The sequence below is a fragment of the Mustela putorius genome, unplaced genomic scaffold (assembly GCF_011764305.1).
Source record: "Mustela putorius furo isolate JIRA1106 unplaced genomic scaffold, ASM1176430v1.1 tig00000224_pilon_pilon_pilon, whole genome shotgun sequence".
In the NCBI taxonomy this organism is placed as follows: Eukaryota; Metazoa; Chordata; class Mammalia; order Carnivora; family Mustelidae; genus Mustela; species Mustela putorius.
The window spans coordinates 11,754,838-12,040,803 of record NW_025421321.1 but is presented as its reverse complement, the minus strand read 5'-3'; the positions used below and the strand labels follow the sequence as shown (position 1 = coordinate 12,040,803).

Here is a 285,966-nt window from a genome sequence, read left to right as displayed (position 1 = left end):
CACAAAGCAGTGCTGAGCTCAGAGCTTAGCCCAAAGAGGAAAGGCCCATGGATAGCTCTCCCTTCAAACAGATGTTTTTCTGTGTGCACCCTCACCCCCCTTGTTGCAAGTAGCCCTAGACAGCTCTTTCTCCCACCTTCTTCCCTCAGCCCCACGTGCTGCAGTCAGACAAGGTGAGCCTGCCTCTGTTCCAGGAAGGCCCACCCGCTGGCCCCCACTGCTTCTGTGCTGGCTTCTGTGGCATTAGGGGGAAGGGGCTCTTAGGGCCAAGGCTCTGGGGCCTGACTCCCTAAGGAAAAAGGTCATTAAGTGTTGCTGCCTAACTCTGAGGTCAAAGCTCCAACCAGTGACAAACTATCCCTATTACTTCCCTTCATCTTTTTCTGTGAGCAGCCTGGAGGTTGGGAATGATTAAATGCCTTCAGGGTCCTCTGGTCTGACACCCATCTTACGGCCCTCTCATCTCGCTGTGCCATCCAGAGCAGGTGGTGGGAGCTATACTGCAAAAAGAAGAAAAAGGAAGAGAAAAGGGAGGGCCGGCTGTGCCCTTGAGCCTCTGGAGATAAAAGATTGTGTCTTTGGCCCTTGGGAGTTTGCAGCTGAAAAGCAGTCCTGACGTGTGGTTCCCAACCCCAACAGCAACTTAACTCCACTCAACTCGGCAGGGGGACAAGGCACGAGAACTGGAGGCTGGAGGACAGAGGATGCGGCAGGGGAGGGGGAGCTGCTGCCTTGGAGAGGTGCAGAGGGAGAATGTGTCTTGTGCCCGATGGAGCTCACATGCACCTGGACTTAGATGAGACCCTTTCCTGCCTAGAACACCAGTTCTCACCACAAGGCCACTCTGACCAACTGCCTGCGTGTCACACGGAAGATCAGAGCATGACTTCAGACCTTTGGTCTTTGGGGTGAGGATGTGAGAGCCTAGGCAGGTTGTGGCTGGGGATGGAGGATGGGGAGCAGAGGCCAGAACTTCAAAAATGGGTGCCTGCGTGGAGAGGGTGTGGGGGTGGATGGGGCTCTGCAGAGAGGAGGGGAGGCCTCCGGGAACACAGTGTTCTCAGGAAACCGCAGTTCCTATGATAAAAACTGGCTCCTTGCCTCGGAGAAACTTCCTTAATCTGAACTGCAGGGCCTTGGTGCGGGCAGACCATGTGGGGGCCTCACCGGAAGCCCACCCTGACTCCACTTGTGCAGATGAGCACCTGGAGGTGAGGGACAGAGGCTGAACCCCAGGTGACACCTCAGAGGGGCTGACTTCCCAAGTGGTGCAGTCCCCAAACTGTGATTGCGGGGACCTGTCTTCTTGTCCCACCTGAGTCACTCACGACATGGATAAGTTGTGGGGGGCGTATGAGCTGCTTGGGACCTCAGTTTCCTTGCATAAAAACAAGAACATTGGATCTCAGGGTCCCTTTCAACTTCAAGGTTCTAGAATTCCACTTTGGAACGAGTTGATGCCACATTAATACCTGATGTGTGTTCCTGCACTGGTTTATATTTGAGTGTCCTCCACGCTATCATGGCAAGAAAGGGCAGCCTTTCTCCCTCGGACAGGCAGACCTTCCTGAGGAGAGGCCTGTGACTCCCTAATAGGAGCTGAATCTCCTTCTGCCTCTGAATTAAATTCAACTCACTAAACATTTTCTGGGCCATGCCATGTACCTGGTTCTGTGCTGAGCATCACTGAACTCAAGGAACTTCCCTTCCAGGAATTCTTAGTCTAGTAGGGAAGACAGATAAGAAAACCTCACCAAGGTAAGGGCAAGAGAGCAGGTCAGGGAAGAAAACATTTTCCTGGGTCAAGGAGGCCAGGGAAAGTTTCAGAGAGGAGATGGCTCTACACTGGGTTTTGAAGGATGAGTAGGAGCTCAATAGGCAAACCAAAATGAAAAAAAAAAAAACAAAACACAGAAACAAAAACCAAATCTGGAGGCAGAGGATATAGAATATGCAAAGGCATAGAAGTATAAAAGAGCATGGTGCAGGGAAAACTTCAGGTTTTGAAATGGAATGAATATAAAGTAAAGAGGGATACCCGTCGTGAGGCTGAAGCTAAGTGAGGGCAAAACATGAAGGCCTAGTGAACAGCCTAAGGAGCTTATGCTTTGTCCTGAGAGCTGTAGGGAGCTACTGAAGGGTGGGAGATAGGAGAACATGATATAAAGATCTGTTCCTCAGAAGAAACAGATCTTCATATCTATCCTGTAGTGCGGAGGACAGATTGGGGGCAATGTGTGCTACTGGGAGCTATTGCAATAGCCCAAGGAAGAAGCAAGAAGGGCTGGATGACAGTTGTGATGGTAGGAATGGAGAGGAAGGTGTGGGATCAGCAGCCATTCAGGAGAGAGAGGCAGCAGGAGCAGAAATCACAGAAGTAGTGTCCTGGCCCACCTCTCTAGCCTCCTGGGCAAAGTCTGCTATGGGCCTAGAATAGCATCCCAGAAGCCCCCCTGAGGCTTTTCTGAAGGCAGCACCTACCTGAGTTTGAGGGGTTCCTGCCCTTCCCCCCCCAGCGTCCCCCATTCCAGTATGCTAGGTGGTTTTTTTTTTTCTTCTTTGGAACTTACAGTGTGTTCAGACCTCTCTGACGTCATAGGCCGTTAAGGGCCCAAGAAGGAGTCTGTCAGGAGTAGCCCAGAACACACCCTCCCCTAGCCTGGCTCAGGGTGTTTGAGCAAGTTGTTTAAAACACAAACATCCAAAGCAGGGCTGTCTCCATGACATGGCTTCTGCCCACTGAGGCTCACTTTTATTTGCTTATATGCCAAATGGGGTCTGCATTTGCTGTCGATTTCACCTTGCTCCTCAGCCCCAGCTCCTCCCTCCCTCTTACCCCCCAACCCTCATTTCTGCCCTTGGACCCGTCAGACCTCTGCGACCCCTCTGCCCAGCCGGCCTCTCCCCTCCTGGGTCAGGAGCCCTCACAGCGCCAGCATCTGCTGGGAGTTAAGGACTTGTCACTACAAGGAGATCAGCTCCTGCTGGGACTGGAGCAGGCCTGAGAGAGCTGGACGGTGAGTCTAGCTATGCCCTCCTGCCCTGTGACCTCTGGCAAGTACTGCCACCTGTCCATGCCTGTCTCCCATATGGGTAATGGGGGTGCTCACAGCAAGGCTGTGGTGAGGACTTGCAGCAGAAGAGACCTGGGAGCAGAGTTGAGCGCTAGATAATAGTGAGCAGCCATTATCGTCATTGGGTGCACTAGGTTTCCTTACGAAGCCTGGGCAGGTGGTCCTGCCCTTTGGCCCACCAGGGGGTCTGTGCAGGGAAAAGGGGCGAAGACCATCCCCCTTCCCTTCAGACGCAAAGCCAGCCTGCCCTGCTCACAGCCCAGGGGGTGTCTGATACTGACTGGACAAGATAAGGTAGGGGATAGTCTTGTGGACATAGGCACCCATCTGAGGGAGAGTCAAATACCTTTTTGCTGTAAACATGCAGTTCCAGGGGTGGGGGGTGCCGAGACCTGGCCCTTGTGTCTGGTCCGCTGCCCAATCCTTGGAGCCTGGTCTCTGTTCCCCAGGCCAAGCCCTCTCCTGCTCCAGCCCTGCCTTGGCCATCACCACCCCATAGTTTCTCAGAGAACTGTGAGCTTGCCTCTGGACAGAGGGACAGGGACACCCCTGGTCTGAGGCTAATGTGGCCAGTCTTCTGCTGGGGCTGCCATGTTCTCCATTTTTCCCCTCTGCTGTCCTTCTCCACTGCAAGTTCAATCTCCCACCATGGTCCTTATCGGTCAGTATATAGGATTTGTACCACCAATATCATAAATTTGTTCTCTTGCTTCCTACCCCAGGACATAGTACTGAGTCCCCTCCATCAGCTTTGCCCCAGGAGGTGTTCTGGCCTATTCCTCTTTCCCGATTCCCCAGGCTCCCATCCATCCCCACCCTGCCCACCCTCCCTCAGCCCAGGAGCCTGCTACCCTTCCTTCATTCCTCACTCCCCGGAAGCTGGCCCTGCAGGAGACTACCTGCCCCCAGGGTATTGGTCCTAGGTGACCATGCCTAAGGGAGGGACAGGTCTAGTCTTGAGACCACTCCTGGGGGCTTGACCTCAGATAGGCCTTGACCTGTAGATAGGCCCTGGTTTTTAAATTATCTATAATTGGGGTACCTGGGTGGCTCAATGGGTTAAGCCTCTGCCTTCAGCTTGGGTCATGATTCCAGAGTCCTGGGATCGAGCCCCACATCGGTCTCTCTGCTCAGCGGGGAGCCTGCTTCCGCCTCTCTCTCTGCCTGCCTCTCTGCCTACTTGTGATCTCTGTCTGTCCAGAAAAGAAATTATCTATAATTAATATTGATCATGTGACTTAGCCCTTTTTTATCAAAGGGCTCGTTTATTCCTTGCAACAACTTGGCATTAGAGATAGGCCAGGCTGAAGACTCTACTTGTGAGTGGCCCCACTTGGGAGTCAAATGAAGTCTCAGACTTCTCTACCCACCTAGGTTTCCTAGTGTCCACGTTAGTTAACGGCTATGAAGGATGGGAAACAGGGTGGAGCCCCTCTCATTTCAGACAAGAGCGGCCCCAAGGCGTTGCCTGCGGCTGCCTCAAAGGTAAGGGCCACACCTCCTCCAGACCAGAACACCTCCCAGCAAGGCCCTGTCTTCCCTTCTCCAGATGCCTCATGCCACCCACTATGGAATGAAGCAGAATGACACGAGTGTGCCTCAGCCACTGCTTTTTCTGGGTGACTGATGGGCAGAGCGACCTTGGACTCATTTCCCCCTCTGAGGCCCTTTCTCTCAAATAAGGCCCTTTATTTGGTTCTAGGGAAGACCCGACTGTGGGGGTCTGGGGTCCACTGGCTGAAGGAGGAACAGAGAGCACAGCCACATATCTGACCAGAGCCCCTCTCTCTGTACAGGCACCTCCTCTGTGCCCAGAGATGAGTATGGCCGTGGCAGGGCTCACACAGGGCCAGGGGCCCAGCCTGCAGGTAAGCACAAGACGACAGGGGACTCTGCCTGTCTCCTCTCCTCATTTGGTCACCAGCCACCAAAATTTTCATCTCTGCTTCATCCAGCCCAGCCGCTTCTTTTGTTCTCCTCCCCATGAGTCCTAAAGCTTAGAGAGACCAGGATTGGAAGGGTATGTGAGTACAGGATCCCTATGGCCAACAGACAGGGTCTCCTTCCAAATCTGCCATTTTGGGCTGCTCCCTCTGATCTCTTCCTCCTGTCTAGATCAGTAGGTCTGAAGGTAAGCTGTCCTTCAGCTTACCTTCCGAGCAAACCTCAGTTCTCACCTCCTCCAGGAAGACTTCCCTGATTCCTAGCATGGTGCTGTCCCCCTTCTCAGAATTCCTGGGCAAACAGAATCTATAGCAGAAACCTGCTGTGGGCCATGCCCTCTGGTTGTGTGTGGAAGTCACTGGAGCTGTTCTCAAATGCTCTGGCTCTCTCTCTCCTTCTGGACACTTGGAAAAGGTGTACATCCCCAGCCACCTGAATCCAGGTGGAGTTGTGTGACTTGCTGTGTGAGTGGAAATGACCGGAGTCACTTCCAGCAAGACAGTTTTAAAGTCAGTATGCACTTTTCCACGACAACCGTCAAAGTTCCCAATAATGGCATCCCTGACTGACAATAGGCACAGTCCCTACAGACCTGTAAACTTTATTTATTGTTTTAAACCACTAAGATTTTTAGAGCTTTCTGGTACTGTAGCATACTCTAGCCTGTCTCACTTGGTACGTGGTATGAACCACTACTTACCAGCTTGAGATACAGAACAAGTGTGTGGTTCCTTAAAGTTTCCTTAAAGTTTTCATTCAAATTATAAAAACTTTTGATCCTTCAATCTGCTGGCTGGGCTGTGGGTCCTCAAGGTTCCTAGGGCAACTTCTCCAGAGTCCCTGGAGGCTGTGGGGTTCGTGCCAGGCTGGACCTGATCTCCTGGTTCTGAAAGTCCTTCATGACATAGCATCCATCTAGAGCGTGCTTGTCCCTCTTGGTCACCCAGGCCACTACTTTCATCTCCTTTTATCTTTTCAATGACTTATGTCAGAGATTTATCGTAGTCCTTCCGTGCCACTGGGTCTCAGTCCCAGGACTATCTGGTATACCCTGATTTGTTTCAGTAACTTAAACCCTCAGAGAGAAGGGTTCAAGAGCAGATCTTAACTCTCCCAACAGGGCCGCAGGCTCAGTATGCACCACCAGCCACCGCGGCACCAACACCACAGCCACGCCCACTTCATCAAGCAACCGTCAAGCTCCTTATCTATCTGGCCACGGGAAAAGGTGACACAGCTCGGCTCCCTGTGCCCACAGGGCTGGACTCAGGCCCAGAGGGATCGAATACCCAGCCACACCTTCTCCCAGAACCATGGGTGGCTACTGACCTCACGCTTGTGTATCTGGCTCCCAGAACTGTGCAAGCCTGCTCTAGGACACAGCAACATCTTTTCTAAATGAAAGTTTGCTGCCCGAATGGCCCCTTTTCCCTGCATCTCCACCCCAGGATAAGAATTTAAAGCCCTCCTTCCTGAGGCTTTCAACGTGGGACTCTTGGCTCCTGGCTGAACAGCCAGCCTGCGGCATGTCCCCATCACCCTTGAACGTCACAGGGCCCGCAGTGAATGTAGGCTAGACCCTGATAGCAGGGAAGGAGTCTGATCCCTTGGCGCCAGGCTCTCAGGCACAGCTGAAGAGACTCGGGCTGCCAGCGAGGACCACAGCAGCTTCTCCTTCAATCTCTGGCCATGAGCCCGGGCCAGGTGACAGGGAAGGGGAGGGTAGGGCCAAGGAGAAAGGGGGCCGCCAGTGGCCAGCGATGCTTCTGTGCCCAAGATGGTCGTAGGATGTGGCCCCAATAGTCTAGGACCCTCTCTGGCCGTTCCTTTCCTCTGGAAATTTCTGTCCCTCCACTCCACACCAAGATATTCCCCCCCAGCCCCACCCTCAACACACCAACTTCACTTTGCACAACCAGCAGATTCCTGAAAGGAGGCCAGGAAATTGGGTTTTGGGAAATCATACCCTGTTCCGAATGCCCAGTGGGGAATGCTATGTTGAAATACGTCTTCCGTAAATCCTTTCATGGAGTAACACCCCTGCTGCCAGCCCCGCACACAGGTCAGAGGGGTTTCCCTAGGGTGCTCCTCTAGTTCCTAAATTAAGGAGCTTTTCCCCATCAGGCTCCCCTGGGTTGGAGGTTCAGGCCAGGCTGGGGGGCTCCTCCATCTCAGAGAACATAAAGGACAAATAACGAGCCATTCGCCCTTTGCCGGCAGGACCTCAGGCCCCGCAGCGCTGTGAGTCACAGGCGATGAGTCACCGTGCATTGTTTGTGCTGGTGATCCTGGGAGGAAGGAGCCAGACTGCAGAAGTTGACTTTTCTCCTCTTGCTCTGGGTCTGTGAGGATCCGTGTGTGCGTGCCTGCGTGGATGTGTGTGCGTGCCTGCGTGGACGTGTGTGCCTCAACCCCTCTGAGTGCATGTAGGGCAGCACGTACCTGGAAAATTGCAATTTCCCAACACATTTGGGGTAAGAATGTGCCTTAAAGCTAGCAGGGATGTGAGCTCTACGGGCATAGGCTTCTGGAACCACCCCTTAGTGGTACAGGGGGGATATGGGACCCATCCCTGCGACACTGCCCCCACCCTCCTTCTGGGAATTGCCCTCTGCCCATCAGGTGTCAGCCTTGTCCAAACAGGCGTCCTCAGCTCTTGCCCCACCGACACCATTGACAAAGCCAGGAGTGGGCTCAGGACTCAAGAAATGGGAATGGAGACTAAGATTCCAGCTCCGGTCCCACGGGCTCCCTGACCAGAACCCTAGCTTCTGGCTGTGTTCCCCAGCCTGTAGTCTGGAAAGCAGAGAAAGCAGGCTGCTGGAGAGTAGAAAGCAGATGTCCAGAGGAGCCGAGATGGCGGAGCCTTTCTGAGACATGCTGCCTTTTGGTGCCTCTGCCCCGCACATGCTATTTCCCTGGGCCAATGCCTGGTGCCTACCCATACTGTGTCCTCACCCTACAAAACCAGCTCAGAGTCCCCTCCTCAGTGAGGCCTTTCCCAAGTCCCCCAAGCAGGGTACCCCCTCCCCACTCTGGGACCTCCCTTCTCTTCCTACTGCAGTTTTGTCCTCCCCACCCCAACTGCACTCCTTAAAGGCAAGGCATGTGGCTCATTTATCTTTGGACACCTCACTACTTTGCACATAATAGGGGCTCCATAAACACTCCCAGGCTGATGTTCCAAGGCAAGTGTTGACCTTGATTCTCTTGGCTCCCTCAAGTGAGTGAAAAGAGTGGGGTTTAACCTTGGTGTCTTCTGCTTCTAGGAAGCTGAATTCTCCTTGGCTTACAGTGTTGAGAGCAGCCAGTTTCCTTCAAATGCCTGCCCCCACCCTACCCTGGGGAAACCGAGGCAGGAAAGCATCTATTTCCTGATCCAGGGAACATTCTGAGGAACATGAACCCTGTGGGCTGATGGGCTTGTTTCTGAATTGGTCCTGAAGCATTTGGCTATCAGTAACTAACGCCCCTTGGGGCCGGCTTCAGGGAACTCCATTAAGGAATCAATGGTGTCCTTTTTAAAAAATTTTTCTGAGAGAGAGAGAGTGAGCACTCAAGCTCACAGAGGGTCAGAGGGAGAGGGAGAGAGAATCTTAAGCAGACTCTATGTGCAGTGTAGAGCTCAACACAGGGCTTCTTCTCAATAACACTGAGATCATGACCTGAGCCCAAATCAAGAGTCTGATGCTTAACCAACTGAGCCACCCCAGAGCCCCAGGAATCTCTGGTGTCTTAAGCCAAGGAACGAGGGTCTTAGAAATCTCTCCCAACATTTCCTACACACAGTGGTGCCTGTACATTTTTACAGATATGAAATTGAGCTATAGATCCACTCTTGTGACCTGTTATTTTCATTCGACAATAAACTACAAACATTTTTTCATGCTAATAAAACCAAATCTAAAATTACATTCACTATTGGTAGTAATCCCATCCTAAGGACACATCAGGGTTAAAAGAATGTTGACAACAGCACTAGGAATGCATACCATTGGCCATGCATCTTGACTGATAATCTCCACCTGATGAGATGTTTACAACTGCACTGCCGCACTAAAGGGTTTTTCAAGTTTTCTGTTGCGTGATACCCAGCTGCTCTATGTTGAAACTCTGCCCCCCTCTCCAGCAGTCTGTAAGAGTGAGACTCCCTCACACCTCCCATGATTCTGCAAATGGTTTTCAAAGAGTCAATCAGCCGTAAGAGATCAATTTTTCCCTTCCCTGCTTAAAATATGGCTTCACAGCAGTCAGTCATAAGAAATAAATTCTTCCCAGGCCATCTGTGTGTCTCAGTCAGTAGAGTGTCTGACTCTTGATTTCAGCTCAGGTCATGACCTCAGGGCCATGAGACTGAAGCCCATGTCAGTCTCCACGCTCAGCGGGGAGTCTGCTTGAGATTCTCTCTCTCCCCCTCTGTCTGCCCCTCCCCCTGGTCATGTATACATAAACACACACACGCACGCGCACACACACACACACACACACACACATTCTCACTTCACTCTGTCTAAAACAAATAAAATCTTCTAAAAAGAAAGAAAGAAAGAAAGAAAAACTCTTCCCTGCTTAAAATATAGCTTCACAGGAGAAAATCCAAACTCACTGGAGGGGGTCTGACACCTATCCAAAAGCTTCTACCAATTTGCCATGCATGAGACATGATCCTTCTCATTTAATGCCACAAAGTAGATTCTACTGTTCCCGTTTGACAGATAAGCAAGTGAAAGTCCAGAGAATTGGGTGACTTGCCTAGGATCATGTAGCCAGGAAGTGGCCAGAGTCAGGCCTGACCCGAGGTCTGAGGACAAGGCCAGGACCTGCCTGCTCGTGACTCCTGGCGACACAGACCTTCCAGCCTCATCCCATCCTTGCCCTGGTCAGGTCCCCATGCTTTAGCCGTACCAATCCCATACAAAGTGGTACACCCAATGTTAGCATGGGCACTGCCAGATGGTGGAATCAGGATGATTTTTTTTTTATATTGCTCATCTGTACTTTCTGCTATAGTAATATTTTACTTATTTAATAAACAGAAGATTTTTAAAAATTAAAACAAAATCCATTTTCTTCATTTCTCTTGAAGAGTCCCCACCCATGTCCCTAAACACACACATACACATGCATGATCACACGCTTGCATACTGTCACAGCCTGGGATTGGTGGGCCACAGGCTGTTGGCAGAAGGGAGCACAGCATCTCAGAAGCATCCTGTGACCTTCCAAGGGGAGGCTGGGCCATGCTCACCCACAGTCAAGTCTCCCACAAGAGGACACTGCCTTTGAGGACATCCCAGAGCTACTGCTGGCCTTTCTTTCCCCTAGAGACCTGACCTGCCCTGACTCAGGCCAGCTGTCTCTGGCACAGACCCTCAACCAGTCAGGCCCTGGGGAAACAGTTGGTCCCAAATGACTCCAGTGGCTGTAACTAAATGGCCAGGCCTTCCAAAATAAGCAAAGAGAAGCTGAGGGAGCCAGGACTGCCAGCATCAACGAGGAGTCAGTTGAGGGCAGCAAGTGGGGGACAGGGCCTGGGAACATGTTGCTCAGGGGGAGCCAGGAAAACAGCAGCAAATGCTGGTCTAAGAAAAGGGTAGAAACAGGAACCTTTCCTATGGATGTGTTTCCCACATCCACACATGTATACAAGAACACACTCTTTCTGGGTCTTGTGCAATATACGTAAGGCCTATAGAGGAAATGGTGGGTGGATGGATGGATGGATGGATGGATGGATGGACAGACAGACAGATAGATGGATGGATGGAGGGAAGAATGGATGGGGGAGGGGTTGGAGAGAAGGGTGGGTGGGGCAGGGGTGGAGGGAGGGGTGGATGGAGAGAAGGAGGGAGGAGGGATAGATGGATGGTTGGACTGACAGACGGATGATGGAGGAATAATGTTTGGATGGAGGAAGGGATGAGGGATGGATGGATGGTTGGACTGATGGACAGACAGGCAGATGGATGGATGGAGGGAGGGATGGATGGTTCAACAAATCAATGAATGCATATGATGGTGGATAATGAGTAAATGGTTCCTCTGGAGGTCAGTAATACCAAAGTGAATCAAGATCACAAAGATGTTCATGCTCCTCTAGTCCTTAATCCCACTTTTGAGAATGTTCTCTAAGAAAGTAATTTAGAGGAAGAAAATTGCTCTAACTCCAAAAGGTTGCAATAGCGTTGCTTCTAATGCAGCAAACCAGAATGGCCTAAGTGAGCAACAACCCAAGGCTAACTAGTAAATTAACAGCAAAATGTTATATTATGTAGCTATTCCAATGATAACCAGAATGACCCTAAAAAAAGGTAACCATATTCCTGAAATAGCATTAAGTAAGAGAAGAATTTAAAATGTGTAGGTTTGTAGAGTCATATTCAAAGTCAGGAGTGGGGGGGGGGTGCCTGGGTGGTTCAGTCAGTTAAGTGGCTGAACCTTGATTTCAGCTCATGTCATGATCTCGGAGTCCTGGGATTGAACCCCATGTTGGGCTCTGTGCTCAGCCAGGAGTCCACTCAGGGATTCTTTCCCTCCCCCCATGCATTCTCTCTCTCTCAAATAAATAAATAAATCTTTTAAAAAAAAAAGTCAGGAGGAAAGGTATTTTGGTGGCTGGAACAGCACAGCTAGGACATCAGATTTGTATTCCAGCCCACTTGCATCTCAGGTCTTTAAATGCCTTTAGCCCCACTTTCCGTATCCCCAAAGTGGGAACAGTAAGCCAGCCCCATCATCTGGACGGGAGGACTGCATTAGCTCTTACATGTGAGCGTGTTTGGTAAACTGCAAAGCTCATTACATGCTAGTCCAAATTATATATGCCTCTGGGTTGAGATTAGAAGGAAAACAAAATAAATTGGTGGGGTTGGATCTGGAACAAATGTAAATTAAAACAAAAACAATACACTATTTCACCCCATAAATATACAAAAAGTACACACGAAATGCCCTCAACACATGATGAGATTAAACCTGAACTCTCTTGCCCACCTTGACGAGGCAGAGCTGGGCCAGAGACATAGTGGAATTGGGGGAGGGGCCCCTGGAGACACGGGCTCTACAGCCTCCAGTTCCCCGGTCGGTCGAGGACCGAGAAATCCAGAATCCAAATTCACGGAGCTGCAAGCAGGGGCAGCTTCGTGGCTGCTAAGACGACAGCAGCCCTCAGACTGGACTGGGTGCTCGGAGGGAACAGGGCTTCCTGGCAGGGAGAGGCGATGGGCCTACAATCACCCAACAGTGGCGGCCTCAGCCCCAGCTCACAGCTGTGTGGAATTCAGCTCGTGGGACCTACTTAGCTCCTGCTGCAGATAAAATTGAGTTTGTGCAAGCATGTGAGGCCTGTGGGGACGAAGCAGCACTCAAGTGGCTCAAAGGAACCACCACCAGCAGGCTCTAGATTTTCACTTGCATGGCCTCCAAGAAGGAAATACAGTCACCTCCTTTAATAGATAGGGAAGCAGAAGCCACAGGGCACAGTCTGGGGGAAGTGAGGGCCGGGGGTGGGAGGAGCAGTTCTCCAGGGACCTGGGTCCTGGCTGACTCACTGGGTCTGGAGGTCCACTTTGCAGTCTCTGTTACTCACTGCCGGAGACTATGACTTAATTCCCCGTGGGCGATGCCACCAGGAACACTAGGAGATGGGAGATGACTGTGACACAGGGGCTAAAAGCCTCAATTACCCTTCATGACAGGAACACAGGACATTTTTATGGAGAGAGAAATTTTTGCCTCGTAAATCTCAGCCTGAGCGGCTGGTGACCATGGTTACATCCTGAGGCACAGACAGAAGCAGCCTCGCAGAGGCGGGGCATTTCCACCACCACCACCACCCCCCCCCCCCCGCCAACCCGCCCCAGCCCCTCTCACCTGCTCATTAAGCCCCAGGACAGTATTCTGGTGGAGCCCTCAGGGGTCAGCCAGGATTAGGCTGGGGCAGGTAGCAGGAAGGGCCAGAGTTCAGGTACATCTCTACCTCCCAGCCTGGGCTGCTTCTGGTGGGGAAGGGTGGGGGAGGGGGCTGGAGCTTCAAAAGGTCCCAGATCCCCAGGTCCACCCCCAGAGAGTCTGACGTAACTGGCCTGGGTGGAAGCGGGGCACCAGAGCTTTAAAAGCCCTCTAGGTGATTCTGATGGACAGCCAAGTTTGAGAGCCAAATAGACTTTGCCCTGCCCTGCCAATCAATGAATCCAATGGCAAGCTTTCAGCAAGTGCGAGCTGCTGGGGGAACCCAAAATAGAACACAGTTTCTGCCCAGGCTCATTGACATGAAGCCGAATGGCTGACCTTCCACCCCAGGCAACAAACACCCTAGGAGGAGGCCCTGGTACAGGATAGGGTACCCGGGGGCTGACCCCATCTGGGGGCTCTGACGCGTGCGCACGACCATGGTCCTTCCGTGCCGTTGTCACACACACGCATCCTCTCGGTCTGCTTTCTTGCTCCTCTGCCCTTCACCACATGTCACTAGTGCAGCAGGCAGACCCAGCTGCCCAAAGATCCCCTGTCGTTCTCCTTACAAACACTTGCTGGCCACCTCAGGCATCGAACGCGCGCCAGGGCTGCGCTGGGCAGTGGCTACTAAGAAGCAGGGCTCCAGGAGTCCAGAAGCCTCCCTCAAGGACGCGGTGGTACTCATCTCTTACATGGAATCCATGCATTTGAGGGGCTACCTCAGGAGGGCGTGAGCAGAGGCTCAGAAGAGCCTTGGGTCACTCCCATTCTTCCAACAAAATTGTGAGCAGTTTCCATAGCTTTCTAGTTACTCTTGAGTCTTAATAAATCATCTCATGTTCTATAATAAAAAGTCTACTTCGATTGAATATCAAACACCCAAACTCTCACCCAGTTTAGACGTCTGTCTTCCCCTCCGCCGGTCAGCTCAGCCCGAGGCGGCTCGGGGCTGTCAGGTGCGCCCGCTATTCAAAGCTGACTCTCAGGGAACATTCCATGCTTGGAGACACTCCCATGGCTGGGGGCCCCTGGAACTGACAGTGTCTCCTTCTAAAGATTTTATTCATGTATTTGACACAGAGAGAGAGCGAGCCGATCCCAGAACCTGAGCCAAAGGCAGACCCTTAACTGACTGAGCTACCCAGGTGCCCTGACAATGTCTCCTTCTCTCTCTCTCTTTTTAAGATTGATTTGTCAGAGAGAGAGAGAGAGCTTAAGCAGGGTGAGTGGCAGGGAGAGGGAGAGGCAGGCTCTCCACTGAGCAGGGAGACCAACTCGGGGCTCCATCCCAGGACATGGGGATCATGACCTGAGCAGAAGGCAGACGCTTAACTGACTGAGCCACCCGAGCACAGCCAACCCTGTGCTGGCTCCTTCTAAAATGACACGACAGCATAAGCCCCGTTCAACATTTGGCTACTTACTTAATATTCAAATGTCTGTGGGTTGTTGACGTTGTTTGTTTTAAGGATATGAATTTTTATCAGAGTACAATTTATTATTTTTTTACATTAACATTTATTGCTTTTCCTATGCCTCAATAATGATAAAAGTAATATACACTTCAGGGGGCCTGAGTGGCTCAGTCAGTTGAGTATCTGACGCTTGGTTTCGGTTCAGATCATAATCTCAGGGTAGTGACAATGAGCCCTCCTTAAGATTCTCTTTCTCCCTCTCCCTCTGTCCCTCCTCCCACTTATGCTGTCTCTCGAAATAAATAAATAAATACAATTAAAAAAAAAGTAATATATGCTCATCGGACAACTCCTACAACCCAGAAAAGCATTCACAAATTCATTCAATGAATATTTATTTAGTGCATTCTGCATACCTGCACTACAGATACATCAAGAAACACATTAGACACAGACCCTGCACTCAGAGAGCTTACAGTTCACCAGGGCGTCAGGTAGAAACTAATAATTATGATGTCATGTGATGCAGAAAGATTAAAAAACGAGTCATCCACCATCTCAAAGCCCAGAGATTTCCATGGTTCCCGTTTTTGTACATGACTTTCTGGTAAGAGCATATTATTAATATACTGGCATTACATTGTGAATACTTTAACATATCAACGAATATTTTTCAGCCCAATGATTTTAGTATTTCAAAATGTGAATGAATCACAAAGATCTTAGTCATAGAATCTCTAAAGCTGCAAGAGTCCTTAACAGGCTCCTATTCTGTGGGTGTGTGAAATGGGTATAAAAATCAGGAAATGGTAGGAAGGATGAATCGATGAATCGTAGGGGCACAGCCCTCCTGATGGCTTGCACATTGCGGGAATGGAAGAGGAGGGGAGGGAAGGGGAGTGGGAGGGGGACAGGCAGGGAGGAGCAAGAGAGGGAAAGGGGAGTCAAAACCCTGTGCTGGCTAGACCCATCTGTGCAAGAGTCAGCTCCAGGTCTCCATGTGAAAAGCCGCACCCCTCCCCTGCCCCAACCAATGACAGATGAGAGCTCAGAGACCCAGAGGGATTATGTGCCCAGGTGGCCAGTGTGTGATGTGATCAGGACAGCTGATCAGGACTGTCATGCTGCCCCCATCGGCCAGGTCTCCCCGGCTCCCTCTGGATTCCTGATTTATTTGAATAATCCCCTCTATCCTTTCATCAAAACCCAAGATTGAGGGAATCAACTTTGGAAGCTAACTTTTCCGTTTTTTTAAGGGAAGACATTGTACTCCTTAGAGCTACAAGCCTGGACCTTTTAACACCTTCTTAATTCGAAGGCTGAATTTGGCTCAAACCTCCTTCTGTCAACTGCAGCCAAACTGCTGCTGAATTGCAACTTTCTTTAAACTCTGGAAAAGTCTGGTGTGTGTCTTTAGCTGGGAGAGGTTTTTTTCCGTCCTTTTAATCAGCTCGTAAGTCAATAAGCAGCGTGGGCAATAAAGTTCTTACTTGGAGAAACCAAAGACTAAATCACCATCTGCATTCACACCCAGAGTGGACAGTCTCAGCTTTCAAGAATTTAGTGTTTGTCTTGGAGAAAACCACGAGCCTCATTGCAGCCAAGGGAAAGAGAAAGAAATGCCACCTCAGCCCTGAGCTCTGCTTCCCCTGCACACACAGGAACGAGGGTAGAGGAATCATCATGCAGTCAAGGAACACAATCCAGGGAAACATCTGGGAACTTTTGATAGTTTGAAGGCTTAGAGCTGAGCATTGCCTCCAGTGTGTTTGTGTAAGTGAATTCACGAAACCATCGGCTGATGGCACCTTCTGTGACTTTGCTTGGTCATCACTCCCAAGTGATTCCCTTGGGGGGTGTAAAGGTTTCCAACTTACTTTAAGATTTGGGAAGGAAACTTGTGGGGCTTGGGGGGTTGGGCTGTCTCAATCCCACCCACCCTGAGATCTCCACACAGGCTCTGCTGTGAAAAGAAGGGGGCAGGGAAAGGACATCAAACGCTGTGGTTCTTGCCTCACTTATAAGCCACATGACACTTAGCTCCTCTGAGTCTTGGTTTCCCCATCTGAAAAATGGGGATAGCAGTGTCTGCCTTGTGAGGCTATGCCACGTTAAATACAGTTTGTTAAACTGTAGAGAGTTATATGAAGTTGTTTAATAGTATCCTTACTATTCAATGTTAATTATCTACATGGAAACTTATGACTAATTCCACATGAACCAGGATTAGCCAGCTTCAGCACACTACCTGACCGATAGCATCCGGAAGCAAACTCGGGTTTCCAGGTTTCGGGTAAGGATCATTTCCTGAACCCATGACGGACATGCTGCCCATAAGCAGAGAGTCCCCTGGCACCAGGAGGAGCCAGGGCTGGCTGAGTCGGCTGGGGCTCCACTCCTACACCCACCCAACCAGACCCTCCGGGGCAGGCCCTGAAAACCTGCATTCTAAACACACACCTGGATGTGCCCTGGAGTTTGAAGACAGCCCAGCCCTCAGCTGCCAAGAAGGTGATCAATCCAGTCACCCCAAGACCCTCCTCCCACGCCTGTCTCCCAAAGGCAGTGGGAGCCCCCATATCTGAGGAGAGAGATGACAATTATCCCCTGTGACCTGGACTAGGATTCTGGCCTGGGTGTCCGTGTAGGGGCTGGATCACGGTGGTGAGCTCATGGCTCTATCTTTATGATTATCTGTTTTCACCAAATCTAAGATTCCACTGATTGCAAGCCACACCATTGTTTCATTTACCATCAAGAGAGAAAAACTGTTGCCAAATTATTTTAAAATATGAAAAAGTACATTTTTCAAAAAAGATGTTATTTGAGAGAGCAAACAAGAGGGCACAAGCAGGTGGAGTGGCAGACAGAGGGAGAGGGAGAAGCAGGCTCCCTGCTGAGCAAGGAGCCTGTTGTGGGACTTGATCCCAGAACCCTGGGATCGTGACCTGAGCTGAACGCAGCTGCCTAACCAATAGAGCTACCCACATGTCCCACAGATTATATTTTTTAAAAGCACAGTTTTCTCACTTCTGTTGGGGTTTCAGCTTTCTTAGACTTTCTGAGTTTTGGTAACATCCTGGAGGGCTTGCTGGAATAAACCTTTAGGATTAACGTGAGGATATAAACTCCAGGGTGCAAGGCACTGGCAGAGTTCCCCTCACCCCTCCCTGAGGGTTTGATTCTTTCAATCCACCCTATTTTCCAAACCCACTTGTGTCTCATCAACTCCCATGCCTCTCCATGCACCGCCTTCCCCCCCTACTCTCTGCTGCTACCACCTTGGGCAGCCTGGCCTCTCTGGAGAGCCATCATAATAAGAGTGTGGGAGGTGGGGATCCTTCTGACGGCATTTGTACCAGGAGAAGAAAGCACAGGAGCACAGAAGTTGAAAAAGCCGAGGTTACCTTATCAAAGTGAAGGCACAGACTGCCTTGACCGGTTCAGAGTTTACTGGGTCCCCAGCGCCACCACAGCCCCTCCTCTCCCTGGGCATCTCTTCCACGGCTTGGGGCCAGCTTAATCCTGCCTTTCCCCAAAGTAGCTCAGTCTATGCTGGTTTTACTCTTTTCAAACAGTGTGCACGCATGTGTGTTTTTGTCATTGTTGTATGTGAGTGTTCTGCGGGGGGGTCTTCTGGTGGCCATTTGATACAGGGAGATAGGAAGAGGAGCAGCCCATCTTTCTGCCCAGGATCCCGTGGAAGTAAGGGAGGGTGCCATCAAATTAAAGGGACCCTGTAATTCAGCTCTGCCACTCTGAGGTCAGTCAGCCTGCCTCCTGCATTTGAAGATTAAAAGGCTGTTGTTCCACCTTGAAGCAAACGTGGTTGAGTCTACACAGAAGCCCTCTGTGTTCCTCCCAGTTTCAGCGACCCAAACACGACCTACTATAAGGTCTCACCAAACCTGATTCGTCTACCAAAAGCATGGGTAATATATTCAAGGGCTAGCTTAAGGTCTACTTCTTACTAGCATCATCAATTATTTTCTTAACGTTTTTATGTTGTTCTGTAACGGCAATTGACAGAGGAGTTTGTATAAAGAACATTTGCTATAGAGCGTCATTCTTTAATCGCACCCCAACTTCTGATTTCATGTTTGTGTGTTGCCTTTGGGTTTCATCCACATACAAATTTTAGCTTCACTGCGATCACAGAGTCTGTTGTAACTTAAATGTTCCTGGTGGAGGGAACAGCTCAGGGAGAACACTACTCTTCATACCAGCAACGCTTCTCTGTTGCAGCCCTAAACCTTTCCATTTCCCCAAAGACCCGGCTGCTCTTCCCCTCCATTCTCAACATGTAGTCTTGCACCTGTGACAGGGACAGTGGATCCATGTAAGTGAAGCGTAGCATTAGGTCTGACACGTAGTAGGTGCTCTGTAAATGCAGGGAGGGATCGAATTTCCCACGCAGACCAGTCAGATCATTTTGCACGTCCCTTTGAACAATCTCTGTAACTAACTACCCATTCCTCCTTACTGGAGGAACAAAATCATACAGCGATAATCCTGTCCGGGAAGTCCATGGCGGTGGGAGGAAGCGGGAAGGGGAGTGAGCTTGAATTTTCCAGGACTGAAACGGAATTGAGCCTTCAAAAAATAAACAGCCCCTGGATGGGATACTGAGGGCAGGGAAAGGACAGTCTGTGGAACGCTGCTGCCATCTAGTGGTTCACTGTGTCATAAGAGACCTGAGGGTTTCAACATAATAAAAATCTCAGAATCATCAAATATTGGCATTCAAAGAGTCATTACAGACAGAGTCAACAAATGCTGATCTAGTATTCCTCCTGCTGTGCACTGGAGTGGGGCTAGTAGTACAGGGGATACAGTAGTACAGAGAAGATAATACTCTGGTCCATTGCCAAAACAATATCCTGGTGAAGAGGAGCAGACTCTGGTGGAGGGCAGGGGACTGGAATGCCACTTCATATACACCTGTTGGCTTATGGTTTTAAAAACACTTGTTACTTCAGTGGTTATAATGAATTTATTGCATATTACTGACCTCGTACTCCCCAGGGCAAGGACTCTTAACCTCAGGTCCACAGACCCTTCCTAGACACACTTCAGGGGATCCATGAACTTGAGTGGGAAAAAATTACAGCTTGATTTTAATGAAATTTCAGCATTTTATTCGATTATGAATCAAGCAACAAACGTGAAGTTTAGTAGCAGAACCTGTGACTTCATTATTTCATAGAAATTATAAAATGTTTTCCTATCGCAGTACAATTGTTGCAGATACCTCAAATTATTTATTCATCACTACTTTGAAATTATGGTGATTAGACCTGAGCCAAAGGCAGAGGCTTTAACCCACTGAGCCACCCAGGTGCCCCTAAATTGCTCACCTTTTAAAATATTTTGGTATTTGTATTTCAGTATAACTGGCTTCTTACAAATGCTTTTTTTTTTTTTTCACTGATGAAGGAAATTGAAAACAACACAAAGAAATGGAAAGACATTTTTGTTTGTGGATTGGAAGAACGAATGTTGTTCAGATGTCTACTATGCAGAGCAACCTACACGTTATTGCAATCTCTATCAAGACACCACCAGCACGTTTTTCATAGGACTAGAAAAAAAAAATCTTAAAATTTGTATGGAATGACAAAAGACCCCAAATAGCCAAAGCAATCTTGAAAAAGAAAAGCAAAGCTGGAGGCATCACAACTCTGGGCTTCCCAACCCAAAGTTGTAGTCATTAAGACAGTATGGTACTGGCATAACAATAAACACATAAATCAATGGAACAGAATAGAAAACCCAGAAATAAACACCCTATTACATAGTCAATTCATTTTTGAGAAAGCAGGAAAGAATACCCAATGGGAAAAAGACAGTCTCTGCAACAAATGGCATTAGGAAAACTGGACAGCTACAAGCAAAAGAATGAAACTAGACTACTTTCTTACACCATACACAAACATCAATTCAAAAGGGATGAATGACCTAAATATGAGACCTGAAACCATAAAAATCCTAGAAAAGAACACAGGCGGTAATTTCCCTGACATTGGCCATAGCAACTTTTTTCTAGATAGGTCAAGCAACCCCCGCCCCCCAACCCCGCCAAGAAAACCCCAAGAAACTATTAGGACTACATTAAAATAAAAAGCTTCTGCACAGTGAAGGAAATCATCAATAAAACTAAAAAGCAACCTACAGAATGGGAGAACATATTTGCAAATGACATACCTGATAAAGGGTTAGTATCCAAAATACATGAAGAATTTATAAAACTCAACACCCCCAAAAAACAAATAATCCAATTAAAAATGGGCAGAAGACATGAATAAACATTTTTCCAAAGAAGACCCATGAAAAGATGTTTGTTCATCATTACTCATCACAGGGAAATGTCAAAACTACACTGAGATATCAGCTCATACCCGTCAGAATGGCTAAAGTCAACAACACAAGAAACAACAGGTATTGGCGAGGATGTGGAGAAGAAGGAAGCCCTCGTGCACTGTTGGTGGGAATGCAAACTGGTGCAGCCACTGTGGAAAACAGCATGGGGGTTCCTCAAAAAGTTAAAAATAGAACTACCTTACGATACAGCAATCCCACCACTGGGTATTTACCCAAAGAACACAAAAACACTAATATAAAGGGATACATGCACCCTTATATTTATAGCAGGATTATTTACAATACCCACATTATGGAAGCAGCCCAAGTGTCCAACAATATGAATGGATAGAGAAGATGTGGTATACATTATGCAATGGAATATTACACAGCCACAAAAAAGAATGGAATCTTGGGACACCTGGGTGGCTCAGTCTGTTAGATGTCTGCCTTCGGCTTGGGTCATGATCCCGGAGTCAGGGTCAAGTCCCATATCAGGCTGCCTGCTCGGTGGGGAGTTTGCTTCTCCCTCTGCCCTTTACCCCACTCAAGGGCTCTCTCTCACTCTATCAAATAGGTAAGTAAAATCTTTTTTTTTTTTTTATTTGACAGAGAGAGATCACAAGTAGGCAGAGAGGCAGAGAGAGAGAGAGAGAGGAGGAAGCAGGCTCCCTGCTGAGCAGAGAGCCCGATGCGGGACTCGATCCCAGGACCCTGAGATCACGACCTGAGCTGAAGGCAGAGGCTTTAACCCACTGAGCCACCCAGGTGCCCCGGTAAGTAAAATCTTAACAAAAAATGAAGTCTTGCCATTTGTAACAACATGGATGGAGCTATGGTAAGAAATAAGTCAAAGACAAATACCATATGGTTTCACTCATGTGGAATTTAAGAAACAAAACAAATGAGCAAAGGGAAAAGAGAGAGAGAAACCAAGAAACAGACCCTTAACTATAGAGAACAAAGCAAGGGTTACCAGAAGGGAGGTGGGGGAGGGGATGGGTGAAATAGGTGATGGGGATAAAGGGTATGTGTCGTGATGAGCCCTGGACAATTAAAATATAAACTTTAAAAAAATGCTTTGTTTTTTATCTTATGTATACAAAAACCTTATTCTGTAAAGGAGTCCATGGCATACAAAAGGTCAAGGACCACTGCAGTAGAGGCTCAGAGAAGGGACAGGTGACCATGAACTGGACTAGCCAGAAAGGGCTCCTTGGAGGAGAAGAGATGGATGTCTTCCTTGCATTTTACTAAAAGGGGCCCCACAGAGAAATTTCAGTCCTCTCCCTATCCAGGGAAACAGAGCCAGGCTTTGCCGAAGTGTAAACATGGGAGGGTTTCTATGATTTCTCTGTTCAGCCCAGCAAACTCTCCCTTTGGAAAGAATCTGAGAAAATCCTTGATACTGAAAGATAAATGATGGAAAACATTTTCATTTCAGGAGGAATTCCACTGAACAAGACTCAAAGCATCTACAAACACCGAGGACTGACCCTATGTTGACAGAATCCAGTGGGCAAGGCAAACTGGCTGATTCTTTGGGCAGGGTGGGCGAGGGGATGGTTGTCCCTTCGGCTTGCCCCATGCATTAGTAAGATTCTCTTGGTTACAAACAACATAGAAACCAAGTCGGCCAGACGTAGAAAAAGGCAATTCAATGGGAGGCTATTGGAATTCCAAGAAGAGTAAAACCACCCTTCCTCAGAGCAGCAGGAACCGGGCAGCTCAGATCTCTTCCCACTAGGTGTCTGGCACCTTCTCTCCAAAGCAGTGCTTCTCCGATTTGAATGAGCACACAGGTCACCAGGATTCCATTAAAGAGCAGGTTCTGACTTGCTGAGCTGGGGTGGCGGGTGCGGTCGACCATTTATACACCCCTTCCCCTGGGGTTGCTTAGCACTCCTGTCCCTTCAGATATGGTCACCTTATTCCCATCTCCTACCCCACAGCCCACAGAACTTAGCTATAGACACCAAAGCCTGCCTCGTAGAGAAGCCCTCCCTATTTCCTGCATTCTGATTCTTTAACATCTATGAAGTTCAAGGCTACTCCCCCAGATCTCAATTTGGACCCCTGCTGGATCTCTTCTCTCAGATTCACAACTATGGCCACACCTCCCATCACTCCACTGTCTTTGGCTGTAGCCACAGCTAGGGACAAGGGCACTGAGTCTGCTTCAGTTCAGCCTCCACTAAGGCCACCCCCCTACCACACTCCCCTAGGACACAAGGACCTCTTCACACTTTCTCTCCCCTATGGGCAGCAGGGCCTTTTAGCCTTGGCAGGCATGACCTGCTTGTCCTTCCCCAGCCACCCAGTGGGAAAGCAATTAGAAATTCATGGACAGAGAATGCCCAGTGCAATGTTTCCTTTCAACTCTGGCAGCGCAAAGCAAATTCTCTGAAAGCTCCCCAAAGAAGCCTGTAATCATGAGCGCTGCCAACACAGCCCCAGGGCTCAGACACTAAACAACAGGCCTGTTTCAACACAGTCCCTGGGGTCCCAAGTTCAAAATGGCCACTGTGGTGTTGAGAAGTCCGTGTCTTTCAATACTATTTCTTGAAGATTTTATCATGAGATAATTGTAGATAATTCACATGCAGTTGTAAAAAAAGGAGAGAGAAAGAGAAAGAGAACGAGCTCCTGTGCACCCTTGACCCAGTTCCCACCCCTCAATGGTAGCATCATCCCAAACCATAATGCAGTATCCTAACCAGGATATCAACACTGATTTAGTCAAGAAAACAGACCGTTTCACCACAAGGATGTCACATGTTGCCCTTTTATAGCCACACCACTTCTCGCCTGGTCCCACCTCCTCCTTAATCTGTTCCTGTGACTTTTGTCACTTCAGGAATCCTCACTCAGCATAACTCTCTCCAGGCTTCCAGGTGGTTGCTCAAGATCAACAGTTTGCTCCTTTGAGTTGCTGGGCGGGGCGCCCACAGGACGAATGTCCCACAGCTTGTAAGGACATCTGGGTTGTTTCTGATTTGCGGCTATTATACATAAAGCGGCTATGAACCGTGTGTGGGGTTTTGTGCAAACATAAATGCCCAGGAATGCAACTGCTGATTTATATGGTAGCTACAGTTTTTTAAAGAAGCTGCCAAACTGTTTTCCACATTGACTGTTCCAGTTTACTAGTTCAAGTGAAGTACAGAAAACTTGCTTTTCTATTATTCTACCCTCCTCCATTTGCAATCTAATTGTCTTAAATATCTTTTCCACATCACATACATTTTGAACATCAGACTGTGTTGTAATTTTTGCTTTAACTATTAAGCATAATTTACAAAATTTGAGAGAAGTTGATTGTAGGTATATGTATTTTTGTTTTCCATGATCTTCCTCCATCTCTGATGTTCTAAACTTCCTTCTTTTACTGTGTCTTTCTGTTTAAAAAACTTCCTTAGCCATTCTATTAGGGCAGGTCTGCTGGTGACAAATGTTCTTTGTTTTCCTTTGAGAATTATCTTGATTTCCCCTTCATTTTTTTTTTTAAGATTTTATTTTTATTTATTTGACAGAGAGGGATCACAAGTAGGCAGAGAGGCAGGGAGAGAGAGAGGGGAAAGCTGGCTCCCTGCTGAGCAGAGAGCCCGATGTGGGGCTCGATCCCAGGACCCTGAGATCGTGACCTGAGCCAAAGGCAGAGGCTTAACCCTCTGAGCCATCCAGGTGCCCTGCCTTCATTCTTTTTTTTTTTTTTTTTTTTAAGAGTTTACCCATTCATTTCACAGACAGAGAGCACAAGCAGGCCAAGAGGCAGGCAGAGAGAGAGCAAGGGAAACAGGCTCCCAGCTGAGCAGAAAGCCCGATGTGGCACTCCATCCCAGGACCCTGGGATCATGACCTGAGCCAAAGGCAGAGGCTTTAACCCACTGAGCCACCCAGGTGCCACCCCCACTTCATTCTTAAAGGACATTTTCACAAGATCTAGGATACTGGATGGAGAATTCTTTCCTTTGGTACTTGAAAATTACTGAGCCTCTTCTTTCTGGCACCCATGGGTTCTGATGGGAAATATGCCATCATTCAAGCTGTTTTCCTTTATAGGTAAGCTGTTGTTTCTCTCTCACTGCTTTTGAGATTTTTTTTTTTTTTTTTTTTTTGGTCTTTATTTTTCAGAAGTTTGACTATGATGAGTCTCAGTAGGTTTCCTTGGGCTTATTCTCCTTGGGGTTTGCTTAGCTCATGCATCTCTAGATTCTTGTCTTTTGTCAAATCTACAAAGTTTTCAGCCATTTTTTCTCTGAGTACTTCTTCAGCTCCAACCTTCTTCCTCTTCTTCTGGGGCTGATGACAAGGAAGAATGTAAAGTCTTTTGTTGCGGTCCCACAGGCCCCTGAAGTCCATGCATTTTTTTATTTTCTGGGGGGAGGCTCTTTTCTCTGGGTTGGGCAGATTGGGTAGCATAGATTGTTCTGTCTTCCAGTCCACTGCTCTTTCTTCTATGCCCTTCATTCTGCTGTTGAGGTTTCTATTGTGGTTATTAGATTTTTTAGTTCCCAAATTTCCATTTGGCTACCCTTGATATCTTCTGTTTCTTTGTTGAGACTTGGTTTTTTCATTGGTTTCACGTTCCTAATTGTTCGTTTAAGTATTTTTGTCATGACTGCTTTCAAACCCTCATCAGATAATTCTAACACCCGCTATGAGTGCTGGCATCTTCTCTCCTTCGGTTTGAGATCTTCCTGGCTCTTGGTATGATAGGCAATTTTCTATCTACACTTGGGCATTTTTGTATTATATAATGAGACTGGATCTTATTTAAACCTGTTTTAACTGGTTTTCCATGACACTGCTGTGGCAGGGGAAGGGCAGATGCTGCCTGCTTCCTGACAGGTGAAGGGAGAAGTCTACTCCCCACTCAGCCTCCATCAATACATGAGGCCAGCAGCTCCTCCTTACTGCTGGGCGGGGTCAGGAGTTTGGATTCCCTACAGGTTCTCTACTGACTCAGAGATAGAGGTGGTGTTGTTATCACTGGATGGTGAAACTCCTGACCCTCCACCAGGCCTCCTCAGACACAGAGCAGGAAGGGGGAAGGGAGTCTCACTCCAGCCAGTTGGGGGTGGGATTCCAGGGCCAGGTTCCATATGTGCGCTCCACTGACCCTGTGGGCAAGAGAGGGGCTGTGTTACTGTCCAGGGAGTGGGAGGAATGAAGGTCCCAGCTCCCTACCTGGCCTCCTCTGGCATCGCCTCAGATACAGGAAGGAGGACCACACTTTCTTACAGCCTAGAAGGATGGCAGCCCAGGCTCCCTGCTCAGCCTCTGCTGGCAGGGCCACCACTTGGCTGGAATAGAACAGTTTTTGCCTGAAAGTTTTGTCTTATGAGGTTGCTCTTTTCTTCATTCCCTGGCTAGAGAGCAGGTTTTTGTTGGGGCTTTTTTATGTATGCTCCTTTTGGAATTCCTGGGTTGCCAGCTTCCTTAGCTCCAAGTCTGGGATATATTTGGCAAAAAACAAAAAACAAACACAAGACAGCACTCACCGCCATGTATTTGTTCACATGCCAATGTCCCTAACCAGTCTGCCTTGTTCTATCCACCTTTCAGAGTCCTATGTTTGTTTTATATATAATTTCCCAGGGTTTTGTCATACTTCATTACAGAAATAGAGAGAAGTCTATCTATTCCATCTCCCCAAAAGGAGAAGTCCTGGGTTTCGTTTGTTTTTGACATCCAAAAGTTGAGACATAACATTCATAGTTTCTGCTACTAATTCCATAGTTGAAATGTTAGATCCTTGGTTGGGTCCTTGATAAATGGATTTCCTCTTGAGGTAGAAATGTGATTTAGCTCTTGTTTTTATTGGGGATGCTATGGAAGAATATTTGTGTCCTCTGATGATAACATCTTCAGGGGAATCTGGAATATGACAAAAAGTTTTCCTCTTTCTCCTCTCTAGAAGGAATTAAAATCCAGAATCTAGACTGGAGAGGTTACATGGCAAACATACAATAAACATTCAGTGAATGAATCAACAAATGAACAAATGCAGGACTAGCCAAAAATTAAAAGTACTAATGTCTCATACCTCTGTGTTTAGAGAAGCTTGTCAGGTTATGCTGTGGGTCTAGCTAAAGGAAATAGGTTCTTCACTTACAACAGAGATGAAATATTAATTAGTACAACTCTTCTGGAGAGCAATTTAGCAATACTTACTAGCTTCAGATCATTCAAAATGCAGTACTTTAATTTCCTTGAAAAATAAGAGTATGTTAAAGACATTATGCACACACAGATATCACATTTAATTTTACCACCACATAGTAGAACATCCTAACATGTTCTATAGTTCCTTGACAGACAAATGGATTGACATCCATGATCTATACATTCAGTGGAGTAACCTAAGCAGAGATCTTTCAGCCTCTGCCCCTGAGGAGTCCTCAATCCCTTGACAGCCCCTTCAGCCCCCACTGCAATGAGGAAGGGGCCCAGGCTCTCTAGCCAGAGTGAAGAATGGGTGACTCAGTGTTTAGTACTCTTCAGTGTCAGGCACTTACTAGACGCTTTCTACACTTTCTCTCACTTTGTTAATCCTCTTAACCTCTCTTATTGTGTGTGTGTGTGTGTGTGTGTGTGTGTGTGTATGAAACTAAATTTTAAGTTCATGGCTGGGGAGTAGCAGGTCTGGGAGTCTAACCGGGGTCTGCCTCAGTCCAAAATGTATGCTTATATAAGGCTGCCTCTCTTGGGTAGACTTACCTCCATTTTAGGGATAAGGAAACGAAAGTACAGAGCTGTTCCTGACACATTCTGAAAAATCCTTAAGGTGGGCTAAGAGAAGGCCAAGGTATTGTGTAGGAGAGAAGAGGTCAAGAGGGAGGGATTATGAGAAGAAGGTCTCTGCGTCTCTAGACACAGGCTCCTCCCACCAGGGACATTTGTTAAACAGGACCACAAAGGCCAGAATGAAATAACTACAGAGAAACTAGCTGTGGAGGAGGAAGGAGATCTCTGTCTTGTCTATTTAATGGGGGTGACTGCCTTCTGAGGATCTGCTTCTCTGCTCCCCAGCTGTCTCAGTCCCTTCCTAGCTGCCAACAGTATGAGGTTCTTCCAACTGTGAGCCCCTCATTAGATCCACCCAGAGGGGCAGCTCTGGATGAGGAAGGGCCAGTGCAAGATCCAAGGCTCTTGAGGGGCAAGAGAGAAAGAAGGCAATGGTTAACCACCTTCCTTCTTCCCTCCCACCCTCTTTCTTTCCTGCTTTCCTTTTCAAATGGCAGAACAAAGTGTTATTCCCAAAACGCCGGGGGGAGACTGTACTTTTTGCTTGGGCCTGGGAGACTTTCAAAAATGCTACGTAATTAAATTTTCTGGCAAAGAAAAAACCATTGCCAGACTCCAGGAGAAAACACAGTATTTTCCTAAGCTAGACAATGCTATCATAATCTGAACATGGCCAAGGAAAAAAGGTCCAAAAAGTGATTTCATTCAAAAGAAAAAATGCATCAAAGGAGAAAGTGACTGATTACTGGGAATCTACCCCAGCCAAAAGGAACAGGGCACAGCCAGGAGGGTCATAGGGCCTGTGATAGGATAGGCACATGTAAACATCTGTATTAAACAAAACCTTTATGTGGGTGAAGACCCCGTGTGGACAAAATCAACTGCTCTTTATTTTGTTTCATCAGTTTTATTGGTCATATATCCAGGATTCATTATATAAATCTTTCAAAATAACTAGATATTACAAGAATAGTTTACAATTCAGCTCTGATTGCACAAATACTTGGACACAGGAAACCATTTTTACAAATACATATGCTTTCTTATAAGAATACTTTAATAAAGAAAATAAGTCTCTATGTGTCTTACAGCAAATCCTATGCAGTTTTTTTTCCCCATTCAACCATCATTTTGGGTATTCCATCCCGGCACACTATCACATCCAATAAACCAAATTACAATTTGCTGCTGCTTCTCAATTTCAACCATTATTGAGATTCGCACTGTTAAGAGTGTTTAGGCTTCTTTATCTAATCTTTCCTGATCTGAAAGAATTCACATATTTAAGCTAGAAGAGGTAATTTAAACGCCATTCCTTCTAAATAGAGCTTGCAGCAATTGGTGCTTGGTGCTCTCACTCACTTAGGCAAGACCAGCTAGTAGCTTTATCCCCCGCTGCACCAAGGAGGAGGGATACAGTCCTTGTATTCCATATAGTTTCTAAACTTCAAAAACAAACCCTCAAAACAAGGGTTAAATACAAATATTAAGAAAGCTAAAACATTTGCTAATGATTAGAATAAAAAACACGTTTAACTTCAAGGTCTCTCCTAAGCTGAAGAAGACATAAAAGAAAGATGGTGGCAGTAGTTCTACAAAATATTGAAAATCATGTAGGTCAATGGTGTATTCCTTCCAAAGTGCCAGAAGATACAGAATTTAGATGCTAAGGCTTGCTGAACTCAGGATCTGGTATCCTTATACAGTGGCTTTAAAATAGCCTAATACTCCCTTGCCCAGGGAGTGGGGGGGGTGGATGGTGATGGACAGATGGATGTGGATGGGGGACGGGGACACTTTGCAGAATACTGACGTTTACCTGAAGAGACAGGTTCCACCAGGGGAAACATTTGGCATTTATGCTATTCCTTCACTGTTACTGAGAAGTGTATCCACTTGGCAAAGCTTGTCTTACTTTTCAGGTAGCCTGAATGAAAACCAAAAGACTAGCAGTATTCTACAGTTAAGTTCCTGAGTACTACGCTCCAATTATCCAATATTCTTAAGAGAATTCTTTAATCAAGCCCTTGTCCAGTAAGAGACTGAACAGTATGGGATGCTGCATATGTCCCATTTCTCTTACATTGCCCTTGATCCCTCTTTCTTACCCCAGTGTAATAAACTGCTACAGGTTTTTACCAAAATACTGTAGCAATAGTTGGAAATGAGTTATTTTGCATTACCAAAAGTGTTCGATCACATTGTAAAACGGATCACATTTGCATGTAACTAGATGGCCAAACAGTGCCTACTGCAGTGATTTTGCAAATTCAGCATAGTCAATATATCCATCATTGTTCTTGTCATCGTCTCTCAGAACACCATCTATTAAGTTAATCAGTTCAGCTTCACTCATTGGTGGGGCCTGTTCATTCCCTTCCTACAAAATACAAATTAGACAATGATGAGTTGCACATTTTACTGGAAGTATTTAGCTAATGTCTAAAATGTCTGTGCTCACGTATCCAAAAGCTCCTTCAGTGTAGCATGTGGCTGCTTCTGAGAATCTACAACCATGCATCAGATAGAGTCAATTTACAGCAATCCAATTTAGATTTCTATTTGCAGTTAAAAAGAAAGATGCTGGGGCGCCTGGGTGGCTCAGTGGGTTAAGCCTCTGCCTTTGGCTCAGGTCATGATCTCATGGTCCTGGGATCCAGCCCTGCATCAGGCTCTCTGCTTGGCAGGGAGCCTTCTTCCATCCCACCCCACCTCCCTGCCTCTCTGCCTACTAGTGATCTCTGTCAGTCAAATGAATAAATAAAATCTTAAAAAAAAAAAAAACAAAAAAACAGAAAGATGCAATCAAAGCAGGCCCTTGCTTATTTGTTGTAATAATTACTTTTCATGCTTTCCTAATTACAAAAGTAATCCACATTCGCTGTAGAAACCTAGGTCTGGCTTACACAGAATTATGAGGTTCCTAATTCCCATAAACCCACAAACTCACAACCCAGGCTCTCCCAAGCGTCAGGTCTGGGCACAGCATGCCCTTGGAAAGTGCAAGCAGTCTGTCCTGGACAGCATCTTGGGGTCAGAACAAGAAGAGGAAGGTGCTGCTGACCAGGAGAACCTGTTACAATCTTTGAGGTGAAGCGCCTGGCCCGGCTCCAGAAGCAGATACAGCAGAGCACACTGTGCTGAGTGCGAAGCTAACACTGTTCACGTCCCTGGCAGACTCTTCCTTTGCCACCTCTCCTGTGGGCATTCTTTGCTCTCCTACAGCCACCACCAGCCTGGCCTGCCAGGACTGCTGAATCTCAGGTTCTCTCCCTGACGCAAGTCTCTCCCCACATCCATCAGTCTGCCTCCCTCAGCCAACGATCTTCCCATGACACCGCCATTCTGCCACACAGAGCCATTTGTGCTCCCCACAGCAAACCCAAATCTACTCTCCTGGCAGCCAACAGGAGCACACTCACATCCCCAGCTCTGCCTCTCCTCCTCTCTATACACTGCAGTGCGGCAGAGCAGGACAGACACTAGACCTAGAGATGTAACGTCTTGATTTTAGTTCCTTCACCTCTAAACTGGGGAATAACAGTGCCCGCCCTGCCGACTCACAGGCTGTTGCAAAGATCAAACGAGTTCTCTAACGCACTTGAAAGTGCTCTGTAAATGGCTTTGTGTGGAGAACTGTGTAATATCACACAAACCCTCAATTACTGCTGAGTCCCTTGACCCCTTGGGCCCCTGGTTCACCACTTTCTCAAATAAAACAACTTTTCCCCTCCTCTGCATTTTAATGTGGTCTGCCTTTCAGGAGCTGGTTCTCAAACTCTGGGGTGCAGCAGAAATGCCTGTAGCCCTTGTCAGAGATACAAGGCCCTGGGGCTTCTGCCTCCGTAGGACACCCTTTGCGCAAAAGGGCTCCGAACAGGAAGAGGCAAAATGGAGTGGTGAGCAGAAAAAGGAGATGTAGCAATACTGTTGTACAAGGACAGCACAGGTCATCAAGACTGGGGACTGAACTGCCGGGGCAGGGAGGAGGGGAAAGAGGCTTTCCAAGATGCTGTCCACTGAGTCACGGCTGACCTACCTCCTTATGAACGTGAGTGATGGCTGTGGAGAGTTCTAGGCCATCAAGCAAATTATTGCCGTCATAATCATGCATTTTGAAATAATGGAGCTGCAGTTCTTGTGGGGACATCTCTGCTTCTGGTTTGTTGATGACACCTTCTAGATGCTCCATGATATGCCTAAAAACCAACAGTTAGATTCAGACCACTTGGAAACAACCCTGGGATCATGCCAAAACCTTAAGGACTGAAAAGTTCAAGATCCTAAAGCTCACCATTCCCAGAAAAACAAACAGAAAGAGTGGCAGAGCACACTCAAGGATGATAGACACAGGCAAGGCCATGAAAGGAGCAGGGAAAAAGTCAAACAGGTCCCCTGTTAAGCTAGCAAAATTACAGGTGTTTTTCCTTCTTTATTGTTTATAATGCTGCATTAACACTTTGGGGGCTAGCAATTAAAAAAATGGTTTTGAGCCAATTTAAGGATAACAAATAATGTATGAGGCTAACAGGCCCAGGACAAAAGTTGCAACAAATAATTCAATATTTAAATGTGCCAATGAAAAAAGAAAAACGTCTGGTCAGTCAAGAAACCTTAGTTCTGTCCTGGGTTCTGCCACTACTACTTGTGTGTACGTGTGTGAGAATGTGTGTGCACATGTGAGTGTGAATGTGCATGTGTGTGTTGGGCGGTTGTCTATATGTCTGTCTGTGGTGAGAGAGAGACAGAATAAATTCAGACAAGTCGTTTATCCCATCTGGGCCTCAAGATCCTCCACGTGTGAAACAATGGTGGAAAAAAACTGCCTGATTTACAGATGGCTATCATTCTATGGAGTTCTATGGAGTATCGGTCTTGAAAAATGTCAAGGAGTTGTACAAATAACAGAGGGAAGTGTGGATAGAGGGAGCCATCGCAGCTGGGTACAGGCTGCTGCTGCAGAGGGGAGGCCCTGGGACCCCAGCCCTGGCTGAATACGTACTCTTGGTCGTGCACTGTATGCTTATCCAGGCCCACGCTGCCAGGATGGGAGAAGCTGGCCCCAGGTTCCTCAGCCCTGGAACCTGGAGCACAAAAGGCCCAGAGCAGGCCGCACAGGAAGGGGGTTCTGAGCAGCCGCAGAGATCTCATGGTCGCCAGTACCTGGGAGGCGGGGAACACAGAAGGTCCATGTGAAAACACCAGAGCTAAGGTTCTTTCAAAAACGTGACACAGTGTGCTTCTGGGGAAGGAACTCAGTGAATGGAACAAGACAAAAGAGAACACATCCAACTGGGCCCAAGGCCAGCTATGCCACTAGACTGTGGGATGACCTTGGGCACTCCAAGTCCCCAGCATTCAAGTAGGGGGTGGGAGGGCCCCATGACATTTCCTAAAGTTCCTTCAGAATGCCAAGCAACTCATGAGAGCTTAAAGGGATCTGAAGATTATTCCTGCCTGTAAGAAGCTTATAATTTGGTAAAATGTTTCCAATGGAGAACACTAAAAAAGGCACAAAGTGAGGTGTCCTAAAGAAAAAAAAAACTGAAAGTTTAGAGGAAGAAATTTCCTCTGGGTAAGAAATTTCCTCTGGGTAAGGGAAAGATCAGGGAAGGCTGATGGACCTGGGGATACTTTCGGGCCCGGACAGATGAGTACACATTGGACGTGCAGGGACTGAAGGCCTAAGGCAATGGTTTGAGCGAGAAGCAGGTCAGAAAAGTGGGAAAGAAACTCCAAGTGGTTCAGTTGGGGGAAGCCTAGAGGGTATGAAGCAGGCAGAGCAGTGGACAAAGGACACAAAGATTGACCAGGCCATAATGGATATGGCTTCACATGCTAGGCCAAGGAGGCTGGAGGATGAATGCGGAGCCACAGAGGATTTGTGAGTGGGAGAGCAGACAGAGCTAGGTTTCAGAATGGCTCACCCAGTGGCACAGTGCGGGGAAGGTAATTAGTGGAGCAAGACCGGGGTAGGAATGTGGGAGTTAAGGTAAGCAATGAGGCAGGTCATACGATGAGGTAGGTCACATGAAGGCCTGCACTTAGGGACATAGAGCAAAGGCTATTAAACCCTGCCTCATTCATCTCCCACGACTGCAACAGATGCAGTCCAACCATTGTGGAAGAACTCTGGAAAGAAGAATTACATAGACATTAGGAGGCCATCAAGTACCCATGGAGTTTGGAGAGACCTGGAACTATGGTCAGTAAGACATAGTCAGCGCCCCTGCAAGCTCCTGAGGGCAGGAGTGCTTTATTCCCAGGATTCCCCACCAAGGCTCAAGCAGGCCTCAACTAACTCTGTGTTAAACTGAAATTCCCAGTCCTTCAGGAGACTTACAGACTGACTTCAAAAAGGAAGGTGAAGGACAACCAAGAGACCTCCCACCAACACAAAGACTACACATTCACCTCCCAAAAGGTAGTGCAGATACTGCTAGTAACAAGGCCAGTGATTTCTAATGGGCCAACTATAGCCACCACCCCAAACTGACAGCAGTAGAGGGAAAGCTTAAGGTAGGAATCATTCCCTTGCACCCACCTCACACAGAGCTGACTCCAAAGCTGCTGATACCTCTGCTCCCTGCACCTGCCGCTGAGAAGTAGCTGTATTGCACCCATCCCAAAAGGTGCAATTCTCTGGGAGAATGTCATCCCTACAACGTTCGGGAAGTTTCCCAAACCCATTTTGCCTATCAGCAGTATCCCCTCCCATAGTCCCCCTCCCTAATGGAACAACCATCACTGGGATATAACTTCCAGAAGGCCAAAAAGCAGCATCTAATCTTACTACCATATAGAGACGTCATAATGCAATGTCAAACTTAACAATAAGAAAAGATTTTTAATATACTTTAAATAAAAAAGAGCAGACTGCTGAAGTCGGAAAAGAATAATTTTGTAAGCAGAAAAGTATATGCATATTTCATACATAAAACAATGACTAGAAGCACCTGAGTGGCTCAGTGGGTTAAAGCCTCTGCCTTCGGCTCAGGTCATGATCCTGGGGTCCTGGGATCGAGCCCCGCATCAGGCTCTCTGCTCAGCAGGGAGCCTGCTTCCTCCACTCTCTCTCTCTGCCTGCCTCTCTGCCTACTTATGATCTTGGTCTGTCAAATAAATAAATAAAATCTTTTTTAAAAAAATGACTAAAAACTGTTGAATATTATTTTCTGAATTACAAGATGTGATTCTAATTTTTCTACTTACTTTTCTATGAATTCTGAAGTTTCTACTAAAAACATGTTTTCTTTACAAATATGTATTTAATGTTATTTACCCCCCATACTTTTGTTCCAATGTGTATGGATGGAATAAAAAAGGGAGCTTTCATTTAATTTTCATCTCTAGAAAATAATTCAGTAACAGAAACTACATTTCCAGTTTTATCAAATAAAACTGTCCAGACCCTGACAAGGCCACTGCCACTGTACCTAGTACCTGAAAACAAGGTCTCAAGTTACTCCTCGCAGTGACTGCCTAGGCCAGCACAGAACAGCTTGGTCTAACCACGTGTCTGGAAGTTCTGGGACAGGAGAGACCAAAGAGAGAAGCCAGTTCCTCCCAAACCCCATAGACTCATGCACAGTAGGCATCTCTTTCTCCAGCAAGCCTTCTTCAATTCTGAGTCTGGCTTAGGCATTTTTCCCATATGCTTCCCAGTGCCTCCCTTCAGAAGGGTCCTGTCTGACAACTGTTGTGAATGAGACCCTGAAAACTGCCTGATTACTTGTAAGTGCTCCTTGTTGGACTGAGCTCTATGAGGGCAAGGACTGAATCCACATTCCCAGCATCAGGCACAGTGCTTGGCAAAAAGGCTGGTAGTTCTCAGCCTGTGTGCCATGGTCCTTAAGGGCTGGAAGGATTCCCACCTTCATAGATATGCTGCCAAGTTTTGATATCAATGTAACCGAGCATAAAGAGCATAAAACCTTTTTTATGGGAGATCTCTGTCAGACAGTTGGGTGATCAATGAACTCATAGCACCTAAAACCATATATAGATTAAAACCTATAATTCCTATAACCATATGGTTGGAGGCTTCATGTATCAAATTGTGTGTGTGTGTGTGTGTGTGTGTGTGTGTAGGAAGGACAGGTTCTACTTAAATAACACCGAAAAGCAACCAAGTGATAAGTAATATAATAACTATGGGTCCACATTATCCCTTCTTCAAGGGAAGCAGAAGAAAGGCCAAGAACCACTGGTTTTGAACATGACCATTTTGGTTCACTGTAGCAGATTTCTAACAGAACACAAGAAAAACCCAGTCTACACCCAATCTACAAGCACGGAGGAGGAAACTCTCCCTCCAAGTGCTACAACAAAAACAGGGAATCTGTCACCTAACAAATTAAACTGTCACATTCCAAAAGAAACAGAAGCAATTCCCTTTTGTCTGAAGAACATGTTGCATCACCCATACTCCAATGACTTAGTTCAAGACCATGAGCAAACAGCCTGGTAGATAAGCCCCAGCAGTTCCCAGGCTCACTGCCTTCTCTGAGAAATTATAAAGACCACAAATTATTTTATATGTATATATACACATGTATATATGTATATATATAATATAAATATAATTGAGACATTATAAAGGCCAAATTATTTTTTAAAAAGGATTTGGGGGGGCCGGGTAATCCACAGGAGAGACTTCTGAAAGCCACTTCAGAGCCCAAACCATATTTGAGACATCCCTCACAAGGAAGAGCCTCAGTCCTGGGAGGAGAGTGCCAGGCCATGCTCAGTGGTGGGTCTTTTGCAGTGCCTGGAGTGTAACAGGGCTCCCCTTGCTGATCCAGCAGCCTGTTCCAGGCTCGGAGCCTTTGCTCCCACTGTTCATTAATCTATCCTCCCTCTCCCTTCCAGGCCCCGTTCACAAGTCGTCTGGGGATTCTTCCAGCCACACCAGTCATTCTCTCCTCCCACCTTAGTCAGCAGCCTCTCAGACACACAGTCACAAACTGTTCTCTTTCCCTCCCTCTATGAGGGCCAGGAGCCTATCTTATCTGTCTCTCCCTTACTCTAACACAACGAGCTAAACTGCCCCCAGAACAGTACACCTTCAGATCTGATTCAGGGCACTGGCTTCTGGCACCCAGATGTGTTGTTCCCTATCACAGATCTGGCCCAAGTTGGAAAAATAACTTCCTTTTGGAGCCCTCCCACTAGGGCTGGCCTGGCCAGCATGGCCCACCATCTCGTTCCATTGTGTCATTTGCCCTATCAGCATGTAAGTGTTTGAGCCGGCCTTCCTCCCATCAAGACTGCGGCAGCTATTAGCAGATTTTCTCTCACGCCAGTGGCCCTCAATTAATTCAAACTCAAAGCAACCACACTCACCAATATCCAGACATCCTGTACCCAAAATCAGTGTCAAAGAAAAACTCTGAACAATACTTCCCATTTACCACCGCTTTGGTCCTGGACTGAAGGCAACAATAGAACATTCCTAGGCCAAAGAAATTGCTACATGGCTTGGAGGGCAGAGGGGAGTTGAAAACTGGTTCTGAAAAGCAGGGCATTCAATAACTTGATCTACATATGTTTATCTGGGGAGCCCATGAAGCGGCCAAGCTTCATTTATGCATTCAACCAACACACTCTTTACTAACAGCCTGGTGCCACACAAGGTACGGAGGGCAGAACATTGACCCAGATGGACCCTGTCACAAGGATTACAGCCTGGTGGAAAAGAGAGCAGTAAACAGACACCTGCGGAGTACCACAAGAAACCCCAGCCTACACCTGGAGTAACAAATGAAGGACAAGAAGGATGTTTTCTACTAAAATGTAGTACTTCAGGCAGAACGAACACAATGTAACCAACATCTGAGCCTCTAAGAAACTTGGTCCAATTCAGGAACTAAACAAGGCTCTATAAGGTTGAAGACACAGTAGAGGCAGATGGAAGGATATGATTAGCTTGTCTGAATAATTCTGCAGGCTGGCCGGGAACTGAAATCTGGTACTCTAGGATACGCAGGAACTATACCTGGTCCATTTGATAAGGAGGTTTGTGTGGCCAGAGGAACGAATCCAATGGAGCAGAGTGGGGAAGAGAACTAGAGTAAGGCAAAAAGAGGAAAGAGTTCATGAACAGCCTATATAAGCTCTGTTTTAGCGCCTGGAAGAACAATGAGAATCCTCTGAAGGACGGAAAGGGAATGGGGGAAGGCGTCTGGTGCCACGACCAGTTCTGTGTTTTAAGATCTCGCTCTGGCTTTCCAGTACATTACAAATACAGGGGTTCAAGAGGCGCTGGGAACAAGTCAGGAGGGCGCTGAGGTAGTCCAGGGGCAATGGGGGCCTGAGCTAGCTGCAGCAGGGAGGCTGTGGACCAGGGGCGAAGTGGAAATACCTGAGAGTTGTTCGATGGATTCGACTGAGGGGGCAAAGGGGTGTCGCGCGGGAGGGGAGAATGACGCCCAGGATTCTGGCTTGGGCGCCGGCTGCAAGGGGATACAAGAGGAGGTCCGCTTCCCCTGCCTTCCACTCGCCCCGTCCGGGACCCATTTGTCTCCATCCCCCAGATGGGATACCGGCTGGCGACAGAGATTAACGCCCCAGGCCTCCGTGCAGGTCGTCCGAGAAGGCAGGGACTTCTTGGCCCCAGCCGGACCCATCTGACTTCGAAGCCGCCGGCGGCCTCTGTTCCAGCAGAGTCTCTTCTCCCAGCCCGCTGAGCTTCCTGAGGCAGCGACCCCCACCCAGGCCGCTGCCGTCCCCCGACAGGAGCCCCGGGGCCCCGAGCCGGGAAGAGGGGCGCCGGGATCCCGCCCCACTGCGGACCCCCTGAGTGCTGCCCCACAGACCTCATTACCTAGGTTGGGGTCACGGGCCTCAGAGGCCGAAGCCCGGGTCCCAGGTGTTACAGGGTTCACTCACCCTCACTGCCCAGTTTCCAGTTCTCCTTAGACGCGAAGACTTCCAGCATGAACCTCGCCAGCCCCCGTCCCCGGAACGCTTTACTTGGCCCCGCCCCCGGCCTGACTCTCTGGGCGCACGCGCGCCCCCTTCTGCCCGCCCATTGGCGCCAGAGAGCCCCGCCTCTTCCCGGCGCCCGGCGGTGTGGACCGCTGTGATGATTCCACGTGTAAAGGGCTCAAGGCCATCAAGGGCCAGGCAGAAGCTGTTCCTTTGCTTGCCTTCTCTAGGGCGACAGTCGGCTTGGGTCCGGATTGGGCTACCTGCACCGATAGGGTGTCAGCGGTTGCTGGGAATGTAGGAATGTAGTCCGGCGTGGGACGGATAATGGTTAATGCGGGTGGGTCAGACGCTACAGCTGGCTTCCAGTCTGCCTCCACCTTTACAGGTTCCTTGGTACCTCCCACGGCAGGCAGGTTGGGAAGAGAGACATAGGAATTCTAATTCTTCTTCTGATGAAACGCCTAGAAGAGGTTGGAGCCAGCCACGGATCCTGCGATTCCAAGACTGGCCTGCTTCCAGCCTGCTTGTTGTTTTCCACAAGCTGTATATCTGCAGTACCTTTCACTGGTATTATAGGAGTCCCGCCAAGATTTTATGGGCAGCCCAGTTCAAATACCACCTAACTTGTGCAGTTTGTGGAATCACCTGCTATCTTAGTAGAAGACAAAGCACTTCAAGAAAAAAACAGGGCGCCTGGGTGGCTCAGTGGGTTAAGCCTCTGACTTCGGTTGGGGTCATGATCTCAGGGTCCTCGGATCGACCCCGACATCGGGTTTTCTGCCCAGCAGGGAGCCTGCTTCCCTTCCTCTCTCTGCCTATCTCTATGCTTACTTGTGATCTCTGTCAAATAAATGAATAAAATGTTAAAAGAAGAAAACCTTAAAAAACAAAAAAAAAGAAAGAAAGAAACAGATGCAAGCCCCACGCGCCGTAATGCTGCTTTTACAACTTTCTTCTATACCAGACTCTTGTTCCATGAAGATCTACTGACCAGATGGGTAAATGAATGTGGGACTGTCATTTTTAAAATCCCCTATCCCACTTGTGTTCATAAAGATACATACTCATCTTTCATGTGATGCTGGATCCAGAAAGGGAGAGACTGGGAGAGAAAGAAAGAGGTTAAGTAGATGATCCCGGAACACTCCTTGCATTCTGCTTTAGGACATCAGTGCCTTGAAAGTTGGCCAAGGTAACTGCCATTGACAATGACTCCTCATTCCTTCTCCCATCTTCATCTGAGACTGAAATCTGTCAGCCCTCTCCCAGAGAAAAAGCCCAGGATCTCAAAGTCCCTGAAGAAACCCTGTTAATTCAAGGCCCCGTTCTTTCCTTACTCTGAACTTGTTTGACCTAGTTCATTCTTCAGCCCTGCACCTGCCATCCATCCGTTCTTCCATTTGCTCATTTATTCATTGATTGAGTAACATTTCTTGAGTACTTCTTATGTACTGGACACTGTGCTAAAAGCAAACAGATAGACAAATAAGACATGGTCTTGAGCTCTGATTCTGTTTGCCCAATGCTTCCACTTTTTCTGTGGATCTTAACCTCTATCGTGTCTCTTGAATTACAAACTGCTCCCTCTCTAATAGACAATTCCCATCATCATCATACAAGCTAGCTCTCATTTCCTCTGCACCATGCTACTGAAACAACTAACTCCATGCAAATTCAGTGGTCCCTTCTCTGTTCTCTGTTTTGACTTGCCCTCTCAGTACTATTCGACACAGTCATCCACTCCCACTTTGAGACACTTCTTCTCTTGTTTTCTGACATCAGGCACTCTTAGCCCTCCTACCTCATGGCTATTCTTTCTCGGGCTCTTTTCACTAGCTTATCTTCTGCTCAATCTATTGATACCAGAGGGCCCAGGGATGGTTCTATCCTGAGTCCCCTTTTCTATCTACCCACTCTCCTTATATGATTTCATCTAGTCCTATGGATTTAGGTACCATTTATAAGCAGGTGACTTCAAATTTTTCTTTACTGATGATCTCTCCCTATAATTCCTAATTCTTCAAAAAAACTTGCACACTTGACATCTTTACATGAATGTCTAACTGGCATCTCAAAACTTAACTTGGCCTCCTGCCAAATTAATTTTCATCTCCAAACATGTACCTTTCTGTTTTGTCCACATTAGTAAATATCACTGCCATCCATTTAGTTGTTTAAGCCAAAATTCTAGGAGCTACTCTTGTTTTCCCCAGCTCTACTGACTGGTCAAGTCCCACAACCTGGAACCTCACTGGTTTGAGATAATTTTCTTTGTACACCCAAGCTGAAGCCAGCACGAGTGGAAACAGGGAAGAGGCTGCTTTATCAGAAGATAAGCTTGAGGGTCACCTGGGTGGCTCAGTGGGTTGGTTAAAGCCTCTGCTTTCGGCTCAGGTCCTGATCCCAGAGTCCTAGGATCGGGCCCTGCGTCATCGGGCTCTCTGCTCAGCAGGGAGCCTGCTTCCTCCTCTCTCTGCCTGCCTCTCTGCCTACTTGTGATCTCTGTCAAATAAATAAATAAAATCTTTAAAAAAAAAGATTTTATTTATTTATAAATAAATATAAGGTAGCAAAAACAGACTTGAAGTGGCGTCTCTCTCTGCTGCTGTTTTTAATTCTCAACTGTAAGCACACGAAAAAGCAGCCCCTCGAAGACTTAAATAGTCTAATGCCTGGTTTGCTGGTTTTGCAAAAAAAAAAAAAAAACAAAACAAAACACTCGAGGTATACACAAAAAACTGATAAAAGAGACCAGAAGTGACAATAAGACCTTGATTTGATTTGTTTTGATTTTCTTTTTTAATCAAGAGAAGTGTTACCTGTTTGGGGAAAAAAATTTTAAATCTTTAATTAGAAAGCTACTTAAAAATTATGCAAGTTATTTAATTGTGATTACTTATGCATGGAATTGACCAGAAGCCTAACAAATGATTGTGGGAATCATTTGTGCCCCTAAAATCTCAAGCGTGGTCAACATTCCTCTGTTACTATTTAACCCTTAGGGCAATCCCTAGATTCCTGAATTCCTTCCAACAGGGAGTAGGACTCAAACACTGTGCATTTTGCACAACCCAAGGACAGAAGTGAGGGGCCACCAGATTCCCCAACGAAAAATTTGATGTACTGCCACAGAAGAAATCCCTTGCTCTAGCTGTCTAGCATGGATGGAGGTGGGTTACTGAAAGGGCTATTTTCTGCTTTTCATTCTTTCCACCCCCCCCCCCCCAAGAAGGGAACTTTGTTTGTTCACATTGTGCATTGGGAGCATTTTGATACATTTTATTTTGTACTGTTATAGAGGAAGGAGACACTCCCGTTTTCCTTTACTCAGAAACAGGATACCTCTGACACCAGGTATGTAGATTTTCTCCCCACACCAAGCAATTCTCTGCAACACCAGCTGAGTGTACCATAATGCCATTCAATTCTGACACTAACTGGACTTGGTGCAGACCCCACAGTTTAAGGGCTCAGTCCCATAAGATTGCTCCCCACTTCCGATGACAGTCATAAGTAGTAGGTCCCCAGGTTACCTACAAGGTCTGTCCGACTTGGCTACAAACTGGAGGTTCCCACAAACCCCTCCTCGGACTTGATCATTTGCTAGAGTAGTTTCCAGAACTCAGGGAAATGTTTACTTGCGTTTGCCAGTTTATTTTATCATAAAAGATACAGATGAATAGTCAGATTTGGTAATACAGAGGGTGAGGTCTGGAAGGGTCTCAAGTACAGGAGCTCCTCTCCCTGTTGAGTGGGTGTTTCTGGCTCCTTTGACTCAATATCATTTTGAGATTCATCTATAGTGTGTGTAGTTTTAGATCATTCTCTTTTCTGTACGCTTATTCTATTCTACTGTTTATGCACATCTGGGTTTGAGGCTATTACAAATACCACTGATTTGAATGTTGTAGAACGTTTCTTTTATCGCACGTCTGTTCACTTCTCTGTCAGGTGTCTACCTTGGAATAGAAATTGCTGGCAGTTGGGAACACAGATGTTCGGCGTTATCAGATACCGCCAAACGTTTTCCCAAGTGGCTGTGACGATTTATACACCAGCAAGAGCATGGGATAGTTCTGTTGTTCCCTATTCTCCCGACACTTGGTACTGTCTTTTGCACTTTAGTGGAGAACTTAACCATTAGCTTGAGTCATCAGGCCACGAGCAACCACATTTGGACCTGAAAGAGGGGCCTGCACCCCAGAGAACCTGGACTCCATGCTGTCTGTGGGAGCTGGGTCAAACTTCAGGATTATCTCCTTTATGGAGGAATGAGTATGTCCCATGTAAAATGTGCATATGGGAAAGAGGCGTGTGAGTGGGTTATAGGAAACCAAAGAGAGCTGCATCATGCTGACTCTGGTGACTTATACTGGGTGGTACCCCGTCTCAATTGTCCACCCTCTTCCTCCTGTCAGTCTCTACAATAAAGGTTAAAAAGTGTTCAATACTCACTTTTCCGTCTTTTTGGCAGCTAGACAGCCACGTGACACAGTTCTGGCAGTGAGACTCAGGGAAACTTGGGAAATCTTCTGCAGTTCTGATAAAAGAGCTAAGTGACTGGTGCAGGCCTTTCCCCGTCTTCCAGCCCCGAGTGGGGATGTACCCCCTCAGCAGTCATCCTCATCTGTTGGAGGATGTCAGGGAGAATTTCAGAAAGGCTACCTCTGGGGCTGCTGAATCAGCACCAGCGGCTGCTGCCACCAGATATCCTATTAAGCGGGGAGAACTCCTATTTGCTTAAGCTACTGTAAGACTGTCACTTGCATTCCAAAGGGATACAGAGGCCAAGCAAGATGTGGCCTCAACGGAATTGATCAAGGTGGAGGTCGCTGGGGGCTCAGGGAACAGCTAATGTGGAGGGCTGCTCAGCAGCAGCTGCCTGCCACTTCCCCCGGCTTGTGCACTCTCACTCTCTCTCTCTGACAAATTAGGAAAAGTTTAAAAAAAAAAATCTTATATTTGAAAAAATAATCAATCGATCGATCCCCTCTCTCAGTCACCAGCTCTTCCTCCTGTGGCTAGCTGCTATTAGTGACCATATCAGGGCAGAGTCGGGGGAGGACTGGAGAGTGGTGGGGGTAAGGAAGTTCCTACCCGACTGGTACAGAAAGCTGGCTCTTCCTCCCCGTATCCATTTGATGCTGATTCAGTCAGGGTGCTTCTGTGTGGCTTCCCAGCTGGGTCCCTCACGACAGTCTCCTTGACACCTCTCTTTCAAAAAGCTCCTGGTCCTCTCTCAGTATCTGCTTTCCTTAGCATCCCAGCAAACACCCTTTTGTGCAGGATCCCTTTAAAGATGATCCCTAACTGGTTCAAGGGCTCCTGCCTTGAGAGCATGAGAGCGCAGGGCAGTGTCCCTACATTCCCCACGTGTTTTCTAGGAGATGACAAGCCCCTCGGAGCCCAATATGGGATCTGAACAATAAGAAACAGTACTGAGGGTGACCTCTAGGGTCTAAGAGCATCCTTAAGGAGTCCCCAGTCCCCAACATAGTTCAGCAAAAGGAGGCAAGGATTCCCAAGCACTCCCAGGGGTCAGGTGTAACAGCAAAGTAAACCAGGTGAGAGCTTGGGACAGGGATAAGGACAATGCAAAGTACATCCCACTTGACAATAAGAGGCCATGGCAAGGCTCCTGACATTAGTGGTACATGCAGAAAGCACAGGGGTGACTGTCCTGGGCATACTTGTCTTCAGAGCCATACCTCTGTCTTTTTGTGTTTTGCATCACAAGGGGGCTAGCCCAGCAAACAGCATTTCCTAGCCTCTCAGGTCAGTTGCCTTCTGCTGGCTCCGCTAATAGAGGACACCAGGAAGGGAACTGAGGATGGAAGGGAGAAAGAAGCTCCTTTCACTGGCAATAAGCCCCAGTGACCTCACCTTCATTGATTTCCCCATCCTAATTCCCAAGGTCCCGTATGTTCTTAGTCAATGCCTCAGGTTCCTCATGAAGGGCGCGATGGGTTTATAAATTCATCTTAGGTTGTGATATTGGTTCCCACAGTATCAGACATGGCATCTGGATTTTAGCTGCTTCTCAGAGAAAAGAGACTTTTTAAAAGACAGTCCTAGAGGCTCTGACTGTGGTTTGAGCTAAGAATTTAAAATTCTGGGTTTGTGACTTTTTTCAATTTAACTTTTTTTTTTTTTTTTAAAGCAGGCCCCATGCCTAACATGGGGCTTGAACTCATGATCCTGAGAACAAGAGTCACATGTTCTACCGACTGAGCCAGTCAGGTGCCCCCAATTTTTTTAAAGCTCTCTTATACTTAAAGTCACAAGAACCAGCCAGCCTATCTTACACTCTTTGTGTTCCTCATTCCATCACCATGACCCATCACTGTTCCCAAGAAGCACGAGTACCTCCGAGAGCACACGCAGACGTTCCAAGGGGTGCCCAGGCACAAGTAGTTCTAGAGATTACTTTCTAGGCCCTCTGTTTTCATACACGCATTCTTTGCTAAAATTAACCTACCTGACAAGGACCTAACTTAGAATCTGAAGCCACCTCGCTTTTCCAGCATCCCCTTTGGTGACCACGATCCCTTCCCCACTTTGAACAATGAAATGCGCCCTGCATTGTACCCAGATGCACTATCCCAGGCTACACAAAGCTCAGGATAACCACAAAAGGGGCCGTTCAAACTACTGATGCGACTAAAATCTGCTTTAATTAATGCACTGGGGTAGGGCTTCATCTTTCTCCTTTTATTCCTTTTTCTGATAAGAGTGAAACACCGTGGAGTTCTGGCTTCTGTTGGATGTTCTGAATTCAGGCATACCATACATGGGGGTGGTGGAGATGATGGCCATCCGGATTTAATGACTTCGCTTCTTCCATCCCTGACTATTATCAAAAAACTCACAGCTGCTGGTGAAAAGTCCAATGACTGTTGATTTCTTAAACATCTTAGTAGATATACCTTCCCCCATGGGTATATATAATGATATAGCATTACAATGGTAATGTCAAACACATTACCATTTCTTTTTTTTTAAATATATTTTATTTATTTATTTGACAGACAGAGATCACAAGTAAGCAGAGAGGCAGGCAGAGAGAGAGAGGGGAAAGCAGGCTCCCGCTGAGCAGAGAGCCCGATGCAGGGCTCCATTCCAGGACCATGGATCATGACCCAAGCCGAAGGCAGAGGCTTCAACCCACTGAGCCACCCAGGCGCCCCTCTTCCTGCATTTTGTAATTTTAGATGATGAGCTCATCTTTAGTGGTTTTGTATATGGGAATCCTGCATGGCTTGGATGGAGGGGGTGTTTCTTCAGAGAGATTTTATGTTTGCTTCTGTCTGTTGAGTATCCATTTTTAAAGTTAATTTTTCAATCCGCAGGCCCCCAGTTTCTATAGGCAGTGTAAAACTGAATTCTAGACCTAAATAAGAGCATCCTGGTACTATAAGTTCTCAGGAGAACATTTTTTCCCCCAAGCAAGAGGCTGGGATAAGAGATAAAACTTCACTGTTTCTCTGTGCGTTTCTGCACATTTCATTTTTGGTTCTTATTTTCACCGAAGGTATAACCCTTTGAGAGTCCTGGTTTTATGCAGAAGTGTCAAGTCTCTTTACTTTTGTTAATCCAAGGTCTCCTCTTCTGTTGCTATAGGTCCGTTCAAAATTGCCTTGGTTCTGAAGACTCATAAAGTCCTGGGGTTGGAGGTGCTCCAAATCAACTCATCCAACATTCCCTCTACCCCTCTCCTCAACTGAGCTCCCTCTTAATTTTTGACCACTGAGAATGTTCCCTACCTTCTGTGAGCTTAGCTCTCCAATCAACTAAAAGTTGAATTAAAAAAAAAAAGTTTTATTTATTTTACCATGATTTCAAGATGTTTTCAAAGAAAGAGACCATGAATGGAATATATTCATATATAAATGTAGTATGAATGGTAGGAAAAGGCAATTCACAAACCTTTTCCTGACTTCTCTCCCATCTTTTCCCCCCAACCCCCACCATTCTGTTTTGTTCTTCTCTAAGCAACATTAACAGTTGTTTTCCCTTCTCTACGCAACACCTAACCACAGTTTTTATTAGTTTTAAGATTTTACTTATTTGACGGAGACACAGCGAGAGAGGGAACACAAGCAGGGAGAGTGGGAGAGGGAGAAGCAGGCTTCCCGCCCAGCAGGCTTCCAGCCCAACGCAGGCAGCCCAACGATCCCAGGACCCCAGGATCATGACCCGAGCCAAAGGCAGATGCTTAACAACGGAGCCACCCAGGCATCCCTAACCACAGTTTAAAAAAAAAAAATATTTTTTTATTTGACAGAGAGAGATCACAAGTAGGCAGAGAGGCGGGCAGAGAGAGAGGGGGAAGTAGGATCCCCACTGAGCAGAGATGTGGGGCTCCATCCCAGGACCCTAAGATCATGACCCAAGCCAAAGGCAGAGGCTTAACCCACTGAGCCACCCAGGTGCCACTCTAACCACAGTTTTAATAACAGTAACTGAAGGGACAGATGAGTGAATCAGTTTAACAATTCATTCACTTATCCATCAGTGACACCTACTGGTGTCTGTATCTCGAATGCTGATTTTTACAAATATACTGAAGATTACAATAACAAACAGAAAAGAAGGGAAGAGGCATGAGGGACATTGTAAAATGTATTGAGTACAGTACCTCTTCAAGAAAAAAAAAAAGCGTTGCAGGAATTGAATATTAAAAGTGAAAAGAGCAGAACTGTAAGACACAGATCATGTTAAAACTGAGTTCAGAGACAATGAACATGAACCCGACTGGTAGGGGAAGGCTCCAGAGCGGAGGTGGGAGCTGGATTGAGCAACTGCCCTTGACTCATGAAACTGGGATCCACACAGGCCATTAGCTAAACACATTCAATCAACTATAGACTGTAGTCTGGCTGCTCACATTACACAAGTCTCCTCATATAGAGGACATTTTCTATGGTCATCATTTCTGCCCTCCTAATAAGATTTAATTTATAAAACTTTAATTGGCATTTTATATTAGGAGTAAATAAAATTGGAATTTGTTAAAAAAAAACAAAACTTTAGTTGGCATTTTACTTTACAGATTCATAGTCACTGTACAAGCAGAGGCAGCTAATCTTTCTAGAGTTTTTCCAGCCAGTGTTTACTCCAAAAATTAGCTCAAATCCTTTGCTTAGTCATCAAGTGGTTCGTTAATTTTTGTGAGTGATTAGGAGAAGGGTTCTCAGGGTCCATGGTTCTCAAGGACCATGCCTGACATGGAGAAAATTAAATGAAAAGGGACTTCTTTTGATAGAGCATTCTTTTTCAAAAAAGGGTAAAGTTTTAATGATAGAAACGGATCCTCCTGGAAGGATATTTCATTTTAGTAAGTGCCATATATTCGCAGAATTTTCCAGAGTATTGAAATGAACCTCTCCATACTGATTGATGGCTCATCCTCTACTGCATGAAGGTAGAACAGAGGAAGTGGAGGATAAAGTGGGTCATTTAGAAATATTATTATATGTAATAATAATATATTATTAATAATAATATATTACCAGTATTGCCAAGATCAGGCCTAAAGCAAACAGCCCTCTTCCTTCCAAGTTCAATGAGAGGATTTAGTGTAAAACACTTTGTCTTCTTTTTCATGCAAGCTCCTATAAATTTGCTCTGTATGTGCTCAAAACATTTCTGAAAAAGCTCACACACCCTTTATCCTTTATAATGAAAACATTTCCCCTGATGTTCTGAGTGGCTTGCCTAGCCCAATCTGGAGTCTATCAGGAGCATCTTCTATCTGCTGTTACAAATGGCAGTGGGCATGCACAACATGTGTGTGACTGCTGGGGCCATGCACAAGGTAAATGGAGGTGTGGGGCAGAGCTGAAGGTGCTGCAGGCTTGCAGGGGGCAGGCAACAGGGGGCAGGCAGCAGGGGGCAGGCAGCAGGGGGCTGGAGGGCTGCAGGCTCTCAGAGCCAGGCATGGGGGCTGCAGCCTTAGTTGTGGGAGGCCGCAGTGCAGGCCTGGGAGAGAGCCCTGTGTGGAGGGGAATAGATCCTTGACTCTGCACATCGTTCTCTCTCTGTGGACTTAGCCTGGCTTGGGCTTGCCCCAGGCTCAGCTCATTATCTTGTTATCTTTACAACTTTATTCCCACTGCTTACAAATACATTCTTTCCACATTTCTTTGTTGCAATCCCCAGAAATGGGGATGGGCTCTCATTGAGCCCATCTTTTAGTGCCAAGCTATCTGTAACAGCTAATTAATTGGACCATGGGTAGCCTGGCTACCCTTGGGACAAAAGCTTTGGTCTGTGGTCACTAGTGTTTACTGAGACAGGGCATGCAATGAGGCTTTGGGGGTATGAGGGAGTGATCAAGATTCTGTGAACATGGGGAAGGTGACAGATCAGGCCTAAAGCAGCACGGATGGTGGCCTCCAGGAGTTCTCTGGGAAGCATCTCCTTCCACCTTTACTTTCCTAGGGCCAACTATGCCCTGTGGCCCGGGGAAGGGATAGGCCTCTTTCAGTCCACTCTGGAGCCCATTTGTTTTAGCCTGAGTTCTTTAAAACCTGAGCCTGGGCAAAACTCACTAAGATTTTATCTGGATATCAAAATGGACACTTGGGCAAAGGGAGCCCTGGCGATGAGTAAATGTTCTATCCTAACGCAAAATTTGCTCAACCTTATTAAAAAAACAAGGAAAGGCTTAATTATTATTTCTGGCCTGTGAGACTGGCAAAAATTTAAATATCCAGTGTTATGAAAATACATATAGGAAAAATGTCTTCTGATGTGCAGTGGAAATGCAGATCAAAAGCCTTGAAAAAGTACACACCCTCCAACCTATCAATTTCATTTGTAATGTACATAGTACTCTTCATGTGAAATAAATATAGCCCTTGAATTTTCTTTGACTGATCTTCTTTCCTCTAAAGCACCCGTCCTTATGGGAGGAGAGAGGAAACTAAATTTAGTCCACCCGACTAAAACCCAGTTAATTCAATATCTAAACTGACCCTTTAGATACTCAGTCTACAAAGGTAATTGCCCAGGCTCTCATCAATTCTTCTACTTCAACATAAGTTTAGGTACATAAGGGATGGGAGGGCTAACATATCCTATGGCAGTAGGGAAAAGGCTCTCTGGAGTTCACCTATAGTACAATACCATTTCCACTATTAAAACAAAAGTGAAAGGGGCATCTGGGTAGCTCAGTTGGTTAAGTTTCTGCCTTCATCTCAGGTCATGATCCCAGGATCCTGGGATCAAGCCCTGCTTTAGGCTCCCTGCCCAGTGAGGAGTCTGCTTCTCTCTACCACCCCCCCCCCCGACCCTCTCCCGACTTGTGCCCTCTCTCTCTCAAATAAATAAATAAAATCTTAAAAAAAAAATAAAAGCGCACATGTGTCAAAGTGTGTCAAAGAAAAAAAGTCTGGAAAGATATAAAGCAAAGTCTTACCTTTGAGTTATCTCTGGGAGGTAAAATTGCACTGGGCTACAACTGTCTTTTACATTTGTATTTTGGTTTAATTTTATAAGTAGTGTGCCTTAATTTCATAATCAGAAAAAAAAAACAATAATGATGTTTCATTCTGATTAAAAACCAGTCCAACAGGATGTTAAGTAGGGTTTTGATTGAAATGCCAAGATATGTTATTGAGCATCAAAGCAAAGTGTGAGCAGACCACAAAGATCTCAAAGGCTATCTTCAAAATCTGGTTAGCTGTGTCTTGGTCCTCGACCCAGGGCATTCCTCACCCAGAGAGGGGAAATACAAGAGTCAGAAGAGGGGAGATTCAGGGAGGATTTTGTGAGGAGGACTTCCCTAGGAAAATGTGCACGGTCATCTGTGCCCCCTCACCCTTCAGTCTAGTGAGAGAGCCTTCAAGGGGAGGGACCACTCAGGCAGCTTGAGGTGTGGTCACTGCAGGAGGACATAGACAATGGCCTGGTGCTGGCTGGTTCTGAAGACCAAGTAGCCTTGGCTGAGAGAAAATGGCCTGGATGAAAACTGCTCAACTCTCTACGTGCAGATCAAATGAGACAGAAGTCCTGGGGACCAGGTAAGGAGGAGGCAGGGGTGGAGCCCAAACAAGAGTGGCCAGTGAGGACAAGGGGTCCCAGCAGTGAAAGGCTGGGTGACAGGTGCTACAGTTGAGGCTATAAGGAGCGAGGCAGAGGTCAGGGGGGTCCCTGCTGAAGATGAAGGAACTGGGTCAGAGAAGCCCAGCAGAGGAGTCTCCCAGAACCTCAGGGAAATCCCCCAAGATCAACTTTCAATGTCTGCTGAGGACCTCTGGTCTATGGGTCCCCAGGTATAGGCCCCACAAAGCCATTTCACCAGGACTATCCCCCTTCCCTCTCCTCCTTTCCCCACTTCAACCTTAAAGGCCAGAAATGGAGGTTCCTGGTTGGTTAAGCATCTGCCTTCAGCTCAGGTCATGATCCCAGAGACCTGGGACTGAATGCTGCACTGGGCTTCCTGCTCCACAGGGAGCCTGCTTCTCCCTCTCCCTCTGCTGCTCCCTCTGTTGGTGCTCTCTCTCTCTTGTTTGCTCACTCTCCCTCTCTCAAATAAAATAAATCTTAAAAAAAAAAAAAAAAAAAAAGGGAGGAGGAGGGGGAGGGAGAGAGGGGAAAGGGCCAGAAACAGCAGCAAGAGGAAGAAGTAAGTAAGAGGAGAAGCTAAACACAGCTCTGTCCCAGCTGCCCACAGCCCTCCTGCCACAGGCCCTAGCTTTGGGGGAGTAGGAGAGAAATCTTATCTTTGAGTGAAGATTTAAATATTGGTTAGTATATTAGACTTGACCCTTTTAATTATTTAATTAATGCTGCATTTATGACTTAAAGTGACCCCCCAATGTTTACCTAAGGGTGCCAAGAAAAATTTATGAGCTTGGCAGGATTTTTATATACCATCTTGGAAAAGACCATCTTCTCCTCCACTGGAAGGGATTAAAAGCAGTGGAAGACAAAAATAAAGTAGCTTTGGTGGATACAACCCATAAATCCTGCATATTCAGCATACTGGTTGTACAACATTCCTTTTTTAAAAGCCATTCTGCCTTGAGTTTCTAGATACACTATAGCAGCGCCACCCAGATGTTGGCTAGGAGCTCCTCATTCCTTGGAGGTCTGGGTGTAATGGGATTAGACCCAGCCAATTCCATAGCCCAGAAAAGTTGAGCTTGCCCAGTAACTTGTGCTCATTCTCAGAGACTCACCCCGCTGAGGTCTCCCCAGCCTCTTTTTTTCTGAGTCTGTCTTGCTTGCCACTTTTTTCCCCATCAGCCTGGATACAGAAATGAGCATCTCTTAGCATTCCATCTTCAGGAGACTCTCCTCACACAAAGAACAGTTGTGAGTTGTGGAGACTTTCCCGAAGGTTTTCCATCTTCTCAGAGTGGGTTCAGGGTTAGGTGGTCAGGGAGGCTGTTTTAGTTAAAGTTCACCGCAATTACTGAGTGCTGCTATTCAGGTACGGTGTGAAATGCTGGAGATACAGAGTAGATGATATCTACCATCCTCAAGATACTTAAAGGAGAGAAGGTAAGAGAATACAGTAAGTCTGGTTAGAGCCCGGGTTGCTGTGGAAGCACATGGTGACAGGGGCATGCAAACAGGCCTGTGGCAAGGATGTGGAAAGTCAAGGAAGACTTCTCTCTGTGATAAAATGGCAGATTATTTAAAGAATCAAATAGAACTTGAGAATGGAGAAATACAGTAAGAGATGTTAAAAACTCAAGAGATGGGTTCAACAGTTTAGATGCATGAGAAGAGAGAGTCAATTATTTAGAAAACCTGGCAGAGGATGGGGCACATGGGTGGTTCAGTTGGTTGGGTGTCTGACTCTTGATTTCAGCTCAGGTCATGATCTCAGGGTCTGGCTCTGTGCTCGGTGGAGAGTCTGCTTGAGGAATCTCTTCCTCTCTTTCTGTCCCTCCCCCTGCTCATGTGCTCTTTCTTTAAAATAAATAAATCTTAAAAAGAAAAGAAAAAAAATATGGCCAAGGCAATGATCTAAAATAAAGAGAGACAACACAGAAAATCCAAAAGCAAGGGTAAGAGATACAGAGAATACAGTGAGAAGATCTTACTTTTATTTAGTTGGAGTCGCAGAAGAGAGAATGGGCTGAGACAATATTTGAAGAGATAAAATAATTTTCCATGGCTGATGAAAGACTTTAAGTTCAGAATCACAAAGAACAACGAATCCCAAGCAAAACTAATCATAGGAAATCTACTCTTGACACATTAAAATAAATCTGCAGAAAACAAAAGAAAAAGAAACAAGATTAAAGACAGGCAGAGGAGGAAAAAGATTGTTTTCAAAGGAGCAACAGCTTGACAGACAAGTGACTTCTCAACAGCAACAGTGGAAACCAGAAAGCAGTACAGTATCTTAAAGGCTAAAAGTAAACCGCTAGTCTAAAATTCTACATCCAGCTAAAATCTTCACATACAAACATGAGAAGACATCTTTGGACAAAAAAAAAAAAAAAAAAAAAAGAAAGAAAGAAAGAAAAAAGAGTGATATGTCCATTCGCATGAAACATTGTTTTAATTTTCTGTTCCTATGTAATAAATTACTACAAACTTAGCAGCTTAAAACAATACCCATTTATTTTTCTGTTGTGTAAATCAAAAGTCCATGTAAGGACCAAGTAGGCTCACTGCTCAGAGTCTCACAAGGCTGAAATCAAGGTTTTGGTAGGGCTGAGGTGTCATCTGAGGCTTGAGGTCTTCTTCCCAAGATCCTGTGGTCAAAACTGAGGTCAAAAAGAAGTCTAAGACTTAAAATTACATAAAATATATTCTCTGATTCAATGAAATTACAATGAGAAAAAAAACTAACTTAGAAAACTCCACACTTATTTGGAAATTAAGAAATGCTTCTAAATAGCACAGGTCAAATAAAGTATTACAAAGGAAATTAGAAAATATTTTGAACCAAATGTTAACAAAGTTTTTAATGTATCAATTCTTATGGGATAGAGGTGACAAAGGGAGATTTACAGCCTTAAATGTATATATATTACAAGGTAAGAAAGATCTAAAATGCATGAGCTAGGATTCAATCTCAAAAAGTTAGAAAAAGAAGTCATGGGATACTATATTACTATTCACAAAGATTCACTAACCCAACTCTGGGCATCAACATCAGGCTTAGCTCTATTTCTTTTTCTAGTCAATGGAATTCATACAGGACTGTGATGTGTCACATCTAGACAAAAGTTTTAAGATTTAACATCTAGTTCACCACACTGTCTCTTTTCCCTCTGCCATGATGACCGTCAGTGTTCTGGACAGTGGCTGTTCTGCCAGCTCAAGTCCCAAGGTACAGATAGTATGGAGAAGAAGCCAGCCAACCCGGACAGAACAGTTAGAGTGACTGAGAAATAAACTATGTCGTAGAAATGTCCGAGGTTTTTTGTTTTTTGTTTTTTGTTTTTTTTTTCTGGATTGTTATTGCAACATAACCTAACCTGTTCTGACTCTTATAGAAGTCCAAAGGAAGGGGCACCTGTGTGGCACAATCAGTTAAGATTTGACTCTTGGTTTCAGCTCAGGTTGTGATCTCAGGGTTATAGGATTAAACCCTACATCAGGCTCTGCACTCTGCATGGAGTCTGCTTAGCTTTCTCTCTCCCCTCTCCCTCTGCTCCTTCCCTCTGTGTGTGCTCGCTCGCTCTGTCTCTAATAAATAAATAAATCTTAACAAAGAAAAAGTACCAAAGAAACCTAAATACAGTAAAATAAATGAAATTATAAGGATAACAGCATTAAAGAAATGGAAAAGAATATGCCATAGAAAAGATCAATAAAACCAAAGGCTGGGTCTTTGAAGAGACCAATAAAATTGATAAATCCTTGGAAATTATCAAGAAAATTAAAAAGAGAAAAAAACTAAAGAGAGAGAATGTACAAATAACCAGTGCCAGGAATGAAAAAAGCAGATATCACTATACATTCTATAAGCACTAAAAAGATAATAAGAGGATTTTATGAATAATTTTTGTTTAAAATATGAGAAGTTAGATGGAATGAATATAGTTCTAGAAAAATACAACTTACTTAAAATTGATCTAGGAAGAAACAGAAACTTTAAGTACTATAATTTTTAAATAGGTTGAATCAGTACTTTAAAAACTGAATAGCTAAGGGGAAAATAATGCTTACTGTATACAAACACTTTGGAGGATAGCAAATAAATAGTATACATGCCAATTCATTTATATGGATAGCTTAACTATGATACCAAAAGCCAGTGAAGGTAGTTTCAGAAGAGAAATTTAGCCAAATCTCACTCTCGAACACAGATACAAAAATTCTAAGTAAAATATTGTATCAAGCAACATATAAAAAGGAAAATATGTTATAACCAATGTGGCGGACAGTATGATGGCTCCCAAAGACGTTTACATCCGAATCCTCAAAACCTGTGAAAATGTCATCATACGTGGCAAAAGGGACTTGGAAAATGTGACTGAATTAAGGCCTCTGACATGGGCAGATTATCCTGGATAGAGCCCAATTAAGAAGCTTTTCTTAATTTCCATAAGAGTGCTCATAAGAGGAAAGTAGGAGGGTCAGAGTTGGAGAGTTGTGTCCACGGAAGCAGAGATTGGAGTGATTTGCTCTGAAGATGGAGAAAGGGACCACCCTAGAGCTCTAGGAAAACCACAGCTCTGCCAATACCTCGATTTAGCCCTCAAGACCCACTTTGGACTTCTGACCTCAAGAATGGTAAGATAATTAAAGTGTGGTATTTTAAGATACTATGTATTTGGGAATTTGTTACAGAAGCAACAGGAAACAGATACAACTAAGTTGACCTTATTCTAGAAATACAAGGATGTATAGAAAAATAATTAATAAAATTCAACTCCAATCATCATTTAAAAAAAATAAAACTTTTAACCAACTAGGATTAAAAGGATTTTTCTAAATCAGATATCCTTTATCAGACGTTGGAGTAAAATCAACACATTGTACACCAAAAGTTTTATAACACTGTATGTCGTTATACTTCAGTAAGAAGGAGAGACGGGGCACCTGGGTGGTTCAGTCCTTAAGCATCGGCCTTAGGCTCAGGTCAAGGTCCCAGAGTCCTGGGATGGAACCCAGCATCCGGCTTCCTGCTCAGCGGGAAGTCTTCTCCCTCTCTATCTGCCCCTGCTTGTCCTCCCTCTCTTGGAGGACATTTATTTACGTCAAATAAATAAATAAATAAAATCTTTAAAAAAAAAAAAAAAGAGAGGGAAAGAAAGAAAGAGGGAAGAGGGAAGTTGGGAATAAGCAATGAAAGTAATTACCATAAAAGAACAAAAGTAACTATCAAAGAAAGCAACGGAGTAATTACCATAAAAAGCCAGCAGTTACATTTAGAAAGAACAGGGTTGTATTTGGGGAGGGATATACCGGGGGCCCTCTGGGATGCTGGTAAAACCGTACTTTTTTCCAGATGGATAGTTAATGGAAGTGCTTCATAATAATTATGTTTTATCTACTTTCCTTCAACTGTGTTATTTTTCGCAACAAAAATATTTTTTTTTAAGATTTTATTTATTTATTTGACAGAGAGAAATTACAAGTACACTGAGAGGCAGGCAGAGAGAGAGAGAAGGAAGCAGGCTCCCTGCTGAGCAGAGAGCCCGATGCGGGACTCGATCCCAGGACCCTGAGATCATGACCTGAGCCGAAGGCAGCGGCTTAACCCACTGAGCCACCCAGGCGCCCCACAACAAAAATATTTTTAAAAAGGTAGAAAAGAAAGTAAGGGGGCGCCCAGCTGCCTTAGTCCGTGGAGCATATGACTCCTGATCTTAGGGTTGTGAGTTTGGGCCCAGGGTTGGGCGCAAAGATTACTAAACAAACAAACAAACAAAACTTAAAAAAAGAAAGAAGGATTTGAATAGGAGATAGAGCAAAGCAACATTTTAAGGCCTAGAACTGCTATAATCGTTGAAGGGCATACACTCAGGTTGGTTTTAGGAGTGGTGGAACTTAAAATTAGACCAGCTAACATGAGCTGAAAGGCTCTGAGGGCTCCTGGGTTGGGCTGACTCCTCACCTCCAAGATAGCAGTATCCAGGCAGAGAACCAGCACGGGCAAAGGCTAGGAGAAAGTATGGGGCCCCACTCTGGGGTGGGTACCCATTGTGGCAGTCCTGCAAAAAGACACAGAAGGCACTGAGGAGAAACAGGAGTCATCTGGGACTGCAGGGAACAGAAAGGACCCAGGGGGTGGGAGGGAAGTCAGTGCACAGAGAAGGTGCTAGTATTGCAAACATGCAATGGAGGAGGGGAGGGGCTAGGAGACATCCCAGGGCTCTCCTCTCCCAGGCCTGAGAAAACTTCTTAATATTCTAAGATTCTAAAATTAATGTCATAAATAATCACTGAGTACCCACTATGCCAAGCATAAAGAATGCATGGTTTTGAAGCTTGCCTTTATATTTTTTTAATTTTAATTTTTTAAAAATTTCATTTATTTATTTGACAGATAGAGAGAGAGCACAAGTAGGCAGAGCGGCAGGCAGAGGGAGAGGGAGAAGCAGTCTCTTTGCTGAGCAGGGAGCCCGATGTGGGACTCGATCCCAGGATCCTGGGATCATGACCTGAGCTGAAAGCAGCCGCTTAACCGACTAAGACACCAAGACACCCCTGAAGCTCGCCTTTATAAGGGCCTTTCCCCTCTCCTAATGGTTACCTGCACTTTTCTGGCAGCTGTCAAAGGGAAAGACTGACCCTACAACCAGCAGAGCTTTCATGGCAACATCCTAGGTTCAGCTGGCCAGTCTACAGTACTAATCGTTAAGATGTGAGACAGCATGGGCCAGAAATGCCATGAGCCAACAACCACCATCATAAGTGAAAGCCAATTTCCAAGTGGAAGGACTGTGGGTCATGGGACTACGGAAGACAGGGCAGGCTCTGTATCCCACATCCAGATGATCTGAGTCCATGAAAGCACTGATAGCTATGAAGAAAAGTTTTCATTATATTCAAATTTAGGGTTTTCAGGGTTTCTGTTGGGAACACAGGGCTCTGGGGGCCCCCGAATAGCAAATACAAGACTCTGAGAGAAGAGGGGAGTAAGAGTAGGGAGGGGATGTCTCCACCTCTGGATGGTCTAATTACACCCAGCACTATCACAACGAGTATAAATTAGAGCGATCTGATGAAGTGAGGGAATGTGGGAACAATCACACAGAATACTTCTTTACATCAGTACACAGGAAGAATCCAAACCACCTGCACTCAGCCTGCTGTTGACATTGACATGAGTTTTTGAGTGTAGGAAACGCTTGCCTGGGGTGAGAAAAGTTGTAAACAGCTATTGTTTTTTGCAGAAATTTCAAGAAGTAACCTTTTTTTTTTTTTAAGTAATCTCGACACCCAATGTGGGACTTGAACTCATAACCCCAAGATCAAGAGTTGCACATTCTACCAACTGAGCCAGTCAGTGCCCCTCAAGAAGTAACCTAACTTTTCTTTTCTTTTCTTTTTCAAGATTTTATTTATTTATTTGAGATAGAGTAGGGGAGAGAGCAAGCAGGGGAGAGAAGCAGAAGAAGAGGGAGAAGCAGGCTCCACGCTGAGCAGGACCACCCTGGGATCATGACCTGAGTCAAAGGCAGATGCTTAACCAGAGGGAACCCCCCAGGTGCCCCAAGAAGCAACCTTTTTGAAGAACTTGGCAACTTTTCAATAGACTACATCTAACCAATCCCAATACCCAGCTATTGTATTGTGATTCTTGCCGAGTCCCAATCAAGCCCCTCATTGGGACTTAAAACAGACCCAACGCTTCATAAATATCCAGATGTGGCTGTCCCAATATAGATGCTACTATGACTAGCCATAGTCATGTTTTCCCTTCCTGTGATCAAAACAAACTCAGCTTTGCACTCTCACAAAGTTGTTTTGTCACTGTTTTCAGGAAGCAGCCTTTGACTATGAGCCCCAGTGAGGACTCCCTGCCATTGTGGTCAAGACCCTGACTCAGAAAGGGCGCTCCTCTCAGGCCCTCAGGCCCCTCATGAGTCTTTTATAGACCATGCCAGGGAGAAATGTAAGTCTTGTCTTGGGCCCGAGCTCCCCAAATACAGGGTCTACTTGTCTCCAGTAACAGGGAAACCCTTTCAGGAATCCTTCAATCATTTGAGCATATTGGAAAATCTTTTCTTCTTAGTCGACCTCTGCCTTATTACTAACAACATGACTCCTTGTCTATTTCCATCCTGCTCATTTTTTATTATGCCTCTGTAAGAGGCAGGGTGACAGGGGCAAGAAAAGATATGGATCCCAATAAGTATGTCCCTAACGTGGCCTGGGGACAAATTTTGTCTTGGGCCACTTATGAGAACTTTCCTCAGACTTGTTTTGAGGTTCAGCAAAGATCCACATATTCTATCTGCTAGGAAGTATAAATTCATCGGAGCCCCAGTTGGAGAAGGTTTAGTGTGAGGTTGGGGGCCCTGAGCCACAGGATACACAAGCAAGTCTTGACTGACCATTGCCAGGTTCTCATGGCTCTGTCTCAGTAGAGAACTCAGCCCATGCCTTCCTTGGGCCAGACTTTAGCTTCTTACATGTATTTATGCTACATCCAAATTTGTGCACTTGTCTTTCCAAATAGCATCATTTCACCTAGGATAATTTAGAATTACAGTGGCCACCATGAGGAAGTTTCAATATAAACAAAGTTATTTACTTGGGAGGTGCCTTAGAATGTAAAGGCAATGTAATTCCAAGCACCCAACGGTCTTCATTATTATCAGCATAAGGAAGCATCTAAAAGAAACTGGATTGCAAAATTACTTCCTTAACAGATTGCTTGGCCAAAGCAAAAGAAAAATATGAACAAGTTAAATCTTTTATTTCCCCCCCAAACCCCAAATCAAGCCTACTATCCTCTTCCCCCATGCTGTGCCCTTCCATCTCTTGCTACCCCTCTAACTCTTCCTCTGACCCACTCCCCCTCCTTCCTGGCCAGCCAGGTACCCCAAAGCTCACTTACCTCTTTAAAGTAAACCTCCAGTGGAATAGAGAAAACCTCTTATGATGGATTCTAAGCTCTGATTTCATTCTCAGCTGAAAGCCATTGCCAGAGACTCTGCAGGGCCTAGACAAGAGCGAAACATTGCAGAGGAATTTAGAATCATTTGAGGAACATATAGCCCAGAGCAGCCACATATATCCTGGGTAACTCCTATGTATGACCCTTAGATGGAAGAAGTTCAATGAAAAAATCAGAATGGGAAGACCCCCAGTGGTGACTAAAAAGGCACAGGGAACCGAAGGGGTTTAGAAAAGCTATAGAGTTGTCAGGCTCTTTTGGAGGCTATCCTCTTTCTTTCCTGGAAAAATAGACTGTGCTCTGATTCAGTTGTTCAAGCCAAAAAAGGGGACATGTGATGGAGACCTCAGGGATAGGTTAATACCTATAGACAGCACGCAGGAGTTGATCCTGGAGCAGACGTGATCCTGGTTGCCCTCTTATCCTTTTGTGAATGCACTTGAACCAGAAATAGAGGAGCGTTAACATGCAAGCAAAAACTAGAATGGGTCTGCCCCAAGGCCAGACCTCCAAAACCCTGCTGAATATTTTGAAAGAGTTCTAAAACTAAGAAATGAACAATGGAGACATCAGTGAAGGTGTTCAGTTTCTCTACTCTTAAACTCACAAGGAAACATTTCTCTGAAAATTAAAGGACAACCTTACAGATGTTTTACTGATATGGACACAAAAATACCAATCTTAAGCCTGACCACTACTATGCAACCTTTTCCTTGCAGTCTTCAAATACTCCAGTCACACATTTATCCTCACCATACCTTCCCCAGCACCCCCTGCCCCGCCCATAACCATCAGCCTCAAACCTTTAACCAAGGAACACCATACTCATTAACTTAATAGCAAGGGATTTACTGTGTGAATGGAACTGCCATATGAAATATTTTCCCTGATGGTCTCTTCCTTCTGGTCTGGTCCCAGAGGACAGCCCTATTCATAAACAGATCCTGGCTCATTCAGTTAATGATTTATCAGTACTTCTGTGTGTAAATCAAGCAGATTAAACCTCTTTTATCAGTAAAAATTATGATATTCTACTGGAGCTAAACCCATCAAGGTTAATCTCTACCCAAACTTGCATAATAGCCTCTAAAACAAGGTGAGAAAAGAAGGGATAAAACTAATAACCAAGAGCCATAAAGAGAAATGAGTCTCACACCTTGTTCCGATCTTTGTGACTCTCCTATCCTCTCAGTTGAAAAACCCAGTGGACAGGAATATAGATTCATTTAGGACCCCAGGGCTAGGATCAAACTCAAATAATATTCTATCTTCAACGGCTACAGAGATCATATGTTTTACAGTTGTAGATCTGTGTCGTACTTTCTTTGGTGTCTCCTTATTTTTTAATTTAATTTATTTATTTGACAGAGAGAGAGAGAGAGAGATCACAAGTAGGCAGAGAGGCAGGCAGAGGGAGAGGGGAAAGCAGGCTTCCTGCCGAGCAGAAAGCCAGATGTGGGGCTCGATCCCAAGACCCTGAGATCATAACCTGAGCCAAAGAGGCTTAACCCACTGAGCCACCCAGGCATCCCATCTCTTAATCTTTTTAAACATTTTATTTAAAAAACAAAAACAAAAACATTTTATTTTTAAGTAATATCTACACTCAACATGAGGCTTGAATCACAACCCCAAGATCAAGAGTCTCACACTCCACCCACCAAGCCAGCCAGGTGCCCCGCTTTGGTGTCTCTTTAAATCAAAAGTTAATACTTGTCTTCACTAGGGAAAATCAAAAATAGTACCTGGGAGACCACTATGCCTCAGTTTACAAGACAAGACATCCCATGGAGGAAAATCCCTTACTCCAGACAATGAGCTGTGCAATGTGTGTCTGGCCAATAACTAAGACAATTATGAGGTTCCTTGGGCCACTGCAGGCAGAACAATCCTAACTTCTCTAAACGGGCATGCCATTAATATGACCTACCCACATCCTTGCTAACCAAACCTTTTCCTTGGGAACCCGAACATAAACAGACATTTTCTGAATTCAGATTAGCTCTTCAGTACCCTCCCATTCTGGGCCTAAATGTCATAAACCTTCAACCTATAAGCACACGAGAGAGATCTCTCCAAGCCCTTAACCTCGTTAGAATCGAGACCCGCTTCTCTTGTGATCCAGTGGCAAGAGCCTCTCCACCTTGTTGAGGGGTAACATCTGAACTGGTAGAGTCTTTTGTCAGCTTGGCTGGTCCTTCATTCACTACCATCTTCATTGCTTCCTAAAATTAGTTACACCTTTCTTGGTAGGTCGATTTACCTCCTGTGAACTCCAAGACTTTCTCTGAGGTGCTAAGACTGTCAGGCAGTCTTAGCTGTGCTAAGACTATCAGTCACTCCAACTCTATTGTAGTAATTTATACAGTAGAGTTTATGTTACTGTTTAAAAAGCATATAATGAATTTCTATTTTCTAACTAGGAAGGTGTACAAAATATATTTTTTGAAAAGTTTCAAAATTGTGTATAAGATGGTGGTGAGGGGACAAGCAAAATGGATGAAGAGAAGTGGGAAATACACACTTTGTTATGGACTGAATAAGTCATGAGAATAAAAGACACAGCATAGGAAATATACTATATACTATCACTTATACTATGATAGTTATGTGTGGTAACAGATGTTAACTACACTTGTGGTGAGCATAGCATAATCTACAGAGATGTGGGATCACTATATTGTGATATAACAGAAAGTAATGTAACATTGTGTGTAACCTATAAAATTTTTAACTTAAAAATATATGAGTTTATGTACTTTAAACAGACTGGAAAAATATGTTGTATACTGTTGGATATACTAAGGGTTATCACTTCTGTACTACTTATTAAAAAAGAAATCTACTCCAAAGGGGGAGCCTTTTAGAGGGCTGTTCTAGAGGTTGAATAAAATAATACATATAAAGCATTAAGCAAAGAGTCTGGAATATGGTAAAATTTCAGTAAAGGAACGTTATCTCTGTATCTGAAAAAAAAAAAAAAAAAGACTATCAGTCACTCTGTTAAGCAATCAATCCAGCTTCTCCTGATCAGCAAGTTATTTTGATAGCCATTTTGCAGCCCACAAAGCATGACAATCTTTATCAGAATTTGTCCCAAACTCTCATCCGAGAGATTTCAGATTATTAAAAAATAAAAACTAGCACCACACTTTCCACATGCCTTGTAGTTTGGCTAATATTACTAATACAATCATGGCTGCTCTTTGCTCTCATTCCTACGGGCTCTATGCCCCTGAAAAATGCTGGTCACTAGCAGGCTGGGGGCTTATCTCTGCTGGAAAAGAACTACAAAGGGACCAGGAATGTGACTGCACTGTTGAGGACCAGCTCATTGGAAGATCTAACCACGATATTGTGTTCCTCTCTCCCATGCCCCATACTCACACAAATCTTGGTGCATGAGTCAAAGGAAAAAGCGGCAATTCTTCAGTTAGTTTCCCAGAGTCCTGCCACCTGGGAGCAGGGTTGGCAAAGGAAGAGGGAGAAAAAGTGGAGGAGGGGAGGTTTGCTTATTTCTATCAGGGCTGCCTTCCCCTCCTCAACTCTGCTGTCCCCTGCCTGCCCCAGGGCTGACTCTGGGGCACGTCAGACCTGAGGCAGGGTATTCTCAGGGTACCCTCATCCAAAGGACATGCACAGTCTCTCCAACGGAAAGCTGGTTCTGGTGACAAGAAAGGGCAGCCAAAGGCTAACCAGATGCCAGTTAGAGGAGGTGACAGAAATGGGCACGGTGTTTGTGTAAATGGAGTAAACCGGCCTTAAATTCCAACTGCCAGGGCTGTCCTTGTTTTCCTTTGTCTATTTCCGGGCCCCTGGGAGTTCAGAACAGACTGCAGGTGCTCAGAGCAGCAGCTAAGTCAGAAAACGCTGTGCCCCAGCAAGGAATGGAGCTGCCTTTGGAACCTGGATTGGAGGGTGTCCAACCAACAGGGCTTTGTGGGGGGGGGGGAGCAGAAGATTGGCCTTCAACAGGTAATCCCAGATAGCAAAGAGCCGAGGGGATGACTAAATCGCCAGGACCCTGGGCTCTGCTGGACAGAAACCTTACCACAGTTAGAGAGGTCCTGATGCGCGAAATACTGGAGTCTCCTGACACCAAAATGGTCAAGCCTACTCCCGGGATCATGCGTCAGACAGTGGCAAAGCTCTCCACCTTGAGCCGGAAGGTGGACTCCTCTAACTCTTAGGAGTCTGTACTATACTTAAAAGCTTGCCCTGACTTTGACTTTGGAGTCTTCGGTCTGCACTATGCAATATGTCTGTCACTTACATACGGGGAGCTTTTTGGTGTCGCTGTGATTTCCTGCATCATGGCCTCAATCCTCACACTGTACGGCAAGCAGCCCCAAACGCGGGCCCCTCCTAACCAGAGCCCTTCTCCTTCAGGCCACCCTGTAATCCTTCGAACTTCTTAGTACCCCACGGGCGCCAGGCTAAGCCCTGCCGCGAGTTTTGATTACAGTCTTCAGACAGCAGAATTAAGAAAGAAATACCAAGCTGGAAAACAGCTTAACAGTTTAACGCCTTTAAGAACTCCAGGGTAACGGGAGTCCGCAGAGGACAGGCCAACCAGGTCGTGCGAGGTAATCAGGTTGGAAAGAGGAACTCCGCTGTTAAAAAAGAAAATGAAAAGTCACTCAGAGTGTAGACACCCAGAGAGTCGACGAACTCCGAACGGCCTATTGCGCTCCGCGTCTCCAGCGCGAGCATCCCCGGGAACCCGGAGGGGGGCGGAGGTGGCGCGCAGGGCCGCGCGTCCCAGCAAGGCCGGCTCCCGGGGAGGCACACTCTCGCAGGCCGGGGCGACGGGCCGGTCGGCCTCTCCCCGGATTTGTGACGTGCCGGGGGCAGCGCCGGTGACGAGGCCACCACACAAAGCCGGGGCGGGGGGTCCCCAGGCCAAGGGCCCCGATGGGATGGGGAGGGGGCGGGGAGCGAGGCGCCCCTGGGCGCCGGGGCCCCGCGCAGTATTAAAGTGAGCGCGGAGTCGGCGGCGTCGGGGGCCTGGCGGTGGCGGCGGGGCGGCCGCGAGCGCTCGTCGCGCGCCTGGCTGCTGTGGCCGCGCTGGCCGCCGGCGCGCCCGGCTCGCCGAGGCCGGGCCACGCCCCCGCGGAGGTGGAGCAGCGGCCAGGGGCGGGTCCGCAGCTGGCGGCGTCCGGGCCCGGGGCGGGGGCTGTGGCAGCAGCTGCAGCAGCGGCGGCGGCAGCAGCGCCAGGAGCTGCTGCAGCAGAGGCGGAGGCTGCTCCTGGACGCGTCCGGGCCGCGCAGCCGGAGCCCCAGCCCGGAGGCACCGGGCGGTGCGCTGGGTGCTGCTGCTGCTGCCACTGCCCGCCGGCAGCCGTCAGGGCCCCCTCTGCCGCCTGGGCCCCGGCCGCCTCCCGCGCCCCCGCCGTCCCCGCCCGCGTGTGCGCCCCAGCCTGGACGCCGCCCCCGGCCGGGTCTCCACTTCTCGGCCGCGCCTCCCATGACAGCGCCCGCGCGAAGATGGCTGCGAAGGGCGCGCACGGCTCCCACCTGAAGGTGGAGAGCGAGCTGGAGCGCTGCCGCGCCGAGGGCCACTGGGACCGCATGCCCGAGCTGGTCCGGCAGCTGCAGACGCTCGTTGTGCCCGGCGGCGGAGGCAACCGGCGAACCAGCCCGAGCGCCGCGTTCACCTCGCTGGACACCGGTGAGTGAGGGAGGGGGCTGGCTCCCGAGCGCCCCGCGCGCAAAGTGCGCCGCCGCCTCCAGGAAGCGGGCCCGACTGCTCCCCTGCCGCGACGGCCGCCTTCGGTATTACCCTTCCTGTAGTGCTGGTTTTAGGAGCAACAAGAGTAACGAGAAAGGTTCTTATGCCCCAGGAGAAAAATCACATGCAGGTTTGGGCGCTTTGGGGGAGAGAGAGAAACGGCTCTCGCTCCCTGCTCTTTGGGATCCTGTGGGCAGCTCCGCCTGCTGTGAAATGGTGGTATCTGCGCGGATCAGCTCAGAGCAAGGGCTGGACTCCTAACGCCGTCCCTCCACCCCGCACCCGGTCCCTAAACTCCTTCAGGTGAAGGCTATCCGTCTCTCTTCTTGGCCTCACCTCCTGCCCCAACCTCCGAGTCCAGTTGACAACAGTGCTCTGTCCACAGCAGACAGGGCTGCGTTGGCGAGAGTGCCAGGGTGGGGTGGTGAAGTGGGGAAGAGGCCGGCTAAGCCTCAGTTTCCTCATCTGCGGTCGGGCTTGGGACCCATCTAGCCCTAGCACTCCGTGACTTTGGCAGTAGGGCTGGTTTGGCTGGGCTGGGCTCTTACACTGGGGCGGGAAAGCACCCCGATGTGGCAGTCAGGGGTAATACCCCGCCCCAGTCTCCAGCCTCAAATTCTGTTCCTGGTGCCCACAGCTCAGACTGGAGCGCCCTCCGCCTGCTCTCTTCGTGCACCACCACTTTAGAGCCTTGTGGAAGGAGGCAGGGAGTCAATGAATGCAGATATGAAGAGGTTTAAAGACTGCCCAGCCTGTGGAATAATAATAATAGTAGGAGTCATAGCTAACACTTACCCAGCACTCACTGTGTGCCAGGCACTGTCCTACTAAGCATTTCAGTCAACTCATTAATTCTTCCCAACAAACCCATGAAGAAGGCACTCTTGTTTGCCTTACTTACAGATAATGGAGACAGAGGCTCTGAGAAATTAAATAACTTGATCATCTAGCCAATAAGTGGTAGAAGCAGGATTCGAGTCTAGGCTTCTGAGTATATCCTTTTAACCACTGGCACTGTAACCTCTTAATGATGTGTAGCACAAAATCCCAGTGAGAGGAGTTGCCAAAAGGGATGGGGAGGCAGCGAGGTCACCAGAGGGCAATGTGTGGTAGATGGCGGAGCTCAGAGGAAAAGGAATTTTTGGGAAGCAGCAGAATGTGTGCTGGCCTCAGCCTGGGGTTGGGAAAGGCAAAGTGTGTTTGCCCAATGAGGAGAAGGATAGAAAGATGCTGAGGGGGCTAGTGACAGAGACAGTCAGTTAGTTTGGGGCTTTGAGATCAAGCTGAGCATGCCAATGAGGAGCGAGGTAGTGGTGTGGGCTTCTGAGTGTGGAAAGGAAATGGACCTATACAAAGAGCACTGGGGTCTGGGTGAGTTAAGGGAATCTGAGTAAGGTTGGCCTCACAGAGAAACAGGCTGGGCCAACACAGGAACTTGACCTCTTCAAGTTCATATGGGTCTGTATCTCCTAAACTGCTTTCTAGAGGTCTCAAGGAGATTACATAGTTAATTGGTATTCCAAGAAGAAAGAACTTAGGGAGGCCAAAAAGTAAAGAAACTGGACCTAATAGATTCAAGAGTGTTAAACAGAATTATTTTTTAACTGCAGGACTTTTCAGAACCTTTATTTTTATTTATTTATTTGTTTTTGAAAAGATTGATTTATCTATTTGACAGAGAGAGAGAGACAGACAGTGAGAGAGGGAATACAATAAGGGGAAGGGGGAGAGGGAGAAGCAGGCTTCAGGTGGAGCAGGGAACCTGATGTGGGGCTCCATCCTAGGACTCTGGGATCATGACCTGAGCCTAAGGCAGACGCTTAACAATTGAGCCACCCGGGTGCCCCTTTATTTATTTATTTATTTTAACAAAGATTTTAGTTACTTATTTGAGAGAGAATGAGTGAGAGACAGAGAGCATAAGTGGAAGAAGGGGCAGAGGGAAAGGGAGAAGCAGATTCCCCACAAAGCGGGGAGCCCAATGTGGGGCTTAATCCCAGGTCCCTGTGATCACAACCCAAACTGAGCCACCCAGGCACTCCTTCAGAGCCTTTAATATGTTCACTTGCCTATGATGTACAAGTCAAGGTTAGAGTATAAATAGCACATTTCTCAAACTTGCCTTCACCATATTCTATGAAGCAATATTGGGAAACATTGATATGATACAGTTTATAAATGGTATTGTATGGTTATAAAATGATTCCCCCCCCCCTTTTTTTTTAATTCTTGTAAACAACCTTATAGGGAGAGCAGGACATATTGTCTCCATTTTAGATATCGGGACACCAAGGCCCCAAGAGGTCATGTAATGTGTATGTGGCAGAGCCTGTATGCAAGTCTCAGTTCCTGCCATCAGGTCTACTACTAGTGAACGTGGGGGCGGGGCATGAGGCACCTGGCTTGGCTTCACTGTGGGGACTGCCTGGCACCAGGAGGGAGACTCAGGGGAGCAGTGGAGTCTCTCCTGCCAACTTTTGAGTTTGGTTCTGCAAATGATTTTTCTCCCACTGTTAAATCTGGATACACTATCTCAGCACACACAGACACATACACACACAAGGAAGGAAAATAAATGACTCCTAAACCTATGCATAGAGCACTTTTTGGATTGTCTGCTATTTTGATTCTCTCCTCATGGTTCCTTGATCACCGAGGAGCTGAGGGCCTGTTTTTTTGGAGCGGTGTAGCACTGACCCCTTTAAACCAGAAGGGAGATTCTTATTGTACTACATGGCCTCTTAGAGTCAGTGACCAGAGCTTAGACCAGTGACCAGAAGCTTCAACAGTTACATATTTGAGGAGAGGAGAGGGAGCATATTGAGGGGGGAGCTAAACCCCAGTTGAACCCCATTTTGCAAACGGAGGCCCTGAGCCCAGCTTGTATCTGCAGGGTTTCCTACAGAAGCTAAAAACCACTTCCAGGCCATGTATTTCAGTTCAGAGGGCCAGAGGGGAGGACTCCCTGGGGAGTGTCCTCTGTGGGGTCTGGTGGGAGTGAAGAGTCAGGAGATGCTCAGGCTGAGGGGCCCCTGCCCCCTCTTCTCTGGGGAGGCTGCTCCCACCACCTGCCCAGCGGGGAAGTGCCACTGTTTGCACCTTTGCTCTCAAACACATCCGGCTTAGATTTGGTCAGGATGGAGCAGGGGAACCCCAGAGTGTGGCTGGCTGTGATGGAGTTGGTTCATGTAAAAACAAAGAACCCATCCAGGCAGTTAAAGAAAAAGAAATGAATATTATGAAAAATTTCCAAAACCTCAGAAAAGCAGAACAATGAATCCCGTGTATCCATTAACCAGCGTCAGTGATTATGAGCTCAAGAATGATCTTGTTTGAGCTACACCCCAACCCATTTTTTTCCCCACACTGAATACTGTAGTAGGTACTTATTAATAAGAAGCCTTTCAGTTGCAAAGAGATTTATTTACAGGAGTGTAAGCACATACCTAAAGAAGGGGTGACCCTTGGGAACCAGTGTAAGATCCTAAAAAAAAAAATTGGTTTTTGTTTTTTTTAAGATTTTACTTATTTATTTGAGAGAGAGAGTGAAAGAGCACAAGCAGGGGGAGCAATAGAGGGACCCTGGGATCATGACCTGAGCTGAAGGCAGACACTTAACCGTCTGAGCCACCCAGGCGCCCCAAAAGTGGTTTTTCTTAATTAAGATCAGAGGTCTGTTACACTAAAGAATTCTAAAGAGAAAGGAGGATTTCAGTAAGTCAGAATGTCATAGACAAGATGATTTAGTGTGAGATAAGATGATGGTTTAGATAGTGGGTTGAAATTTCTTTCCTTTTTGCAGTCTTCTATTTTTATGTAATCAATTGTATAATCCTTTCTTTTTTGGCCAAATAAGAGCTCTTTTGAAAAAACAAAACCACCATACTATTATCACCCCCACCCCCACTGTTAAAATCTAATGATTTAATTTTACAGTTCATTTGCTACAATTGGGTTCCTACATATTGCATTTGCTTAGTAGTTTGGGTGCCTCTTTTCTCCCGCAGTATTTTTTTGTGTGTGTGAAAATCTCAAACATTCGGCAAAATTAAGGTGTACTTACTTTATCACTTGTCTGCCCCTCTATCTATCTAGCCATCCATCTAGAGTCTCCTAATCTATAGTCACCCCCATCTCTCTTTTTTTTTTTTTTTAAACCTGAACTGGAGATTGGTCTGAGCGTTTCTTCAGTTGGCGTTAGAGGGGGTGTGTTTGAGGCAGGTGGCCTCTCACTAGTTTTGGCCTCTTCCTCCTCTCGCTGTGGTTACAAGTTCCCAGCCCTCTGCGGTCCTGCGTGGTAAGCAGCTGCAGAGACCACTGTGTCCCCGTTTGACTTCGTGGGGAAGGGTGTACCTGGCTGGACCCAGGTTTCTGACTGCAGATCGGCAGGCTGGGGAGATGGGGCACCACCCTGCAAATGTGGTTTCTGGGGAAGGGGCAGGTATCTATGAAGTGGGTCCCTGGAACTTAGCACCCTGAGAGCAGATGGGAAGGTAGCTGCTAGAAGCCTTCAAAACCAGGTGGGTGGGGAGCCTGAGGGGCCTCAGTGGGGGCCTCCTCGGGGCCTCTGCCCAGGGTAGGCGGCTGGACTGGGCCGCACGAATCCCTACTCAGGCTTCCAGAATCTGTTTCACTGTCAGGAAGGGGAGAAGCTGCAACACTTTACCCAAATCGGGATAAGGAGTAGGTTTCAGACAAGATGACAAAGAGCCATATTTTACCTTCAGAGAAGGAAGAATGGGAAAGCCTCAAAACCACCTGGATTCTTATTGAACAACTGGAAATTTAGAACTTTTAATTCTAAAATAGTCTTCAGTCTCATAGACTGGCCAGTTGGGAATGGTGGGATGCTCAGAGGAAGGGGAAGGATGGCAGAGTAGAGAGGGAAGTGATGTGGGCAAAGAAGAAAAGAAAGTCAGTTCAGTTCCCAACACCTGCTGAATGTCTGTTAAACCAAACACAGACTCTGTGTGGGGGGTGAAGGGCAGGGGTGGGGGCGGGGCAGGGAGTGGTGCACAAGAGGCGTGAGAAGGCCGGGAAGTGTGAGTTTACAGAACAGTCTGAAACTTACAGGTATGTGACAGTAAGAACAATTCTTATCCCTGCCTTTGGAATTGCTACTGGAATTCCTATTTGGAAGTCCTATTACTTGGAACTACTATTACCTTTGAACGTACTGTTCACAGCCCTTAGACTTCTTTATTTCTAAACCACCAGGAGCTCTGGTCTGCATGGGCTGCAGGGCAGACAGCCTGTCTGCCTGCATCATACCAACGAATGTGGTATGATGTTGTTGTGGGCTGGGACCATAGCAATATTACATATCTTTATTATCATCTATAAAATGGTAGTAATATCCACCTTTTAGGGCCGTGCAGATCAAAGGATACTATACAGTAAAGTAGTCGGCACCCAGTAGGCCCTCAGCAAACACTGCCCTCCCCCCTTTTGCAGTGAAAGGGACTCTATGGTCAGGGCAGTGCTTACTTTCGTGTCTTTTTTGTTTTTTAATTCCCAATTTGTTGGGCTCTGATACTTTCATAAGATACACAAACTGCTGCCTCTCATTTTTTTATTATTCAAGTCAACAGATTCTAAAATTATTTTGTCACATTATAATCAACTGGGTGACAGACACAGATCACCCCAGTCCACCCACCACACTTGGAGCAGCATGTGTTCAGAGGATATACCCCTTCTTTTGAGGAGAGGAGTGTGCCCTGGGGAGTATTTCCAGATTCAGGGTTGCTGGGGAGGAAGCTGGTTTCTCTGGGCTTGAAAGGAACAGCAGAGCCAGCTCCTGCCATTGGGTGGTGGAGGCAGAACCTGGTGGGGAGCTGCAGATGAGCGAGAAACCAGCCCAGCAGGACTATGGAGGGAGATACTCAGTTCCCTCAAAAGCAGTGGGTTCCTAACTCTCCTCTGGTTGAACAGGTGCAAACCAGGTTGGAGGAGAGCCCCAGGCCTGGTGGCCCACAGCTCTGGAATACTGCTCAGGCCCCCACTGCTTAGCAGCCCAGCCCTCCTCCTAGCTGAGATTTGGAAAGGGAAAAGATTGGCTTTCATTCTTGAGTTGACTTAGATTTTATTTATTTTTATTTTTTTATTTTTTAAAGATTTTATTTATTTATTTGACAGAGAGAGAGAGAGATCACAGAGAGGCAGAGGGGCAGGCAGAGAGAGGGGGATGCGGGCTCCCCGCTGAGCAGAGGGCCTGATGTGGGGCTCAATCCCAGGACCCTGGGATCATGACCTGAGCCGAAGGCAGAGGCTTTAATCCACTGAGCCACCCAGGTGCCGCTCAGATTTTATTTTTGCCTAGATAATATAGTCCCATGGGTCAACCTTCCAAAGGGACCAAAAAGTAAAGAGTGAAAAGCCTCTTTCCATCTCTGCCACCTTCCCCGTAAGCCAGGAAGGCCATCGGGATATGTGTGTATACCATCACGTGTTTATACATAAACACACGTTTGCGTCTGCTGTGTGCCCTCTGCTTTCTTAGTGATTTGTCTTGGAGTTCATTCTCCAATAGCACAGACCTTCTCATTCCTTTCTGTGGCAGTGTGGTGTCCCTTTTTATGGAAGTGCTGTGCTTTATTTAATCAGCCTCCTGTCGATGGACATAAAAGTTGTCTCTAATTTTCTACTATTATAAATAACGCTGAGTGACTTTCTATATCGGTCATTATACACACGTGCCAAGACCTCCCTCTGTAGCAGTGGGACTGTGGAGTCGATGGGGTGCACGTAGTTTTGATACAAATCATCAGGGTCTTTCGAGAGGTCCCACCCACTTCTGCACCACCAGGGACAGAGGTTAGCTTTGACAAGAACTTTTTTGGGCAGTTCTTCCAAATGTTAATTTTCGAAATCACGGGACGGACAGCCAAGGATCACTAATAGACTGTGGCATCCTCAGAGGGAAAATCTCCAGGGACCATTCTCTGGGATCTGGGCTTTCAGGCTGTTCTCTGTGGGGAATTTCCTCTCCGTGGAGAGACTCTTCAGAGGCCTGCAATTTGGAGTCCGTCGGTTTGAGCTGTGAGCAAACTGCAGGGGTCCTGAGAGTAAGGAGTAGCATTCCCGGGTGGGTCTAAGAACGCCATCCTGGCAAGTAGAAAGAGCTCTGGGAAGGCTGGGGACCAAGCAGACCTTCCTGGAGGCATTTTCGATTGGCCCGTGACTCCCCGAGCCTCTTGGCTTCCTCACCCAGCCGTGGAGAGGGTCCAGTTCTCTTGGCAGAAGTTCCCAGTATGCTGGGAACTTCTGTTGGGTGGTGGGCCTGGTCCTCACCCTGGTTTCAGGGAAGGGGCAGCGAACCAGTCACACTGAGCACAGCCACCAAATGGTGGTCGTGAAACCACATGTGATCTCAGAGCCCTGGGGATCCCACCCATTCCCTGGGTCGACGCTGCTGTAGGTAGCAGGCATGTGGTGGTCACAAGCCTGGAGGTTTCAGTGCTGTGTGGGGAGGTGGCAGATAGAACCAAACAGTACAAATTCCCCTGCCAGGCAGTGAGGTTTGGAGATAGGCTGACATATGGAGAGAACTCCAGAGAGTGCCAGGACTGGACATGTCCATGGATATGCCCTGCTCCACCAGTGCATCTGCTGCCCACCTTAACTCTTTGCTTTCATTGCTAGGTTATCCCTGGTTATGGTAAAATACTGTAAAAATACAGAAAACCAACTCTGGTTATACGGAAATTGGGAGCTCATGAAAATGCATTAAGTTGCTTCCGATATTTTTCTTCTTGGGCTGTTTTTGGGGGGGATTCCTTCTTGGAGTAAGAACTTGCTACCCACAGTGGGGCATTGGTGTGACTTTGTCCCTCATTTTAAATTCTGAAATTCTGGGAATTTGTCCTAGGTATTGGGAACTTTGCATCCCCAGCCACTAAACTACAGAAAATAAACACAGCAGTTTGTGCTGTGAGTATGATAGAATGGCTGTGTTTTGACTCTCAAGGCTGTTTAACTTTATGAAAACTGGGTCTTTATTTCTTTTCTCAGATTCGGGCTGCTTCTGTGCTGGGGTGGGATAGCCGGGTGGCTACAGGGACATGGGCTAGTGTCAGGGGATCTGCCGTGTTCAGGGGATCCCTGCCCTGTTTTTCAGATGACCTTGGGAAGTTGCTCCTGGCCGAGGCCCTCCTGGAGCAGTGTTTGAAGGAGAACCACACCAAGATAAAAGACTCCATCCCTTTGCCTGAGAAGAATGAGCCGAAGATGAATGAAGCCAGAAACCACCTGAGTAGTATCCTTAATCACGGGAGGCTGTCTGTAAGTGGGCAGCCCCCTCCTCTCCTCTCTGTCTTGCCTCCCATCTGTTGGTGTGCAGGGTCCCTGGCTCATTGGGTCATCTGAGCAGCAAGGCCCCCTAAAGGGTTGGCTCTGCACTGTTCAGCGCAGCAGCTGCCTGCGGCGTGTGCTTCTCCAGTACTCGCAATGGGGCCAGTCCAACCTGAGATGTGCTGTAAGTGGAAAACACACGCTGGAATCTGACCATGTAGCACAAAATGAGGAGTGTTCAAGATGATTCATTCTTTATACTGATTATGTGTTCAGATGACAATATTTTGGATAGACTAGATTAAATAATATATCCTATTAATATTAATTTCACCTAGTTTTGCCTTTTATTTGATTTTTTAGAAATATTTCTTTTTAACTATATTTTTAAAGATTTTATTTATTTGTGGGGAGAGAGAGTAAGAGAGCAAGCAAGCACAAGGGAGACAAGCAGGCTGTCCACTGAGCTTGATCCCAGGGCCCAGGGCTTGATCCCAGGGCCCCAAGTTCATGACCTGAGCCAAAGACAGTTACTTGACTAAGCCACCCAGGCACCCTATTTTTGCCTTTTTTAGTGTGATTAGAAGATTTTACTAGGAAAACTTAAATTATACATATGGTTTATGTTACAGTTCTATTATACAATGCTTGGTTGAGCTAGTATGTGCCTGGTCCTTTTGCTCTTTGGGGGTTCCAGGGAAATAAGACCTCAGTGAGCCCATGATTTAGTTGGAAACAGGCAAACATGTCTGGCTACTGACAGAAGAGCTCAGTAACAGGGCAAGCCTGTTTAAATCTATGTGCATTTATTGAGCACCTACTGTATAAAAGGCACCAAGGGAAGTATCGTCCACTCTCTCCAGACCTTTGCTGCTTCAAGCATACCTGTGGTATGGGTATCATCCAGGGAATGCAAAATCTGGGTCAGAATCCTTGTGTTAACAAGCTGTCCTGGCAATTTCTTGTATACATTAAAGTCTGAGACTGGTCTGGATTACAGTGTATCCTGAGTTGTAATAGAGGTATGGGTACATCATTAGAGAACCAGACAGGACATGATTTTTTAAGAGATGTTCCAGAGTAATAGATTAATTGACTTAAACATCTATGGTGGGACACCCGGGTGGCTCAGTCACTTAGGCATCTCCCTTCAGTTCAGGTCATCATCCCAAGGTCCTGGGATCGAGTCCTGTATTTGGCTTCTTGCTCCGTGGAGAGTCCGCTTCTCCCTTTGTGGGCTGTTCCTCCTGCTTGTGCTCATACTCTCTCTTTCTGTCTCTCTGAAAATTAAATAAATAAAATCTTTTTTAAAATGGCTTTTATGGTGACTGAGGGCACAAGGCATTGTACTCTGAGGGTACTAAAGATGAATCCAGTGTGGAGCCTGCTCTCAGGCAGGTTGCAGGTTTACTGGAAAATAAGTCCTCTTGGCAGATTATCCTTGATGGACTGTGACACATGCCACAGCAGTAGTGTACGTGAGGGGCAAGTTCGAGGGGGCTACTGCTTAGGGTGAGGTGGGGAGTCAACCTAGGGTGATGGTAGGACTAGAATTGGACTCTTATGGTTGGTGGGGGGACAGTGGCTGTACCTTGAAGGTTGGGGGAGAGTTCTGACATATAGAGATAGGATAGGGCATTCCAAGAAGGAAGCAGTATATCATTTCCTCTTATAAGATTCCTCTTATAAGATTTCCTCTTATAAGATTTTCATTAAAGTACATCAAACAGCGGGATCAAAAGGAACAGTGAGAAATTAGGTTATGGAGGTACTTTGGGGCCAGGAAGTGGGGACTGAAATACCAGGCCAAGAAGTGTGGGGCTTTTTCTGTGGTGGAAGTGATTGGGGAATTTAAGGATATTGCCTTCAGACTCCTCAGCAGGGATGACTATAGGAGTGGGAGGTTTTGTATTGCACTAATAAACTAGCTCTTTGACCTGGAGAACCTCCCTTGACCTCTTGGGCCCTCCAGTTCCTCATCTGCCAATCAAAAGGGCTGGACTGGATTAATGGATCCCAAGCTTCCTCCCTCCAAAACCCCTTTTAATTTTGTTCCTTTTCCAGACTCTGTTAACTTTAAAATTGGGTTTTTTTTTTTGTTTTGTTTTTTTTTTTTGTGTGTGAGAGAGAGAGCGAGCAAAAGCAGAGGCAGAGAGAAAAGCAGGCTCCCCGCTGAACAAGGAGCCTGATGTGGGACTCGATCCCAGGACCCTGGGATCATGACCTGAGCTGAAGGCAGCGGTTTAACCGACTGAGCCACCAGGGATCCCTAAAAATTGTTTTTACAGTAAAACAACTTGGGCTTATTGTTAACAAGTCATTAAATAAGCAAACTGTTTGAATAATAAATAAAAGTTCTTCTTTGCCAGCCTCAAGGCCACCCTATCCCTGGAGTTTAGCACTGGTCACCATTTGGTGTGTGCCCCACACACCTTTCTCTGTGCATTAATGAACACACATATACACACATCAGGCTTTCTTTTCTTACTAGAGCCATAGGATCCATTTTTGACCAGAACTTTCACTTGGAGCTCTCCCCATGGCAATACTTCATTCTTTGTGTTGGCTGGTAGCATTTATGTATATTATCAGGAAAACCATTTGTATGCCCAATCACCTTTCTAAAGAACAGATTTTACCATGCTTTCTTAATCAAAGACATAACACAGGCACCAGCAGCACTCAGATAGTCACAGTTATTCAGGCCAAAGCCAAAATCTTGTTGTTTATTAGGCACAATCAAATATCAAAAGTAGTTTGTGGGATTCTCTGTCTTACCCCGAAGGCCAGGGTGTGGCTGGGGGATGGTCTCTGCTGGCAGCAGATGAAGCCCCGGCTGGAGTGCTGAGTATCCCCAGTAGCTCTGATGAGGTGGGGGGAGAGGTGAGCAGGGTGGGCCCATCAGGGCAGTTTGGAACCTCCTGCCTGCTGTAACTTTGGCCGTTCCCTCCCCCCACCATAGCACCAGGCATCGGTGCCATCTCATTGGTCCTCTCCGTAACCTGCTGTGGGAGTTACTGTTATCCCCATTTTCCAAGGGAAGAAACTGAGACCCAGGAAAGGTTAGTCACTCAGCCAACACTTGGCCAGTTCTGCCCAGTAAGGACATTAAAATAAAACAAAAAAACAAATAAAAATGAAAACAAAATAAAACAGAAAAACCAACCCAACAACAAGAAAACGACCATCTTTTATCATCATTCCATAAAAGAGAATACATTTTGACACCAAAAAGCAAGACAGATATGCTTTCAGGGTAAAAGGAAGCTCTTTAAGTAGTATACATTTGGCATCTGAAGCACTCACTTGGTCCTTAATTTTCCCCCAGCTTGGTGGAAGCTCTGTTGGGAGCTGCCATTGGTCCAGCAGGAACCACTAGGAGCTACTCCCTGTCATCACACCCTGAAATGTGTCCTTCTGAGCTCAGCTGCCCTTCTCCACATTTACAGTGGAGCAGGATAATAATGATAATGACTTGTGCCTGTATTTATCTAACTCCTTCCTAAAGAAAAGTTCAAAGCCCTTTTCTGGACTTGGGTTACTCTGCTGCTTTTGGCATTGCTGTCATGGGAGGTGAGGGGTGGGTGTCACTGTCTCGCCCTCACCCATGGTGAAGACAAGCCCGAGCAGTGAGAAAATGGGCCTGTGGTTTGAACCAGTATGGGGAACAGCAGAATCTTTGCCCAGCAAGGGGAGACCGTGGGCCACAAGATTCTGGGAGTGCATAATTTGTGGCCCTGGTGGAGGGAGTAGGTGGCCTATTTGGGGAGACTAGCAAGTGTGCTTGAAAAATTCAGCCATGGAAGTTAACCCATAGTCAAAGAAGGTCAGGCCTACAGGGGCTGACAGGGTCCACTTGGCAGAGGCATTATAGAAGTTCAGCAGCAAAAGGAGTTCCCTGGTACTCAGGGAGGCTTCTAGGCCTTAAAAAAAGAAAGAAAAAAAAAGGAAAAAAAAATAAAAAGGAAGAGGTGGGCCTGAGTAAGCTGCCAAAGGATGAAAGAAGATCTGGATAGACCAAGGGGAAGGGGGATACTGTTCCAGATAGGGAACTATGTGTGCAAAGGCAAGGGAAAAATGTGTATTTACAATGACCAAAACACCAATGTACTAAGAGATTTTGGCTTTGCTCTGTTCCCTATCTCTTGGTTGGCTTCTGAGAGGGTAGTGGGTGGTTGGGAGTAGTGGAAGCTTTCCTGGGGACTACAGGTTCCCCAAACTCCAATCTCCCAGAAGGAAAAAGGGGTGGCACTTTCCTGCTGGTGACAGAGCCTGGGTTGGGGGCCAGCACTGTATCTCCAAGGAGCTTTGTGGACACAACTGCTGCTGGGGTTGAGAGCTGTGCCCAGAGCCTGGCCCAGAGGGGCAGTGGGTTGGTGGGGCACAGACATGGAGGCAGAGGGCTGGAGAAGTTGTCATGGAAAGCAGGGGATACTGGAGTAGGACTGGACGCATGCCCAAGGGCAGGACTTGGGGGCAGGGCTGACCAGACCTCCTGGGGCCTGAGGGAGTCCCCAAGAGTCTGTATGGTGAAGATTTAGTCATAAGCAGCACTGGAGAAAGGGAAGAAAACAAGTTTGAATTCAAGCACTTGACTGTGCACTTGAGATGAGGACAGTGGCCCTGCAGGCCTTGGCTCTCCTGCCTTCCTCCCTCACTGCTGATGGGGCCATTCTCCCTACCCAGGTCCTGCTGTCGCAGCTGTGGCTTCAGCCGCTGGCCCCTTACCTGCACAGCTTCTTTTCATAGCTTTTGACCTCCCTGTATATTTTTACAGATAATCATGTAAAGAGAACTCCCCTCCCAGTTATGTGAGCTTCAGGCCCCACAACATTTGGCTGGGTCCCTGATTCCCTGTTTGTGTTGAGAACCAATGCCTGAATTCCTGAGCATTAACCCGGGGCCGATGCCTGTGGGGCTTCAGGAGAGAGCAGTCTGCCTGGAGTCTGGTTGGGGGCATAAGACATGCACACACATTGGGGCGCCTGGGTGGCTCAGTTGTTAAGCATCTGTCTTCAGGTCATGTCATGATCCCAGGGTCTTGGGATCGAGCCCCAGCATTGGGCTCTCTGCTCAGTAGGGAGCCTGCTTCTCCCTCTCCCACTCCCACCCCCTGTTTGTGTTCCCTCTCATGCTGTGTCTCTATCTATCAAATAAATAAATAAAATCTTTTAAAAAATAGAAAAAGACATGTGTGCACACACACACACCTGCAACGATTAGGCACTCATGTAAGAATTTCATTGAGAGCAGGCATGGGGAGCAGGGAACTGTCACATGTGCTGGATGGCCAGTGAGGGCTTCCCGGAGGAGGGGCTTTGGCCAGCTGGCATGGATCCAAGGGAGGAGGCAGGGGTTCATCCCAGGGTGTGGGGTGGGACTGGGGCGGGAACGTCAGGGCGGGAACCCACTAAGGGGTCTGTTGCCCTTTCAGCCACAGTACTTGTGTGAGGCCATGCTGATCCAGGGCAAGCTGCACTACATGGAGGGCTCGTACCGAGATGCCATCAGCATGTATGCACGGGCCGGGATCGATGACATGTCCATGGAGAACAAGCCACTGTATCAGATGCGGCTGCTGGCAGAGGCCTTTGTCATCAAAGGTAGGTGTGGGCCCAGTGGGGGTGCCGTGGCTCCCCACCCTCTGTGTTCAGTCCCTTGCAGTCTGGCCCCACTTGCCAGCAGCAGGTGGCCGCCATAGGCCACATGCTGTGGTGGCTGTTGGCCAGCGGCCAAGATATATAAACCCTAGTAGCACTCGGGCGCTGACCTGCCGGGCGGACACCAGCAGCGACCAGGCACGCCAGGGTGCGCCGGCGGGCGGCAGCCACCAGGCCAGATGTCAGAGGACTCAGGTTCCCACCTTGGCTCTGTCAAAAACCAGTCCCCCACCTGCACATCCCTGGGCAGGTTACCGCTTTGCCTTTCCTGGCTTAGCTGGCTTGTGTGTGGAATAGAGTTGTGATGCCTGCCCTCACTGGGGTGACCGTGACCAGGAGGCGTCCTCTGGGTCACAAGGTTGAGGGAGCCTTAAACGATGTCCCTTAAACATTGTCAGGCTGGTGCTGGTGACTGACATTGGCTGCCAGTCGGGTACCCGGTGGTTTAGAGCAGCCTGTCCCTCCTCAGGTATTTGTGGGCACCTGTGGAGGGCACCCAGGCAGGGGTGGGCAGGTCAGAGCCAGTTCCCAGAGGGAGTGGTGTTCTAGTGAGATCCCAGGCACTCACGGTCAATGATGCAGAAATTTCATAATACGGGGCTATGGATGGTGGCCTGCTTGGGACACTATTTGGTGCCCTTGAACTGACCTTGAAGGGGTTACACATTAGTAAAAGCCTGACCCCAGACCTTGTGCTTCGGGTTCCTCCTTCCCCGGATCTATGAACCCTGGGATTGCAGTGCCCTAAGGGGTGGCCCTTGGTGGCAGTGAAGTGTCCTAGGAGTCCCTCTGCCCAGATTGTTGTCAGGAGTCTTAGATGTTTGGTCGTTTCCTTATTTCAGCACCAACCAGTCCCCAGAGAAAAGTCTAGACATGCTTACGACCATAGGGGGATTGGGTGTCTGAGATGGTAGAGTGTTTGCCACCTTCTTTGATTTAGGTAGGGACATTCTCTCCATCTTACACATGGGGAAACTGAGGCCTAGAGAGGATACATACCGTGCCCAGAACTGCCCAGAGATTTGTACTGGAACCTCCCTACTGTCTCCTTAGGATCCCGGGGATTGACTGACATCTGTGCAGGGCATGGCCTACTTTGACCCTGGCTTTTGCTGGAGGGCTGTTTTTCCACCCCTGGGTCCCTTTCCCTTTGGAGACACTGTTCACATCATGGCAGGAAGTCTGCCGAGATTGTCACCTTGGACAGACGCAGCACCAGCGTGCGGGAGGGCAGGTGACATGTGGGATGACCCATTAGGTGGAGTCTTCTCCCTGTGCTCTCTCGTCCCTTTTTCTGTGCCCTAGCATAGGCCAGTCATGGGGGCTTGTTACATTTAGCATTTGGGACTTTTGGGCCTCTTGAAAACCACTCTGCTGTGGACTCCCCAAACCTAACACCCTTCTGTGGGGGCCCTTTCCAGCACTTTCTCCTGTAGACTTGGCTCTACCTACTGCTCCCTGTTTCCTGCTCTCTACTCTTTCCAGCACGCCTCCAGCTTCTTGGGGGAACACAGTCCTGGTGCTCAGAGGTCCTGCAGGGGAGGTAAGGAGCCAAGAGCCGCCGGTGTGGGCTGCTTGGTCTTGGCCTGTGCTAGCTCCCCGCCTCTCACTGACTGCTTGTGGCCTCCCACTTACCTGCCTCCTCTCTACTCCTCCTCCCTGTCCTGTTGCTGCGACTGCGCCCTGCTGCTTGGCATGCTGAGTCTGACCTGACCCTGTGTGTGCTTGAGATCATGCATGTGGCCTCCAGGGTGAGCAGGATGTTGATTATCCTGGGTTCTGGGGAACCTCGTGGGTTTCCCCGTGCAGAGAGTAGGGGATGCGGGTGGTGGGTCGTGGGGTTATCTTAATCTCCCACAGACAGGGTGGCTCCAACAGCAGAGATTTATTTCTCAGAGTTCTGGAGGCTGGGATGTCCAAGATCAAGGTCCCGGCAGGTTTGGTGTCTATGAGGGCCCTCTGCATGGGTTGCACATGGCCACCTTCTTGCTGTGCCCTCACATGGGCTTTCCTCCATCTCTCTGTCTTCATATAAAGCCACTAATCCTATCACTCTCATGGCCTCATCTAAACCTAACTACCTCTCAAAGGCACCATCTCCAGACACCGTCGCATTGGGGTTTCGGGCTATATACAACATGGGAGCTGGTGGGAGACACAAGCGTTCAGTCTATCGAAAGGATGGTGACGGCAGAAGGCCACAGGACTCACAGAAGAATAATAGTTACGAATCCCTCCCTCCGTGCCAAGTACTCCCTGCCCTCACTGAATCCATACAGTAATCCTGAAGAGGTGGTGTTCTTTTCATTCCCTTGTTACAGATAAGGAGTTATGGTCAACAAGGTGAAGGGACGCATGGGTTCCCCTGGAAATGGCAGAGCTGGGATTGATCGAACCCGGGCAGCCAGAGCTCAGAGATGGCCCGTGGGAGGGCTGCTCAGTCTCCTGGACGGAGGCAGATCATAGAAGCAATCTAGGCCCATCCCTCATGTTCCAGACGTGCAAGCGAGGCTCATGGGAGTGGAGTGACTTACCCAGGACAGCAGCCAGCTTGTGTTTGAACTAGACTGCTCCCCCCTGAGGCAGCCTCGTGGCTGCCAGCAGTGCCTCAGGCTCTGTGCATCTCCAGGTGGCCTCCTCCAGGAGCCTGCCAGTCCAGGCCATTACGCCACAGCTCCTTTACCATTTTGTGCTGGGCTCTGCTTCGTGGTTCCACCTTGGTACCATCTAGTGGGGCAGAGGGTTTTCTCGGCACACCGGGCTGGAGGGAGGAGGATGGGGCTGTGTGTCCCTGGGGAGTCTGAAGTGGCCAGGCCCGGGGGCTCAGTGGGGGCACAGTATGTGGGTAACTCCGGTGCGGAGCTCCTGTTCTTATTAGGGGAGTCAGGAGCAGGCTCAGGGCCCAAAAGGCATAAACATTCATGCAACTCACCCACTTTCTCCTTCATGGCAGAAGGATCTGGCAACACGTCCGTCTGGGCAACACTCATAAGGACTAAGCCTTACTCTGAAGTCAGGGGGTTGTGGGTTAGACCAGAAGATGCTGTCTGATTCTCAGGGAGGGCCCTAGACACCAACAGAGGTGCTTGAGAGAAGGGGCACTTGTGGCAGGCTTGGGTTTCTCCTACCTGGAATGCAGAAATGGCACCTGCGCAGGTGTATGTATTGCCTGGGGCTTCCATGACCCTCCGGCTTCCATAAGGGGTTTCATCCGTGTCTCTACTCTCTGAGGTGGGAGGCAGTTGTTATTCCCACTCTATGGATGAAGAAACTGAGGCCTGTTCAAGGTCATGCAACCTACAAGTAGCAGAGCTTAGATTGATGGCTGTGGTTGTCTCTCTCACACTTGTGTCCTGCCTGTGACACAGGAGCCCCCTGGGGAGCAGATTACAGTTACCGTGGAGAGGGGTTCGCGCAGACAAGGGGAGTACAGATGACACAGAACCTCTCCTGCAGAAGCCAGGGACCAGCCAGGAGGGACGATATCTATGGGCACCGTCCTTCTGTCCCTGATGGTGGCCCAGAAGAGGGCCTACTGGGCCTTGGTTAGATGGGAGGCTTCAGCCTCTCCTGGCCTCCGTTAGCCCTGTGTTGACTAAGAGCTGCAGCCTCCAGTGAAGCCTGGAACCATCGTTCCCTGGGTCCACTTAGTGTGAGCGCATCCTGGGGCAGTGGTGTTGCTGGGTGAGCTGGTCGGAAAACATCCTTTTCTGTGTCAACATCAATCACCGTGGACTGGAGTGGCAAATGTGCTGCTCTCCTACCCTGTTCCCCAGGCCCTGCAGTGGCACCCTTGTGACTTCTGTCAGCCCCCCACCCCTGACTGAGCATGTCAGACCAGGGGAAACGCAACGTTTGAGCCCATTCCAAGTACATGTGATAGGTATTTATTTTATTTTTAAGGTTTATTTATTTATTAGAGAGAGAGCGAAAGTGAGTGCAGGATGGAGGAGAGGCGGGGCGGGGGGCGGCAAGAGAAACTTTCGGGGACTCTATGCTGAGTGCGGAGCTTGACTCAGGGCTCAGTCTCATGACCCTGAGATCACAACCTGAGGCAAACCTTGAGTGAGATGCTTAACCCACTGTGCCACCAGGCGCCCTAGTAGATACCTGATTTTATGGTGTTGCCCTGCCACCATCTTGGTTTGTTTTGGGGGAATGTCTTCCATTTATTTTGGATTTACTTTGGTTAAAAAGCAATCAAGAATAATTTGGTTTTGAGGCCCTTCTCAAAAGGTCCGTCTGCAGTGCTGCCCACCCTGTGAAGCCCTTGGCAGAGCCTGTGATTCTGTGTGCTCATGGCCCCTGACCCCACTGAACTTGAAGCCCCTGGGGCACAGGTGGTCATTTCTTCTGCACCCCCAGGCTTCTCTCCCTCTTCTCCTTTCCTGGAGCCATTCATGCTCCAGCTGAATGAGTTCTGCTCCTGGTGTCCCATGTGATCTACAGAGTTCTGCCCCTTCACCTTTACTTGAGCTGCTGCTCGTGCCTAACAGTCCCCTTTATTGATCATGCACAGAGCTAGCCCTACGACTCCCTGCAGGCACAGTTCAGGTTCCTCTCCACCAGCAGGCTTTCTGCGGTCATAGCTGCAAACTGTAGCATTCTCTTCCTCCTTGAAGCTCATTCGGACCTTGACCAAGTCTCCCCAGTTCGAAGTCAGTATGTTCCTCCTGCCAGGCATCTGGCAACCCCTGATCCCTGGCCCATGTCTTCCTGGAGAAAGTGAAATTTGCCAGCAGGGGCTTCAGCCTGCACATGCCAGGGATGCCCGGATGAACAGTTAGGGTCCCTTCCCTTGAAGGGAGTGGCAGTCAGGTGAGCAAAGTCTGCTGCTGGTATGATGTGGCTCTGGGGGAAGCAGCTGCATTGGAGGAGGAGCTAAGTATGTGGGAGCTATGGCCAGACTGATGAGTCACAAGCTCTAACTGGTGCCACTCTTTCCTGTCCAGTCCCCGAACAGACAGACCGATCATAGCGTCAGTGGAGTCTACCACTTGGAAAAAATCAGGAAACGGAAACACCCCAGAGGTGGCTAGTCTGTAGCTTATTTCTGCGGCCTGCTGGGGGCAGGGCAATGAACTTCCTGCTGGCCATGGTGTACCAGCCATGGGGCTGCCCCCACTTCTGCTCTATGGGGAGCTCTGCCTTGACACCTGAGAGGGGCATTTGCAAAGTGCAGCTTTTCAGCAGCCCACTTCCAAATGGGGGTAACATGCCTGGGATTGCCTTAAGAGTTGAGTGTTCTGAGGGTCGCCTGGGTGGCTCAGTGGGTTAAGCCGCTGCCTTCGGCTCAGGTCGTGATCTCAGGGTCCTGGGATCGAGTCCCGCATCGGGCTCTCTGCTCAGCAGGGAGCCTGCTTCCCTTCCTCTCTCTCTCTGCCTGCCTCTCTGCCTGCTGTGATCTCTTTCTGTCAAATAAATAAATAAAAAATCTTTAAAAAAAAAAAAAAAAGAGTTGAGTGTTCTGAGGCCTTGTTTTCCAGGTTTGGGGTTGGTCTGGCTCTGATGCTCTCCAGAACAACCTAGGAATAAACCTTTGGACATTTGGCATCAGTTCATCTCTGTGGATAAGAAACTAGTACCAAAGGTTTATTGTTTATTGACACAAAACCATTGGCTCTAGATCCAGACCTAGAGGTTTCTGTCTCTGCGGCAGGCCTCAGGGCTCCTGTCAGCCCCCAGCCTTCAGTTTTAGTGGGTAAACAGTGGGCTGGGCTGGGGGTGCTCATGCTTCTTGCTGTCAAGCTGCATTTAGACCTGTAGCATGGGAGCCAAAGCACAGGGTCCTTCTGAGATTCCGGCGGATCAGGCCTTTCCCAGGCCCCAGCCTTAGCTCTCCATAGGATCTGGTCTTTCTGTTTCCTATGGTGTACCTTCAGTAGGAGCAGAGAATTTCCAACCCTCAGGTGCCAGGGTGGCTCAGTCAGTTAAGTGTCCAACTCTTAGAACCGCTCAGGTCTGGATCTCAAGGTTGTGAGTTCAGTCCCGTGTTGGACTCCATGCTGGGCATGGAGCCTACTTTAAATAAGAGAGAAAATTTCTGACCCTGATTATTTGACTTGACCCTCAGCCACCTCGGATTATTGTCCACAAGAAAAACAGGCCCCTGAACTATGCTGTATTATCCAGAGGGATTGCCAGGAGTGAAGCTTGTCCTTTTTGTAGGCCTCACTGTGGACCCTAAGAAGTATCCAATGTTGGCTAATATCCTAAAGTGTTCTTCCAGATGCCCTAAAGCTTCAGCCTTCACCTCAAGATAAAATAGGCTGCATTTCAACAGGCATTACTGCCACTGTGTATCTAGAATCCCAGTTTCTTAGTTGAGAGATGGTAATTCCTCACTCAAAGCTGATCTTAACTCAGCCAGTCTTGCACTTCAGAAATTGTCCCCTCTGACATCATGCTTCTGGGGATCAGTTTCTTTATAATCAGAATTAGTGTTATAATGACAGAAATGCAACTCCAGCTAGCTGGAAAAGCAACAAGAAAAAGGAGGAAGGCACTGGAAATGAATGCACCCATGTAAATAGAAAGTCAAGATGGATAGTAGGGCATCAGGCATAGCTGGATCCAGGGGCTCCTTGTGTTGATGTCTTTCTCAGCAGCCTCCAGGTTTACATGGTTCTGTGCATAGCACTTAGAATGGCAGGAGGAGAGAGTGCCTCATTAACCTGGCTTGGTCTCATCCAGGTTTCAGAGTTGATGCCAGAGATGGGATTTCTCCACCTGAATCTTCTGCACTGAGTTGCAGGAATGGTTCCTCAAAGGAAAATCAGGTGCTCTTACCAAAGCAGGTGAAAGGTATGGAGGGCAGAATACCAGAGCTCAGGCAGCTCAAGTTACTCCAGTAGTGACCAGGTCAGCACTTGAACTCAGGCTCTCTCTGACTCCAGCATTTGGGGTCATCCCTCATGCCCCAAAATACTTTTGTTGGATTGAACCTCTGTCGCAGAGGGAAGTGAACAAGCCATAGCTGGTTGTTAGGCTTTTCCAGTTTGACTTGGAGGTGAACCTGAACTTAAGGAGGAATCATGTGCAGTTGAGTAGAAGAGGTGCCTTCCAGGTAAAGGAAAACTCCGAGGAGAAGGCCCAGGGGAAATGGAGGTGACTTGTTGGGGGTGGGTGTGGGACTGGCTGGGAAATGAGGGGGCATTGAGAGCCTTGTGGTAAAGCTCAGGGTGTCACTTTGCTGGTGTTCTAGAAGTTTGGCCCTAGGTAGCTGTGCATTGATGGGCAGGCAAGAGCTTCAGGGCCTGCACTACCAGCACCTCCAGCTCTCCCGGCTCAGCCCTACAAGCCACGCTGTCATTGTTCACCTCTCAGAAGGCTGTTCCTGGCAAATGGCTGCCTCCCCCTCGGGCCTGTGTCACTTTCGTTTCTCTGTCGCTAGCTCAGTGTGGTCATGTGAGGGAGAAAAGACCCCTCATTTCTCCAGTGATGAGTCCTGCCCCTTTTTTTGTCTTGCTCCCAGCCCAGCACCAGGGAGGCCGTCGTCCATGCTCTGGACAGGCTTGCCGCCAGCTGACAGGTGGAAGATGGGACTATCTGTGGAGGAAAAATGGCCTCGGTTCTCCCCCACATACCACAGCTAAGTGCTAAATGGTGAAGGTGCCGGGGGAAGTAAAAATGTAAAGAAAAAAACCAAAAAACCAAAACTATTTAGCAACTTTGAGAATGATGACCTGCAAATTCTCTTCTCCTCACTCATTGAGTTTTTCTTTTTGTTTTTCTGTTCTCTTTCGGTCAGTGCAACCCCAAGCTATTCTGCTCCCACCTGGGAACTTGTGGCTTATTGAAACTTTTGAAAATAAAGACACCGGACTGCTCCTAGGGGCAGAACATAGTGGCATATTTGGTTTGGATTTTTTTTTTTGTAGTCCTGGTATGGCAGGAATTAGCTGTTGATTTTGGCTTCCTTTGCAAAGGGGCGTGGGTTGCTGGCCTTGTGGGGAAGCGGGTCAGGACCCTGGGTGCTGCTGCCCTGCCCCCACACCGCAGTCCTGGGAGCCAGGGCCTGGCCTCCAGAGGGAGAGAAACCAGTGGCGGGGAATGCTGCTGGGGCATCTCAGAAGGGACTAGGCGTGTTCTTTGTGCATGCACCTGGCCTTTGCTGAGTGCCTTCCTGGGCTCGGGGTGTGGAGTGCTGCTAGACTTTGAGGTGGGTAGTCGAGGCCCGAGTACCGACATGAAGACGGCTATAACTCAGCCATCAGATATGCACGTGAAAAGTGGGCCACCAGGGTGGCCCAGAGACTTTCAGGAACCCCTGGGGGGTCACAGCAGGTAGGGGGAGACACAGGGAGTCTGGGCCAAGACAGCAGACAGTGTTGAAACCAGAAGACCTGGATTTAGTGTGGACTCTAGTACTTTTAACGGGGGATTGTTGAAAGGAGTCTCTCCTCGAATTAGAGGTTTCATTTGTCACTCCAGGGAAGGACCAAATCCCTCCTAGAGAGGTCACTATGAGCCTCACTTAACATTCTCAGAGAGCATGTGTGTTCTCATCTATACAATATCATCGGATTTCAATTTCACCATCCCCCATGAGGTGGACGTTGGTAGTGATCCCATTTTGTGTTTCAGGAAACCAAGACTTAGGTCTCTATACACATTTTGGGTATATACTTCCAGTCTTTTTTCCTGTAGGTTTATATGTGTTTTTTGTTTGTTTTTTGTTTTTTGTAAAACAAAAATAAGTTCATACAATCATATTTTATAATCTTTAAAGTGAGTATTTTTTTTAAAAGATTTTTATTTATTCATGGACAGGGAGAGATCACAAGTAGGCAGAGAAGCAGGCAGAGAGAGAGAAGGGGGGGAAAGCAGGCTCCCTGCTGAGCAGAGAGCCTGATGTGGGACTTGATCCCAGGACCCTGAGATCATGACCTGAGCTGAAGGCAGAGGCTTAACCCACTGAGCCACCAGGCATCCCTAAAGTGAGTATTTTATAACCATTTTTCAATACATATCTATGGTTGCTGCTTAAAGCTTCATAGAATCTCATTGTAAGAATCTCTTGTAGTTTAGCAAGCTTGTTCCCTGTTATTGGACCTGTAGGTTAAATCTCATCTTCAGTGCTGCCATAGTTATCTTTGAAACGAAATTTTTGCATATGCCATCGATTTTTTTTTCAGTGAAAAATTCCTAGAAGTAAATTATTGGATCAAAGCATAAATAATTTTTTGGAGGCACATGGAGTCAAATTGTCCACTTTCCCCTTTTTTTCATTTTTTTAAATTGGTAAAATATACAGACACAAAAAGATGTTCAACATCACTGATCATCAGGGAAATGCAAATCAAAACCACAATGAGATTACACCTCACACCCATCGAAATGGCTAAAATTAACAATGCAAGAAGCAACAGGTGTTGGCGAGGATGTGGAAAAAAAGGAACCTTCTTACTTCTTACACTGTGGGTGAGAATGCACACTGATGGAAAAGCAGTATGGAAAACAGTATGGAGGTTAAAAGTTCAAAACAGAATTACCCTGTGATCCAGTAACCACACTACTGGGGCTTTACCCAGAAGATACAAAAACACTAATTCAAAGAGATATAAGCACCCCTATATTTATAACAGCTTTATTTACAATAGCCAAGATATGGAGAAGCCCAAGTGCCCACTGATTGTTGAACGGCTAAAGAGGATGTGGTAAACAGGTACAATGAGATGTCAGCATAAAATAGAATGAAATCTTGCTATTTGCAACAACATGGGTAGAGCTAGAGCATAATGCTAAGCAAAATAAGTCAGTCCAGTGCAGTATGCTTGCACTCCTACATGGAATTTAAAAAACAAGAAAGAATGAGAAAAGGGGGGAAAAAGGGAGAGACAAACCAAGAAACAGACTCTTAACTATAGAGAACAAACTGATGGTTACGGGAGGGGATGAGAATGCACACTGATGGAAAAGCAGTATGGAAAACAGTATGGAGGTTAAAAGTTCAAAACAGAATTACCCTGTGATCCAGTAACCACACTACTGGGGCTTTACCCAGAAGATACAAAAACACTAATTCAAAGAGATATAAGCACCCCTATATTTATAACAGCTTTATTTACAATAGCCAAGATATGGAGAAGCCCAAGTGCTCCAAGGGAGGGGAGAGGGTGGGAGGGTTGGGGGAAATAGGTGAGGGGGGAGTAAGGAGTGCGTTTGTCTTGATGAGCACTGGGTGATGCATGGGAGTGTTGAATCACTCGATCGTACACCTGAAACTAATAGCACCCTGTAGGTTAACACTGTAGGTTAAAACATTGGTAAAATAGCTATAAAATAAATTAAGCATCTTAATTAATTTTTAAAGATTTTATTTTTAACTGTAGTCTAATACATGGAACATAAAATTCGCTATCTGGACCATGTTTAAGCGGACATACAACTCAGTGGTGTTACAGACATTCAGTTGTGCAGCCAACCTCCAGAACTCTATGTTGCAAAACCCCAGCTCTGTACACACCAAACATCACCTCATTGCCCTTACGAGCAGCCCCTGACAACTTCTCTTCTCCTTTCTGTCTCCATGAAGTGGCTCCTTTAGGTTCCCCAGGGAAGTAGACTGGTAGACTATTATCTTTTGGTGACTGGCCTATTTCACTTAGCATAATGGCTTTAAGGTTTATCTATGTGGCATACGCTATGTCTTTTTGAAGGCTCAGTGACAGTCCATTGTATGTTGTATGCACGTATCCCATTTTCTTTATCCATCCATCCCATCAGTGGATTCTTGGGATGTTTTAGCCTGTTGTGACTAATGCTGCCGTGAACATGGGTTTACAAATACCTCTTTGAGACACTCCTTTCAGTTCCTTTGGATCTAAACCCAGAAGCAGAATTGCTGGGTTCATAAGATAATTCTGTTTGTAATTTTTTTGAGGAACTGTCACTGTTTGCCACAGCAGCGGTACCATTTTGCATTCTCACAATGGCCCGCTTCTGAGTATGATTTATAAGGGTTCTTCCCTACCTGGTTTGAGGCTTCCTCCCTGAGGGCTGAAGCAATCACTTGCATTTCTTCCTCTCCCCCACTTACCCCACCAACCCAAGTACCTAACTCTGGGCTTAGCCTTCTGTGGGTGCCTTGTGCCATAGGGAAGGAGGGGTCCGCCAAACTGGAAAGTTCCACTGCAGAGGAAATGTGCTCTCCACCTCTGCATCTAAAGCCCAGGGCTCCAAGGGTGGAGCTTCTTGGAAAGACGCCCATCTGTGATGTGATGAGTCATCTTAGCCTGAAGAGGCGGGACCCGCCTGGGTGTTGAGCCCAGGGCTAAACCAGATCAGCTTGCCTCCAAACCAAGAGTCCAGACTTAATGACTTGCCTTAACGTAAAAGCAAGCACTCTTCTTGGAAGGGGCCCTCCCTTGGCTTGTAGAGCTGAGTGTTTTCACAGAAAGGCCCCTTTGCCAGTGGGACTTGAGACGCAGTGCGCTGAGATTCCTGGCAGCTCCTCGCTTCCTGCCACTCACAGGACTGTGTGACAACCACCAGGGTCCTTTGGGGGCTCAGCTCAGAAAAGGCACATTTCATCTGGGATCTAGTATTGTGGTTTGGCCACCTGTGTGGAAAGGCTCAGGAGGCAGAGGGTGAAGGGACCAACCAAAGCCCTGGAGTCCCCTTGTGCGTTTCCCATCAGATGTTTGTGGGTAGGAAAATGGACCTTCGTGGGAGTCAAAAAGCAAATGTAAGGTCAAGAAGCTCCTTTTTATGGGCAGAACTGGATGATTAGGCTGTGACCCTCATTAGGAAAAGCCATTGCCAGCTCCAGGAAGCTGTTTGGTCTCGTGTATATTGGAGATCATCTCACAGGGGATCACCTTAGTGACCATAGCTCTTGTAGTTCAGTCTTTTAGTTCTCTGCTCTCACAACTGCTTCCTTTGGAGAAGGCATCCTATCCATTATTTTTGATAAGTTTTCAGCGAGGTACGCCAGTCTTAAGTATATCATTTGGTGAGTTGGACAGGTGTAATTACCCAGGTAACCAGTACCCCAGGAAAGACAAAGAACATTGCCATCACCCCCCAGAAGTTTCCCACAGGCCCTTTTCCAGTTGGTTCTCTCTCTACCCCCAGCCTCAGTTCCCCCAGCAATGATGGGTGATTGGTTGGTTTCTATTACTACAGATTATAATTTTGCCCTTTTTTGAACATGCATGGACTTTTTCGATATCTGGCATCTTCTGTGCAACCTGATTTCTTGGAGATTGATCCATGTTGTATGTATATCAAGAGTTTGTCCTTTAGTTTATGTCTGAGCGGTATTCTGTTGTATACATATGCCACAGTTTATGAATTCAGCAAAAACCATTTTCTAAGTGGAGCAGGAGAAAGCCTGTGGGCTCTCCTCCATGTAAGTGAATGGGTGCCTTCACCCACTCACCAGTCACCAGGCCCTGCTCTCACTGGGTGCCCAGAGTAATCACAAATGGGCAGAGAGGAATGGTTCCAGGGTGGTAAAAACGCATGCGCAAAGGAGAGGCAGGGCCAACGTGCTGCTGGTTCTGAAGTCAGGAGGCGTAAGAAGGCCTCAGAGAGGAGAGGTTTCACAGCAAGTGTTCCAGGAAAATGGGACTGAGAATTTCCAGAGAAGCATGGCGGAGAGGCCCCTGCTGGGCGTGGAGGGAACAAATGAAGTGATGGCTGGTGATGCCTGTCAGGAAGATGTCCCTTAGCTCAGCACTTTGCAGTGGTCAGCCCGCTGGAGGCAGCCTGGCCGGCCAGGCGGCAGGCATCCTCCTTCCCAGGTCTGTACCCAGCTGTGGGGAAGTGGGGAGCTCAGCCAACAGCGTGTCTCCCTGGGAAGCCACAGAATGACCGTGTTGAAACAGATCCACCGTAGGGCTTCTGGAATGTCTGCATCCTCCTGCCGTATGCGTTGGTCTCCCAGGCCAGGCCTCTGAACAGTTGGTATGTCCCACCTTCCTGCAGGGTGGACAGGCCCTGCAGCTGGGGAGGGGGGCAGGGCCGGCACCAGCAGTGAGCCATGGTGCCTGCCTTCTGCCTTCTCTCTGCGTCTCCTCCAGGACTCCCACTTATCCCTCCGCCCCGTTTAGCACAACGTGAGCGAGGTCCTCCTGGTCGTGAGTCATTTGGCAAGGAGACATGGTGACACTCAGTGACCCTGGTCACTGAGTCTTTATGTTGAGCAAGGGCCTTTACCTTCTGTGCCTGCCTTCGCCTGGGCCGAGTCACCCCAACCTTTGGATCCATTCACGCCACAGTCTGGCAGAGGGCAAGGTCACTGAATCCATATGAGTTGGGATCTTGCCAAGAAAAACGAGAATGCCTTACCTTGTATTTGCTGCTAGGTACTTTGTACTTTGTCTGGCAGGGTCAGGCTTGCCCGGTATTCTGCCAGCCAGCCAGTGCTTGCTGAATGCCCACTGTGCACCAGTTGGTGAAAAGATGAGTGTGAGATGGTTGTGCCTTGAAAAGTGTGCAGCCTGGGCGCACGTGTGAAGAAGTAAGCATAAGAAATGGTGGGACAGGAGTGTGTCAGGCAAACCCTGAAGCCCCAGGAGGGAATGATTGGTCATACCAGGGTATATTAGGAGGGGCAGAAGGTAAGTGGTAATTTGGGGTGGACTTGGGGGGTTAGGTGCAGGAGTGGGGGATGCATTCCAGGTAGGAGGAACAACCTTGAACAAGGTCAGCAGCCGGAAACAGGAGGTTGGGTGTGTCTGCGGCAGCTCTGGTGTCATAGCTCCAGCTGCTCTAACAGAATACAGACTAGAAGGCTCATACACAATACGTTTATTTCTCACAGCTCTGGAGGCTGGAAGTCTGAGATCAGGGCACCAGCGTGCTTGGGTTATGGGGAGGACCCTCTTTCGGGTTGCAAGCCACTGATTTCTTGCTGTCATCACATGGCGGAAGGGGTGAGGCCACTCTCTGGGGTCTTTTTAATAAGGCTACGAATCCCTTTCATCACCTCCCACAGACAGACCCCTGCTTCTCATACCCATGACCTTGGACACTAAGTTTTCCACATAGGGACTGGGGGTCGGGGCACAAACATTCAGCCTGTAGCACATGGTGAGTGACAAGGATGGCCCAGTGACAGGGATGGAATCCTGGAGGGGCTGGTGCAGAGCACCAGGAGTCTGGACATCACCCTGTAGCACTGGGGACCCTGAAGGTTGAAGCGGTGGAGTTCTGGAAGCATCACCCTGGGAGCAGGGCACAGGACGCGTTAAAACAAGGCTGGAGGCAGGGGCCGTCCACTAGGGAGGTAAAGCCTGAAACGAGGGAGGCAGAGAAGGGGAAGGGAAGTGTTGAGGGCACCATCATCAGTTGGCTGTTGGGGCGTGGGGCGGGAGAGAGCTGGGGTTCTATCCCTACAGCCCCTCCAGTGGGTTCCTCCTGAGTACTGTTCCTCCTGTTGTGTATGACGTACCGCGGTGACGCGAAGGTGAGAGAGCAGGCTTCTGCCCGTGAGGAAGCAGCAGTCCAGGATAGCACTCTCTAGTCAGGGCTGTGCGTGAGTCACATGTGACAGAAACACAGCTGAGACTGACTTGACCCAAAACGGGGTGGGGTGTTACGGCTCGCGTACTGGGACGTTTTGGGGGTAGAGCCTCGGACAGGTACTCAGACGATGTCGTTAGGGATCTGCCCTCTTCAGTCTGGTCTCATCTTGACTCTAGATTTTTTTTTTTCCCATGACTATGAACTTATTTAGTCTTTTCCTGGCCTTAAAAGAATCCAAAACAGATGCAAATATAGTTGTTTTCCTTTATAGCGCTCTCTGCTAATGAGCACAATAGTGCCTTCTTGGCTTTTGACCCTTTCTTTGGTGCATTTTGTTCTTGTTTGAGGCGGTTTTATGTTTTTGTTTTTGTTTTTGCTTTAGAGCAATGATTTTACTTTATTTTATTTTAAAAAATTAATTGTGGTAAAAAACAATAAATAACAAAACTTTGTAAGCATGTGCCAGTGTACAACTCAGTCACGTGAACTGTATTCACATTATGTAGCCTTATTTTAAGGCAGGTTTTCCCTAGCATTCACAGGCTGGCGAACTCCCAGCTTCCCAGCCCCAGTGGAAAGAGTACACTTCCGGGGCCCCATGCTCATCGGCTCTGCCTGGGAGCTGGAGTGGGGTCCTTGCACTCGGATGCTGCAGGAGGGCCCCTCACGGGGAAGGCGAGGTGTTGGGGCCGGAGAATGGAAGTGGGTTCCTGGAGGGCAAAGGCAGCAGCTCTCCGCTTCCTGCAGGCTGACCCGTGCGTGGATAACTTAGGCAAGGTTGAAACTGGTTCTGTGGAAGGGTGCCACAGTGCCACTGTGCAGTGCGGCCTGGCTCCAGCTTCTGTTGTGTGCAGATACTAGGGACCGCAGTGGTGGTGCAGAAAGGCTCATGATTTGCTTTCAGTGGGCGGGGGAGCGGGGGCAGTGCGGGGAGAAGAGCTGGGTGTCAGCGCCCGCAGTGCAGCATAGAGATGCTGAGTGCTGGGAAGTGGGTGTCTCTGTCCAGTGCCTTGGGAGGAGGGTCAGGAATGGTTCCTGGAGGAGCTGGCCTGGAAGGATAGGCAGCAGTTGGACATGGGGGTGCAACGGTGTGGTTCCCTGTGCAGGGTTTGGGGGTGCCCGCTGTCAGCCTGCAGCTTGAACCCAGCCACTGCCAGTACCACCGCTTTAGCCTCCTCCTTCCCTGCCTTGGACCTTGCCCCCCACTGGCTGCTCCTGAGCCTGGGTTTCCGGGGGTGAGCTCACCCTCGGGCCCATGGACAGGGCCCGTGGACAGGGCCTGGGGTGGGGGGTGGGGGGGTTCGGGGCAGGGCAGGTCTGAGGTGCCGTCCTCCTCCCGCAGGCCTCTCCCTGGAACGCCTGCCCAACTCCATCGCTTCCCGCCACCGCCTGACCGAGAGGGAAGAGGAGGTGATCACCTGCTTCGAGAGGGCTTCCTGGATTGCTCAGGTGTTCCTGCAGGAGTTGGAGAAGGTGAGCTGGGACCACGGTGTTCTGCTTCCAGCTGCCTCCATGGAGCGCCTGTCACAGCAAGCCCCCACTAAGCCCGTGGGTGGCCCTTTGTGCCTTGGAGAAAGGCAGCTTCTCCCACCAGGGTGGCCCTCTGACTCTCAGCTCCCGAGCACCTCCTCCTTCAGGAAGGACACCAACCCTGGGCCCCCCTACCCGGCCTTCTAGCCCCTATTAACCATCTACTGAACAGGATGCCTGGGCACCACCCCTGGAATTCTCCCCAACAAGAGATCAGAGCTACACTCCTACACTCCCAGGGTCAGAGCCCGGAGACGTTTGAGCCTCACCTGCTTTGGCAGGTGCCAGAATGTCAACCCAGCACCTGTCTTGTGACAGGCCCTTGTGGAGGAATCATCCCTGGGCCAGGCCGATTTCCCCCACAGCAGGCTTTCTCAGCCCCAGCATTCTCAACATTGGGACCAGACCAGTATTTGCTGTGTGGGGCTGCCCAGGGGTTATAAAATGTTCAGCAGCATCCCTGGCCTCTACAGATGACAACAGCCAAAACGGGGTGGTCACCAAAAATGTCTCCAGATACGCCAAATGTCCCTGGAGGGTAAAATCACATCCCTGTTGAGCGTCACTACCCTAGCATCCCTCTGCTTGGTTGGATTTTAGGAGGAAGGGAGAAGTGACTGGGGGACTCGGGGAAAACAGTACTTGAGCTGCATTCCCTGGGAGAAGTTGGCCAGGAGGCTTGGCCTGCGTGAGTTGACCTCTGCCAAGGTCACGTGGATGCCGGCTAGACAGCAGTGTTTTAGGAGCCCTTCCCACTGGAATTGCCTATGGTTTGGAGAAAACTTCTGTGGAATAGGTCATCTCCCATTCAGTTGGGAGTTGCGATGATGGGCTGTGATGGTGTGCAGGGCTGAAATCAGGGCCCTGTGGCAGTGGGCAGACAAATGGGCCTTGGGAGCTACTTATCTCGGGTTGGGGGAGGGCAGGCCGTGAAACCCTGTGCATTCTCAGAAATGCTGTGTGTCCCTCCTAAGACCCAGCTCCAAGCTCCAAGGAACTTAAGAAGCTCTTCTAAAGGTAAGGGGACAGCTCATTGACTTGTTTCTTGGTTCAGGGAAGGGAGGTAACAAGGGGCAGGCAGGCCTATCTCTATGGGACTGGGTGACCCTCTTAGAGCTGAGGCTTGAGGACTATTCAGTTAATAACGCAACTGCTGCTCACGTTTTCCTGGAAGCTGGGGTCTTTGCCGTTGGGCTATTCTGACTTTCCGTGGCTACATGGCAGAGTCAGCACCTGGTATATGGTAGGCCTTCAAGGGTTTGTTGAATGAGTAGACCAAGAAGTCGTAGAAATAGCCTGAGCCTGTAAATGGCCAAACTGAAGTTCGAGGTCTAGGTGTGTGCTGGCTTTGTGACCTCAGTCACATTCTGAGCCTCAGTTTCCACATCTATGAAATGCAGACAAAACCAGCTTTGCAGGACTGTTGTGGGCATCAGCATTAGGATGAGGAGAGCGTGTTTCAGACGTATGTTAAATGAAAGCCAGTTAGGTTGCGTATGGTCTGAGAGTGGCACAGGGCGTGCCTCTGAGGTGTCTAGGGACGCGGTCTGGTGATGGGGCTGCCGTATCCGCCAGGGCTGACTTTCACTCTAGCCCCTCTGATAGAGAACTCTGAGACAGTGGCTCTGTGTTCCCTTCCCAGATCACAAGTAACACCACGTCACGGCATCTGAAAGGCTCTCACCCAGTCGACTATGAGCTCACCTACTTCCTGGAAGCCGCCCTCCAGAGCGCTTATGTGACAAACCTGAAGAAGGGGTAGGTCGCTGGCAGCTGAGTGGGACCTGGACGTTTCTCTCGGGGCCGAGATGCTTCTGACTCTGGTCATGTTACATCTGGCCTCTCTGATCTGGGTGTGTGTGGTGTCTGCTCTCTCCAGAGGAATATTAGGGGCTGGTCTGTTCCCGTCTTGTCAGGCTGAATAGACAGAGGTACACACCTGGGGAGGGGGACAGTCCTGCCCCAGCTGGACCCCTGGCCTGGAGGAGGCCTGTGCGCCCCTTCTCTGTCTCCATTCTCCCCTCACTGTTAGACTAGGGGATACTGCTTGATTCCCTGTCTTCTGAGTGGTAAGAACAGGGTGGAAGGATCCCCACCAGGACAGGCTGTCACCCAGCTCCCAGGTGAGAATACCTCCCAGAGCTCCGGATCCATCTCAGCTGCTTGGAAAGTTGGAGACATTGTTATCATTTGTTTGTATCATTTTTCGTGGCAGGCCACAGCTGGGTAAGCTGCTGGCCCAGGCTTGGACACCTTTTGTGTTTGTCATTTCAGTGTTTCTAGCGTCAGACCAGGGAGGCAGTGGTGTCCCTGTTTGGGACACATGGACCAGGAGGCCCAGAGAGCCCAGGCCGCTTATCCTCTGAGGGTGGGGCTGGCCCAGAGTCCTGGGCTCCTCAGCCCACCCTGTGGCTGGGAAGGTGCAGGACTGGAAGACATGCCGGGGCCCCGGGAAGCACGCTGCCCCCCATTCCACTTCCACTGTCTGTGCTCTTCTTTCCTATTTTGGTTGCGAAGCTTCAGTTTCGGAGACCCAGCGGTCTGGTGGGCTGGTTCCTGTTTTTGCTCCCCAGGCAGCTGCCGCTTGGTTCCTTTCCCCTAGCTGCAGGCAGCCCCTGCCCCTGCCCTGGCCCACCCCTGCCCCTGCCCTGGTGGTGGGGGGGCACCCTCGGGTCTGCAGGTGCTGCTCTCGGGAGTGAGGGGAGATGTGACGAGATGCCCCCTCAGCAGAAGCTTTGCAGCATGGTCTGCCGCTGCCTGTGCTTGCCAGTAAAGTTTTATTGGAACACAGCCACAGTGCCGTTGACATACTGTTTCTCACCCGGAGTGCAGTGGATAGCAGATCCGGAAATGCGGACTCCCCGGCCCTTTACAGAAACGTGTGCTGAGTGATGCCTGCTGTGTGTTTAAGAGGCCGTCCCTCCCAAGGCCTCCTGTAGGTGTGAAGGGTAGAGGTGCTCTTCTGTGTGGTACCCCCTAGGAGTTGATCTTTGGGAATCCCGTGTGCCCTTCAGTCTGGCGTTTAACAAATATTCATCGTGTGATCCGTGCTGAGTCTGTGGGAGGCCCATGCTGGCACTTGTGTATTTGGTTGTCCTGGCAGCCCTCTGGTAGGGGCTGTTGTTGCGTCCCCGTTCTGCGGGGTGGGGTGGGGGGGTGGGAGAGGAGAGGCACAGAGAATGTAAGTGGCCTGTCCTCAGCAGAGCCAGGATTACACATGCAGGACCCCACCTGTGCCTGCAGCAGGAAGCCGGGGGGGGGGGGGGGAGTAATGTTCCCCTGCTCCTGCCTCCTGTGCCTTTGCTCCAAGTGTGCTCCAGGCTTGGTAGGTGTGGCCTCTGCTTCCGGTTTGAAGAGTTTGGGGGAGTGCCCTAGGCATCTGGAGGTTGCCTAGGTCGGCCTTGGGAGCGTGAGACCACCCAGCAACCCTGGGAGGGTTCCTCTTCTACCCCCCAACCCCTGGCTCCGCTTCCTCGAGCAGGAGGCTTCTGTTTATCCTGTATCCAGGGCGGGAGTGAGGGTCCAAGGAGAGGCAGGAATGAATAGCACCTTGAGTACTGGGCTTAGACCGCAGCGGGTGTTGCTGTGAACCCCCTCTCCTCTGCAGTTCCCTCAGGGCTGCCCGCTCCCCTTCCCCACACCACACTTGCTGCAGGTCTTTCAAGGTTAAGGTGACTGTCAAGTTCAGCCCGCAGGGGGTTGGGTAGGGGAAGGAGGGCAGTTATCAAGCACCCGCTGTGTGCATGTGTTTAGAGGGGACAGTGTCCTGTGAAGGGAGTCAGGTAACCCCAGGTCACTCGAGAGGGGACGGAGCCTCAACAAGGTACAGTAACTTGCCCTGCCTCACCCACTGGGATCCAGCTTTGGTTCTGAGTAGCCTTGAAACCCGCGAAGTTTCCAGTGGGGTGGGGGTGTGTGGGGGAAGGACAGGGCCCTGGTGGTTGTTGGGCTGATGGTGGCTACGCTGACTCAGGGCTCTCTCCACTCCTCTGGGACCCTGAGTCACCATTCACGGTGGGTGGCTCCTCTTCCCAAAGCTGGTCCCACCCCTCCCGAGTGGGCCTCTTCCTCCCTGTCTGTGTTCTGCCCACTCTGGCTGTGTGTGTGTGTGTGTGTGTTTCCGCCAGCAGCAGACAGAGCATTAACCAACCCTCACCCCTCTAGGAGAGCCCAGTAGTTCTGGGCTACTGTTACTGTTCTGGTCCTGTCGCTCTGCTCACCGTCCTGCTTCCTCCTTCCTTCTGAAGCACAGATTTTCATCTTGAAAGACAGGACGCTGACTCTTCTCCCCTCCCACCGCCCCCTGTGCCTCCCAAATAAAGAGCAATGGAAACTGAATCATTTCTTTCCAAGCAAACAGCCCAAACATTTGAAAGCTTGAGCGCTGAGCAGCAGTCCCCGGGACATGTGGTCAACAGCTCAGCCCCTTCATCCATTTCCTGTGCCCACGTCCAGCCCAGAGGTGGCTCGGGAACGTGAAAGATATTTTTAAAGCAGGGGTTGTGGTCCCTTGTGCCCGGCTGGACTTTAAATAATTTCTTTCCCCCTTTTCTCTTAACAGTAGCTCATGCTTGTTGAATACTTACTGCCTGCCAGGCAGAATCCCATGAAGAACTACTAATGTCCCCGCTTCCTGAAGAAAGGAGAGGGGGAATAACTTGCCCAGAGCCAGCAAGCCTTGGAGCTGAGCGAGGTCTGTGCCCCCACAGTCCCGGGCCTTGCCTACCACCCGCCACAGTGGTGTGGGCTCTCGTAATTACTCATTATGGTCTTCAGGTCAGAGTTCCATCTTCCTAGATGAATCACCAGTTCCAATGGCTCTCTCTCTATATTTGTTATTGTTAGGAAGTTAAAAAAAAGGGCACCTCAATCCAGGTTTCTTAGGCACTGACCTGTTCACATTGTGAGCCAGTTACCAGGTCGTCGTAGGCTTTAGCAACATCCCTGGCCTCCGCCCACTAGATGCCAGGAGCTCTTTCTGCCCCAAGTGTGACAACCAAAAACGTGGCCAGACGTTGATAAATGTCTCGGGTGTTAGAGGGCGAAATCACCCCCAGCTGAGAACCACTGCCTTAGCCTGAGGTGTGAGAAGCAGAGGTTCAGGGCTACAGTGGGACTCCCATGTCTGACTTTGTGTCTTCTCCTCCAGGGCCGCTCTGAAAAGCCTTTTAAGGGCTTCAGAGCCATTTCCTGTTGGTTAAATCCCCTCTACTTCACCTGGGGTTCTTAAGGTGTTTGGGAAGGTGGTAAAATCCTTGCCCACATAAAGAGAGGTCATAGCCCAGTAAGGGGGAGGGACTAAGGAACAAATACCAGAGAACAGCCCAAGCGTTCATTTCACAGGTAGCCTCTGAGAAGCCACCGTGCACCAGGCATCCTACCTGACTCATGGAGGTTGAAGAGGGGAACAAGACGAGCTCCCCTCCTTAGGGACCTTCCATCCCAGCACAGAGCAGGCAGTCAGCAGCCAGTTGTAGCCATCAGACATTGCTGGATGCTAGGGAGGGAAGGGAGGCAGGGAGGTGGGGGTGCTGCTGGGATACGGTGGGCTCTTGGGGACCAGGAGCTTCTCAGTGTTAGAAGACTTCCCTTGGGGCCTGAGGAGCAAGGGGAGGTAGTGGGACCTGCTTCTGGGCAGAGTCCCAGAGCTGGGGCCCATTTCCATGTGGGCCCTGGGTGGACTGAGGTGCTCTTCTCCTGAGGACAGATGGCCACAAGCAGTGCCTGCTCCCAGAGTCCAGCCTCGTCCTTCCATGTGAGGATATGACAGGATTTAGAGGGTGCGGTGTTCTCCACTGTACAAATCGGGAGTGCAGGCATTGCTTGACCTCCAAAGCTCTTTTATTCCGGGCTGTGGTTAAACCTGGGCCTAAGTATTTTAGACTTAGTAGGGTTTTTGTTTTGTTTTGTTTTGTTTTGTTTTGCTGTTGTTGTAAAGATTTTATTTATTTGACAGGCAGAGATCACAAGTAAGCAGAGAGGCAGGCAGAGAGAGGGGAGGAAGCAGGCTCCCTGCTGAGCAGAGAGCTTGATGTGGGGCTCGATCCCAGGATCCTGGGATCATGACCTGAGCTGAAGGCAGAGGTTTTAACCCACTGAGCCACCCAGGTGCCTCTGGACTTAGTAGGTTTGAGGGACATTTTTCTCTAGAGGCCTTGCCCTATTGATCCATTGTTCATTCCTGTCACTTGCCCTGTAGCTGATGACAGGGTTCCTAACCGACCTGGAACTGAATGTTATGAACTGACCTGAAAGTTATGAATTGAGAGAGGCCCCTTCCAGAGGGCAGGGGTTTGAGACCCTCAGTTCGATTCCCCTCACTGCCACCAGAGAGCAGCCGTGGACTCTGATCGGAGCTTTGTTCCAGGTAGTTCCTTAGGCGCCAGCTGCCAGGAGAGGGCACCTTTCTTATGTGTTCTGGTGGCTGCGGACAATGGGGCCGGTCCCAGAGCCCACGCTGAGGGGGAGGTTTGGTTTTCCTCTGCATGAAGCAGCTCCAGGGCTGAGGCACGAGGGAAGCCCAGGGCAGTGCAGTAGCAGGAAGGTCGACTGTCCCTGTCTGGGGCCCTGACCTCACTAGGACCCTAGCCTCTGGGCAGCTCCCCAAAACAAGAACATAAGCCACAGGCTTCTTCCCTCAGAGTGGGCAAGGGGCCATGCTCTTTGGCATGGTTTATCCCCTTCCTTCTCCCTAGACCTGCAGAGCCTCTTCTTGGCTCTGGGCTGAGAGGGAGCCTGAGCCATGTGTATTGAACCAGGTGGGCTGGATGTTTCGTTCACGTTAAAAAAAAATTTTTTTTTTTTTTAAGTTACTAAAGCAATATGTGCTCACTGTACCAAAACCAAACAATAGGAAGGGAGTGTGTGTGTGCTTTCTGAGGGAGTTTCCTGGGGCTTGGCAGTGTTCAGCCTTATAAAAGCTCTCTCCCTCGCTGAGGGGTGTGGGTATGTGTGCGTGTGTGTGGGTGTGCAACTGCCACATGCTTCACCTTGCCAGAGAGATGCTTAGCTGAGAGGCAGTGAAAGCTGCCTGGGCTGCAGATGGCTGTGGGGGAGGGGCTTAGAAGGTCTGGCCTCCTGTGCGTCTGCCCCCACCCCACTCCGTGAGGGGTGTGTTCAACAGCTCCGATTTTGGATTTTGCGATTTTGCCTTGTAGCAGCCCCCCACTGTCTGCAGTGCTGGGGAGGGCAGGAGACAGACTGCACTAAGGGGGATTCAGGGGCCAGAATCCAACATGGAAGCCCCGGAGAGCCTCCTAGTGACCTGTGTCACTCTTTGGGGCACAGGGAGACCTCTGAGGCCCATTGGAGAGGACACACTCTCCCAGGCTCTCTTAAAGCACAGCCTGAATTTATTGTTAGTACTCACTACTCGTCCTGCACCTCGCTGGGCAGGAAAGATCTCTTTGCCCAGATTTCCTCAGTGCCCTGCAAGGGAAGTGTTTTTCTGGCTTTTCTGGGACTTGGGGCAAAGAGGAGAGCTTTAGTTTTTGAAACTGATGCTACAGGTCCGTGGCAGGAGTGAACAGCCTGATTAGTATTTGAACTTCACCTGACTTTGTCTCTTGATTCAACCCTCCAGCTATTGGGATCTGCCAACTGGCTGTCCTCTTCTGGGTCCCTGACCAGAAACCTCTACTACATCATTAATGCCAGCCCTGAAATGGGGGCTTCTGGCTGGGGTTCCCTGCCCCAGTGACTCTTTAGATTCTATTCAACCATAAACTTCACGCAGTTTCTTATTCTCTGTGTCAGATCAAACCAGACCAAAAAGCAAAACAAAACAATATTTATTGAGGACCTACTGGACGCAAAACACTTTGCTAGGCTCTTAATAAATCAGGAGTGTGTCTGATTTAACAGACTGAGTTCCTTAAACCCGCGGGGCCACTAACAAGCTATTCATTTCCTCATTCTGTCTCTCTGTTCATTCCACGAGTGTTCGTTGAATGTCTCTTGTCAACAGGGCTGATGACCAGCCAGACACTGGGTGCACAGTAGGTACTTTGGAAAGATGAGTCACTTAGCTGAATTTCAGGAGCCCTAGAGTTCACACAGCCAGGAAAGGAAAAGTATAACCCTGCCGGGTCAAAAGACAAGCATTGTCTTTCTCGGGAATCTTTTTAGTTTAAAGGGAGAGAAGTCTGAAGCCTTGGTACCTGTGGTCAGCCCGCCTCTCTCCTTGGATAAGCAATGGCCTGGAAAGTCCGGTGTCTACTAGGCTTTCATTTTCCCTTTGGAAAATGGGAGTTTATTTATTCCACAGTGATCTCTTGAGTGCCTCCTGTGTGTCAAGCGTTGTGCTGGTCGCTGGGAGAACAAAGCCTGCCGTATCAGCCTCATTGGAAGCTGTGAAGACTGCGGAAGACAGACTACTTAAGAAAATCTGCCCACTGCCTACTGCTGAAGAGGGGGCTGCGAGGGGCTTGTCATCTCCTCGCATCTCCCACCTGGAGGCTTCCCTTGATGACCCATCCCTGCCTGCACATCTCTGTCTTTCTGTTCCCAGCCAGCCAGGCTTGACTTGAGTTGGGGGATCGATGGCTTCCTGGCTTCTCCACATGCAGCCTCATTCTGGGCCAGGGTTGGTCTGAGGCCCTGTTTGGATATTGTTAAAAGTGGCCGCTCTGCTCTGAAAGGTCAGCATGAGAGACAGAAAACAAAGAGATCTTTCAAGCCGCCCTCTCACGGGGCTGGGCAGAGCCCCAGCTCTACCTGGCATTGGGAGCTTTCGCTCAGGCTGGTGGGAGAAACCCCACCTGATTTCCCGTTCCCTGGAGGCATAAACTGAGGCAAAGGAGTGTTCCCGACATCTCAGAAGAGGTCAGGGTCAGAGGAGACCCCAGAGGAGACTCCCCATACAGCCTTGGCCACCGGAGCCTCTGTGTTGGTTTTTCTCTTTATGGGCATTCCATAAAAATTGGGATTTACCCAAAAGATGCCTGAGGGTGATTACTTGCTTTGTGAAAGGATTTCTGGGAGCTGATTTAGATGCCAGAATCCCTTACAGATTTGGAAATAGTAAAATTACACAACTTTTGGGACAGGGCATCTTGTGAAAATGCAGTTCTGAATCCTTCATTGTGTGTGTGTATGTGTGTGTGTATCGGGGGAGGCATAGTCCCTGGGCATCTACATTTCTCTGCACCCTGTAGGCGATGTCAGTGCGTGGTCTGGACGCCCTCTCCTCATGCTGATGATGCAGAGACTAAAGGTAGAGAGAGGACAGACCTTGAGGTGGAGTGGGAGAAAGAGGCCATGGTCCCTCTTGGCTCTGGGCTCCTGGTAGCAGCCTGAGCTGGGCTGCCAGGGAGGAAGCTGGCAGGGAGCCCGCAGAGTGGAAAATCACCCACAGGTTCTGGGAGCCATGGGCTGTCTCTGGGCCCTAAGGCTCTGGGGCAGTCCCAGGGCCCAGCCCCTTGGCCCAGCCTGTGGCCATTGGCCCAGCTGCCAGGGCATCACTCTCCTGCAGACTTCCCAGAGCCAGCCATTTCTTCTCTTTTCTGGAAGCCCATGAAGTCTGTCTTGTTGCTCTTTCCTGATGGCGGCTGGTGCTGGGCTGTCCCCTCAGCTGGCCTGACCCCTAGCCAGCTGTCCAACTCTCGGTTCTTTTCTTATTTATTTATTTATTGAGAGAGAGTGAGAGGGGAGAAGGTCAGAGGGAGAAGCAGACTCCCTTCGGAGCCGGGAGCCTGATGCAGGACACGATCTCGGGACTCCGGGATCATGACCTGAGCTGGAGGTAGTTGCTCAGCCACCTGAGCCTCCCAGGTGCCTTCTGGGTTCCTTTCTAAGGCAGAGACCTCAGTGGGACTGGAGGGCCTCTGCTGCAGGCTCCTCCTACTCGGGGTCCTGGGGACCCCCAGTTTGTCCCTGCGTGTGGTGTGTCTCCCAGGGAAGTCCTGTGTGTGTGTGTCCCCTGTGGGGGCAGGGCTTGTGAGAGGAGACAGGTGGACACAAGGCTGGGAGATCCCCTCAGGCCCCTCAAGTTCTCTGCCCTCTACTCATTCACTCCTGGACTTCCAAGCAAAATAATGTGGCAAATTAAAACAAACTTTAAGAAGATCTTTAGGACCTGAAGTAAAAGGGGAAAGGAAAATACTACTATGTAGGGTGCCTGTCCCACATGCTCGGGTGTGTTTGGGCTGTGACCATGTTCCCCTTCCTGATGGCACTATGAGCCAGCGAGGAATCCTCTTCCTGTGGGCAGGGAGACAAGGACTCCGGGTGGCTGCTACACTTTCTCAAGATTGCAGATTTAGGATTTGGCTGAAAAGCTGGAGTTTCTGTGTCAGGTGGTCCCTTTTGGAAACTGGCTTCTTCGTACGGGAGAACCGGAAGACACCAAGCATCACCCATACCGGTGGTTTTCAAAACTGAATGTCCACGGTAACCCCCTGAAAACATGATAAAACCCAGATTGCTGGGCTCACCCCAGAGTTTCTGATTCAGCTGGTCTGGAGTGGGGGGTGTTTGTGTATGTCAGAGTTAGCATTGTTATTAAGTTTCCAGGATGCTGATGCTGCTTGTCCAAGGACCACACTTTGAGAAACTGTGGTCTAATATTTTGTGTCTCAAACTGTACCGCTGGTGATACACAAGGTGGTTTTGAGTGATACAAAGACTGACCTTTTATTTTATTTATTTTTTAAAGATTTTATTTATTTATTTGACAGACAGAGATCACAAGTAGGCAGAGACACAGGCAGAGAGGAGGAAGCAGGCCCCCTGCCAAGCAGAGAGCCCGAAGTGAGGCTCGATCCCAGGACCCTGAGATCATGACCTGAGCCGAAGGCAGAGGATTAACCCACTGAGCCACCCAGGCACCCCAAAGACTGACCTTTTATAAGTACTTCTGTATTTAATGTCTACTGGCAAAAAAAAGAAAAAAATTCACACACCAAATCCATGATTCCAGGTGTTCTTGATTAAGATACGTCTATGAAAGTAAAAAAGAAGATGTAAAGAAAAGTGTTGGCTAAGTAAGACCATTGGTAGTGTGCAACTAGGGGCAGAACTTGTGACCATGGGATGCAGATGACAAGTCTGGGAGACGCTGTCCACACTGAAGGCCTGGTTTGTTGGAGGAGGACACCGTGTACAGCCCACGGAGGTGACCCCTTCCTTAGGCTACTTTGTGCCATGGCAGCACCCAAACTTGAATTGTCACCGAAGGCACTTGTGGCTCCCTGGCCTGTGAGCCCCTCCTGGTTCTTCTGAAGCTCTGGACAGACTGGGAAAGTCACTGTGACTCTGACTCTGTCCCTGGGGTCTTTGTCTCCACCCTCAGCCCTGCGATAAGGGTCTGTATTTATAATGTTGGTAGTTGGCACATCTTTGCTTTCTTCTCTGAAACCAGGAGTTCCCAGAAGGCAGGGACTTGGTCTGCCTGTTTGTCCTTTCATGGGTCCAGACCCCAAAGCTCCCAGGAATCTCTTCTGTGCATGAAAGATGCAGGAAGGGTGCCTGGAGCTTTCCTGGCTGCCACCTTTGGCTTTTCACCTCTCTGTGGTCTTCCATTTCTATAATTCCTGACCTGGCAGCCTCTGTTCTCTGCTGTGAGCTGAGATCCAGGGAACTCCCAGAGAAAGGAGAAGGGCAGGGCCCAAATATTTGCTGAGCGCCTGTGTACCAGTAGCTGTGCTGGTGCTGAGCTTCGGGAGCAAGACCGGAGCCCTGTGAGGGCACAGCAAGACACTGTGCCCTCTGAGTGCACGGTGCACGACGGTTTAGCCCGTAAGCGGAAAATGACCACACAAGGTCATGCTTTGAAAGAGGAATTAACAGGGTGCAAGAGGGACGTAGGCCAGAGGGGTGAGGGTGGGGAGGGGTCTGGGAGGGCTGCAGGGAGGAAGTGTTATTGGGAAGGCTTTCTGAGGTGGAGTGCAGAAGGGCTGTTTAAGGCAGTGGGGAGAGTCTGTGCCAAGAGTTGACAGAGGTGATATGGTGGGTTGTTCAAAAAGGACCTGAGTGGCAGGGGACGAGATGGGTGAGAGGCAAGAGGCAGACCCGCCAACCCTACGATGCCAAGATGAAGGCCTAGGCTGGATTCTGTGAGCGCTGGGGATGCTGACAAAGGGGCCAGCCTTGCCTGGGGCAGGGGGAGGGAGGGTGGAGGGCAGGGGATAATAGGTGACATTTGCATATTGGGCATACAGACCCCTCCAGGGGCCATGGAGCAGTGTTTCAGACCACAGGCCATAACCCACTAGTGGGCCGCAAGATCAGTTTAGTGGCTGCAACCAGCATTTAAAAAAAGAGAAACAGAGCAAGACATCAAATTGGAAGTACCAGAGGGGATTGCACACAGTAGAGCTAAGTAGTAGGTCAAGAAGCTTGCTTCTGTTTTATGTAAGGAAAGTATGTGCGTGCTGTATTACAGCTTAAATGTATTTTTTATTCTGGGTCATACTTTAAAAAGCTTGCAAGTTATTTCAGGGCCCAGAGGGCTGGCAGGGGTTGGGGGGAGTCAAGACTGGTCCTTGTGGTTATCCAGGCCCCCGGTGATGCAGGCTGGTCTAGGGCCCTGGTGATGGGCACTGAGAGGTATGGATGGACTCTAGCATTGACCAGGTGTACTGGGTGAAGATGGAGAATTTGAGGCTGATTCAAGTCAGAACGTCTGACAAGGGTTTTAGGGCAAATGATGTCTTGTTTGAAATACTCAATCTTGGTCTCCTTTTGGTGGTCAACTGGAAGCCAGGGTTCTAGGGGGCTGTGGGGGAGAGGGATCCTTCCTGTTCTTTGATCAACAACGTTCTGGGCTTCTAGGCTTCTAGGATCCTGATGTTATAGCTCTGACCTTTCATTCTAGTTGAGTGTTCTCAAGTAAAACTCAAATGGGCGGGCTCCTGCTTGTGTCTGCAGGTTTGATGACGATGTCTGTGGGAACTAGGCTGAGAATGACCCTGATTTTGCTGTCTTTCCCTTAGGAACATTGTGAAAGGGATGAGAGAGCTACGGGAGGTCCTACGCACCGTGGAGACAAAAGCAACTCAGAACTTCAAAGTGGTAACACGGCGAGGCCTTGGGGCTGGGTGCTGGCTGTGGCTGGCTTATATGGGGGCCACTTTCAGTGGGAAACTACCGAAGCACTAGCAGGCAGCCTCTGAATCAGGGATGACAATATGTTACATGCTTTTCCTCTCCCTGTCTGTGCTCATGGCAGACATTGTTAATCGATCTCCGCATTCTCTCCCACCAGCCCAAGGAAGCACCCTCAGCATCCTTATCACAGCACTGCACGGAGCCCCTAGCGTTAGATCAGAGTAAAAGTCTGATGTCATCCCTCCCTAGCAGGGTGGTAGGCTAACTCTTACAGATTCGTTTTTTTTGTTGGTATTTTTTTGTTTGTTTTTAAGATTTTATTTATTTATTGCACAGACAGAGATCACAAGTAGGCAGAGAGGCAGGCAGAAAGAGAGAAAGGGAAGCAGGCTCCCCTCTGAGCAGAGAGCCTGATGTGGGGCTCAATCTCAGGACCCTGGGATCATGACCTGAGCTGAAGGCAGAGGCTTTAACCCACTGAGCCACCCAGGCGCCCCAAGGGGTTGTTTATGAGCTTAATAAATAATCTGGACTCCTTTTCCTGCCCCAATTCAGGCCTACCTTCTTAGGCTTTAATTCAGCTCAAATCAGAGCCACAGCTGTTTCTCAGTCTAGAATTTGTGATTAAGGATCAAGAAGGAATCTGGTCGGGGCGCCTGGGTGGCTCAGTGGGTTAAACCACTGCCTTCGGCTCAGATCATGATCTCAGGGTCCTGGGATCGAGTCCCACATCGGGCTCTCTGCTCAGCAGGGGCCTGCTTCCCTTCCTCTCTCTCTGCCTGCCTCTCTGCCTACTTGTGATCTCTCTATGTCAAATAAATAAATAAAATTCTTAAAAAAAAAAAAAAAAAGAAGGAATCTGGTCAAGAGCGCTGGCTGTGCCAGTCACTTCGTGCTCTGTGAGGGTGTGCTGAATACTCAGAGCTGTGCTGGGCTCTGTGGGGCCAGAGGAGGAGACAAACCTTCTGTCTAGGAGAGGACAGAAGATTAAGTTGAAGCCATCAAAGGCCAATAGAAGGGGTGGGAGGGGCTCAGTGCTGGAAACAGAACAGGGGGCTCCTTGGCAATGGAGTGGAGTGATGGGCCTCCGAAAGGGCAGTGCATTGCAAGGCAGGCGGATTTGGCTGGGTGCTGGGTGTGGGGCATTCTGGGTCTGAGTTCCTCCCTTTCTGCCAGATGGCGGCCAAGCATTTGGCAGGGGTCCTGCTACATTCCTTGAGCGAGGAGTGCTACTGGAGCCCCCTGTCCCACCCGCTGCCCGAGTTCATGAGCAAGGAGGAGAACTCCTTCATCACACAGGCCCTGCGGAAACCTCACCTCTATGAAGGAGACAAGTAAGCTCGCTGGACCGTGCTCATCTCATGCCACACTTGGGGCTCTGATGTCCCCTCTCTCTGCCCTGTGCTTACCTCCAGCTGCCTCCCAGCTCACTCTCAGGCAGGCTCTTCAGTAGCCACAGGAGCCAAATAGACTAGGGAAGACAGTCTCCAGGATGGGGGTTGAGAGGAACATCCTAGAAGGCATCCAAAGGTCAAATTATTTGGAGGTTGCCTGCCTTCCTACTCGTCTGCATATACCTTCTCTCTTATTTGTTTAATAATTGACGAAGGGATCTGAACAGCTCTCCCTTGCTCCTTGCCCTGGCTGTGTCGTGCAGCCCTGGGTGCTGGAAGGGGCATGTCTTCCCCCAGAGCACCTGCAGTATTTCTGGCCCTGCCGGCCACTCTGGGGCTGGAGGAGGAGCTGCAGGTGGTGTTTGGTGTCTGTGAATTATGCAGGAGGGGGTCACCTTACCAGGGCTGCTTCTGACTCCAGGGCAGAAGGGCCGCGTGGCGGGCTGGCCGTGCTGCTTGGAGTGGCTTGTGCTGTAGCCGGGGCTGCCATTTGTGTTTTTCAGCCTCTACTGCCCAAAGGATAATATAGAGGAAGCCCTCCTGCTGCTCCTCATCAGTGAGTCCATGGTAAGCTCCAAGCCCTTCCTTTTCTGCCCTGGTGGGGTAGGGCTGCGGGGGCTTGGGCACAGGCCGCCAGGTCCTGGCCCAGCTCCTGGCCCAGCTCGGCCTACCACGGACATCCCTGAAGCAAGGGGTGGTCCAGGGAGTGGTGAGAAGGATGGCCTGGACTGGTCTGGGGGAGGGGGTTAGGGCTGTGCAGGAGCTGCAGAAGCCAGGGGTGGTGGCGTGCTGGGGAGGAGTCCAGGGCTGGGTCTCAGCCCTCTGACTGAGGGGCCCCTCGGAGCTTGGGAGCTGGAGACCGCCCTAGGTTGAGAACTAACTTTGTTAAATTGGCACATCCTGAGAGCAGTGTGTGGAAGTGGGAGTTTAAGAAACAAGCACCCACGAGCCAGGTTCCTAAAGAGATGGAACTGAATGTTCCCTTGAGTACCTGGACTATGAGTGCTTTGGTCAGTGGGTTTCCTCTATCTCCATGGGTCCATCAGCAGGTAGGCAGGAGGAGCTAGAACACCGGACTGGGGTGGGGAGAGCTCATAGCCTTCCTCAGCTCGGCTGGGGTACTTAAAGGTTTGTAGGGTCATGCAGGTGAGGGGCTAAGTGGTTACTCCAAGGAGAGGCATCTAACTGGTTCGCCTAAGGTGCAGATAGAAACGCCGAGCACCAGATTTGATCTTCATGGGAGAACAGTGCACTTCTCACAGAAAATGGGCCCTCGCTCTGATCATAGATGGAGCCCTGTTTTTTTTTTAAGATTTTATTTATTTATTAGAGAGAGTTGAGAGAGAGCATGAGAGGGGAGATCAGAGGGAGAAGCAGACTCCCTGCAGAGCTGGGAGCCCGATGTGGGACACAATCCAGGATCATGACCTGAGCTGAAGGCAGTGGCTTAACCAACTGAACCACTAGGTGCCCCTGAGCCCTGGTTTCTAATGATGTAATCTCACATAGACCTCCTCCTCCCCCGGACCCCCACACCTGAGCCATCTCCCCATCCACACCCTCAGATGACAAGGCACTGAAGCCTCCTGTCTCAGGAACCCCCCCCCCCGCCCCCGTGCTGAGGACAGGTGGGAGATAAAAAGGTGAAAACAGAAACATTCCTTCTGTCCTTTCTCTGCCAGATTCCAAGCCAATGATCTCATAGAGGGAGTCATTTTATGTTGAACCATATGAAAAATAACAATTTCATGTGTTTCAGTCTTGAACTAATATGTTCCCCATCTTAGAGATGAGAAGAGTAAGGTTCAGGACAGGTATCTGTCTTGGTCAAGGTCACATATTAATAATCCTCACAGCGGTGGTTCCAATCCCGTCTGCCTCCCTAGATAGCTTCCAAAAGCTCGGGCCATGGAGCCCAAGCCCTGGACCACAGGCTGATTCTGCCGCTTCTGAGCTATTCTGGTTCTCAGTTTGCTCATCTGTAAAAGGGCCAAGGGGGTAATTTTGAGGATCAAATGAAACGAGGCTCAGGGAGGGCTTTGCCAACAGAGACATGCCTATGGGCGTGAGACAGCAGGGGGGCTGAGGCTGGATTCTGCCTCCCCCAGCCATTTTTTGTGTCCTCTGTCTGATCTGGGTGCCCAGGAGCAGAGTTCAGATGCCTTTCCTTTAAATTACCTCCCCTACCCCTACCCCAAACTTTTAAGCTGCCCTCTTCCTATCTCAGAGTAGAGAATCTTCTTTTACTAAAAAGGTGGCCCACATTTGGAACAAAGATGAGTCTTCCTCAATATGCAGTTTCCCTCCTAGCAGCTCCTACCCTTTTCCCGGAGGCCGTGTGACTTGGTGGCTTGCCCCAAAAGCTTGGGGTGTGGGCCTGCTTGCCAGGCGGTGTCCTGGGAATTCCCTGTAGCCTGTTAAGCAGAGGAAATCGTGCACTGGGCTGGGAGGAGGCACTCCTCCAAGGCCTGCTGGTTTGTTTCCTCTTGCTCATACCCAGCCTGTCACACGTTTAGAAACTTCAGGACTTGAGGGGAGAACTTTGGCTTCTCTTCTACAGAGCTTTCCTCCTATGATCTGGATCTGGCCTCAGTGGCTCCGAGCTGTTTCTCAGAGTGACCAGATCTGGATTTGGCCTCGGTGGCTCCGAGTGTTTCTCAGAGTGACCAGACAGCCTCTGCCTTGTCTCTAGCTCCTGTTTCATGCCCTCCTTCCCTGCGGGTCCCATTTTCAGTCAGATCCCTGACCTGATCCCTTGGCCGGACCCTGAGGCTCAGCCTGGCCTCCAGGTACCTGCAGGGTTTTCCTCATCTCCCTTTGGTACTGCCTGGGTTTGGCGACGTTGATAGGGAGAAGCCTCTAGAACAGCAGCTGGCTACCTTGGCTGCTACTTAGCTTTGCCTAATACCTGCAGGATTCATTATGCTGCAGTAAAAGTCAGCCCAGGAGACGTAATCATCAACGCTGTCCACCACCAGGATCACCAGAGTAGCTGCTCTAAGAAAGGGAGTGTGAGGGTTTCCTGAGCATGTCAGCCCCTATTTTGTGGTCTGGAACTCAGGCAGTCCTGAGTGTGGGGCTGTTACCTTGGATGTGGTTTTTGTTATAGGCTAACTGGGCATGATTAGAATGAATAGGGAATGCCCCCCCCCCCATCTTTCAAGAGGTAAATAGAATCCTTACAAATGCTGTCACAGAAATGCAAGGTATGCAAGTGATAACTGGTTGAAGATTTGTGTTTTATTTTTTATTTATTTATTTATTTTTTTAAAGATTTTATTTATTTATTTGACAGAGAGAAATCACAAGTAGATGGAGAGACAGGCAGAGAGAGAGAGAGGGAAGCAGGCTCCCTGCTGAGCAGAGAGCCCGATGCGGGGCTCGATCCCAGGACCCTGAGATCATGACCTGAGCCGAAGGCAGCGGCTTAACCCACTGAGCCACCCAGGCGCCCGAAGATTTGTGTTTTAGACCTAGTTTGGGGACATGTTAAAATCGATCCATCCACCCACACATTTGCTTCTCCGTCCGTCCGTCCGTCCCATCTCATTTGAGCAGCTGTAGTGTGCCAGGCCGTACTTGACCCCGGAAATACAGTGATGAGTTCAATCCCTGTCCCCCATCCCAGATGGACTCCCATCTCCTGGTGATGGATCCAGGGACCAGGAGGAAATCCTGGTCCTTGTATCAGAATGAATCACCCAAGTCTGCTGAAGCCCAAGTGTATATTCTCGTTTTTAAGAGAACCCTGGATCAAACTAGTCTGATTTTCTCAAACAGTTGGAGAACCAGGAAGTACAGAAGTCTTGATCCTTTCAAAAATACTCATCTAGGCATAAAAATATATGTGGAGACAGACTGAACCTGTGGGTCTGTTTCATTCAGCTGGTGGAGAAGTTGCTGCTGGTGTCATGTGCTTGGGAACCAAAAGGTTCCCAAGGCCTAGTGCTGAGTGGGGAGGATGGGTAGCTTCTGGGGACTGGAGCCTACAGGTGAACTGTGTCAAATCCAGGGTCAGACCCAATAGTCTGAGCCTTGAATTCGCCATTCATAATCTGTGTGGCCTCCACAAGTTCTTCCCTCCCTGCTCCTTAGTTTTCTCATCTGTAAAACGAGGCTAATGAGGCCTTTCTTGTACAGACAAAGCCAGAAAATGAACACACAGATGCCTGGTATGTTATAGATGTTCAAGACAGGTTTGTTTTGTCCTGATAAATGCTGGCTTCTGATTCGGTCATTTTAGAGAACAGTAAGGCTCAGATTAGGTTGGGAGAAAAATTGGTTTGAGGATACCATTCTGTTTAAAAAAAAAAAAAAAAAGAAGAAGGAAAGTGCTTCTTGGGCTTGATTCCATCTGGGAGTCGCAGAGGAGCATGGATCCTTCCAGCGTCTGGCCCTTGGTTTGCTCTGCTGCAGGCAGCCATGGTAGGGGATCTGCTTGGGCATGCTGCCAGCTCCAAACGGGTGTCTCCGTAGGGTGGGAAAGCCTCTCGCCCTCGCTGGCAGGAAGAGCTGTGATGTCTGCTGCAGAAGCCTGACGCGGCAGGAGAGTGGGGGCCGGCGTGGGCCTGGCCAGGGCTCTGGGTGGATGGGCCCATCACCAGAGTATGTTACTTCTTGGCTCCGTGGACTGGCAGCTTGAGAGCCGTGGTAATTATGTCTGCTGGTGGGGGACGACAGCAGGAGCGGAACATGACGGTGCCCTCCAGGGAGGGGCAGGTGCCAGGCACAGACGCTGCCAGAGGACTCCTTTCGGGGTGTTTTTGTGGGGTGCCAGCTGCAGGCCCTGAGACTGGGTCCTTGGCCAAGGTGGAGCAGCTGTGGCTGAGAACAGGGTGGAGCAGGGCCCTGGAAACGTTGCCCAAGGGGCTTTTTCCCTGATTGGGAAGGTCTGGTTTGGTGTTTTGCTCTGGTTTCCCCATATGCAGAGCCATCCCAGGGCCTCTGATGGCATGGACGAGGCTATTGCACACTTCTTCAGAGGCCTCTGGGGGTTGAAGTCAGAATGTCTAGATTCTAATCTGGGTCCCATCTATCTGTGTGCCCTGGGGAAAGTCCCTGGGCCTCAGTCTTCTCATCTATGAAATAGGACAATGGTACATGAGGTCATCATGAGATGCCACTTGCAAAGTACTCTCTCACCCTGTTCTTGTCGGGGATTAGAAAGGAGAAACAGGGCTGGCTGGAAACAAAGGTCAGTGCTGTCTGAGGCCCTGCACTCAGCAGAGAGTCGGAACCAGGGCTGGCAGGGGGTGCCCATGAGGCAACAGAAGCTGTCCCGGACTGGCCCTTGGAGGTGCAGCCTTACCTCCTGGGGAACTTGCACAATTAGTTCACATTCTGAGCCTCAGTTTCCCATCGGCAAAGGGGACCTAGTGGTTTGCTCCTGCACCTCCCTGGGGTTACTGTGAGTCCGGATGAGATGTGAGGGGTGTGACCCTGAAAAGCTAATGTGTGGCAGTGGAAGGAGGACTGTTGGAGGAAGTGTTGCCTGCCTTGGCTTTCAGACGGGCTGGCCAGCCTGGGGACATGGCAATTCCGCTGCCAGTCCTCCCATAAGGCCCTAAGTTTGCTTTCTGGATCCTTCTCCCAAGACCAGATACGGGTCAAGCTGGCAATGATGAGCTGTTGGAGGAGGGGGGTCAGAGGTGCATGCTTTTGGAGGAGGCTTCCCTGGGTGGGGGCAGCCAGGGGGCCTGGGTTAGGAGCAGGTACAGCTCAGGACCCTGCCTGGGACAAAATGTGTGGTCCATACAAAGGTGAGTCATCCATAGAGGTGGCGGCAGAGATTATGCAGGGGGGAACAGGAGGAGAATATTCTTGGTGATTCCCAGAGGAGTGAGGTTGGTGCTGGTGAAAAGAATAGTCAGTGTCTATATCTCGCTGTATAGGTCATAGGCACATTCTTGTCTCTGTCTGCATTTGATCTGAAGGATTTCCTAGCGAGGCCGTTTGAATGGTGAAGGCAAAGAGTGGCTGGGACTAGTCCAGGGCAGGCTGAGCATTCAGGGAATTTGGGAGAGTCCTTGGCCTGAGGGTGGTAAGCCCAGGGGAGGAGGGAACAGGTTACCCAGGGCACGCAGGCGCAGGAGGTAACTGGAAGCCCCCAGCAGAGTGTCTGAGGCCCCACCCTGGGGGGGGGGGCACGCACGAATTATTCCTGCCCCTTCCCTGGCCACCACAGCTTTCTTCCTTCTGCCCCGCTTCCCTCACCCAGTGAGCCCCACCCCCGCCTCCCAACGCAGCCCTGCCCTGGAGCCATAGCAACCAGGACAGACTTCTGCTTTCGGTTTTCCTTTGTAGAACCTTGCTTCCCTTTTGACACAGGCGCCAGTTTCTGAGGACCCACCCCCCCAGGAGACCCTTTTTCTGCTGTCGGCCTACAGGGGAGGCCCAGTCCCCAGGCTGAGGACATGTTCAGTTTTGTTCCTGGTTTTCTGACTTCATCCTAAACCAGTGCTGGAAATCTACTCCTTCTGCGCCACACCCCTCCCATACCCCCCACACAGAGACACTGTTGTCCTAAAGGTCAAGTTTGAGGGCAAGAGGAGACCGGTTCCACACCAAGCCCAGAACTCTTGCTCAACATCACCCGTTCTACAAACATGGACCAAGGAAGGTGCTGTAGACAGTGAGACATGTCCCTGTCCCAGAACAAGGGAAACCTTGGGCATACAGGGGCTGGGGTGTGTGCCCCATGGTGGGAAAGGACAAAATGGGGGCAGCCTTGCCTGGTGGGATCAGTCAGGTTGACAAGTATCTGAGTTGAGTTGTGAGGAGCCCAGAGGCACGCAGGGTGACAGAGGGTACAGACAGTCCGTGGTGCTGAGAGGGTGCTGCGGGGAGTTCTGTGGGGCAGAGGGAGGACTGGGAGAGGTTGGGAGAGAACCTGGCCGGGTGGGCCAGGCCTCATGGCAGCCACAAGAGTTCGACCTTGTGCCTGGGCAGTTTGGAGGAGGTTGGGAGCTGGGGTCCACAGGAGTTACTCTTCAAGGACAGGCCAACCTGTGGGCATAGCTCGCTGCCCACCATCCCCAAAACAAGACTGGTCTGCATGGATAGCTTCCAGATCCTGCATGTGCCAAGCCAGGCTTCCCTCCATACCCCACAGAAGAGCCCCCCCATCACCCCACTGCAGGCTGCCTGCGCTGCTCCCTTTCCATCAGGATCCCTCTCTTCCAGCAGATTTCTAGGTCAGAGTGCACTGAGCACAAATACTCCTTACTCCCGCTGCTGCTTCTGGGCCCCATGGCCCCATCCTCTCATTGCCTCCACCCTTGTCTTGGCTGCCTGGTGAGGCTGTCTCTCAGGGCCCCACCCTCTCTCGGGGCCCCACCCTCAGGGGCTGAGCTGGGGAGTTCTGGAGGGGAGGGTTGGAAGGGGAGGAGTGGGGAGGTACGTGGCCAGTCTTGTGTTCCTACTTCGCTTTGTCAAATAGCTCCTGCCAAGCCTCTCAGAATTTCTTCTCTTCCTGATGGTGCCTGTGTGGGTGGTTTTCTCTGGCGCTTTCCCTCTCTGCTCCTCTCCCCTTAACTCTTTGGGCTTCCTCACCGGCTCTTATTTGTCAGGCTGGTACCAGCCCTAATCCTTTCTGGGGATCTCCTGGCACCCTGCACCTTCTCCGTGGGCTGCTCCGTGTACATGGGGCTGGCAGCAGCCTCCACCTGCTATGGCTGGACGGGCACCCATCACGGCCTCCGGCCACTGGCCTGCCTTGCTGAAGTGCCCCCATGGATGAGTCACTTCTTGGGTCTTAGAGGCGTTTTGGCTTCCAGAAGCCTCTGGGCACGTACTTCAGGCCTGCACAACAGGATGCATTCAGAGCCTGCACTCTGAAGGCCACTGACTGGGTTTCTTCTGCCTTTATGGCTCCTCACCCATGGGGGCCTCAGCTCCTGACCTGGGGAAGGGCTTCATACTCCTGCCCAGAGGGAGGTTTTGAAGACCATCTCTCGACGGGAAGAGTAATGTGGATCTGACAGTGAGAAATTGGTTTTAAGGGCCAGCATCCCTTCTGTCCCAGCATCCTCAGGTCTGGGGTCCTATGTGGGCAAGTAGAAAACGAGTTCCAACACACAAAAGGGGGTTCAGCCTACTACAGAGGGCGAAGGATACTGGGAGTAGCCAGCAGGAGTATAGCCAACAGGAGCATCTGGTTGGAACCAAGCCTTGCTCCAGCAGATACAGCCCTCTCGGGGGTGTGTGTGTGTGTGTGTGTGTGTGGTCACAGAGCATTCCTAGCCTGGCCTCTGCCCTGGTGCTGCTCAACTCAGAGACCCCATGATTCATGCTGGTTACTCCCAGGCCGGAGTGTCTCCAGAGTATGGGTTTATAAGAGGGAGTGGGACCATGGGCCCCAAAGCAAGAGAGTCCCAAATCTCCAGTGGGGAGATTTCAAACTTGGTGATACAGAGCTTCCCACTTCAGAATGTACAGTCTCCTACTCCTTAAGTATATTTTCCCAGCACCCCCAGTCCCAGGGCCCAGCAGCTACCTGGCAGCTTTGAGCTGCTGAACTCCTGACTGCTAGGCACCAAGCACCTAGTGTTGGAGATTCCTTAGGGAGCTCTGAGAGGAGAGGTCTGTTGTCTGAAGAAATTGAGCATTGGGTCTGGGTTGAACACAGTGGTGATGGGAAGGAGGTATGGGGCTGGAAAGTCCTTATCAGAGGTGCTGATGGCACCAAGGGGCTACAGCCCACGAGTCAAGCAGCAGCAGCACAGCCCACCACCTGATCTAGACACTTCCAGATGTTACCTGAAGCTCTTTCTGTGCATGGACAGTTACAAGTTTCAAGGAACTGTTTCACAAAACTGTTCCGCTCTATCCTCAAAAATGCTAGGGTCTGAAAGACGAGGGTTGTGGGGCCCTTCTGGATGAGAGGAGACAGAAGTGACATGGCCCCAGAATGTTGGTGTGGACCTGGATGGGGTTCTGGGATGAGAAGCCTCAGACCATAGATCTGACTGTGAGCTGGTAGTTAGATCAGTTTTATACTTCCTGAAATACAGGCATTTCTCTGGCGGTTGTACTTAGGGGTCAAGGGTCATCTTACCTTCCTGACTCTATTCTTATTATCCTATACCGGAGAGCGACAAAGCAGGAGTGGTCAACACCGTCACCCTTGCATCTTTTCTGTAGGTTTGAGACTTTGTAGACTAACACACCGAAGAGCAGGGCCCCTCAGAACGGCTTCCTCACCCCATCCTCAGCTGTGGGTGGAGGTTTTCTCTCTTTCATGGGAGCCTTCATGGGGGTGGGGGCAGGGCCCTGGCTGATTTCGGGAGCGTGGCCTGGGTTAGCAGCGTAAGGGCGACAGTCCCTGGGACTCGGGGGCAGGCCGTTGCTTATTTTCTGTGCTTACTCTCTCCCCAACCATGTCCCCCCACAGGCTACTCGGGACGTGGTGCTGAGCCGGGCGCCAGAGCAGGAGGAGGACCGGGCGGCAAGCCTGCGGAACGCGGCAGCCATCTATGACCTCCTGAGTATCACACTGGGCAGGAGGGGCCAGTACGTCATGCTCTCCGAGGTAAGGTGACCCACACCCTCCCCAGAAGCCAGGTGGGGCCACCACTGGACCTCCCACATAGTCCCTTCCCCGTTCCACCAGGGGGGTACCGTCTCCTTGGGAGATAGGGCTGGGAACCATTCCATTGCTAGGGCTGGGAGAGCTGCGCTTCCCTGGCAGGATGAGTGGTTTGGGTTTGGGTGGTTTTACTAGCTTTTTAATGTGTTTTTCTTTCGAAAGAACACGTGGCATTGTATAAAGAAGCATGGGGGGAAATTATCCATCCCCCAGCTTCCCGCATGGATGACGCTGGTGTTTTGTGACTGCCTCTGCTGGCAGAGCTCTGAGCTGGGTATGTGTCAGGACCCCGGACCCCATCCCACCTGAGTTGGACAGAGCAACCCCATTCTATTGAGCAAAACCTGCTGGGGCAGCGCTCCCAGGGTGGTTCCTCTCTGGAGTGAAGGCAGGCAGCAAGCTGCCCCTCTCTCCGTTCCTCACAAGGCTAATGGTGTGCACGTATTTTAGAACTTTCAAATATGGGCTGGAATCAAGAGTGGCTCTGGGGCCCCTGTCTCCTTGCACAAGAGGCCCATTCCTGTAGTAGCTTCTCTTTCCACGAAGTTAGGAGGGCCCCTGAGGGAGCTGGTGACATTTGAGCCCCAGCCTGTGCCCAGCACCATGCAAGGTGCTTTTAGGTGCTACCTTCTTGAAGTGGTGTTCTCCTGAGTTTACCAGTGAGGAAGGCAAGGCCTGGAGAGGTGGTTTCCTGCCCTCGATGGTGGAAGGGGTACATCTGAGCCAGCTCGTGAACCCAGGGCATTGAGCTCTTAACATCCATGCTGTCTGGTCTCGGAAACTCACCTCTGCCCCCTACCCCGCCTGTCCGTGGCCACGTGGTGAATCCTGGCCTCACAGCCTGGCTTCTGCCTCCATCGTGTGGAAGTGCTTGTAGTATCTGCTAGATTTCACCAGGCTGTCCCTGATTTGGGGTTGTCCAGGATCGGACAGGCTGGTGGGGCAGTCTGTTTTCTCAGTGGTCATAGAGAACAGCAGAATGCAGAAAAGCCTTTCCATTTGGGCGGCTTTGCGGGCCAGCCCGCTCTGCCACTTACTGGCCCTGTGACTCTAGCAAGTCATTCAAACCTCACCGTTCTCATCTATGAAATGGGACTAATGGTAGAACCCACCTCCCAGGGTGGCTGGGAACCATGTGTAAGTTATTAACGCATGTGAAAAAAACAGAGTGGTACCATGCGCAACAATATTAATACTAGTAATTATTTTCATGGGATGCTGACATGTTAAAAACCCAGACCCAATTTCATTCCCTTTTCCCCAGCACCCTGTGAGGCAGTCACATATGAGGGAGGTAGGAACCAAGGGCCAGAGAGGGTAGGAGACTTGTGGAATGTCACACAGAATAATCTGTCCAGTGGCAGGGACAGGTGTTATGCCTGAAGTTTTCTTACAAAACCAAGTATGGGCCTCCTGCAGCCTCATATGGGAAGTGATCTGAGCAGTGATTGTCCTGGGGGATATTGGATCGCCGGGGGGTGGGAGGTGGGAGGACCTCTGGGGGGCTACTTGCTAACTGGCTCTCTCTCCTCAGTGCCTAGAGCGAGCCATGAAGTTTGCGTTTGAAGAATTTCACCTTTGGTACCAAGTGGCCCTCTCCATGGTGGCTTGTGGGAAGGTAAGACCCAGGGATCGTGTTGCGGGGGAGGGAGGTGGCATACCTGCCTTCGGGGCCTCTGCTCTCCTCCAGTCCCCTCCAGGGCTGGGCAGAGGGCTCCTTGGTGAGTCAGAAATGTTCTCCAGCATCGGATTTTCACCTCTGGGAGAGTGAGGGGCAGCAGAGGATCACACACTCAGATCCCCGTGTGAGTCTGGTGTCCACCTGGGAGTTACAGGTGCGCAGCTATGAGTCTGTGGATGCTTTTCTCCTAGCCCATGTGCACACCTGGGGCAACAGCGCACTTCCATGTGTGACTTGTTGAGTACCACTGCAGGCAACAGGCGTGGGGCATAGGTTCTGAGTGGGGATGCATTCATTTGGGCCGTAGCTCTCTTCCTGCCCGTCAGGTGTGGCATCAGGAAAGGACCTTCCCATGGAAGGACCTGCCGAGGACGAAAGGGTTGAAAGGTGGAGCAGTGGGGCAGTGCCCACAGGGAGTCTGGGGGGAGAACTGTGCCAGTGGATGTGGCTGGGACAGAGGCAAGGGGAGCTCTCTCTGCCCCGCACAAGGGGTCTGACTTTATCCCCAGTCACCAGGGCCGCCTTTGCTCTCTACCCACCAAGCCCTGTTCCAGCACCCCCTGGTTTCTGCTCTGATGAGAATTACACTTACATAAGCCTCTATTTTCAGCAGTAACATGAAAGGAAAACCTTTCCAGAGCTGGGTGCTGAGGGTGTTAGAGCCGAGGATGCTACGAAGGCAGGAAAGAAGGTGGCAGGAACTTGCAAATCGTTCCAAGAGCTGTAAACACCCAGAGCCCTTTTGTTGGGCTGAGGGAATTCCTGCCCCCTCCCCCGCCCATCTGTGCCACCTGCCATTTCTAGCCCAGCAGCTCGGCTCAGAGGAGGGCCCTCCTTGGCTTGCCGGCACCTCCTCCACAAAGGTTAGGCAGGAAACAGGAAGAAGAGCAGTGCTGCCGCGGAATAGGTGGGAAGGAGCCAGGGAAGTAGAGTGAGAATCAAGTGGGGGGACCTCCTCCCCCCCAACCCCCAGTGGGCCTCTGTCTTCCCAAACCTCTTCCCCAGCACCACCATGTTGATCACCCCCCAAAACATCTTAAAGGCACAGACCTGGTCTATCCTGGCTCTTTGCTCAGCAGGGTCTTGCCAAGGCTCAGGGAGAGCTCAGGCTGCAGCTAGAGCAAGGCCTGAGGGAGGGGAGGAGGTGGGGCTCGGAACCTGGGCAGACAGCTCACAGCTGCATGTGACAGTGTCTTCCTGCCTTGGAGAAACAAAGAACCTCTGATCTTACAATAGCGAGAGTGTGGGCCAGGAGGAGAGGCCCAGGGCCAGGGCCGTGGTCCTTACCCTTCTTGGGTTGTGGGACCCTTTGAGATGCAAAGGAAAGCTGGGGAGCCCTCCTCTGAAGAAGGCTAGCTTTAATCTCTCAGAAGGTAGCTTTAATCTCTGACCCTGTGCCGGGAAATTCCCCAGTCTAGGGAGAAGGTGTTCTCCTGGGAGGGATGGGATCTTCGATGTCCCTCCTGAGAGGAGCCGGGCTCACAGAGTCCACACACAGTCCAGCACATCCCAGGCTCCAGGGAGCTGGTATCTTAGCCCGACTCCTTCACAGACCAGCAAGGTGGGCACAAGAATGGGCTTACAGGCAGGGTGTTGGGGTGATTAGTGAGTTCCTCACACGTGAGGCTCCACAGGCTGGAGACATGGAATTATACCCATGCCTGCCTTTGCTGCAGCAGGAGATTGTTCTGGAAGCACACTCCCTGCCCCCTCAGGAACCCTGCACACCAGCTCAGTCTGTCTAGTTGGCCCAGGCAGCCCTCCAGCAGAGTGGACAGAGCTGGGCTTTTGCTAAAGCCCAAGGTAGGAATCAAGGTTTTGTACCTGCACTCGTACCAAAGGTGTGGCTGGTGGACGTATACATGTTGGACACCTCAGCCTGCTGGAAGAAAAGACAAGGTCCATGACATGATTTAGGTCGCTCCTTCTCTTGGTCTCCTCAGCAGTCACATTGTCTGTGTTGCTAGGTAACCGCCATGACAAAAAAAAAAAAAAAAAGACACAAAACCCCAAGCTGCCTGCCCTTACTATAGTCCTCTGATGGCTCCTAAAAGAGCAATGCTGGGGCGCCTGGGTGGCTTAGTGGGTTAAAGCCTCTGCCTTTGGCTCAGATCATGATCCCAGGGTCCTGGGATGGAGCCCTGCATCGGGCATTCTGCTCAGCAGGGAGCCTGCTTCCCTTCCTCTCTCTGCCTGCCTCTCTGTCTACTTCTTGTGATCTCCGTCAAATAAACAAGATCTTAAAAAAAAAAAGAAAGAAAGAAAGAAAGAAAGAGCAATGCTTTGTGTCTGTGTGACATGAACATGGATGGTCAGGGTTGTAGAACCTCCATCTCAAGGACAGAGAAACTTCCACTCTGCAGAGGGCAGCAGCCAGGGAAGGAGGCCTAGGGGAGCCCGAAGCTTGCTGTAGTGTGTGGCTGGGGTTCCGTGGCCAGGGGTTGGGAGTGGCATTCACAGAAGTGGATCGCCTGGTGACTCCTTCAGGCCCCTCACGTGGGCCCCTTCCCCACAGCTCAGGCCTGGAATAGGACATCTGCGGTCGCCCACCTGTGCTGGGTCTCACACCCTCGCTTTCTGAGAGAGCATCGGGGGATGGTAGCTTTGGTCTTCTCCCCCTGGCCTTTCTGCAGGCACCTGATAGCCAAGAGCCATGGCCTCTTCCCTCTTCCTGCAGTGACCCCACAACCCCAGCCCAGCACCAGGCACAGAGCCAGCCCTTGGCTGAGACATCTCGAACAGGCCTGATATGCCTGAGCCCAGAGCCTCAGTCTGTGATATCTGGGCTGAGAAGAGCTTTTCTTTAGCTGGTGGGGAAGGGAGGGGTAGTTAGAGAAAGACTGGGCATCCATCTCTCTCTCTTCCAGTCTTTCACACTGAGTTTGAACTGATAAGCCTTCCAGAGACCCCATTGCCTCAGTGGTCCCCCTGGAGTTGCTGGGGAGGGTGAAAGCTAAGTAATGGTAAGGAAGCCTGGCTCACAGTAGGGCTTAGTACAGGGGAACTGTGCTCACACACATGCCCCTGCCTGCCTGGGGTGTCACATAAGTATGGAGTGTGCACACTTGGGGGGAGGGGTGTCCCTGTTGAGTTTCTTGGAAAAATGTTGAACGCAGTCAGAAGCCCTGAGTGGTATGCGTCTTGTGTGCGTGTGTGTGTGTGCGTGTGTGTGTGTCTGTCTGTCTGTCTAGCGGGGCGACCCAGGCTGCTTCTCCTGCCCTAGGAGTCACTGCAGAGGCAGAAAAGGGCAGTTACAAGCGTAGAGCCATGGATGGGTACTGTGCCTTAGAATAAACTACATAACTTTTCTGCCTTTCAGTTTCCTCATCTGTAAATAGGGACATGCTCACCTACCTCATAGGAAAGTTGTGAAATTTTAATTTATAAAGCACCTAGAGCAGGGGAAAGCAAACTTTCCGTACAGGGTCAGATAGTAGACGTTTTTGATTATGCAGGCCAAACAGTCTCTGTGGAACTCCGCTGTGTCATAAAAATAGCCGTAGGCAATACATACATGAATGGGCGTGGCTGAGTTCCAATAAAACTTTATTCACAGAAGAAGACAGAGGGCCACATTTGGCCTGTGGGCTGTGTTTTGCTGAGCTCTGACTTATAACTGTGTGGTGCATAGTAACATCTGAATAAGCGTTAGCTGGTGTTCTTTTTCTCCTTACTGTGACTGGTAGCATTACTGCCTGCCTGTGGATGGTTTCCCGTCCTGGCCTCTGTCCACATGTGGCCATCCTCAGTAGGTCCATTCTGGCTCTGTCTCTGTGACTTAGGCCCTGCAGCCTTGAGGGACCCCAGACTCCTGTCTGGAGGGTCTCTCTGCCTCTGCCAGCTCAGCTTCTCTCCTTCTCCTCTGCCAGCCATTATGCCCCCCTCATCTCCTGACCACGGCCCTGCCTCCCAGTTCTCTGGAGCTTCGGCCTCATCTTGTCACCTGTAAACCAAGGCTGTTGAACTCAGAAGTTTGAAAGAGCCCTTTTTTGCCCCTGAAATTTCTGTAGTTCACATCTGAATTCTTTTAGAAGCAATTCTACCTGTTGTTACCTGAACTTTTGTTACCTGGGCAAGGCTCACAGCCTCTATTCTCCAGATGTGGAATCTGGGGCCAGGGAGGGATTTGTCTGCCAGCATGGCCAGGGCTCCTCCCGCTGGGCCCTCTTCCTGCCTCCTAGGGGAAAAGGGGTGCAGAGCAAGGCCTGGTTATTTGGGAAAGCCCCCTGCTGTAGGCATGAGACCCCCAGTCTGTTGAGACCCAGGGCTGCCAGTGATGGTGTCACCTGCCCTTTCTTCTGCAGTCAGCCTACGCCGTGTCACTGCTGCAGGAGTGCATGAAGCTTCGACCCTCGGACCCCACCGTGCCCCTGATGGCCGCCAAGGTCTGCATTGGGTCCCTGCACTGGGTGAGTGAGCTGTGGGGGCAGGGACCTAGGCCCAGCGGCTCCTGCAGAAGGGCGGCAGGTGGGCATGAGATCAGGGCATGCACACCTTGCTGTATGTATAAGGGGTGGGGTGGGGGTTGTGTGGGGAGCTGTGAGGCAGGCAGGCCTGGAAGGAGGAATCGTCTGAGAAAACCAGCCTCCGTCTGTAGCAGTAGGTTCCCTGACTCAGGCTGGTATCAGGTTTATGGTTCAGTCTTGAGATGTGGTCTCCAGGGAACCAAATGTAAAGTCAAAAGTAGCAGGGGCCCCTGCCTGCCCAGTGGTGCGGTAGTGGGCAGGACTCAGAACATTTGGGCTGGCCGTCATTTGGACAGATGTTCACATTACTATGGGGGGCAGTGCTGTGTGGGCAGGACTAGAGGTGGCCTCTTTTCTTGGGCCCCTCATTCCTTGCGGCCTCAGCCTGCGGGCCCCTGCCCTGTGCTCAGCTGCCTGCCAAGGGCTCTGCCAAGGTGGCTGACTGGGCAGGTGCACCCTCTCCACATAGACCAGGTATTCGGCAGCTTGGCTCTGAGGCCCTCCCAGAAGCCAGCAGCACGGAGCCATGAAAGGCACTGGGCCTGGGGCCCTCTCCTCCTTAGGCTCCCCCGAGGGGCTGCTCTGAGCCTGCAGGGTCTTGGGGCGGAGCCTCTGCAAAGGTGTCTCCTCCTACTGGGAGCCTTCTTCCCAAGGGTCCCCGCTTCCTTGTGCCCACACCAGCCTCCTGAGGTCAGGGGCCCTCCTAGAACAAATGTATCCTCTCCTGCCTGTTTGCTGTCTGCCCTACCACCTCTCTTTTCTTCGGACGAAATAGCTCCCATTCCTCCATCAGCCCTTCAGGCCCATGTCTCCCCATGGGGAGCCACTCCCACACAGAGGCCTCCCCTGCCTGTTCTCCCAACTTCCCAAGCCCACCCTCTCTGTGGTTGGGTGCCCAGCTTGTTCCAGGCCCCAGGGGCCTACAGCAGCCTGTCCGCCTCCCACTGCCACTGGCCCCTCCTCAGGCATCCAGCCCTGGGAAGGGAGACTCCATGTTTGAAGCCTTCCTGCCAAGTCTCCCAGGGACCAGAAACTGGCCCCCACCCTCTCTGGGTCCCCACCTCGCTGCCCCGTGGGCCTTGTCCTCTCTTCACTACAAAGAGGACTGCCTCCCTAGTGTGAGGAGCAAGGGGGGAAGAGTACCTTCCCGTCTGTCTCCTGGTTCTCAGAATTCTGTAGCTGAGGCCTGCATGGCCGCTGTGGCCCCCCTCACTGTGAATGGCAGAGGAGGGGGAAGCATGGTGTCTGGCCCCAGGCTCAAAGAGTGTGGCTTCAGTGAGGGGAAATCTGGCAGAACCACCTCTATAGGCTCCAGGCATTAGGAAGTGGCTGCGGTGTGAGTTGGGTTAGAGTTTCCCTGCCTTACCTCCAGGTGGTCTTGGTATACAACCTTGCTGTGCCTTGGTTTCCTCATTCTTAAAATGGAGATGATAACAGTCTGTTCCTCAGATGTGGCATAAATGACATAAAGTATGTAGAAGGCTGGACGGGTCAGGAGATGCACAGAGGAGGAGGCCTTGGACTGTGGAGGGCTCAGGCCTGTGGTAGGTTCTTTCATCACTGCTTGCTTCCCCCACCCTGGGATTAGTGGGGAAACCCCTTACCCCTCACGTCTCTCCAGGGGACCTGTTGGCACCCTGCATCTTACAGGTGGGGAGCTGTGGGGATGTGGGTGATATGCAGGTGTCAGCAGAGACACCCAGACCATTGCTCTGCAACAGAGGGCCGTGGCGGGAGCTAGGGGTCACAGAGACGGTGGGCTCGCTGACCCCTCGCTCATGCTCCTGAGTGTTCTTGGGGCTCCTCAGAGGAGCTTCACACCCATCACCTCACCAAGCTGGGGCTGGGATGGACCCCTGTCCTCCCCGAGGCCTCTAGCTCTGAGGTGGCTATGGGTGTCCACCCAGCCGGCAAGCGCCCTTGCCAGGAAGCCTAAATTTAGGCCTTCTCGCCGTGGAGGAGCTGTTTCCCTCAGCGACGTAATTACAGTCATTACATGCATTCAGATTACATGGTAATAAAATTAGGATCCAATCAGTCCAAATTGAAATCAGATGAGTTAGGAGCAAAGTCATCAATGACAACATAAATAGAAAAGCCCAAAAGGAAACTTAAACATGCAGACTTGTCATCAGAACTGGGGAGGACGGTGAGCTCTTTAACTTCAGCTGAGAAGCCTGCATGGCTTTGGAGGCTGGTTTGAGCCAGGATTGAAACTGGGTCCAGGCTCAAGCCAGGTCCTGCTGGAGGGGTGGGGGTGACTCCTGGCAGCCGTCCCTAACCTGGAACTCCCAGACCTCCCTGAAGCCCCTTTTTATACCTGCCTTGGACACCTAACACTTTACCTGGTAATCCCCTGTGTCTCTTAAGGGCAGATACTGTCTCTCTTCCTTGTTGAAACCCCAGCCCAGAGTCCACATCGGTGCTTATTGGATAGATCCTGCTGGCTGATGAGCATAGCCGCTCAGCAGCCGATTCTGCGTTCTGTGGTACTTCTCTTCCCAACTAGTCGGGGAGCTTCTTTACTTACCACATCTGCACCCTGAGCCCTTCTTCCCAGCAAAGAACCCTGCATGTGGGTAGATGTCTACTCATATCTTCTAGAATGACTCCCACCCCAGCTGGCTGGGAGGGATGGTGTGGGAAGTCTGCCTCTGGTTCAGTGGGTCTCACGTTCCCAAATTGGTGCTGGGCAGAGAGCAGACCGTGGGTAGCTAAAGGCAGCCTTTTTTGCCAAGGAGGCCAGAAGAGGGGCAGCCCAGCACTCTCTATTCCAGGGCCACGAGCAGGAAGAATGGGTCTGACCTCGACAGGCTGAAGGGTGCTGGTGTTTGGGATGGAGCACAGTTCCTGAAAGGCATCTGAGGCCACCTCTGCCTTTTGCCATCATAGTTCTTCTGGTTCCTAGCAGCCCCAGCAGGCCCAGCCATTGCCCAGCCAAGCTCCATGAGCAGGGGACAGAAATCTGGGGGGACAGCTTGGCCAAGGTTGCAGGAAGGGAAGCTGAAACTGGGACATCTGAAAAACAAGCTGCGCTGGGTGAAACCAGTCGGGGTGGCCATGTGCCCAGAGGTGGAGCACCTGCTGTCCCCACGTCCTGTCTGCGTGCCCAGAGCCAGTGTGGGACGCCCTAGGCTGAGCCTGGGTCTGAGAGAAAGATGGCCCTCAGGTCATGGTGCACCAGGCAGAGGGACCCAGGCAGTTACAGGCTGGCTGACATGGGGTGTGCTGCAAGGTGATTGCCCCCCAGGGCAGGTGTGGGGGCTGGTGGGAGAGCACTGGCCCCGAGGCTTAGCCTGAGGCTCCTCTAGGTAGGGAGGGGGCATCTGAGGCTCTGACCTAGGGATAGCAGTGCGTGGCAGCCTCCTGCCTTGATGTGGCTCATGTCTTGCCAAGGTCCCCAGCTGGTCATTTGGGGCAGGAAGAAAAGAATTGTAAATATTTCTTTTTAGTATTTCTCCAAACACAATTATTTAAAATGTATATAATTTTAAAAGTTGAGGCTTCCCTAGGAGGATAGGAGATGGGGGTGTGCATGTGTGCTGCATGTCACACACGAGAGGGGAGTTAGGAAACAGGAAAACAGGCCAGGCTCCTCTGGGAAAGGTCTGTGGTGTCTTTCAGCTTCTTTCCTGAGGGGAAGAAGTGTGGAAACGGCACAGGCTTTGGAGGCAGAGAGCATAGAGTTCAAATCCCTGCCTACCCAGTTAGCAGCTGTTTGACTTCAGGGAATAATTCACCCTCTCTGGGTCTCCTCTGTACCCCATAGGCAGTCACAAATACCCCATACAGGTGGCTCTGACACCAGAGCCAAGGAGCGTCGCTGCCTCGAACACGGCAGATACCTGCTGAGCAACAGTACCTTCAAAACACCAGGTTCTCAGAAGGGAGGTGCTTTTGTGTTTCTACCTTCCTTGTTCAGATCCAGGGGTGGCCAGAGCCAGGAAGACGAGTTGAGGGTTTATGAGGCAGGGAAGAAAGAATGCCAGCCACCATGCCACTGGATGTGGAAATGAGGAAACCTCGCCTTGTTCCTCTCAGGAAGGGAGAAGTGCGTTTTCAGTGGAGCAGTTAGCAATAGGCCCCGGGGCCCTGGAATGGCCTGAGAACCAGAGGTGCTGTTTCAACATGCTTAGCAGGCTCAGAAGGGAACTTTCTCCAATTCCCAGGAAGGGAGGAAGAGGCTGAAATACCACAGGAACAACCTCTTTGGCCCAGTGCAAGATGGATGAGGCCACCGAGCCAGAGGCCTGTCTGTGTAGGCACCAAATTGAACAGTCTGGAGAGCTGTCGGGACCTGTGAAGTCACGGGAACATGGCCCTTCTGGAAAACCAAAGTAAAGGGTCCAAACGTTAGAGTCTTCCTGCATCCTTCTCCCAAACGGTCAGAGAGGAAGAAAGGCGGAAACTGCCAAGGGCAGCCGTGACTTGGGCAGCTCAGAAGGATCCAGACGCAGGCTAAGGAGACCTGGGTTGGACACTCAGGCCTGTCACTCCCTTGCCAGGTGGCTTCGGACAAGTCCTCTAAGCTCCCTGTGCCCCAGAACCTTCAGCTGTGTGACACCTGTGCCATCAGGCTCTAAACTGCTCTAGTTTAGAGGAGGGGCATGGGGGCATGGAGGGTCTCTACCTGGACTTTGTGGCGAAGTGACAGGGCTGCTGTAGGTAAAAAAGATATTAAAAAGCAGTATATCACTGGAAGGAGAATGGTGGAAAAGAACTTTAAAAACCCATCCCTTTGGAGGTGTTTTGATGTGCAAGGAGGGCCCAGCACTGTAACCTGAGCAGAAGCCCCAACCTTAGCTCCACCAGCTGTTGACTTTCGAGGCCACCAGAGGAAGTGACTGGAGACTGGAATGGCTAAGTGAGGTAGTCCCGGGGGGCAGGATGATGGGGGCGGCTGGAGACCGGCGCTGGGCAGCTTGGTCAGCCGCTGGATTAGAGCTGTGGCTTTCACATTGGAAGTTGAGACCCATTCATGGGTTTTGGCTTAGAACTCCTTTTTTGTCTTTAAAGATTTTTTTTTTTTTAAGATTTTATTTATTTATTTGACAGAGAGAAATCACAAGTAGTCGGAGAGGCAGGCAGAGAGAGAGAGAGGGAAGCAGGTTCCCCGCCGAGCAGAGAGCCCGATGTGGGACTCGATCCCAGGACCCTGAGATCATGACCTGAGCCGAAGGCAGCGGCTTAACCCACTGAGCCACCCAGGCGCCCTAAAGATATATTTATTTAGAGGGGGAGGGGCAGAGAGAGAAAGAGGATTTCAAGCAGGCTCAATCTCCTGACCCTGAGATCATGACCTGAGCCACAATAAAGAGTCAGATGCTTAACCAACTGAGCCACCCAGGGTGCCCCTGCTTTCACTTTTTAAAGAGGGAGGGGGTGCATAGGGGCAGACAGAGAGGGAGAGAGCGAATCCCAAGCAGGCCCCACACCTAGCATGGAACAGAGCTTGATCCCGTGACCCCAAGATTATGACCTGAGTCGGATGCTCAATTAACTGAGCCACCCGGGCACCCCTTTTGCACTTTTTTTTTTTTCTTAAAGATTTTATTTATTTATTTGACAGAGATCACAAGCAGGCAGAGAGGCAGCCAGAGAGAGAAGAGGAAGCAGGCTCCCTGCTGAGCAGAGAGCCTGATGCGGGACTCTATCCCAGGACTCTGAGATCATGACCTGAGTTGAAGGCAGCAGCTTAACCCACTGAGCCACCCTGGTGCCCCTGCACTTTTTTTTTTAAAGCTAAAGTCTGGTGAGCTCTCCTGGCCCAGACTGTGATGTGTGTGAACCGGAGAGTGACTTTTGCCTGTTTGCCAGTAGCCGTTGAGCTTCGTTCCCGGCACCTTCCCTACATGAGTTACCAGAGATCAAAGCTGGAGTTTGCTGAGAAGAAGGACATGGTCTTGGGAAGAATGTCTATACATAGATGCGATGGGTTTCTAGAATCTGTAACTTGTACTTGGTGGTTTATAAAACAGCTTGCTCCTGTTTGAATGGGGCATAATGATGCCTAAAGACAGCGTATGAGATGAGCTTCATCAGTCATGGGATGTGGGGTGAGGGGCAATTTGTTCACTTAACCCTTTAATCATGTCCCCCCTCGGCCATGAGTCTTCCTTGGACAACTATAGCCACATGATTGTCCTTCCCTTGGAGCCCCGCCGGTCCCATGCCAGCATCACACGGTGGGGCCTTACTTGGGGGCTACCCTGTCTTGTGGGGATTGTGTGCGAGCTCATACAGGCCTCCCTCTCCCTTATTGTTGGGGCTCCCCAGCTGGGCCCATCACAGAGCCTGCTGCTGCAGAAGCCTTAGCAGAGGTCTGTGCAGAGGAGCAGGTAGGGGTGGGGGGTCTGAGTCTCCATTTCGCAGAAGAGGACCTTTGGGGCACAGAAACTAAGTGATCTGCTCCTGACTCCTCAGCTGTCAGGTGCTGGGCAAGGACCACAGCCAGTGTCCACAGCTTGTCTTTCAGGCTCACACACCCCCCGCCCCCACTGCTCCAGGTCCCGCTGGGCCAGGTGCCACCGGACACTGATCTTAGCCGCTCCAGCTTTCGGCCTGCCTGGCTGGCGGAGGCTGGGCAGCAGGCAGTGGACAGGTTTCCTAAGCTACGGCCTCCCCAAGACCTTGAGATCTGGGGCATGATCGTGTCAGAGCTTAGGTCCTTAGACTCCCTGTTCCTCTCAGTGACCAGCTTCCCCAGACTGGAGGTGGCCCACTGCCCAGACCAGCAAGCAGAGCAGCAGCATGATGGGGCTGGAATGCTGCCCTCGTCGGCACGTATCATGCCGGCAGACAGGCCTCAGAGGGATTCAGTACCCCCTGACCTGCCCCCCACTGCCCCATCGCTGTCTGGGCTGTCAAGTCATATGCTCTGCTTCCTCGTGTTTTGGTTCTGTTGTTTCCCTCCCCGCATGGTGGGCTCTCTGCTCCTTCAGCCCTTTTCCTGCACAGGGCTTCCCATAGGTGTGTGCAGAGGGCAGGCATACCCAAATCCCCTTTGCCGATGGCCTCTGTCTTGGGGTCTCAGCTCCACATCCCAGGGCTGGAAGGGCTACCGGCATCCCGGCTGTGGCCAGTGGTCAGGCCACAAGATGTGCAGAGCTGAACCCTCTCCTTCCAGGGTGGGGTAGCCAGGAACAACACTGGCGTGAAGGCCAGGAGCCAACTTGGGTTTGAATTTAACTCCTCGGTTGAAGGTAACTCCCTGATGGGCCTCTGCCGGAGGCAAGATGTCCCCCACAGTGGGCCGTGACATCTGGGTTTCAGTGGGCCTTTGGGGTATGCCAGTCCTTGTTCTCGGTGACGCTAACACTAATACACTGCTGTGCCAGACTAATGGACAGGTGACATTCCTGGGCTGGGGAGGAGGAGGAGGGCATCTTAGAGGCCTGTGGGCTATGAGTGGGCATGGCAGAGACCCTCAGCTGTCTCCCGCCTCCCTGACTGGCCTGACTGCTTTAGGTGCCCCAGATGGCTTGAGAGGGCTGCCTTGTGTGTGTCCTTCTTTGTGTCACATGACGTGTGTGATGGTATATGCACACGTGATCTGCGCCCACTGGCCCCTTTCCAACTGGAACAGTTCTTCCTGCTCCCAGGACAAAAACAACCTCAGGCCTTTTTCCCCTGAAAAGTTTGAGCTCCCTGTGTCCGGGAGCGAGCTCGCAGACAGAGCCAGAGGCAGCCTGCCTGTTCTGCAGGGTTGGTGGTGTCCCCAAGACCAGTCCCAGGGCCCTGCCTGCCCCCCGGCCCCGGCTTCCCTCTCTTTGCTGCACAGGGCAGGCACAGACGGAGACCAGATGGTGCAAGGAGCTGTCACAGACTGGGCCGGTCCTGGGTCCCTACTCTTGGCAGAGTAAGCTCTAGGGAGCTAGGCTGTTTAGGGCGAGGGAAGCTGTTTCCTGTGAGAGCTACCACCCTGTGATGTGGAGCACAGCCCCTTGGATTGCAGGGGAGAGGTCTAGGGAGTTGCTGCTATAGGAAATAGCCTTATTTCTTCCACCTAGTGGTGGTGTGGTCTCAGACAAGGCACCTGGCCTATGATCGTGCTGCTCACACGTGAGGAATTGTGGCTCTGCGTGTCCCAGGCTGGTGACTGCACCTCTGGCATGCCGGGGCCAGGAAGGCCCTCCCAGTGAACTGTGCCTCTCCTCTTTGCAGCTGGAGGACGCAGAGCGCTTTGCCATGATGGTGATCAACCTCGGGGAGGAAGCCGGGGAATTCCTTGCCAAGGGCTACCTGGCACTGGGCCTCACTTACAGCCTGCAGGCCACTGATGGTGAGTGCTGGGGCCTCAGAGCCTCTGCTTGGGGGGTCAGGCCTCTCAGGGGCCCCTCGGGCATCTCTTCCCACCAGTGCCCACCCCACCACCCAGCACATCTCCCTCGAGTACACACACACACACACACACTCACACACAACTCAGTCCCATTTCTACTCTTTTACCAGACTTCATCACTCTCACACATGCGTTTTTCATGGGCGCTTCCTTCCAGGCGTGGCCCCAGCCCCTTGGCAGAGCTGCTGCCCGCCTCTGGAACTCTCGGTGCTCGCAGTCTGTAATACGCTGCCCGCCTGGACCCCACGGGGTGTCTGAATTCTGCTTTGCTCTTACCTCAGCACTGCTGTGTCCCTCTGGGATCTTTTAAACCTCCCTTGACACGTGGGGCAGCGCTGGGTACACAGTCGGGCTTAATAAATACTTGTGTTTGGAGGACGGATTCGACTCTTGCTGCCCTGAGCCTGGCATTCTTTCCCGAACCCTGCCCGCTCAGCCACGTGTGCCCTCATCAGTGAGGCAGTCACCGACTTCTCTATGCTTGCAGGAAGGGGAGAGATGGTGTCCCATTCAGACTAAACGTGGAAGAGTAATCTGACCAGGGCTGGGCTGGGGCCTGGTTGACAGTCATTTTAAAGCTTACCAGGTGGTTCAGTGTGCACCTAAGGCTTCAAACGCCTGCCATTAAATTTTAACACTGAAATATTGTTAAAATGGTTACAAAAGCAGAGTCCTGTGAGTAAGGAAGCCCCCGGAAGCAGGCATCAGCCCCTGGAGGCTGTCTCTCAAGGGTTAGGTAGCAGAGAAGACAAAGAGGTGAAAGGAGCTGGTATGCTAAGGCACACACTGGGAAGCTGGGGCCAAGCGGACGCCCCACACCATCCCACAGAGACTGCTTGAATGCAAGCATTTGCTGGCCAGGGCTCACGTGCCCGGGATGGGGCAGAGCTGGTCTGGCAACCCCTCACAGCTCAATCTTTGTCTTCTCTTCTGCAGCGACTCTGAAATCCAAGCAAGACGAGTTGCACCGGAAAGCATTACAGACCCTGGACAGGTGAGGGGGGACCACCGGCCCAGCAGAGGCACCAGGTGGCACACTCACACGCTTTATCTCCCTGGACCCCTTGCTGGAGGCAGACTGAAGGTTTCAGGCCCCATTTTATTGACCAGGAAGCCAAGGCTCTGAGAGCTCATGTGGGAAGTGGGGACAGGCCTCTGGGGTGAGGTGGGGTGGGTGGGCTGAGCCCTCCAGTGATGGCAGACTGCCCCCAGACTCCTCCCCGCTGCAGCTCAGGGCTCTAACCCGGGAATCAGCCCATGACTGTTGTGAGAATTCTGTGAGATAGAGCTAGAGAAGCACCTCGCGAATGCACCTTAAGTGTAGCAGGGACTCAAAATTGGTGTTTGCCTCCTGCCAGCCCTTCACTGACTTGAGGGCTGTAAGGAGCCCCCATGCTGTCCTCACAGACATTTCCTGGCATCCAGGGTGCTGGAGGGAGGAAGGGAGGGGGATGCCAGAGAAACCCTTCCCCAGTACTGCTGTGAAAGATGCTAGCCTGTAGGCGGTGCTAGACATCTCGTGCTACCTTTATGGGAACATACTAGCACATCCAGCCCCACTCTGGCCTGGCCGCGTTGTTCCTGAACCCAGGGAGGTGACAGAGTCCCATCTGAGCCAATGCCTGTGGAGCTACCAGGGCCAGTTCTTCATTCCCCAGGCTTCTGTCCCAGAGAGGCCCTTCACAGCCTCTCCAACGGCAGGGCTGTTCCCTTCTGTCCTGCAGAGGAGAGGTCAGGCTCCAGGCTCTGTCTAAGGCCATCACAGGGCCTTGGCCAGCTCACTGGGAGCCTGCTGCCCACAGGCTGCCACCACCATTCTCCCCCACTGGGCAACCTCTGAGAACCCCTGACATTTCTCCCTGTAGAACACAGCCCAGGGCTGGCATGCTGGAGGCCCATGGCACACACAGGGTGCCCAGTCCTTGCTCGCTGACCTGTCACTCCTTCTCCCCATACAGAGCCCAGCAGCTGGCGCCCGGTGACCCCCAAGTCATCCTCTATGTCTCGCTGCAGCTGGCCCTTGTCCGCCAGGTGGGTTGTCGCAATTCCTAACTCCCAGGTCCCTGAGGGCTGTGGAGTTGCTCCTGCTACCACTGCTTTGCCCAGCCACGTGACCCTTTGCAAGGACTTGACCTCTCTGAATCCCTGTTTTCTCATCTGTTACATGAGTCCCTTCGCCCTGCATCTCTGAGGGACCCAGTGAGGATTAAGTCAGAAAATGTGGTAAAGCCCATGGGGCCACCCAGGAAGGGATTAATCTTGGCCCTCGAGGCCCCTTGAAGGGTTCGGTCTCCTTAGACATTGCTGAGTGACTGCAGGAAGCATTTAGGTCCTCACCTTCCACCAACCTTTCCCCACGAGGCTCCACTTCCAGGTCCGGGGTGAGGCTCTTGGTACCTCTCTGCCATTGTCCTCAAGGAGCAGCACTCTGCTCTGGTGCTCCGAAGAACACGGGTGCACATACCTGAGAGCTCTGTAGTTTTCACCCTCCATAAAAGCGCCGGTGCTTCTCTTGCCAGTCAAGTTCATGATAAGCCTCTGGATGAGAAGGCAGTGTATTACTGCTCTGAGGCTGCCTGGGCTCTGGGGACTTGAGGAGGGATAGGCACATCTCACACATGTGCAGAACTGGGCAGAATGTTCTCTCATGTCATCCTACCCTCTCAGCTCCTGGCACAGGCAGGACTGCCCTCCTCACTTTGTAGCTAAGAACGGCAGCTCAGAGAGGTCAACCGATGACTCTAGCGAAGAAGTGGCAGGGCCAGCTTCTATTTCCCCACCACCTCCCTGCCGACCCCAGAGCTGCAGCTCTTGCCAAGGTGGGCCTCTGAGCAGGAAGGGGCGTTTGAGTGCTGACCTCCATCCCTGCACGGACAGGTGCGGAGAGGCCCCCTCTGGCTCTGCACAAAGGGACCGGGCTGGCCTCCTTGGAGCCCCCACACCCACCCAGGTCCTCTGTGCTGCACCATGAACCTGCCTCTTTATTCCCAAGCCTGACCTGGGATGATAGCACCCTCTCGCCACAGTACTTTGGGCCATGTGTTCTTGTCAGAGCACTGCACCCAAGGCCCAGGGTCTCACTTGAGTCTGCTCTGCCCTCATTGGCCGGCACTAGCCCTGGAATCCTGGGGGGAGGTTGGGTGGAGAAGGTTGCTAAGCCCGCTGTCTTCTCGGGCAGATCTCCAGCGCCATGGAGCAGCTGCAGGAGGCCCTGAAAGTGTGCGGGGATGATGCCAATGCCCTCCACCTGCTGGCCCTCCTTTTCTCTGCCCAGAAGTACTACCAGCACGCCCTGGACGTCATCAACATGGCCATCACAGAGTACCCTGAGAACTTCAAGTGAGTTCCCTGTGGACACGGCTAGGGGCCGGCCTGCCGCAGACACTGGTGCCCGTGCGCGCCCCCACCCTGCCACATAGCCAGCCGGCGCACACTGATTAAGTGCCAACTGCATGCACAGCCCTTGGCTGGAGGATGGAGGGGGGCAGGCCCCATGGGGTCAGAGAAGGCTCTGTCATTCTGTGCCTGGAGACATGGGGGGAGGGTGGCGTGAGTGGTGAGCTCCATGCTACAGCCACAGGCTCTAGGGGGAACAGGGACCCCAGGGGAGACTGTGTTCACATGCACGTGCTGGAGCTGCTTCCACCTCGCCTTGGGCTCTGTGTTTGAGCCACACAGGGACACTGCTTGTGTAACCTAATCATAACCCTGGCCCAGCCAGTTCAGGGTGAGTTGCTCACTCTGGCTGGACTGGCAGAGGCCCAGTGAACCACCTCCCTGCCCCTAGGCAGGTCACAGACATTGGGAGAAAGGGGTTCCCTCCTTCCTGAGCAGTCCTGGCCTCTCCCTCCATCCTTGGCGCTCCATATCTGCCCCCCTCAACCAGGTCACACTGCCCAAGGGCCCCTCTCTTTGGAGCAGGGTTCACGATCATTTGGCCCAGGCCATGGTGGGTGTGGCAGGGTCAGACTTTCCTGCCCCCACCTAGACACAGAGGACCCACTGCCACCCAGTCAGGACACTGGGGAACAGAAGACATGCTGGGCCAGCTGTGGCAGGAAGGTGTGTGGCTCTGCAGGAGGAAGTAAGGAAGTCGGTCATCTTTTGTTTTCTGTTCTCTTCCCTAAGGCATGTGATACTGGGGACAATAGATCTTGTTCCCTTGATCCTGGGAGGCCAGGATGATGGGCGCTGGAGCATCCCTATTCCCACCATGTTCCCCCTTCAGGTCTATTTAGCACAGCCAAGGCTGTCTTGCTTTGGAGAGCAGAAAGAAGCGCAGTGCCAGCTCACTGGATGGGAGACTTACACTGGCAATGAAGACAGGCTCACAAAGAATCAGGGGAAACTGGTGGGTGCTGCAGCCATGTTAGCTGATAAAGGGAAGCCGCAGCTGACCCAGCCAAAGGAGGTTCCCTTCATGTGGGGGGCCTGGGCATCTCCTCTGTCCATCCCCAACTCACTGGCAGCAGAGCTGGCTTTCCTGGGCCTTTGGCCTCCTTCAGAGGATGCTATGGGTAGCTTTGCCTGCAAACCTTGCAGGATGACTTTGGCCTCACCAAGGCTCAAGAAGTGTGTTTTGGGAGCAGCAGGGAGCCCTTACGGTAAGCTCCCAGCGTGCCCCATTGAAGAGCAGCCCCAGTGCACAAAGCCAAGGGCGGGCGTTCCCCCTGCAGGTCAGCCCCACTGCTCCTAGTCCACACTGACCCTGTGCCCACTCTGACTCCTAACCCTTCCTGTCCTCCTGCCATCCTGTCTCCAGTGGGGCTCAGCTGCCCATGGGCCAGGAGTAAGAAGAGCTGCTGCGTGGCCAACTCTACAGAGCCCGTCCTTAGTGTTGAGGAGCTGGACCTGACCCTCAGCCTCAGCCCTGCATTTGGGAGATTACTGAAATTGAAAGTGAAATCCGTTCACTTGAAAAGGCAGATAGCTTAGGGAATACTAAAACACAGATAAAATAGTGTATGTGGCCAAGAGATGAGTTCCCTTGTCTCATTAATCCCAAGCACAGTACAGCATTACCTACTGTGTAGAAGTTTATTTTTTTACCTTCAGTGAAAATACACAAAGGACAAAGGCCCTCCTCTTCCAGTACCAATGACATCACTTTTTTCCAAGCTCCACTCTCATGAGCGTCAGGCAGAGTCTGACCCACTATCTGCTGCCAGCCATGCATGTGCTTGTGTGCGTGTGCGTGTGTGCACACAGGTGTGTGCATGTGTGTGTGTGTTTACTCCATTGTCGGTTAGGCTTGATGGAGACAAAAACTGTGCGGAGGAGAATTTTTTCTTTTTTAAAGATTTTATTTATTTGACAGAGAAATCACAAGTAGGCAGAGAGGCAGGCAGAGAGTTGGGGGGGTGTGTGGAGCAGCCTCCCCGCTGAGCGGAGAGCCCGATGCAGGGCTCCATCCCAGGACCCTGAGATCATGACCTGAGCCAAAGGCAGAGGCGTAACCCACTGAGCCACCCAGGTGCCCCTGCGGAGGAGAATCTTAGACTCCTAGAGTGGGAAGGGGTCCTGGCCCTGGCCCAGGTCAGAGTGTGTGTCATAAGAAAGAGTCCGGGCCTGGCATCTGACGTTGTTTAATGAGCAAGTCCTTTTCCCAAGTGCAGTGTTACCTGCCAGTGGAGGCTGGGAGCAGAGGGGGACAGAGCTGTCCTGAAGGAAGTGGCACAGGGAATTCTCTTACTGCCCACCTGGCCCTTCCTCAGGCCCCCAGTCCCCTAAGGGCCCTCCTGTTCCAGCATTTGGCATCTCGATGCAGTGTTTCTTCCCAGCTTTTGGGTTGAAGCTTTCTGCTGACAGAATCATGTCCCCTGGCCTAAGGTGGGGAGGCTAATGGCACTTTTTGAAAATCTGCTTGGAGCCCACGGTGTGTAGGGTGGGGAAGCTGGGTTTGGAGGGCAGCGTTCTGGCTCTCCCTCAACCCCTAGCCTACCTCAGGGGAGGCGCCTCCTGCCCCTGGGCTCTGGGGCTAGGTGAAGAAGCCCCTCTTCTCCCCAGTCTTTCACCCCCTCATCAGTAGTATGTATGCCCTGCCTTTCACGGGTGCTTCCCCCTTTCCCGCCCTCACCTTACTCAGGGGCCAACTCCCTCACCAGAGGCTTCACTCACTGAAAGTGTCGTCGCGGAGGGTGGGGAGACGTGGTCCTTGGGGAGGTTGGGGACTCCCGGTCATGAGGCCCATGGGTGTGCTTCTAGGCCACCAAGAATGCCTAGACCTGAACCGTAACAGTTGTGCCTATGCTACTGTGTCCAGGGAGATGGCTTTCACCAGATCATCTATGGGACCCTAAACCCAAAACAGGTGATAGGCCCCTCCCTGGCTCAGACTGTGTGCTTGGTTGATCTGTAGGATATCCATGCCACTCTGTGTCAGCTGTGTCCCTACTTCTGCTGGCAGAAGCCTTCTAAAGGGGTGGGTTCTGCATGAGAACAGAATGGCTCCATCCAGACACCACAAGGTCACTGCCAGGGCATCAGGAGCTCCGGCCATGGGGCTGGCAGTAGGGAGACCTCTCTGAGGTTCAAACCCAAGAAGGGAAAGTGTTTGAGTACCATCCCTAGGGTTCTTCTGGTTTATGTCACTGCAGAAAGGCCTGGGGACCCGAGCATCCCATTCTCTGAGGTGCCTTGCTCTGCAAAGCCTGCCCATGTGGGGACAGTAGGGATAGAGAAACAGGGGCAGACTCTTTATCTCGAAGCCACCATGAGTCCCTCCCTTGGAAGGTCATGAGGACCTCTGTCTTGATTGGAGCCAGCCCTAAAAGACTGCAAAACTAACTTTAAAAAAAAATATATATATATATATATATATATTTATATATGTCTTGTCTGTCCTCCTATATTGTGAGATAATACATTTCTGTTACCTTAAAAAAAAAAAACCCTTAAAAAAATACCTATATCTAGGAGGTTGGGAGTGGGTGTGGAAAATCCACAGGCCACAGAGCTCTGTTGGTGTGACCATAGAGCCTGACCACAGCTCTTTGTGAATAAGGCAGTTCCAGTCCCCACAGATGGGATGGCAGAGTACAGAAACCCGTGGATTAGCAGGAAATGTCATTGAGCCCATTACCGGCCAGGGATCACTGAAAAATGTCATTGCCCTTCCCTGGAGCCTGAGCTCTGCTCCTCCAGCTGCTCCCTGTGCCAAGAACAAGCTGCGTGTGGCCCCAGCTGTTGTCACAGCAGATAATTCACCTGCTGGTCCCGTCAATACCATGGCAGCAAAACAAACAACAAAAAAAAATCAAAACCCCTTTACCCTGGCCTCTGTGTCCCCAGTGAGGTCTCCATGTGAGAGCCTGAGCTCCGTATGCCACCGGGAGCCCCCCAAGGCTGCTCTAACGGGTTGAGGCTTTTCAGGGGCTCTTCTCTTCTGCAGAACCTGTGCGTGCGTTGGCTCCCAGAGGCTGTCTTAGTGAGGGAAGAGGCTGGCAGGCTAGTGTTGAGGGTGGAGGGAGCCAGGCACGGGGCATGGGAGTGCAGGGGGCAGGCCAGTGGGTGGAATGGAGCCCTTTCCATGCGAGCTTATCCCCACATGAGGGTCACAGTGGGTCATGCTGTCTGTCTCCTGTGCCACTTCCAGAAGCTTTCTCAAATACCAGACACGGACATCTGTCCTGCCTCCGAGTCCTGTGGTGAGACTCAGACAAAAAGAAGTCTTGCAGTCGGTTTAGAAGCATGTTCAAGGGCAGCGGGGTGTCTGGAAGGCAGCACACCCGCAGTGTGGGACCATAGCGTGGGACCGCTGTGGGCAGGGTGCTTGAAAGGCACTGAGCTGGAGGAGGGCGCCATTCCTGCCGGCCCAGGAGGCACAAGCCTAGGCAGGAAGCCCCGTGAGAGGTGTGGGAGCTCCTTAGCTGTGCCCAAGGGAGGCCACCATTCCTCCAGGCAGGCAGATGACTCCTGGAGAGAAACCCAGCCCTTGTGGAGCCGAACTTCGGAAAATCCCTTGCAATTCAGGGATTAGAAAACACAGCACAGAATACCTTGATTTCCATGCTGCAGGATGAACTTGAGTGAACGGAGCTTGGGCTTAAAAGGCAGAAGTTTAAAAGGCAGAAACGTGATGAAGCAGAGACTGATGTCCCCGTGGGGACAGTGTGAACCTGGCACCGGGCAACCAGACACCCTGCACAGCTTCCTGAAATCCTGCGGGCTTCCCACTAAGCCCTGGACACGTGTGCTGGCCGGCCTGCAGGGGGCCTCAGGGGGGCAGCAGACTCCCTATTTAGAGCTGGTTTCCAAGCCAGGCCCCACAGCGGAACGTGCGTGGTCTGGTCGTGTGCAAGCTCTGGGAGCCGCCTGCACAAGTCCCAGCACGGCAGCCGGAGGCAGCTGGGAGGCTCCGCCGGGGAGGGGCAGGAATATGGGGTCAAGGGGTACAGGCCACTGATAAGCATGGCTCCTGAAGCTGGGGCTCCAGGGGCACTGGTTTTAGGTAACAGATTCCTTGTGCTTTAGTCAGTGCGCTTGTAGTGAAGGTCACCATGGTAACCAAACAAAATTCCTCGGCTTCATGATGGGAGCTTTCCAATAACCAGCCTGTCAGTCACTGCCCCCACCCAGACCTGGCAGCCTGCCAGACTGGGTTTGAAAAACCCAGACCAGGGGTGGACTGGCGGGTGGCAGAGGAGGCACCGGGCAAGACCACCTCCTCCCACCCCACCCTTGGGGGGTCCCGTTAGGCCCTTTTGGGAGTTTCTGCCTAGGCCAGCCCAGGTTCCCGGGGGAATTAGAAGATCCTAGGGGAAGGTGTGTCAGAACCTGGGGGGGGATACCCCCCTTCTCTCAACGCAGGAATAATACGGCCCTCTCCACAAGCTGGAGCTCGCCCTGTGTAAACAAACTATCGGCACAGCCATCTCCCCCAGGAAACCTAGGCTGTTTTGGAAAATGTTTGAGCTGATAACTAGGCTAGCTGGGGCCAGACCTTGGCTGGTTCTGGTTGAGGCTAACTATGGCCTCAAGGGCACCTGTCTGATCTACCTGGGCTGCCTCACCTTCTTCTCAGGTTATTTCGATTGGTGCAATCCACTAGGCAGAAGGCTCAGAGTCCCGGGCCTGTGTTAACATTTCTGACTTAAACCCGCTGTGTTTATTGGATGGCTCTTATGAAGGACTTGTAATAGATCAAAAAGACACTTAAAATACCAACACTCCAGTGAAGGGGCTGGAATCAAAGGTATTAACACGAGCAGAGTTTATCGCTTTGCTGGATTCATTAAACTTTTCTGGCTAGCAGTGGGCACCCCCCTCTCCCCGCCCATGAGGACAAGAGCCAGGGGTTAAACTTGCAGGCCCTGTGGCTGAGGGAAGTGTTAAGCCAGGCATAATCACTGGCACCAGCACTTTCTTCCCCAAAGGTCAGTTCCTCATCAGCTAAGCTGCTTTGACATTCAGCATTTCCCTTTGCCCGTGGTTCTGTGCAGCCTCCTGTGATCTTGCTCTGTGGGACACTGCAGTCAGGGGCCTCGGTCTCCCGCCGCCAGTCTGCTTAGGCTTACACAGGAGGGTCCATGACCCAGGTTGTTTGATTTGGGGAAGAGAAGGAAAGGAGAGTATTATTTGCAGGTGGTTTGTTTGTTTGTTTTCCCCCCAAAAAAGAATTCTTAATTTGTTTTGAAGTGATTTTAGCTCCTTGTTTCCTGATGCTCACTCCCTGATCTCCCAGCCTACAACATTTGCTGGAGGCAGGCACTGTGGCCTAGCCCCAGGACAAAGCCTTTCTGCCCCAGGGGGAGAGGGTATTCTTGCCCCTGAGGCAGGGTTGGCCTCCCTTCTGCAGTGGGTGGTCTTTGGGTCCCCAGGGTCTGCTCACTGGGCAGAGGATAGAGACCTAGCCTGAGGTGTGTTTGCTTCTTGGTGATTTATACCGGACTGGGATCCTACCTTTCTTCTATCTAGGGGCCTTCTTTCTGGAAGTTCTTCCACTCCTGAATGGTCAGGGCAAGGCTCTGCAGGGTTTGGGTTCTTATCTGTTCAAGATCAGGCATTTGTGTTTGGAGAGTCATCTGGAGATAACTGGAGCTAGGCAGCAGCTGAGAGAAGCAGGGCCTGGAGGCCTGCTAGGTCAACCTTGGGTCAGTACAGATAAGAAGGCCTAGGTGCAGGCTTGCTCTCAGAAATGCCCTGAGGCTGTTCTCCCTGCAGGACCAGGGCTGTTGAAGCAAGGAGGGGCTCATTTCGGGAAGCACTAAGTTTGCTGGCTGTTGATGTTTAATACTTCAAAAGTAGTTCATCTTGAATGAATTAAGAGGAATTAACAGTATGAGCTTCAAAAGATGAGGGTCCGTAGGTCAGTTACTGCCCCAGACCCAAGAGGAAATCATTGGTTTTTAGGGCTAAGAGCTGTTGTCAGGGTCCCTTCCGTATTGGGGGTTAGTCTCTAGGAAGGTGAGAAGGCTGGGCTTCCTGCTGGCCCTCTGCCTTTCAGGGAGGTCACTCCTATTGGAGTTACTTTAAAATAATACCCTCAAAGAGCATGTGTCTGACTTCAACCAGTTATTTTCCCTGGTGGAGTCTCCCAGAGGCGTGGAATTTGGAGGAGTGTGTGCAATCTATGTTGCCCTGCACCCACCTGGCTTCCTGGGCCACTGGGTAGAGCCAGGTGTTGGAGCCAGGTGACTGCAGCCTGAATGGGGGTGGCGGGGGTGACTCCCACCAGACAGCCTGTCCCCATCCTGTCCTCCCGGTGGGGCCTCTGAGCGCACTCAGCTGGGCCTCCGGCCCGACCTCCAAGTCATCACCCCTGCTAGGCCAGCCTGCTAGTTCCATTTTGCCTAGAAGCCCCCCCACCCCTCACCCCTGTTGGTCAAAATGGAAAACTGAACTACTCAATTGAGTACTGGATTCTCTTCTGGGTTTGTTTCCTGATTGCCTTAGATATTCTGTTTGAACTTCCCCTTGTGGGTGGAAGCACTCTCCGGAGCAGACACTGTGGCCTGTGCTCTGCCCCCGCCTCCTCCCGTGGGGGCCCCTCTGCTGGAGACCCAGCATCCCCATTAGACCCTCAAATGGGTAGACCATGGGAGTGGTTTAGTCCGATGCTCTGGAGGGAAGGAGGGACCCCCACACAGCTGTTGACATCTTCCAGTCTTCGCTCCGCTTACCCTGTTTTCTTGTTCGGGGGTGTTTATTTTCTGCTCTTTACAGCCCTCCTACTTGAAAAAACTACTGGGAGAGCTAGATGGTATCTCAAGGTCAGACAGCTGGTACAGGGCAGAGAGCAGAGGCCAGAACCCAAGCCAGGTGGCGGGCTGGACAGCCCCAAGATGCTTGAACCCCACAAGCTTGGAGAATAATAATAGGAGAGTGGGGCATCCGCTTCGTGCTCTGTGGGAGGCTCTGAACTGCTCCACATGTGTTAAGTCCTGATCTCCTCAGGGACCCTGGGAGGATGAACAACCCCCATTATTCCCACTTTGAGGGCATAAGTATGCAGCTGTGTGGGATCGGGGCTGGGTCAGCCACAGCAGGTGGGGCAAACCTGGATGGAGCACTTCTGGAAGCACAAGCCCCCTACTGGGCCTTTCTGCAGTTTTTCCACAGAACAACCCCACCCCCACCCCCACCCCTGGGTGTACAGACACTATCCTTCCCATTTTAGGGATACAAAACTAAAGTTCTGAGAAGGTAAAAGGACTTGCTTTAGAAACCCGGTGGCTAGAGGGGAAACCAGGGTTTGAACTTGGGTCACCTCACGTGGAGCCTGCTTTTCAGTGCCGAGTCAGACGTGGGCCACGGAGGATGGGGCCCACTTCCTGTTTCCTCATGCGGTGTGCAGACTCTGGCCTCCCCGGCCGGGGACTTAGACTTTCCAGAGGCGTGGCCGCCTGACTCAAAGAATAGCCTGCTTTTTCACTCAATTATGTGTTTTCTGTAAAAATAGAACTCTTCATTAAAATAGCACGGCACAGCCATCAGCCGGAATTACTAATTACTGTCCTTTAAAGAGATAATTCCCCCTTCTGTGCATTTGCCACACCTGCTGCCATCCCCTCCCCCACTGTGGAGAGGGCTCCCACGATGACCAGTGGCATGAGCCAGTGGCATGGGGTTGATGGGACCAGGAAGAATGGACAGTGCCATGGGACACTGCAGCCTCTCTTGGACTTCTCTGATCCCAGGAACGCCCACAGCTCCCCAGGCCTCTTTGAGCCCTTGTGGCTTGAACTCCTTCTGTTATTCAACAAAGATTTGTTGAGTGACATCAGGTCTGTCGATATGAAGATAAGAAAGACGTGGTCCCTGCCAGGCACAGAGTCTGCTAGGGAAGACTGGCAGTGATGGCATGAGCTGAGGAGACCTATCTTGTGGGGTGGCTATGTGCCAGCCACATAGCTTTTTCTTTCTTTTTTTTTTTTTTTTTTTTAAGATTTTATTTATTTGACAGAGAGATAGAAAGCACAAATAAGCAGAGCAGCAGGCAGAGGGAGAGAGAGAATCAGGCGCTCTACTGTGCAGGGAGCCCAATGCGGGGCTTGATCCCAGGACCAGGGAATCATGACCTGAGCCGAAGGCAGCTGCTTAACCAACTGACCCACCCAGGTACCTCAGGGCTGCCTTTATAGGGCTCTGTTGTCCTTGGTCGTCCCAGCAAGCCTTCCTGGGTGGTGCCGTTACTGTCCCGGAGAGGTGAAGGCACCTGCTAGGAAGGGGCCTGGGCGTGCACCTGCTTTGTCTGGTGCCCACGGCTGTTTCAGTATGATGTGCTCTTGTGTGCTGGGGAGTGAGCCACGGGCAAGAGGTGGGCCCTTCAGCTAGACAGCTGTGGCCGTGCTCAGGCGCTTATTGTACGTGCTGAGTGATTTTATAGGGAGCTGTTTAAAGGAACCGGAAAGGGAAAATATGGACTGATGGTGCTTACAGCCCAGGTCCTTCCTGCAGCTGCCTGTGCTCTGCACGTACTCCCCTACCACTGGGAGCAGGGTGCTGGGGGGAGTAGCCGGTGGGGGACACAAAGGAGAGACTGATCCAAGGCTCCTGGAAAAGGAGAATGGACAAGATAACCTCTGACCCCAGGACAGGGCTTGCTTAGCTCAAGCCGTCCTCACAAAAATATCCTGTTTACAAAATAATTCTTTTAAAAAATATTTTCTTTGGAAGGGCTCATGTTCACCCACTTTTGAGGAGGCTCACCCTAAGATATCTCTATGGCAGTAGGAAAAAATGATTTGTCTGAGCCTCAGATGGGAATGGCTCCAAATCTTAATCCTTTTAACAAATAATTAGCAGGCTGATCCTACCCCAGGAACAGGGGCCAGGCAGGGCCCAGGAAGTGAGGGAGTAAGCGGCAGATGCCAGGCTAACCGTGCCTCCCCCCAAAACTTCCTCCAGCAGCCCCTGGCCTGAGCGGCTGGGCAGGTGGGCAAAGATGTCCTCTGGGAACACCCAGAGACACCGGCCTCCCTGGTCTGCATCTTCCTCTCAAGGAAAAGGGCTGGCCCAGAGGCAGACAGACGCTGGCAAGGCTGAGATGCCTCATGGTCCAGCAGGGGCTGGCCCTATCCATGCTGGTCGAGTGCCTGTCTGTACCCCCAGCTGCGGGACGGTGCAGGTGACACGGGAGGTGGCCGGTCCCCGCCTTGAGCAGAGCACGACGGTAGAGGTGTGTGTGGTGGGGACACCCTTAGACACTGCCTAAGGGATCCCCAAGCCTGGCCACATGAGGTGGCCAGTGTGGACCTCCAAGCTCTGGTGGCATTCTTAGGGAAGGTGTGAGCTCCTGGAGAGTGGCCTTGTGGCCTCCCTGGGCCTCCCTACAAGGACCAGGGCACACATGCTGCTTGGATTGGGCTGTGGATCCAGGACCCAGGAATCCTTCCCATAGCCCTCCCCCATGGGGTGGGACAGAACCCATGGTGTGTTTACATGGACTCTTGCTCCTTCCCCTTCCCCAGAGAGCACACTCACTTTCACATCTGCCTTCCGATGCAAGGCGTGGGAAGGGCCTTCAGTCCTGTAAGACCTCGGGTTTATTCCGCTTGGGCCTATACTGCTTAACAAACAGGAAAGTGCTTGCAAGAGGGGTTTCAGCCGCAGCTGCTTCACCTGGACCTGCTGGGCTGGGCCTCCGTCCATACCTTCCCATCCCTTTCCTTTCTGACACACTTCTGAAGTCCCAGGATCCACACAGAGGACCACCTGCCTTGCCAAACAGGCCACGGAGGCTTTCTGAGAGCCTTCCAGGGCACGAGGCCTGGAACCCACCCCTCTGGGTCTGTGAGGCCCGTGGCTTGGGGGCGGGGGTCCCTGCCCCCAGCCACAGGGCTGGCCTGTGCTTGAGGACTGGGTGCAGCTGTGTTTCTCAGTGGCCGCATAGAGATTACTGCAGTTCCTCTGGTGGGAGATGTCACTCCTGTGTCACTGGAACCCGTGACGTGTCCTGCTGGGTGACAGTGGAGCTGGGACTTCCGTTTGGGTTTCTCACCCCCGGTCCAGTGTGTGTCTGCTCTGAACGACATTGCCGTGTGGGGTCAGCAGTATGGCCGCTCCTCTCCCAGGGTGGCTCCCGTCGGGGAGCGGTCAGGGGGCCCACAGATGCCCATGTTCTAGGTCTTCCTGTGTCAGGGCCACTGCTTGGTGGGACTTCCGGCTCTGCCTGGGTGACTGTCCTCCAGGTGGAAGACCCTGAGTCCTCTAAGAAGCCAGATGGCTTCATGTCCCATCCAGGCCCCGTTAAAACCCAGCTTCTAGACAGCTGAGAACAGACTCAGCCAGCATGTTGCTTGCTGTGAGGCACCATAGCCTGCTCTGCAGTGATGAGGCATTGAGCAAACAGAGTCCTCCCCTCCTTCCTAAGCAGGACCCAGCCATGGGACGTGGTGGTGCCAGAAATCAGCTCTGATTTAACACAGATCACGAGACCCTGAATGTGCTGGTTGTAACGACCCAACTCCCCCCACAACTAAGTAGACACTGCTCAGCTCTGTGTCAGGCACTGGAGAGGCAGGGAGGACCGTGCTGCGGCGGGAAGCAGGGCCCTGGACGATGAGTCCTTGCCCCCCTGGGGGGGATGCGTGGCAGGACACAGGACAGGATAGACAATGGTTTTACCATCTGTAGGCATGACTGGCTATAGACCATTTCTAGATTATCTGAATTTAAAAACGCTCGATAGGAATGTGTCTTTGAACTCAGAAGCCTATGTGGCAAAAAAAAGATAAGCATATATAAATAGATAATGTGTATAAATAGATAATATCTAGAGGTATGGATTGTGTAATTAAGTGCTAAGGAAAGACTCCTGAATATTCAGAGAAGGGCAGGGGTGGTCATGCTGCAGCTTCTCTGAGGAGGGCTAGAACCACCGAATTAAAATAGTGGGCTTTTGCAGAGTCTCAGAATCCTTTCTTCCGGTGATGTTTTGGATCCATTTGGTATATGAAACAGGCCTGCCAGAGGCTGGACTGGCTGAAGGGGTGGGGAGCCCAGGCTTGCCCTTCATATCCCCTGGCCCCCATCGCCAGCAGCTTCCCTGAAGCCCTGCCTGGAAGCACTGTTTTCCATGAACCTCCAATGTGTGCTGGAAAGTGTTGCCCACCAGCCACAGTAACACACCAGCACTCACAGGCTTCTCTGACTGTCGTGGGAAGAACCAGGCCCCCCCATGCATCCTGGCATACAGGATAGGGAGGGTGTCCTGTACCGCGACAGAGGAGTGGAGGGAGCCCAACGATGAATTAGAGGCATGCCGCCAGGTGTGCAGATGACGAAGTACAACACAGTGAAGAGTATCCTGGAGGGGCATGTGTACGGCCGCCATGGGGACACACAGGTAGTCCGAGGGTGACCTCTGCTTAGGAGCTGGCCGGCAGTTGGAGGGAAGGGGTGAGTCCCAACAATGGCGATGATGTGCAGAAGGGCACAGATGAGTCCAGGAGCTTGTCCCCCAATTCAGGTTGTTGCTAATACCCGTAGGAGCAGCACACGGGCGCCCCAGGAGGAGCGGCAGGAATGGAAGGTCGCAGTGCAAAGGCACTTGAATTGATGTCTCGGACAGTCTGGGTAGGGTTCTTTGTTGAGGAAGATCCCTCTTGGCAGTGCTCAGCTGTGAGACTAAGGAAATCTCAGGAGCTAATCTGGAGCCTCCAGGATCCAGGATCCGGGAGGGAAGGATCCGACCAGAGGGTAACTGACTGTTGGAGCGCTTGCCCCAGCCCAGAAAGGATGTGGTTTGGTTGAGAAATTCCGTGCTAGGTCACTCATGCTGAAGGAATGTCAGCAGCCACGAGGATAACAGCCTGTGTTGGTAGAAGTCTCCGTCTGCCAGCTCAGCTTGCAGTCACTTATGTTCTAGGCACATGGTGTGGTCCGGTCTGCCACTCACACTGGCCCTCGGGGACACAGGAGGGGGAAGGGGCCGAGCAGAGAGGAGCTGAGGAGGAGCCATCGCAGGGGAAGGCTTCCGGGCTGGTGTGCCCAGGGAACTGTCCCGGGAGCCAGCCTAGCCCAGCCCCGAGTGGCCCTGCCTGGATGTTCTTTTCTTGAGCGTGGATGTGTCCTGAGTCTGCAGGAAGGGGTTTTCACTCCTCATGGACAGCTGCTCCAGCCTCTGGCTCCTGCCCCTTCCCAACCCACCCCACCTCACCCTACCCCACCCTCCTTTTCATCACAGGCCAGCCCCAGCAGGATCTCTGATCTCTACCTTCCCTGCACTGAGTCTGAACTACCTGATTATCTGGGCACCGTGTCATCTTTAGCACCAATATATTACCTTGAAGGCGGAACTGTGTCTTCTACTCCAGATTCCTAAAGCGGAGGCGCCTAATACTTGCAGAATCCGGGAAGGGAGAGTAGGGATGGCAAGGCTGGTTCTCATTGCACTAGGATGCAGAGACCACATTCCTGCCCGGGCCTGTGCAGTCCATGCGGTGGGGACCACGCTTTCTGCCCTCAGGGCCTTGTAAGCCAGCCAGTTAGCAGATTTTCTAAGAAGGGCACAAGGCAACCTCAGCGTCTGGGAAGGTGGAATTTAAGGTCAGACTTGAGAAGGGACGAACATGGAGAGGTGAGACTGGAAAGCAGTGGGAGGATGGGGATGCTCCGAGTAAGGGAGAAGATCAGAGTGGCAAGCTCCCAGGCGGAGGCTGGCCTCCCCATCCGGTGCCTGCAGCCTCAGATCACAGGAAGCACACTCAGCCGCTGCGAGGGCCTGCATGCCAGCCTCAGATGGGCCGGCAGAAGCAGCGGGCAGTGATCAAGTACAGGGCCTGACAGTCATGTGCATTTGTCCAACAGCGATGCCAGGATGAAAAGGGCCTCACTGCTCCCCACCCGGTGAGAACCAGAGTCACAGCCTTGTTTGGGTCTCAGTGGCTCAGCCAAGTTCACATGCTGCCCAGGCAGCTGGTGTGCATCAGGGTGGCTGGCAGGACGCACGGTATAAAGAATCCAGGACTTCCACTGCCGTTAGTAAATGGCCACTGCCTTGAATTTCCTAACCCCAGCTGCCTTGACCCACCCTCCCCTGGGACTCGAGGACTCCCTGACAACTGAAGGGCCAACACCTGGCATGCAGGATGCCCAGACCCTCTGCCCTGGTTCTGAGGAGCAGTGTTCTGATGGTCTCTGCTGTGTCCAGGGCAGAGGGAGGAAGCAGTTGGCCTCCCTCCTGTGGTCTGCCTTCTGGTGGGGCCAGCCCCTTCCCTCTCCTCCCAGCCCCCATCAGGGCCACATCCCCACATCACACACCATCCTGACCTCAGAAGACTCCCAGTTTTCAAGTTGAAAGAGGTTCTGAAGTGGTTCTCTTGCTTTGCAGAGTGGCTGTGTTCTAAACGACAACCAGATAGGATCTGGTGGCACTTTAAGCCTATTGCACATATAAGGGGAGCTGGCTATTTTAGGAAATCCAGTGAAGGATTCTTTGATAAAGTAGCACATGACTAATGACTGTCCTCATGTATCCAGGGTCAGCAAACAGTCTGCACTTCAAGTGAGATGTTAACTGAGCACTTACTGTGTGCTGGCAAGGTCTAAAGCAGAATTCTGCCTTTTAGGGGCCCTTTCTTTGCCAGTTCCTTGCTTAGCTTCATTTCTTGATTAAGAGTTGCCTTCTGGGACTGTCTCTTGTATATGGGGGCCACTGGGGAGCGTGTAAATACAAGGATGGCCACACAGTCATTGAGGACAGTGCATGCTGTGGGTGTGGGTAGGAGGAACAAATGAGACTCGTAGCCACACTTGACAGTGCTTCAGAGGCTGGTCAGGAGGGTCTGGGATGGGGGCCAAGTGGATGTGGGGGACCGGCAGAGTGATGGGGCAGAATGCCTTGGGGTCCTAGCCTGGAGAAAAGTCAGGGGCAAGGGAGCCCTTGCAGCAGCGTGCTAACTGCTGCCATCCCTCCCTGCAGCCTGATGTTCACCAAGGTGAAGCTGGAGCAGGTGCTGAAAGGCCCGGAGGAAGCCCTCGTGACCTGCAGACAGATGCTGCGGCTGTGGCAGACCCTGTACAACTTCTCCCAGATGGGGTGAGTGGCCGACATCGTCTCCGGGGTTGCCCATGGTGTGGATGGCCACATTGGCGGGCGGTGGTTGCCAAGGCAACAACCCACAGCTGAGTGGCTGTGATGCCTGGGGTGGTGACAGTATTTGAATCAGAGTCTGCTCCTTACTGCTCCTGGGGCCTTTCATATCCAAAGGCTAATTTTAACCTTTTTGACAGTCCTCTGCAAGGACAGAAAGAACCATCTCAGGAAGCGGAAGTTCAGAGGAGTAAGAAGAAGTCATTACTGAGCGTCTGGGCCGGGCTCTGGGATGGTTGCTCCTATCTTAAACACTGTCAGATCTTAGCCTCAGCCCAGGAGGGAAACTGAGAGTCCAAGACCCTTCTAGAATTTTCCAGAGTCACTCACCTGCTTCATGGTAGTGCTGGGGCTTGAACCTGGGTACTCTGAGTCCCAGCCATCCTGAGCCCAGCGCTTCTTCCTGGCTCCATTTGGAAGCTAGAAGAGGAGGGGGAAGCTGAGTTCCTGAAGGGCCTGCTCCACCCACCCTCCCCAACTCATACACCGGCTCCACACATCCTGTCTCCTACCATAGCGCCCAGCCTGGGCTCTAGGTTTTTCCTGGGTCAGAGTAGGCACTCTAGTCCAGGTTGAAGCTGCTGAAAGTCTTTGCTCCAATCCCCTCAGACACTGTGCAGCCCAAAGCAAAAAAAGGGCTTTGTGCCAGGCCCATGCACATAGTCCTCCTGTCCTCTGGTGCTGACTCCCTTCCCTTCCCTGAAATTGCTAGCTGTGTCCTCTCCCGGAAGACCCCCTCTGACAGATGTGTTTGCATTTTCACAGGGACCAGAAGGCTTTCGCAGTCCCCCAGAGGCATGTGTCTCTAATGGTGAAATTTACAGAGGGGGCCCCAGGCTAATCCAGGGGGGTTAAAGCAATCCCTGGGCAAAGTAGGGTCTGCCTCTCTTTGAAGGCCTTTGAAAGGCCTGGGAGATTCCAGGGCAGAGCAGGACCCAGTGAGTAGAAGCTGCCAGAAGGAGGCTCTGGGGTGAGGGACTTTCCAGAAAGGGAATGGGGAGCTTTCTGGCAGCTGGGTGATGTGGGGATGAGGCCCAGACTCTGGTGTGAGGGGACCTGCCCTGAGAGGCCCCTTGCACAGCTAGCTGCTCACTGGCAGCAGCTACGTTGGCAGGTCAGCAGTCCGGCTCCCCTTACAAAGAGGAGCTGTCCTTGAAGGCGGCAGGGACTCCCCATCGGCTGGGTGGCTGGTTACCTGCCCATCCAGGAGGCCTTGGTGGGGTCCCCCCGAGCTGTGTTCTGCCTCCAGGCATAGGGGCCCCCTCCAGGCAGCAGATCTGTGGGGCTGCCCCATGTTCTCACAGGGGCTGGGGCTGTAGGATCACACTGGGGTCGCTTTATATCACCACCCACACACTGGTCTCTGATATGAGGGCCCAGTGGAGCTCCTCCTAGGTTCCCCAGGCACCTCTTTCGGGGAACCTCCTGCAGTTCCCCACTCAGGTCAGGTAGGACTCAGGCAGGCCAGCTCTCTGTAGTCACATTGCTAGGACCAGAGGGCGGGATCCTGTACCCTTCCTGGCTTTCCCCAGAATAGGGAGCATGCTTTCTGAACCTGGAGCCACAGAGCAGAAACTAGAACTTGTGAAATCTGGTTTGGGGCAGCTGAGGACAGAGGCCAGAATCCACAGCCTGAAGGTCTGGCCTACCTGTCCAACCCAGGTGCCCTCCTTCTCTGCTCCACCCTGGCCAGCTCACACCCCTCAGGCCCCGCTCAGATGCCTTCTTTCTCGGAGCCTGCAGTCACCCAGCCTCTGACCCTTTTATCTCAATGCTCTTGGACTAGGTCTTTCTAAGTGTTAATCGTGGACGCTCCCTCCTGCCTGGCCGCCAGGTTCTTTAGAGCAGGAGCGATGCTATATCTTGGCCTAGACCCAGGTGGCAAAAGGTCCCTGAGATGGGCTGTTTCTGGAGCCCTTGGAGTGTCCCCATCAGGGGCTGGGAGAGCAGGTGGGACAAGAGGCTGTGGGTGCCTGGCACCTGCCTCTGTCGCCTCCCACACTCCTCACGGAAACCTCGTGAGACCGACCTCCCCCGCTGATTACTGCACACACTAAGCAAAATGAGAAAACTAAGACTCAGAAGGGCTAAGTAGCTTTGCTGAGGGTCCCACAGCTGAGGAGGGGTGGCCTGTGTTTCTGGCTCCTCGGCACCACATTCAAGTGCCTCCGGGAGTGGAAGAGGATGGGGAGGAAAGGCCCCAACTGGGACCCACTGTGTTTTGTGGGTGGTCTCCTCTAATGTCCACACAATGGCTGTGCACCAGCAGGCCCAAGTTCAGGCCAGCATGAGCCCGAGTTTAAATGGCAGGCACGGGGCCCTGGCATTCTTGCTGGGACCAACGTCTGGGCGCCCCAGTGGAGGGAAGAAGCCTCTGGCCCCAGGACTTGGTTTGCCTTCTCTCCTGCCATTTTCACCTTGGCCTTTCTCCAAGCTTTTCCCAGGCAGCAGGTTCAAGGGCGACCCCAGAACTGGGCAGAGCGCCTGGCGGCAATGGGCACAATAGGCTGTGCTACCTTTCTGAGCTGGCAGCTCCCCGACCTTCCAGTCTGAGAAAAGAGGAGCCTCTCTATGGTGTGGGAGCTTTGAGGACCTGGGGAATTGGGGGCAGGGGAGATGACCATGCTTGTGTACCTGGCTCTTCTGGGCATGGGGTGAGGAACACCTTCCTTCCCTGGGATGTGGGCTGGGGGCATTTCTGGTAGCCCATGAAGACCAGGCTTTCCTTGGGAGACAGACCTTGGTGCCTGCTCTGTGCCTGGCATTCTGCTAGACACTGTGAAAGCAGCAGGAGGTAGCAGAGACCTCCTGCTGGCCTGGGGCGCTTCTAGCATCACACACTTCAGAGGAGGGAGAATTTCGAACGTGCTGCTGGCAGCATGCTGATGGAGTGCAAGGGAGGAAGGGCACGGGAGCCACAGAGGGCTTTCTGGATGGATGAAGGGCACTGGGCTGAGTTGTAAATTATGGAGGGTTTTGGGTGGATCAGAAGAACAGCGAGAACATTCTTGGTGGCAGCAGCATGAGCAAATGTTAGCCGTGGGGATGAAATGTGGTAGCATTGAGGAACAGCGGGGAGACTGATGACCCCACAGGCACATGTTGGCAGCGTGTGTGTGTGTGTGTGTGTGTGTGTGTGTAGATGTGCTGAGGATTCACAGCATGTCAGTGTAGCTACTAGAGTGACCCAGATTCTAGAACCCCACACCTGAGCTCTGATCTGTTCTGCCACTCTGGTGGTCCTTTCTAATGGTCCCGCTTTGACTCAGTTCCCTGCCCTGAACTCAGCCTCAGAGTTGGCCTGGCACAAGGCTCCCTTATTCTTCCTGCCAGCCCTCCACCTCACCAGGGCCTGGCCTTCCCTTGCCTTTCAGAGGCCTGGAAAAGGATGGGAGCCTCGGCGAGGGCATCACCCTGAAGAAGCAGAGCGGCATGCACCTGACTCTGCCCGACGCCCATGATGCAGACTCCGGTAAGAACGTGCCTGTGGGCGGACGGCTGTCTATGTGGGTTCATGGCTCACTCTCGGCCCGAGCACAAGTGGGGAGAGTGGCATCGCCCCGCCTGGCCAAACCCACCCTGCTCCCAGGCAGCTGCAGCCCCAGAGCCTGGTTCTGAGGAGCTAAGGAGCTGCCGTCGGGCCCCTTTCTGGCTGACTCTGGGGTGGGAAGTGAGCAGCTAGAACAGGCAAAGGAGGGACCCTGCCTCCTGGGTGGGGGTGCAGAGAGGAGAGCCCGAGCAGAGAGACGTCTGTGGAGCCCAGAAACCATCTCCCTGGAGGCTAAGCTTGAGGCCAGGGTCTACTACTAAAGTGACCTTAGTAGATGGAGTCAAGTAGGAAGGAATGAGCTGAGCTTTGATTTACAACTCTAAGCTCAAAGTGGACTGTTTCAATGAGGATACAATGAAAGCAGAATAGCCAAGGCACAAGAAGAACAGGTCACAGAACAGAGCACGAAGGAGTTGTGTTTGTGGCATTGCTCCTTCTGTCCACTTGCGGACGTGAGCCGAGTGCGCCTTTGTTGTCCCTGACTGAGCTGGACTGCCCCGGGCCGAGCCCCATACCTGACTCGGGGGCACATCCGAGGGGCACTGGGCTGACTGCAGAGCTGCTGACTCCAAAGCAGGGATGGTGAAGGGGGGCCCGGCACCCTTGCGGAGAAGAGGGGATGAACCATGAGCAAATGATTAGGCTCCATGGGCGCTCATCTTGGAAACTGAGACCATCTGGGAGTGTTCCGAGGTCTCCTGAGTTTATTGGAGCCTTTATTGCCCCAGCTAGGGGGAGAAGAAAGGGCTCGTGTTTCATCTGCATGTGAAGTGTAAAAATGTCAACAGCCACATATCCTGAGCAGGGACCAGAGTCACTCAGAGCTGCCTGGGCGGGGTGGGGGGCGGGGTTCTTCAGAGCCACAGGGGCCTGCCGAGCTGCTGCTACTCAAGGATTTGGCTCAGCACAGCCTTGAATGGGACCTTTCTGTAGAAGAAGTAGTAATGTGCACCTGGGAAAAGAGAAAGCAAAGAGAGAAGGGAGAAGAGAAAAATCCTTCAGTTTCACCCCCCAGACCATAGTAATGGCCTCTAAGATCTTTCTTCCAGGCCATTTCTTTGTACCCTTGTTTGTACAACCCTTGGTTGTACCCTTTTATGGCTTTTTTCCCCCCCAACTGTGTGCCGTGAGCACCCTTCTCCTTCCAGCTCCGTGCCTCTGTGCCATTCGTGCGATGGCCGCGGGGTCTCAGACAATTAGCCCTGCGTGGATTTTGAATCACCCCCTGTTGTTGGACATCCGGGTCATTTCTGATCTTAGTGTTACAGGCACTTTGGCCAGCATCCAGGCCTGTCTTCTTTAGTGATCGACTCCTCGGAGTGGGCTTGCTGCCCAGCTGCCCTTTCTGAGCGACTCATCCCAGTCGTGGCTGAGGGGCCAAGGAGGGCCCTTCCCCGTGCATCCGTGAGCTGGTTCATGACTACTCAGCCGCCTCTCCTCTCGTTCGGCAGGCTCACGGCACGCATCCTCCATCGCAGCCTCCCGGCTGGAGGAGGCCATGTCGGAGCTGACGGTGCCCAGCTCCGTCCTGAAGCAGGGCCCCATGCAGCTGTGGACCACATTGGAGCAGATCTGGCTCCAGGCTGGTGAGTGTCCCCCTGCCCCAGTGACACCTACCACCTGCCTGCAAGCCTCTCAGAGCCGTGTCCTGCTCTGGAGTTGGGGGGGCTGGTTCCTGGGGCTGTGAAGACCCCTGACAAGGCCTATGTAGACCGCAGTGCTCACAGAAAGGTTTAAGGATCCGGAAACTGGAGCTCTGGTTTCAGCTCGCTCTTCTTTGCTTGGTCCAAGAAGAGTCACTACATTTGTCTGGCTGTGGGTTTCTTTCTCCACCACATGGGGACAGGGCCTGCCTGGGGGGAGGCTCCCCAGCAGCAAATACAAATGTAAGAAGATTTGAAGAAAGACAGTGCTCTTAGCTCAAATACAGGCCCCGTCCATCCTTCTTGCCCACCCTCCCCTGAGTAAAACTAGCTCAGACCCCAGAAAGCTCATGGAATTGCTGGAGAAGAGATGAGGTCTGGGGGTGTAGTTCACGATGGTAGAGGGCTGGTAACCCTGAGGTGGCCATTCAGGTGACAGTCCCTCTTGATAGGTAAGGGCATCACTGCTGGCATGGAATGTGAGGGTCAGTTACTATTGGGGACACAGACAACCTTGGGATCACCCACGGCTGGGTTCTAATGTCAGCTCCCTAGGGCCCGTCCTGATCTAAAATGAGCTCATGATTAAAGCAGTTGGTACCATGTGGGGCACATAGTAGGTGCTCAGGGAAGTTCCTCCCCGATTTTCTGGTTACCCTGATGGGAGCCCATCTCTCCCCAGGGGCTGGCACCTACACTACACCCCCCACCTCCATGGGAGACGCAGAGGAGGCTGCAGGTAGAAAGTTCCTGAGCCAAGCAGACATTGCAAGTTAGAGGCAGAAAATGGTTCACTGGGAATCCAAGGCTTTCCACTCCCTGGATTTCACATATGGCCCCATTACCATGCAGTCCTCCGCCTACTCTCCCACCCGAGGTTCTGAATCTGGGGAAAGAAATTCCCCAGGTTGCACAGGCTAAACAGGGAAGCATTTTAATAATGCAAACATGGCCCCAGTTAGCGTATCAGGGTCCCTTAGGAGGCTAGGAATATGTGAAGGTCATGCTCCCCAGCCAGCTTGTTGTGTCCTAAGTGGCAAGAGAAAGGTTGAAACTCCAGAGGGATATGAAGCAAGCCCTCCCCTTAGGCAAGCAGCCCCCTGTCTTCTTCTAAGACAAGGAGCCAGCCCGGCTCCCAAGAGGCACACTGGAACCCCAGCCCGTCCATGTGCCTGGGGTAGAAGGCTGCGCCCACACGGGGCCTTCACCATGTGGATCAGTGAGGTGGTGATCAGATCCCGGAGTTGTGCGTTGTCTACTCTGGAACTCCCAAGGTCTTTATTTTATTGCTGTGCGGTGTCTCCTACCAGCAGCAAATGAACATGTGTTTGCATTCCACAAGCCTGCTTTCCATGGTTCAGGTATGTGGCTTTATGCTCGGGGTGCTAGTATAGTCTCGTAACTCCAGGAAGGTTAACTTCCTGAAGCTTGTAATCAGGCGTGGGAATTATCAGTATAAATACATGTCCTTCAGTAATTTGCACATTAGCCTTTCTTCTCTGGACGTTATCCTAAGATATTCAGCCCCAGGAAAACTCTTGAGAACAAAATCTGAATGCTTTGAATGTAGCGCCAGGTAAGGGTTGGGCAGTGTGGTATCAAGAAACAGATTTGGGGGACGCCTGGGTGGCTCAGTTGGTTAAGCAGCTGCCTTCGGCTCAGGTCATGATCCCAGCATCCTGGGATCGAGTCCCACATCGGGCTCCTTGCTCGGCAGGGAGCCTGCTTCTCCCTCTGCCTCTGCCTGCCATTCTGTCTGCCTGTGCTCACTCTCTCTCCCTCTCTCTCTAACAAATAAATAAAATCTTTAAAAAAAAAAAAAAAAGAGAGAGAGAGAGACAGGTTTGGGTGTGTGTGACCGATCCAGAATCGCAGGGACTTCTGCAAGGTAGACACTTTGTTGTCCTTTCATAACAATTCAGAGATGGTGCCCTTGACTGGGATGACAGCTCTGCTCTCCTGGTCCAGGGACCCAGGTTCCTTCCATTATGTAGGCTCTGTTCTCTATGGGGTGTCACTCTCACCCCTGTGGCCCATTCACCTTCAGCACATTCACCTTCCAAGGCATAACTAGCAAGAGTAGAAGGGGACAGTCCCTCCCTGAAAGGATTTAGTGTGAAATTTGCATACATCAGTCTCCATCATGATCCATTGGCCAGAACTTCGTCACATGACCACACCTAGCTGCAGAGAACTCTGGGAAATATCGCTCTTCTGGATGTCTGTATGCCCTATGAAAAAGGGGCTCTGTCATTATCGGAGAAAGGGAGAAGAGACTGAGGGACGCCTGCCACATCCAGAAAGGGAAGTAAGAAAGTGTCCCAGGATTTCCCTTCTGAGCGTCGGAGGATTCCGGAGCGTCTGCACTCCAGAAGCCATCAGCAGCAAGCATGTGCCGAGCACTTAGGGAATGAAGGGCTGCTGCGACCACATCCCTGAGGCAAAAACTTCTCCCTAACCTCGTCCTACCTGACCTAGGCTGAGAGTGTCCTCACCAGCATCCCTACCCCCACCCACCCCAACTAATGATTCCAGCCCCTACAGCAAATGCGCAGGAAGGGAAGAATGTCCTCCTTTTTCATTTCTGAAGGTGCTCGTCCCCCAGCTTTCATTCAGGATGAATCACACCCTGGACTATTGCAGCCCCATCAGTCCCCCCACTTAGGTTGGGAGATGGTACCCTTCCTCTCCCAACTCTTGTCCTTCTGCCTGCCCTCACCAGGCCTCTGTCCTATTCCAGTCAGATGTGACAAACATCACAGGGGGCTTCCCCTTGAGAGAGGAGTCCCAGGAATGTTGCCTCTTTGGCAGCGGGTCCGTGTGATCATGGCACAAGGCCTCACAGATGCCCCCATGTCCACATGTCAAGAGGTGCCTTTTGGAAGAGCAAGATGGCCCACCTCCCTCTGACACTGCAGCTTGTGTCTCTGGGAGCTAATAGTGTGCTGGAGGGAGGGAGAGAGATGTAAGGAAGGGTTCCCGTGCCCTGGAGGTCCAGGGCATTCCTAGGCAGCCATGGGCTTTCACTCGGTCCGGGGCAGCTGACCTGAGTCTCGGCTCCCAAATGCCAGATTCACAGTGTCTGGGCACTGGGCACAGAGCCGCAGCTGCTAAACAGATGCGTCAAGCAAGAGCCAGTACAGCCCCCCGTCCAGGCTGGATCTATGCCCAGAGAGCCTGTAGGATGGGCAGAGCACCTGTGCCCAAGGCAGCTCAGAGTGGGGACCACCTATGGAGACAGTCCTCAGGAGGTCCTGGGCACGGGTAGGTAAAAGCTACCCTGGATGTGAGCTGGGCAGACTGGGGAACTGGGGTGGGGTGGCCGGAGCTGAGCCAAAAGATCATCTTCATCATAAAATTATAGTCAAGGGAGGGGCGCCTGGGTGCTCAGGAAGACATTCACATGTCCGACTCAGTTTCAGCTCAGGTCGTGAACCCAGGGTTGTGAGATCGAGCCCCGAGCCCCGTGTCCGCGCAGCTTAAGATTCTTCCTCTCAAAAAAAAAGGGGAAAAGATCCTCCCTCTCCCTCTGTCCCTCCCCCACCCTTACTCTCTCTCTCTCCCCCCTCCCCTCTCCAAAAAAAGAACTACAGCCAAGGGAGCAGCTCTGCCTTACTCTTGGTCCCACATGCTCCTCTTGTGCTTTTGTTCCCTCACCTCTCATGCCTTTCTTCATCTTCCCTCACACTCCCCTCCATCCCCGCTCCCCGCCCTTCTTCCTCCTGCCTTCTGTGCCTTCTTCCCACGTCCCCTCTTTCCTTGCTTGGGCTTTTTCTTCTTCTCTTCTCAGCAGCACCCCCACCTCCCAGCTGCCTCTGGGGGATAGGAAGTTGCGAGCCCAGGCCCTGCAGCTTTGACTCCCTTGTGGCTGGAGGAAGATTGGGCACCTCTCTGGGTCCCTGAGGTGGAGGGTCTCTGACCACCTGCAGAATGCCTTTAGACCTTTGGATTCTCTCTTATTCTCTTGGTTCCCTAGCTGCCTCTCTCCTTCCTTGTCTGCCTCTCTTCCTTCTCCTTTATTCTGGGTGTCCATATGTCCTGAAGGTCTGCTCTGTGGGGAGGACGCTTGTGTCCTTTAGGGGGCAGTTTTGGTGATCCTCTCTGGAGTTCAAGGCTAGCTAAGGGCCTAACCTTAACTTCCTGAGCTTCCCACTGAGGTGCCTCTGCCTTTAGCCTGGGTGCCCCTCCTTTCTGAGGTCTTACAGAGGGTCTTCAGGAAGCACCTCTCACGCAGGGAGGCCCCTGAAAGGCCGCAGACCTGACCCTGAGCCCTCCCTCACCCTGCCCCTCTGCTCAGGAGGAGACCCCGGGGCAAGGCCCTCCCTGCCAAGAGTGTGTGCAAACAGCCCATCGAGAGTGGGTTCATCCCCCATCCTGGGGGTGCGATGGGGCTTGGTTCTGACAGAAAGACTGGAACCAGCTCTGGGTGCAGGGTTAGATCAGGATGCCTCAGAGAAAAAAATAATAAGAGGGACTGTTGCAAAGCTCCAGGGAACAGATGTTTTCCATTTGGAGCCTGCCGCGAGCAGCACAGAGGGGGGCGGGTGGAAGAGGGAGGAAAGCTGGGACACAGAGGCAGGAGGGGAGGTCAAGGGTAGGCAGACAGGAAGATGAGAGAAGTGGGGAAATCGGGATGGAGGGGGAGAGAAGGCGCTGAGGGGAAGGGAGAGGCCCCTCCGTGCTGGGGACAGCAAGGGTTGTTTGCCAGGGTGGTGGCCCGGACTGTGAGAAGCCAAGTCCGGTAACCGGGAATACTGCTCCAGCCCTGGCTGGGAAGAGGCCGGGATGGGTGGGTACCTTGGGGCCCCAGCAGTTAAGGCCGGGAGGTCGAGAAATCAGGGCAGTGGACGGGCACGGTGCCACGTGCGGATCCTGCTGGAGCTGATGCTGGCTGGCTGGGGAGCACCATGTTTGGTAAAACAGTTGCCCGGGGACGCTGAGGCTGGGAAGAAGGGGTGCCCTGCAGCCCCCAGATCTGTGGGTCTGGCTGCAGGGCAGAGGCCCCGCCCTGGAGGCGGAGTGTGCCAGGGACTGTGTGCAAGGCGGCCAGGAGCCCTCAGGAGACCTCACTTCTCTGGCTCTGTTCTGTGTCATCTGGTTTCCTGCCTAACTGGTAATGAAGTCCATCGGACCAAAGCAGCCCTACCTATTTTTCCGGGCATGTTCTTTGGTGTGTGGCCAGCCCAACAAGGCCCAGGGACCCGAGGAAAGAGGGAGGTGGGGATCCCTGTAATTGAAATCTGTTGATATGAAGGCACTAGGAGGAGCCCCCAAGGGAGAGAAGAGAAACAGCCTCCAGAGACAAGGACTCAGAAGGCAGGCCAGAGAGTTGTAAACAGTTTAATGAGCAGGGGCAGGATGAGGCGGGCAGGTGTGCCGGGTCTGCTGGGCATGGGTGAGGGGAGTGGAGGGCCTAGCCTCTGAGCTGAGCTTCTGAGCTCCTGGTGGTAGAGGAAGCAGCCTCCCTGCCCCCAACACTCACACCTCACGCTTCCTTCTGCTTCTCCCCTTGCCCCCAGTAACCCTGGGGAGTTCGGTTATGGAACTCCATAGAAAGGGGCATCTGGGCTGGCACATCTTCCCTTCTCTGTGTCAGTCCAACTGCCCCTGTGCCTTCAGGCCCCAGCTCAAATATTGCCTCCCCCAGGAAGACTTCCCTGACCATACCAGCACAGCTGACCTGACTCCTCCTGAGTGCCCAGAGCTTTCAGAATTGGCACCTGTCATTACATTGCCTTGGCTCACTCCAGCGGTTTGGTTGCTCAGCTGTCCCACCTCCCTCCACCTCCACTCTTTCTCCTTCTCCTGGAAGGGCCAGGCACATGGTCAGTACGTAATAGTTGTACACTGGACCCTCACTTACAAAGCCAGCCTGCTCAGAGCCCCAAGCAGCAGCTCCGGAAGGGAACACAACAGCAGAAGAGAGGGGAGGAGAGCCTAGGTCGGGCTAGACAAGACCCTGAGCTCTGGCCAGCCCTCCCAGCAAGGCCCTGGCTCAAAGCCTGCCCTTCCTGGCCTCACCTTCCCGTGCTTTCTGTCTTGGGACTGTGCCTCTCAGGCTGTCTATGGGGACAAGAGCCTAAGTTTCTCTCTGGCCTGATAATGGGGGCCTGGCTCCTCTGTGTTTACTTAATTCTTGCAAATTCTCATCTCCACCAGAGGAAAAGAGTCCCCTTGCTGAAAAAGGCCTCTGTCATCTTATAGGATGTGGCAAGCTTCTTGATTACACAATGAACCTTAGGCAACACTCATGCTGATTACCCCAAGTGCCGTGTGCTGCAGTCAAGGCCTTAGGCTTCCTTCCTGCAGCTTGTTGGAACAGGAAGACGTGATGCCTGGGTCCGGCTTTTCCACCTCTTTCTGGGAGTTTCTTTGGGGATGTCTGTTACCCACCCCACTCTAGACCTAACCTGAATTAGTGTAACCTCAGCCCTTGGACAGTGCTAGGAACAGCTCCTGGCACAGTCACCAGCCAGGCTCTGCGTGCCCTTCTGTGCTCCCATCTGCGCTCGGGCACCAGCCCTGGGAGGGGCAGCCGAGCCTGGGGCTGCCAGGAGAGGAAGGCTGAGCGGGCCATGACGGAGCTGCCCGCCTAGCCAATCTGTTTCTAAAAAGTGCATGCTCTGGGTGTGGATCTGAAGTATGTCTTTATGTGAGTTGGCCTGGGATCAGAGATGGCCCCATTTTCCAGTGATCTAGGGGAGGAAGGCCAACTGGTTATAGGACAGCTCTTCCGAGCTTGTTGGTGAAAGGCATGAGCATCCCCTGTTCTCTTGCTGTGGCAGAAAGCCCTGAGCTTTGGAGGGAGGCTGGAGCTGCTGGAAGCCCAGTGCTGTCTTGCCCCTTTCTATGGAGGGACTAGAGTGAGGTACAGCCCCCCCCCCCAGCCTAGTTTGTTAGCACAGGGCCCAGGGCCCATGAGAGCGCCGTTTGGGAGGAGTAAGTGAGAGAAGACACTTGGGAGCAGGCTTTGGCCCGCTATCCGTCTCCAGGAGTGTGGGCCTTAGGGAGAACGCACCTGCCTCATCCTGACCAGCCTCCATCCCTACATCCCTCGTGGTCATCAGGCAGAGGGACACTGCAGAAAGCCACCGACCTTTACGCATACCACTTGTGCCTCCACTGCCAAGCTTGGAAGTCAGCCTGATGCCAACCCCAGGTGCACAACAGACTCTCCCTATGGCCTTAGGCAGCTTCCCTACCCTCTCTGTGCCCAGTGAACCCCTCCCTGAGGCAGGTTAATAGAAGTGCTTGGTGTGCAGGCTGTCGTGTCGGTGGAGACAGTCTATGCCTGATACCAAGCGAGCCCTCAGAAACCATCCCCTGCTGTTGCCCCCACAGCCTGGAACCAGCTGGGGCCCATGCTGCCGTGACTCCAGGGGAGGTTCCCATCACCTGAGACCCTCAAACTCTGGGGGCTTATGGTCAGATGTGGGGAGGGGGCCTCTGCCTCTGACTTTTCCTCCCATGGTCACCTCCCACTGTCCTTCTGATTTCACAGCTGAGCTGTTCATGGAGCAGCGACATCTCAAGGAGGCAGGTTTCTGCATCCAAGAGGCGGCGGGCCTCTTCCCCACCTCGCACTCGGTACTCTACATGCGGGGCCGGCTTGCTGAGATGAAGGGCAACCTGGAGGAGGCTGAGCAGCTGTACAAGGAGGCACTCACAGTGAACCCTGATGGTGTGCGGATCATGCACAGCCTGGTGAGTCAGTCCCCAGCCCCGAGAGGGGCCTCGGGGACCCTCCTCCCCTCTCACCCCCTCTACCGTCTGCGTCTGCGTGGGCCCTGTTGTCTGCAGGGAGGTGGCCCCCTACCTGGCAAACCGGTTTGTGGAGGCAGGCCATTCCCCTTCTGTCAGAGCCTGCCTGAGTTGATGAAAAATCTAGGATGGGTTGATATTTATGACTTCCTTTTTGCTCTAAGCTTCTGTAAAGCAGTGTAACCCCAAAGGGATTCCTCCTCAGCTCCTTGTCCTGGACACTCCAGGCAAAATGCCCGGCTTTCTGGGAGTCCTCGGGCCCTCGATGCTCACTGGGCTACCACTCCCACTTTAAAGGAGCTCCGTGTCTCTTTGCTGGTATTCAGGGGATGTCATGGGTGGGCTGTCACGGCAGGCCTTGCTCGAGCACACATGGAAAATGGCCCCTGGGGGGTGGGTTAGAGGGCCCAGCAGGCCCCAGTCCTGGGACGTGAAACTCAGGACTTGGGTGCCCACGGTTCTGTGACTTTCTGTGGGAAGGTCTGGAAGGCTGGGAGTAGGATGCTGGTGTTCTTGGCTTGGCCTTGCCATTCTCTTTCCAGGAGATCGTGAGCAAGTTGGCCCCCATCTCTGAGCCTCGGGTTGACTTATCTATGCAATGGGGATTCTCTGGTGCAGGAAACATTTATTGAATACCTGCTCTGACAGCTGGTATAGTAGACCGGCGAGATAACTGGTTTTCCTTCCTTTCCTTAGTTACTTTTATTTATTTATTTTTTTCCTTAGCTGCTTTCAGAGAGCAGGTTATCAGGATAAATGTAATGTATAGGCATGTGTCAACACAGTGATTTTTGAAGTATAATTTAGGAACATCCCATTAGCAACACAGTGTTCCCCTATCAGGGTGCAGGTCCCACCTCAGATGCCCCAAATGAGCATCCTCTGAGGGGAGGGCATCCCCAACATCAGCCACATGCAGAACATAAAGAGGTCAGAATGACCCCAGATGGCTGCAGGTTTATCATTGCCAAAAGGGTTCTGATTCCTTCCCAAGGAGCAGCCACGGGGAGTTCGATTTCCGCTCTGTGTCAGGAACAACAGTATAGCTCTCAAGAATAGGAGAAGTACAAGCTCAGGAGGTATCTGTTGAGGTCATTGCCAAGAGAACAGAAATCCTACTTGGGGGAGGAGCCGGGCCAGGTGGTCTTTATAGGGTCCTTCCCAACCCCAGTAGCCCCTGAAAACAGATTAGAGCCTCCCAGCTCAGCTGTTATTCCTGCTGCTTGATTTCTTAAAGGATGTCTGCCCTGGGCCTGTGTGAATGTTCCGCGTCAGCTGAAGACCGCCCACGCAGTGACGTCACACCCTGGCCTGCGTTCCCCTCCACATGGCTGCGTGTTGCCTTGCAGTCTGCTCAGCAAATGTTTGTTTTTTGCAAGGCACATCCTCCTTCCTCCCGCAGTTCAGACATTAGCTCCTGTGATAGATGCCTCCCTGGGGGTCCCATCCAGAAACTTGATTAGGGAGGATGTGGGCTGTGTCCTTAGGCCTGCAGCCAGGCAGAGAGACATCTGTCTTCTCCTGCGCTTGCAGAGCAGAGCCTGCGTCTCGGACCCTAAAACCCAATGAAGTCCAGTAACAGGTATGATTTTGAAATAACAGTGGCCCATTCTTCATTTATGCTCATTATTGTTTGTAGCTGTTTTCCTGAAATTGAGGCCAGTTCCAGAGGCGGGTTTCCATAGTAACAGAATAGCAGCCCAGAGTGGCTCCCTACAGATGTTTCTGAAATGGCCCCTGTTCTCTTCCCCGGGGTGCCTGGCTGAGGGGATGAAATGAGAGCGAGTCAGAGCCGGGCGTGCCCACTGTTAAAGTCACAGACAAGCAGAGGGGCAGTCAGCTCTGGCGTGGGCAACCCGTTGGCTTTCCACACGTTCTGTTCCTGCTGGCAGCCCACACATATGCCTGGAGAATAGCAAATTTCAAGCCTGGAGAAGATTTATAAAGCCCTCTTTGCCCAAAGACACAGGAACACCTTTGCATGTTGATCTCCTGCCTTCTCTGATGTAAGTGTCTTTCCCAGGCTGGCTGCAGGCTCAGAACCTCTGGGATCTCATCCTGGCTCTGGCTCTAATTCACTTGGGTAATTAAGGAAAAGACACGCATAACTTCTACATTCCTGATGTCTCCTTTGGCAGATGACTAATAATCTTTGTCGTTCCTAGACCAGTGCTAATCACAGGATGTGACATTTCTAGAGGTCTACAGTGCAGCATCAGAGAAGGCAAACAGCATACAGGCCCCTGCTGTCCAGTTCCTCACCCAGTCCAGACATTGCTAATCAATCACAGCACTTTTTCTCACTGGCAACTGGTGTGACCTTGGGATCTTTTTCACCATGGTACAACATGAGGGAAGCCACTCCCTGGCGGTCTAAGTCAACTTGGCCTTTGTGTAAGGGATTCACTGTAAAAATAGTAGAGAATGAGAGAGACCCATCAGTTGTCTCAACCTTTGTGAATTCTGGAGGTTGGTGCATCCTTGGAGAATTATCTGGAGAAAGGAACATGGAAGGAAACTGGTATCCATCCCCTCCCCATGCAGTCATTGCCAAAGCAGATTCCCAAGGAGGATGTCCTGGCCTTGCCACACCACTGTGTTTCTATGAGGACATCAGCCTCTGATGGGAGCAAGGAGAGGAGAGGCGCCCCTCCTCTGAGAGCATAGCCACCCATGGCCTGGGCTGGGAGAGCTCTGGATCCCTTGGTGAGCTGTGTGGGTGCCGGGCTCCGCTTTATAGTCTAGAGAGCAAGATCATAGAATACTAGGAGCCCCGCCTCACGGCCTCTCCCTGTGGCTGTATGCATGGAACAGGAAATGTGGGGACAGGCCAGAGGAAGCCTTGGGAGTGTTGGGCTACTGCTCTTAGGAGGCAGACATTTGAAGAACATGAACTTTGGCCCTGAAGCAGGTTCTCTACTTTCCCAGGCCTACTGCCCACCACCCCCATCCCCCTGCCCTGGCAGGGATGGGAGGCCTTTCCATGGTTCAGGCTCCATGCTGGGCTCAGCTCAGGCTTTCCCACCCAGCTATACCTCTCCGGTGCCCATGAGGAGTCTGTGCCATCGGGCCCTGGCCCTGTGGGCTGCCTCCTCCACGGGGCTCATGGATGGCCAGCTCACTTCTGGAGACTGCCAGATGCAGAAAGAAAAAGCCGTGCTCCCTACAGATGGAAATTCCCATCGAAACCTCAGGGCAGGTCCTGAGCATCTTTGCCAGCTCTGTCTTGACCTCCCTTTCCGGTAGCCAGAAAGCCTGCTCACTCGACCTGAGTGTTCAGCCCTGAATTTATGGGCAAAAGTATCCTGTTAAGAAGGGAAAACCTGAACTTTTCTTGCCTGCCCTGAAGAAACAGGAGAAAGGAGGCATGGCCCTTCCCAAGATCAGCAGAGGTGTTGGCCCCCGAGTGACACTGTTCTTTGAACTCCACGGGGGGCGTGGTGGTGAGGAATCCAGGGCAGCAGCCCTCTCTCTCTGAGCCTGTCTCTGCCCCACCGCCTCCCAGAAGGCTCTCTGCATATCTGAGGGAACAGAGACGCCCGGGGAAGGCAAGCAAGCCAGAGGGACTGACAGAATGGTCAAGCCAAGGAGAGCCTCCAAGGAAGACTTCAGTCCTGGAGGGTCACTAGCCCTGGCCACAGACTGACCGTTCTCCTCGCCCCTTGGCGGAGCCACATGCATGGATGCTTCAATGCAGGCTGTCTCACTGCGGAAAACCCTTGAGACCCTCAGCTGCAAGTAGATAGGCATGCCGCCTCCCCACCCCCCCGTGTTTGTGGGCGGCACCCCACCCTGCTTTCCCAGCCACAGGCTCTGCGGTTTCCTGGCACCTCTCTGGCCAGGACTCCCTGCTCCTGGTTGGCCCTGCCCGTGGTCATGCTTCCTTCTTGGGACAGAGTTCCAGGCTTTGGTTGCCCTGTCTCCCCAGAACCCTTTCCTCTGCAGGCCCCCCAGCCCCAGAGGGAAACTGCCCTGAATGAACTTTGGCTCCTGTGATGTAATTCCTGGGGATATAATTTCTGAAGCAGTCCTAGCCTCATGACCCAGCCTATTCTTCCTCCACATGCCCCTGGAAAGATAGGAAGACAGCGTTTCTGTCATCTGTTGCCCTGATGAGCATGTGGCAGTGAATTAGTTCCCTGCACTCGGTCCCCTCGCTCCCACTGTGGAGCTTGCCGGCTCATTTCTCCGGTGCATTTGGGGTTCAGGGGCATGGCCATAGCATGTGACCGGCCCCATTTGGCCCCGGAATCTCTGGTCCCTCTTTCCCCAGGCTGGGGCTTGCCATAGCATCCCCCACATCCCAGAAGCTGGCCACCACCATCCTGGCCTCTCCCTGAGGTGGGGCCTGAATCAGCCAGAACCTGGGCTCTGGCCCACCCTGCCCCACCCAGGCCTATGGCGCTGGGATGGGCCCCATGTAGGTGCTCCAGGAATCCCACAGCATGCTCTGCTCTCTAAGGCCATACGGGTGAGCTCTGGTGGCACAGAGCACCTAGAGGGCAGGACTGGACAGGAGAGATGACCCACGTGACACAAAGAGCCGGCCCTAACAGCCTTCGTGTTCCAGGGCTCTTGGAACACTGGCTCTGTTTTGCCTTCTGTCTAATGGGGGTAATAATTTAGGCCCTTGTGACTTCCAAAGAAGCTTTTAGCGTTCAGATGACCTAAGTGCTGTGAAAAGATAAATCAACATGCATTTTTGTCACCATTTGTGTAAAAGACTTGGTGGCAGAGGGCCGAAGCCTAAGCTCAGCCTTTGATTGAGGATGTCAGTCAAAGGATGTCCCACTTTGGAACATCTGGATGTCCAGATTTCTGTGGGCTGCCAGCTGGGTGCTGAGAAGGGAGGAGGGGGAGCTGGGCAGGGACCAGGGCCTCAGAGCTACCTGTAGGTTGTGTTTGGGGCTGGTTGGCTGGGGTGGTATTTAAGCCCTAGAATCAGAGACCCAGCTTGGGTCTGGAGGTGGGAGCTTGGCTCTGAGTCTCATGGACCTGGACCAAGCCCCCCTTTGCCTATATTACTGCTTCACCATGACCAAGTACCTCAACCTCTTGGCACCGTAGTGTTCTCATCTGGAAAATGGTCATCACAATGCCAAACACCTAGGTCCTCTGTTTCTATTCAGTTAACTAATTCTGTAAGTTAATGGCCCAGTAGTTGGGGTGACTTTTACCTTTTCCATGCTGAAACATGGAAGGCTGGGAACAGACACTCGTGGTTTGTAGAGGGTTTGTAGAGGGAAGTAGAGGCCCAGAGCCGAGCCCCAGAGATTCACTGTAGCAGAGCCTCTTGGTCCTCACTGAGCCCATCAGATGCTTCTGGCCAAGGCAGAGGTGTGCAGGACCCCAGACCCAAATGCCCTGTGCCTGGTACAGGAGTATCCACAGTGCAAGGCCAGGCTGACCTTAGCTGAGAGCAGGGCTCAGTAGGCCAGAGACTGAGGTGAGGGTGAGAACCATTTCCAGGCTGGTCTCTTCAGCAGACGAGGCCTGCTGGGGACCTGAGACCGCTGGGGAGGAGGAGCAGGAAAGGCCAGGTTCTGAGGAGGCCCTGCTTGGCCTTTTGCTTTGACCTCTGTCAGGCCAGGCTGCTTTAGCCTATTTCCTGACTGGAAGGAGGAAAGGTGTCTTGAGCAGCTGCAGAGTAACACCCAGTACCTGGCCCTCTGAAGGTTCCCTGGTGCCAGCTGAGGCCAGTAAGCACACAGAACGGCAGGGTTTCTGGTTCCTGGGGCCTGATGCCTTGGGGTCTTGGACAACCCACCCGCTCTAGGCTTCTCTCTCCTTTTTGGCTTCCTGAACTATGGCAAGTAGCTAGGAGCACGCAGGCAGCTGGGAGGAACGGGAAGGCCCAGAAGTCTTGTGCTGTGTTGTGCTGTCTGTGCAGGAACCCTGAGTCCTTCACACACACACACACATGTGTGCATGCATGCTCACAGCTCCTCTCCATAGAATCTGCGTCTGCCCCACCAGCTCTGATAGACAGGGAACATTGCTCTATTTGGCAGGAAAGCTCCGTAGGAACGTCTTGTTGGCCATCTGGCCTCCGAGTGCTGTTGTTTTATTCTGAGTTCTCTCTCTCATCCCTCCCAAGTCTTGCCTGAGGACTGCATTCCCTGGTGGGAAAGTAGAGTGGAGTGGAGCGGGAGGGAGAAGGGATTTCTGGAGGCTCGCTGTGTGGGGCATGTCCCCCAGCGGTGGCCTCACCAGGGTTCAGGCCCTTGCCTACCCACCTCATTCTTGGGCTGGTGCAGCCCCCAGCCCAGGCTCAGAGACCTTCAAGAAGGTGAAGGCAGGCTCCCTTGGCTCTGGCTCAAGACTTTGCGAAAGCCTTGTGCTTAAGTGTAGGCTCCTGAAGTCCTCAGCATCCCTTTGGTGCAAAAAGGTGATTTTATGAAAGCACGGGGACAGGACCCGTGGGCAGAAAGAGCTGCACTGGGGTCATGAGGAGTGGCCCATTATATACTTACAAGTTGAAAGGAGGTTAGGGATAGTGTAAGTCTCTCAGGAATTTTGGAAGCAAGGTTTCCAGGACCTTGAGCTATTGTTGGGGAAAGGTCATTTTTTACCATCTAATGATGGATATCAGTGGGATTTATGCTTGGGGGATGATTGCCAACACATATCTTAGGTTTAGAGATAAAGGAAGTTTCCAGAGGGATTTTTATATGTTAAAGTAGGCTTACAGTATCCTGGAGGGGAGGGGTCTGGAGGGGATTGCCTTTTGCCCTTAGCAAAGTGTCAACATCGAGGCAGCTGAGTCCCTAGAGGAAGTTCACTCTGTTTCAAGGACTTGTCAATGGGCTGTAGGTGGTAAGGAAATTTAATAATTTTTCTTCTGCCTTTGTTTCCCACATCACTTTTGGCTTAATTTAGCTCCAAAATCAATGGTCTGAAAGACTCCCTGTGATGGGAGGGTACAGCAGGCTCCAGCCTTCCCCTTGTCCAGTGGGTTAGGAGCCCCCTCCCCTTAGCTTCGCCTCCCATCCAGAGAAGGGAGCTTCTGCGATGGTGCCCCCCTCACTCCTCCTCACAGGGTGTTCAGTTGGATCATCCACAGTCTGGGCTCCTGACCGAGGCCTGAGGGCCCACCTATGCCCTAGAGTGGTCAGAGCCTCCAGAGGCCCAGAGCCTGAAACCAGTCCAAAATGTGGGAGGGGAAAAGGCAGAGCCCCCTAGGAGGTGATGTGCTTTCTCCTCAAGCTAGTGTTCACCTTTGAGTCTGTCCATGGCTCTCTGAAGACAGACAACCCCACCACCACCACCAAGAGGCCCACTGGTGTTCAACATCTCACTTGGGAGTGTGGGGGTAGGCAGGAGCCTGAAGGGAGGAATGGGTTCTGCCACACGATCACGGGGCTGCCTCTGCTACCCCCACCTAGTTGGGCTCTAAGTGAGTCTGTTGGCCTCTTTGGATGAAAGCCTAGGGGAGCTTGTCAACCAGATGTTGGGTGGGGTCTAGAAGAATTTGTGCCCCTTTTCCCAAAAGGGAGGTGGGACCAGCCTGGGGCCTTGGAGCTGCCCCAGCTCCAGGAGGGATGTGGTGCTCTGTGGACTCCGTTCTCAGCCCGGAGAGACACCTCATTCCCAGTCTGGTTGGACGGGTTGAGGCTGACACCTGGGAGAACCTGGCATCGGGAGAGGGCCTGAGCGCCTCAGCTCCGGCTGGAATGTGGGCCTCCTCCGCAGGGTGTGTCAGCCTCAGGATGGGTGAGGGGAGCAACCTCAGAGGTGGCCCCACCCCAGGCTCCTCCCTGTAGCCCAGGGTCCCCAAGCAGAGGGCTCCTGGGACCAGGAGGCTCCAGCAATGATTCCCTGCTTCCCAGCTGGAAAGGCTGTTACAGAATCCCAGGAATGTGCCTTGAGCTCAGAAAGAAAATTCCCAAAATAACTTCTATAAATACTTGAGGGAAGGGACTGGGAGGGAGCTCTCAGCCTGGCCTGCAGCTGGCCTAGTGCTGGGGGCTGCTTCCCAGGGTATGGCCCCCCCATCCCCAACCCAGAAGAATAAAAAGACACATGCAGCCGAGACCTTCCGGCTACCCCTCCCCTCTTGGCCAACAATGTCAGGCACTGAATTAATGAGGTGAGATGGTGTGTAGTAGCAATACTGAGAAAGGAAGGAGGGACCTGTCTTCTCCTTCATCCCCATCCCAGGCTGCAGTCTTTGTACCCCTCCCCCCCACCCCCAGAGAACCTTATCTTCCAACAGGGAGGGCCCCTCGGGCTGCCTGTCCCTGTAGCCCTAAGCAGGTCAGCAAACGCGCACACCTAAGTGCCTCTGGTATACCTGGCTCAGAACCCAGGACCCTCCCACCTGCACTCTATTGAGCTGCCAACTTGTGGGGAATAGCCAAGCAGGCAGGAGCCACGGACCCTGCCCCTCTCAGCCTAAGATGGCTTGCACAAGAGAGCCCACCAGTAATGAATCATAACCTCAAGGCGATGGCGTGGCCAGGAGGTGCTATCCTGGGAGGCTTGCTGGAGGAGGAGGGTCCTGGGTAGTTGAGATGAGGCCAGATGTTCCCTCCTCCCTGAGCTCCAGGAAGGGAGGGTAGGAGGAATGAATGAAGTTGGGAATTTCCGGGGCCTTTCCCCATAGCCCTGCCCTCCCTGAATGTCCGTAACCTTGGCCCCCTCCCAAAGGTGTGTTGCTCAACAGCCATGAGCAACTCGCACGTTGCTTTCTGACTGCTGCGGCCACCTGGCTGTGGCGTCTCCCAGGTGAGGGTCAGAGGCTGAGTCACCTACTGGCAGGTCTGGTTTCTCTTGGCTCAGGGTGCCCCCTGGCCAGAGTGGGGAAGAGTCATCAGGGACGTTTGGGTGGAACGGTGTTCCCACCATCTCCCTGGAGACCTGTTCTCTGGGTGGCTAGGGTGGGGGTGCAGAGCAGGGGGTGGTGATGGCAGGCCCTTGGCACAGCACCAGGCTGGGGGCAGAGCAGGTGAGACCTCACGTCGTCCTGAGGCTGGCCCTGCCCAGTTGTCAGGCAGCAAACAGCTTCAAGTTGCTACCAAACACGAACAGGAACAGACGGGTGTCTCAGGCAGGTGGCAGCAGATCCTGTTACAGGCCCTGGGCTTCGGGGCCCCAGCCTGACCCCAGCCCGGTGTCTCCTTTCAGGCTCTGAGGTCAGCACCCCAGGGTATGGGGGATGTGATCCAACCCCACCCCAGGCCGAGTCTTTGTCCACAGGGAGCCTTGCCCTCTAGAGAAATCATCTTCTACTCCTCACTCTGACAGGACCCTCTGCTCATCCTGGGGACGCTTCCCGTTGCTGTCAGCACACTGTGGGCCCTGCCTACATGATTGCAGATTCATCCTCGCAGACTCTTAACAATTCCCTACCAGGAAGTACCATTCTGTCCTCTGGTTCACAGATGAGGAAACCACAGCTCAGAGAAAACAGGCCAGTGGCCCATGGTCACTGCACTTGTCAGTGGCAGAGCTGGGATTCCAGCCCAGCCTAGCTAGGTCTTCTGGCTGTGGAGCCCTGGCTCTTTTCTCTACAAGAAACATGCAGAGAAGCCTGCTGCAGACCTTGAGTAAAACCAGCAGAGCAAGACACACACACACACACACACATACACACACACCCCTGTTTAGCCTGCGGCCACATCTGGCCCCTTACCAAACACCCACACACCGCTGGAGATCAGGGTTTTTCGAACTCCTTTTTAGCGATAGAGTCCTCTTTTCAAATAGAATCCTCCGTGGAAGCTTGATCTAGAAAACTGAGTATGTAAACCCCACAGTGGCCCCACCCCCACACCATGAGGCCCCGCTGGCCTTCGCATCTGTCCTCTCTTGCTCCTTCATGGGCAGGACTCCCAGGGCGCAAACCTTCCATTTTTGGTGCTTAATTTTGGTGTCTGGCGGCCCGTCGTCTCGCCCGCCTTCCCTCCTCCCTTTGGGCCCTGTTCCATCGGTTGCTGCTCAGGGTCCAGCTCCCAGGCCATGCCGGCAGCACGGCTTGGCCCAGGGCCCTGCTGGCCAGACTGGGCGCTGCCCTCCACTCCCGGGCGGCCCTGAGTCAGCACGGCTCCTGGCCGGCCCCGCCCTGCCTTAGCTCGCTTGCCCTCCACCCCATCCATGGGGCTCCCTGGGGACAGCTTTGTCCTGTCCTGAAGAGGTGAGATGAAGATCCCTCCCCCTTCCTTCTCTGTCCCCACCCCCCAGGACCACGGCCAGCACCTTGGGAGAGGGAGAGGCTTTGCCTAGGGCTGCCTGAGTGCCGTCTTTTACTCTTGCCTCGCTGGTTGTGTTCCAAGCCTCAGAGGACTTTAGGAAATCGGGCATGTGCATCTTTCCCGGTGGGTCTCCATAGCAACAGAGGGCCTAACTCTGAGGAGCGTGGTGAGGAGGAAAATGTTCCAGCTAAAAATGTACATGGCCATCAGTGGGCGGGCGCCCGGGGGGGTGGGGGGGCTCCAGGAACATAGAAGGCAGCTCCTCTCCCCTAGCCCAGCCCCCGCCTGTCCAGGAAGTCAGTGTTAGGCTTTACCTCACGTCTTTGAATGAGTGGAGCCTCCCCCCAACACCCCCGTGCTGCCATCCCATGCTGCATTTAAGGGCTAGGACACAGATCAGTGGGATGGAGCAGAGCAGCCCTTCTGGGACTGGGGGCCAAAGGGGGGGTCCTGTCCCCCACCCCTTACTCGCTACCCTGTCCTCCCACCTCCCTGCACCCTGCCCCAGTATGAGTGAAAGAGGACACAGAAGGGACACCATCCCAGTTCCACTTCCCAAACTTCTGTGACAATTCCTGTCACTTCCTCTCTCTGCCAGCAGGGTTGTTAAAGACAAACAGCAGCACCAAGCTTCCTAGCCACCCCTGATTCGTCTACCAGAGCCTGTCCTACCCAGCAAACGGCCTCCTGTGACCCTCACCTGCCAGGCCGGGCTGGGATGGGCCGTAGGTCCCAGGACCCAGATGTCCCACCAAGACCACTGCTGATGCAGGCCAAAGAGCTGTGCCCCCCTCCCCCCAACACACACCCATAAGCTTAAGGTTCTGCCTTCAGGTTGTAGAGTCTGAAGCCTGCCGCACGCATTCCTCCACACCCCTGGGGGGAAGGGTGGCTCCACAGGGTAGCAGCAAGGCCTCGGGGTGAGAGACCCACTGACTGAGAGCTCACACATGCCAGACAGTGTTCTTCGAGTGCTTTCCATACACTGACTCGTGCGAACTTGACAACCCTAGGGTGGGCACTGCGGTCTTTACCACTTAGAGCTGAGGAAACGGAAGACCAGAGAGAGGGAACTTGCCAGCATCCCCAGTTATAATGGGCAGGCACACAGTTGGGTCAGCTGACTTGAAAGCTCATCCTCAAGGCTGGGAGGGACGGAGCTCCCATGGTGGGTGATCCGGGGGGCTAGGGCGGGGACAGGTACAATTTGCATGGGCTAACGACAACCGTCACTTGATGGTTCCCAAGGCTGAGACACTGAGCCCTCTCTCTGGTGGCTGAGCTGCCCCCTTGCCCTGATGGCCAGGATGCTCCTGCCACAGGGCGCCCTCACTAACCTTGCCCTGTGCTTGCCCCCCCAGGGTCTGATGCTGAGTCGGCTGGGCCACAAGAGTCTGGCCCAGAAGGTGCTGCGGGACGCTGTGGAGAGGCAGAGCACCTGCCATGAGGCCTGGCAGGGCCTGGGCGAGGTGCTGCAGGCCCAGGGCCAGAGCGAGGCTGCTGTCGACTGCTTCCTCACTGCCCTTGAGCTGGAGGCCAGCAGCCCGGTGCTGCCCTTCTCCATCATCCCCAGAGAGCTGTGACTTGGCACTGCAGCGGCAGGGTGGGAGGGAGCTGCCCTAGGGGGCGGGAGGCAGGCGGACACAGGCAGGCAGCAGGGAGCACAGGACAGGGGAGGCGTGGTGCCTCAGGGAAATACATCTCTAGGGAACACGTCTGCAGGCTGCAGCCCTAGTTCTCCTCGCCTCCCCCCACTCCAGTCCTGCTTTCCCTCCAGGGCCAGCTGGGTCTGGGAGCTGCTCATCTGGAGCCCAGTAGACCAGATTTGCATCGAAAACAAATCCCTTGCTCCTTGGGATTCAGACCGCCTTCGTGGCATTTATGAGGAAGGAAGTAGCTGGGAAGTCACATCAGCAAGGGAGCATCTGCCCCAGAGTGTCTATGCATCATCTCAATGTGCAATAAGGGTCTGGGTCTCCTAAGCACTTCCCCCCACTGTCTAAAAGCTCCCATAGTACACCTGCCACCCTCCACATCCCCAATCCTGGGTTGCCCAGTGACTGTGCAGAGGTGTTGGCCTCGAACTTCAGCTCCCTGATCTTCAGCACCAAAGATGAACCCCACAAACTGCTCTCTGACTAGGTCAAGAGGGTTTTCCCCAGTTCCTAGCTCAGTGCCTTGGGAGATGTCTGCTTGAACCCTAAGTGACTTGGAGTCTTGGTGACCAGACTTGCTCCCTGAGAGCGCAGGTTGGGGAGCCTCACAGCTGAACTTCACCTCTACCTGTGCCTCTGTGCCTGGGAAGCCCTAGGGCCCTGATCTCAGCCCCAGTCTCAGGACTGGGTTTTGGGTAACTCAGGTCTTGCCTCAGGCACTCAGAGCTTGAAGATTCTGCTGGCAAGTGGGAAGAGGATGGGATCTCTGGGTTCCTCTCCCAGGTTTGAGCTATTACAGGATGCTCCTCTTTACCCCATGAGGCTGGTTGGGCCCCACTGCTCTTCCTCTCTGCTGTCAAGTGCCTTTTGGGCCTCTGGTGTCTGGCCAGAGGCACTGAGCACCGGCCCTAACTCCCCTCCCATTTCTGCCATGCATATCTTTCTGGAACCATGCCCCAGCCCAAGCGGCCTCCTTAAGCCCTAGGCTGTAGACCCTAGGATATAAACATGGCAGCTGGACCCAGTTCTTCCTCACACTTTGCATCAACATACTCCTTCAGGCCTTGGGTTTCTGGGCAATGGGTGCAATGCAGAACCCTCTGAGATAATAATATGCAGGTGGGCAGTCTCTGGGACTGACCCCAGTACCTCTCATCCACAGTCCATTTCCACTACAGGCCATTTGGTCCCCCGGTGCCTGAGGCCCAGTGAGGACTGTAGTCAGAGACCAGTGCAGGGGACAGAGCAGATCTCTGTCAGCCGGGGACCTGGAGCTGGTGGGTGGGTATCTGCCCTGGTTCCCCCAGCCCTGCTGCATGATGGTCTTGGAATTCTCCCCAAGAAGTTACTCCGCCCCCTGGGGTGGCGTGGGGTGGGGTGGCCTTATCAGGGAATTCCTTTTTTATCTGCACTTTGGGTTTTACTTTTAAAGCTCCATCTGGTACGTCTCTCTCATCTTAAGGTGTGTGGAAAGACGGGATGAGGGCTGTCCTGCTCGTCATTGCCCAGTCTGCTCCTCAGGGAAACGCCCTCCTGACCAACCTCGGTCAGCTTGTGTCCGGAGTAGGAAGGCCTTCCCTCCTCACCACACTGGCTCAGCACTGTGCACCCCCGGGTGCCTCCCAGAGAGGGCCTGCCCCCTCCTGGTTGCCTGCACCACAAGGGACACAGCAGAGGACACCAGAGCCTTCACTGCTTGGTTGAAGGATCTCTGTCTCTCTGTGTGTGTATAAATATAGATATATAGATATATATATGATAGAGATCTATTTTTATTCTGAAATTCTGTTAGAAAAAAACCTAACGAGAGATGCAAATGATTTGTCTCGGGATGCCCAAAGATTGGTAGTTGGCTATTGGTCACAGGACAGGCACCAAATGCATTTCTGCTGGCAGCATTACTCTGGAGGAATCCTCTGAGGGTTGGGCCAAGTTGTGGGCAATTTGAAATAAAGGTCTGGAATAAAGAGATCCTTGGAAGGAATGCAGTGTGTTCATTTCCTCCAATAGGTATCCCAGAACAGGCTTTGAGTGCTTAGTGAGGAGGGAGTGTTGCAGGAAGAGGCCTGAGAAGCCATGAGTGGGGAGGGGTGGGGAGGAGGAAGCAGGGAGGGGCCCGGGAAGAGACTGGTGGGAGCAGGGGGAGATTGGGGGGGCGGGTGTTAGGCAGGTGCTGAAGCCTGGAGGGGACTGGAAGGAGGCAGTGGGGGGGTCTGGGTGGGGCCGCCAGAGTAAGCTTCCCCTCCGCCTGCCACTGTACCTCCCGTGGGCCTGAGCCTCCCGCTGCCTGTGGGCACTGCGGGTGGCACATCTTGGGTACCTGGAGGAGAAGTACCCAGAGAGAGCTGCGTGCCGAGGGTGCCCGCTGCATGCGGCCTGACCAACCACCTCGCCGTGAAGTCCATGCCAGTGCACTCCTAAAACACGTCACACCCATGCCAGTATACCCCGTATCGAAGAAACATGCATCACATCTGGAAGGATGACGGGGGTTTGCAGAGAAGCTCTGTTTTCTTTGTGTGCCCCATGGGATCATCAGGTGCACCCCCAGAGCTGCAGCCACTCACTTGGAAGAGAGTGGGTACCATTCTCTCCTGGCACAGGCGAGAACTTCCCACTCCCATGGCCTCATGGAGGTCCTGCCTCCTCCGCCCTCACCCTCAGCCCTATTCTTGTGGGGACAGCCTTGCTGTTCCAGGGAGGAAGGGCCTTTTTTGGAGCTGGTGGGGGCCCAGCTTCCCTTTCACTGTGATGCTTTAGGAAAACACATCCAGTCTGCAGTGATTAAACAATTGGTATCATGTTACTACTTTCACACCCTCACCACCAGCTTGAGGACCCTTGCAGTGACCAAGACTGCCTGAGGCCACACGTGGCATCACCTCGTGTGCCAGTCCTGGAGAAAGGTCTAGAAAGCTCACCCTACAAAGAAGAGAATGGAGAAAGGGAGGGAAGGCCTTCCTACTCCAGACACAAGCTGACCGAGGTTGGTCAGATGTTAGAGAGTCAGGCAGTAAGTGGAGACTCGAGCGTTTCCTGACCCCCAGTTCCCATCTGCAGACCTCCCCTTGTACACACGCACACACACACACACAGTGTCCCATCCATGGTGCCAGAACAAGGGCTGCGGTCTGGGGACAAGACTCAGGATTGCATAGTCGCCCCCATGGACCTCCAGCACCCCTGGCAGGCTCTGGGACACAGCCCTTCAGTATTAATAGTGTTTATCTACAGGCATAAATATGAATGGAATTTCAGCCACCAACACCCAGACTCCTTTCTGATACCAAAGAGCTCATTGTTGCATTCGCTCCCCCACCGGGCTCTCAGATGTCATCACCATGCAAATATTTCTCAGCCTTGGGAAGCTTCCAACTAAACAAACCTCCCCCAGCCCATGCTGCCAGCTCCCGATGGCAGCCTATAATCAGGGAGCCTCACACATGAGCGACCTGTGGGACCAACCCCCACGGTGCCAACCTGAAGGACTGTGGAGGCTAGGAAGGTGGTGATGGAGAGAGTATCCTGTCTGTCCCCTGCCAGAAATTCCTTGGAATTTTTATCAGACTGTTCCAGTTGCAAAGGACAGAGACCCCTGGAGGTCGCTCCCAGAGAGAGACAAGGGGTGCTTCCAGGAGCCCGAGAACAGTAACTGTGGGGCATGGACCTGGGGCCAAAGCAGCCACAATCTGGCTTCTCTGATGGCATCAGAAACCAGGCTGGGCTCAAAGGCATAACTCTGCTCTGAACTGGCTCATCTCTTAGCAAGAAAGTGGCAGCCTTTAGTAATACTCTCCTTGCACTCGACAATGTACATACTTGTCATGTTGCTCCTTTGGTAGTCAACCACCCTGGGAGGTGGGTTTGGTCCCCATGAAAGGAAGAGAGGTCACGGAGCCCGAGAACCTAGGTCCTGGCCTACAGAGCCAGTGCTCTGGCCACCGGCCCCCTTCTGAGGACCCGGCACAGCACCGACTCATGGACCCTTGAGGGAGAGCCACAGGAAGTGCCTGTCCCTGAAGCAGCATGCTGGTCCCTCTGGGGTCCATGGAAACGTGCATCATGGGGGGGGGCCTCTACTGCAGCATTAAAGGGGGCGATGTAGGTCTGGGGTGCCACAGCCTCACCCCACTGGCTGAAGGCTTGGGCCCCGGCTTTGGTGAGGAGGAAGGAGTGATGCTCAGTGCATCCTGCTGCTGTCGCCCTTCTGCGGCCAGAGAGGACACTCCTTAAGTGGAGGTCCCTCAAGAGGCTGGAACGTCCCCAAATAGCAAGAGGGTTCAAAAGATGCCAGGCAGCCCGGAAACATGACGGACTCGCCACAGGAGCTGTGTGCGGGCCATGTGATGCCACTGCCCTGCCTGCCGGGACCATGTGACATGGCGGGGGAGAGGGTGGTCCCCAGACTGGTGCTGTCACTGTTCTCCTGTTCTCACTCACTCTCTGATTCTCTTTCTCCCTTAACTGTCATTGTGGACTTTGTTTTAAAGCTTTTATTTATTTGTCAAAGAGAGAGAACGCTCGCACAAGCAGGGAGAGCAGCAGGTAGTGGGAGAGGGAGAAGCAGACTCCCGGCTGAGCAAGGAGCCTGATGCAGGACTTGATCCCAGGTTTGACACTGACCTGCTCTTTTATCCTCTGTCCCATCCATATGCCCATTGGTTGATCGTGTTCTTCGGAGCATTGTTTTCCTCCAGCCCCAGTCCAGGTACTCCCCTTGGTTGTTCTGTCTCTTTTGTTTCCTTTTGCCTCTCTTTGCCTTTCGGGACACTGACATTGCTAAAGGCTGCAGGGTGTCTGGCCTCTGTAATAGGAGTGTGGGATGGTGGAAGGGGGAAGCAGTGGGTGGGGGAGGAGAAGCCCTGGGTGAGGGGGAGTAGGGAAGGCAGCTGGTGGGGAGGGGCAGGGAGCAAGAATGAAGAGCAGGTGAATCTTCCTGAAGACAGAGCTCTCAGAAAGAAAGAAGGAAGCCGACTTTCCCCCCTCCTCTGAAGGGCCAAAAGATGGAGGCACTAGCGCTCCGTTCCATCCCGAGCAAACTTTCCAGCTCGAACAGCCTGACTCTGATGTCAAGACTCCCCATCTATGGAAAGAACCTAGATGTCCATCAACAGATGAATGGATCAAGAAGATGTGGTATATATACACAATGGAATACTATGCAGCCATTAAAAGAAATGAAATCTTGCCATTTGCGACAACATGGATGGAACTAGAGCGTATCATGCTTAGCGAAATAAGTCAAGCGGAGAAAGACAACTATCATATGATCTCCCTGATATGAGGAAGTGGTGATGCAACATGGGGGCTTAAGTGGGTACGAGAAGAATAAATGAAAGAAAATGGGATTGGGAGGGAGACAAACCATAAGTGACTCTTAATCTCACAAAACAAACTGAGGGTTGCTGGGGGGAGGGGGTTTGGGAGAAGGGGGTGGGATTATGGACATTGGGGAGGGTATGTGCTTTGGTGAGTGCTGTGAAGTGTGTAAACCTGGTGATTCACAGACCTGTACCCCTGGGGATAAAAATATATGTTTATAAAAAATAAAAAATTATATATAAAAAAAATAAAGGGCGCCTGGGTGGCTCAGTGGGTTAAGCCGCTGCCTTCGGCTCAGGTCATGATCTCAGGGTCCTGGGATCGAGTCCCACATCGGGCTCTCTGCTCAGCAGGGAGCCTGCTTCCCTCTCTCTCTCTCTCTGCCTGCCTCTCCATCTACTTGTGATTTCTCTCTGTCAAATAAATAAATAAAATCTTTAAAAAAATAAAAAAATAAAAAAAAAATAAAAAAGACTCCCCATCTGTAACTGTGATCTTAATCACTTCGGCTGGTGGGGAGAGCAGAGGAAGAAAGAGGCCGTTAGAGGTTCCCTTGCACGCTGGTCTTGTGCCCAGGGGCCCAAGGCTCACTACCCGCCGCCCAACCAAGGGCCAGGGCTCAGTGGCTGTGGGTGGTGTCCTCCCACACTGCTCCCACTCCCCAAGGGCTGCCTTGAGAAGCACCCTGCCAAGAGTGCAGGGGCTTCGGGGGCCTGGCCCCATGCAAGCTGGGGGTGTGTCACAGAGGGGAGCTGGGGCCAGGGCACTGTCCTGCATCCAGACAGCTTCTCTTAGCTTGGAGCAGCACTTTCCCTCGGCTTTGCTCTCTTTCTCCTCCTTCCTTCTTCCTTCTGTGCCTCTGTAAAGTCTCCTGTGGCTTCAAAGACTCGTGCCCCACCCCCACAGCTGCTCCACCCCTGCAAGTCCTCTTCCCAGAACACCTGCGGGGGCTCACTCTGTACCCCTCCTTCTTCAGGACCCAATTCCCATACCTTCCCGAAGCATCTCTTCCCCACTGCCCACCTTTCACCATCCCGGTAGGGGACACTATCGCTTGGCAGAACAATCAGGCAGGCACAGGCCCGGGGGATTATTCTTCCTGAGGGCAGCCCCCCATCCCCACACACTTGGCCTCAGCTGTGCCTACATGTGCCCTCACGAGTGGGACCCTCTGGACTCTAGGGAGGCTCTCCTGCTCCTGGAAGACTTGGGGTAGAAATTCGGAGCAAGGCCAGCTTGTCTCCTCCCACAGGCTGACCTTAGCTTTCCCTCTCACCTAACCCCCATGCCATCCCAGCGCTTTACCCTGAGGGTGGCTAAGGCAGAAGCTCGGCAGAGGGCCGCAGCCCTCCCGAGTCTCCTGTGGCTGCTCAAGGGCCTGCAGTTGGTCCCAAACCATTTTATCTTCTTCATAAATTTACATGTGTATTTAATCCTACTCTACAAATTAGTGTAAAAATAAGCATCTTCGCCATTAGGATCTTCACCTGCATTGTAGATACATGGATCATTGGACACAATTTTCCAGAAACTTCGTTTTCATGTCCATATAAGTTATTTAAGCCTGGGCACTTTGACTATACCTGAAACTAATAAAACACTGTTGGGGTTATATTATATGTTGGGGCGCCTGGAGATCTCAGTTGGTGAAGTGTCTGCCTTCGGCTCAGGTCATGATCTCGGGGTCTTGGGGTCAAGTCCCGCATCAAGCTCCCTGCTCAGCAGAGAGTCTGCTTCTCCCTCTCTCTCTCTCACCCTCCTCCCCACGTGTTCATTCTTTCTCTCTTTCTCTAAAAAACAAAAACACTATGTTAACTATGCTAGAATTAAAACAAATAAAATATAGGGTGCTTTTAAAATCCCGGAATAATGTGGCCCTGGAAATTCTAACTGGAAATTCTATCTGGAGTTAGAAGTAACACTTGTAAAACACTAGAAGAGACCCCCCCCCGCCCCACCCAATCCCACTTCCCATAATGCAACTTTTAACACAAGTACCTCTTAAGTGATCTAGAGAGAGAGCTTGTTTATAACATCTAACACCTGAAAACTTATTATCAAACCTCCAGGAAGAACTTCTAAATCGGTACTCAATTTCTTTACCTCCTCTTTTTTAAAAACTTATTTCATCAGATGACTTCTGTCAGTACCCAACACCAGCAACAACTAAGGTTATTCAGGCTAATGGCCATTCGCTGAATAATTCTTTGTGGTCCAAAATAATCAAAGGAACTTCCATAACATAGTTTATACAAGCCTGTCCATCTCCTAGAGGATAATTGTGTGTCTTGGAGCACATGGCATATTCAATGAGCACCTACTAACTGCTAATGCTGTGCCAGGCACCGGGAAATTCCCTGATGCCCAGTAGGTCCCGACTCTATGATCCCGGAGCCCACAGTCCAATGCTGGCCTCAGGCAAGTATTTGAAGGACTGCTGGGGCATTAATAAGAGGCACCTACCCCAGTTAGGAAGAAGGGGGAGGGTGCTTGGAATTAGCACACCAAGGGCGGGTGCGGGGAGTATTTCTGGCAGAAGAATGCCTCACTCCCTTATCCCAGCTACAGGTTAGATAGATGCTGTGAAGGTATGAATAATGTCCCCCACAAAGTTGTCTCTGTCCTAATCCCCAGAACCTGGGAATATGTTCTCCTACATGTTTTTTTTTTTTCTTTTTTAAAGATTTTTAATGTTTATTTCTTTAAGCAATCCCTACACCCAACGTGGGGCTTGAATTCACAACCCCAAGATCAAGAGCCCCTTGCCCTACAGACTGAGCCAGCCAGGCACCCTCTTCTCCCACGCGGTAAAGGGGCTCTGCAAACATGATTAAGGGCCCTGAGAAAGGGAGATTTTCTGGATCATCTAGGTGAACCCAATACAATCACAGGGATCCTCACGAAAGGAAAGCAGGACGGTTGGAGCCAGGAGTGGTTGTGCTGGGAACAGGAGTGTAGAGTGATTTGAGGAAGAAGCCACGAGCAAAGGAAGGCAGATGGTCTCTAGAAACTGAAAAAGACAAGGAGACCATTTTTCCCCCAGAGCCTCTCAGAGGAGGCTCCTTCTGGAACGAATCCTGCCAACATCCTGACTTGAGCCCAATGAGACCGATTGGAGACTTCTCACCTCTAGAACCATAAGACAGTAAGTCTGTGTTGTTTGAGGCAACAAAGTCTATGGGAAAAGACACAGGAAACTAAGGCAGGCAGTTTGGTAAAAGCTCCCTGAGGCACAGGGTTGGGCATGTGGGCTCAGGGGTACTCTGCAACCCAGAGCCCATGCCCAGCCCGGGACGGGGTGGGGATTTAAAGCCTCAGCAGGCATGATGCTGCCTGGCATGCTTCCAAGTGTCCTCTCTGGCCCTGTTGAACACGGGATTCCCCAGCAACTTCCTTTCTCTTTAAGAAGAACGTACCTTAAGAGGTCCGTTGCCAGGCAGGACCTCTGAGCTCTGGGACTTCTGAAAAAGGATGAGGGAGCAATGGCCAGCCCTCATCAAGCCCTGAGCTCCAACTGTGACCCAAACATCTCTAAGCACACCGCCTTGCTGTCCGACCCTGCCCTGCTTCTAGGCCTCTCAGTTCCACCTGGGTGAATGGAATGCCTTGTCAATCCCCGCCTCCTGTCCCTGCCTAGCCCACTCCTGTGACCAGAGATGCAGCGTCGATGGGCCTGGGCCCACCATCCGGTCTACAGTTCTCAGGCAGTAAGCCACATTCCCACAAAGAGCAGCCACACTGCTACCTCCTCAGCTGCTGGCTGGGCCTCTCTGAACCCCCACCACTCTCCAGGAGGGTAACACGTTTTCCTGAGCACTGATTTGGCCAAGGGTATGGTTAACAAGTTCTCCCCCTGGGCTTCCCCTACCTCTGGCTATACTTCTTTCCCAACTTCCGGGTCCCATCTCTCACCCCTCCCTTGCTAATTCATCATCCCTAACTTCCCAGCTTCCACGGTTATAGACTTGGCTCCTCCTGCCATCCAGGATCGTCTCTTCTCTGGGGAGGCTGCAGAGAAGCCAGACCAGGCTTTGTGTTTCTGGCACTGGTCCCCACAAGCCCACCCAGCCCTTGTGATCCTGTATCTAGAAGCCCAAACCCACCCTTTGGGCAACCCACAGGCTCTGTATGCCTGCAACCCTGCCCTTGGCCAAAAACAAAGGTCTGTGAGGAGACCTGCCCAGAGTCAGGCCAAGAGGTGCCAGGGTTCAAGGCTCCTGTGGTCCTTTCTACCCAGAACAAGCTCTACCCAATGACACTCCGATACTAGCTTTACCCAGACTGACCAGGGCCTGTGCCATCCTCTCCCCTCAGGCCTCGGCCAGAAGCTAATACGGTACTCTTCTTCAGAGCTGGGCCTATCTTCCTCCTAAACCTCTAGGGTTGGGAAGACAGCCGGGACCTCGCACAGGATCACTGGTGATGGTGCCTTCATACTTTCTTTGAGGCAGCTCTCAATCTTGGCTGCTCATCAGAGTCACCTGGGGCTGGGGGGAAGGTATTAACAAAAAAAGTACTGGGCCTGAATCCAGTCCTCCGAGAGTTTCATGTGATCTGTCTGAGAACGGGCCGGCACCGAGATTTTTTTAAAGTTTCCCCAGGGGATTCTAAAATGTAGCTTAGAACCACTGATTCTGACCTTACAGATTTTGAACTATGTTTTAAGAGAACAGGGCTTTCAAAATAATCCCAGGCCTGGGGGCCCGAGTCCAGGCAGCTCTGTGCTGCACTGAGGTCAGGGGCATGAAGCAGGTGACAGATGGTGCCAGAAGCAGGGCCTGGCTCCCAAGAAACCTGTGGCCCTTGGCCTCCAGGTGTGTAGCGGGTCCCCTGTAGGTCCAGAGAGCAATGGGGGTGGGGTGGAGTGGGAGTGAGGAAGAAAGGAAAGAGCACAGAGGGAGGAGGAAGAGCTGTCCCCCACAGCGCTGTGGCTTCTGACATGCTTTGACTTAATGGAGAGAGAACTTCACATGGAAACAGCAGAAGAGATTTGTAGCCACAAAGAGCCACGGCCCCTGGCTGAAGCCAAATTCAGAGTACAACTGCATGTGGCTGGGTGGGTTGGAGGGGAGAGGAACAGAGGATAGTCGGGCAAGCCATGACGGGCCTCGAGAAGCTGGGTCACAGCAGTCGATAGGGGAGGGACGAGGGGCTTAGGATTTACCCCGTGGTCCCTTTCATCTGCAGTGCTCTAGGGCTTTTCTAAACCCTTCTGGACATGTCATTTGATGCACATGACAGCCCTTGTTGCTCGATGTGAACAGCCCAATCTCAGAGCTCAAGCTCAAAGTCAACCCAGGTCTGTCCAGTCTCTCCATCTTGAAAGAATAGAAGGAGGCCCTGCTCTTCACATACCATCTCAGTTTGGGGCTGTGGCAGGAAGAAGCCATCTGGAATTCCTCTGATCTCTTAGGGAAAGCCTCTGCCTCCTTGTAGGAATTACTATAAAAAATACTGAAATATGCCAAAGAAGTAAAACATTGCTCTTCCCACCACTGCGTTCCTACCAACCCCTCTGCCAATATCCCAGGGTAGAGTCACAGTCTCACCAGCTAGAATCACAGAGGAGGGTGAGGGTTGTTTTACAGGCCGATGGCAAGACTGGTAAGGCAGGCCAGGCTGAGGTAGCCTCGCTCCAGAAAGATGGACAGAGTCACGGGAGTCAAAAGCAAAGCTTGGTGAATGACAACGAAATGCAAGGGGGATCCAAATAGCCCTGCAGACTGTTCCCCAGTGGTTTTACCTCCAAGCCCCTGTAAACCTCTCCAACCCGTTCCTATAGGTGGGTGAAGACCTCCTTCCTTCCCTCCTCATTCTCAAGGAGTCTTCATTCCCTTCTAGAATCCAAGAAACTGCCCTCGACCCCAGTTACACACATGCCACACATCTGGGGCCCTGAGCTGTGTCCACAACAAGGGTCCCAGCCCTCTTGGCCACAGCTGAAGGGCCTGGGGGCCAACCCCTGTTCCAAGCTGGCCAACTGAAATCTCCCCCCAGGAACCTAGAACCAAGAGGAGCTGCTGACATTCTTTCAGCGTGTTGGCTCGGGAAATGACGTGAGGAGAGGCTGAGGCAGCCACATTACAACCTATACATGTGAAGAGGCAGTGAAGGTCGGCCTTCTGAGGGAGAAGCAGGCCTGAGAGAGAAGCAGTGGGGAGACAGAGGCAGAGAGGTAGTTCCTGCCAGCCCCTGGCTCCCACTCTTGTCAGGGAGGTACCCCTGTGCTTACACCTCTTGCTGGGATGAGAGGTTCCTCTCATTTTTCATCCACAAGCCCTCACACAGACATAGACCACCTCTTACCTCTCTCGCTTTCTAGAACCAACTGCTTCCCTGAGCACTGGGGCAACCTGAGCCACTGTTTCCTAGAGAAAACCCCCTCTGTCAGAAATGCCCGCTGTTACTTTCTGACCCTGCAGGGGACTCTGACCCACTTGGAGAATAAAATTTGGAACTCTCTGCCCTGCAGTCATCTTCTGATCAAAGTGGAACAGATCAGCCACCACCCCTGAGACACGTCTGATCTTAACAAGTACCTGTTTTCTATTCTAAAAGAATGCAACACAGGGAGTTTCTTCAACAAATGAGAAATTTGAATAAATTCAGTGAGATGACAACCTTCTCTTTTTTGCCTCCAACACCCCTTTTTGTAAGGCTTATAAGATAGGGAAGAGAGATGGGGGTGGTTCTCCTTTTAAAATACAACAAAATAGGGGTGCCTGGGTGGCGCAGTCTGTTGGGCATCTGCCTTCAGCTTGGGTCATGATCCCAGGGTTCTGGGGTCAGGCCCCATGTGGGGCTCTCTGCTTGGCGGGGAGTCGGCTCCTCCCTTTCCCTCTGCCGCTCCACTCCCCCTGCTTGTGCTCTCTTGCCCTCTCGCCCTCTCTTTCTCTCAAATAAATGAATAAATAAAATCTTAAAAAAAAAAACCCACACAAAATATAAGCATTTATTTTAGTTTTGTTTTAAAAGTTAGTTTTTTTAATTAAAAAAAAAAAAAAACGATGCCCTCCATTTATTAATGATTCTGGAATCTTTCCAACCAGATACTCGCTGTCATGCGAGGGAGTATGTCTGGCAGAGGCTGCCTGAGCAGGTCTTCCCAGCACACAGGGCTGCGTGGGGCCCTGGCTTCAGACCAAGCCCGGCCCAACTCCGTTCCACCCTCATGGCACCTCCCACTTTCGTTGGGCCAGGCTCCCTCAGTCCCCCTCCAGCAAATATTTATCCCTGCCTTTCACCCTCAAGGGGTCTTTGCCCCCAACCTTCTTGCCCCTCCTTTCTGCCCTTCTCAGCCCTCTGGTCACTTGCACGCAGCCATCCTTCACCGCTCATGGCCGCGGGGCCTCATCCCTGCTCTGCCTGCCTGTGGCCTCCTCTGTGCACCAGAACCAGTGACTTCACGGCTTTCTGAGATGAGTGACTGTCTTCCCAGTAGAACTACCATCACGTGAGGGCAGTCCCTGAGCTTAGACACAAGGGGACTGGAAGAGCCACATGGCACAGCTTTCAAAGCCTTCCTGGAGGCAGGCACTACCCCAAATTCCCTCTCTGGCCTTGTCTCCCCTATAGCCCTCCCCAAACTCAGTCACATGCCTTATTCATCTTTCTGTGAAGCAACCCACCCCCAGTGCCCCAACCCCAGCACACCTGGCGCAGAGCAGATACTCAAATATTTTTGTTGACTTAAAACCACAAACACCCATTGGGTTGAATCAATATTATTCTTTTCAGGGACTTGAGAAAGAGAAAGAACCACCTGCTGGGATCTTGGCACACCCAGCATAGCTTTGGTTGAATGCTGACCCCCAAGGACACATCCGTGAGGCTGTGAGGTCCTATAGCCCTAATGCCCATGGCCATGCAGAGCACAGCCCGGACACATCAGAGTCTCTCCAAGCTGCCGCAGGAGGAGCCCAGGAGCACTGTCTTGGAATGTATCCTTGGACAACAAACAGAGTGAACACACTTTATTATTCAAGCCAAGACACTTTCGAGAGTGAACTGGAAATTATGCTGGGACTATTCCACAGAAGCGGGCAGGAGGGTCGCCTGGGCAATCCATGATGTTCTGTGTCAAACCCTTCTAAAGAACATAAAACAGAGTGTTCTAAACAGAAGCGCTTGCTAAACTCAAAATAGCTGAGGGCCAAGATGGTTTTATTTTAAAAGCCAATTGTGTTGTTGAAGAAAAGGCTATTCTCTCGGCCCATTTTGGCTATGGTGGGGGGCTGCTTGGGGAATTGCACTGAAGATGTGTATGCTCCTGGGCCGGGGGTTTTCTGAAAACAAAACAGAAAACAGAGACTGATGAGACCATGTCTCCAACACTCAGGGGCCCCCTGAGTCCAGCTGTGGGCTCAGCCCTCACTGGCAAATCCCTACTAGGGAAAATGAGGGTCACGCCCAACTACAATGGGGCACCCTTGACTTGGAGCCGGTCCTTGGAGCAGAGGCCTTCTCCCATCCATGGCTTTCTCCAGGACTCCAAAAGTGTCAAAAGAAGGGCAGACAAGCAAACACTGGCCTGAGCTTGCTAGGCAGCGGGCTCATATCCCACCTGCCCCTCAAGGCACACTTTCTCAGTGGGCACTGCCCAGACAGCTCCTGTCCCTGGGAACGCCATTGTCGTCCCCCCGCCAAGCACCTAGTCTCATGATAAGGTACTGGAGAAAATGGACTCTGAACCTGGGTGGTTGACCTCAAAAAGTCCAGACTCGGGTTTCTGTACCTCAAAGTCTGCAGACCCCAGGGTCCAAAGTAGTCTCAAGGGATCTACAAGTTCTCATTTCTAAAAGCAAAATGTTTTCCTTTGGATGAAATTCTTGAAAAAGTCATTTTGCCAATGATGTCAATGAAGATTCTCTTCTACAGTGATCGAATGCAACCGATGTCATTTCCATAGACTCAGGCGAAGACTTTGATTTCTTCGGTCAGCATTTCCCATGCCAGGGGACATGTACGGATTCTGGACGCCTGAAGGGATTTTATCTCGGGTCTATTGGTGAAGCATCAGTGTCTGTGTGTGGGGGGCCCAGGGAAGGGTTTTGACGTCAGACAGGCTTGAGTTCGAGTCCCAGTCTCACCACCAATGGCTTGGTGTGACCCTGGGCCCTGTGCTTCCTCAGCCTCACCCAAGACAGGAGGTAACGAGGCTTGCTGGAGGCCCTCCAGGGCGGAGAGCCCCAGTTTGGCAGCGACAGCTCTCGGCACATTAGCTACCAGCACTATTATTATTCCCTATTATCATGGGCTTGTCATTTCCATCCTTCTTTGCAGTGTGTTATCTCTCCAGGAGAGAGAGAGGGTGGAAATAGGATTACCCTGGAAGTGGGACAGGGTGGTCAGACTTGGAGTGGATGAAGTCAGTTGCCCGCAGAAGCTGCGGTCAGTGACAGGATGTCTCCTCTGCCGAAAGCAGAGGAGCAGCCTGGAAATCTAATCAAGTCCTGGCCAGATGTCAAAGGAAGCTGAAGCCTTTATTAGTGCTATTAATGAGGAAGCAACATGCGGGTGGAGTCCTGGAAAACCAGACCACAGAACAGCAGGTCTGTGGGCCTCCGTCTCACAAGGCTACCCCCCAGGAGGCTACCCTTGCTGGCTCTCAGACCTTGAGAACACCCGGCTCTATCCCCCAGCCCTGATTTCACTGTCACTGAGCAAACTTTGGATTGTCCTTGGCTTCAGTGAAGAGTTTCCTATAAGGGGAGACACCCTATAGAGCAAGTGGCTCCAAGCAAGCCTGCCTGACTGGACATTTGTAAATTACTCGTAAAGCACACCTTCTGGCCTTTCTATCAGCTTCCTGGGAGTTTGGTTAGCATAACTCCAGCTTCCTGAAGATGCTCAGCCTTGGGAGCTTGGACAGAAGTCTGTGTCTGGATCTTGCTAATGCCACTAGCGTGCTAAGATCTACAGAAGGGACCCACCACCTCCTGCTGTCGGGTCTGTTTTTAATTTTACCAACAGGGACTCCCCAGTAGTCCTCCAGATAAAGACCACACTAACCCCACACCAGAGCTGGTAGCTCCGGAGAGAGATCTTCATGACACAGGCCTGGGACACCCACCCTTCCTTGAACCATGGGGATGGGCCCATTTTCTTATAGGCAGAACTTGTATTTCTGTCTTCCCAACCACCTTCCATAAGGTTACATACCAGTGTGTTCTGGGGACTTTCCAGTTGGGGTGCAGATGGGTAACAACAAGGCCATGGGAATTAAAACTGTCAGGGTTTTTTAAAGAAAACTAGCCACCATTCATAAGCTTCATGTAGTGCTTTCGCAATTTTTCTTGGGTCTTCTCTAGGTCTCTGAGGCTCAAACGCTGCCGCCATGTACCCGTGTCACACTGGGGACTTGACCCCCTTTGCTGTCTTTCCTGAATTCTTAGGGGCAGGATGACCATTCAGGCCATATTGGTCTCCTTTGGTTCAATAATAATGTTTCTGCTCTGAAGCCACACACACGCCTCCCCCAAAACCGTATACACAAAGAACTGTACGTGGATGGGGTCAGCCACCACCCACTGCTTGCCTCAGTTCGTTAGATACATGTTCCCACAGAGCAGCCAGGTCACAACACTGATAGCTAATTACTATACTGGATGTTGTCAACTGGACCCCAAATTCAGCCCCCATCTTTGTGTCTGGAGTTCCTCTGAGCCTGAAACAGCCCGGGAGGCTTGCCAGATTTTTGAGCTCCACATTTTTTCCCACCCCGACCAGCAATTATTTGTGTGTATATATGTGTGTGTGTGTGTGTGTGTGTGTGTATACACACACATATACATACATATTAGAATTGTCTAGAACTTTAACCCAAAGCCCACTGCCCTCCCCAACCCCAATCACAAAACCTACAAACATCATCTTTTAGAGTACTTACAGAACAAGCAGGCAGGAATCGAGGTACTTTGGATTGAAAACAGGAAGTAATAGAATTTACTGGAGGTATTTTCAAGTCGTAATGACCAGGTCCTGGGCCTTCACGCTATAGGGGGAAGAAAAAGAGTTTTTTATGATTACTAATATTTGTTATATTTTAATGCTTTATTGACCTTCCACAAATAAAACATACAGATCACTTGTGATAGGGTAGAAAAGTCCCTAGACTGGGGCTTGGAAATTATGAAGGTGTGCCCTAGCACAAGCCATTGTCAAGTGGGAATAATACTTGCTTTACCTGCTTTACCTGCCTTGTAGGTGTCTGGGACTGAGGCTTAAGTGACCTGTAAAAGCCCCCCTTGGTCCTGCCTGGACCCGCCATCCCACACTGGCACACCCCACTCCATCCCTGTCCTTCAGACTATTAACGACTGCTGCTTTGAGTTGTTAGCTTCTTAGAACTCACGTGTTCTTTCGTAGGAGTATAGTATGTGTTATTTTAGTCCAAACAAGTCTTTATAGCGATTTGCTGACAAAAGCACAACGCTATGATATTCACATAAAATGAACACAATTTTTAAAAGACAATCATTCTAATAGAAAAATTAGTAAAAGGCAATTCACAAAGAGGAAATATAATTATTCATTTAGGAAATGGGGGGCTTTAACCTCATTAATAACCAAATAAATTTTCATTATAATAAGGATATGATTCTTGTTTCTGGGTCTAAAAAATTCACGAAGAAAGAAAAAGGAAGAAAGGGGAAGGAAAAAGAGGGAAAAGTAAAGAAAGAAGAGAACCCCCAAATCTTAACCACCAGCATCGACACGCCTCTATGATTCTGGTGCAAGCACAAATTTGCTTAGCTTTTGTGGAGGGCAATTTGGTAAGATATGAAATGGCTTGTAAATGTCTAGACCTATCCAGAGGGAGAGAAAGGAGGTTGGTTACCAGACTGCTTTAGGAATCAAGAGACAAATGAAGAGCCCTGAGCCCACATACAGCAGGGAAAATGGAAGGGGCCCAAACATCACAGTGGATCATGTGCACAAGACGTTAACCTCTTTTTTTTTTTTTTTTTTTTTTTTTTTTTTTTTGGGCAGTTTACTCTTTCTCTCCCATTTTATTTTATTTTTTTAAAGATTTTATTTATTTATTTGACAGAGAGAGATCACAAGCAGGCAGAGAGGCAGGCAGAGAGAGAGAGAGAAGGAAGCAGGCTCCCTGCTGAGCAGAGAGCCCGATGCGGGGCTCGATCCCAGCACCCTGGGACCATGACCCGAGCCGAAGGCAGCAGCTTAACCCACTGAGCCACCCAGGCGCCCCTTTCTCTCCCATTTTAAAATACCTGTACTATTTGATAGAAATGAGTCATTCTGCATGATGTCTGGGACCTGTTCTCAAATAATGCAGGGACTAGGGGAAGTAGGGGGAGAACACACTGACCAGGAGCCACAATTGTTCGATGGGTACGCGGGGGCTCGCTGGAGGATTGTGTTTGTGTGGTTATACGTCTAAAGTCTCTACAGTACAAAGAGAGGATGTATGTTTATTATTGTGACCCAGCAAGTCCTACATTTAGGAGTTCGTCTTAAGAAAACAATCGAGAATGGATGCAAGTATTTGGAAATCAACTAAATCACCAGTAATGTGTGTCTGGGTAAATACATCGTGATTCTTCCATCCAGCTGTCTAGTGATGAATTGTTACAGACATAAAGCTACTCCCAAATACTGTTAAGTGCAAATGCAAACTTAAAAAAAAAAATGTGCCCAAAAATATGGGAAATGGAATGTTTGCTGTTTTCCCCAGGTGGCAAGATATTGTTTAAAAAGAACTTCTTTTATCATAAGAATAGTAAGAACTATTCCTCTTACCTGCATTTTCTAAGTTTTCTACAATGGACTTGAGCGCTCTTGAGATATGAAAAAAAAATTACACCTACCGTATAGATAAACGAATGTGAAAAATGAGCAAAGGAAAGAAAGATAAAATATACAGTAAGGCTAGAACAGAGAACCGTGTCCTGTGAGACCTTTCTCGTAGGTAAGGCTGGGTTGCAAATGAGCCCATCAGATACAGCGAACAGGTGCCCAGCTGCAGACCCACCGAGGGAGTTCAGAACCAGGCTTTCCCTTGTTCCCTCCCGTGGGTGGCAAAGCCGTGTCGTTGGGGCTGCCATTCTCAATTACTCCTCCGTGGATGGAGTCTGTTATTAACAGTCAAGTGCAAGTCGGAAAAATCAAGGGATGGATACGCCTCATAATTCTACAGCTCATGGCAGAGATGAAAACAGTAATACTTTGAAACTGATGCCTACGTGGGACAGAGATCACTACGGGGGTGAGGCTTTCTGTGTGGACTGACCTGTACACTCCTGCAGGAGAAATCTGAGCTGCCATAAAAGCCAAAGCATGGAAATCCAGGGGAACCCGATAGGAACAGTCACTGCGACACCCTCCACCCTCGGTTTGGCCATAATAATCACAGTACTTTCACATCAGAATGGTCTCTGCGGCAAAAGATGCTGCTAGGTGTGCTACCATTGACTCTATGCCTACAGCAACCCCTTAAAGGATGGCTAAGAAATGCCACTGCATGGCCCCGTTCCCCCAAGCCTGATGTGGCTTCCCTTTCTGAGTTTCCAAATCATGAGCTCCTTCGGAGTTCAGGTGCCAGGTTTGGTGAAGCACTGATGTAGGCCTGTGCCACCCAGCAGCCTCCCTATACAGGCTTGGGGGCTGGGTTATCTAAATCCAAGGGCCTAAGACTTGGGGCAGAAAGAAATGACTGCATGCTATTTGCCCCGCATGTGTCTGATGCAATCTTTCAAAGAGGCAACATTAGGGAAGTGGATCCAGGCCCAAATTCTAATTCCAGAAGCCACAGGAATGTTCTAAGTGAAACGTTAACGATTGGGCCAGCATCCTGCAGTGGGCGGGTGGCAGCTCCGGCAGACTCCCTACTTTGGAGGTAAACGTGAGTGGGCAGTGCAGGAATGGGGGGAAGGGGAACACCCAGTATGGCTCAGAATGTGGGTTGAGAAAATGGATCCAGATCGATGGGAGGGTGTTTAAAACAAGAATATTTGACTGGTTAGGAGGGTTACTCCCTCAGTTACTGGGGATCAATGAGCATGACCTGGAGCTTTGGTTCACATTATGTGGGATGCATGGGTGAAGGGCGGCTCCCAGGTCCATCAGGCAGTACTAAGCACCTCTCACACCAATCAGATGAGCCATTTCTTAACCCTTGTTTTGGTCAGGGTCATGATTTGGCAACTCTGGGTTTCCCGAAGCTATACCATTCAAAGACCACTGACATTCGGAGCCAAGAGCGAACAGAATTGTCACCTTCCTAGAGTCCCAGGACCTTCTTCCAAAATAAACTACAGGAAACCTTTCATAGTTACCCACTCTTCTGCTTTGGGGTGTGATTACATCTCAACCCTCCTGACAAGATGATAATTACCTTTCTCTTCCCTTTGAAAAAGTCATTGAGTTCCTACTCAAGAGCCACTTTAAGCAATGGGGGCTACAGGGATGGCACAAATAAATAGAATACTACCTTCAACCTCAGAGGAGCTTATAGTCCAGGGAGGGATTCTTTTTATCCCAAAAGGTGCAAAGAGCGAGCACAGACCTGAGGGAGGGCTGAGCTAACTGCCTGGCTTCAAGACTCTACACCAGGTCCCACTGTTTCCGGTCTGTGCCAAGGGATAAGTGTGATCTCTGGGCCATGGGATGGTGGAGAGGGCGGCCACTTTCTACTTACTACAAAGGGCTCAGAATGCATGGGCCCTACTGACTTTTCTGGAGTGCTCCTAGGATGCTGTCATACCATGAAGGAGCTTCCCAATGGCCGTTAACTCTCAGTACCACTGTAGGCCTTTGGTAAGCCCTGCCATGCCTACACCGAGCTCACGTCTCCTCCAGGGCTGGGGGAGTGGGACTGGCTCACCTACGTCACACTGCTCTGGAACTAAGAGGTGTATCACTCTGGGGCATCCCAGAGCAGCAAAATGCCAGGTACCTCTGAAAGACTGTGCAAGGGTAGGTGCAATTATCCCAAGTTATTATGTGCTGAATTGTGATTCCCTCAAAATCCACAAGCCCTACACATTTTTATTGTGTTGAATGGTGTCCCCCCAAAACTCACAGCTCCTGTCAATTTTGAATTACAAGTACCTCAGAATGTGACCCTCTATGGATATAGGGTCCTTACAGATGTAATTATTTAGGATGAGACCATTAGGATGGGCCTTAATCTGATATAATGCTATCCTGCACCAAGAGGGGAATTTAGGACACAGAGACATGCACACAGGGAAAACACCATGCAAAGACGAAGGTGGAGGGCTACAAAGCAAGGGAGGCCAAAGATTGTCAGCATACCACCAGAAGCTAGGAGAGGGGAATGGAAGATACTTTCCCTCCCAGCACTCAGAAGGAACCAACACTGCTAGCATGTCCATCTTGCACTTCCTCTAGAAATGGGAGACAATTAATTTCTGTTGTTTAAGCCCCTCAGTTTGTAATGGTAGCCCTAGTAAATGAATACATAAGTGCTCAGCTCATTTCTTCATTCGGTCATTATATTGTACACCCCACGGTGTGCTGGGAGTCGGGAATAATTCCCTACTCCCAATATCCATTGTCCATTGTAAGTCCATTATCCACTGTAAGTCTCCCAATATCCATTCTATCCTTTAGTATTAGAACAATTTTTAAGGGGCGCATGTCTACCGAGCACAAAGATTACATTTCCCAGCTTCCCCTGAAGCTGGGTGTAACTGGATGACTAATTTCTTGGCTATAGGACAGAGGTGAAGAGGTGTGTATGAATTCAGAGCATCCCTATGGAGAGGGCAGCTTATCCATCTGCCTCACCCTTTTGCCCCCTGGTTGGTTGGTCCCATGTTCTCTGCTCTCTGGGACCTCGAGAACGGAAGCCACACTTAGCAGAGCAGCACGCAGAAATGCGATGCTGCTGGATTGCCCCACCAGCCCGGAACTGCCTACTGCAGGAAATTTATACAAGGCAGAAATCCGTTCTTCTCCCATTTATAATGTTATTTGGAGTCTCTGTTTCTAGCAGCAGAACTCAGTCTTAATTGACATGATAGACATGTTCCCTACTCCCGTGGGGCTTACATTCTAGCAGGGAATATATATATATATGCCATGCCAAAAACATGACAAATATGTGGCATATGACACAAAGGGGCATACAGGATGCTGTGGGAGAGAATGTAAGAGGGTACACTCACGGGTCTGAGAATCCCTTAAGGAAGTACAAATGAGCTAAGACCGAATGAGTAAGGAGGGGGTGGAGTTTTCAGGGCAAAGGGCTGGAGGAAGGGTCTGTACAGAAGCTGTAATAGGAAAGGTTAGGGAAAGCTACCCAGGGAGGAAGATGCAATTCATTTTAACCATTCAGTCAAATTCACCACATTGCAGAAATAAAATAAAAAGTGCATAGGCTCCTGTCAAAAAAAAAAAAAAAAAAAGTTAGGGAACTGAAATTCAATTTTCTCCAGACAGTTACCACTTCACTGGTTTTTACATGTGTATTAACACTAAGAACCATTTATGGTTTAACTGCATAAAATGTTCAATGTGTAAAATGTTCAATGTCACCCTTGTATTCCCAATCTCTGCAAACCATCCGCCTCTGCAAACTGGGTTTGCGGGATTGGGGGCACCTCTCCAGCCGGCTCCATGGCTGCCCACTGCTGGCTCCCTTGGCTCCCTCACCACTGCCAGGGCAGCTGCCCATCCCTGCCCTGTCTCTAGCTCAGTACCCACTCTGGTCACCAGTGCTCATGTAACAGTCGAGAACTTGAGGCTGGGTGAGGGCTACAAACACACACTTGAGCACCTGGGTTGTGGGATCAAGAGCCAGTTACTGACCTTGCTTCTCACTGCTGGGAGGTATCACCACTCAGCTCAAAACTATTTTTCTTTAAAAATCACAAAGTTAAAGGGAACCTAGGAAAAGCACAAAGTCTGTCCCCATTGACCAAGGTACAACTTCTCTTTCCCTTGAAGAGAGAAAAGGTCAGAAATAAAATGTATGGCCCCAAATGTCTACCTATACACCTGTAACACACAAGTAATAAGCAGCATAAATTGAAATTATTAGATGGGGTGGTAAAAGGATCTCCCCTAAATTTGGCGACATGCATGTAATAGCTGGAACACGTTCCCCCCAAAAGAAAATAGGTGCCCCAGCAGGGACAGCAGACTCTTGTGTGTGGAGGTGGGCACAGAGACAAGCCAGAGCTGCCTGTCTGGGAATTCAGGAGGAGGCCTGTGGCAGAGCGTCTGCAACTCACGAAATTCTAGAATTCTGTAACCGCTGGTCTACAGGTTCACAGGAGAGAGAAAGGAAACATGCGTGCTGTTGAGTAGGGTAGACGCAAAACTTTCAGGCCAAAAGTTATTCACATTTGTGAAATTAGGAATTGACCATACCTCTTAAGTGTAGCTCGGTACTGTTTACTCCTGCCGAGTGAGAAACCACAGCAGTCCGGGGTTCCCGGCATGGGCCGGTGGGCAGGCAACACTCAGTGATCACCAACCTGCCCACCATAAACACGCAGCTTTTACAGGAATGCACCTGCTGGGGACCCCCGGGCAATGCAGCATGGCTGTAGGTGTTCACCGGACCCATCCTCCCTTTCCTACCTGATCCCACGGCCCCACCGGCCTTAGAAATCTAAGGCGGTACTTGCCTACAGGAACTTCAGCAAAACCGGCCACTCCTGGTTGCAGGAATTGGCCCAGCGCAGACACGTGACTGTCGCCTGGCCAATCCAAAGAGCCTGTATTTTCACACTCAGGTGGCTAGGCAGGCAGGTGCGCACCTGGGACTGCTCATGGGTCTTCTTGCCCAGCTCATAAACAGAGTATGCCCAACAGCCAGAGGAAGGTAAATCAGTGGCAAAAGTCCTAGAGTCTGTGTGCACCAATAAAGTCCATCCCACTTTTATGTTTTAATTGTTTGCTTAGCCAGGCCAGGATGGGCTTCTGTCACTTGCAACTGAAAAAAAATCCTACCAATTACATTCTTTTTCTTCTACCCAGTCAAGATACTGTTATAAGAAAGGAGAGCAGGAAATTCTTCACACTTGCAGCCGAACAGGGGTATATGACTCTCCTGGTGTTAATACCACTAAAAAAGTTGCACAAATTTTTTAGAAAGAAAAACTGCCAGGATATGTTTTCATTAAAAAAAAAAATCCTAGTACATCTGTAGCTATATTTAAAAGATTATATTTTTCAAAAATGTTACCTACCAGTGAACTCATCTTTGAGGAGATTGAGACTAGGACCTGCTTTAATCATCTTTCAGATTCCATTCAAGCAGAAATCAGTTTATGTTTTGCTTGATTCAATCTGACCATGTTTACTAATTATTTTTCTGTTCCTTGTGGAATTTCAAACTATCAGCTTAGGTTTTTAATTGAACTAATTTGGTAAATGCAAAAGCAGCTGGAATGATTCAGCAGTCTTTCAGAGTGCTAGTCTTAATGCAGAGAGTATGGCACAGATCTGCTATCCCCTTTTCAAAATGCTATTAAATGTGACTAAAACAGACAAATCATATAACGCTCATTCCTATCTCTACAGGCTCTTTCCTGTTTATCTAATCCTTTCCTTGTTCTTTATAGGCTTGTCAGGTTTTAAGAAATACAGAAACATGTTGAAATATTTCTGACATCAAATAAAAGAAACTCATTTTCACTTGATATTCTTAAGATTTTATTTCTACTGTCAGGAAAGGTGTGCATGTCTTGTTTTTCACTTTATATACAACTGTAGGAATTAATAACTGTAAAGAATCTGCTCAGCAAATCACTGGAAGTCCCAAATCATGTGAATGACTGAGTCCTAATTAAGTAGTAGTAGTAAGTGGTGCTGTTTTTATTTAAGTAAAATATTTTTATGTTGACTATTTTGATGGCACTTATTCTCAGATACTACTACCTCTGTTATTTTTTTTTAATGCTACCTCTTTTCTGACTTCTTCTTCTTCTTCTTTTTCTTTTTTAAGAGGGAGAGAGGGTGTGCTCATGAGTTGGGGGAAAGGGCAGAGGGAGAGGGAGAAGGAGAATCCTAAGGAGGCTCCACGCTGGGTGCCAGCCTATGCCAGGCTCGATCTCTCCACCCTGTGATTGTGACCTGGGCCAAAATCAAGAATCCGTCGCTCAGCCAACTGAGCCACCCAAGTATCCTGCCTCTTCTCTGGCCTCTAAAACTTGTATTTTCTAAAACTATAAAAGCAATGGAAAAGAAAGGAAGTAAACAACCGCCCTTAATCACAACACCTCAGCACAGCTACTAAGTGGATTTTGGTGCCTTTCCTGCTTTTTACACTCATACTTCTTCCTACATTGCTGCTATTTTCATCTAGTTATTAAGAGTAATCCCTTCATGAATTGGGATGATGAATTATTTCTGCACAAGATTATTACTTTAGAAGAGTTTTCTCAAAATATAATCAGCAGGCCACAAGATAACATATTGCCCAATTACCTTTCAAGGGGTTGTATTGTCTATGCTGCCACCAACAATAGATGAGAGAAGCACTGGTCCTGTACAGACCACATGCCTAGTAGATACTGGGGGGAAAAGGCTGGGAAAAGACAGAATCTTCCTTAGTCCCCTTACACTAATGGGAATATTAAGTAAAGTCATCATTGTCCTCAGTATATTCAAAGAAGTTGTGCAGAATCTCTGATGTCCTTAACGCCCACACTTGGAAACACATTCAAGAAGGAACAAAATCTATGCAATCTTTTGGTGGATCATTTATGAGAGCAATTAAATCAATTAAATAAAGGGAAGGGTAAAGGGAGGAGAAACCATAAAAGACAAGTGTTACTTTGTCCAATTCCCTTGGTTGAGAATGATCGGGATTTGTTGCAGTTTTCTCCTCTTTAAAACAATCCCACTATGAAGCAACTGTACCTTTAGGTCGTGGGATTTGTGGAGCTTGGTCATTATTATCAAGGTGCTGAAAGGTGGCAGAAGTTGCCAATACAATTCTTTTCATGGATGCAAAAAGGCCCTTTTTATTTATGATGGGCCGTGACTTCTGGCGTCTATCCCAAAATACTCACGTAAGTATCTTCCTCACAGTCTTGTGAACAAAACAGTTGTGCCGATCCATAACCAATTATTATTACTTCAACAATAACTGAAATAGCCAAAGACTATACAACCTTACATTGATAATCTGAAGATGAAAAACTATTTTCCAACCCAACAGATCCCTTACCAACAGCTTCTCTTGAGAGCTACCTACACTTTGGGGACAAAACATAATTCACCAATTGAATCCGTAACACAAACAAGAAGACTGCGGGTTTTTATCGTTGTTGTTGGTTTGGTTTGGTTTGGTTTTTTGTTTATTTTTTTAAGATTGACTTACTTATTTGACAGAGGGAGTGTGTACACATGGTAGGGGGAGGGGCAGAGGGAGAGAGAGAGAATCCCAAGCAGACTCCCCACTGAGTGTGAAGCCTGACACAGGGCTTGATCTCACAACCTGGAAATCATGACCAAGAGATCGTGATCTGAGCTGAAATCAAGAGCTGGATGCTTAACACACTGAGCCACACACTGAGCATCCAAGCTGCTGTGTTTTTTAACAAGGGAGAATAGCTGAGAGGCCTTCAGGCACTTATGATCCTAGAAAATCTTCAAATCCAAAGTTAATGTATTTTTTACAACTAAAAAACATGTAGTGATCTGATATGCATCCACATGGTCATTTACTTTTTCATGGTCTTTTAATGGGTTGCTCCTGGAGATTTTATGCATGAATGATTAAGAAATTTGAATGGACTACTTTTCTTTTTTTAAGATTTTATTTATTGGACAGAGAGAAAGAGACAGGGAGAGAGGGAACACAAGCAGGAAGAATGGGAGAGGGAGAAGCAGGCTCCCTGCTGAGCAGGAAGCCCAATGCAGGGCTCAATCCCAGGACCCTGGGATCATGACCTGAGCCGAAGGCTGACACTTAACTAACTGAGCCAACCAGATGCCCACAATGGGTTACTTTTCATATAGGGCATACCTATATGTATCCATCTTTTATAACTTGCCTCATTATCAAAAGGTTTAGAGTGACTCAATGGGTGTCTATAGGCCATACTATATTGCACCAGATCTACAGGTCATATTTCTGGTGACTGTAAGTATCAGGTATACCAACAATGAGGCAAACTGTCCTAAGTCAGTAGGACTCAAATGACACCACAGCCTTACCATGCAACTGTATACAAAACACATTTCCGAGGAACCAAAGAACTATAAATTTTTTAAAGAATCAAAATGCCTAATACATGAAAGAAAATTAAAGTGAACATGTATCTGGGAGGAATTTTTTAAGTGGTGGAAAAGAAAGATTTCATTCATTCCTTCAACACATTTTCTGAGCACTGTACTAGGGTCTGGGCATTGATGAATAAGAGAGGCCCCCCACCCCATTCATGGAACTTACATTCCAGAAGGTGATGACAACCTCTCTAATTTGATGACATAACATTTTACACTTTAAATTTCTCTCCATATAAAAACACAAAACTAAAAGGCAAAATCCCTGGAAAGCTTCACCAAATACAAGTGCTAATATCTTTTTTGTTGATTTATACAAACTCTATAGTGAAAAGAATGTTAAAACTCCACCCAGTAGATAACTGGGTAAAGACTTCGACCAGAAAGTATGCAGGAAGGACCACAAATAATTAATTAACAAATAATTAGAATGTATAGTCTCAGATCCTACAGAGTAAATTAAAATAATGAGATACCATTCTTTTACTATCAAGTTAACAAATATTTTTAAAATTAAAGATAAACAAAATTTATACAAATTTTATGTAATGGTCACTCCCTTGACTGCTGATGAAGATGTTAATGGATGTTAATACTTTTTTTAAAAAGTTTGGTAATATAGATAGATGAAGTCATATATCATCTCTAGTAAATACCATCTGTGATAATCCATAAAAAATGATGCCAAATCTTAGAAAAGATTTTATGAATTTTTATGTTAGCATTAGTCTCTTTTTTTTTTCAGCAAAATAATACTGAGTATTCAGTATTGTCCTTGCATAGCGAAGTGGTGAATATAAACAAAATTGTCATAATACAAAAGAGTTCTCCAATAACTGATCTCTTACAAAATTACATCCTATTCAAACATCTCTCCCTGCTTAATACTGGAATCTACCACTGCAGACAGATCAGTGTCTTTGTAAGTCAGTTTTTCTCTGTCAGCGTTAAATGATATTTAATAATACACTGCAAATAAAATGCAAATCCAAATTCAAAATGATAATGTAAATTTTACTAAAAATGTAAGATTTCATGAACTTGATGAAAATGATGGAGAAGTGCCCAAATCAACAGGAAAAGGCTTTCATTGCCCAATGAGGATCCAGCAAAGTTAAAGTAGCTACCAAAAAAAAAAAAAAAAAGACGATGACAAGGATTGTGACAGTATCAGCATTTCAGAAAAAATGATTTCAAATGTTAGAGGAGCTGCCCTTGGGAAAACTAATGATGCTTCAAATAATATTTTTTTCTAAATTGTGTTGTCTGTAATTTCATTGGAATGTCAAACATGATGTGAAGGATGTCACTATACTATCACAAGATATTGTCAGAAAAACTAAACACAGCCTCCTTTTTAATTTAGGAATTAATACATAGGTGTAATTATAGGATATTTTCCTAGTTTTTAGTTCAATTTCTTTTTTTTTTTTTAAGGAAAGACCAAATCAAACTTTATTGACTACTTTGATATTTTGATTCTACTTAAAGTAGGTTCACTTTAATAGGCATTTTTTTGGGTCAGGTTATACTTGGATACTAAAGACCCCTGCATATGGATGGCTCAGTGGGTTAAAGCCTCTGCCTTCGGCTCAGATCATGATCCCAGGGTCCTGGGATCAAGTCTTGTATCAGGCTCTCTGGAGCCTGCTTCCCCCTCCCCCCACTGCCTGTCTCTCTGCCTACTTGTGATCTCTGTCTGTCAGATAAATAAATAAAATCTTTTAAAAAAAGACCCCTATGTATGGAATAATGGAAAACAAGATTAGCCCTCAAGAGGGGAGTGGTTGAGGGGCATGTGGGTAGCTCAGTCGGCTAAACATCGGACTCTTGATCTCAGGGTTGTGAGTTTAAACCCCAAGCTGGGCTCCATGATGGGTGTGGAGCCTATTGAGAAAAACAAAAAAAAGAGGGGGATGGTTGAATAAATTATGATCTGATAACCAGATTATTTACCTAGTGAAAATAAAGTTTAAAGGAATTTGTAATAATATGAAAGTGAAACATGTATTAAGTAAACAAAAAGATATGAAATTGTTGTGCACCATGATCACTATTTTTAAAATTGCAGAGAAAAAAGGAGAAAATTAACATTAATGACTGCATATAAACAAGGACAAAATTTTTAAACATAATTTTCTATATTTTCCAAATTACCTATAACTTATTCATTTATTTTTACTCTAAATTTTTATATATTTTTACTTAAATTTCATGACATTTTATTAAATTTATATAGAAATATAGTTTTAAGAATCAATCAGAACTAGGGTACCTGGGTGGCTCAGTCGGTTAAGTGCCTGCCTCTGATACAGGTCATGATCCCAGGGTCCTGGGATCAAGCCCTGAGACAGACTCCCTGCTCAACAGAGAGCCTGTTTCTCCCTCTGCTTGCCACTCTCCCTCTCCCCCTGCTGTGTTCTCTCTCTGTCAAATAAAAAAATAAATTAATTAATAAATAAAATCTCCTAAAAAAATCAATCAGAACAAAAAGACATAATGAAAAAGAAGTCTGGTCTCATGTCTCTCCAATTTCATTCCCTAGGACAACTGTTATCTGTGTTTCGTGTTCAAGAGTGTGTAAGAGCATAGGATGGTGAACGTGAATATAGCATTTCACTGAAATAACACTATACTGATCCATTCAGGCAACTGGCACTCTTAGAAACACCTTTACACATATGTCTTAGGCATACATGTCTCTGAGCACATTCTAAAGAACCTAGGACAGGATGCCTGGGTAGCTTGGTTGGTTAAGCTCCCAACTCCTGATTTCAATTCAGGTCATGATCTCAGGTGTATGAGATCGAGTCCCATGTAGTGTTCCAAACGCTGGGCATGGACCCCGCTTAAGATTCTCTCTTCCCCTTCCTTCTGCTGAACCCCCTCTATAAAGAAAAAAAAGAGCCAAAGACAACTATTTTTAACTCTTAACTGCTCTTACAGATGTTATCTTGCGGGGCCTGGGTGACTCAGTTGGTTAAGCATCTGCGTTCAGCTCAGGTCATGATCCCATGGTCCTGGGATAGAGCCCTGCATTGGGCTCCCTGCTCAGCAGGTTCTGCTTCTCCATTTGCAGGTTCTGCATCCCCACTACTGTGTGCACTCTCTCTCTCTCAAATAAATAAAATCTTAGATAAAGGGGGCACCCGGGTGGCTCAGTGGGTTAAAGCCTCTGCCTTCAGCTCAGGTCATGATCTCCGGGTCCTGGGATGAAGCCCCGCATTGGATTCCCTGCTTGGCAGGGAGCCTGCCTCCCCATCTCTCTCTCCCTGCCTCTCTGCCTACTAGTGATCTTTGTCAAACAAATAAATAAAATCTTTAAAAACAAAACAAAACAAAAAACAGGGGCACCTGGGTGGCTCAGTCACTGGGCGTCTGCCTTCAGCTCGGGTCCTGGTCCTGGGGTCCTGGGATCGAGCCCCACATCCAGCTATCTGCTCAGCGGGAGGCCTGCTTCTCTCTCTTCCATTCCCCCTGCTTGTGTTCCCTTTCTGGCTGTCTCTATCTCTGTCAAGTAAATAAAAAATTCCCCCCCCCCCCAAAAAGAACTTACCTTATCAGTAAATAGTATGTTCATATTGTTATTTCTTAATTTATATTTTAGAAATTATCTATTGATGGCCTCCTGGAATGAATGAAGATATGGCATTTGCCCTGTCCATTATTCCTCTCTCCTTATCCACTCACGGTAGTCTTTCATTTTCTTTTTTTTTCAAATTAGCATTCCAATTGTTTTTTTAAAGATTATTTATTCATTTTAGAGAGATGGAAAGAGAGAGCTCAAGCAGGAGGAGAGACAGAAGCGGAGGGAGGGAAAGTATCCTCAAGACTCCCCACTGAGGGCAGAGCCTGACTCAGGGCTTGATCCCAGGACCCTGAGATCATGACCTGAGCTGAAATCAAGAGCTGGATGCATAACCAACTGAACTACCCAGGTGTCCCCAAAGTAGCATTTTAAATCCCTAAGCTATGTTTACTAAAAAAATATTATTCCTTGCAGAGCCAAGTTACATAATAGAATTCCTTTCTTAGACAGTCTTTTGTTTTATCTGTGGTTAATTAAGTGCCTTGTCTTTTTCACTTGCACATTTTGCTATACATATATATATATATTTATATATATATATATTTTTTTCCCCCTCCATGATATCAGTTGTTCTTAAATCCTTTTCCCTTAGAAACATTTCTTCTGGAGTTTGCTAGTTTCTTTCTCAATATGGATTGGCTTCTCAGCTGCACAGTGATTCGCCTAGAACATCTTTTAACTGCTCTCCCAGTCTGGACCCACTTTGTCTTAGATCCCATGCCTCCCTCCTTCTGGATTTACTCCTTTGTTTAGCTGGGGTTTTCTGTTTGTTTTGTTTGTTTGTTTTTGTTTTTCATCACCAGTGGCATCTTTAAAAAGGGTGTTCGGAAGGCAATTTTTAGGAGTTCTTGCATGTTGGAAAAATGCCTTTATTTTGTCTTTACAGTTGATTAGCTGAACACGGACTTCTACGTTGAAAATAACTTGGCCGTTTTCCTCTCTCTGTGCATGCTAACTGGATTTTTTTTTTTTAAGATTTTGTTTATTTATTTGACAGACAGAGATCACAAGTAGGCAGAGAGGGGTAAGCAGGCTCCCCGCTGAGCAGAGAGCCAGACATAGAGCTCGATCCCAGGAACCCCGGGATCATGACCTGAGCCGAAGGCAGAGGCTGTAACCGACTGAAGCACCCAGGTACCCCGCTAACAGGATTTTTTAAAAAAATCTTCCCTCTATGCCCTGCATTCTGTTTTTCAACCAGGTTTCCATCCTTCTGTCTGCTTACTTCCATCTCTCATTCATGTTACAGGCTTTTCATACTTGCCTGGTAGAAGCTTGGGTATGTGGCTGGGATATGTGGAAATTAGACAACTGGATGGTGAGCCACTCTTTTTCCTGGGGTCCCCTGAATATCAGGATGTGGTTCTCTTTCCTCTAAGCTCATTTAGTTTTTCTAGAGGATAAATTCTACTATTTTTTTGCTTGAGGAGCAAATATCCAAAGGCCAGCATTTTACATTAGGAGAAGGGAGGGAGCCCCAAATTAAATGACTCTGTATGTACAATTTCAATGAATTCCCTGGTGTTCAACTAATTCCCTCTGCCTCACCTTACCTCCTCCCACTCAAGTCCTGAGACTCCCTGCAGTTCTAAGGAACAAATAGGCTCCCATCTCTTCTGCAGCACCCCCTGGGTGCTTTTTAGCCCATGGCTTCCTCTACTTTGTCCAAAATTTGTTGAGATCTTCTGTCTGCCAATATTTCCTTTTCTCTCTTTATCCTTGTAGATGTATTTATTCTTTTATTACCAATTTTATGGAGATTTGAAAGTGAGAAAAGATTGATGTATGGCCAATTTGCCATACTGAGCAGCAAACCATGTATTACTTTGAGAATAAAGAACATAAACTTTAAATTCAAATAGCTATTATGACCATAATTACACAAAGCAAGGATATATATTTTTTTAAATTTATCTGATAGACAGAGATCACAAGTAGGCAGAGAAACAGGCAGAGAGAGAGAGAGGGAAGCAGGCTCCCTGCTGAGCAGAGAGGCCACTGCGGGTCTTGATCCCAGGACCCTGGATCATGACCTGAGCCAGAGGCAGATGCTTAACCATTGAGCCTATTTAATACTCATTCTTGCAGACTTGTTCTGAGACTGGGCTACTTCCGTTGTGTCAAAGTTGGATCCTCTTTTAAGAATCAACAGACTTACAAATATTATATGGAAAATGTCTATAAAAATTCCCAACTTAACAACTCTTTGTGAATTTTATTTTTCCTTATTTTGTAGATTCTTTTATGGAATTATCTTGAGGTTAATGTCAAAAAGTGTAACACATGTTTTGTGCACAGAACAGTTAATGATATAAATATCTAAAAACTGGAACCCCTTCTTATAATTCTCCCTCTTTTCAGTTCCTTTCCTTTATCCCAGGTACCCTAATTCTTGTCATCTCATCTATATTCCTGAGGATGGGGGGGTGGCAGAGGGAGAATTTAATAAGTCACTGTTTCCTTAGTATGAATTAAAACAATATATTTCTCCTTCTCAGAGCTTTTGGCTTTAAAAGAGGACTTGTGAAAAGGAGAAATCTCTCCAGGATTTTCCTACAGTTAAATCAAGAGTGGCACATGTCTCATGTCTTAGATCTTAGGCTCCCATATCAAAATCCTTACTATGAGGGTGCCTGGCTGGCTCAGTTGATAGAGCATGTGGCTCTTGATTTCTGGTGTTTTGAGTTCAAGGCCCACATTGGGTCTAGAGATTCTTTGAAAATAAAATCTTAAAAACAAATCCCTACCAAGGAGTTTCAGGCATTGCTGCCGTGGGTGGGAAGGTATAAAAACAAATTTACCTTCTTACCCCATCAACTAATAAATGACTGTGGAAAAGCCTTTGGATCCAAATCCTGAAAGGGCAGCTTGCCCTTTGGTTTCTTTGAGTTTGGCTTTGGATACAGGCTCTGAAGGGACAAGGATTGGTGTCCCTTTCCTCACTGAAGCCCTTTTTTCAGCCCTGCCCTTACCTCCTTCCTCAGTCAGCCCTTGCGAAGAAGCTTACCAGTAAATGTATCAGAAAGTTCTGGAGATGGCTCTCCGAAGGAAGAAGGTACATGTGCTTCTATCAACAGATAATATTAAACTTGAGTCATCACTGTCTAATTTTGGGTTCCACGTTTCAAGTTGTACGTGCCAAGCCATTTGGTCTCACACTAGTCAGACACATGCATTGTGAATCCTGGACTCTCATTTCATCTGGGTAAGTTTCTATGTGCTTGTGTAGGGACACCTTGCTTGGGTTATTGACCTTAGTGCGTCCTTGCCCTTCGAGAGGGAAGGGAGAGCACCGGTAAAATGTCTCATTTGTCACTGAATACTCAATAATTCGCTACCTGGCACTGGGCCATACACATAGCCACCCAAAAGAGATGTCTAGAGCACATGAAAGGACTTCTAATGAAGTCAGCTAGACTCAGTTGAGTCCAGCTTTTTACAAAGAGACTTTGCTGAGAAAGGACTGGAAGTTCTAACATCCTAAAAGTGTTCCAGGGAAAAAATATGGCCAGTTTAAAAAAAGCCAGTGTAGCAAAGCTCCCAGCCGGAGCCTAAGCTGCCTCCATCCATTGTAAGGATCTTAGATGATCAGAGCGTAACAGGCAGGATGATAGCTGGCCCTCCCAGGACGGAGAAACCTATGAACTCATCCTACTGCAAAAAGGGTCAAGCAGGCCAACCTGGGCCCATGAACAAGCCTTAGTCATCAGTGAGAAATGGTGACGCCAGAGACAACACAATGTCTGCCACTTGGATTTGACCCCAGACCAGCTCTAAATGTGCAAAGGCACTAAGCAAGTCACTTGATCATGCTCACACACTAGGCAGCACAGCTTAGAGCCCAGGTTTTGAGGTTACCAGAGATGGGGTCTAAGTCACAGCTCCACTTCCTAGATAACCGTGACGTCTGTAAACTAACTTCTATTTCCTGACCTGTGAAGGAGAGATGAAATATTAACCTGCCAAGTTGCTGTGAAGATTAAATGCACCTGCACCAGAAACCACTCAATGAAGGATGGTGGCCTTCATCATCAAAGCCAACGCTAATAGAATACAGTTGACCCTGTTACACAGAGTGGGTGTTGGGGCGCCAATTCCTGAAGAGTGGAAAATCCATGTATAACTTCTTACTCCCCCAAAACTTAACTACTAATAGCCACCTGTTGACTGAAAGCCTTACCCATAACACATATAGTGGATTAGCATGTATTTTATACGTTGTATAGATTGTATACTACATTCTTACAATAAAGTAAGCTATAGGAAAAATATTAAGAAGATCACAAGAAAGAAAAAATAAATACATTTTCAGTACTCTACTGTATTTACTTAAGAAAACCCACATATATGCGGTCCACACAGTTCAAATCCGTGTTGTTCAACGGTCAACAATAGCTCATTGATAAAGTTTCTTCCAATTCTAAGAGTCCTTAACAGTTTTGGGATTATAATGTTGATTTCTAGAACAACAAAACTGAATGATAAAATCAATCCAATTAGATTACCTGGATAAAAGTTAAGGGGCATATTATCTCCTCAGGCAAATAATATATTCTATGTTAATAAAAAAAAAGAAAATTTAAAAAAATTAGGTGGCATATTATAATGGCCTAAAGATTACTACGTTTATCTCAAAAAGGTTTGAGAATGGTAAGAAGTATTTCAGGACCATACCCACACAGCTCACCACCATCTCCCACTGTTGGGATCAAAGGAGTTTGCTTTCTACAGTTTATAAGTTTGTGGATCTAAACCAAACCCACATTCTGCTCTGGGAATGCATGTTTAGGACAGACATGAATCACAGCCCTGGGCTCTCTCTTTGTCTTAGAATACTTTCCATGAAAGTATTCTTTTCACTTTGTTGAAGGACAGGATGTTCTAAATCAGTGAATCACTTTTATTTATAAAATAGAATGGATGAGGTGACATCAATGAAAATGGCAGAATAAGGATCTTGAAAAATCTGCTCTCCACAAAAGCAATGAGAACAAAGGCAAAAACTGTCAGAACCAACTGGCTTGTGCTATTTCACATTCCAGGCTGCTTGTCCTGGAAGCCTAACCTGAACTAAAATCAAATTATTTTTGACTGAGTCCATCCTTACTCATAGTAAACAAATCATTATTAACTCACAGCATTCATTTAAAACCTATATTTCAAGGGAGACAGAGTTATTACCCAGTGACAAAAAATCCAGGTGTCTTGACTGCTTGCTGCCAAAGTCAACTATTTCCATTCCTCCCATTAAATAAGAAAAGTAGAACTAGTCACCTCCCATTCTGTACAGAGCCAAGAGAAGAGACAATGGCCGACAGAAAGAACACACTGGGCGAAGACATGAAGCACCGTGGAGAAATGGGACCTGATATGGCTCAGTGGAGACAGCTGAACTGCCAAGGGAGCAGGCTGATATGCTCCACAGAACCCAAGAGAAGGTCAGGAATTTTAGGCATGAGGCCCCTGTGAGGTGGGAATGTAAGGTGGAGAACTGGTAGACCTCCTCTCTCCAGGTCCCTCCACCTCCCCAGCTTCCTGCATCCTAAGCGGGGCAGGGGGTGCATTTCTGGGGCAATTGCACCAGACAACTGGATGCAGGAGTCCCAGGTACGCTGAGGGTAGGAGCCTTTACCAAAAACAGGAATTAAGTTAACTTCTCCACACACCAAACGGTGAGACCCCCCCAGCCTTTTCCCTGACTCAGCTTCCAGAACACCGGCAACTGGCCTATACGCCAAGCCCTGGCCTATATGCCAAGCCCTGGCCTATACCCCAAGCCAGAGGCCGAAGAGTCATTTTGAAGCTACTGACATGTGCAAAAGAAAAGGCCCAGGGGATACCCAAAGGAAAAACCATGTCCTCCTCCCATCAATCCACTGTGAAATACACTGGACATAATCCCCATCTGCATCAGCGTCCTGTGCCCCCAGCTTCTAGGGAGGGCCACCTTCCTAGGCTTGTGGTCGCATCACTCCAACATCTGCCTCTGTGACCACACTGCCTTCTCCCCCTTCTCAAACCTCACCCTGCCTCCCTTTTATAAGGACACTTGTGAGTGCATCTAGGACCCACCGGAGAATGCAGAACCATCTCCCCATCTCAGGATCCTTCATGTCAGCAGGGCGGTCTCTGCCACATAAAGTAACATTCACAGGTTCTAAAAATTAGGACATGGCCACATTTTTGGGGCCATTATTCAACCCAGCACACCACCCACATACAAAAAGTTTTCAGTCAGCCTTTCAGTTTCTCACATTTGATTGTGGGATCAAAATTTTTTCACCTTTGTTGGCTATCTGAACTTCTTGTTACATGAATGGTCCACTTCTGGCCTTCATCTGTTTTACTTTTCTTTTGAAGTTTTTCCTCTAGATTGTTAAGAGAAGTTTAAATAAGGCCATTAGCCCTTTATCTGCTGGATATGTTGAAAATAAGTGTTCCGAATTAGCCTTGTTTACAGTTTGTCTTCTGATATACAGGAAATGTTAAATGTTGTGTGGTTAAATCAAATACTTCTTCTTTGCAGTTCACCCACTGTCCTGATCTCAGAAAATCTGCCTTACCCTAAAATTAGACATAGACTAATATATTTTCTTCTGGTTTTATGCTTCATTTAATTCTTTTATCAATATGAAATTTACTTCATTATGTGGTAGGAAGAATCGAACTTAATTTCTAAGTTATTTAACCAATTGCTCAGCAAAAAATATTCTCTTCCTTTCCTTACTGATTTGTCATACCATCTTTATCAAATACAAAAATCCTATATAGTCTAGGGTCTGTTTCTGAATTCTGTTATCTAAATTCCTCTTTCAGATGTTCACCGTATATCTTTGTCTCCCTGGGATTTTAGCTACAACTAGGTAACTCAAGCCATCAAACCACCCCAAAGTAATTTCATATTGCTTTAGTCCTTCAAAATATGTATATAATTATTTATTTTTTTGGCATTCTACTAGTTAATTATCTAAGGGAGTACATATTTACCAAAACACATGGCCATATATTTGGAAATCTGTAGAAACAGGAAGGCATTTTCACATTTTTGAAAGAAACCAGAGATACTTTTCCTTTTTGTTGTAAATACAATGATCTATTGAACATCTCTGATGATTTTACTAATTAATTAAATGAATAACTACCATGTGCCAGCCATTTTTCTAGGTGTTATGTATACAGGACAAAAACAGACAAAAGTCTCCTCCTACCTGAAGCTTACATTGTGGGAGGAGACAGATAAAACAGGATAGATTAATGTCTGAGAGTAGTGTATCATATAGTGATGAACAAGATGGAGAAAAATAAACCAAGGAAGGGGGAACAGGAAATTCTGAACAGGTGACTGTTGGTGACTTCACTGAGAAGGGGATATGAGTCAAGACCTACAGAAAGGGAAAGAGCTTTTACTTTTCTTCTATACCTTGACACAAATGGGTTCTTTACTTTGAAGTTCCTGGTATATCTTCAGATATACTTTAAGTATATCTTAAATCAATTACATTAATCATTCATTGCTTATCTACTAAAATGATCAAAACGTTAATCTTGATATGTCAAAATGAACCACTGCATATTTTAAACATCAAATTCATCATGTTTTAATTGTCTGCAATATACTTACAGGAGTGAAGCAGCCTGTTGGAAATCTTTGAACTGTAGAACGAAATACGAAGCTCCTATGTGGAAAAAAAAGAAAAAAAGATGTTCTAAATCTATTTTTTAATATGGGAACATTGTTAATTTTATTTCCTGTCTCTCACTAAATATTTGAAAATGCTAATCTAGAGATGATGGGCATAAATAAGGTTTAAAAGCCATTAGTATTGGTTAAATATATAAATTAAAAGGCAAGAGTGAAATTATTAAAAGCAACTTAATAGGTGTATAGTTACCTGGAAGCGTGCTTGGGAACCAGTGCAGGAAGTAGATCGTATTGCCCTGGTGAGAGCTTAACTGACTGCAGAGAATGGACGAGGACACCAAAAATAGATTAATACAGGTCTTAAGCTCACTTTATCTTATTACCTGTCATTTGTAATCCTTTATTTTATGACCATACAGTGTTATGTCATTTATTCTCAATCTTAATAGTGGGAAAAGTTCATTTTCAAAGATGAAACCTGAAAACATTCAACAAATAGTCCTTCTTCATGGTAAACTTTATGATAGTGTGCCTGAGAGGGTGCATAGAAGAATTCTGTAAAATTGATCATATTTTAAATGTACTAGACCTAACAAATCCATTCAACTACCATTTGGTGAGCCTGCTATGTGGGTAGAGCACTGCTAGGTGTGGTGGGGAACATAAGGGTAAGGGAGATATGGCTCCTGGCCAGTAGGAGTGTGAAAGCACATACATAACAATTTTTTTTAAAGATTTCATTTATTTATTTGATAGAGCAATGAAGAGAGAGCACAAGTAGGCAGAGCGGCAGACAGAGGGAGAGGGAGAAGCAGGCTCTCCACTGAACAGGGAGCCCAACGTGGGGCTTGATCCCTGGGCCCTGGGGATCGATTAACTGACTGAGCCACCCAGGTGCCCCTATGTAAATAATTCTAATATAAAATACTATAAATAAAATGATAAAAGACAAATTGGAGACTTGGGAGTTGGGAGAGATTAAAACCAACTAATGACCCACACCTAATCTCACATACTCAGCGGTGAAAAACTAAAAGATTTTCCTCTAAAGTCAGGAGCAGGACAAGGGTGTTCACTCTTTCCATTCCTATTCAACATAGTATTGGAAGCCCTAACCAGAATAATTAGGCAAGAAAAAGAAATAACAACCTTAGTGTCCACTGATGGAGGAGTGGGTAATGAATATATACATCTGATAAAAATGCTATATATGTGTGTGATCCTATGTATGATCATACTTGTGCGTGTGTTTGTGTGTGTGTATCAAAGGAATATTATTCAACTGTGAAAAAAGAAATCCTGCCATTTGCAACAACAGGGTTGAAACTGGAGCACATTTTGCCAAGTGCAATAAGGCAGAGAAAGACATACTGTTTTGTATCACTCATATGTGGGCTCTAACGATCGTACCTCAATAAAGCCAGGGGTTGGGGCGGGATAATTAAATAAATAAATCCACCCTAGTGGTTTAAAGATGGCAAAGACTGAAATTTGATTGGGGTTTCAGGGAAGGCAGAACTTCCTCGAAGCGGCCATGGAGGACACTTTAAGGAGGAATGTTGCAAAAGAGACTGTCTGTCCATTGCCAAGCTTGTTGCAAAGTACCTGGGAAGCTCCGTCGTCTCTGGATCTACAGGTATTAACCCAGGAGTATGTGACTGAAGGGAGTGTCAGGAAGTGGTATGCACAGAGAGGGGTGTGTGACAGAGAGGAGAAAGAGAGGGAAGGAGAACTAGGAGCCAGGGGAAAGAAGACTGACCCAATCTCCAGAAATACCTAGGTTGAAGGAGCTGGCAAGAAGGACTTGTGTTACAAAATCCTGGAAAGAAGCCTCCTGGAAGTGAACAATCTCCCCCACCCCTATTATTTTAAAACCAGGTTTAGAAATACAAGGCTGCCTCTGCTGAAAATGAGGCCTCCAAACCCTGGCATAATCTGCTACAAGGAAGTTCAGCTGTTATATTTTGCCCCACAGCTGTCTTTCATATATTAATACCATTTTGATTGCAGGGGCAGCTTTTTGTGGCTACAGTGATAATATCAGTAAATACAGATTTTATGATGAAATACATACGTTGTCCTGATGCACCTGTGCCTTGTTAATTGTTCACTGGACATAATAAACACCAAGGAAACATGAGTTTGTTTGTTTGTTTAATCATACCATGGGAGCACAGGAATGTATTTTAAGCCAGCGCTTTCTTTGGGGTCATAGCATTTCAGTTCAGGTCACTATCTCAGAGTCCTAAGAAGGAGTCCGACCACAGGCTCCACGCTCAGTGAGGAGTCAGCTTGAGATTCTTTCTCCCTCTGCCCCTCCCCCTGCTGGCACACTCACGCTCTTCCTCTAAAACAGATAAATAAATCTTTTTAAAAATACACAATAGGTTGTTCCATCTACATTTTGCATTTCATTATCCTAACATTTAAGTCTCTAGTTCCCTATAATATTATTTGTCAGCCCCTCTTTGGGCACAAGTTTTCTCTCCTTGGATATTTTGTCAATGCAAAACCATTCTGTTGAAAATTCCACCAGCCATTATTTTTACCATGCAATGCTTTTCAAATTAACGTGTCTTCAAAGACATCATCTTCACAGCTATAAACACAGCTAACAACGATCAATGAATCACCATATTTTCTCAACATTAGTCGGCTCAAGTCATGATCCCAGGGCTGCAAGATCAAGCCCTACATCGAGCTCTCTGCTTAGCAGAGAGTCTGCTTGGGATTCTCTCTCTACCTCCCCACCCCCATTCTCTCTCTCTCTAAAATAAAAATAAATAAATCTTTTTAAAAATTAAAATAAAATAGGGGCACCTAGGTGGCTTAGTCGGTTAAGGGTCTGCCTTTAGCTCAGGTTATGATCCCAGAGTCCTGGGATTAAGCCCTGTGTTGGGCATCCTGCTCAGTGGGAATCTGTTTCTCCCTCTCTTTCACCCTCTGACCCTCTCCCCTGCTGTGCCCTTGCTCACTCTCTATGTCTCTCTCAAATGAATAAATTTAAAAAAAATTTTAAATAATAAAAAATTCAAAAATAAAATGGATACTTTGGCTCATTTCTTCCCTTTGGCTCATTTTCTAAGTTAATAGGGGTGCCTTTCCAGCCTGACAATCCCCCTTTGACCTGAGAGTTGGAAGAGGCGGAATCGCCAAATTTGTTTCCTTTTATGTGAGCTTCATCTTCCAAGGCAAAAGCCTGGACAGAAGTTTGAAGCAATTTAAAAATTTTGTTTCTGATTTTCATGGACATGTTCCCAACCTATGAAGTAAATAAGATAAGTTTTAAAATGGAAAATGTAATGAGATAAAATAGAAAAAATGTTGGAAAAAATTTTGATTTCTTTACAAATGAGCATGATTGGAAAGAATATTACTTGCTTGCATTCAAAGTCTACAGAAAGAACAAAATAATGGGAAGTCTCCTTGTGCCCTATGTAACCCTTACTTCTTAAATGGAAATCACTGTTAATGATTGCTTAAATAACTCTCAAGAAAGGAAGCATTTAATATCATATATAGGTATATCTGTTTTCATTCATACAAATGAATTACACTATAAATATTGGTTGCTTGAGTATTTTATTAATATGTATCTTGGAGATGTTTCCATATCAACACATAGATTCACCTCACTATTTTTATTTATTTCAATTTTTTCTTAAGATTTTATTTATTTGACACACAGAGAGAGATCACAGGTAGGCAGAGAGGCAGGGAGAGAGGGGAAGCAGGTTCCCCACCAAGCAGAGAGCCCAATTCGGGGCTCGACCCCAGGACCCTGAGATCATGACCTGAGCCGAAGGCAGAGTCTTAACCCACTGAGCCACCCAGGCACCGATTTATATGCATTTTTAAAGAGATTTTATTTATTTATTTGTCAGAGAGAGACGGAGACACAACACAAGCAGTGAGAGCAGCAGGCAGAGGGAGAAGCAGGCTCCCCCACTGAGAAAGCAGCTTGATGTAGGACTTGATTCCAGGACCCTGGGATCATGACCCAAGCTGAAGGCAGACACTTTACCAATGGAATCTCTTACTATATGCCTTTAAAGCTGCTAGGAATTACCAAATTACCTTCTAAAATACTTGCAACAATTTGTATTATACAAAAGAGTGTGTGAGAATATGTTTCCATACCCCGTTTGCCAATAACGGGTATCATCAAACTTAAACTGTTGATCATCTGACAGGCAAAAAAAAAAAAAAAAAAAAAAAAAGTGTCTAGCTGCTTTTGTTCTTTTGTAATTATTTAATTATTAGCTGAAGCCAAGCATCACTTTGTGCCTTTTTCTTTTTTTTTTTTAAGGAACTGGTATGTCTCTTTGTGAATTGCCAGTTCATAGCCTTTCTTCATTTTTAAGCTAGACTATCTATTTCAATTGGATTATAAGAGAACGTGACTCTATTCCAGGAAACAATCTTGTACTGTACGTTAACTATCTGAAATAAAAATTAAAAAAAAAAAAAGAACATGACTCATTTTTACCCTTCAGTGTGAAAGTGTGGAAGCCGCATGGTCACGGACTCACTGGCTATAGACAGGGGCGGAGTCACTATCTTCTTCCTTTCCTGTGCATGGTCAGGAGACTGGCACAGACATAGCGGGCTTCAGGTTGTTCAGGAGCTCCCCAGCACGCTGATTTCAAGTTTATACTTTAACATTTCCCATTTCAGTCATTTGATCCATGTTTTTAGTTGAAAACATAAACAGTGGATGTAAAATGGTACCAGATTTATTATATTCTGCAAGAGAGAGATGCAGGATGGCACAATTTTTCTGTAAAAGCATTTGGCAATGCATCTCTAAAGACTTAGCTGCATTCCTTTCCCCAGCTACTCCACTCTGTGACTAACAGCAGAAAATGCTGAATACATCAGGATATGTCCTTCTAGTAGAATACTATGCAGCTATTTGAGATGATGTAGAGAACACATAAGGGTGTGGAAAAGATTCACAGTATATTTCTAAGAGGAAAAAAGGTCTGGTTTCTATTAGTGGTGAGCTAGGTTATTTGGATGATGAGCTTTCTCACTGCAGACAACTACTAGAAATGAGGAATAAAATATTAAAAGCAAATAAGCAAGAGTTTTTAAAATGACAAGAAATTGCTAAGCAGAGAATAAGGAAATTTAAGAACCCCAAAGCAAGTCATAGCAAGAAGCCAGAGAGGTTTAAGTGGCCAAGTTTTGCCCAGAGGATGTTTGCTGGTTCAGACTAAACTCAGCAGAAGAGCAGAGATGCATTTTCTTATGAGGATCCAGAGGCCAAACCTTAGGCCCATCAGTGATGGTGATCTAATGGGGGTCCTACCCACAGGAATTAGAGACCTTAGAAGAGCACTTTCTGAAAGTAAGCCCTCCCATATCACCCAATGCTAAGAGTCTGTACACAGAGTTGCCTTGGTGCTAAGCAGAATTGAAAAAGGGGGAAAAAATTTACTACTGAGAGACTGTAACTATAGACTGTTCCCTTTCACAAAGTGCCATCCCTGGAGTGCCCCAAGAATACATGAGCAGTGTATTTCAAGTGGCCTCAGATTGGCAGCTACCCCCTAAAGCAGAACCAAAAGCAAGCCTTCCCTGATGGAAAACACTTTCATTTAAGTCTTAGGGTTCATGAAAATCAGTTTTGAGGATCAGTGAACAATGTACACAGGGTCAAAGAAAATCACACATCCAAAGAAACAAATAGAGTAAGACCCAAACAGATATCAAAGAGCTGGATCGTTCATTCATTCCACATTCAATGCATATTAATCATCAGACACTGCTCTAAAGGCAAAGATGTAACAGTGAGTAAAAAAGATAAATACTCATGTCCTTATGAAGCTCAATGGGGGAAAACAGACAACAAATAATAAATGCAAAGTACAAGTAAATTATAAAGTATATTGATGGCTACAGATGCTAAAGAAAAAATAAGAAGGGCAGGATTCCCTCCTAAGGTCAGGAGTGTCAGTTGGTAAATTTAAATGGGGCTTATTGAGAAGGTAACACTTGAAGAAAGACCTGAAGAAGGAGATGGAGTGAGCCACGCAGATAGATGGAATAAGAGCATTCCAGAAGAAGGAAGATCCAATGCAAGGACAGGTGCAAGTGGCAAGCTCAAGCAGCAGCCAGGAGACCAGGGGCAGGAAGAGAGGGAGATGACGCCAAGTCCCAATAAACCTGCTGACCCTGAGAACAGCCACTCAGAGGTCACACCCACTGTCACAAAGGTTCTCAATAAGGAAGGAGATGGGTTTGGTGGTTAGTTGGTTGGCTGGCTGGCTTTATTACCCCCTTCTCACTCCCAGGGAACATTTGGCAATGTCTGGAGACAGTTTGGGCTGTTACAACTGGGAGAGGGATTGCTAATGGCATCTACTTAGTTTATGGCATCTAATTATCCAGGAATGCTGCTGAACATCCTACAAAGTTCAGAACAGCCCCCACGACAAAGGACTATACCATCCAAAAATGTCAATAGTGCCAAAGTTGAGAAACCCTGACTTAGACATACAAGTGCAGAGGTCAAGAAAGCAGTTGGATACACAAGTTCGGAGCTCAAGAGAGAAGTCTGGGAAGGAGATATAAATTTGGAAATCTCCAACAATTAGATGGTGTCCAAAGCCTTGGGGCTGAATGAAATCACCAAGGAAGTGAGTGTAGATGGGGAAGAGGGTCACGGGTGCTCGTACATGAAGAAGTCAGGGAGAAGGGGCTGAAGGAGGTGAGAAGAGAGAAGAGGGAGGGCTGAGGATGAGGACTTGGGGTTTTGGAAAGAGGGGAGATGTGAGATAATGCCACTTGCAAGAGTGGCCGAGAAAACACCAGGGAAGTCTGTTCAGTGGCAGGAAAGGTGAAGAATTTAAAATGAGGCCAGTCATTCAGCAACATGGATGCAGGGACTAAGTTCCTAGAGACTTGGACTTAACCAGTGTGAAAGCCTTGCTAGACAGGTAAGATAAGCCCCCTGGGCAGGGACTGCGGGTGTGTGCATGGGGACTCTAAAGTGACAAGGACCTGAAGCTCCGCAAGGAAGGAAAACATCAGAAAGTCAGAGGCACTGAAAAAGGAGGTCAGATCCATGGATTAGGGATGGGGAGGACAGAAAAATTTGGGGAGGGGTTAGGGTGCTAGGGTGAGCGAACCAGAAGATTAGGAGAGGGTGAGAAGAATGGGTTGCCTGCAGTTGAGACTGTGGAGGGTTAAAATGATTGGTCTTGAGAAACTCTAAGGAGTGTAAAAAACAAAAAAACAACAAAGCCAAGAACCCCAACCGAACAAACAAAACAACTCTAAAGAGCGAGTGGCTGAGGCAGAGGAGAATTCAAAAAACTGAAAAGCCAGGTTGTTGGAAGATCACACACGGGTGTATTGAAATCATGACAGGCGCTTTGGAGAGAGTGGGGGCACGAAGGAGCTGAAATCATCCAGAAATGATTGGGAGAAACCCAGGGGCCACTGGAGGATGGCAACAAGGCCAAGAGATGCTCATAACACTGTAGACAGGGAGAGACACAGCCCCACATCTGCACATATGTCCTACAACAAAAACCTATTACTCCTCCAACATAAATACAGAAAGAATTATTGTAAAAATCATAGGGCCATCTCAAACATTCTTTGGAAAGAGCCAGACATAGATGAGTATACACGCATGCGCACGCGCGCGCGCGCGCACACACACACACACACACACACACAGACATCCACATCTGATCAGTCTTTGATACAGATGCTCCAGTGAGTTACATGCATCAGAATAAAGGTGTTGAAAATAGCAAAAAATTTCTTACAAATAAAAAAGCAGCACTAATGCGGGTATAAAGTGAATTTTCTATTAAAAATTGTGAAACTGGAGAATATAGTTCCATATTAATAAATAACAATGTCTACTCTATCTACTTCAGATTCAAATTATTATTTCACTGAGCTTTGCGTTTAAAAAAACAAAACAAAACAGAATTGTGAATTTTATTGGTGAGTAAACAATGCCACATCTGAATGTCTCTCCTCCTGAGAACATTGTCGTAGATCCTTTGAAAACAGCAAATTAGGCAAACATCTAATTCTTCCATTTTCTATAGCACAATCCTTTGCGGGAAGTCGGGAGAGAGAGGAGAAAGAAACAGAAAGAGTTTGTTTTCAGGTTTTATCTACCCCTCTGGTTAAGCCAAATTCTTATGGTCTTTTAAAGCTTTAGATTTTGCCTAATACCAACCTTCTATGTTTTCTCCTTTCATCAGTGGGCCTTGACCTACCCTCAATAACCCCTAAAAGCAAGAAGAGAGGAAACAGAAGGGCAGTAAACAGTGGTGCAGAATGAGGAAGGAGGATTCTGCCCTGGGGGTGGCCAGAATGATTTCACATGTAGCATGGTTACCCGATACTGAGCCATAAAAGTCAGCATAATTTAGTGTTTGTATTCATCCACTGAAGCAAACAGGATAAGATTTACCCAATGAACATTTATCACTCTGCCCTGTTTCAAAGCCATAATTTGCAAAACAGTAGAAGGGTTTCCCTGTTAGCTATGACAGGCTCATCCTGCTGAAAATGTCTTGTCCATCTCCACAACCACAGCCCTTGCATATAATTCAACCTCCAGTGCAATACATTTCTTCTCATGTTATCACAATATTCTGATAAAGTTGTAGGGGTTGATACTAATACTAGCTTCTTTATAAATGGGAGGCCTGGGCCTCATGGGTGGCTCGGTCAGTTAAGCATCTGCTTTTGGCTCAGGTCATGATCCCAGAGTCCTGGGGTTCGAGCCCTGCATGGGGATCCCCGCTCAGTGGGCATTCTGCTTCTCCCTCTGAGCCTCCCCTACTCATGTTTTCTTACTCTCTCCCTCTCTCTCTCTCAAATAAATAAATGAAATCTTTACTAAATGGGAGGCCTCAAGTCCCCAGTCCCAAAGGCCAAGTTATAAGTCTCTCTCTGCCAGCCTTCCACAGTGTTACGCCCCTCCCTTGAACACCTCCCTTTATACACCCCCGAACTCTGCCGCTCGTTCACAGCTGGAGGCGCTCTGGACAAGGCACCAAATTGGGCTCAGAAACTCAGTAGGTACTGCCTTACCTACCCTATCTACGTGCCTCTGAACAAGTGACTTAGTATCTACTCACTATGGTTTTCACATAAAAAATAGGGGTAACATCTGTTCTGCCTATTTCAGAATGCTGGGGAAGAACAACTATGAGAATACGTGGGGAAACTCACAGTAAGCTATTAAGAGCCACATAAATGTCATGTATTATTCAAGGTCCGGCTTGGGTCCTACTTAATCTCGGGAGCCTTCCAGCTTTTCAACTCAGCCTACACTGAATACCCCTGGCATTTCCTGCCATGCTATTTATCTTAGCACTTGATATATTTGTTCTTGTATTCTTACTCAAATACTCCCCAGTCAGGAACATCTTCTCTGCACAGAACCTAGCCCAGGACTGGAAGCACAGCAGTGCTCTTATTTCCAGTGTTATGAATGAACTGGCAGAGCAGAGCGTAGAATGTGACCTTCCTGGTACCGCAGGGCTCACTTCTACAAGACATTTTTAAAAAGCTTTCCCTATGGTATCTGGTTATATTCACACTCTAATTAAAGGGCACTACTTACTGGAAAAATTTTCTCTTTGGAAGAAGAGGGTACACTGTATGAACTGCCTGAGGAAATAGAAGTATGGCCCAAGCACAGATAAGTTTCCAGAACCTCCCCCAAGTCAGGGGAATCCCTCCAAGAGTGCCTGGAGAGGGAACAGTTTTTCCCAGGTATTCTCAGGTTAAGGAGGCCTCACAGGGGAAAATCATGCTGGACGTGACGTACTTGCAAATCAGGAAGCCCTTGTTTGATTTCTGTAGGCAATAAGGCATCCTATAGGTTTTCAATTTCCCCTGGGGAAGAGGCACTCAAAGTTCATAGGATATTCTCCTCAGGGGCTACTGGTAGCTTTTCCACAAAAACCCAGCTGCTAGGAACACCTTACCTGATCTTTGTAAACTGGCGTGCTGGCACTTGACCTTGGTTTGTCTTTAAATGAGTATGAGGCCAGCTGCTTCTTTAACAAGTCCAAGAAGTCAGGAGGTGCGTACAGGGGAAGGTCATTTAGTACCAGATTGTTTCTTTGCACAAGAGGTGGTCTTTTCCTTCCTTCGTTTTTAAAATTGTAGGTTGCTATCACTGGATTTAATAGGGATTCTTCAATGAAAGTTTTCAAGTGGTAAGTGCCAGGGATAGGAGTATTCTGTGGAAAATTGACATCATTTTTCAGATCAGTGTGCAAACTGGTAACAGCTCCTAAAACAGCATTCTTCGAAGGGTCACTCTTAAGAAGCATTACTTGCTGTTTTAAGGTTTAATAAAATTTTATCAAATATAGTAAACACTCCTGACAACCCTATTTCAAGAGAATCATGATTCCTTTCTGAGACAGTTGCTGGATGATAGCAAATGGGTTGCGGCCATAGTTGGAAGTTATTAACTTTTTAAAAAGTAACTTCAGAGATACAAAACCTTGATATGCAATTGGGCTATAAATGTCAGGTCTCTCTTGAGACCACTCAGGATAGTTTCTTGACTAAAAAAAAAAAAAAGTTAGCCTACTTCTGCTGGGTGGGTACTACATGTTTCTCTCTAGCCCTCAAATGAGAAGCTGAAAAATAAGAACATGAGACTGAGGAGGAGCTGGCAGAACACGTGGTTTCATCAGCCCAATAGGAGGTTTGGTACTTTCACAGCACAGCCACAGTGTGGCTGCATGGCCGGACCTACAAGTTTAGTCCCTGCTGCTTTTGTGGCCGAATTTCCACTTAGCACCTAGCTTGGTTCTACCATTAAAATAAGTTCCATTTCAAAAAAGTTTTGGCCCATGGGCCCCTCTCTTATGAAGGGTCTGGACAGGAAATACTTCTACAATATGGAAATGCTATCTCTTGCATAGGGGATCCTCTGGTCTTTTTTTCATCTATTACCACCTTGCTTTCCTAAGTTGACCATCTTAACAGAACTTCTCACAAACTCGATACCATCTAAGATAAAAACTGAAACTCAAACCCCTTTTATAGAATGGAGGCGTTTTCTTGTGTAAGCTCACAAAGATCATAAACTAGATTGATCTTATCTAGATATCCTGTAAAATACCTAGATTCCTGGAGTTGTTTTATTTTGTCCTGCATCCAAATTTTAAAGTTAGTTTCTCAGTCAGATGCTGGTACTAAAAATTATAAATAGGGGGGTGCCTGGGTGGGTCAGTCATTAAGCAACTGCCTTGGGTTCAGGTCATGAGGTCCTGGGATCGAGCCCCGCATGGAGTTCCCTGCTCAGTGGGAAGACTGCTTCTCCCTTTCCCTCTCCCCCAGCTTGTGTTCCCTCTCTCACTGTCTCTCTCCCTGTCAAACAAATAAATAAAATCTTTTTAAAAAATTAAATAAATAGATAAATAAAATTGTAAATAGGAAATAAGGTCCACTGTTTTCTTACAATTCTTAGTGACTTAAAATTTAAGGCTGATTAAACTATCAAGGGAAATATGAATAGAAAGAATAAAAACACACATACTGTTAATGCTATTCTCCACCATCCTTCTCTTTCAACAGATGATGTCTTTCGCACTGGTTTCTATTAACAAACATAAAATGTGCTTACTCATTTGAGAGGTGATCCATGGAAGTTAATTATAAATATATTTTATAAAACATTTGCTTGACGAAATCAATACCTGTGTCAAATTGGTCAGCCTGAATTAAAATAAAACTACATAATGATAAATTTTGCCTGTCATATTTCCTTAAATTGCTATTTTATGACTTGAAGTGCTTCTAAGTTCCCATCTAAATTCCCTTTGGAATTAAACAGCCTCATCTCAAAAGACATGTCATAAGGAAAATTAGATGTGACAAAAAAATTTGGTGTTCTTACGAAGGAAAGAGTCATGTAATTGACCAAAATTGTATCATAATAGATTTACGGTTAAGGTTATTGGGCTGGAAGTTCAAGGTGAAAGTGCATAGTCATCAAATTAACGTGATATTGGGATACAAATTCCTAGTGATAGGGCAAATGTTGAAAACTGCCCTTTCCTGTTTTTATACACACTATCAAACATGTGTAATACAAATATGATACAGCTAGTTCTCTCAGCTTGTCTAGCCAGATGTGACACTAAAGAGGCAGAATGACAGAGAAGCCAGATCACCTTGGGCTTGAACTTGAGCTCTGTCACTTACTAACTAGGAGCACTAGGTAAGTTACTTAACCCTTGCGAGCCTCAACTCCCTCTTAGAAGTATAAAAATAAGGCATAAGAAGGTTGGCATGAGAATAAGTCAATATACATTTAAAGACTTGGATCCAAACCCGGTGCTCAATAAATGGTTCCCTTTATTTTTAGCACCTCACCTGCCCAGTTAAAAAGCAGATGATTTTGGTATTGCTCAGTTTCCAAGGACGCTCTTGGTTTCCACCTTAGGTACCTTATACCTATTTATTATTATCCCACATTTGTTTCAGCTTCACCACCAACAGAACACAGTCGTATAGTTTTTTCCTTTTGTACTACTTTCACTAGGGTAAAGTCATTAAAACAATAAATTGTACTTCCATTTATAATGCTTTTGTTATTACTATAAAATGTTATTTTGAGCAACAATGCATTAGAAATAATAATCACTAAAACTGATATAATTCATTCTTCCTTTTTAGCAACTTATACCCACTCTACTTATGAGTATCTCTGGGCTTTAGTTTTACTATGAAATATGCATTTCTCTAAAAAACAAAACAAAACCCACTGTTTCTTACACAGTGCTAAGTCTGAATTTTTCCCTATATGTTCCCTTTATTAGATTTATGTTGAATCTTCTCTGTCGCACATTTACAGTCACAGAAATCAAACTTTCTCAGGCAGGTCAAGACAAGTCTCCCACCTCTCCCGGGGACCAGGAAAATGAAGTGGGAAGAAGGGAGAAGTAAACAGTACTTCTAAAGGAAGGTCATTGGCAGCTGCTGTTTTGTTTTGCCCAAGGCAAGCCAGCTAAACTCCACCCACTCATCACCGCAAATTCATTTTAGGGCTGAAGCACTTTACAAAAGATAGGCTAAACATCTCTTGCCCAAACATATTTAAAAACTAAACGAAGGTAGTTTAAGATATTTTATAAATACTAAAATACCAGACAGGGCACAAATGTGTGCGTTCGGCTACGTTAAAACCCATCCTCTGGGCAGAGGGGGAAATGAAAGCAGTTGTCCAGAGCAGTTGGTAGTATGGAAGAAGTAAAGGAAATACAGAAAATAAAGGGTGAATGGAAGGAGGAGGAGAGCAAGGGGAGAGGAAATAAAACCAAGTACACTCAGATAAAGATCAGGACCAGTGGACCGCTGGGTAGGTAGAGGAAGGCAGGGAGAGGTGCGAAGCAAACCAAGGGGCGCCAAGGCCCAGCGTTAGGGAGACGAGAGAGTTCGGCCACCGGAGCCGAGGGCGGGGCGGGGGGGGGGGCATGGCAGTCGTTATTCGGGGCCGCGGGAAGTCCGTCTGTACGGTGGAGGTGACTACCATACTGCCAGGTGCCATGTCTTCCCTTAGAGAATTGGAGGTGATGGCGATGATTGGCTGATCCATTGAGGCCTCCTCGCTCCGTCAGCGTCTGGTTGCCAGGAGGCGCCTGGGGCCCTAGGCTCCCGAGCGTGCGCAGGGGACCCGCCAGCTTTGTGTCCGGTGGTGTGGAGGGGAGGCGGGCGCACCGAGGCCCCGTGCCCTGCCGCGTGCACAGGAAATCGCTCCCCGGGTCACGCACACGTGCGGTGAGGGAGGCGCAGCGGAGCCCTGGGTGGGTCGCTGCCACAAGGGAGGCTTATAAAAGACGGTTTGTGGGAGCCTGAGAGTACCACAATCCCCACGGGCCTTTTCCAAATTACTCACACCCCCCAAGCTGGGAGACAGTGTTTTGTAGGCGTACTTCGCTTTAGCGCCAAAAATCAGCCCTAGCACCCACTTTCTAAGGCGGTTTCTAAGCTCCTCCGGATGGAAATTTTGGGGGTGTCTCTTTTCCTGCCTCTGGCGTTAGGAGCACTAGACACAGCGGGCTTCCATAGCTGTGAAACGCAAGGCCACCCCTTTTTCCTGATAGTCCTTTTCACTTTCAAGCTTTTAGCTGTAGCTTCTCAACCTTTACATAAACATTCTCATCTTTAGAAACAGACCCACCCGTCAATGCTAGTAATCCCACTTTATGGAGTACCTGCGGTTTTCTAAATACTTAATATAGAGTAATCTAATTTAATCCTCACAACACTGCAAGGGGAGTAATTCCATTTTATGGGTGAGGAAAGAGGCTTCCTTGGACAGTTTAGCATAGATAGTTGACTGGGCATCACATAGAAGTGGCAGATAGTTGACTGGGCATCACATAGAAGTGGCAGAGGCAGAGTCCAAATCGAGGTTTTGCTCCAGCACCCCATTGTCCACTATACGGTAAGGTTTCTCCTTCCTTTCACAAGTTTCAAAAGTAGACTCCATTCTTTCAACTCCCATACTTTCCTAAAGACATCTTTTTTTTTTTTTTTTTTAAGATTTTATTTATTTATTTGACAGAGATCACAAGTAGGCAGAGAGGCAGGCAGAGAGAGGAGGAAGCAGGCTCCCTGCTGAGCAGAGAGCCCGATGCGGGGCTCGATCCCAGGACCCTGAGATCATGAAGGCATAGGCTTAACCCACTGAGCCACCCAGGAACCCTCTCAAAGACATCTTAATCTCACACGTGTACACACTTTCTATTCAAACTGCTCTTGGTAAACTAGCCAGTGATCCGATCATCAAATTCAACGCGGATTCTTCCAACTATCTTGACCCCTTTTGTCACTGCTGTATTGATTACTCCACTCTCTCAGTCCTGAATCCCTCTCCTCCACTACCAGGGTTTGACCACTCCCTGCTGTGATTTATTGTCTGTCTATAAATGTGATAATAAACCAGTATCTACCCACACAGGGTGATTATGAAGACCAACCTGAGTGAAATGTTTGGAACCATGTCTGGCACAAAGTATTAACTACAATCATTCCCTTTGGAACAAAAAATTCACAATCCAATTTAATCTCCTTTCCCTCATTAAAACCTCACACTCTGATGTATACTTGGAAACCCCAAACATGCCATCTTCACGCTTTTGTGTGCCCTTATGCTAAGATGCTATTTCCTTCTTCGACAGCCTGGCAAACTCAAAAGGCAACTCCTCTGAGAAATCCTCCCTGGCCTAATTAATCCCTTGTAGCCCAAAGGACCCTATGCCAATCTTTACGGGAGGATTCATTTTGACCAATGGTTTCTCCCCTAATTTTTAAACACTTCCCAAACCAGGTTTTTGTCTTAATTCTGAGTTCTCTGAACACAGGAGGGATTAAAATATTTGGATAAATGACTAGTTTAGAGGATGGACTAGCACACTGGTTTTCAAAAATTAATGTGCATACAAAACATTTGGGGATCTTACGAAAATACAGATTCAGATTCTGAGGCAGGGCCCAAGATTCTGTAGGTGATTTTTTTTTTTTTTTTAGTGAGAGACTACTCAAAAGGGAAAGGCTACTCCCATTTCATTTCTCTTAGTGGGATTCTAAATTCAACATATGAAAATACGAGGGGAAAAAAACAACCAGACACCAAGTTTGAAATCACAACTGAAATTATAAGGCCAAGAGGCTAATAACCAGTTTCCACAAATGTATGAGATTCAATCAAGTCACTGTTCCTGATTTCACTTTCTTATTTTGGCTGAGCCTGTAAAACTGGCCCAGCTGACTAGGGACTGGTACTCTAGAGACTAAAAGAATATGATGAAAGGTACAGAGAAGTCTAGAAACCCATACAAGGTGTGAAATAGAAAGAACATCTAGATGAGAAAATAGTTTTAAGTATCTCAAAAATAGAAACAGCATAGGTCAATGACTTCAAGGACTTCACCAATAAGACAAAGCATGCAGGATAAACAAAATGTCCTCTTAAGAAAGTCTTGCAGGGGCGCCTGGGGGTGCTCAGTGGGTTAAATCCTCTGCCTTTGGCTCAGGTCATGATCCCAGGGTCCTGGGATCGAGCCCTGCACTGGGCTCTCTGCTTAGCAGGGAGCCTGCTTCCTCCTCTCTCTCTGCCTACTTGTGATCTGTCAAATAAATTAATTAAATCTTAAAAAAAAAACCAAACAACCTTTTAAAGTATCACTGAAAAAAAATTAAGTTTTCTTTTCAGGTTAACAGCAGTTTTAAAAGGGTGGGGAGGCATTTCTCTCTGGGACTACACTAAGTAGAAGTCAACAGTGCCTCTCTATGCATCAGATCTTTAATAAAAATTCTGTAAAATACACCCTAAAGAATGGATTATTTTTAACTGCAGTAGTGATTTTTGTTAGAATAATCTGAGAGCAAACATGCTACAGACAGTAGAGGGAAGATTACCAATTACCACAATCTGGCTAAAACACAACAGGCAATATGGTTAAGATGTGAAGATACCCAGTTTAACACTGTTGTAGGAAATAGAATTGAGATATGAATCCAGCTCAGTACGTACCCAGTATGACAAGTTACATAGGTAACTGCTCTGTACTTCAGGGGGCCTGGGTGGTGCAGCTGGGTAAGTGTCCGACTCTTGGTTTCAGCTCAGGTTGTGATCTCAGGATCAAGTCAAGTCAGCCAAATCTGGCTCCACGCTCAGCAAGGACTCTACTTGAGTTTCCCTCTCCCATTTCTCTCTGCCCCTCCTCCCCAAGTTGCCACACTCTCAAAAATAAATCTAAACAAAAATGCAGTATCCTTCAATTTCCTATAAAATCTAAATAATGCCAACTTTGTGACTTTTGTGAATATAAAAATCAGCAATTAATGTGATATACAAAAGTACCCCCCCAAATAGTGTGCCCCCTTCTACCTTGTTAAATACTTGAAAATGTAGGAACTGGAACTACTGAAGTGAGAAAGTTAACTTTGACTCGTATTAGAGTCATATGTGGCTCAACAGCATAGTAAGATAAACTGAACTCTTCTTATTGTAAATGTCAAGGACTATGCTAAGTGTTTTACCTTCACTACTACAAAAGACAAGTTAAAAACCAGTTGGGTAAATTATACCCATTTTGCAAGTATGATAACTGAAACTTAGATAATACTGACCTAAGTTTACTCAAGCAGGGATCTGAGAACTTGTTGAAATAAAACTCCAAAGCCCGTGTGATCTTGCTGGCCTTCCTTTTGACTCAACAGTTCCATGTAATGAAGGTCTTCCTATTTAACTGATTGTCTGCCTAATATGTAACAATGTAATTCCCCATTAAGATTATCAATGCCTATAATTTCCCTTTAAAACCCACTTCTCTCTCTTGTCCTTCAATAACCAGTTTTTTATTTTCTGGTAGAATAAAAATGGTATTAAAATAGTCCAAGATGGGCAGTAACCTGCCAAAGGGACTTCCCCCCGGAAAGATATACCTGGGGCTACAATAATCAATGTATTATACTGTTTTAATATACTTTATATGAACATAACTTTATATAAATATACTTTTAGTATACTTAATGTTTTAATACACTTGGCTCTGGTTTAATAATCTTGGCTCTGGTTTGCTCTGGAATCTTTCATTAAATATTGTTAAGTATTTAAAATGCAGCTAAAAAACCAAAAACCCTGATAACCACTTTTTGAGTAGCTTAAAATTACAGAGAAAGCAATGGTTTAGAAGAAAGCAAAACCTAAAGCAAGGTTTAGTTACTGCCAGTCCAATTTCTAAAGATACCTTTCTTTGTAAAACATGTCCCAGATAGGCAGGACAACTGAAAATTCTCCTCTGCTTTATGAAAAAGAAAAGGCACCATTAGCAAATAGAAGTAAAAACATAGTAACAACCCCCCACCTTGGATTGCTTATAACTGAAAATATTCCTAAAATTATTGCCTGGCTAAAGTTAATATGGACAATTGGATATGCCAAAGTTGAAAAATATGTAAAAAGATTGGAAACAATAAACATCTACATTATGTCAGCTCCCATGCTAGGTACACTTACAAAAGGTCTTAATCTTTCGGAGAAAGTATCACAATTTAAAAATGAAACAAAATCTAGGTAGTAAAACAACAACAAAAACGTATCTAAATTACACCAAGTAAAAACCACCCCAGTATTTGATTCTCAGAATTGTTCCACCTCAAGGTAATTAAAGGATGCTGATTCAGAGCAACAGTTGGGTAAATTGTAATTTTTTTATTGGAAAACAAATATACAACTTGGAATGGATTTGAGGCAAATTGTGCCATAAGCAGATTTTCTTTAAGTGGCTAAACAAAGTTTAAAAAGCAAGTAACAATAAAAGAAAATGTTTCTGGTACAGGACCAGCAGTACAAAAAAATAGTGTACGAGTACCTGGATAATACACCCGTTTTGCAATAGTGCAACTTTTAAGTACATATTGTTGACTGTCCATAGTCCACGCAGAGTTACAACTCCACACTTCAACAACAACATGCTGACAGTTCCTAAAGAAGACTACTTAAAAAAAAGGCATAACCCAGATGTTCCCTCATTTGACCAACTCCATCTAAGTTTAGATGTGCAGAAGGGCTTAGATATATCCAGAGTAAGCCACATGCAACATGTTACTTGATCAATTTTCTAAAATAAGGTTTCAGGACAATGACAGTAAGATAAGGGAAGAAAACATGGAGGAATGAAGTCCTAATTACTATACATGCATATTTTTTGACAGCAGGGGGGAACCTTTTACAGATAAGTTACAAACAAAGAAAAGGCAAATAAAACAATTTTGTACAAGAAATTTAACACATTCTGTACAGTCTTCACTTTGCTGTCATCATTTGTACAAACTCTGAAAAAGAAGAAGTACACAAAAAGTTGCATCAATGGTAAAAGAATGACAAAACCAATCACATTATTCAATCTCAAAGCAATTTCCAATTTCCCTTTCTTTCCTCAAAAATATACAGTATAGAATTGTCAAGCTTTGTCAAGGCCAGAACTTCATAAATCAAAATTACTTAGGATTGTTAATCAATAAACCAAATTAATGGTTTAGACAAGTTATTACAAAATAGAAGGATTTTTGCTCTTAAGTTTATTACAACATGGTAATTTTGAACTGACGCAGAAGTAAACGGTCTTAGACTAAAGCTAATTAGAGGGAAAATAAATCCAATGAAGGAAGGAAAATCACCTTACTTTAATTTTGAGGTTTCTGAAATAAGCTTAAAGCTTTTCAAATTGTTCCACAATCATTATAAAAAGATTGTTTTAGCATAGTATGGAGCACCATGCTTCTCAAACTTTAAAATGCGTATGACACTGTCCAGCAATCTTGTTAAAATGCAGAGATTCTAGGTATATGGTAGGACCTGATAGCAAACAATTCTAAAAAGTCCTCAGATGATCGTGATTTTCCCTTATCTGTAGAAAATACTCTGAATAGCAAAAGGTTTGTAAATATAAAAACTTTTAGCATCTTCATTTGGCAGGATTGGAGACACTAATTTTGACCTAGGATATATATAAACACATACCTTGTACCTTAAAATCAAAGCACAGAATGAGGTAGTGAAAGATTTACCTTCATAGTTTACTTGACCATCACCATCAATATCTGCTTCCCTGATCATTTCATCGACTTCTTCATCTGTTAACTTCTCTCCCAGGTTTGTCATCACATGGCGAAGCTCTGCTGCACTAATATAGCCATTGCCATCCTAGAAAAAATTTAGTAAGATACCTAAGTAAAATTATAGACTCAGAATTGGGTTGGAGGTTTAGTAAGTTTACAATAAACTTCACATTAGGGAGAAAAAGATACTTCAGACATATCAACCAAAACCAAACTATAGTTGACCAATAGATGGTCACTGAAAACAGCAGGATATCATACATTAAAATCACTGTTTCTGGTGCACCTGGGTGGCTCAGTCAGTTAAGTGTCTGCCTTTGGCTCAGGTCATGATCCCAGGGTCTTGGGATCAAGACCCAGGTGTGGCTACCTGCTCAGTGGGGGCATCTGCTTCTCCCTTTGCCCCTCCCCTCTCATGGGTTCGCACTCTCTAATAAATAAATAAGAACTTAAAAAAATAAAATAAAATCGGTTTCTTAGTTCCAAAGTCAGTGATGCCTCCTTTGCCAAGATTCACCCTCAAAATTTAACAAATCCAATCCCCAAATACCTACCTTATCAAACACACGGAATGCTTCTCTAATTTCTTCTTCACTGTCTGTGTCTTTCATTTTTCTTGCCATCATTGTCAGAAATTCCGGGAAGTCAATTGTGCCATTACCTGAAATGATTTGTCTAGTTGTAAGAGTACTAAAGAATTTAAATGCCCTCTTCAATTCCCCCTCCCCCAAAACCCAGGTTAAAAAACTTACCATCAGCATCTACTTCATTAATCATGTCCTGTAACTCTGCTTCTGTGGGATTCTGCCCAAGAGACCTCATTACAGTTCCCAATTCCTTTGTTGTTATAGTTCCATCACCATCCTTGTCAAATAGTGAAAAAGCTTCTTTGAATTCTGTTTAAGAGACCATAATCCAAACATAAAGGTTAACAATAAAAACCTCCTAAATGCTAAATATTAATCAACTATTAAAGCAAAGGTATATATGGAAGTAACACTTGAAACCAGCCTTTGATTCCTGAAGAATTATGTGGGAAAAACTTGCTATATTTCAAACATCTTTAGCTAATCATACCAATATATGCTCATACTGATCTATCAGCAAGTTTTTTTCACCTAAAATATTACAAAAGGACTCCAATACCTAGACCAGATAAAAGTAAAAATTATTTTAGGTTGAAGGAGGCAAAGAATCAAAGCCCCAAATGAGTGGCTTCCCTATTTTCTATTAAAGCCCAGAATATAAAAATAAGATTGGTACCTAACTGGCACCACCAGTACCTGGTACCCAACATCTGTTTCTATAGAACTATATGCATTATACTCAGAGTAAGCCTCAAAAATTAAAATTAAATCTCTTTAAAATCTACTAATTTAGGGGTGCCTGAGGGGTGGCTCAGTCATTAAGCGTCTGCCTTGGGCTCAGGTTATGATCCCAGGGTTTTGGGATGGAGCCCCGCATCTGGTTCCCTGCTCCACGGGAAGCCTGCTTCTCCCTCTCCCACATCCCCCTGCTTGTGTTCCCTCTCTTGCGGTGTCTCTGTCAAATAAATAAATAAACAAAAACAAAAAACAACCTACAATTTAAGGGGCACACCCAGGAGGCTCAGTCAGTTACACAACTGCCTTCAGCTCAGGTCTTAATACCAAGGGTCCTGGGACTGTGCTCCATGTTGGGCTCCCTGATCATCAACAGGGAGTCTGCTTCTCCCTCTCTCCCTCTGCCCCTGCTCGAGCTCTCGTTCACTCTCTCTCAAATAAATAAAATCTTAAAAACAAAACTACTAAATTAAGAACAAAAAAATACACCTCTAAACTTCAGAACAATATGCAACAGACCAATTGCCTTTTCTGACCTATAAAGAACTATCACCAAAAATCTACGATGATATTAACAATGGGATGATCAAGATATGAATGGCCAGTTTTAGCTAAGTATCGTATCACTGACAGCAAAGGTAATTTAGACCATTTTTAGGAATATAAAATCCCAAACTTTTAATATAGTTAAAACATCCTATTACATCTTAAAAATCATCTTGTGAAATTATGTTCCTTCTAATTCACCACTAGATTACATGGAAAGCTGTTGAAGCAGCGGTCTAGAATACCGGCATCCCCATTTATTTCATAAACTAAAGCAGAGATTAAATTTGGTAGTGCAAGGTCATATAAATGAACTAAAACACAATGGCAGTATTTTCTGGTAGGGTACTTTTAAAAAGCTATTAGACCCTTTTTAAGCAAACCCAAAACAGTTCCAACGTTCACAGGGCTCAGCTTCCTCAATATATCTATACATTTGAAAGTACATACCTGACATGTTTAAGTAATAGTTTGCTTCCTCTTATATAGTCCAAGGCTATTTATTCCCCCCTACCTTTCTATCCTTTCTCCAATTCATATACATCCCAGTTTCAATCCATCATAATCTCTTCTCTGGACTCAACTACTCTTCCATTGATTTTCCATTAACATATGTCTCTTAGCTTAAAACGAATTCAAACCTTGTGTTTTCTCTTACATGCCTGCCCTTATCTCCCCAAATCTTGGAAGCATCATTACTCATATATATCCCTTTCTTCTACCAATCCACTATTAAAATTACTTCCAGCTCCAACTCATCAAGTTGAAAATCCCAAGTTTACCAATAACAACTTAGTTGCCCAATTAAACAAGTGTCTTTAAGTACATGAGGCCATACAGCATAAATAAAAGTAGACTTTGGAATGCAACTTGTGTTTAATAATCTCAGCTCTGCTACTTACCAGTAGTGTAACCTAGGCAAGTTAAGTTAATAAACCTTTCCTATCTTAGCTTCATCATTTTTGTTAAATAGGAATAACTATACCTACCTTCCTAAGTTTATGAACTTAATTACCAAGCATAAAGCACTTAGAAGTAGGTCTGGGGGCGCCTGGGTGGTTCAGTGGGTTAAAGCCTCTGCCCTCCGCTCAGGTCATGATCTTGGGGTCCTGGGATCAAGCCCCGTATGGGGGGGGTCGTCTCTGCTCAGCAGGGAGCCTGCTCCCCCCCCACACACCTGCCTCTCTGCCTACTTGTGATCTCTGTCAAATAAATAAAATCTTAAAAGTAAAAAAAATTAAAAAAAAAAAAAAAAGAAAAAAGAAGTAGGTCTGGCAAGTAAATACTTAGTTAAGTGTTAAGAAAAGATGACCTCACTTTCCTGCAGGATCCAAAACTATACTGAGAAACTCTAAACTTCTCTTGGCTTTCACAACAGTACCTCAGTTTACCTGCCTTACACTGCCAAAGACTCTTGCTCCTATATTTATCTCTCACAGGTAAATGTGATTAATTTTCTTCCTCTTTTCCACCACCTCTTATCTATGCCTACTCATAATGAAGTCTTCTTTAGTCTACTCCTCTATCTCAACATAATACAGTAGTTCCCTCACCCTTACCACAGTTTCGTTTTCTGCCTGTTCAGCTACCCCTAGTGAACTGTAGTCCAGAAGCAGAGGATCCTTCTGGCATACCACAGGTCAACAGCAGCCTAACACTGTATCACAATGCCTACATCATTCACCTCACTTCATCTCATCTCTGAGGCATTTTACCATCCCACATAGTCACAAAAAGGGCAAGTACAGTATATGGTGAGAGACCACACTAGTATAACTTACATTATAGTATACTTTCACAATCATTACTGTTGTTCATCTATTATACCTAATTCACAAATACTGTATCATATGTGTGTGTGTATAGGAAAAACAAGTTTGGTACTGTCAGTGGTTTCAAGCATCCACTGGCATCTTAGAGCATACCTTCCCATCACAGACTGGGGAGGCAGGGTCTACCGTATCTTTATTTCTGACTTCCTACAGGATATGCCCCTTGGCTGACCCCAAGAGAGACTTATGAAAGTGAATTATGTATTCCCCAACAACCCTAGGAATGCAAGCAAAACACGCTTTAACTTTCCCTGTGAAATCTGTCAACAAGTCCTGTTGCATCCTCCCATTTCAATACTGCCTGATTATTTTTATCTCAACAAGCAGTATCTTATTTCATGGTCCCTCCTCTTTTGCCTAGACTATTACAATAGCCTTCTAACTGGGTTCTTTATTTAAAATTACCTACACAACTACCTGGGTCATATTACCTTTCTGGATTACCACATTCCTTTCTTACGTTTAAAATCTATTAACTGCTTAGCTTTAGACCAGGTTATCACTGACTAGTTGGTAGTTTACTACATTCAGTATTAACATAGTTCCATTCCATTTAAAACCGTTTGTTTTCAGAGGCACTCCCCTAGTATCACAAGCTTAGTAGCAAACTACTGATTGATTTTATGAAATTAGCCTACATTAACTAGGTTGACTCAATGACAAAAACACATCAATAAATCCCACAAGTAGAATTTGATGAAGACATTCCCATTTTACTCAGGGTTTTATTTTTCTTTTTTTCAACAGGATGTAGAAATATTGTCTAGAAATCCAAAAAACTATTAGGGTTTGAACACATGCCATTTACCACCTAGTAACTTAGGCTACAAGAAAATCAAAGCACTGAGAAACATGGTTTTGTTTACATTACATTCGCTGCTATTAATACCTAGCTACAGGTATTAACACTACCATTACCAGCAAAAGTTTCCAATGTGTAACTAACTATAATCATTTTACTGTACAACTTAATTGTTAAGATGTAGAGTAAGTTTACAAATATGTATTCTTAATTTCAAGGAGTTTCACAGTATATTAACTTTAAAAAAAAAAAAAAAAAAAAAAAAAAAAACTCCACACCCAGCATGGGGCCCAATGCAAGGCTTGAATTCACAACCCTGAGATAAAGTCCTGAGCTGAAATCAGGAGGTCAGATGCTTAACCAACAGAGCTACCTAGTTGCCCCTAAAATACTTTCAAAATGCTTGCTGGAGGGGCACCTAGGTGGCTCAGAGGGTTAAGCCTCTGCCTTCAGCTCAGGTCATGGTCTCAGGCCCCACATTAGGCTCTCTGCTCAGCAGGGAGCCTGCTTCTCCCTCTCTCTCTCTCTGACTACTTGTGATCTCTATGTCAAATAAATAAATAAAATCTAAAATAAGTAAATAAATAAAATGCTTGCTGAAATAGTGAAAAGCAGAAAGACCATATCTATGCTATAACTATTAGTTATAAAGGTACAAGAAAGGAACAAATGTCAAGCATTATTCCAAATTTTTATCTGTATTTTTACACCAGAGCCAGAAATACCTGTAAAATTCCTTGAAATAAAACCCAAAAGTACAATTTAGGGGTGCCTGGGTGGCTCTGTCATTAAGCATCTGCCTTCACAGCTCAGGTCATGATCCCGGGTGTGTGTGTGTGTGTGTGTGTGTGTGTGTGCACGCGCGCCTGTGATCAGCCCCGCATGGGGCTCCCTGCTGCTCCCTCTCCCACTCCCGCCAGCTTGTATTCCTTCTCTCTCAAATAAATAAAATCTTAAAAAAAAAAAAAAAGTATAATTTAAATCCACCTGTCCTTACAGCTCCCTACCTTACTTTATAACTGGTATAATCTTTATGTATAGAAGCATGCCATTCTTAACTATAATTCCCAGGAATGACTTGAATCAAATGTCTGTTTACCAACTTCCATTTATTTAGAAAATTCTGAACCTAATAATCTCTTAAAGGACATGTATCAGACTTTTGTTGGCACTATGTAAATTGAATAAGGTTATCTTTCAAGTTAGGTTTTACTCCTACACTGTACCTTTAAGAAAGAAAAACTCTTGTAGGTTTTTCCTATTAGACCCCTAGGTGTCAAGCACCAACAACTAATGACATCATGGCAGAATTATGAGCAAAATTAACTAGTGATGTCACAGTGGACACTTCTGGATTGCTCTTTAAGAGTAAGTAATATAAACAATTCTAGTAACTTCATCTAAACAAAATATGCTTTTTCTAGACCAAGTTATTTGCTGTTAGTAGACTTTCTAAACAAATCTGTAGAAGTAATGATTATCATATAAAGTTAAAATAGTTTAAAAAGAACCTTAGTATATTCAATGCTGATTTATCTATGAAGTTTGTAAGTACTTTGTTTTTTGGTAAAGATTCTAAGATGCTACTGATTACCACCAATTACAATTTATCAGAATAAAGAAAGTAATTTGCCTCCACCTCAAAGGTGGACACAAACAATGGAGGCAGAATAATTCTTAGGACAGGGTAGGTAGTGTTCTGGAACATTTTTTTGTTGTCACACACAACAAAGAAGTGTATCCATTTTTCAGTCCCTACTATGTGGGAGGCACCGGGGATAGAAGAAGCAGCAAAAAGATCCCTGAGAGCACAGGGTTTTACTTCAGCAGTATAAAAGTTTTGACTCCTTTATAAAGGTTCACTAAAACCTGGGGTACCAGGAATGATTTTAAAAGCCTAAGAAAATGCAGGGTAAGGAAAGAATCCAGAACAGATTTTCCCCCATCCCCACTGGAAATTTAAGTATACGATGAGAGCCAACAAAAACACCAAATTTATCTTTAAATAAATGTTCCAGTGAACTACTACTAGTATTCTTTATGAAAATGCTATCAGTCTTTGAAGACTGATTCTCTTGAATTTAAAAGATACATGGTTTTTTTAAAAAAATAGTTGTATGTGTTTTTGGGAGTGCAATAATGGGCACCAACTATGTAACATACCTTAAAGATACATTTTCTACCTTAAAGTGAAAATGCTGTGCTATCTACAGCAGGGACAACTACCTGACTGGGAACACCAAGAAATGAAAAGTAAAGAGGGAGGCCAAAAGTATTAGAGAAGTTAATAGTTTAAGCCTGGATATATGAATCAGTTTGTCACTTCCGATAGGCTACATTAACAAATAACAAAATAATTTTTTATAAGTTTTAGAATTTACATGTCACAGATACATTAAAATAGTATAAAAGAACAAAGAAATTAGTTCCAAAGCTCTGCTTCGGTTCTTCAACACTCATTACATGCAATTTATCAACCCTAGAAACCAAATCCCAGATTTAAGTCAAATTCACACAATCAGTAAAAATAAAATCTGCTTACATTTGGTCCTTCATGCTAACAGCTTCCTACTTTATATAGTCCTATCGGGTTGTATTTGTAATATTTGAGAAGATTAGTGATTTCTAGGTCCTCCAGATTTGTTTATGTGGAGAGGAGGGCTTACTTTAAATGGGCTATATATAGTTGAGTTCCAACTGGGATTTTCAGTATTCTCTATCATTAATAAAAAGAAAAAAAGAAGAAAGAAAAAAGAAAGCTTTAGTGCTTTTGAACACTTCTAACTTCTTGCCTACCAGGAAAGCTGTGGTAGTTAAAACTGCTTGATGCTTGTGTTAATTAAAGTCTAAAGAGAGTAAAAGAAGAGTCTGAAAAGCATTTCAACACTACAAGGAACTAAAAAAGGAAGAAAATCCTTTAGTGAGTTTCCCTAGTATTTTGAGGTTAACCAGCCATCTTAAAGTGTTAGAATAAAATCAAAAGTACCAATGATTAATGTTATAGCATAAAGACAATATGACATCAAGTTTTACATAACAACTTCATACATTTCCATGACAAACCAAAGGAGACACGATTTAATTATTTTTTTAGTTTATTTTTAAGGATTTTATTTATTTAGTTGACAAATAGACACACAGGGAGAGAGGGACAGAAGCAGGGGGAGTGGGAGAGGGACAAGCAGGCTTGTCTTATGTGGGCGGTGATCCCAGGACTCTGGGATCATGACCTGAGCTGAAGGCAGAAGCTTAACAAGTGAGCCACCCAGGCGGCCCCAGGAGACAAGATTTAAAAAGCTCATTTCAACAGATGCTACTGTTCCTTCCTCAAGACAAAATTCAACATACTATACATTTAGAAAACAGAACGGTAACTTTTGCATCTAAGTTTTTCTCTAGAGATAATGATTATTCCTGAATGATTCTACATACAGTTCTAAGGTTAAAATATTAGCTACTTTGAACTGGGGTAAATTCAATGTTCCCTCTGGGATTCAACACTTCAAATTACCTATTAATTACTACTCTTTTTTTCTTGTGAAGAGTAATTTGGAGTTGCAGTGTTAAAAACTGCCCAGAATTCATGTTTTCAAGATAATCTTCAAGAAAAACAAAGACCACCACCACCAAGTTCCAAAGTATACCCGCACGTAGCCTAAAACCTTGCCTTTCATTACAGTCAGCCCCATATATCTCCCAAAGGCAAGCATACCTTCTCATTTGTCAAAGCAGGTTGAATTATTATATTACATTACACCACTTGTTATTATCTATTACATAGACTAAAGTCTATCTAATTTTTTCATAAAGGTATCTTACTTTGACACTGGCCATTCGATTTATAATAAAATCCAATGGATACCACTTAGCAAAGTATTTCTTACCTGCAATCTGCTCTTCAGTCAGTTGGTCAGCCTACAAAGAGATCACAAAGACAGGTATGCAGATGAGCAGTTAAATTAAGAATCAAGTTTAAAAACCTTCAAGGTTTACCTTTTACCATGAATTCCATTTAGCATAACACTCCTTAGTACTAGCAACATACATAGGTAGAAAATGAATTATCTTTTAAGGTAGAAAACACATATTAAGTTGATAGGTTTATCTTCAAAGCTAAGCGATGCTGACCAAGTTTAATACTTAAACCCCAACTATTATTTTAGAATACACACCAAAGTTTCAATTTCACACAAATTGGGGGGAAAAAGCAATTTGGCATAGTAGAAAATTTAAAGGAAGTTGTTATTCTTCTAAAGCAAGGAGAGAATCCAACAAAAACATGGTTTCCTTTCTCAAAGTTAAGATACCTAAACTTTTCACCTTTTTTTGGTAAATAAAAAACAGTATTAGCAGAAATTATCAGAAATCTTCACTGAACCAAAAATAATGTCCAAGAATTACACTCAAAATTACCCCTATAAATGGTTAAACACATCATGTGGACATGAGAATGGGCTTCCAAACCTGAAACAAAAAACAAACCCGTAACACTAAGCAAAAATCCAAGCTGTCCTGGTTGGGGAAACATGAAAGCTACCAGTTTTTACTTCTCACCTGGCAGGCAAATTTAAAGAATCAGGATTCCCATCATTTGAACTAAATTATTTACTAAATATTAAGTCCAGCCGTTCATTTTCTCTTGGACTTTTGGAATCCCAATGTGTGCCTAAAGTTTGTGAATTTTTAGCACAGAGAGAAGAGTTATTTTTGCTAAAAGGAAAAAAAGACCAGGCATTTGCTAAAGCCTTTTATAGATACTGTTTTTATTTAATCTTCACAATAACCCTCTAATGGTATCATTATCCCCTATAGGTTCAGGTTAAATTTCAGGGAGGTTAACAAAATTAGTAACTAGTTTTAAATACTAGAATTAAACTAGAATTTAAACACAAAGGTGTCAGATGTATTCACTGCCTGTAAGTTTTAAATGCAGAGTACCATAATATATAATAACATATCTGCAAAATACCAAGGCTCCTTTTTCCTCATGTGGCCTTTATCTTTGGACATTTCACCACTCAGCAGTACAAAAACCCATGAGCAACTGCTTATATGGTACTAGCACTAATTAGACCCAGTCTTCTAATATTCTTACCTATATGGAATCAAGCATTCTGTGATTAATCCATTCATTTATTAGTATGAAAAAATAAACACTGCCTGGTTTCATTCTTTTTTAAAGACTACCTTAATGAAAAGTAGCATCACATTTTTCTAGGGGACAACATGAGAAAATTTGGGAAGGAACCCGCAAAGTGCAAGTTTCTTTCCCCACTCAACACATTTTTGATTTGACCTCAATGCAAACTCAACTTGTTTCTATTTTTAAAAAGGGGGGGGGGGGGAAAGGCCCCAAAGGCCTGGTAACTTAAAATTGAAGAGGCAATAATTAAGTTCAAATGCAGGAGTTAAAGAAAAGAAGATCTACTTTTAACCTTCCAAATCCCAATCTTCCATCTGATATAACATCAGTCATCCAATTGTTTTCCCTGAAGAGTTAAGATTTAAAACACGGTAAATCCAGACTTGATACCTGCTTTGTTAGAGGCTATAAAGGATTTACTTCTGATTCCATTTTGCAAGACTTTTATCATTTCTGGAAAAAGGGCAACATGGCAGAGTTGGGGGAAAAAGCATAGCGTTTTGTATCGTTGCTGGACATACTAGTATCCTAGCTCTTCCACATAAAAAGCCACATGACCTTGGACATGTTATTCTACCTCTCATAAGTCCATTTCATCCATACAGTATTAGTATCTACCTTACAAGGTTATTGTGCAGAAAGAGAAGCTACTTTTACATACAGTAAAACTCTTTGAACCCAAAGAGTTCAGTGATAATTATTTTATATATATTAACTAATAAAAGAACCTACACTGTTAAATATGAACTTAACTAGTTCAACTTCCACACAGTAAACAGACATGCAGGGCATCATCAACTCTTGCTTCAGAGAGTAGCAGGGTCCACATTAAAGATCTTAAAGAGACTGTATTATATGCAGGAATTTTGAATTTTAATCTTCTGCTATACTTTCGTCTTTTAGCCCAGTCGTCTGTATACCAGATCTCTTCTTACGAAATACTTAAGGGGACCAAAATATACAAATAAACATGTGTGCTTTGCTTCTCATATAATATGGAGATGCCTATTTTAAACTTACCCTTTCTAGGAAGTTATTAAGTTTAAAATGTTTCACTGCTACATGGAAATTTATTTCTTAATTTCACTCTTACCATTCATTTATAACTAAGCATTGCATAACATTGTCTATTGTCTTTTCTAGATATCAGAATATAAAATTAAACATCATGAACAATAAATATTTGTTAACCACCTTAAAAACGAAACAAAAACCCAGCAAACCTACCACTGTTCCATGCTATCTTTTTTTTAAGATTTTATTTATTTGAGGGGCGCCTGAGTGGCTCAGTGGGTTAATCCTCTGCCTTTGGCTCAGGTCATGGTCTCAGGGTCCTGAGATCAAGCCCCGCATCCGGCTCTCTGCTCAGCAAAGAGCCTGCTCCCCCCCCCCCAACACCAAACTGTCTCTCCATCTACTTGTGATCTCTGTCAAATAAAATCTTAAAAAAAAAAAAGATTTTATTTATTTGATAGGAGAGAGAGAAAGAGAGATCACAAGTAGGCAGAGAGGCAGGCAGAGAGAGTGGGGGAAGAAGGCTCCCCGCTAATCAGAGAGCCCCTTTGGGGGTCCATCCCAGGACCCTGGGACCATGACCCAAGCCGATGGCAGAGGCTTATCCCACTGAGTCACCAAGGCACCCCTGTTCCATGTATGATTTAAGATGAGAATAAATTTTCATGAACTGAAAGCACAAGGTGCAGCAGCCCAGGGACAGATGTGGCAGGTGAAAACAGTTTAGGAGACTTAGTTAAGCAGAATGTATGGAAGGCACAGTATGTATGAAAGCTGAAGGAAGGACTGCTATGTGCAGGAAGGGAAACAGTGTTGTTCTCTCAACAGGGGGGGTAGGGGTGGATTTTGGGAAGATGCATTTATATTAAAGTTAGGAAGAAAAGGACGGAAAAGGATGCTAGCTATAAAACAAAACTTTAAAATTACCCAATTTTGCTTGGAAAGTCAAAATTTAATGGTCCCACACCATCTTGTCCAGCTCTCCGCCTCTAGCCAGACACAATCTTAGAAAAATTCACAAATGAACGGTAGCCCAGTTGGTTAAGTGACGGCTCCTGATTTCAGCACAGGTCATTATTTCAGGGTTGTGACTGTGTCCCATCTCACTGCTGGGTATGGAGACTGCTTAAGATTCTCTCCCTTTGCCCCTTCCCACCCAAAATAAAAGAAAAATTCACAGAAAAAGTTCAAGGAATAAGCTATCAAAAATGTTACTCAATTTTGCTTGCAAAGTTTTTTTTTTTTTTTTTTTTTACAACTAATCCAGAGCTCAAGGTTTTAAAATAAACTTTACCAGCAGAGTTAAGATTAAGGCCTTTAAGAGGCAAAACTACACCACTCCCTAGCACTCTAATTTTTAAGTCTGTTCCAACTACATGCAAATAAATTTGGTTTTTATTTCTGTCTATGGAGAGTGCCATTTTCTTAGTTAGAAGAACTGGAAGAATTATACTTCTGGGAAAACTCGAGCTCATTAACACGTGTGTTTATCTCCGTGAAGAATAATCCACTAGAGAGATGACTAGTTCTTATTCCTGTATTTCTACAATTGATAGACTTCCTTCTCCTGTTCATCACTCCAGAGAAAGCTTCCAGGCATTAGTACACTCGCATGTTCCACACCAGACCTACTGAGCTAGAATCTCCATTTTGAAGAACCCTACTTGATTTGTAAACACTGAGAAACATTAACCTATCTTCACGTGTGATCTGAAGAGTGAATGCATTATGTACCTATCAAAGCAGATATGGATATTCCTGGAGTTTATCTAGTGAATGGCAGTTAAAAAAAATCCAAAATTCTTATCTGAATAAATGTATGAAGCCACAGGTTTAAATCGGAACACTAACTTCTAGCTTTCATTCATTCCTCTTTATTTCAAAGTTCTATTTAGATAAAACAATGTCTTCATTAATTTTTATTTATTTATTTATTTAAATTTCAGAAGTCAGGATATGTCCTACCTGTATTAAAAGCAGCCTTTAAATTATTTCAGTAGAATTAACAGATACCTTAATTCTGACAGAACCGAACTTACTATAGTATCACTGATCAAAAGAAAAACCATCAGGACAAATTAATTACTTCACAGAAATTAAGACCTTTACTAAAGGCCTACTCTGATCATTGTACCTAAATCTAGAACTTTCTATATATTTTTGATAGGGCCACAGTGAAGTTCCTCAGTGTAACACAAACTGATCTACTTGCAATTTGATATAATAATGATAACTTTGACAAGCACAAAACTTTCTACTTCTTCGTATCTCTTACTTATCATCTGGGCCCCAAATCTTAAAGCGATCCTTGGCTCTTTCAATGCACATGTACTTGTAACACTTACATGTAAACCCAAGAGCTATCTGAACAATCTTGTTCTGCTTCCACACAAACTCATTCTTTAACTTAACAGAGACTTCATTTTAAATCTCCAAATCTTATAATTATGAAGTTACCTTATGACAACTTCCAACTTAATTTTACTTAACAATGACTAGCAACTAGCAATGAAAACCCCCAAAGCACCAATAATGTAAACAGTAACTACAGAAGCTTATCACTGGTAAAGGACCATGAAAAGTGTGGATACAAACTATATGCAACATATGAAAATCTATTGAATTCCCGGTTCAAGTATCAGACTGATTAGGTAAAAAATTTACCATTCATTTAGAAATATTTTTTTAAAATTTACTGCACAATTCAGTACCTTGATTACATATACATAATGTATACCTTGTTTCAACTAAAAAGTAAATTCAACTAGTATGTTCAAAATCAGAATAAAATAATTTAAAATATCAAAATAGAACAAATGCATCAAACTTGAGTGAACACTAACTAGTTTTATCCAAGGTGAACTCCTCTCCCCACACCCATATAGGCTGGAGGTTTCAGTTGGCAAGGATTCTCAACTCCTCTGTTTAAGATGTCACCTTGCCTTCTGGACACACCCATCGCTGTAACCACTTGGCAGACGGAAACAAAAAGTAGGTACTGCAAATTACCGCCGTCATTAGGGTAAAAAAACCAGGAGTTCCGGTCTCAAGTGACAGGAAAATGCTTTTTAAGATTCCCTGCTCCTTCTGCCCCCGGTATACTCTTCTATCACCACAGTACTTGACAGCCATTACTATTTAAGAGAATTGAACTGCACGTTACCATGGTCTGGCGTTTTCTGGAAGGAAATACGACTCATTTTCAAGGGAAGTGGAGCAGGGGCAATGCTGTGATTATAGTTCTTTAACATTAGGAGTGCACGTGAGTACTTAAGAATAGGATATAGACACTGGCCTTTTCAACTGTTACGGCAGGATAAAAGCGACTTTCACAACAGAACGTCAGTCACCCCAAAGCTTGCTTTTGGCAGGTGACTAGAAAAAGCATTTCAGACCCAAGCTGGAGCTGACGACTTTCTCTAGTCAGATGCGCACTCTGAGCGTGCGCCAGACTTCGGGTATAAAGCTCGTTTCCTTCAACGACAAAGCCACATTTTTTCTCATGTCCAGGCTGGGTAGTGGAAGGCCCCAGGGCCCCAAATGGAGTGGGAAAGATCAGGGTCCACCGAGCTTCCTTCTCGCCACCGGAGGGGGATGGGAAACTGCCGAAGCCGCCCTCCCCCACCCATCCCCAACTCACAGGCCCCGCACTGCCGCGGGCAGCGGAGACCTCCGCAGCCCTGCAGGTGCCAGCACAGCAGCTGGGGCGCGAGGCAAGCCGAGCGGGCGGGGGCCCCGCCCCCCGGCCGCTCCCCGCGCCGCGCCCGCTCGCGCGCCCCCCGCCCCCGGCACGCGGGGGATGCGGGCTAACGGCGGCGCTGGCGCTCGCCCGGGGCCTCGCGCTCCCTTCCCGCCCCCTCGGCGCATGGCGGCCAAAAGCGGACAAAGGCGCTTCCTGGCGCCAGCACAAACCGTCCGTTGGGCTTTTGAATCGGGCCCCGGCACCGACCTTTCGAGATGCCCGACCAGCAGCTTTTGCCCTCCCGCTCTCCCCCGCCCTTCCACTTTCGCGTCTCCACCATGTGCTGGGCTGCCCTCCCCCCCAGCTCCGATTCATCACCCTCACCCAGCCAAGCCCCCGAGGAGCTTCAGCTCCTTGAAGGCAATGATCCCGGCCCCCGTAACGCTAGGGGACTCCTCTCCGAGGAGAATGAGGATGGGAGAGCACCTGCGACGCAACCGCCGCAGTGCCCCGGTCTCATTCGCGCCATCCCTCTGGCGAAGACCACTCCTGAGGGATGTACGGGAGCAGCGTCCCCTTTCTTTAACAAATCTGCTTCAGCCTTGTCCCCCCTCCGGCCAAGCGCCGGCAGCTTAGCGACACACTCACCATGCTGCAAGCGCTACCGGTCTCCAAGAAGCGACCACACAACCACTCAGCTCGCTCGACCCACTCGGACTAATTCTCCTCCTCCGCCCCCAGCGCCTCATAAACACCTCCCTCCGCCAGATCCCTCCGCCGCATGCCAGATAACGGAACATCGCAAACGAGTTCCGGCAAACCCCCTCCTCTCTAACTCTTCTGGGGACTCCTTTATCCACTGTTATTTACTCGACGAAGCAAGAGATAAAGGAAAGCGGGCGAACGAATGACGTAAGTGGGTTTCACTCCCCAGCGAGCCAGTTTAAAGGCCGAGGGAGTCGCGCCTGAGGGGCGCTACTTTGCGGCGCGGAGGAGCATCATAGTGGTGACTCGATCCCCGATGATCGTTGAACCGGCCTCTGATTGGCTGGTTCGTACCTGCAATGCGTCACTCGGCATCGCAGCAGCCGCCGCCGGGACGCGGTGCGGCTTCTGCCGTTGCTGCTCTGGCCGCGCTGTCCTGGCAACTGCGCCAGGCGGCAGAGTCGCTTCCCTTGCGTTTGGCCGCAGGATCTTCCTCCTCCATTCCTCTTTCCCTCCCGCACTCCTACACACACTTTCCCGCCCCTTGTGCAGGGGTAGGCGAGAACGCCTAGGGCAAGTAAAGATTGACGCAGAAAGACCGCAGGGAACCTGTACCCCGCGCTCAGCCTCTCGGCCTTGTGGAGGCCACAAATTTTTCATTTTACTCCCTCACAAAACCAATAAAGGTCTAGGTAAGGATAAATGCAGTTACTTAGCTGAGAGACAAATCCGAAAGCGTCTTCTGTTCATACTTGGCCATTCTCCTTTCTTACCTGGGGTACTTTCCCAGAAAAGTCACTCAGAAACCACGGTATCCGAGATTCAGTGGGATAAGTCACTCCCATTAGCGTTTTGATATTGTGAGAAAGCAGGGTCCTGGTTTGGAGCTATGGACAAGTGTTGGTTGGTGCACTTTCTTAGGTGTGTGACCTTGGATGAGTCATTTCATCTTTAGCCTCATTTATAAAATGGAGGTAATAATACTTCTCTGAAAAGGTTATTGTAAAGATGAGAATAACATAAAGAGTTAATGTAAAATGTTGAAGTATCTGGCACATGGTAAGGGCCCAGCAAGTGGTCACTGTAATATGCCTACCCCTCAGAACAAATTTGCCCTTTTGGGTCTCTTAACCTCTCAGATTTAAGAGGATGTTTAAAAAACATGTTGAGGACTTAGCTCCTTGGAACTAGAACCTTCGCTGCACTGTTGGTGGGAATGTAAAATGATGTGGAAAACAGTATGGCCGTTCCTTTAAAAATTAAAAGGAATTATCGTATGATCCAATAATTCCACTTCTAGGTCTGTACCCAGAAGAACTGAAAGCAAGATCTTGGAGATATATTGGTATGCCCACCTTCAAGGCAACATGATTCGCTATAGCTAAAACTTGGAAGCAACCCAAATGTCTATCAGTAAATAAATGGTTGAGCAAAATGTGGCCTATACGTGCATTGGAATATTATTCAGACTCAAAAAGGAAATGCTACAACATGCTGCAACATGGATGAACCTTGAGGACATTATGTGGTAAGTGAAATAAGCTAGTCACAAACAGATACTATATGATTCCATTTATATAAGGTACTTAGAGTAGTCAAAATCAGAGACAGACAGTAGTTTACCAGGGCCTGGGGCAGGGGGAATGGGGAGTTATTGTTTAGAGGGTATGGAGTTTCAGTTCTACAAATGAAGAGTATGAGATGGTGGCGATGTTTGCACAACATTGTGAATGTATTTAATATCACTGAACTGTTCACTTCAAAATGATTACGATGGTCAATTTTATATGTATTTTGTCACACACACACATTTTTAAAAATTGGCTCCTTGGTCCTACCCCAAATAAGCAAGAGTAGGCATAACCTGGAATATTTAATAAGCACATTGTGAACGCGTCCTGTATGAATTTGATTTGACTACAGCGTAATTGTTACCATAGAGGGGGTTTATAAGGCACAGAGTTTCCCAAAAGGATTTCTAAAGAAGGTAACTGCTAAACTGAGTCTGATATGATAAATAGCATAGGAGACAAGCAACAGGCAAGGAGGAAGAGAGAAGCAAGTTCCAGATGAAAGAACAGAACAGAGGCCTTAACATTTCCCAGTAAAAAACATAGGCTTGTGGACCCTTGAAACCTAAGTGAGCAGCATTTTTAGCAGGCCAAGGTGAAATCTTGCCTACTGAGAAAGTTGCCCAGCAAGACCAAGACGTTCTGTAACTGCTATCTGCACATACTTGGCAAGCTTCAGTGGAATGTAACCTCTTTTAGCCTATTTAGACATTTCTTCATACCATCGAAAGTATTTCCTAGGCCAGGGAGGGATCCTCTTTCTTTCAGTCATGCAAATCAGACATAAAGTGCTCTTTTAGTTAGTGTTGGCAGCACTGTGACTTCCCTTTCAGATGAATAACTCAGGACCCCTGTGGCTTCTATTGTCCTTGCTAATATAGTGATGTAAAGAGGTGGGGTGAGAGAAGTTAACTAGCTTTATCCCACAAATGAAATACCGTAGAGAATGTTACTTAAAAGTGGGTACCTCTGCTTCAGAATCTGAGCTGGAGTCAAGAGCCCTAAGGCCACATTTCCACTACCCTGTGTTTTGGTAGCTCCCAACTCTTTGCAAGGTATTCCTCAGAAATTTGTCTTTGATTCCTCCTCAGATGGAAAAGCCATCAACAATCTTTTCTCTGAGTCCCGAAAATTATTCTCTCTTCACACAGAACCCATAAGTATGCATGATTTTACATGTGAAGTTTTTAATGATAGGAAGTTGAATGGCAAAATGAATAATCACCTGTTCTAGAAAATAAATTTTTAAGAGGATTGATGTGTGATGAATAACAAGCACAGGCTTAAATCTAACATACAGGTACATGCTTAGCATTGTATGTATTGAATCCAGAAGCTTTTAAACAAGTATTTGGTAATGAAATATGCCTGTTTAAAAAGACTACGGGAAAATTCTTGGTTTATTAGGCTGAATTTCAGTAAGGCCTCTCTTGCAGAAACTTCCTTGCTGACCTCTCTGAGAAAGAAAATGAGAAAAAAGTTGACTTACATTTAAAGCCATTGTGGTTTATGTGTATTTGAGACTGTTCCAAGTCACTTTATTTATAGAGCATTTGTCTTCCACAAGATGACATACAGTGCAGCCTGACTTTGGTAATTGCCAACTGAGAAGCAATGTGGGTGACAGCCACCATACCACGGCCTACGAGGTGATTTTTTGACTTTCTGTAACCCTCTCCTGACTGGGAGCTCTCACAGCTTTCTACCTTTGGCCATCTTGGGAAAATGAGAATGCACTTCCTCTCCAGGCCCCAGTTCCTCAATTTGCAGAACACAGATAACACAAGCCCTATCCTTTGATACTTCCTTCCCATACATAGCTCTCTTCTCCATCCAGCTGTGCTAACCAATAAGGGCAGAGGAAGATAAGACCAGCATTCTGGATTGTAGGGCCTTTGTAATTCTTGGCAGGTGAAAGAATTAAGCCCTAAATGCCCTAAGGTGTCGGTATTATGCATCAACTTCCCTCCCTTGCATCTAGAATGGCACTTGTTGAGTGTCAATTTTGAGAGAATTGAGAAAATAGTACTTTATTTTCTTTTATAATAGTACTTTATTTTCTTTTAATTATAGTACTTTATTTTGTTTCTCTGTGGATTGGATAAGAAGCCCTGGTTGAGAAAGTAAAGCTGTCCTTTTCTGGGATCATGGGACAAAACAGAGCTGGAACAGGAATCCAACCAGGTCATGAGAATGTCTTGCCTATAGCATTCTCAGTTCAATAAGGGATGGAGAGAATATGGAAACAACATCCTGCACGGGCTTATACTCGTATACACACAGGAAAAATTGAGGGTCATTTGCTTTGATAGTGACACTCTGCCTTTTATTCATTTACTCATTCAAAAATTCAAAATCCAGGTTTGCCTAAAACTGAAGGATTTGCTGGGAACCAGGACTGTCAGTGCTAAAAACAGATAGTACCAGGCAAACCAGGGTGATTGAGCACCCTAGAAACTGTGACCATTCAATCAATAAATACCAGTAGCCTATTATTTGCTGAATGTGCAGTGATAAGAATGAGCATAGGAGACCATGGAAGCATGTAGGAGGACAACCTAATGGACAAAGTGAAGTCTTCCTAGAAAATATGATCCATAGCAATTTGAGTAGAGATAGAGAAAAAGGAAAAGATATTTGAGGCAGAGAGAAGAAGCACAGAGGAACGGAGACATCAGCATTGCCACCTCCATCATCGACATCATTATTACATTCATAGCCACTGGTGATTGGGTGCTCACCGTGGACCAGGCACTGCACTGATCATTTTACATGCATCGTCCATATTGTTGACCATTCCATTCCCCTTGAAACACTCTTCTCACTTGGCTTTGGGAACAACCCCTTGCTGGTACTTCTCCTACCACTCTGGCAGTTTCTTTCAAGCTCCTTGGCTCCTTCAGCTGTTGCTTAAAAGATGGTGTGCCTCCAGGTTTAAGTCATAGCGCTCTTCCTTCTGACTTCTGATACCTGCCCTGGGCAAACTCCCTACTTTCACAACATTGGCCCTGTGCCCATGACCTCTAAATATGGATGGGTAGAGGTACAATCTTTCCTAAACTCCTGATCAGTATTTTCAGCCACTCAGGCCAGCCCTAACATTTATGGGCTCAGTCAAGAATACAAAATAAGGCTTATATAGCACATGTTATATATGTTAAAGTTGTGTGTCAAGCTAACGAAGAAATATGTTCTATTCTCCTACCTTGACAGAGAAACTTTCATAATAACCTGGATGGCCAAAACCAATTTTAGAACCTTGGATTTACATATCAAACTATGAAAGTGTAAGGAAGCCATCCTTTAACTCATAGCCCACCCTTTTCTCCTCTTACCCCAAGCTCTACCCACACTGTGAGAGGTCTTGCATTCACTTGTATGGACACTCTAACCCTAAGCAGTCTCCCATCAATAGTCCCACCAAAAGCTCCTTCTCATCCATCCCTCAGGGCCTAGAGGCATGCACCCTAGAGACACAGTTTGCTCTTTGGAGACACAGTTGCTTTCTGGACCTGAGAAAAAAGCCTACACAGGCCCTGAAAACAGCCTCAGTGCTATTTGAACAAGGAATCCTGTGATCCTGGGGACAAAGAGTAGTCTTAAAGGGGTGGGGGAATGTGGGCTCTAGGTAGGATGTCCCCTTAGCCCTTTGTGTAGAGGTGCATCTGAAGGAGGGCCATAACCAGACTATGAGGGAGGCTAGGCCAGGGCCCTCGCTTGCAGTCCTGAAAACGCCTACTGCCAACTCCTCATGGAGGTCCTCGGGCCCTAAAGCCACATCCAAACTGAACCCATCATATTTTCACCCCAACTTGCTCTCCTCTCTCCTGGCTTCCTTGAAAAGCACCTACCTCCATCCTATCTCCTAAGTCATGCTGAACAACTTGGAGATATCTGTAATGTACTGTATTGTTTTCCCAGTCCTCATCTTTCCTCGTGCTCTTCCTTCTGCCTAGAACATTCTTCTTCCCTTTCCCACTTACCCCTGCACATCCCCTCATCCTTGGCCCAAGCATCATCTCCCCCGTGATGTCTTCCTAATCCACTAGCCCTCTCCCTTTTGCCCACAGAGAAATACTCATTCTCTTTCAAAATAACCTTATAATACCTCATGGTACTAGATCCTTTTAAGTTGGTGGTACCAACTAGTCCCCTTGAGGGACTGTAATTATATTCGCACCCTCACCACCTTGCTTAGTGCTGGGACACAGTTTATGCCCAGTAAATTTTGTCAAATGAGTAGGTGGATGAAAGAACAAAGATATTTTTATTTTGCATATGCCTTCTTCACATGGCTCTTAAAAAACAGAAGAGTATTACAAAGTGTAAGTTGTCTTATAAATAATAAAAACAGAGAAAACAGCCAGCAGGACAATTCTCATCTTCTAATGTAAGTTATTATTTAAAGTCAAATTGTGGGGCACCTGGGTGGCTCTGTGGGTTAAGCCTCTGCCTTTGGCTCAGGTCATGATCTCAGGGTCTTGGGATCAAGCCCAGCATGGGGTTCTCTGCTCAGCAGGGTGCCTGCTTCCTCCTCTCTCTGTCTGCCTCTCTGCCTGCTTGTGATTTCTCTCTGTCAAATAAATAAATAAAATCTTAAAAAAAAATAAAGTCAACTTGAAAATACTAAATATATATTTAATAAATATAGTTTTCATCTTCCTTAGAATTTTTTATGTCATTGTATAATAATTGTTTATGCAATTTTTAAATTCTTTTTCTCATCTTATTTAGAGAATTTATGGCTCAGACTGCATTAGCTTGATGAAATAAGATTTAAAGCAATTTACCACCACATAATTAAGTTTAAAAAATTGTACTTTAAAACTATGAATGGTTTCACAGAAGAGAGGTGATTTATGTCATGGTTGGTATTGTGCTTGCAACATGGGGACCTACGGGGGGGGGTGCAAATTCTCTGCCACCTCAAATTTTAACCTCAAATCTGTACCTCCTATTTTAATTTCATTTTCTTCATACTAGCTTGGTTTGTGATTATCCTTTGGTTTAAAAAATCAGCATTCCCGTTCTCAAGACTAATGTTGGCACTATTACGGTCCTCTCTTCCCTTCTACACATTATTCCCAATTCCCCATCTAACCATCTAGCCAGTATTTCTAGGTTCTTCTCATGGAACTTGTAGTAAATCATTGTCTGCTTTGAAAAAAGATTTCAAAATGTTCTAAACTTAGCTATCTATTTGCCTTTTTTCTTTCCTTCATTTTCTGTATTTCAATTTTCTTTATGGTATGCTCTGAATCATACTATCTCTTATATCTTCCATGAAACTCTTGGTAATAATTTCATTTGGGAAGCCTGTCTGCCATTTTGCTCTCTGTGTGAGATTCACTGACCTCTTTTCTGTAGAGAAACCAAGAACCAGGGGCCAGTCTGTAAAGCAGGTACACAGTTTGATATGGCTATGGGATCAGATACACCCCACTAGAACTTCATTATGGATTAGTATCTGGATTTGCTAAATTCCCCATATTACTTGTTTTTATTTTTGATGCCCTGAAATCATATTAATAAGAGAAAGTATACTCGCTGGGGAATTATTATCTCTTGTGACTTTCTGGGGTCTTTCCTAGGAGGGAGGTCAGTGTCCCCTCTACATGAGAAAATGGGAGTTGCATTAAGGGAAACAGTCATTTTTATTTTACTGCCACATTATCACTTTCATTGGTTCCAAAGTGAAAAGAGTCATAGCCCCTGCCACTCATGGTGGGGAAGCTGGCAGAGACATAGATGTGCTGCTGTTACAGTAACAGAATTGATTAGGAATGAAAGAGCTTCTTTTTTTTTTAGATGTAAGCTTTTTTTTAAACTGAAATATTTCCTCAAAAATTTAGTTCTCAATTTATTTTGAAAAATTTCAAATGTACAGAATAGTTGAAAGAATAGTACAATAAACCATTCATATACTCTCCACTTTCACTTTCTACCACAGTGGCTAGCATTTGCCACATTTGCTTTCTCTTTCTCTGTCTCTGCGCGTGTGCACACACACACACACGTGTGCGTGTGTGTGCACACCAATCTACAAATTATTTTTGGACGAAACATTTGAAAGAAAGTTGCTGGGATCATACTTTAGCCCTGACTTTCAGTGTATTTCTCCTATGAATAAGGATATTCTCCAACAAAACCACAACACTGTACCATGCTTTTTAAAAATTCTGTAATATTATCTTTGATCCAATCTATACTTAAGTTTCCCTAATTATCTCCAAAATGATTTTATAGCTTGTTTTAGTTTTTCTAACTAGGATCTGACAGGGGTTGCACTTCTGCAAGTTTACATCTCTTTTTTACTCCTAATTTTAGTCTAGATAGTTCTCCTACCCTTGTTGTTCGCGATGTTGATATTTTGAAGGATCCAGAACAGTTTTCTTTTCCATGTTCACATCCTAGATTTGTCTGATTGCTGTCTCATAGTATTATTTAACATGCTGCTCTATCCCCTATATTTCCTATAAACTAGAATTTAGGACTAACAACTTGACAAGATTCTGGTAGAAGACTTTTGGCAAAAATACTTCATAGGCGATATTGTGCATTTTATACTACATCATTTCAAGAGCACATAAGAGCCATTGTTCCATTCCTAGAGATGATAAATTTGATCACTTAGTTAAGATGTCATTTACCAGATGTCACCATTGTAAGGGTGTGTTCTCCATGTTTATTTGATAAGGAACCTGTGGGGGACACTCTGCTAGCATGTAAATATCCTTTCTCTAGCAGCTCTTCACCTAGTGATTTTATCATGCGTTGATGATCATTGTCTAATAATATAGTTACACTGAGGGTTGCAAATGGTTTTTCTAATTCTATGATCCTTCCATATGTATTAGCTGGTATTCTTTTTACAAAAAAGTTCTTTCCTCCCCTCTTCTCATGTTTTCTGAGCATTACTATTTATTGTGTTTTTTTTTTTAATTTCAGTGTACTATAATAAATTAAATTTATTTTAGGTTTAGGTGTTCAAGTTTTCCCAAGTTTAACCAATATTTCCTGTTTAGGCCAGGTCTTAAGTTTCTTTGACCTATCTCCACCAGTTTTTGAGTAGTTTGTTGCTTTCTGACACAAAATATTCCAGGCTCACCTTCCACTCTCTCTGCCTGGATCTAGAATCAGCCATTTTGTTCAAGAATCCTCGGAGAAGTTCAATGCATCTCATTCCAAACTTGTAAAAAGTCATCATCATGTATTTGTTGTACTCAGCCTGTACATAAACACTTCACTGGCTTTCTAGATCCTCAGAAATTTTTCTTCTCAATGCAGCTTTTATTCTGGACCCTGCTCTTAGTGCTGGGTTCTTTGTGTTTTCTCTGTGTAGCTCTTAGCATCTCCTTAAGTCCTTTCCAGAGGTGTCACATTTTATCATATTTCCCAACATGGTAAATCATGAGTACTGGGTCAGACTGGAAAATGGATAATATCTCAAAGCTGGTTTGGAAGCTGCAAGTGAAAGGCCTAAATAGGCATGGACAGGACAAGAGAAGAGCAAGACCTTCAGCCCGCAGGAGACAGTTGCAACTGCCCTCAGCAGTGAGGCCACAGCTTCCCGCAGTAGCCCCTCTCATCCTCACATTTGCTTACTTCCCCGAAGGCAGAGAGGAGTTGGGGCAGAACAGGACCTTTGTTTTAATCTCAGAGTTCAATGTTGGGGTAGAATGACCCCAAGGTCAGAAGAGAAAAAAGGAGGTAATATTATTCTAGCTCCCCAAAGACCTTTCCAATATTATATGAACCCATAGGACTATCATTTTGACTACTCATCCAAGAAACTCTCATGTTAATTTATCTCTTATGTTCAATTTTCTTTATTTGAATATATTCTGTCTGGGTATACTATATCTTTTAGTAATAAGTAAAATTATTCTAATTTTATTATTTAAAGTGATTTCTAGTTACCTTTATCATATTAAAACTCTTAGACCAGAGGTCTACTTCAGCTGTATCTTCTGTATCTGGTGGTGGTATCTCCCACAAGCCCTGCATTATACTACCACCATCACAGCCAGTGTCTCTTGGTCTATACTTTCTCCTGTCTCCCAGTCATTTGACATCATATAGAGGACACATTACTGCATAGGGACTCAGAGGTAGGGATTTGTATTCAAGTCACTACCAACTGCTGTGTGATCTTTGGGTAAGTTTCATAACCTCCCTGGACCTCAAATTGCAAATCAGTTATGAGATCTCTTGATTTTGAGGTCCCTTTTAGTAAGGGTTGAAGAGGAGAAACATCCTTAGAATGTTTTTCTTCAAGATTGTTTTGAGTGGGAAGGGATTTCACCGGTCATTTAATATAACTGTCTAATGAGGAAATTTAGTCCCTGAACATGAGGGAATTGCCCCAAATCCTACATGTAGTTGAAGTTAGAAAAGCAGTTCTAGAACCTGGTTTCCCTGACTACCAAACTAGTCCCTTCTATACTATACACAACTGACTTCCATCCCCACCCTCTTTAAAAATCTGCTAACTCTCTAACCCAGCCATAGTAATTCCAGTAACCCCTATCTCCCACCCTTCTCACCTCTTTGTATGCATTTTTATCACTTCTGATTATAATAGTAGTAGCTAACATTTTTCAAATACTAAATTCTAATTTCTATACTAGCCATTTTACATTTCGTATTACATTTAATCCTCATGGCAAACTTGTAGAGTCAGTTCTACAGTCATCCAAGTTTGCAGATGGAATAGCTGAGGCTTACAGGATTTACATAATTTGCCCAGTCACACAGCTAGTAGCTCACAGAATTAGATTTCTAACTCCTCTCTACCTGACTTCCACACCAATCCACAATGCTTTTCTTTCTGTGAAGACAGTATAAGGTTACTCACCCATTCATTGTTTACTAAGCACCTACTAGTACCCAATGCCGTTCTAGGCACTATGTGAAATGAAAAGGAATGGAAGTCCCTGTTTTAACTGGAGATCCAAAATCTATCAATATGGAGAAACAACTAGAATACAATTCAAGGCAACATGTATGATACAAGAATTCCAGGTCATTATTTTTTATGCCAATAGACTAAAAACTTTCTGAAGGCAGTGTTCAATCCATGGTTTCTGGAATACAGTGGACTCCGGACGGCTAATGGAAATAATCTCTTGTCAGATAAAAAAAAAAAAAAACAACTAGTGGTTGGAGTTGAGAAAGCAGATTTGTGCTGCGAGTCTAATTAAAGTCTTAAATTTTTATCAAATTTGTAATTTCCACTATGACTGTGTTAACTGCCAGCCACAGGTAAAGTTGAGTACTATGTGGTAGGTGCAGTGATGGGTACCTGAAAGAATCAAAGACAAGGAGGACAACTGGGACATTCAGACCAATCAGAGGTAAGCCTGGATTGAGGTCCATACAGTGCCTTTTTGCTGATGTGACCAGAAAGGGCTGGGCTTTAGGATTATTTGAAGCATCTTGGGAAAAGAGAATTATCTTCCAATAGGAGGTGGAAAATGACAAACTTTGTTGTTGGGGTAGTTCAAAAAGAGGAGAGGAAGTCTGGGGTTTAAGTAGGAACTTAGAAAGTAGACCAGCAGTCTTTCAGCCTTCTCACGACCCTCCCATCAAGGGGCAGGCTCCCTCAAGATGGGAATTTGACTTGCTTTTATTGTACTGCTTTTTCTAGACTGACTCAATCTTGAGGTTGCTACACATTTATGAGTGAATAGTTTATCTTTGCTAGTCTTCAGAATTATGGAGTTGACTTCAAATCTTAATGACAATAAATTTAAAATCCATTTAGTCTGTGACCCAATTTAGTTTGCTCTAAGATACTCAAGTCTCTTTGTTGGAGACTGCTTGAAAGTTCCTGCATTATGGTGTGAACATACTACTGTCATTAATGGTGGAATCATTTCTTTCAAAAGTGACATTGGGTAATGACTTCCTCTCCACCAGAACTCTGTATCTTTCAGTCTGGAGTTTTATGATATAGTAAAATAACAGCAGCAACAGACAGAGTTTCCCAGGGAGAGGTAGAATCTATTGTCCTTAAGCAATTAGCTTTCCTAGTTCTTCAGACAGTAGCTTTAGTATATGAAAATATGCCAACTGGCCTTGAGACAATGAAAATAAATGGGCTCTCAAGGTTCTCCCCAGCCTCAGCATTCTGAGATACTTCACGTGGATACTAATTCCCTTTACAGTGTTTTCATTTGTGCAGTGCATTATTCTGATAGGCACCGGGCTATAAAAGTCACAATCTTTTTTTTTTTTTTTAAGATTTTATTTATTTATTTGACAGAGAGAGAGATCACAAGTAGTCAGAGAGGCAGGCAGAGAGAGAGGGGGAAGCAGGCTCCCTGCCGAGCAGAGAGCCCGATGTGGGCCCCGATCCCAGGACCCTGGGACCATGACCTGAGCCGAAGGCAGAGGCTTTAACCCACTGAGCCACCCAGGCACCCAAAAGTCACAATCTTTTTGTGAAGGGATTGAAACTGAATGGGCTTTTACAGTATGGCAGGCTCTGGAGGGCCATCTTCATCAGAGGCTCCAGCATTACTGACTGGCTGCCCTTCTGCAAGGATCTGCTATATCTGGTTTTCTAAATTGTAAATACAAAATGTTCCCCTTTGAGGGCAGTGTGTTGATAGTTCTGCAGTATGCAATGATCTAATATCCAGAGAGAGTCTGTTACCATGCAACAAAAGCTAAGGTCAATTATGATTCCCCACCAGTGACCTACAGCATCCCTCATGTCTTTCACAACAGTCTATTTTGAGAGCAGACCCTTTCACATTTTTAAAGGGAACCAGAATTATCATTCAAATGATAAACTGCCACACAGACAGACATTCTCTTAGGATTCATTGAAGTGCAGGTCATAAGAGGTTATGTATTTGGTCTCAGTGTTTATTAAAGAAAGTGAAGACAAATAGATCAGAGAACAAATCAGACGTTGCACATCATAGATGCCAAGCTCAACAGAATGATGTTCCAATATTAATATGTGGCCCACATAACCCCACTGGGCAGAAACATGTTTTATTCAGGAAAACAACAAATCAAGTAATCTCTCTATAGAAAGCCGTTTATAACTCATTTGGAAATTAAATTCATAATCTTTAATAAAGCCTGTTAATACCAACCATGAAGGAGTTTCAAATAAATCAAACTGAAAGCAATGATAAATTAACTCTCTAGCTTTTATGTGTTTATTACATTGTAATCATTCAAACCCACTGAAGTCAAATTTGTTTTTCCAATTTCCTAAGTTCAGTCCAATGAACTCCTGGTTCTTACACAAAACCAATTCATATTGTCGAGTGACAGTAAGAAAAATTAACATTATGTTGATTCTTACTATCCAAAGGGACTTTACAAAGTATAAGTAATAATATAAGCTCTTACCCTCTAAAAATCTATTATTTAAGGTAAAATTCTAGCCACATGCTCTGATATCCTTAAAATGGCAATGAAATAAAAGGCTGACCCTAGGGATTATGTCATATCCAGCATGTTAAAACAGATCCCTAAGACCTCGGTCAAGAAATAAAGAGCTGTGCTAGAATTTTATTGAAAAATTGTGATGACGAACCCCTTTCCATTTAAAAGTCACATTTTATCAACATCATCAAATCAGTGGCTGGAAATATATGGACAGATGGTCTCCTTTTGCTCTCTGCTTAGCACTCGGCTTTAGGTAATGCAGTCACATCACTCATTACAAATCAGGTCAGGAGACTGCTCAGAAAATTCCCTAGGATGACAGGGTTCCTCCTGGGCAAGAGGCCCAAGCTGGGCTGATGCTTCCCTGCTGCTGTCCGCTGCAGACCTACTTTTCACTGATCCACTGTCAGTCTCTAGGACAGACTCTATATAATCCAGGTATGTCACTCATTCCACTCTGCCTTTGTTTTCAGTTGAGGGAAGGGAGGGATGATGATTCCTCATGGGAGAATGTGGGAAGAAATGTAAACAGTACACGTGAACTGCCTAGAGCTGCCTAGAGCACTCTCTCCTTCTTGTTCAAGGAGCAAATATTTACCAAGCCTGGATTCTGCGCATAGCATTGTATGCAGATGGTAATGGTGTCACAGACCTCAGAGTGCTGGCCTGGATGGGGAATGGGGAGAAAGGATGCAGCAGACCTGATTTGAATGACTTGGTGCCACATTGCAGCTGTTGCCTCAGTGAATCACTACCTCTCTGAGCTTCAGTTTCCTCATCATACAGGAAAGGATCCGAGCACAGACCCTGGAGAGGGATGTGAGAGTGAAACCTAGTGTACATCAGGTACCTGCCACTGCCCAAATGTTCTTGCCACCGTCCTGCCCTCATAACCCCCACCCTTCTGGACCCTATATTGGACGGAATGTTCTGCATCCAGAAATGCAGCGCCCTCCCACTCTCCTTCCTGGGGCTTGTCTTATTTCATGTCCAAGTTGTGCAGTCTTTGAGAGCAGGAGCTGCATCTTGCCCAGCTAGGCATGTCCCCCAGGACCAGCCCCAGCTTCACTGTGGGCTCTTGAATAACACACAGACTGCCTGCTTAGAAGGGACACTGCCTCCCCCACCCGCCTCTTTCTCTTCTCTGCTGCAGTCAGGCCTACAGCCAGAAAAAACCCAGGATCTTCCCCATAATTTCCTGCAGCCTCCACACTCCTGAGAAGCAGCAGAAGGGAGAAGACATGGAGCTGCTTCAGGCCGACACTGCTACACAGGTTTCCTCCCCAGCTTCCTGGGCTGCACGCAGCCCACATTCCTATAGGAGAGTCTTATGAGGAGCAAGGGATGGGGAGAGGGACCACCTATCCACAGAGTTGGTAGAGAGAGCTCCCAGCCACACCTCAGTCTGTCCCCTCCCACAGCATTAAATTCACAGTACTCCTGCTCCTCCTCCTCGTGGGTGGGATCAGGGGAATGAACTACCTTTACTGAGCATGACTATGGCCGAGGAACTATACCTAATTAACAAAGGTTGGCTCAGTTTTTCCTCAGAACATGGAATATAGGATGCATCTTATTGGCCCCATTTTATAAATGAAGAAACTGAGGCTAAGAGAGGTTAAGTCGGTCCCCCAAGTCATAGCCAGAAAGTACCTGAGGCAAGATTTGAGGACCCCAGGCTGTCTGACTCCCAGCTCAGCCTCTCAGCTTCAGCAGGCTGCTTTGCTGGCAGGTGGCGGGGAGGGAGCTGACTCATGGCTTTTGATTCATTCAGTCCTTTTTTCTGCATTAGCATTGCTGCAGCCTCATGAACAAATGTTGTATTATGCATTTCTCACTTTGTGAACATCCGCACGAGGCTGCTTGCCTGCAAGCCCAAAGAGACAACATTTTCAGGTGACATAGCCTTTCAAGTGACAGGCTAGCTTGTGGGTAAGTTAAAAAGAATGTTAGAGTACTTAGAGATCATCTAAACCATGGATTCTTAAGCTGTAGTTCAAGGGAAGACCTCAGGGAGTCTGGAAGACCCTGAATACATTTTTCTAGACCAAAGGTTTAGAACTTTTACCATATTCTCAAACAGGTTCCAAGTCCCGAAAGGTTAAGGTTAAGAACTGTGCACAGTCTGGCCAAACCAAACTGCACGTTCCTAAACTCACTCCTGCCGTTGCTCTATGAGGTAGCACAATTTGTGATAGAGAAAGCCCAGAGCTAAATACCAGAAGCAGAATCTGAGCTCTGAATCTTCTGGCAAACATTTTAAAGACTCATTAACTACTAAAATGGCTGATTAAGTCAACCTTCACCAGAAAATATTTGCTTTTTCGTCATAATGGAGCTCACTGTGAAACCTGATTTCATTCCATCATTTGCCTAAACATAAGGTCAGCTCCCCTGGTTCTGTCTTTGCTGGTCTAGGAAGAACTTTGAGTGGTTTGCCATGTTAAATAGCAGTAGCCACTGTGTGTTACCTCAGTGTACACAGCTGGGAAGCTTTAACCCATTTTCTTTTCTTCCTCTGCAATTCTCTCCTCCATTGTCCACATCAACCATGCCTACTCCCACATCTTCCCTTGTACCAGAAGAGTGCTCCCCCCAGAACGCTATGAGTGTTCTAGAACTGAAAATACATAAGGACCCTCAAGTCAGGATCCATTGTAAGGTTGCGCTAGAAATGGGCAGGCAGAAGGAGAAGCAGGCTCCCTGCTGAGCAAGGAACCAGACATGGGACTCGATCCCAGGACCCTGGGACCATGACCTGAGTCAAAAGCAGACACTTAACCAACTGAGCCACTCAGGTGTCCCCATTTTTGGAGCACTTTTACCAGCTATCTTCTTCCCTCCCTTCCAGACTTAAGTGCTACTTTCAGGACTCCTCTCTAATTCCACATCCTTTATGAAACCTTGTTTTATCTATGTCAATTTCTTCTATTTCCAACTAGATAATAAGCCCCTTGAAGGCAGGAACTTATTTCTTATTTCTTTTATTAATTAAAGATTTTATTTATATATTTGAGAGAGAGAGTGAGTGAGTGCATCGACAGGGGAGAGGGACAGATAGAAGGGGAGAAGTAGACTCCTTGCTGAGCAGGGAGCCCAATGGGGGGCTCTATCCAGGACCCTGGGATCATGACCTGAACCGAAGGCAGACGTTTAACAAACTGAGCCACCCTGGCGCCCCTTATTTTTTTCTTCTTATAATGTATTTACCAGCAAGTTTCGTACCAAGCTAGATGCCAAATAAAAACTATATTGACTAAGAGGTAGGGTTCTCCCTATTCCCTTAGTCTTTGAAGTTGACCATTTGCTAACAGGGTCCATTGCAAAATGAAAATATAGGACCTAAGCTGGGAGTGGAAAGAAATCTCCCCTTTATCAAGGGCCCTCTACACCAGCCTGTGATCAATAGGTGACTCCCTGCAAGATTATAACCTTCATGCTGGCTGCACTTAGTACCTGGGTCAGAGGATGCTTCTAGGTTGCTGACCAAATGCACTGTGGCACTGCCAGTCCAGGGCAGGAGTTGCTACCACCTTCCCTACCATGAGATACCCTAGAATGCACACCCAACCTGACCCTCCTCATACCTATGCCCAGGCCGGTGCCATGAACCAGAGGCCAGTAGTGGCACACAGGCCTCCCCTCCACTGATGTGAATTGGTCACCACTCCAGGGGGAGGGTGGCAGCAATCACGAGGCAGGGATGGGGGAAGGGAAGCCAGGTGAGGCTCAGGGCATTAGGCAATAGGGAGCAGATGATCAAGAATCCGCCCCAAAAAGTCAGGAAGGTGTAGGAAGACAGGACTGCAGGAGAGTCAAGGCTCTAAGCCCCTGGGCACATGCTCCATTGTTCCATTAGACTTCACTTACAGAACACAAATTCAAAATTAACTTACTAACAGTTTCAAGATGGCAAATGCTGAGCATTAAACCCCAAGTATGGAGCCCTTCTGAGTGAGAGGCTGAACATATGAAGCCAGTCTTTCTGCTTCTTAAAGTCTTTGGCATAACTTGACTTGTAAAAATACAGAGGAACAATGGGTAAATTCACTTAGGGATTCATTTAGGGATTACCCTAATGGCTGTGGATACTGCCACTTCCCTCATCTGCTATATTGTATGTGCACAAGGATTCATAACTTGGAAATATATCCATAGGAAGTTGAGTAAAATTGGCTAGTAAAGGACTTAATTTAATGTTTAGCAACCAGATAAACAAATTCTGTTGTTTGGAGGTTGTTTTAGCCATGACCTGCCTCCCCTTTTCCTACGGAAATCATTCCCCTTCTTAGTTTCCATGAAATTCAAGAATCCTTAATGTTTATCAGAACAGAGATGGTTAAAGCAAGTTTTACTCAATTCATATGAGGCCTCAACAAGAAGATTAATGCAGCATCACACTTTGGTTTTAAACCCAGTGTTAACCACTGTAAGTTGTGTACTATTTTTCTCTCCCTCACATCTTTAATTCATGACTGTAGCTGAATATTTATCCTAAAAAGATTTTTAAAAGGTTGATTGATCCAACTGACATTGGCCTGGATCAGATCCCATGATGGGTAATGCTTTTTTTTTTTTTTTTTTTGGTAACACAAGCAAACAGTCCCTTTCCACAATAACTAAAGACTTTGTAGAGTAAAGTGGCATTTGAGACCTGAATTTTTGAGCTGGACTAGGGCAGGCTCTGCTGGGTATTTGCACTGATGACATCCTGGGAAGGGAACTGGGTGCTTCAGTTGACTCTGAATTTCTCTTTCTTCTCTTAAGCATCCTCTGACTTTGACTGGGTGTGTGTGCTTCACCCAGTACCCAGCTGCTAGAGTAACATCTGTGAGCTGCTAATTAGTTGGGGAGTTTTGTAGTCCACAGGAGTGAGCTCTATTGCCTAATAATTGTAACTGAGCAAGAGTCTCAGAATGGAAATGAATTTGTGGGTTGCTGGACAGTTTTGCATATTGGTGCCTGAATTCTGGGAATAAGTTCCTCTGTGGATGCTAGTTCCTACTCATCTACAGGCATTTCTAGGAACAGAAAAGATTTAATTTATTTCTTGTGTCTACTACATAGCACTCAGTAAATGCTTATTGAACTGATACTGCCCCAGCCTCCCTTCCTTTTCTCCATTTCATCTCCAGATTCTTCCCCTAGGAGCTAATGTTAGTATCACTGGCCCCATCTTTGGTAGAGATTTTCCAAGAAAATCTTATTCATTGCTTTATGGGTCTGATGAAGCTGTGGTACTTTGAACAGATTTTCCAAGCCAATGTGAGTTCAATGAATTTCTTCTTTTTTAGGCTTCCCTACCACAGAGGCAACCTCTAATCCTAGGAGCCTCTGGAGAAATGGCAGGTGACCCCTTTCTTCACTAGCTCAGGAGAACACTATTAGGACCATTGGCCCTTTGTCTGTGGATTGTTTCTCTAAGCTGAGACAAGAATTACATTATGGGCGCAAATCCCCATTAAGCCAATTTTCATTTTCCCTCTGCTTTCATGGAAAGCAGTAATAAATCTTGCTTTGTGGGGCCTCTGCCTCCTTATTCAGTCCCTAAGCTAATAAGATCAAGACTGTTCCTGAAATTAGATTAAATAATTGGCTGTCTTGTTTCTAGAAGTTTTGGAGCTCTTCTGACCTTTCTTAAAAAGGCAGAAATTATCTTGTTGGTTTTTTTTTTTTTGTTTTCTCTCAGTGACCTCTGAATATCCTGTCATTCAAAAAACAAAAGTAAGAGAGAAGGCATGGGATAGAGAAGGGAGGAAAACTGAGAGTCGGCTTTCACTAACCAGGCGTATGCCTCAATGTCTCAGGCCTCAGTTTCCTTTAAGGACTCAGATGAAAAAGCTATCTTTAAAGGTCCCCTTTGGCTCTAAAAATCTAGGTATCTTAAAATTTGAAGTCATTGTGGGTAGACTGTAATTTGTCAGGCCTAAGGAAATTGTGGGGGTTTTTGGTGTGGGTGTGATGACAACAATTTTATTTTCTCTTTTCTCCTTTCTTTAAAAAAAAGAAGAAGAAGAAGAACAGAGCAGAATGATCACAAGTTCAGCTGATTTCTTTCTAAATCACAGGATTCATTTTCTGAAATTGCTGTCTTTTCCTTCAAAACCCCTTCAAAGTCCTCAGCCTTGTCAGCCAGCTCCATCACTCTTATATTAGGTCTTGAAATAAGGGACCTTTTAGAGTAGACTTGGAAGGAACAATGACAGGATACAGGCATGGCTGAAGAAGCATCTGCACAAACCTCCCCTATGAGGCCAAATTTGGCTCCCCTCCCATCCATTCTTAATACCAACCAGAACCCTCTCTGGAGAATAAAATGCTGTTCATCAGTCAACCTATTGATAATTATTTTTCAGGTGAAATAATCATGTGTGTTAAACTATTGATCCCTCATATTTATAACCCCAATAGTCGTACAGGCCTTAGTTTTTTAAATCAGAGAAAGCTGTGTTCCTGAGATGTAAGCACATTTCCATAAAGTGAGATCATCTCAGAAGATTCTGGAGGTTAAGAGCAGGGACTCTGCACTGATTAGAATAGGTTCAAGTTCTGATCCCACCATCTACTAGCTGTATAAGCTTTAAGTTCCCTAAGTTTCTATATTCTCAGACGTGAAATGGATATAATAATTAATGTCTATTTCATAGGGTGGGACAAGGAATAATTGAAATAAATAATGGAAAGGACTTAGCATAGTATCTGGGACACAGTAAATGCCCAATAGTCAGTTAGTATTAAGAGTGACACTCCATTAATAATACATAAGTAAACTCACCCTTGTTTGTCTTAATCTAGAGAAGCAACTGTGGCCTCGGGCATCACACAACTTTCTGTACTTATTTTGGGTTCCTGAAGCAGTAAGGTAGGGAAATGCCGTTATGTCTCAGTCTTTGAAAGTAATGGTAGATTTCCTTGAAATGCCTCAAATTATATTTTAATGTAAAAACTGCTTTCTTTAGAAAGAGAATAAAATAATTTAAACAACTAAAATAATTAAAAAGTTCTTAAACTTTAAGAGAGAGAGAGGGAGAGATTTTTCTCCACTGATGACATGGGTGAATCTAAACTCTAACCCTTGGTTCGGATTAACCACTGGCTGTAGCCATTTGGGGAGGTAGTGAACCACAAGAAGAAGAGACAGAAATGAGGACCATCGCAGGCTGTGGCACCACATGGACTAAAACAGATCAGGACTCAGTAGTGCTTGTTTGACCAAAAGCGTTCATTCTTATGTCATCCCCACATACTGAAAGCAGGTGGTGATGGTGTTAAAAATCCTGAGGGCCAAGGCAGATAAAAGACAGTGACTCTTCCTGAGTGGGGCAATGCCCTGGTTAAACCAAAATCATAGCTTTAACTTTAGAATTCAGGTCCATGTTGAGATGAAACTCACGTACTCCTTTGGGTCAGGGGGTGACCCACAAGGCCTAAAGAAGATTGTGTTCCGGTTTGAAACTGCTCTAGTTCTTTATAAAAACTGATGTGGTGTCAGCCAGCACCATTAGAGGGTCTCTGATAGAGTTTGCTTAGATTCCAGAATTAGCAGATTCAATCTGGTCCCTAGTCAGGCAGGATTAGATAAACACAGAAGTGCATAATTGCTTTATCAAGTCTGCCTCCAAATGGTGAAATATCTCAGTCTAAGGTATAGCCCAAGCTAACCAAGCTGGCTGGTTAGATCCAGAAGATGGAGATAATGTAACCAGAAAGAGGGAGATTTTTTCCATCCAGAAGTGAAGGTAGCAGGTAGACAGACCAGCCAGCCACTGAGGGACAGTGAAAGGCCATTTGAATTGGGGGCCGAGGTGGGGGGAGGCAGAGGTATCATGCAAATTATAGCTAAATTATTGGAGTAAACCACAGCAGAACAGGAAATGTATATATGGACAAGTAAAGCTCCATTAATGGCTTCACTGCTTTTATTAGAAGGTATTTCAATTAACCTGATGAAGTTCAAGGCGTTCACAGTAGGAAGAGACAGATTTAGGATTAATCCCCTGTTATTTCATATAGCAATTTATAAAGGAAACATTTCAGGTAAGAGCCTAGCTAGGAATTAATCCCCAAATGATTAGAGTTGGATTTTTTTTTTCCATGAAAGAAGAGCCCTAAAGGCAGTGGATCCCAAACTTGGCATATATTTGAATCATTTAGGGATCTTTTTAAAATTCCAAAGCCCCAGGCCATACTGTAGACCAATTATATTAATTAAGGTATACCATACACACATATACACACACACAGGCTGTGGTACCACGTGGACTAAAACAGATCAAGACTCAGTAGTGCTTGTCTGACTGAAAACATTCATTCTTCTGTCATCCCCACATACTAAAAGCAGATGGTGATGGTGTTAAAAATCCCGAGGGCCAAAGCAGATGAAAGACAGTGACTCTTCCTGAGTGGGGACAATGCCCTGGTGAAACAGCAACCTTAGCTTTTACTTTAGAATTCAGAGCTATGTTGAGATGAAATTCATGTACTCCTTTGGGTCAGGGAGTGACCCAAAAGGCCTAAGGAAATTTGTGTTCAGGTTTGAATCTGCTCTAGATCTTTATAAAAGCTGATGTGTGTGTGTGTGTGTGTATGTGTGTGTGTGTACCTTATATACCATACACCTTAAGGTGGGACACAGGGGGAAACAGGCATTAGTAAGTTTCAGTGTTCCTCATTGATTCCAAGGTGCAGACAAATTTGAGAACCACTGTGTAATGACCAATATGCACAGTGGAGACATGTTAGGCAGTGACATGTTAGGTTAAAGGAAACTAAATGCAGTCATTAGGAAGTGGCGAGAAATTAGCCTGCTTTAGAACAGGATACATGTCTCATGTTTCCTTTATTTGTAATTTTTAAAAAAATTTATTATTTTAGAGATGGAGAGAGAGCACTAGCAGAGGGGTTGCAGAAGGATGAGCAGACTTCAGACTTAATGCTCAGTGTGGAGTTGGACACAGGGCTCAATTTTAGGACCCTGAGATGATGACCTGAGCTGAAACCAAGAGATGGATGCTTAACTGACTGCACAACCAGCACCCTATTTGTAATTTTAAACAGTGTTTATCACTGTTCAAGAGAAATGAATGAAGATCCAAAGCCACCCTTTGGCAGGGGGGCTGAGGGAGAGAGAGAATCTTAAGCAGGCTCCATACCCAGCACAGAGCCCAACTTGGGGCTTGATCTTACAACATTGAGATCATGACCTGAGCTGAAATCAAGAGTCGGAAACTAAACAGACTAAGCCACCCAGGCACCCCACAAAGCCACATTTTAAAAAGGAAATAAGCAGGGGTCCCTGGGTGGCTCAATGGGTTAAAACCTCTGCCTTTGGCTCGGGTCATGATCCCAGGGTCCTGCGATTGAGCCTCATGTCAGACTCTCTGCTTGGCGGGGAGCCTGCTCCCCCCACACTTCTCTGCCTGCCTCTCTGCCTACTTGTGATCTCTGTGTGTCAAATAAATAAATAAAATCTTATTTTAAAGAAAGGAAATAAGCAGCTAGAGTTAAATTCAAGTAATTAAGTGAGGACCTTGAACTTGGTGTCTGGGAGTGGGATAGATAAAAAGAGAGTTCATTACCATTATGGATACAGCAATTTATATATTTTTGCCTCATAAAATGTTCACATCCATGACCTAATTTTAGCTTGCATCTCTGTGAAGTAGGCAGAGAAAGTATTATTTTTCTCTCCCACTTCCACAGATGGGAAAACAGATCAGGAGAGTCTCATGATTGACTCAGCATTACAGAGCAAAGCTAATGGAAAGAGTGGGTCTAGGATTTCGTTCTTCAAAACTCCCAGTTGAATGTCCTTTCCTCCACACCATGTTGCCTTTCTGCCCTTGAAAAACTCTAAGAGTAAGAAAAGTTATAGTGATAACTTAAACAAGAAAACATGACACTTGGAGAGCTGAAAGAGTTCTGCCATTACAGGAAAAAAATCTAGAACAGATGCCAAAAGACACATCAAGGTGGTAGCAAAGTGCTGGACACCCTGCCCTTGAGGATGCCTCATGAATATTTGATGATATTAATACACTGGATTTGCCTCCAAATTTACATTGGGTTGGGGGGCAGGGGTAAGGTCATTGAGGTCACAAGAAATCATTTTTGAGACACACAAAAAATGGAAGTAGCCTTACAGCTACTTTAGTCTACATTTGAGGTCCCCTCTTAGTCAAGTAGATTGCGAGAGAACCAATAAGTGGATGCTATTGTTTGCAAGAAATAGAAATTCACTGGCATTGGCTTATCCACAATAGGAAGGGTGACTTAAAGGCCTCAAGGACAAGAATCATATCTGGCTTACAGAAAGAATAGAACTGGGAACTTGCAGACCTTCAGAAACTCAGAGGAAATGTGTTTTGCCCATCATTTTTCTGGAGAATTCCTTTTTCTGCTCTGTCCAATTGTAGGATTAAAGACAGATAACCACAGCTCCTCACTTCACATTCCAGCCGTACGAACCAACTCTGTCTCTCCCTTCCCCATTCCTCTCTCTCAAATACAAAGTCTCTTGGAAGGAGCTCTTTTGGCTCAAATTGACTCAGGGATCCATCCCTGATCCAATCAACTATGAGTAGGGGTCAGAGTCCTGTTAGTCTTAAACAGCTTTGAAAGCCACCCTTTGCAGATGGCAATAAGGAATTTATAGATAGAAATCATTTGAGCTGAGCATATACCTCAAAATATATCTACCACTCACACCCACTAGGATGGCTATACTAAAAAAAAAAAAAAAAAAAAAAAAAAAAAAAAAAAAAAAAAAAGAGGAAAGTAACACATGTTGGCAAGAATGCAGAGAAATTGGAACCCTCATGTAATGTAAATGGTAATATAAATATAAATGTAATGTAAAATGGTGCAGTTGCTATGGAAAACAGTTTGGTAGCTCCTCAATAAATTAAGCATAGAATTACCATATGACCCAACAATTCTCCTGGATATAAACCCAGAAGAATTGAAAACAGGTGTTCAAACAAAAACCATATACATAAATCTTCATAGCAACACTAACCATAGCCAAGAGGTGGAAACAACCTACGTGTCCATCAGTTGATGAGTGGATAAACAAACTGTGGTAAAACCATGCAATGGAATAGTATTTAGTCACAAAAAGGAATGAAGTACTGATACATGTTATAGTGTGAATGAACCTTAAAAAAATTACACTAAGTGAAAGAAGCCAAGCACAAAAGACTCTGCGTTTTACAATTCTACTTATATGAAATATCCAAGCTAGACAAAACCTTAGAGACAGAAAACAGATTAGTGATTGCCAGGAACTACAGGGACACAGGAATGAAGAATAACCGCTTAATAGTTACAGGAACTCCTTTTTGGGGGGTAATAAAAAATGGTCTGGAATTAGGAGGTGGTGATGGTTGCACATCATGTGGTTGCATGAAGATACTAAATGTGCCTAAGTTGTGCACTTTAAATTTTTATCTTGTATGTGTTTTACCACAACTGTATCTATACGTGGTGTGTGTGTGTGTGTGTGTGTTTATCTTATGTTTGTCAATTGCTCTGAGAAGACTGATCACATTCACTACCCTGTAGTAGCCTTGTTGCGAATAATAACTAATACATTAATTCATTCACTCATTTGGCAAACATAAATGAGTTGAGCATTCATTATATGCCAAGCTGTGCCAGGCATCAAGCATATGGGAACTAAGAGGTCCAGCCCTTTGGGGTGCCTGGCTGGCTCAGTCAGTTAAGTGGCTGCCTTCAACTCAGTCATGATCCCAGGGTCCAGGGATTGAGTTCCGCATCGGACTCCCTGCTCAGCAGAGAGCCTGCTTCTCCCTCTGCCTCCGTCTGCTGCTCTGCCTACTTGTGCTCTCTCTGTGTGTCAAATTAATAAAATCTTAAAAAAAAAAAAAAAAGGTCCAGTCCCCAGCTGTGAGGGACTGACAAATTCGTGGAGCAGACACATGTAAATCATTTCACATAATGTGAAGAAATGCTCAGGGTGTTCTAGAAATTTAGATGAGGTGGGATCATGGAAGAGGGGCATAGGGATGAGGCAACACCAGATCCCTAAAAGATAAACAGGAGTTCTGCTGGTGAGACAAAAAGAAAGAAGGGAAGAAATATACTAAAGGTACAGAGATGGAGAGAATGTGGCGCATGGAGGAGGGGATAAATCATATGATAGGGAGAGGGAGAAGAGGCGGGAGCAAATGGTGAAGGCCCTTCTCTGCTGTCTAGAAGAACCTGAATTTCATCCCAGAGCCCATGACCAGTGCCTGAAGGATCATCCCCAGGAGAGTACCAGCAGGGAGAAAGAAGAGTTTAACATTGAAATGGGAGGTGGGGGCAGAGCAGGAGAACAGAGAAGGGAGAGAAACAAGAAGAATAAAAGGTCAGTAGTGTCATAGCTTCAGCAAGGTCAAGTAAGATGGGCTGCAAAAGTGGCTGTGGACTTGACAATGAGAAGGTCACTCATGTCCTTTGCACACATTTGCAGTCATGTTGGGCTATGGCCTGAATGAGCATACTTTTCTGTGGACTTTGGCTGGGGAGGAGAAGAATCTTAACATGGTGGAGAAGCAACATGTTTGTGTGCTCAGGAGAAACAGGATGAGATAGGGACAGAAGGCAGAGGAGAGGGGGGAGTCTGGGGAGGCCACAGTGGTGGCAAGGCTGCAGAACACTCAGAAGGGCTTCTTTGCCCAGATAAGGAGATCACAGCCCCCTCCCAGCGGGAGGCAAGGACCATGAAGGAGGGAAACACATTTTTCCTGCTGGGGCAGAGGTGTGGATACGTGAAGATAAGGGAATTCCTACCTGACGGCCTCTGTTTTCTCAGCAAATCTGGAGGGGTGGGAGATCCTTAGAAAAGCTACTCTGAGGAAAGGCTGAGTTTGCTGATGGTGATGCTAAGAAGGATTTCCAGGCAGCTCAGCAGCCTGCTGAGGCTGCAGATGATGACTTTGTAGTAGCGCCAATCTGCGTGGGCTGTGATTTTCTCCAGCGGAACTCAAGAGCCCAGGAGCCCAGATGTCAGAGAAGGAAGAGCTGCCCTGATCAGGCTAGGGCACAGCCAAACAGGAGCAGCAGCAGGACTGGGCGAATGGGAGAGTGATGAGATGCTTCAGGAAGCTTGGGCTGAGTGGGGAGCGAGATGAAGAAGGGTGATTTGATACAATAACATAAAATGGCAAGGGAGAGACTAGAGGAGGTTGAAAATCCAACATACTGGGAGGTAGGAGGGGGCGGGCTGGGAGGTGGGAGGCTCTGATCAGAGTGGGCTGGAGAACAATTCAAGGCAATATGTAATCAAGTGCTAAATAGGATGGTATGAGATGTAAGTGGGCATAAGTGCTGGAGAGGAGGGGAGTGCTCCGAGATTGGAGTGCTCAGTGTGGATGGGGGAGAAATCCAGGGCCATTTTCTGCCTGTGCAGCACCCCCAATGGGGAATTCAAGGTGACAGTGTAGCAAGGGTACTGAATCTGGAAGCTTAAAAAATACTGGGTGGATCAAACCTTTCAGAGGATGCAGATTCTTTGGACTTTGTAAAGGCAGAAAGTGAACAGTAGGAGAGAATGTTAAGATTCTCTTAATCCTACCTGTGAAATGCTATTGCCTTCCCTATGTGCCCTGTAATTTATGTTCTTTTTCATACTTTGCCTGCCTCAGTCACTCCCTGCTTCCAGCCCCCCTCTGACACCTCGTCTGCATTTCCCTTCCCCAGCTGGTCTCAAAATTTCAAGAAACCTAAAGCACATTGTACATTTCTAAGGCTATGAATTAATGTGGGTTTTGAGGGGAAGGGCTTTGAAGAAATTATCTGGGTGGATTTTGGTAAAGACAAGGTTTACAGCCTTTGCTGTAGTCCACGTGAGTGTGCCCAGGGCAGGTAATCACAGACCTCAATAGCACAGTGAGGGAGCAGCAGAGCCCAGACCAGGCCAGCACTCTGAAGCCAACTGATCCTTCACTGCCCACTGGTCAGTCAAAACCTGAGCTTCCATTCCTTTCACCTCATAAACTCTATGTGCTGGAATCAGGTACTTGATTCCACTCAGCTTTTTCCCTGTTAAACACCCATTTCCCCCTGTTCCTTTTGATCTCAGAACCCAACTTGACTCTAGTGAAGTATCTACCCCAGCTGTCCATCTGAGTGACTCTGTTCACTGATGACTGTGTGGCCCAAGGTAGGCCTACTCATTGCTCCATCACTAAAATTTGAGTCCTCAGTTGAAGCTGCTGGAACTCTTTACCCATGAAGAGGGCCTTATGTGAAGGATAGCTTCTTATACTGCTATCCAAGTCCCTATACTTTCAAAACCCAGTTCTACAGCTATTCCTACTGATCTGCACATCCTACCAGAAAAATACCCATTTGTAACTTTGTGTACATGGGGTTTGGTGCTTCTGCCCCAAAACCTAGAGGTCTAGTACTTGTCATTAAATGAAAACACAGTTGAACTAAGTTAGGACCTGGTAGCACCACACATTTCATCTGTCAGCAGATCTTACCAGCACTTCAAAACATGTCTGAACTGGGGCACCTTGGTGGCTCAGTCAGTTGAGTGTCCAACTTTGGTTTTGGCTCAGGTCATGGTTTCATGGATCGTGGGATCAAGCACCACATTGGGCTCCATGTTCAGTGGGGAGTCTCTTAGAAGATTCTCCCCCTCTGCCCCTCCCCCCACTCTGCCTCTGTCTCTGTTTCTCTCTCTCTTTAAAATAAATAAATAAATCTTAAAAGTGAAACAAAACAAAAAACAAGTCCCGAACTGGAATAATACTTCTTTTTTTTTTTTTTAAAGATTTTATTTATTTATTTGATAGAGATCACAAGCAGGCAGAGAAGCAGGCAGAGAGAGAGGAAGAAGCAGGGAGCTAAGCAGAGAGCCTGATGTGGGGCTAGATCCCAGGACCCCGGGATCATGACGTGAGCGAAGGCAGAGGCTTTAACCCACTGAGCCACCCAGGCGCCCCTGGAATAATACTTGTAATACTGCCACCATCCTGGTCCAGACAGCACTGTTTTGGGCCCAGACTCCTACAGCAGCATCCTCACTGGAGGCACTGTTCCCACTCATGCCCCTGAAGTCTCTTCTCCACACAGGAGCCAGAGGCACTCTGTTATAATGTGGGATGGGCCCAGTCACTCCTCTGCTTCCATACTCCCAGTGGCTCCCCCAGCTCACTCAGAGTAAAGCCAAGCCCTGACAGTAACCTTCCAGGCCCACATGGTCTGGCCCCATCACTTTTCAACCCTCCCACTGACCTGTGTACCCTAGCCACAGAGGCATCCTCAGGGTTGCTGCAACACCCAGAGCACATTCCTGCCTAGGCCCTCTGCCCATGCTGTCTCCCTTACTAGAAATTAAACTCCATGAGGGCAGGAATTTCTGTTTATTCGTTGCTGTATCCCCAGCACCAGGCTGAGTGCATGGTACAAAATAGGTGCTTACCAAGGATTTGATGAATGAGGGAGGAGGCAGAGAGGAAGGAAGGGAAGGAGCCATCAGGTGTGAACTGGGCAGCCTGGTGCTTTTTGCTCCTTTCTCATGACTGCCATCCCCATCCTGCGATCTTCTGTAGATCTTTGTAGAACTTCAGGCAGATGGTTTTAAAAGTGAAGTGGTCTGTTTTGTGCTATTTTGTTGTTGTTATTGTTGTTGTTATAGCCGTGAAGACCAGAATCACTTTTTTTTTAAAGATATTATTTATTTATTTGACAGAGAGAGAGAGAGAAAGAGATCACAAGTAGGCAGAGCAGCAGGCAGAGATAGAGGGGGAAGCAGGCTCCCTGCTGAGCAGAGAGCCCGATGCAGGGGCTCAATCCCAGGACCCTGAGATCATGACCTGAGCCGAAGGCAGAGGCTTAACTCACTGAGCCACCCAGGTGCCCCCAGCATCACTTTTTTTGAGAGACTTCATATTTTAGAGCAGTTTCGGGTTCACAGCAAAAATGAGAGGAAAACACGGAGATTTTTCTATAGATTCTGTACCCCCACACCTGCATAGCCTCTCCCATTATCAACCTCCCCCAGCAGAGAGGTACATTAGTTATAATTGATGAACCTACATTAGCATATTATAATCACCCAAAGTCCTTATTTACAGTAGGGTCCATCCCTGGTGGTGTACATCTTATGGGTTTGGAAAAATGTATAAAGAAATGTAGCCCCATTAGGGTATGCTACAAAGTGATTTCACTGCCACAAACCTCCTCTGTGCTCTACCTATTCATTCCTCCCTCTCTCTAATCCCTGGAAACCACTGATTTTTTTACTTACTTTTTTTTTTTAACTTTACTTGTTTGTCATCATAGTTTTATCTTTTCCCACATGTCATATAGTTGGACTCAGGCAGAATATAGCTTTTACAGATTGGCTTCATTCACTTAGTGATACATATCTAAGTTTCCTCCACATCTTTCTGTGGTTTAATGCTGAATTTAAGTGCTGAATCATGTACCATTGTCTGGAGGCACCATAATTTACTTATCCATTCATCTACCAAAGGAAATCTTGGTTGCTTCCAGGTTTTGGCAACTAGGAATAAAATTGCTGTAAACATGCACTTACAAGTTTTTGTGGACATACATTTTCAACTCCTTTGGATAAATATCAAGAAGTATGATTGCTGAATTATATGGTGAAAGGATATTTAGTCTTTTAAGAAACTGCCAAACAGTCTTCCAAAGTGGCTACACCATTTTATATTCCCACCAGCAATGAATGAGGGTTCCTGTTGCTCCATTTCCTTGCCAGCACTCGCTGTTGCCAGTGTTCTGGATTTTGACCGTTTAATAGGTGATATAGAATGACTCTTTATATTCATTTCTGAAGTGAAACTCAGTCTATTGAAATATATGTAAAAAGTAGTAATTTTGAAATAAAAAAGAAACAAACCAAAAAAATGCATAAACATATGAATAAGTCTTCCTAAAGCGATAAAAGCTCAAATGTTATGACCTTTGTGGGGCTTGGATTCTTAGGGGTGCAGGCTGGCAGGAAGAAGTTGTTTGTTTGTTTGTTTTAAGTGTAAGATCTTTGGAGACGCATTACACAAATTTCCCAGAACTCTTTCTCAGAAGGTTTTCACTTTGCTTCAATACTGCCTTACATTGGAGAATTCTGCAAGCTTTCTGTAATTGCCCTCAAAGATGTTTGCTTCCTGGAAGAAGCTTTATAAGTTATGAGAACAGACAACCAGAATACTTTTATGAGAAGCTCAACGTTTGTGGCCTGTGGCAAGCACCTGAGGGACAGCCCTCCCAGGTGCACACCCACCAGAAGATCTTCAAGACACTACTACCGGGGCTGCCTGGGTGGCTCAGTGGGTTAAGCCTTCAGCTCAGGTCATGATCTCAGGGTCCTGGATCGAGTCCTGCATTGGGCTCTCTGCTAAGCAGAGAGCCTGCTCCTTCCTCTCTCTCTCTACTTGTAATCTCTCTGTCAAATAAATAAAATCTTTAAAAAAAAGACACTACTACTGGATAATTTTGTCAGTTTCAGTATCCCCCCCCCCAACACTGGAGTCACCCAGAGTAGAAGGTTTTGAGTCTGGGTTGAAGTAGTCAGAGACCTCTCAGAGATAAGTTTTGCTCATTGCTCTAGCAGCCCCTACAGAGGTTCACTTGGATTCAGGAACTTCCATTTCCCTTATCCCAGGTGCTCCTTAAAATTCAATGACAAAGAACTCTCCTGGGCTCTCTGTGACCCCCCCTTTCATCCCCACTCAACCAAAAGTGAAAACAAATGTACAGAAAGTCCCCTATTGGCCCCTGAAACATCATTTTGAATCTCCCCAACTCTACTGCTGTGGGCGATTTAGGCAGGGCCAACAAAGTTTATCTTATTTACCCACTCCTGCCCCCTCTACCCTTCTGCATACCCTTCCCCTTTCCTCTCTGGATGGGTTCTATCATCAGTCATTTATACTTTGGGATTCATTTCGATGCCAGTGTTTGCTCTTTTCCAGAGATGATTCTGTTTTCAGCCACATTTCTCAAGTTTTGGCATCTATAGCCTGGGGAAGAGGGAAGTAAGAGGAACAAGAGGTCCTTCCTTCAATCACTGAAATAATGCAATAGCAGCAGTTACCATTTTCTGAGCATCTACTTTGTAGTTTACATTGTTTACAAACATAGAATTTTATAAACAAAATAGTTTACAAACATACCATTTAAATAATGAGTTCAGACTAAATGGTTTAATACATATAAAGTGTTTAACACAGTAGCTGACATATAATAAATAATTGATTAAAAGCAGGTTTATTTAAAAAATAATAATAACCCTTGGGGCATGTGGGTGGCTCAGTGGGTTAAAGACTCTCTTTTGGCTCAGGTCATGATCTGAGGGTCCTGGGATCGAGCCCCGAGACGGGCTCTCCGCTCAGCAGGGAGCCTGCTTCCTCCTCTCTCTGCCTGCCTCTCTGTCTACTTGTGATCTGTCAAATAAATAAATAAGATCTTTAAAAAAAAACTCTCATAATAATACAATGAGATAGATATTATTCTATTTTATAGATGAATAAACAAAGCCAAGTGACTTCTGAGACTCACTCAAATGATAGCTGCAAAGGCCAGGATTTAAATCCAGATGTATCTAACTCTAAAGATGTGCTCTTCCCATAACACCATTTGGGTTTCAAACCATAAAATCCTCAGCTTAACCTGCCTACCTGGGAGTCTGGCCAGAAATTTGGGCATATGGAGAACTATGTCCTAAAAGTCTTCATTTTAGACTGCATTTAGACATTTACCATAAGAAACTTCTCTGTTTCCTCACCGTCATCATTGTCCACAGCAGCAGAAGTTATGTCTCCCACATGGTATGCATAGCGCCTTATGTTGGGGAGGCAACAGCCTGAGAAAACATGTAAGTCCCTAAAGTCCTGTAATGTCAGAGTCGAGTATCAGCATAAGCCTTTTCTCTTTGCTCCTGTTCAAGCAGGCCTGGGAGAGGGATGAATCTCAGCCTACTTTCCTCTAGGACAAAGCCCATGGCAAAGGGGCTAATGAGGGTGATGATGCTAATCCATGCCTTGTTCCATCTGTATATTTCCCCAACCATTACACCCATGCATTCTGTTCATTTGGCACAGCCCACTAGGGAGGCAGCCTGTGTGCATTTCTGTGTGACATTTCTGTGTGACTTCCTGCTAGGAATTGTAGGGACTTTAGTTAGGACCAGTGTTAATGGTCCTAAATTTAGTCATCCCTGAGTGAACTGGGTAGAACAAAATAAAACTCTGCCCCTATGTCTGACCACCTCCCAGACTAGAGTTATTGGCTCACAAAGGCAGAGCCTAAGGGTGGCTAGTGGCTGGAAAAACAGCGCAGGGCCTGGTGCCTGTGTAAGCCAACATGTGCATTCATGGTGCCTGCCCTTTCAGCCTCTCGGGAGTGGAGGGATATTTGTGCTAGGAATGGCTTCTCTCAGGTGCTCCCCTGAGCACGTGCTGACTACAGGGATTCTTTATTCCTTGTGGAAAATGTTTTTGCTACATAATAAAGCTTCACCTTTGATTTGGATGTCCTGTGCAATAACTCCTCTCGGTTGAATTAAAAATAAAATCCTTCCAAAAGATACTCCCCTCACACAGGCTGCTTTGAGGCCCTAACATGAACCAGTCTGGGAAGCAAGCTGCATAGTCCCTGCTGAGATCCACATTCCCTGGGTCCACCCTGATGGGTACAGAGTGATATCTCCCAGAAAATTTGAGCCATTCTCCTCTCATCCAAATTGGTAGAAAAGTCCACCCAATGTAAGGAAATCATTCCAAGTCCTCTCCCAGGTTTTGTTAATCAGGTATTATGACTGATGAGTCAGGGATCACCCATTGTGGCCCTTCTGCCTCTAAGTTATTAGGGCCCATGGACTCCATAGTGCTGTCTTTTAAATGATTTTCTTTCCTTGTGGAAGAACACTGATGTGCAAGGTTCTGCATTTCCCTTTTTCAGTTTTATCCATCAGTATTTTTTCTTCAAATCTCATTTCTTCTGATCTAAATAGGATTCACAACTGGGGTGATACCAATGACCAGTGAGGTCTCGAGAAGTTCAGGCTATGTCATTGCTGTGAAGGCTGCATCTCTGGTCTCCCAAGTGAGGGTTTCCTTAGAAACTGGCTGGGAAATCTTATGTGCTAGAACAGGATCCATCATCTGTAGCTCTTGCCCTCTGGGACTCTGACACTATGAGGACTATGGGCAGCAGCAGGTCCTAGGTCCCAGGCATAGAGCCCAGATAAGGAGGGCAAGAGCAAGGCTGAATGCAGCAGATTAGGGGATAGGGAAAGGATTAGGTTAGACCTGGAAAATGCCACTAGAAATCTGTCAACCAGCAAGGAGGGACGGTCAAGATCCAGGTTGGAACAGAGTGGCCAGTGGGGGAGCCTATCCAGAAAGACAGTATGTGAAAATCTGAAGGCAACCTGTCAAGAGTTGAGTTGAAAACAAACCAGCAGAATTGTCAAAAAACAATCACTTGATTTTTTTACGGAAGTGTCCATGTAACTTAATGGGAAAGGATGATTTTTTTTTAATAACTGATGCAGAAACAAAATTTTAACCATATGCAAAAATGAACCTTGACCATTCCATCCATACATCAGATTTGACTTGAAATTGGTCTGCAAAGGCTAAAACTATAAAACCTTTAAGACAAAATAAGGATAAAAAGTGACCTTGAGTTTGCCAAAAATCCCTTAAAAGGATTAAAAAAGTATGAACTATAACATGTGGTTATATTTAATGTGACTGTACTGTACACTGAAATAGTCAAAATAAAAAAAGTAGTCAAAATGGTAACTTTTATGTTATCTATATTTTACAATAGTGAGAAATAAAGAGAGAATACCTTCCCTTCAGGCAATTGCTAAGGAAAAAACCCTGCAAACTATAAAGAAAATTCAAAATTTAAAACTTGTACTTTAAAAGACACTATTATAGGTATGCCTGAGAGGCTCAGTTGGTTAAGTGTCTGCCTTTGGGGGCTCCTTGCTCAGCAGGGAGCCTGCTTTTCCCTCCTCCACCTGCTTGTGTGCTCACACAAGAGAGATCTTTCTCTCTCTCTGACAAAATCTTAAAAATAAATAAATAGGGACAACTGGATGGCTCAGTTAAGTGTCTGCCTTCTGCTCAGGTCATGATCCCAAGGTCCTGGAATGGAGTCTCACATAGGGCTCCCTGCTCAGCCGGGAGCCTTCTTCTCCCTCTGCCTGCCGCTCTCCCTGCTTGTGCTTTCTTGCTCTCTCTCTGTCTGACAAATAAATAAATAAATGAGTGAATGACATGGTTATAAAAATGAAAAGGTGAGACATGAAAAGTTGCAAAATCTTATGTGACAAAAGACATGTTCTAGATTGTATAAAGAACTCATACAACTTGGGGCGCCAGGGTGGCTCAGTCAGTTAGGCATCTGACTCTCGATTTCAGCTCAGGTCATGATCTTTGGGTCGTGGGATGGAGCCCCAAGTTGGGCTCTGCACTCAGAGCAAGTCTGCTTCTTCCTCTCCCTTTGCTCCTCCTCCAACTACTATGCTCGCTCTCTCTCTCAAATAAAAAGAAAAAAGAAAAACTATTATATACCTACTAGAATGACTAAAATTAAGAAAACTAATTATACCAAATGTTGGCAAGGAAAGGAAGCAACTAGAACTCCTCATACACTGCTTGCAGGGATGTAAAATGGCACAACTATTTTGGAAGTGGTTTATCATTTTTTGTAATATTACGCATACACCTAACTACGTAATCCAGTCATTCCACACCTAGGTATTTACCCTAAGCAAATGTAAGCCTATGTCCACAAAAAGACTTGCACTTGAGTGTTCATAGTAGGTTTATTTATAATAGCCCCAACCTAGACATAAGTCAGATGTCCATCAAGAGCTAAATGGATAAACACATTTTAGTGCATCTGTACAATGAAATACTGTTCAGCACTAAAAAGGAATAAACTACTATTACAGCAACATGGATGAACCTCAAAATAATTATGCTGAATGAAGTCAGGCAAAAAAAAAAATAAAGACTACTTGCTATCTGCTTCCATGTATAAAATTCTAGAAAATGCAAATCAATCTATAAGGACAGAAAGCAGATAATTGGTTGCCTAGGAACAGGAGGCAATGGGGGGAGTGAGGGATGAACAAGAAAGCTTTGGGGAGTGACAGACTTACTCATTATCTTGATTTCAGCAACAGTTTTATGAACATATACATACGTCAGAATGCCTCAAATTGTATTCTTAAATATTTACTGTTAATTGTATATTAGTTATAATTCAACAAAGCCTTTTTTTTTTTAAAAAAGGAGAAGTAAAAAGGGACCCCCTCTCCCCCCATCAATAAGCAATACAGACTCATGGCTACAATGTGAGCTCTGAAGACTTCACCAGAGTTTGGACTTGGGCTCTGTGTGTGACTTACTAGTTGTGTGACTTTGGCCAAATCATGTAATAATCTCTCCAAGCCTTGGTTTCTTCATCTGTGCAATGGGGCTAATAATAATGTTGTGAAGACAAAATTGTCTGAAATTTGTAAAGTACTAGGAACAGTAGCTAAATAATGTGAAATGTTGGCTATCATCACCAATCATCATCATTTGTAAAGGTGATGATTGAAATACAAGGCAGACAGCAGAGATCCTCTATGGCTAGAGGGGCATAGGTGAGAAGTCAGGAATTCAGGTCTGAATGGAATACCCAGAAGTCCCACTACCCAAAGGAATGGTATTGTGAGGCAAACTTCTGACCAGCCTGAGTCCAGACTCCAGATTTAGCCAGTCTCAAAGCTGCAAGGGAGAGGTAAGTGGATGAACCTGGATGAAAGTATGTGGAGAAAATACAGTTTGACAGACTACATAGGGACTCTTCCAGAAGTTCCCAAGTGTCTAGTCAATACCTTGCTGGTGAGTCTTAGACACATTGCAAGATAAACTCTTCCTTATCCTTCTCTTTCAGAAGGTGGTTCCCTAATATATGACAGGGGCCACCTTTCAACCTTCCAATACTTTCCATGCAGTCACCTCTCATGGCTTAATCAAGCTCACACTAGATCTGGGCGCCACCGAGAGAATCAGTACAGTGTGAGCTTCTTTCTGGTCTGGGCGGTCAGAGCAGTCACTCAGTCCCTGCCTAGAAAAATGGTGACAGGGCAACGATAATGCCACCAGAGGCTGCTAAGGACAGAAGAATCTGTAGAGAATAATGCAGAAAACTTAGGTAGAAAAGGTAGAAACACTGAACTAACTGGTAGGGGTAGAGGTTGGGGACGAGGGATGGCTGGTCAGAAATTGAAGGAGAGGGGTGCCTGGGTGAGTCAGTCGCTTAAGCGTCTGCTTTCAGCTCACGTCATGATCCCAGGGTCCTGTGATCAACCCCTCATGGGGCTCCATGCTCAGCAAGAAGCCTGCTTTTCCCTTTCCCACTCCCCCTCCTTGTGTTCCCTCTCTCACTATCTCTCTGTCAAATAAATAAATAAAGTCTTTAAAAAAAGAAAGAAATTG

At 47.9% G+C, this 285,966-nt stretch overlaps 4 protein-coding genes across 10 annotated transcripts; 1 reads left to right on the top strand and 3 right to left on the bottom strand.

Annotated features, from left to right (window-relative positions):
* Positions 1 to 28,386: 28,386 nt before the first annotated feature.
* MCFD2 (multiple coagulation factor deficiency 2, ER cargo receptor complex subunit) lies at positions 28,387 to 38,453 on the bottom strand. 2 transcript variants are annotated; one of them, XM_004753009.3, is made up of 4 exons: positions 38,325 to 38,453; positions 32,502 to 32,662; positions 31,539 to 31,698; positions 28,387 to 29,879 (listed from the first exon to the last, which is right to left on the bottom strand). In XM_004753009.3, exons 2-4 carry the CDS (start codon positions 32,648 to 32,650, stop codon positions 29,748 to 29,750), a joined length of 441 nt encoding a protein of 146 aa, XP_004753066.1. In that variant the 5' UTR covers positions 32,651 to 32,662; positions 38,325 to 38,453; the 3' UTR covers positions 28,387 to 29,747. The 2 variants fall into 2 exon arrangements, with proteins under 2 accessions (XP_004753066.1, XP_044933668.1); XM_045077733.1 differs by lacking the exon at positions 38,325 to 38,453 and adding an exon at positions 34,456 to 34,509.
* Positions 38,454 to 64,680: 26,227 nt separating this feature from the next.
* TTC7A (tetratricopeptide repeat domain 7A) lies at positions 64,681 to 179,004 on the top strand. 5 transcript variants are annotated; one of them, XM_045077731.1, is made up of 20 exons: positions 64,681 to 65,151; positions 73,331 to 73,494; positions 78,938 to 79,106; positions 94,981 to 95,111; positions 96,811 to 96,926; positions 108,101 to 108,179; positions 109,392 to 109,549; positions 110,113 to 110,176; positions 119,001 to 119,138; positions 120,730 to 120,813; positions 125,181 to 125,285; positions 133,506 to 133,623; positions 134,620 to 134,677; positions 135,642 to 135,714; positions 136,862 to 137,022; positions 152,048 to 152,164; positions 155,593 to 155,690; positions 157,217 to 157,354; positions 164,913 to 165,115; positions 167,196 to 168,428. In XM_045077731.1, exons 1-20 carry the CDS (start codon positions 64,968 to 64,970, stop codon positions 167,244 to 167,246), a joined length of 2,409 nt encoding a protein of 802 aa, XP_044933666.1. In that variant the 5' UTR covers positions 64,681 to 64,967; the 3' UTR covers positions 167,247 to 168,428. The 5 variants fall into 5 exon arrangements, with proteins under 5 accessions (XP_044933666.1, XP_044933665.1, XP_004753064.1 ...); XM_004753007.2 differs by lacking the exon at positions 167,196 to 168,428 and adding an exon at positions 176,727 to 179,004 and having other exon boundaries at positions 64,683 to 65,151; positions 157,220 to 157,354; XM_045077729.1 differs by lacking the exon at positions 167,196 to 168,428 and adding an exon at positions 176,727 to 179,004 and having other exon boundaries at positions 64,683 to 65,151.
* An 11,062-nt stretch (positions 179,005 to 190,066) lies between these two features.
* Positions 190,067 to 228,510, bottom strand: STPG4 (sperm-tail PG-rich repeat containing 4). Of its 2 annotated transcripts, XM_013056356.2 has the most exons (7): positions 228,348 to 228,510; positions 226,353 to 226,412; positions 224,782 to 225,039; positions 215,058 to 215,122; positions 214,787 to 214,841; positions 193,231 to 193,335; positions 190,067 to 190,627 (listed from the first exon to the last, which is right to left on the bottom strand). In XM_013056356.2, the coding sequence occupies exons 1-7, from the start codon at positions 228,411 to 228,413 to the stop codon at positions 190,511 to 190,513; spliced, it is 726 nt and encodes a 241-aa protein (XP_012911810.1). In that variant the 5' UTR covers positions 228,414 to 228,510; the 3' UTR covers positions 190,067 to 190,510. The 2 variants fall into 2 exon arrangements, with proteins under 2 accessions (XP_012911810.1, XP_044933663.1); XM_045077728.1 differs by lacking the exons at positions 190,067 to 190,627; positions 193,231 to 193,335 and adding an exon at positions 213,437 to 213,533.
* A 4,509-nt stretch (positions 228,511 to 233,019) lies between these two features.
* On the bottom strand, positions 233,020 to 249,567 carry CALM2 (calmodulin 2). The gene is made up of 6 exons (XM_004753012.3): positions 249,438 to 249,567; positions 242,835 to 242,865; positions 235,201 to 235,344; positions 235,003 to 235,109; positions 234,398 to 234,533; positions 233,020 to 233,662 (listed from the first exon to the last, which is right to left on the bottom strand). The coding sequence occupies exons 1-6, from the start codon at positions 249,438 to 249,440 to the stop codon at positions 233,634 to 233,636; spliced, it is 450 nt and encodes a 149-aa protein (XP_004753069.1). The 5' UTR covers positions 249,441 to 249,567; the 3' UTR covers positions 233,020 to 233,633.
* Positions 249,568 to 285,966: the final 36,399 nt, after the last annotated feature.

Excerpts from the sequence above, each read along its gene's own strand:
- MCFD2 (XM_004753009.3), bottom strand. The coding sequence starts at position 32,650 with ATGAGATCTCTGCGGCTGCTCAGAACCCCCTTCCTGTGCGGCCTGCTC. Across the intron at positions 31,699-32,501 it reads CATACAGTGCACGACCAAGA|GCATATCATGGAGCATCTAG; the intron begins GTACGTATTCAG and ends GTTGGTTTTTAG. Across the intron at positions 29,880-31,538 it reads TCACTCACGTTCATAAGGAG|GAAGGGAATGAACAGGCCCC; the intron begins GTAGGTCAGCCG and ends TGTATTTTGTAG.
- TTC7A (XM_045077729.1), top strand. The coding sequence starts at position 64,968 with ATGGCTGCGAAGGGCGCGCACGGCTCCCACCTGAAGGTGGAGAGCGAG. Across the intron at positions 134,678-135,641 it reads GCATTACAGACCCTGGACAG|AGCCCAGCAGCTGGCGCCCG; the intron begins GTGAGGGGGGAC and ends CTCCCCATACAG. Across the intron at positions 152,165-155,592 it reads TACAACTTCTCCCAGATGGG|AGGCCTGGAAAAGGATGGGA; the intron begins GTGAGTGGCCGA and ends CTTGCCTTTCAG.
- STPG4 (XM_013056356.2), bottom strand. The coding sequence starts at position 228,413 with ATGGATCAGCCAATCATCGCCATCACCTCCAATTCTCTAAGGGAAGAC. Across the intron at positions 226,413-228,347 it reads ACATGGCACCTGGCAGTATG|AAACCAGTGCGAAAGACATC; the intron begins GTAGTCACCTCC and ends GTTTGTTAATAG. Across the intron at positions 215,123-224,781 it reads CGCCAGTTTACAAAGATCAG|TCAGTTAAGCTCTCACCAGG; the intron begins GTAAGGTGTTCC and ends CATTCTCTGCAG.
- CALM2 (XM_004753012.3), bottom strand. Across the intron at positions 235,345-242,834 it reads GACTGAAGAGCAGATTGCAG|AATTCAAAGAAGCTTTTTCA; the intron begins GTAAGAAATACT and ends TCTCTTAAACAG. Across the intron at positions 234,534-235,002 it reads CATTCCGTGTGTTTGATAAG|GATGGCAATGGCTATATTAG; the intron begins GTAGGTATTTGG and ends AATTTTTTCTAG.